Here is a 267,574-nt window from a genome sequence, read left to right on the forward strand (position 1 = left end):
TCTGTATGACCCTGGTTGCCTCTGCCCTATAAAGGCGCTTGTAGGCAATCCTCCTCTTAATGTAGCCACGCGCCAGAGATTGAAACTTGGCCATGATTTCGGTGATGATGGCATCGCGCTTCTCTTCCAATTCGGCAAGCACACCCGCGCGGAAGAAGACCTTGGTTAAGCCGACACGGTACAGTGACTTGTCGAGACCAAACCTGTCGAGCATAATCCTTGCCGCTGCCTGACCCTCGACATACCCCTTGGGCATGTTCGGGCAAAGAACTTCATAACGCTGTCTAAACTCGGCAAACGGTAACCTGTTGGGGAAACCAGTTCGAGCGATACGAATACCCTCCAACACACCATTGCAACGAAGCTGGTCCAAAACAAGAAGGCTCTGGAATTGCTTTGGCTTCTTTTTGTGGTTGGGAATGATGCAACGCACAAAGTGCGGGTGGGTAGAATACAGTTGTGTCATCAAACTGGACAACTGCTCTTTGTGTCTCTGCGCAACAGTTCGGAAAAGTCCCTTCTTCACGCGGCTACGCATAGCTCCAGCTTCATCATCTTGATCAGCACAATCGGAAAACAGGTTGGCCATGTACTTGTCGGTGGAAGCGGCCAGGAGACGTGTGATGTTGTCGTTGAGTGGATCTTTGTTCTTCTCCAGCCACCCTTCGGTCGAGTACTCGACCTCGGCAGCATAATGAGTCAAGATGAAGCCTTGGCCAAGCCTAGAAGGGCGGTACTTTGGCGACTTTTTATCCCACAAGGAGTTCAGCTTCTCAGTGAAAGTCTTGTCGGTGGCCTTGGGCATTACGCAGTCCTCGTCGAGGCAAGAGAAAATACCAATCGGATTTGGTAGCTCGATCAAGTCAATGGTGGGCTGCAAGTCTCTTCCGAAGTCGATGAACTTCCACTCGATTTGTTCCCGGGCATATTCTTCCTGTTCGAGGACGAACATGTGGTGGTTGAAGAATTGCTGAAGCTTTTCGTTGGTGTAGTTGATGCAGAGCTGTTCAAAGCTATTGGTCTCGAAAATCTCGAAGCCAGCAATATCAAGAACACCGATGAAGCGCGTGTCGTCAAGACCCATGCTGGTCCTATCGAGCTGGCGGTTGATTCTCGCTACAAGATCACCGAAACCTCGCTCGTAGATACCCTTGGCAAGAGCGTCTATGGCCAAACGAACTTGCTCTGGGGTTTGCACCTTTTCGACCCATTCCCGACCAGCCTTTACCCTGGGATGAAGCAAACCCTGGAGGAAGGGTTCCAAAGGTACGCCGAGAAGCTTGCAAGCCCTTCCGGCAATCGCCTTGGCATCAGGGTTAAGCCGCGCTTGATCGGCCGATCTGCTCTCCTTAACCACGGTGATATTGCCCAGGTGGAGGACGGCCGCAATCGTTCGGAGGATTGCGACCTGCTCTTCGTCAGAGAAACCCATCACCAAGAAGGCTTCAATAAGCGAATCCCATTCCTCCTTATCAGACACGCCTGTAATGGTGTCATGGCCATCCCGTGTATAAGTGAAATCCTTTACATCCATGCTATCAAGCAGAAGCTCTTGCTTAAGCTTCCGATCTGCGCCCTTGAGCAGCTGGTAGAAGATGTGGTAGTTGCGCTCATTGGCATTGACATGGACCACTCGAGATTTTTCAAGGAGGTACCAGTCTATGAAAGCACCCGCGATAGAGCCATTGCTTGAGAACTCGATTCTGATGAACTTGCCGAATCTCGAGGAGTTGTTATTCCGCACTGTCTGAGCGTTACCAAAGGCTTCTAGGATCGGGTTGGCCCTGAGGATTTGCGCCGACAGATTCGAATGCTGAGAACCTCTAGTCCTGCCCGAAGGGTCTGGATGCGCCACAGCGGCTAGGTATTGGATGACTTTCTTTGTATTTTCCGTCTTGCCAGCACCTGACTCGCCGGTGACCAAGATACTTTGGTTCTCGTGCTCATCAACAAGGTTGCGGAAAGCTTCGTCGGCCATGGCGAATATGTGGGGCTTGTTGTCCTCTCTGTTTCTCCCCTTGTACATGTTGATGTACTCGTTGGTATAGATGGGGAGAGGACAATATGGGTTGACAGCAACCAAGAAGAGCCCGGAGTATGTGTATATGAGGTCAGACTGGTATCTCGTATGCAGATTGTGGACGACTGAGGCCTCGTTCAGATGGGTCAGTTCGGCCATGTCATTAGCCTTGTCGAACTTGGCCGGGTTGACTTTGTCGACCGTCTCGGCATCCACCTCCCGTTGCTATCAGGCGAGTTAGTCAGTTGATTGAACATTGCGCCTTCAACACATATCATAGATAGGCTATGCTTACGCTTCCGTCATCGCACTGGACCAACAGCTTGTTCTCTGGGAGCTCTTCGACGACCCATCCCTTGACAAAGGCTGCCTGGGGATCCTTAAGCCAGACATACTTTTTGCCCGAGAAGTCCTCGCCTTCGATTCCCTTGACTATGTCGGCATGCTTCCTCATGTCGTCCGTCTTGATGAAGGACGGGGCAAACGTAGTCGAGCCGGGCAAGGAGCTCTTTTGCCCTGGGCGTATCGGTATCGGCTGAACGAGTGTGGGCGTGCTCGAGGCATGGGAAAGACTGCGAATGTGGGTTGGCGGTGTAGGCGGAGTAGCGCCAGCAGCTGGACCGGCGGAGGGCATCACGGGCGCCGCTGGGTTCGTGAAAATGGCGGATCTTGGCCTGCCCAAGCCAGGGGCATTCGGTCCCTGTTGCGGCGGGGCATTGTTCCTCGCGAAAGGATTATTGCGCACCGACATGGTGTAGAAGCTGCCCTGGGTACTAGGTGAGGATTAGATAGGGCTGAAGGGAACCATGGAAATGCTACGCATTAAGCGTGCTCGGGCTAGCGATTCTGGCAACGATGATGTTCTGCTCTGCTCCAAGTGGTGTCGGTGAACTGCGCGCAGACATGTAAACAACCGAAGGATGCGAGGGATACGATACTGAAAGGCTGAAAGGCTGCACGGCGCTGGCTAAGGTAAGACTGAAGCTGAAGGCGACGAAAAGGACGCAGCAAGTCGTGTTGGAAGTAGGATTAGGCAAGGCGATATAGCTGGAAGCAGTAAGACGCCCAGAAGAGACAAGATTCAATTACGAAGATGTGTTGAGTCCAGAAACCAATGTCCCAGACATCGGCTTCTCGGTGTTGAGAAGAGAGACAGAGAGAAAGAGTCGGAGAGAGAGAGTTTTGGAGAGAAGAGCACGAGAGGTAGGTGTGTACTGTAGCTTGATCTCCAACCAAAGTCAGGCCGAAGCAAACAAACAACTTCCGGGAAGGCGGTCGACGACGACGGGGACGATGGGGACGATGGGAGAGCTACCGCTGCAACAAGTGGGAAGAGAAGCAGGGGCACCGCTGAGGTGGCCGATGGCCGTCGTGGTTGGCGATTGGCGGCCATGCCCCTGGTTGGCGGTGGTTGCCCTGGCAGTGGAGGCCTGGGAGCTGGGACGGAGAGCGCACGGCGTGTCAAGTGGAAGTAAACAATGGGATTTGGCGCTAGGGCGGGCAGCGACTGCCGTGGGATTGGGTGGCTGTGGCATGGGCCATGCGACCGGCCCGGTAGCGCTGCTCAAGGAAATGCTCCCCACGGCAGTGCTCCTCCAGTGCTCCTCCCCGCTCCACGGACCCCTCAGCTCGTTCCACTAGAGCTAGAGGTACCTCTACCTCAATGGTCTAGTATGGTAGTAGGAACTGAACCGAAGCACAAGCCACTTACGGGCAGGCAGGGGCAGCTCGGGCATCGCTGACCGCCCTCAAGTGCAGTGTCCAGGGCAATGTCCATAGCCCAGGTCAAGAGTCGGCTCAGCTGTCGCAACCTCAACGGCCTGATGTCACTCCAAATCGAATGGCCCGTGCTCTCTTCTTATCGGCCATATCTGGTTAGCGGGCTTTTTGCAGTGAAAGCGGCGCCGCCAGTCGTCGTCGGCCACAAGCCTCCAAATTCTCGAATCCCCGACTGAACCAAAAGCGTGGCCATCGCACATGCACTTTGAACTCTTCAGTCTTTCTCGCTGCAACCCAAACTCTGGAACTTTTTTTGGGATCCACGTCCGACACGACTTTTCCAGACAAGGACACGACCTCCATCAATCCAAATAACTCGCGCGCCTTCATCCTCGTGAAGCTCGTGCCTGTTATCTGATTGATTGCATGTCTCCTTGGGACCCGACAGCAGAGACGGAGTAAACCAAAGCTGCAGTCGTACGGACAGGATTGTGGTCCGTCGTCGAACTAACATTGTAGGGTGTACGGTATTGAAATTCCATCTTCATTCAACCCCTTTCACGCGCCGCACGACGGGAATCCATACGCCCTCCTTCATCTGATCTTCCCAAGTCTCTGCTTGACCGATCATACAAAAGACCGTCGCGACCTGCCAATCGCCTCGTGCGACTATCGACCAAAAAGTGGAAGAAGGCGCCAGAGCCCTTTAATCTTCTCTTCCGCAAAAAAAGAGTTATCGTGAGTTGGGCAGTCGTAGTGGCCGACAACCACAAAGGAGGGAAAAGCCTTCCTTCCCCCGCGCCCCAACGACCATCTTGTGTCGACGTTGGGAAATGCGGCTCGATTGCTAGCGCAATCCCATACAAAGTCCACATAGCTGCCTCCAGACATCTCTCGTCGTCATGTCTCAATATCCTCCCTACCCAGGACCCTACAACGGCTACGGCCAGTATCACGGCCAACCGCCTCCCCAGCCGCCTCCCCAATCGCCGTACGGATATCAGCATCCTCCGAACTTCTCGGTCCCTCCTCCCGTTACAGCTCCTCCTCCATATAACGCCGCCCCATTGTTTCCGCCTCCGGGTCAGCCTGGATTCGGTATTGATACGAATCGCAACATTTCGCAGGGCGCATTTGACTATAACTCGATGCAAATCCCGGGCCTTGGAATTGGTGGCCCACCTGCTACGAGCACGCCTTTTGGCGTCCCACCTATTCCCAGTCCCTGGGGTCGACCGCCGCCGTCGTTCCAGAACTATCAGCCGCCGCCCATGATGCCTCAGCAGCCGACGCAGCCCTCTGCGCCTCGTGCCTTTGGCGGATACTCTGGTCCAAGCCAACCCGTTGCTGCTGGACCTTCTTCGAACGGCCCTGTAAACCGCCCCGCCAATCTCCCGCCGAAGCTTCCCCCCAAGCCGCCTGCTCGCGTCACGAGAGAGATCGAGATAGAAGAGGGGGAGTTGAGTGAGGGTCAGTTCGAGGACCTGTATGAGCCTGCCCCTCCCATCACTGTCAACACCAATATAAAGAAAGCTTCAAAGCCCGTCCCGGCTCCTGTCGAGAGTCAGCCCACGAGCGCAGTCGATACTCCGGATGCGAACTTCTATGGAAATGATGAGGACGAGGGAGAAATACCGGCGAAGGATGGCCGAGGTGGTGTACCTGGCTCAACACGTGAACGGTCCGGCTCCTACTCGCCTTTCCTCTCGCCAAGGGAGCTGCAATCTGGAAATCCGACTCCGCAAAATGGCGATAAGAATATGCCAGGTAGGGCCTCCTTTTGTCCGTCCTTTTTTTTCCTGTTTCTTTTTTTTTTATTTTCTGCCTTTCTGTCTTTGCCTCCTTTTCTTTGGTTCGAATGCAACAAGCTGATAAGTCTCAGCACCGCAATCTGTCCCCGACCGAACAAAAGCGATCGGTAATGCTGGTGGACGAGCGCCTCTTGTTCCTGGCCTTCAATTTGCCGCATCCTCCTTTAGCAACTCTGCGACACCCAAAATTACCGAACAGTCGGTGCCTGCACCCCAAACTGCTCCCGGTAACTCGTCTGCGCCGAAAACGTTACAAACGGTCCAAAAGGAAGCTCAGCTTGCCATATTGCGTCTGTTACCCCTAGGCGTCAAATATCAGAATTATATAGAAGAGGGTATCGATGAGAAGGTCGTCCAAAAGCTTTACAACAACCTTCATCTTGATATACCGAAGCCCGCCTCGGAGACTGCAACGACAACTGCGCCAAAGGCCGCCCAAGAACAGGTGTCCAGCCCCGTACCCACCTCGCCGCGGACCACAAAGATACAACAGCAACAACCGACACCTGTCGTTACTGATACCGTTTCCACAACTGAGCAACCAGGCAAAGAAGAAAGTCGCAAAGACCGTATCGCGCGGTTAATGGCCGCAAAGGCCGATAAGGCCGCAAAGCCTCCAGCTGCCCCTGCCTCGAAACCTCCTTCTGCGCCCGCCCCCAAAACGGCACCTGCTCCTGTCGCAATGGCGCAATCGAGCCCCGTATCTTCCGAACCAAAGGCAGCGCCAGCGGCAATGCAAGAAAAGCCGAGTGGCGATGCCGCCGCGCCCAAACCCAAACTGGGCCCTAAGGAGCTCTTGTTACAGCAAAAGATTGCAGCACTGCAAAAGTCTCGCGAAGCGCAGAAGCAGGGACAGGCAAACATCAAACCACAAATCGCGACCCCAGGTCTTGTTGACAAGGCTACAAGCACTCATATTTCTAATTATGCGGCCTCAACCGGTTTGAAAAATGGCGTACCCCAGCCTCAAGTCCAGGCCAATGTTTCCACGGCGGTGCCGTCTATTCCCGGCCTTCACTTTTCTGGAACCCCGAATGCTCAACCTGTGCTACCTGCGAACCCGCGGAAAAGACCAGTGGCTGCTGATTTTGTAGAGTACTCCTCAGCAGCAACCAGTCTGCCTAAACGACCTTTCGGTCAAATCCGGAAGGAAACCTCCCTGGTCATTGATGTGACTGATGGCTCAGACGACGACGAGGATATGGACATAGATATGGACATGGAGTCTCCTACTGATGTCCCACAGCCAACACAGACAGCTAATGGGAGCTTCCAGAGTGGCGGGCCCTTGCGTGATTTCCCACTTTTGACAGACAGCTTGCCGTCGCGTCAAGTTTCAAGCCCGGTCCCCGCTATGCAGGCATCGAATCCACCTGCAACAGCGCAGAATATTAGAAGGCGAGAAACAGAACTCGACGTCAAAGAAAGGATGATTCAGGAAATGCGCAGGAAGATTGCTGAGGCCGAGGCCAAGAGGAAGGCCAAGAAGTCTTCCGCGGGTTCGCAAACGCCTACGCAGCCTGAGCACACCCCGGAGCTGAAGGATGATGGAGGATCCAGGCTGCCTATCACTCGGCAGTCGGTTTCGACAAGTTGTACGGGCCTATCTTCTGTCACAACGCCCCTACGGCCCGCTTCAGCAGCACCTGTTCTTAGCTCACCAAGCACTGCAGAACCTGCAAAGCCGAGTCCAGCTGCAAAGGCGGCACTAGAAGTCAAGATGGACAGGTTGAGGCAGCTGCGAGAGGAACAAGCTCGCTTGGAAGCCGAGATCAATGGGTTGTCCGAAGAACCCGAGCAGCCTGACATCAACACTATGGAAGTTCCCACCCAGTCGAACAGTTCAGATAAGGACACCACTTCCGGTAAGTCATGTCCGCGATGATTGCATTTGGAGCATGATTCCCATGGAGATTGCCGTTTTACCTGGTACTGCTCGAAGTTATATCTAACAATCGGCGGGTGATTCTTCAGTATCTGCCCACCCTACCGTTGAATTACAAAATGATTCGGATTTCTGCAAGCCTGATATTTCATCAGGGCCTTCAGAATCCTTGAAAGCGGGCAGCACCGTTGTAGGTGCTGAAGATCAGTTTTCAGCGTCGTCCTCCATCCCGGTCCGGGCTACCGATGGCCAAGAGGAGACGGTTTCTGCAGAGACCGTTGAACAAGACGATCCAGCATCCACCATGTCACTTGATGAAGGCGAGGAGTTGGAGTTGGACCAAGCGGGACGGCCCACATATATGTCTCAGGGCATCCAGCCATCACAGCCGGTCGACGAAGCTGGCCGTGGTGACTCTGAAGCTCAACGCGAGAACACGCCTGCCAAGCTTGATGAAACGTTGCCCATGGACATCGACTCATCTCCGTCCAGTCCTATTTCCCTTGAGTCCTCTCCCGAGGACAGTTCGCACTTACCAGACCAAATCTCGGTTGCTGCTCAGCCTCGTGAAGCTGCTCAGGAGCTAGAGGAGGAACCTGCAAGAGATGTAAACGTCGTTTCTCCTGAGGTCCCTAACCCTGTTCAATTAACCAGATCACAGGAGACTCACGAGACGACGGCGGCCAAGACAGGCTCGTTCAGACCTTACGAAAGCCCGCTGCGCTACTTCCATGCGTATCGATTCCACCCGAGCTACCGGGATACTGTTTCCGGTGGCCTCAGATCTCTAACCTACAGTAACAGAATAAATCCATCCATACCTCTCTGCCCGTCAGAGATTGCTGGTGAACAATGCGACGAGACGTGCGACTTCCAGCACATTAAATCTATTGTTGCTCCTGGTAAGTCCCCTCAAAACTTGTGGTAGGCTGCTAACATCAGACCTCCTTCCTCCCCCCTCCCAGCGCGCTGACTCCTTCCCCTCTACCTACCAGACGATGCCATCCTCTTGGAGCTCGGCAAAGCCGACGAATTCGAAGGCGAGCAAAAGACCCGGTTCATCGATGGTCTTCGCAAGCTCCTTCACGAATTCCGTGCAAAGAAGGTCAGAGACTTCGACGCGATTGCTCGCGGCATCATCGAATACCGCGCTCGCTTCCTGGGGGATAGGTCAAAGGTGCTTCCGTTGGAAGGGGTAACCCTTTGATCGCCCCCTTGCCATTTCAAGGCATTCACCCTTCAGCTCTAATCCCATCATCACAAACATTGTGGCTTTAAACTACCCAACCATTCCGGCCGTAGATACTTCATTTTGACCCTGTCCTGCTTTGAAGAAGCATCCACGGTTCCATTCATTTTCTTCCAATGTGTTTTCCTTCGCAGCATTTTTGACACGGGTTTGGGTTCAGGGGCCCGTTCTTCTCTCACAATTGCTCTTTGCATGGCCTGCTTCCCAGGATAGGCTATAATGGGAGCCGACGCTGTGTTGGCACCGCCATGGTACAGTTGAGAGGTTCGAGCGGTATTTGAGCAGCATATTCAAGAGGAGGAAATTTTGCAATTATTATACCCCCTTCTTTCCTACTGGGATCTCACTTCCCTGTGGAAATCAGTCAGAATTTCAGGCCATTGACGTCCCTGTCATGGCTAAAAGAGTGTGTGGGGCAACAAAATAGGGGGGTAGAGAGAAAAAAATGGGATAGAGAGCATGAGGGTTGCGGCACTGAGAGAAAAGATTCGTTGTCAGAGTTATGTTGGGTCCGACTGCGTTTAGGCGTTTAAGCGACACCAGTCCGCTGAAGTTTAGATTTGCGGCAGTGATTGAAGATGCTGAGGCCTGCGAACGAGGCTTCGTCCCATGAAATATGATGAAATTTCCATCGATACTTGCTATGCACATTGGTAAAGTATGAGAATTGAGCCGCTCTTTTCACTCACTTCTCTGTCGCGTGAACATGTACTAAGTAGTAAGACTTGCAGATAGCTCTCGAGTTCAAACTGTTGTACTCAAGGTAAACCCCTCCCACTCCTCGTCGCCCTCCCCACTTCACTCTGTGTCGTATCCTCCGCATACCTCTTATACGCGCCCACATACTGTTCATCCTCGCTCCATGTCTTCTTAACACTCTCCCTCTCCGTCACAGCCTTGTACCACTCCTCCCACCTCTTCCAGATCTCCTCATCTACCTCACTGCCCCTTTGACCATTGGGAGGGAGCCCGACTCCGCCTGGTTTGTAATGATCAATCAGGAATAACCGCTTCGCCCAAGGCGCTAGCATTATGTCTACTAGACTAAACTTGTCGCCTAGGAAGAAGGGGCCTGGGGAGGAAGAAGGGGAAGAGGTATCAAGCATTTCTTTAGCGAACGCTTTCAGGTGTCCGTGGAACTCGGTTCGGATCTCGTCCATGGTGTAGGGTTTGTCGGGGGTGTGCTGAATAAAGCGGTAAAAAGCCGGTACCACCCTCGAAGAGATATGGTCGATCCACAGTCTGCACCTCGCCCTTTCGTAGGCGTCGTCTTGTGGGAGGAGTCGTTCCCCGTACATGTTTTCATCCGCGTACGCCTCATCCAAATACTCGCAAAGCACCAAGCTCTCATACAAGGGCTTGACCTCCTTCACCTTTCCGGTCTTGGGGTCGGTGGAGGTGGGGACTGCGAGGGTGGGCACAAGACCCCGTGGATTGAGAGCGAGGAACTCGGGCGCTTTGTGGTACGGGTTGATCTCGATGTATTGGTGCGGAATGTTCTTCTCCGCGAGGGTGATCCAAACTCGCTGGACGAAGGGACAGAACCACCCGCCGTAGAGCTTGAGGGGGTGTGGAGAAGAGTGCGAGGAAGCGAAGAGCGCGGCGGCGCCGGTGGGCGAGCCTTGGAGGGAGGTGTCGACCGAAGCCGGCTTTTGGGTGGAGGGGTTAGAGGAAGAGGAGGAGGACATGGTACAATGGTGGACTTGAGCGGGGACCGGGAGCGATCTTGTGTTGAGCTTCAGGACAAATGGGGTTCTGATGGAGAAGCTGAGAGTTCGCGGGAGCTTGGAAAGCGTTGGCACATGGAGGTAGGTCAATGCGGAGAGGAGGGTATCAAGCTTGGGGTTCCTGCCCGGTATTGACTTGTGGGATACTTATGGGCAGCATATGATATACACTACAATCAAGCAAACAGGATGGGGTAGGTATCTAATGACGTGATGGAGAATAGGGATTCGTGAGAAGAGAGGGGGAAATGGGGGTTTGAGGGGAAGGTGGGGGTTAACGTCTAACCCTAACCCCACACCTCCCAAATGATACAACATGTACATAAAGGGGACTTGTTTACAGTTTGGCTTACACCTTCATATTCACAACCAGCCATGATGTTCTGAGGCACAAGACCAGACTTCTTGATACCGCACAGTTGATATTGAATAAGCGGCCTGATCCTTCATAGCTTCATCTTCGTCTATTAGATAATACCAAGTCGAAACTTCTTGGGACCATACTTGGAACCGTGACCCTGTCCTGCTTCAGGACCCCTAGTGAGACCCTGGCACGAACCTCCACTGGCGGGCAGTCCCGGTATAGCAAGACCGTGCTCGGGCTCGGGCAGGGGGGCGGTCTTGTCGGCGCGTGGGACGCGGGTGGTCTGAGTTTGGTGTTGGTCTTTTATCTAGAGGCAGATAGCAGAAGCTTAAAAGCAACACTTACCGGCTCCCAGCCGGCGCCGTGGATGATGTCGTGACCAAGCAGCTCGAAGTAGCTGTCAACTTGGCGAGGCATGTTGATAAACGTGTAGCTGTGTGGTTGTCGTGTACGTGTTTAACTTTGATACAATGGCTTTGATTCAGCCTTTTGTGTGCTTTTTCAAATTGGGTTGACTGTGGTTGATGTCAGAGAGAGAAAGATGTGATTCAAAAGAGGAGATGAGAGCTCTATATTGAACACATCTCAAGTTGTTTCGACGTCATTTGTTTGAATCCTCATGTCCTGAGCGTTATTTTGTGGGGAAGTATGTATCTCAACCGCAAGACGCTTCATGTGACCAGGAAGCCGTAGAGTCGAGGTTTTAGAGACTGGCATCTCCAACTCGGACTGCGTGGCTTTCAGTCATGTTGTTTGTTTATCTTTCATTGTCGACTTGGTTCTTGAAGTATACTAGAATGCCCTGCATGCAAAAACACCTAACCCTGGGTGGGACGGCAGCCCGTAATGGTACGTACTGTGCAACGAAAGACACTGGACCCTGACCCACAGCTACCTAGCGAGGTGGATCAGGAACGCCCGGGCCCCGCAACCTAGGTGCCCTTCGCTAGGCTCCCGATTCCGGCCGTCTCCAGGGCTCCATCGGTTGACGTCAGCCTGGAGCTTCAGACCATTCGGTGGTGAAGCTGGAGCCAACGAAGGCCGGACACCCGACCCAACCCGCTTGCGCTGCCGAACTCCCGTCGAGGCGTCGACACTGAAAGTCCATTCGAGACGCGACACAGATCGGGCTGGCAACATCAACAACAACTTTGCAACCGCAATTACTAGTCGGGTCGTGGTTGGATCGCGCAACCGCCGTGCTTCTGCTTCGTTGTCCTTAACAACTCACAGGCTCACAGCAGTCTGGTCAAAGGGCGGCCTCGGCGTCCGCACCCCGCGTGCAGTTGGACCCCGCCCGGGGACCGGAGATCGCACAAAACATGCGAGGATGGACCGCCGTCTTGTTCATCATGCCAATCTTTCTTGCAGCGTTCTATCAAAGTAGAAACACCATCTCGCTTCTCCATCGCTGGCCACCATCGTCTCGAGCTGTACTGCTAAACTCCCTGATTTCTCCCTTCAACATCCGGATCTACCGTACCATGTCGACCTTCACCCACCCAAACTACGCGGTGCCCATAACCTTGCCCGAGGGTCTTTCCCAGGAGCAGCTTCTCGAATTTCATCCGTTTCGTGTAAGAGGAGCACTCTCCTGGCTATTCTCGTCCCATGTGAGACACTGACAGGACTGGTACCTACGCAGTCTTGGATATCCACGCTTGAGAACTCCCTTGGCCTGCAAGTCCAGAACCGTTCGCACCCCTTCCACCAGGATCCCTATGTGCTCCGCTCCGTGACGATTCAGTCATTTGACCTATTTGGCGGCAAGAGGCTTGGCTTCCTCAAGCTCATCGCCGAAGTGACCAACAGCGCCGGAGAGAAACTCCCTGGATCCGTCTTCCTGCGAGGGCAAAGCGTCGCCATGCTTGTGATCCTGATCCCCGAAGATGCACCCGTCGACACCGACGAGCGCTACGTTGTACTCACCGTGCAGCCACGGATACCAGCCGGTAGCCTCGAGTTTGTTGAATTGCCCGCTGGCATGGTAGATCAAGAGGGCCAGTTCGTTGGGACTGCCGCAAAGGAAATCGAGGAAGAACTCGGCTTGAAGATTCCCACTTCGGAGCTGAAGTGCCTGAGCGAGATGGCAGGCATGTCCCCAAAGAGCGACGACGGCAAGATCCAGGACGGTAATCTTCCACGAGCCATGTACCCTTCTGCCGGGGGCTGCGACGAATACATCCCCATTTACATGCACGAGAGACGCGTGCCGCGGGACACGCTTAGTGACTGGACGGGCCGACTTACGGGGCTCCGTGAGCATGGTGAGAAGATATCCCTGAAGCTGATCAAGATGCAGGATCTGTGGCGCGAGGGCGCAAGAGACGCCAAAAGCCTTGCGGCGGTGGCCTTATGGGAAAGCTTGCGAAGAGAGGGAAAGCTCTAATCTTAAAACACAAGTACGTGTGCCGGGTGTTCTTGAGAATAACGCTGGATGGAGATGTTCGCGACTCTCGTCATTATTGCTTCTACGGCCTACTCACAAGTCCGAATTTCTGCGCAATTTGAATACCCTTGGCGAAACTGGCCAGGCGCGCATCAAGCGCATATCCTTGAGCCTCCCATCTGACACATTCGTCCCACAAATCGTCGAGCTTAACGTGAAAGACCTCGATAAACTCGTTTTCCTCCAGCTCGGGTTTCAAGTTCTGGTTCTCCGGCAGGCTCATGTCCACGCTGACCTCGACTAGTTTAAAGTTGGTGTTACAGAACCCGGGGTCTGACAAACCTAGGTGATTAGCGTGCGAGAACTGACACCCAAGGTAACTAAGCAAATTACATACCGTTAAACATAATCGGCGACGTCGTCAAAGCTTGCGCAACATAGCCTGTCTCCTCCTTGAGCTCCCGGACAGCAGCCTGTTCGGCTGTTTCCCCTTTATCTACCAAGCCAGCAGGAAGCTCTATGCAAATCTTATCAAGAGGTGGACGATATTGCTTCTCGAGAAGAATCTCGCGGCCTATGAGGTCAATGATCAACCATGCCACTAGTGATAAGAGGAAGAAACTTACCAGTGTCCTTTTCCAAAATGGCAACAACGCTTACACCGTCAAAGGCACTGCCCTCGGGACGAGTGGTCCGCTCCGCGTGTTCCCATGTCCGGGTGACGCCGTCCTGGCCGATGTAGGTTGTCCTGAGCGGAAATGGTAAGTATCGTGACCGCATAGGCAGGCAAGATACCACAAGCAGCGTTTCGGTTACGCTTGTGCCAGCTGAATAAGGGCTTACTTGACTAGTCTCTTCCACTCGGCCTCACTGTTGGGCTATCCTTGATGGTCAGCATCGACCTGCATTGGTCAAGGGGGTCAATCAACTCACCAAAAGCTCGGTAGAGATCACTCTCGCCTTGCCTTGCGACATTTTTCGAGTAATTCTGCACTGGTCACTACCAGCTGTCTGACTGTTCGAGTTTGTCTGATAGAAGGTAGTAAGTAGCAGCTGAGCAAAGCGGATGAACCTTTGCGTTACCCCAGGGCCGCTTGGAAAGTGACCTACAGGTAAAGATCGTGCCGGCCCGTGGGACACCTCCAAGCGGATTGCGGTTGGTGCCGTGTCAATCAGTGGGGCTGCCGCCTGAAACATCCATCCATACACTAGCGATGCCTGGAGTGCCCTCAATACCTAGGTAGGTACACTACTTCCTTGACCAGGGCGCATGACCTACCTGACGGAAGTAACCAAGACTCTTAAGTATAGCACGCCATCAATCGCGGGGTCAGTAGAGCGGTTCTGGTAAGAATTTCCTCTGGGGGTATTAGGAGTTTACGCATCGACATCAATATGGGAAAATCCGGATTGAAGACCTCTACTTCCATGTACACCTACTGAGTAAGGTTTGTCCTTGTGCTGATTCATCTCATCTTATGTGATAAGATCTAATCCACGACCAGCCTTATTCCATCTTCCAATAACGCTTTGAACCACAAGACTAATCCCATCAAAGGATCGTGGTACACCTTATCCACCTATAAGGCGCCTTTCGGAACAAACACCCGATAGGCGGCGCCTCTTCCTTTTCTTATCGCGCCTATTTGCCGCACGTACCTGCACACCTGATGCCGTGGTTTGGAACCTGATGTTTGAAGGGACGAGGTGTGTGAGGAGAAGCCTGTCGAGTGCCTCTCATTCATATCCACGTGGTTGCTCACACCTTCCACTTTACGCCTTGAATTACCAGATTCGAACCGAGTGGCGGACTGTGGCTATGAGCTATGTACAACCGGAGAACTTGGAAGCTTTCACTCTCACTCTTCCTCCTTCGACAGCGACTGGCTCAAGAGGTGGGTGCCTGCCGGACTCAGTGCTGCCTTTTTAGTGTCTAATGAGTAACACCAGACCAGATGCATGTCCACAAACAAACGGCTGTGTAGCCATGGGTCAGACCGCGTTGGAATACACACCACGTGGACACCCACTGATCCAAAAGGATGGTGAGAATGGGTTTTATGCACGGAATAATTGCCAAGAGTTGTCTGCCCAGGCCACACTATCCACAGACCGCCCTCTTCGTTGTCAAGTACAATTTCTGCTCGTGTTGACTGATTACTTTGGCATGCGTAGACTTGATATAGCACAGGTTATGACAAACACATCCCGTCCTCCCAGTCGCTCATTCCAGAATCAATCTCGATAAGGGTCGGATGAGCTCGAGTCCAAGGCTGAAACAACATCCCCAGCAGTCACAGGAAGATGTCCAGTGTCTTAGATCCTGTCATTCACGTTCAAGTGCTGAGCCAGAGGCACAGGATCTTACCTCAAACAGACCGACCCAATTGTCACGAAGATTCCCGGGGCGAGTGAGGCGCAAAATAGGCGCAAGTCGTCCCAGTCCCATTATCCTTGCCACAAAACACTATTACCTCCTCACTCTCTTCTATTCTTTCAAGGTTTCCTTACTCTCATTTATAGCAAGGCTCATCACAAGCTTCAACACCTGCCAGACTCACAACCGATACACCGCTGAGTATCTCATCCATCTTTATCTACTGGTACCGCATATACATCCGTTTTGTTCATGCTGTGCCTCAAACTGTGGGTTCCTAAGACCACGCCCTTTTTGGGCGGCCATATCCGTTGTGGTATCCCGAATCTTGATTCGTTCACTCGTTATCTGTCACTTATTGCCCATACATGCCGGATCCGAGGTTAATTAGGGTGTAGTGTGGACATAGTATACCCTATCACGAGTACGACGCCTTGTTCTGGGCCGTTGCTCACGGTACCATACCACTCAACGTTCCGATCACCGTACCCAAAACTCAACCGCTTCAGTAGGTATGCATGCAGTCTGATGTTGTTCCCCCAGTGCTCTTAAAATGATGTTTTTGTCCCCCTTCCTGACCTATCCTTTGCCATATCCGAGTTCTTGGAGTGTCAACTAGAATCAAGGTTTACTGACTAACCTATGCCATCTCCTCCATATCTTGATCTCACTACTAGCTATCTTAAATGGCTTTTTACAGAGATTTTGAAGAGGAAGGAGTGGTACTAGGTCAGCAACGAGCTTCTTCTCCATCGTCTCTTTCCACAAATGATTCCACCCCTTTGTTGCAATCCCCAGTTCCAGAACTCAGCTACGCCGTCATCGATATCAATCCCCGGATAACTTACACCGCGCGTGGAAGAGCAGATACCATTGCCACCTCATCTACCGATACCGCCGTTGACTCCAATGCCAACAACGCCGACGATGCAGACCAAGAACAGTATAACTCCCTACTCGAGGCGCGAAGAAAACGTTTAAAGTCCAAAATCATTCCGCTTTGTCTCAGCGTCATGTTCCTCCTTGACCTCAGCGTTGCGCTCAGTGTGCCACCAACTAACGCTGTGGAGGAGAGCATCATTTGTCGCAACTTGCATCCGGATGTTGTCTCGCGATTCGGAACCAGCACGGCGAGCATACTTCTAAGCGATAATCCAGCGTGCAAAGAGGACGATGTTCAGAGCTACTTGGCCACGTTGCAGGGGTGGCAGGCCACTTTTGACTGCATCCCAAGCATCCTCATGACGATACCGTTTGGAATTTTGTCGGATAAATGGGGCCGAAGACCGGTGCTTGCGCTAGCGATGTTGGGGTCTATGTTGCAGATGTTTGCGTTGTCTACTATCCGTATGTCTGGCTCTTGGATCTGGTAGTTTGGTGGTGGTAGACTTGCAACTGAGCGCATCGCAGTATTCCTCCCGAACATTTTTCCGATATGGACGGTTTGGCTTACCTCTTCGTTTCTACTGTAAGTCCACTTCCCAGGTGTTGGCCCGAGTCAATGGAATATCCTCGTCTGACCGAAGCCAACACATCAGCATCGGCGGAGGTGGAGGTATCATCGCAGCCATGCTCTATACCTTCATATCCGACATCGTCCCCATCGCTGAGCGAGCCACCCTTTTTTTCCAGATGCACGCTACTTACCTCACAGCGCGCATGATTTCTGGGCCTATAGCTGGCTCACTCATGATCACAAGTCCCTGGATTCCACTCGTCCTCTCTCTGGGCCTCATGACTCTCGCGGCCGCCACTACCCTTGTCTTCCCCGAAACTCGACATCTGAAAGCCCAAGCTTCATCAACCAAACGGCTAGACAATGAAGATATTTCAACCTATCCCTCCACAGACGACGAAGACGTTGGTAAACCCATGTTATCCTCCTCCTTACCACCGCTCTCCCCCCTTACCCAACCTCAGGCTCAGCAATCCATCACCACCAGGATCAACGGCCTCGCCACCTCTCTCCGCTCTTCCACCCACTTCCTCACCACCAACAAAAGAATCTGTATCCTCACCCTTGCCCTCGGCCTTGTCGTCATCGGCAAATATGCTCAAGTCCTCCTACTCCAATACGCCACCAAGCGCTTCAACTACTCCTGGTCCGCAGCTTCGTATCTGCTCACTATCCCGAACTTTACTTCGCTGATAACCCTCCTCTTCATTCTGCCGTTCGTTTCCTCCTTGCTGCTTGGCACTTCTTCTCCCCTTCTTTTTACCTTTTCTTCCTCCCTCTCTTCTGATACCTCCCACGCCTCTTCTGGGACACACTTTTACCACCTAAACCTCACCCCCCTCACCCCGCTACAAAAAGACCTCCACTTAGCCCGCGCCTCTTCCCTCCTCCTAACCCTTGGCTGCCTCCTCATCGCCCTCGCCACGACCCGTTTGGGTTTTACATCCGGAATGATCCTCTTCGCTTTAGGTTCCGGGTTAGGCTCGACGTTAAGAAGCTTGTTGAACGCGTTAGTGGACGAGGAGCACATGGGCCTACTGAATAGCGTGGTGGGATGGTTGGAGATGGTGGGCATCATGGTTGCGGGACCGGTGTTAGCAGAGGGAATGAGTGAGGGGTTGAGGAAGGGCGGCGGTTGGGTGGGGTTGCCGTTTTGGATGGCCGGGGGGTTGCTGACGGGGGCAAGTGGCTTGGTTTGGGTTGTGCAGGCTGGTGGGGAGGATGAGAAGGGAAAGAGAGAGGCGAATGTGAATGGGAGGAGGGAGGGGGGAGGAGACGGGGAAGGAGAAGAGGTGTGAAGGAAAGGTGCGGGTGAGAGGAGAAGGGGAGGCGTGTGTTATACAAATTATGCGGAAGATACTCGCTGCAATTCACCATCTCTTTTTTTCGGTATCAAGAATGGAGTCGTGGCTAATCCTGTGGGAGATTAGTGTTTGGCACTTTTTATGAATATCACTAGGTATGTTGGGACTTTGGTTCCAGGGATTTGAATTCCGATCTGGGATCGCCTTCCTGACTATGTTTCACTATCAATAAATTTGTACGGGTCTCTGTTGATGTGTAAAAACTGTAGAGAGCCAGATGTTTTGAGTAAGGGAAGTTGGAATTAATTTGGACAAGAAAGGTCCAAGAGGAAAACAATAGAACATATAAAAAAAGAAAAAAAGAAACATACAACACTTGGGATTCGCTGGTCGTCACCGACCCAACTACTAGTCAAGCGATTGGTAGTTTATCTATGGGAGAGCGGACGGGATCCCGAGTTCTCTACCATCTATGGTCGTATGTGTTTTTTTTTTGTTTTCGAAATTAAACTTAAGTGGTGCGGTTTCTTCCTTTCCTTCTTTCTTTCTTTTTCTTTTTCTTTTTTTTTTCTTTTCAAAAAGGTGGAGTGAGGATTTTGTCGTTTTGTGTGAAGGAAGCGGCGACATAGCTTCCCTCTAACGGTGACATATTATGCTTTTGCCAAGACTAAGAGCGGCCAGTCGGATGCTCTCAATCGATCCATATCTACATTTAAGCCCTGCAGATACCTTGGAATTTGCAGCACTCTTGTCAATGCAGACGATGTCGAGAGCTGATTAGGAGAGGTCAGGGGTGTAATCGACTGATGGCGACGCCTGATGCATTGCCAAAGTCGTCAAGTATCGCAAGTTCCTCAAGGTCTGGGCAAAAATGGACCATTTTCACCGTTAAAGGGAAGAGAGGACCGATTATCCAGGCTTGGCACTTGGGGACCAGATGCGTCCATTCCAGCTACCTCTAGTATCAACAATTTTGTGAGATGGGGAAACATAGTGGGAATGGGAAAGAGCTTGGTGATGGCATGAAAGTCAGTCCTAACGACGGTCCAGCTAAATCAAAGTCACAATCGGGATAGACATCCGAGACTTGGTCGGCTTCCAACGGAGTTTCACACCCATGTTGAGATCAAGTCTTGGCAGAAATTTCCAGGTTGAAAATCTCGACCTCTTTGCTGGGGGCTCTGCTCTCTCTGCTCACTCGATGCGCCGCGTTCGTGAATTGAACCTCAAGGGAAGAAAAGTCCGAGACGCAAACTCCTTGCAAGGGAAGCTGAAAAGCAACGGCATTGTATTATGAGTAGGGACTATTGGTTACTCCCAAGTTGTCAACTGTCGTTTCCCCTCTCCCATGGCGATTGTTTGCTTGCGGACAGGGTGTGGGTAGTGGCACAAAAAACCACAAAAAAGAACTAATTTGTTTGGTTTCTGGCTCATGCTTTCCCCGCCAACCGAGCGCCGACCTACCTACCAAATCGGGCACTCACTCCCTGCAGTGCAAAGGGACTGGAGCGTCATGTGAAGCATTTTTCCACGTGCGCGGCAGGTCGCCGGCCAGTCAGTGCAAATGGCACGTACCGAAATCGTCGCATGTTGATCAGTGTACCGCGTACTTAGCCAACACTTGCACCACACTTTAAAACTGACATCACTGAAGTCCAAGGCCAATCAAATGAAATTGGGTTTGATATGTTGTGATGGAGACCAGTCCATGGTCATTACACGTGCGGCATTGGGATTCCAAGCTGGAGATCAACCCCATCCCAGGGATAGACATGATGAACAGACAATGGACACCGCGGCTGTCAGACGAACGGTCAACGGCCCGGTCCAATCGAATCAGGAGCGGACGTCATTTCCGGTGGCATACCCCTGACGATCAGGCACAACCCCTGGAAAATCTTGGCTCATTGGAGCGCAACTTGGACAAGTTCGTTCGAGATTCAAACACGAACCCCCCCGGACTTTGGTCAACTGTCAACATGGATACGTAGTACCAGATGCTGGCTATCTTTGTCGTATCGGCGCACAAAAACAATTTGCGACATGTTCGGCTGGTTGCGCGCAGGGTGCTAGCAGTCTGCGCGACATGTGTACAAACGTTATAACCTAAGCCTTGGAGGATGAAACGATGGACCGGGAGTCGGAGCTTCGGGAGAGCTTCACTCAGTCTGGACATGTGCCAACGGCCGGATTGCGACGGTAACCGGCGCTACGGACTATTTTCTGCCCGTCTTCAGACTGGTGCCGTTCCAGATATTTGATGACATTGCATCCGGTTCCATTTTGGCATCATGGTCATCTGCTAGGTATGGAAGCTCACCAAGATGCTTCTAGTGTACAGAATAAATAGGTACAGATTGACCCAACCCCTGGACACGACGCTACACTAGCGGAAAAAGCGAACAAGCACCCTGTCTGGTCGCTCCACCCACGCGACGTTCATTCGACGGCGCAATCCCAAATACCGCACGACGCCCTCGACAGCGGCCTTCTTTTCCTCCTTTTTCATCTCTTCTCCCGCTTCCCTTCCCATCCCTGTCGAGAAGCGCACGGTTGCTGGTGATAGCAGCAGCCTGCCAACCTTGTTTATCGTCCGTCTTTCTCTCCCGTCACTGCACTCTCCTTCACAACAGCAACAACAGTCATTCGACAACCTTCCCATTTGGGATCTGATCACTCGTTTTATCTTTTCTCTCTCAGTTAATTTTTTTTTCTTTAATTCTCCCAACTCTGTCGCCAATTGGCTGCTGCACCACGTCCCTGCGACCACACCAACACGTTCATTTTACACTCCCGCGCCCGGATCGCGCAACGACGCCGAGAAGCTTGAAGACACTCGCTCATAGTCATTTGGATATCCAGTCAAGAGACGACAGCTGGGACCGGCTTGCCAGACCTCAACTCTGTGAAAAGTATACCATACACGTTCTGTTTCCCCGTCGACATGGGCTGTTTATAGACAATCCTCTTTGATCAACAACAACGTTCTTTTCCGCCATTCGGTGCTTCACCTACCCGGGAACAGGTGGTCTTGCATTGTCATCACAGCAGCTGGGTTGGTGATAGTCTTTGCTCTTGCCACCTGATCGGCCGTTGGTTCTAATCTTTTTTCGCGCAGTAATGTGTTTTTTGTAAACCTTGAATCTTTCGTTGATCCAGTCATTCGTTTATCTTCAAAATGGTATCGCTATTCGGTATCAAGTTCGGCGACAAGAAAAAGGGGTACGCATCTTTCCCATGCCATCATGACCACACACCGATACTGATGGCGCAAACAGGAAGCCCGAAAGAGCAGCGGCGGGGGACAACAGCTGTGCGGACTCTGAGAAATCGGTATCCCTGCAACGAGCCATCACCAACGAAAGCAGCCGATCCGATGCAGCGGCATCCCCGATTCTTCCTCCGCCTGGCATCGCTCCCTATGCGCACGGCATCGGCGCCCAAAACCAGGCCACTTCGAGCATGTCCAACCTTGCCGACCTGCATAGCAACAACGCCTCCGGCGTCAAACACTATGCCTCGGATGCGAACCTGCGGGCCAAGTTTGGCGCTATGAACGGGTCTGCGGCAAGCTTGGCACACGGCCCGGGTCCGGTTCTGTCGCCGCGCCCCCAAACTGCGAACGCCAAGAGCAAACCGTGGGACAATTCTGACCTTCCCGATATTCCCACGATAAAGAAGGCCTCTACCGCACCTGTCGCGCCCAAGTCCCCTTTGAGTCAGGTTGCCACGGACTTTCCAGCTATTTCCATGGGCACCAACGTCGTTCACTCGCCAGTGGAGAGGAAGGTGGAGGCAGGTGTGAGACTGGTTCAGTCGGACGAAGATGCGGAGGACGTGCAAGGGCCGATTTCGAAAGACCAGCAAATCCTCGAGCGAAACGTTGGGGAGGACAAGATTTCGGACGAGATGTCGCCCACTGAGCCTTTGGCAAGACCTCACTATACGTCTCTGCTAGATCCCCTCAATGGGCCAGGCCCGGTTCTGAAGAATATCGACGAGAGACCTAGTAGCCGGGGCGGCATGCAGGATGGACCGGGCCCCGTGTTCAGAGGGAACATTGATGAAAGACCAGGTAGCCGGGGAGGAGTGCATGGCGGGCCTGGTGGCCCTGGACCGGTGTTTCGAGGCAATATCGACCAGAGACCGGGAAGTCGTGGTGGGATGCACGATGGACCAGGTGGTCCCGCCCCAATCTTTCGTGGTAACATTGATCAGAGACCCGGTAGCCGAGGTGGAATGCCTATGAGTGGCCCCAACGGACCGCCTCGCCCCTTTCCGGCCCCTGGCCATGGTCCTCCTCGCCATGGACCACCCACGCAAGGCCTTCCACACCCACCCGCACCTCGCACAGGAGCTCCAGGACCCCGCGGACCCGGTCCCCATCCGGGTCCTCACCCAGCACCTCCGCGCCAAGGCCCACCATACCGAGGACCGATGCCGCATCAGGGACCTCCTCACCCGGGTACACCCAACCGAGGACCACCACGCCAGGGACCGCCTCCCCATGGTATTTCACCTCAGGGCACTCCCCGCCAAGGGTCTCCTCACCAAGGACCTCCTCGGCACGGATCTCCCCATGGCGCTCCTTATCGTGGAACTCCCCCTCCTCATGGACCTCCACGCGGGCCCCTTCCCCATGGGCCTCACCAGTCTGGCCCTCACCCTAGTCCTCATGGTACTCCACATGGACCTCCCGGCCCTCTGCGTCCTGGTCTTCGTGGCCCCCTTATTCAAGGATCTCCCCGTCAAGGCCCTCCGCATGGTGGTCCCACACCGCTTTCTGCGCCCAACAAGCCGCTTCCTCAACAGCCAGGTGGGCCTACACCTCTTTCCGCGCCCAACAAGCCACTACCTCAACAACCAGGCGTAGATACTCGTGGTCCTCTGTCACACGGGCATGCCACTTTGGGGGACCTCCCACGCCTGCAGATTCCTGGTTTGCATAGCCGTCCTCAAAGCCCCGCTGTGAAGACTCTTGGCCCGGCCAAACCTAGCCAGGAGGATGAAACAAGTCCGAGATCTATTTCCAGACCGGGTGTAGTTCGGTCACCAAAGGGTATCTCCGCGGCCGAAACCGGGAGCAACTCGCCCTCGCCTCCGGAATCCATCGCAGAGCACCTGCTTGACGACGATGATTCGATTTTCTCCAGGCCGATAATCAAGACCCTCGGAGCGAGACGTGACACCTTGACCGTCATCTCCCCTCGAAGACAAAGTCTTTCGATGAGGATCGAAGAACTGGAGAGGAGCCTCATCGGTGCCCAGAAAGGCCGAAGCCTGGACGACCAGCAACGCAGCTTTGACGACAAGAGCCTCAACTCCGCTAGCAACATCTACAGCCAGTTACATTTGTCGGAGGACGAAGACGATGACGAGCCGATTCTATCATCGATCCAGCCTGCGCCGCTGCGTACTCCAACCAGAACCAGCGCAGCTAACCCGATGGTCGCCGACATGTTTTCCGAGTCACCGACAGCAGAAGACCCGCCAACTCCGATTGCCAAGGACGATCCTGAAACGCCCATCATCTCGAGCCATCCCGGATCATTCAGCAGTGCGGGCGGTAGCGGCTATGGAATACCAACCCCGAGGAGAGGAGGGCCACCGGCAGCAGCTTTCAGAACTCGTCGTCCTGCTCTCGAAGAGTACAGTCTGTACAGCGGTCGATCGACACCTGTTTCTCGCCCAGGAAGATCGGACACAGCATCCACAACCGGCGGCAACATGAGCTCTCCGTACCCGGGCACCGCCGACAGTAGCACATTCAACTCGCCCCAGCGATCCAACACTCCGCAGCTCTGCCATCCCCCTCCGCGACGTGACTTCAACCCGCCGACGCCGGCCCTGACTCCCGACCCGGAACCGCATCGACCAGCCGTCAGCCCGCTCGCCAACGCCGGCTTCAACTTCGATTTCGGCCCTACCGGCTCGAGCCAGAACATCAGCCCCAGCTCCACCTTTGGTGATCCGACCTCCGCCTCGTCCCTCACAACCACGGGCCCTCCAACGCCCGACTCCATGATCGGTCCCGGCCCCGCCATCATCTCGCCCTTGAAGCCCGCCCCGCCCGCCCCGCGCGCCTCAACCCTCAACAGGCCCCACATACCCGCGCCGCTCAACTTCAACTTCAGTCCCGATGCTGACTCGCGTAGCACCACCAGCCCGCCTTCGCAGCACGACCAAAGCCAACAGGCCCCTTACACCCCACCACTCCGCAGGGCCACCACGCCCGCAATCGATGGTACGTTTGATGGACTTTACGAAGACGGCACGGACACAGGCATAGGCACGAGACCGTCAACCGCATTGGGCGCGCATAGACCACCGCCCATGACGCCTATCTTTGGCCAACATCCGCCCCGGGCACCGAGTAGGGCACAGACGCCCATGCTTGGTGGTGCAGAAGATGCAGCGGACCCTGAAGAAGTTGCGAGGGTGTGGGGTATTGGGGTTGCGAGGGGTTTGAGCGTTAAGCAGCCGAAGCAGAGGGCGCCAGAACGGCCAACAGTACCGAACCCAAGGTTGGTGGATGGTTTTGGAACCGGCATGTTTTAGTTGGCGGAGCTGCTGCTGGTGCTGTCGAGATTGTGGGATAAATGAGTGCCTCGGTGCACCTGTTGGGGGAAGGGGGGGTTGCTTCTTGTACAAAGTCACACTTGTCATATTTGACTCGGAGGAGGATGTGGAAGATGAGGGAATCTTGGAGGGGTTTAAGTGGGATTGGAGGGGAAGAGAGACTTGAACGTCTCGTACATCTGCATATTTCTTCCCGCCATCGTTTCAATCAGCAACTGGATGTTTGTTAGAATGGCAGGGATAATGGGAAACTCTAGAAAGGAAGGTTTTGGTTTATTGGAACATCGGCACAACAAACAAGTAGCGATTAGTGTATACATAGTTCATCTTGGAATTTCTCATAATTGCATAGCACCCTAGGTTTTTTCTTTTTTTCTTTTTTTTTTGGAATATTTTTCTTCGGGTTTGGGCAAGTCTTTAATTTCAATCATTTCGTTGAGCACCGTCTAATCCATGCTTGTGATCAAGCTTAAATGTTGGCCACGTCGTTACCAACACAAGCTTGGAGGAAAGGAGGAGAGTCCTGCCCAGTGCTTCTCACAAGTCAACGTCGCATGCAATCAAAGCAAAATCTGGGTAAATTTAAGCAAAGCAAAGCTAGGTGCCTAGGATTCGGCCAAGTCGAAGCAAGCTCAAGGTCAGTCCTGACTTGTGTAATGACGAATTTGGGCGCGCGTTTAGTCAGAGGATCAAAATCTTTGGAGCTGATATACCTTTCCGGCGGTGCGTTTCTAGTCCACGTAGATACATGTGTATAGCCTGATGCACCCCAGCATTGAACGGAATTTCGTTTCCTCGGAAGTGGCAGTGAGGGAAGGATTTCTTAATGTGTGGTGTGATGGAGATTAACCCTGGTAGATAACCGGAAGAAAGACTCTTGGTCCCAACATGTCAATTGAGTAATTCAGTTCAATTATGTTTTCCACACAAATCAAGTCCAACTGGAATCCTCACAGTTCAACCAAGCATGACTCCAGCAAACTTGGCTTGCTTGACTTATGTGAAGCACTGGGACTCCTGCTGCAAGATGTAATGATACCCGGAACCACGGCCCTTCGTGATGACCGTCTCGTCTTCCGCTGCAGCGTCGGGCGTTGATAAGGTATGCAGTATACCTACGGGCCTCAGATTCAACGACATAAAACCGCCGCCTACAGCACATACCCGCAATGATTCTTGCTGACGGCTCCATTCTCCCTGTTGTCGTTTCGGTCAGTCAAGTTCATGTCCGTAGATCCAAGTTGATGCCCGTTATACCTGTACTGATAAACATCGGCAGATCCGGACCTCCGGGCCTCGTCCGCCACCTCCCGCATGGAATATGCAGCTTCAAGACTACTTGTCCTTTGAGCGAAGCATATTGGCCTTGTCCATCTCATAACGTCTTCCAAACATAAATTGCCCGGGCCTGCCCATTAGGCTCTTGACTTCTGTTTCCCCGTTCGAACCAGGCGTCCACACTATCTCGCTTTCGTCTACAGCCAATTCAACCCACTCTCATTCATTACTTCTATGTCATCCAGCGCCTTTGGCTTCCCGCCCAGCATGACAACCATGATCGGAAATACCGTCCTGAAGTGGTGGCCCATGGACATCCCAGTCTTGGCCATCGGTATCCCCCATGAGGAGTTCATAGCCAAATACTGCCCGCATGCACGATCACAGGGGATTGCCCGTCTCGATGGACATCGTTTGGTGATTAACCATCGTGGAGACTTGACCATCACCAAAGTCAAGAGACGCCCTGCCTCTTCCTCCATGACATCGACAATTACGGCACAGCCCACCGGGAATAGTACGAGCTCGTGGTCTGCAATGCTGGAATCTCCGTCTCTGCCCAAAAATCCGGCCACCAATGACACCAACGCCAAATCTTTCAGCATATCTCCTGCCATATCTACCATCAGTCCTTGCTCGAGGAGACAACCCATCTCTCGACGACGGTCTAGGTCCGCGCTCGCGCCCTTCCCCACTCAAGTACCTGGTGCCTGGCCCGAGCCTAATGGCACTCCAACTCCTGCTCCCATTCCCTCCACCGACCTGAACAACTCGGCCACATCCTTCGGATCCACCTCTACCGCCGTCTCCGACTCCCATCCTCAAGTTCACAACCATACCCAAACCCAACATGTCGAAAACGACCTCCACACGCAAGTCTGGGGCCAAGTCTACCTCCTCACCGAAACGCAATACGCTTGCTTCCAACGCCAACACCTATCCCACTCCCAAGCTTCTCAGCATGGTCGACCCCGTCAACATGGTCAACCACATCCCCTTCTACCTCGTCCGTTCGGTATACCCATGATCTTCACCCGCGGAAGCGAAGAAGCCCAAACATGCACAACCCGAAGAAGACGACGAAACCTGCCCGAGGTCCAGATACACTTTTTTCAACACGACCTCCTCCAGCATTCAGCTGCCAGACAAGCTGCTTTCCCCGAAACAGCGGGTGATGCTTTGCACAGGCATCTGAGCGAGGTGCGAGATTTGAGGCTGGTCCGGGTTTTGACTCGCGCTGGAGATGATCCTGATCATGTTTATGATGCCATTGCGGAGGCTGTGTCGGAAACTGTCACGGATTTCGGAGAAGGTACTTCAGAAGAAGCAAGGGAAGCGGCTATGGCCACCTGGAGGCAACAGAGGGAAAAGGAGAGGAAGGAGGAGATGGTCAGAGGGTTAACGCAGTGGTCAAAGGACTTGTTGACGCAACAGGTTCCACAACAATGGGTGAGGGAGGTGGTAGGGGGGTTAATTGAACGGGTTCAGGGACTTGAGAAGGGGGAGCTCGAGGGGGAGGTTGATGGGGAGGATGGGGAGGAGGAGGTGCTGGGAATTGAAAGTGGTAGCGACGAAGAGGAAGAGGAAGAGGAAGAGGAAGACAGGGAATGGGATGTAGAGGGTCAGATTAACGAAGCTATGGATAATATCACGAGGGTTGTTCGGGGCGCGTCGAGAGAGGTTATGGATCTGGCGAGACGGGGAGTTGAAGCGTTGGTAGCCCAATTCACGAGGGAGGAGGATGGGGAGGAGGAGGAATGGGAGCTGGTAGAATGGCCAGATCGGGGCGGGGGGTAAAGGTGACGGGAAATGGGATGGGTTATAGAATGTACTTAACCATCTTGGTTCTGCTGCTGTATATGGCGGGGATACGAACGACCATGATCGCACATCGATATCGCACGGTAATTGAAGCGAAGGCGGAGAGAAAGACGTCAGCATCGCCACTTGGTTCGCATACAGCTACAAAGTTTGTCGTGAAAGTGAGTAGGTAATCGAGGGAAGGTGGTCAAACCCGTCGGGTGCCGATCGGTAGACGTTGGTAACAGCGACGGGACGGGGCCGGTTGAGGTCGGCGGCCGTGCGCCTTCCACGCGGCAAACCCCCGTGGACCCCTCCCGCCGCGATAACCGGCAAACATTCCCCGCCTGCTCGTCCAGTCCCAAGAGCCAGGATCCCAGTCAGGGCCGAGAGCCTCCAGTGGGTCCGTTCCGGTGGTGGTGGGGCCAGAGCCCGGTCCAGAAAACTCTTTTCAGGAGCTTAATCCGTTGACCAGCTCCTCTTTCTACGGCTCCTCTTCCCCCAACTGGACCGTTCGTCCGCCTCAGAGGAGGAAAAAGGCGGAAAAAAGGCGAAAAAGGTCGCCGATCTGTTTGCTAACAAAAAACGTGTTTCTCACGCCTAGCCATCTGCAAATCGGGAGTGCCCGAATTTTTCAATATCTTGCCGCATATGTACTGGGCAGAGGTCTAGCACCTGATAGAGACCCATAGCGTAGCCCTATCGTGCAGGTCATTCATCTGCACACCAGAGTATATCAACCACACTCTTTCCCCGGCATGTTGTCTGCTGTTTTTTCTTCTTTTCTTTTTCACTCTTCCATCACAGACTTCCATCACCCACCTTTCCTCCCACCCTTTCTTCCTTATTGTAGCTATTACCATAGGAAAAGAAAGACTGTTTTCGCTCATCTTTATCATCTCTCTCTTCCCCTGTTTGACCTCCAGTGACAACAATCGCCCGCGACTCGTTCGTCACCTGGGTTGACCAATTTGGATCCGACTCTCTCAGTCACCCTTAAAGCTCCCACGACAACAACAACCACATGTACAACACGACATCGGCGTCTTCCGACTCCCTTAGCAACTCGGCACAAAACGAGGCCTACTTGTGCCGAGTCATACACGAGCACCAAATTTGAGAAGAGCAGGCGACTTCAAGTCTTTGCGCTTGCTCCAAAGACGTAGGAAAGACTTGAGCGGGTCATTGCCAATTGTCTTATCACAAGAAAAACAACGACTCGTCTTAACTACGAAACAGTTTGAACAGAAAACATCCTCACCACTCCTCTTGTTGGAGCTGAACTGGTACCTACGGTAGACGTTATACCTCTGAGACCCGAGATTGAGCTCTTGCTATACAAACGGTCAATAGAACTTCTCCATCAGCGTTTCACAAGTATTGTTACCACAAAGCAGCAATATCGTCACAAAAGTGACTTTTGGAACTTGGGATCCACCAGCTCACCACCCCACTCCGTTGCCCAAAATGGCCAACAACACCATCACCCCCTCCAGCTCCGAGCCGGAAATGACCCAAGTCAAAAGTTACGGCGCCACCACCCTCGTCACCGCCGAGCAGACCACCTCCAACACCAGCGGCGCCGCTCCCAACAACAATGCTGTCCTCACCGGCCTTGACGAACCTGACCTCGTCGCCCTCGGCATCCAAAAGCTCGAAGCGCAAAACGTGCACTGGTACTCGTACCTCCTGACCGTTGACTTCTGGCTGGTCATCCTCATCGGGCAAATTCTCTCTCTCTGCATCACGGCAACCAACACCTTCTCCTCTTTCCTCAGCGAACTGGGAACCTCGATCCCCGCCATCCAAACCATCTTTGTCTACGCCTTGATCTTTCTCGTCTACTTCCCGATTGCCCTTTACAAGACCGGCGGCCCTCGCAAGTTCTTTGAGCAAACCTGGCGCAACAGCTGGAAGTACATCATTCTCAGTTTTCTCGATGTCGAAGGCAACTATTTCACCGTCCTGGCCTACCGCTACACCAACCTCTTGTCAGCACAACTCCTCAACTTCTGGTCCATTGTCTGCGTCGTCATCATCTCCTTTGCCCTCCTCAAAGTGCGGTACAAATGGTTTCAGATCGGGGGCATCCTGATTTGCTGCGGCGGCATGGGCATCCTGCTGGCTTCGGACCACATCACCGGTTCCAACGGAGGTCCCGGAGTGAACATGCTGAAGGGCGACCTCTTTGGCCTCTTGGGCGCCACCTTGTACGGAATCTCCAATGTCTACGAAGAGTGGTTCGTTTCCAAACGGCCCGTTTACGAGGTTCTTTCCTTCCTGGGCTTTTTCGGCGTCATCATCAACGGCGTCCAGGCCGCCATTTTCGACCGACAGGCCGCCACGGACGCTACCTGGAACGGCCCTGTGGCCGGCTACCTAGTCGGTTACACCTTCGCCATGCTGATTTTCTACTCCCTCGCTCCCCTGATCTTGCGCATGGGCAGCGCCGCCTTTTTCGATATTTCCCTTTTAACGGCCAACTTCTGGGGCGTCATTGTGGGTGTCAAGGTGTTCAAGTATGTCATTCACTTTATGTATCCGATTGCGTTTGTGTGCATTATCTTGGGACTGGTGGTGTATTTCCTGGCTGGAAGCGTGCTGGGCGATTCCAAGAAGCCGTGGTTGGGCGCAGATCAGAGTGAGGGTGTGGCGGGCGTGGGAACCGCCAAGTTAAAGGCGTTGAATGCGGCGAGGCAGAAGGCCCTGGCTGATGGGGAGGCTGGGGCGAGGGTGTGATTGGACATTTGGGGCATGTGAGGGGGCGAGGGTGGGTGTGAGTGAATGATCCAAGCGGGACGAAGAGGGTGTGAACAATGGATGAAGAGTCTTTTCCGATAAGGAGTGGTTGTCTCGATAACTTCTTGTCAGAAGGAGTTGAGTTGATTGGAGGACAGTTGGGAGTCGGGTGGCCAAGAGTCGCTGACGGAACGGTGCTTAAAAACCGTTCATTTCATGTCAAGCAGAAGTGGAGGCACCCGTCCTCTGGGATATGATAATGATACAAAATGGGGGTTGGATATGAGACGAGGTAATACGTAGGTGGAGCATATCAGATTGGGATCAAATGACAAACCCGACTTGTTTGACTAGCGAGCTCCTATCCGACCTGTCTGTGACTGTGATCAGCCGTCGTAGTGTTACACAGCGCTGCCGTAAGGTCATGTTTCTTGCCGCATTTTGTTACCTTGGGATCTCGCATATTCACATAGGGGTCGTTCTTCGAGTGTCCTTTGGTGTCTACGACCGAGTCCTTTTAAGTCTGGGTGTATGGATGGTATAGGGGCGTTGATGTACCTAATTGAATCTTGTCATTCATCTTCATAAACTAACCTTCTTTATTAGTTTACCTCCCGATAGTCCTCAAAACGATTGCCTCCCGTAGCCCTCAAAACAAGAAAGAATAGATATCCCAAAACATCAATTCTACAATCGCCTATGGAAGAATGACATTACACCCATACCAAGGCCTCCATCCTCTACACATTGTTTATCGACGATCGGTCTTTCTTTTCTTTTTTCCTTTTTTTTTTTTTTTTTTTTTTTTTTTTTTTTTTTTTTTTTTTTTTTTTGCCCGCTCGTTCGGTGTTAAGTGTCTTGGTCGCCTGATCGATTCAAGCATCGTTCATTCGCTCATCCATCATCGATCGACGCCGTTATCAGATCTTCGTGATATCACAAGGGAACTGTCCTTGAACGCCAAATTCAAATAAATGCCAATGCAAGAGCCGCAAGATGTACTAGCTGTGAAATATAACACCATAGAATAAGACCAAAAACATAACATGAACAGCCCAACAAGCTTTCCGCCAAATCCTGTTTTATACGTTCGAACCACCTCTTTGCAAACCAACAAAACCATAGAAAAACCAGACGTCCCGTTTCGTTCGCAACGCACCGCCACCAATTCAATCCGCCAGTCTTCCGTAACAATTAAAAACCGCTTCCGTACCATCCAGCCACATCAACATTGTATAACCCTCCATTTCGTTTCCTATGCCATCCCATAAACCCCCTTGCACTTTGGCACTCGCTCAATTTTTGGTGAGGGTTATCCCAATTCAGACCAAACGCACGCACGCTCGCAGCAACAACCACACGCAACATTCAAGACACCAGCCAACCAACCAACCGACCAACCAACCAACCAACCAAACCGGCCAAAAGAAAAAATCATTTGCCCATTGCCATCCATATCCGACGCGCCCTGCCCCACCACATGAATGGATCCCATTTCCCAGACTCCAATTGTGCAAAAAGTCCTGAACAAGTCATTGCAGTCAGACGCTTGTGGATACCGGATTCCGGGAAGCTCCTATGCTTCTTCAAAGCGCTGTCATTCATCCTCTTCGTAGTCACCGTCCCCTTTGGGGGCGTCCTCCCCCTTAAACACGTCTACGACCTCTAGCCCCACACGCTGGCCTGGACATTGCCCACCTTGCCCCAGCCGTTGGAACGGGTACCCCAGCCAGAAAGACCAACATTGGGGCCCTCGGTAGTTGCAGAAGCAGGAGCGGCGGAACCGTTGTTGCCAGCCTCATTGTTAGCCGTACCGTTGTAGCTTTGGCTCAACGGGGACGCAAGAGAGGTCGTGGAGCCCTTGTTCAAAGCAGGGTTCGTGGCGGTATTGCTCGTCGATGGCCGGGTTCCAATAGGCGCAACAGTGTTTTGTCCAGGCTTGCTGCCGGGAGCGCTTTGACGCGGCGGCGAGCCTCCAGGAGACGAGGCACTAGTACGGTTCGCTTGGTGCCCGATAGGAGCGTCAAAGATACCCTTGCCGCCGGACGGGTTCGACTGAGGGCTCGTGTTGCTATTAGCACGCGATCGCTCGTGCGGGCCGGCAGACTGAGTTCCTTGGGCGCCTTCAATCTGGGACTGAGGTGGGAAGCCGGGAGGGACCTGGTTGTAATCAAAGGCCATTGGAGAAGCTCCGCGAAGGTTCTGGCCAGCTGTCAAGCCAAACCGAGGACCGGCATTCTCTTCACCATAAACGCCAGCATCAGGGAAGCCCTGTTCGCCGTACAAAGCACTGCGCTGCGAGGCGATCAGTTTGCGGCGCTCCTCTTCAGACAGGCCGCTGCCTGGGCTCAAGGTACGATCCGGTTTGGCAGCACCGAACTGCGAGGATGAGTCGGCAAGGACGCCTAGACATGTTAGTCAGACTTCGTAAACGGAGAGATGAGGGAAATGGTCTGAGGATGGATGTGAGTGAGCAGCCAGAGTCGACCAAGGGCGCCGATCTGTCGATCTCTACAGACGATATCAGGACACACAGGACAAGGGTTGCGTCGAACCGCACTTGTGGTGATGCAACAATAGGAGATCAGAATGTGTTTTTGTGACCCGCGAAGGCGCCGAATCTAATTTTTATGATTTTCTGTTTTTTTTTCGTCCTCCCTGTCGTTTGGCTGTGATAGGGAAACTGATTCATACAGAAGAGGGCGGCCTACTTCGGTTGTATTGTTGCTCTTGGTGGTAGTTCCTAAGCTCCCGCTCCCGCTGGGCAGCCAGTCTCCTCTTGGCCTGCATCATCTGCTCCGCCTCGTTGGAGCCGCGCGAGGGCTGGTGACGTTGGGCAGCATAGAAGGTTTGCAAGTTGGAGGGCTGGTGAGGGCCGCGCGCATCGTTGAAGTCGACCATGGAGTGGGGACGGGGACCAGGTCCAGCTCCCATGCGGCCGCCTGTTACGATTTCACGTTAGTGGGCTGAGGAACTTGGGGTGAGCCCGGCCAGTCCCAGGCAAACTTACCGAAGTCTGGGTAGAATCTGGCTGGGCCGGGAACAGGAAACGACTCACGGCGGCCACCAGGCATCCCAAACATCTTTCCGCTCTTGACGAGGTTGTCGATGGCGCGGTCGACCTCTGCAGATAGTCTATGTCAGTATGTGTCCTCCCTTCAACTACTGTCCCCATGCCGGCAAGTACCATCATCCCGCAGTGCATGTAAACGTAGAGGCATTTTGATGTTCGAAGCGGGCGGTTTTGAACAGGGCTCGGTTTGCAGCCAAGCGGGCCGGAGCTTGCCGGAGTATTTACGTACCCTCGAGCTGATAAGCAAAAGCGGCGGACTCCTCGCGGGGGACGGCAGAGCTAGCACCTGATGATGGAATGCAAGAGTTAGTCTTCTCTGTTGACTGTATGCAAGCAAGGCTGGAATATAAGGGACGACGCCATAGGGAGCAGAGCAGAGACTAACCGGACCGTGCGGGCGGAGGAGGAGGGGTCTGGTGTTCCCAGCCCGAGGCTTGGCCGCCGGCGGGAGGCCATTGGGGTTGAGGGGGCTCGTAGTATCCGGACATTATATCGATGGACTCGGTGTGGATCGAGGACGACGTCGGGCGTTTATATATCGGAAGGCCGCAGGAAGAGGATGGCAACCTGGATGGGAGAGACCAGGTTGGTGGGATCTCGGTCTGGAGTTGACTCTGCGGGATGTCAGTCGGCAATTCAGAAGATCTTTTTAGGCTGAGACCGTCAAGGTGTGGTGTGCTCTCCAGTAGCGGCTGGATAATAGGGACAAGGCGCCAAGCGTTAGGTTTGGACGACTAAGGTGAAGGACGGTGGCGGTTCCTCCTTGCTCAGCACGAGACAGGAAAGACCGAGGGGTGGTCAAGGTGAAGGGGCAGGCAAGGACAAGAAGGGGTCAAGGTGTGATAATGAATCGGGGCTGGTGTAAACGGGATGGTAATATGCAATGCGGTGCAGACTATGCTTCGAAAGGAGATGGAATTGTCTTTTTCCTTGGGCCCCCAAATCGATTCGGGCGTGGTGGCGCACAGGCAGGCAAGTTGGAGTGACTGGCATCTGGATCTTGGGAAAGGTAAAAAAATGTTTCCCCTGCAACCTGATGGAACATCTGCGCTCGTTTTCCTGTGGTGCCAGCCAGCGGTGGTGACCGCCCGGTGCCGGCAGAAGAAAGGGCTGATTGCGCCTCCCACGTCCCTCGATCGACTTGATTCCCAAGATTGAATCACGCTTCCATCTCGATTGTCGCTCGTGCGATTTGCGGGCTTGTTTGCAGTTGGTGCTTACCTGTCGTCGGCAACCTTGTTCCCTCTATGCTGAATCGACAGACGGGCCAAGGGGTCGGGAGCGGGATGGAAAAAGCAATTGGCAGTCGAGATCCAAACCAGAACAAAACAGGAGGAGAGGAAGGGAAAAGTCGCAGTCGCAGCTGGACGCGCAGCTGGCGTTTTTAGGAGAAGAGTGGGCAGCACTGGCAGTACACTACGACCGCTGATACGCGTAGGCTAGAAGTGGGAAAGTGGAGGGTTGCGACAGAGGAAAAGACCGGGGAGATGGAGGTTGCTAGTCCCGGCGAATGTGCGGAACGTGGGTCGATCTGCCTGACGTGGTGGTTCTTCGAGCCAGGAGAGGTCAGGTCTGTCAGGGTGTGCAGGTGTGATCCCCTTTTTTTTCGCACTCATCGTCGACTGGTGGGAGAAAGTCCTTTCGTTCCCTCCGTGCCTTCACAAGCGTCAGCAGTAAGTACAACAGACCGAAGCGCAAACCAAAATTCGAGATGATTGAGAGTGATGATATTGCAAAGAGGCCTTGGAGGCTCTTACAGCCGCCTGTGTCATCATTTGCTCTGGCACCTTGTTGTTCCGACCTTTGCGCTTCGAAGGCCACCTAGAGACGCGACGAAATGGCGGGCTCCCCTCGTAACGAGAAGTGGTATCGGAATTACGAAGCCATGCGCCGGCCTTATAATTTGGCTGGTGCAATGGTGCAGTGGTGCAGCGGTCTACCGTTGCCCAGGAATTTGATACTGTACCATGCTGTAAATACACATGCACACTACCGGTACCGCCAAGAGGTAGAACTCTGGAGACCCCAAGACATGGGAGGCTGGACCAATTCTTAGGTACTTTTCTTCAACAGGGGGGGACGGGGCCTTCTCTCGACCTTGCACTTTCATCAACAGCGGCCGGATGCAATGTACGCGGGGCCGTCCACAATGCCTAGGTACAGACCAGACCAGGCCAACCCGTTTATCCAAGACCACCGAGGCGGTGGAAGGTACACTATAGAATTTATCTTAGTTTTGACGGCCGATGTGTCAATGACACTGGATAGCGGTGCAACCCATTTTCAGAACTTAAATAGGTACCCGGTGCGGCGGCAGACAAGGGCCGAGTAAAAAAGCGAAGCTCCCAGCAAGCAGGTTGAGATGGGACACAGTTCTTTGACGTTGTGCATACCGCGCACCATAGTGCACCTGTCGGTCCATGTATAGGTATCTAGCCTCCGCAGGCTGCTAAACAGCCCAGCCGGGTTCCCAGGGCTAAACGCCAACATCAAAACCCGGGCATTCGGAAACTTCTTGTTGTGCAGAGCAACCTGAAGCTTTGGATAGACACTGTTAGTGATGGAGGTTGGTGATGGAATCAAGCCTTGGCGCGGAGGAGCAGGTGGAGTGTTGTTTGGTAATTGGCCTGGCTTGACGGTCCTTCTCGCTTCCCTTCCGAATTGCCATCACAATCGATGATCTTTGTTTGGGTCAGCGAAGACCTTGAGGTTGGAGAAGCCTGCCATAATCAGCGGATATACAGCCCGAGAAAATTCGGTTACGTCCCAAGGGTGGTGAGTCGGGTTGTAAGATAGTCGGTTGGTCGGTTGGGCAAAGTACCGGCTTAGCTTTGTCGCCGAATTGGCACCGCCTGATACCACGAACGTCGGATGCTCGGTGTGTGCTGCGAGTTAAGCATGACGTGAATGGTGGACTCTCAAGCAGGTGGAAGAGCAAGAAAAGCACTGGTGCAGTGATTCAAGGTCGGCGACAAATGGAAAAGGTCCAGGTCGCGGAGTTGAACCCAAGACGTGGGTCGCGGGCGGGCCCAAGACTGCATAGTGGGTACCGTGTACCTGCCGGTTACGGAGCCGTACATGATGCCCCATGTCGACCCAATTTTACCCCTGCCGTTCTCTGGCCGTTAGCGGGGTAGGTGCCGACGGGAAGCTTCAACTTCTGAACTTCGACTGTCACTGCACCAGGGGCAGTATGGACATCACTCAGTTGCCTTCTTAGTTGGGAATTCATCCAAGACCTCTTTAGCGTTTCTGGGTTGTTATTCAATGAACATGACTTAAGTATCTCTTTGAAACCGGCCTTGGAGGTCATGAAGCAAGCTCACGGCAATATTTCACACCTACCGGTTCATCGCCCCCCTGCCTGGGGACGCGATTGTACCTTCCAGAGCTTGCTGCTTACCTTACAAATGCACTCGGCCATAGGTTGAAGGCCTGTGGAGATTAGGCACAACTGTTTGTACCATGATGCCGCTGAAAGAGGAAGGCGGAATCGAGTGCATATGCTTGGTCCGAACCTCTAGATTTAGGAGTTCGAGGTCAGCGATCATCGAACTCTCCTTCACGCCACATACATACGATTCTCTAGCTGGAATCTTGGTGCTCCCATGGTTTGTTTACCAATCCTTGATCTACGGCATGCATCATGACATGAGTTTGCTCTCTCCGGGTATTCGGATTTTTGGCGGACTGGGCCGAGGGCGGTTTGACAGCTTCCATTTCCATAACCTTCCACCTGAAACATCCGGAAACATTTCTCGCATGTCTGGACTATCATGCCTAGATTCGGATCGAGGCAGAACAAGGGTCCAAGACACCAAGACGTCCAGACTCCGGAACTCGAAGACCGCAAGAAACTGCCATCAAGCTCCAATCAGGCCTTCGCGACTAAAATCACGGTGGCACAAATCGCGATTCCAATCATGTATAGCGGTGCAGACATGCCGTACTTGGTGGAATTGTCGTCATTCCGCATCTCCTACCGCAAATAATTGGACTATCCAGAGTCCGGTTTTTGCGGAAACTTCAGTTCCTCCTACAGCCACATACCGAAAAATGCTTCAAGTAGAGTGGACGCAACAGACTGTACGTTTTTCTGGGAAATCCACAGCTTCGAGACAGGCACGCTGTTTTGATTGCTTACCACGCAGTGAAATCGGTAGATCTGTAAGCGATAAAGGAACACATTTGGACTCTGACTAACTCGAACTTTTGCATGACCACGATTGCCTTTATCGGATTTCGACTGAATTCGGGCAGCCATTTTTCTTGCATTTGAAGAGGATCTTGTGCAAGAGGACGGACAGGTGAGTGCACAGACCCCTCTAGACGCTTCTGACCACTTTAAGGCACCCTTGTTCTTGCAAATCCGGCCTTGAGGTCTTGCGATTTGCAGTTTGCAGCTTCAGTACGGGAAAAAATTCAGGCACGAAATAATTTGTGATTGGGAAGCGTTCTTCATGCATAAAGGAAGGCTTCCATTTGTAGAAGCAGGGATTTCTACTGCATTATATCGTTACAGGTACTGGTGTCCTGGTAGTTTCGGGATATACCCAGGTACCTCTAGGACATGAGTCTTAAGAATCCGATATCACCCAGCATTCAGGGTGTTGGTGATAGGTAGCCATGGACCCGCCTGCACGGTGACTTCTTTCTGAAAACGACGCTGTTGAGTACCTTGATGGCCAGACGAAAATCCAAACAAGCAACTTTCCGAAACAAAGTTGCTCAAGCAGCCTGCTGAGCCGATAAACATGCCCATACGTCTTTTCAGGTGCGTGAGTCGTTTCATCATCAACAATGACATTCAGTCTTGACTAACTGGAGGATAAGCGGTCTCAGGCAATGGTGATCCAGTTTGAAGCAAGAACGACCCGCCGCGGCAGATGGGAGAACCTTGATGGCCTTTCGCCCCAATGGTCATGAAGGAGCCTCGCGCATATCATAGATTTTATCGCTGGTTACAAGTCTTTCTAGGTTTTTTTTTTTTTTTTTTTTTTTTTCAAGGGTAATCCACACCACCGTGAGGAAGTACCTCTACTATTTCACTGGATCCCTATCCAATCCCGCAGTCGGCCCAGAAGATTGACTACCCACGTCTGGGCAGCCACCAACAACCTGCCTACTCTCCAACCCCATATTCTAGAACACAGTTTTATATCACCCTATTCTGAGTGGCTCATCTTCAGACGATTTTCTGCATGTGAACGGCATATTCACATCACACCACATCTCCATCTCTGCGGCCCTCTCGGGAAGGAGGTGAGACTGACTGCTACTCCGAACTGCGCGGCTCACACGAAGCTCGGCATCGTTTCCATCCGTCAATTCGAATGCAGTATGAGCAATTGTCAGAGATATGTCTTATATGACTAAGTTGAGGACTCCCCGTAGATCAAAAATCGTTCGCGAAGACGTTGGTCAACAGAGGAGGGCTGGTTGCAGTTGAGACCAGACACTATCGTCGTGTGCGGTCTCACGTTTGGTAACTCACCTGAAACGTGCCCATTTCGAGGGAAGCGAAATATTCCGACCTGGTTCTCCCGACGCGTTCGTTTCATCTCGTTCTTTTTGACATTTACGTGCAGCTAGTTTCAATGTCTTACATGGGATATGGGGGTAAGGTCAGAACCCCTGTTTCACCTACAACTAGCTACTCTGAGCTAGGGCTACCGGTACTTTGACACAACCAATATTTCGGAATTTACTAGGACTTGAACATGGTGTTTAAGCAAGGGCTCATGGAATAAAAGAACTGTGTGATACAACTGTATCCAGAAAGCTCCACTGTTCCGTCAATAAGGGACTTGGATAAGACACTGTTGGCTCCCTATTTCACAGCCAAAGATTTCATCTATCATTTCATGAGTGAGAGAACCTGGCTATGCGTACCCTTTGGCTCTCATGGAGAAACAAAGCTACCTGAACATTGTGTCATTGTATTCAAAATTGACTATCAAAGACCCGTGTTGACAGCTTGGTTTCTCGTTCTTCAACATGGTCCGGGTATTGAAACCTAGTTGCTGGGCAATGGTCGAAATTATCCCCACATTGACGCACATCTCTAACTTCCCAGTTAATGGTAGTAAATGTATATCAGTTGGTGGAACATGATGAATACTTTCAAACAATCTGGTTCCTTTACATAATTGTTACACATGGAAGCCAACGGGTAACGTGGGCTGAAAGGAGTCTTACCCACCAGCACCAGTACCCCGTCGACGAGAATGTGAATACAAAAATAAAATCCCATGTTACGTTGAGCAATGCCCGCTTCAGTTGTTTATAGCCTGGTGTGCTCAATCTTGGAAAGAGCAACCATTGACCTAAAGTGCGTTGCTAACCTCGATCGTGCCTTCTTCTTGGTAAATGTCCTTTGGGCAGAAATCATGAGATCATTGAAATACCTGATAGCGAAGGAAGCGATCCGATATACATTTCAATCTTTGATCAGCCTGATGTCTTGTACTCTTTTCCTCAAACCTGCTAGGGTGCTGGACTAGTCAGGAAACTGACATTTTGAATGTACTCGGTTGGCTTAGTGATGGCATACCTCAAGGGACTATCTCCATCATTATCAAGTATTAGAAATACACCTGCAGCACTTCTCAGTTTAGCCTGAGACACTCTACCTACGGTATGTCGATCCCATCCTGTTGTTTCACTACTTTTCAGCATCTCTGTAAACTCTTCGAAGCACACGCTGACCCCCCCAAACTCACAAGCTACACTATGCTCACCAACGTCAGGGGTAACCACTACGCATTAATCTTGCCATTAAAACACCTTGATTATTCCAATCTGCCAGATACATCATCACGGTATCGAGCTTCCCATACCCCCCTTTGTCACACAGATGGAATTCACTCCGGAAGCAAAGAAACACCCGGCCCAGCTATATATTTGGGAACGGGAGGTGAATGTAGCATAAATGATGACAGTAGCAGACACTACTACTGCCGGAGTGTATGGACCTGTCCTTTTCCTGCTTCGTTTTGGATCATCGGTCCCATCTGATGTATATCGAGGCCGTTGATAAGCATGAAGTTACACATCAGGCAATTTCCGGACCTGGCGCCGAAGCTACGTCTCGAACATTGCTTGCTCGTGAGCCGTGAGTCCGTGTCGGAATTCCAATTGTCAGTGAAATAGAAGGATTGAATGTTAAGGATCATGACACCCACACACCTCGTTTGGGATATGGATGATAATTACGTCACCTATACTAGATGGCCACAAGCCGCCTGCAGTCGTACACTTAGACAATAACTGCGGGAAGTGGGAAGAAGGGCGTCGGAAGGCGTCGAGCAGCGTCGAGGGGATGTCCTGCATATCAGGGCTCCTGAATCTGGGGTGAATCAAAGCCAGCCAGCCAGCTTCGCAAGATATTCAAGGTAAATAATGCGTGCGCGTGGCCGCCTGGCTTTTCAAAAGGCATCGTATAAAGGAATACTTAGTGTGACGATGTTTCTTCGCTCACCGTACGTCCGAACCAGGGTATGAAAAATGGAGAATTGGGGAGAGAACTTCCGGTGAAACCTTTCCGTGTCCTCCTTCAGCTCAGAGAGCATTTTTTTCTCTTTTTTCTGAAAAGAGGCCAACGAAAGTCTTAGTCAAATCCCATGTTTATGTCTTATTAGTAACAGTTATTTAACGGGAAAAATGAACGAAGCAAATGAAGCAAGAAAAAGAAACGAAAACCACCTCTACAAGCCACCGCCAGGATAGAGACCAAGCAACAAGTGTACAAACTGAAGTCGTACAAATGACGAGAAAGGAAAGCACGAATATAAAAAGCCCTCATTACCTAACCACATCAACCTTGACACCGCCTGGCTCCTCCAGAGATGATGGTCGATGAAAATCATTATACATGCGAGAACTGAGTTCTCCCTACCTATCCATGTCAAGGGAACAGCCAAGAGATGAACGAAACATGGGACTGGAACTTCTGGGTTCTGGATCGAATAAGGTTTACTTCTTGGCAAGACCACCAAAGAAACAAAACCGAAACCAAGCCAACTCACGTGGCGAAACTGCTCGCTTCATATAGTACTTGAGCAAGCAGTAGACAGAATGACTGGCAGGTAGTCTCGAGATCTTCAAGAAAGTCCTGGTCTGGCCCTGGTCCTTGGCGCCTGGCGCTGCCGTAGTCTGGTTCTTCACAAGGTATAATGAATGACAGGCTTCAAACACAGTGGTATGCAAAACTAAGTCGGTAATCCTCGGGCAAATTTACCGTGTGTTGAGTGGTACCAGCTAGGGTTGCCATCGGTTCCAGGTCTCTTTTAAATTTGCTTCTTGTGTGTTATTAGAGTAATAATTTCCCGCAAAAGATGACAGTTACGGAAAGGAAGAGTCTTCCCTAAATCGATGCTTCTGTAGAAGCTAACCCTAACGAAATGAAAATGAACAACAAGGATCCAGCAAGATGATAGCTGAAGCTAGCCTAGCCATGCAACGTGCTTGAACACATGTACACTAGCATAGAGGTACCTACTTAGCAAGGTTTGAAGTTGTAGGTCTCAGTGATAATGCAGCTTTGGGAATCGTGATCTGTATAGTTCGTGAATTGCCCGATTGGACGGAGCGTTCCTTCAAGCATCGATTCTCTACTATAGTACCTAGCTTTCGCCTTGGACCTGTGAATCTCCAATTTTTCATGCAGCCACTCCTCCACCTGTTGTGTACCTTCGCTGACTGCTTCTCTTCTGAGCATATCTGTGTTGTGCTTTCTGAAAAGAGAAGTAAGCGTACCGATTGCACCGACGCAAACCTGAAACCCTGGTTAAGAAGCAAATGATAGGCAGAAAGTGATGAGCGATCTGGCATCTGCCACGAGATCTCGTGGGGGATTGACGTGTCTCCATGTGCTGTGCTGGGATCAACATGAGCGGGCGAACGATAGACATCGCAGTTAACCATGCAATCAGATAGTACGCAGTATGCTTTTTGATTTGACCTTCAGAGCGCTACTTTGCGCCTAAGTCAGAGAAAATTTATGAAGACTGCAGTTTGAATCAAGGCGAATCAGGTGAAGATGACGTGGTGGACTTCCCAAAGGAGATGTATAGATCCGAACATGCGTTGGTGGCTGTCTGACTGTCAAACCCCCATGCTTGATTCGAGAGCCAAACAGAAAGACAGAGCCAGTATACTCACCAGCCAGACGATGTATTGCAGAAACTCCGCCCTAGAAGGCGTTGACAACTAGCTGAGAAATGTCAGTTCCAAAGCTGTTGTCTAGTTAAGGTATTCAACCAACTGAGGACGTTCAAATTGTTAAAAGAAAGAAAGAAAAACCTCAAGAGGATGGGACTTTTCAAACTTTGGTTCAGCCAATCCCACGAGACGGTCGTAATTATTATGCATGTCGGTGAAGCACGAAGCGCCTTTGCCAGGCTCCTTAATGTTGATGGACGTACAAGATGCGGATATGCGTTGTATGACCAGATGCCATGGTGCGGCTACATAGAAAAGCACCCGTTACAGCTGCATCTCCGTCGATCGTCGAGGATACCTACGTGCGCTGTCAACAACACCGGTGAAATGAAAGATACTCCCGATCGACAGGAACAGTTGGTGAATATCGAGTGAGAAAGCAAAAACAGTGAAACATATCAGCTGCAGGGCTCTGCCAGAACCGACGACGAAGAGAAGCCAAGGGCGAAGAGGCACGTCGTCTTAGACATTTGGTGGATCACGGACGGGAGAAGGAACTCCCCGGGGTTTTTGTGGGTCCTTCTAGACCGAAGCCAAGGGGTGGGCCCGGGAGAACTTCCCGTCCACCAAGGTAGCGTGCCCCGGCTCGCTCCGAGCAGGCCGTCTGCATAATAATCTGTCCCTCAAAACTTGAGCGTCCTTGCTGTGGGTGGTTGTCAACGAAGATTACCTAGCTCTTAATTTTACATCTACCAAACAAGTAATCAGAACAGTGTGCTCAATGCACTTGCAATGATTTCAGTTATTGTTAGTTGAGGAAATGAAACCCTACGAGCCTGTCAAACTGTGAAAACTTGGGTTTTCATACCTGATCCCAAAGGCGTGGAATGCTGATGACGGCCTCGAGGGTGCTTTGGAACCGTGCCTATGGTTATGTGGATGGTCTGGGATGCATTCCTTCAGCTTCTTATCACCGGGGTTTTAGTGCCTTTAGCTTTGGCTGCGGTTGTACTTTTTCATTTTAGCATGCTCACTGGGACGCACATCGTGTTCCGATCAGCAGGTTATGAGTGAGCTAAGCTCATGTTGCGCCCGTTTGGCAGCTCCCAAGCTTTCTTAGGTGTACCGAAGAGCAGCTTGGCTTCGGTCTTTGGGAATATTGAGGCTATCATGACCAGATTTGGTCTCGTCGATTCCACCTGTTCTGGTGCCTTGCTGTATCAAGCTGACCGTGAATAAGTAGGCATTCAACGTTCCAAGTGCTGGCGCAGCGTCACCGCACACTTCCGGTGGTCTAGACATCTCTCAGCCTAGTCCCCAGTATTTTGTGCCGTAGTGTATACAGGAACAATGATTAAAACCAAACAATCGATGCCCTGTTAACGAACGGAGACTCTCCTGATTGCTGGAGTCGTCGAATATTCATGTGTAACCGGCGGGTGACTGGACTAGCCAACCTTGTATTTCTGACCCCTCCATCAGCCCAGTTGCTTCTCGAAATCGGGGCAAAGCACAACAAGGCCATGAGGCATGTTGTGCAACATATTGTGCAACCCTCGAGGCTGCAGCAGTCCTCGGATGTAATGATGGGTATTTTCCCATTTGACGGCTCCTCGACGTGGCTTTCGTTTCGGTCAAAGCACTGGAAATGCTCTCCAGGCAACCATGATGGGAAAAGCGTGGTATTCTCAGAACTCGCATCTCTGTCGGGCGGCAGCTGACGCACGATGACAATAATAACTGTGACCAAGGCGAGTCGAGGATGACGGGAGCAAGGCTAACTCGAACCCAATTCCAACTAGGACAATAGCTGCGCCGCACACAGTGTAGCGGCGGGTGAGGCGGGATCTTGAAGAGGCAGCCCTATGGGCGTATTACTGCATGCACCCTCAGCATCAGGCGATTAGTGTGCTGGGCACGATCCAGAAAATTGTAGAGAGGTCAAGGTGTCCATTCCCTCGCGGCGTTAGAAAAACAGCCCATCTTCTTTGTGAAGGATGCCATGAAAAGCCGCAGCTGCCGTTGACGACCATTTTGATGCGAGGATTCCATCCCGGGGATGCTGAAAAATGACAAAGAATCTGCAAGGACCGAGCCAGGGGGCGGCTGTTGAATATATTGAATCCGTGATATCAACCGAAAGGAGAAGGGCCCGGCTTAATAACAGCCTTGTGCAATGCCTGGTACGTACAGCAAAAGACGAGTCGAGGATCTGGGCGCTCGACGGAGTGTAGATGGCACGGGGAGACGGGGCTCGGGGCAGGGGAAGGTGGCCGAATGGTCGTAGAAATAAACCGAACATGTTACGGTCAGCACTTTACATCTTGGGTGTACTCTTATTACGCATTTCAGCGTCTTAATTCATACCTTTGAGCTTAAATTTCAAACAGTTCTCGGAAAGATTTCAAAGGGACTCTAGCTGATATATTTTGAACTTTCAATGATCCTTATCACTGTTTTGTGACGGCCTTTCCTAGCCAAAGCGCGCCGTGCTAGACTATCTTTGGCCACCACTGGTAGGTCGAGTCTCCGTAGTGACGTCCTCGTGGAAATAAAGAGATGCCCATCCAAGTTGAAGAGCGCGCGCCTCGTGCTTATCAAACACGGGTACCTGTCCCAATAATGAGGGGTCATCGAGGTGATCATCAAGAACCTGAATGGATGTGCAAGAGTTACGGGATGCATTCATTTTTGGATCGGCAATTCTTTCGTGCTACTGACAAGTATATAGATATACCTATATGCGCTCAGTCAGCGGTCCAGATGGTTGTTGGCTGGTTGGACAATCGTGCGTAGGTCGGTGCTGTCTTTATAGGCACTAGGCTTCTCTTTCCCAGGCAGCATTTGTATGAAAGTGGGTTCATGTTTGATGAGGAAGGGAGGGGCGGGGAAAACTGGGGGAAACCGGCAAAGTCTGGCAACATTGTACATAACTGGACACGGCAGGAGCCAAAAGAATGGTCGGGGGCCAGGCGGGGGGCTAAGTACCGCTTCGAACAGCAACCGTTGTACTCGACGGGCAGGAGCGAGAAGAAATCCCAAGAGCGAACAATGAATGTCCCAGACATCAATGGCGCAAAGAGCCATCACTTACCTCTACGGTAGCCACAATAATCAAGATCGTTCAACCCCACTGCATCTGGTCCCGTCTCTTGCCGTTCATCCAAAGACGAGCAGTGACCAGATTGTCCGATAAGGTGGAAAAAGATGTGCCTTGAACCACTGTCGTCGGTTCTGATCTTTCCCCGCGCTGAGGCAGAATGTTTGATTGATCAAGGGCCAAAATCCGATGGTGCCAGCCGAGACTCGAAATGCTGTACAGTCCGGGTGTAGCGTGCCAGAGACGAGCGAGGTGGGCTGGAAAGGGGCTCGGAGCATCGAGATGATGCAACAGGGACTGGCTGAATGGGGGCAGGTAGAGCCAAGGAGACTACACCTATGACGTGCATGGCACTGGACCACAAAGCCGCAGAAATACCTGCGTTCCTTGTACCTTCAGAACATTCCGGCCCCGAAACAAAGCTCGCGCTTCCGCTCATGTTTCTTCCGGCTCGGTACCTGGCAATTTCAAGCACAGAAGAGGGAAAAAATGCGGATACGTTTTCCTGGCTGGTGCGTCGTTTCTGTTTCGTGACTCAATCTCCATCAACGGTAAAAGGACGGGCCGGTCATTCAACAGAGAAATTCTGCAAAAAATGTCGCGTGGGTTTTTGTGTGAATTGGGTATTTTCTGCAAAGCCCTGTTGCCCACTGTAGCCCTGCACGCTTCTGCACTTTGTCTTTCTTCGCCGCAGTTCCAGTGTCACAGTGTGTATTTTGCGTGTTTCTTTGGCTTTCTGAGGTTCGATTTCTTTTCAGCGGGGGCACCTATGTGGTTGCGCTCTTGCAGTAAGTACCTCTTTTGTGCAGTCCAAGCCTGGTTTGTTCGAGTCGTTAGCGCGGGACTTCACTACACCTGACACTCTACGCAATTCAACCCTTATTCCACCTGACCTCATACAAGAGACTAGTATCAACTGGATGCGTTTCGTATACTTCAAGCCCCCTATCCAAGTCTCCGTTCTCAACCTGGTTGTCCCGTGCCCGATTTTACTTTGTAGTTCTGTAGACCCCTGTCGCAAGAAACGCCTAACAAATTAACCTGGGCTGAGCTGTACGGAACGCACTTTTCGTACCAAGACCGCTGATTGGCTCAGAAAGCAGCAAAGGGTCTCCAGAAATTACGGTAACTTACACATCGGAGAAGCTGAGCACTGTCGTCGAGGCTTAACCAATAATCCAATGGCGCTTGAAGTCCTCCCGTCCGGGGTACCGGAGAGGTAAGGATAGGCGGTCGGTAATCCGCTGTAACTGCGTAATGAACGGCACGCTCATTGTGGGCACAACCGGGGATCACCGCACGCTCAAATGGGGTCCAAGGATCGCTGGGACCGACCTACGAGACGGAAATCTTGACGGCGTGAACGGGTTGCCGTTGAAGGGAGACCAGTGAATGAGCGATTCCAAAGGTGGGAGCAGACCAATGTTGAATGCTCCTTTTTTGTAGGTACCTAGTGTACGAGTGGGAGTTGAGATGCCATCCAGTTTAGCCCCGGCGTCACTGGCTCCATCCAGGTAAAGGGACTGTGTACAGGCTGCAGTGCTGCTATCACTAGCGACCCAGGTGGCACTTGCACTGCGACTTGGAAAGTAGCGAGCGCCCAGTTCCAGTTTCCCACTTCCCGTCGAAACACAGCGACTGTGGAGGTACCGACTGCCGTCACCATCTCTTTCTCTCGACTCCTTCCGGTCTTGAACTCGTCTGGTATTCTCTTTCTGCACCTCTGACATCCAAGCAGAGCAGGGTCAGATCGCATTACTTTGACCTCCTTCCCGTCCTGTCGAGATTCAGTGACCAGGTTGACGCTTGACGGTCGACACCACCTAGCCGTCGCCTCTGTCGCTGTACCTACCTCACTTCACTCACCTCGCACTGCACCCACCACGGCATTGCACATTCGTCTGGATTGGAATTTCGTCCAAACCAAGGAGCGGCGCTTTCAACTGATCTTCCGCTTCCCGCCCACCACCACGCAACCACCCACTCAGGTTCAGCGAAGCGAACTGCGAAGCGGTAGAGGCACTTCAAGGCACCTCCTCCACCACTCACGCATTACATTTCCGCACCGCACCGCACCGAACACCGACATCACCCTTTATTCCACTTCGTCGCTCGTCGGTGTCGTCTCGTCGTCTTTGCTGCTCTGCCTCTCCCACTCATCCTCGACAACGTCGGCGACTGGCTTTCTTCGACTGCCTGCCTGCTTTCGAGATCGATCGCTCGCCCTACGCCAGCATCAATTCTTTCCCTATTTCCCCCTGTCGACACAAAGACCGCCCTTGGTTGGTTCTGCTCCTCAATCCCGGCCTCACCGGCATTTGTTCTTAGGGACCTCAACGCGTCGGCCTGGAATCGTTTCCTCTCGATTATTTCCACCACGCCTTTCTTCACCCTTATTTCTTTTACGCCATTCGAGAGATATTCCGTCCGAACGACGCCGAGCACCTCCCGGATGTTCTAGCTTTTATACCCTACTTGCGCATATTTGCCTTTACACGCCCACTCTACTCTGCGGTCGCTCCGAGTGTGCATTTTCGCAGATTTGCTCGAATATCACGGTCATCGGTCGTTCAGCCTGATTTCCCGGCTCGCAACAGTTTGCTGCGATCCACGACTTGTTTCTCGACCTGACGCGCTCGTCGACCGACCTACAATCGTCCCTCCGTTCGTCTCCGATCCTCTCTCGACCCTATCCTTCTCTTCTCGATAACCCGGTTCTCGAACCTGTCAGCAACGTGCGAACAGGGTGTTCCCGAGGCGATCGTGTTTAGACCAGGATAAGGGATTTGGTGTCTGGAACGGCTATCCTGGAGCTGAAAGGTTGTCTTCACGAGACGCGCCACAGTGGACGGTTAGTTGTCGTGGGACACTTCAACCTGCGGACAAGAACGTGTGCTTGCGAACTTGACACTCGTGCTCTGGAAGCGATTTTGAGGTCTGCGCCAAGCGCTGGCGGCAAACAATACCGTACCAGGTACCAGTTGGTCGTTGGAAAATAGACGAAGCGTCTCTTTCAAGCGTGCATACTGCGCTTAGCAAAGAGTACATAACCTTAACCGCGTTGCCTTAGTGAACGAGCAAAGCACATAACGTCTGTACATTTATCAGCGTGCCTTCTACGTATCAAGCATTGTGCCGCCCGCGTCCGTTCAACCCTCAGATCTGAACCGCAGGCCGGACTTGCACCGAGAGCAGATCCTGACCATAACCTTTGATGGACGCCCAGCCGGCCGCGGCTGAACTCAAGCATCATTATCAAACAAACCTGTGGACGCGTCTACCCGCCGAACCTGCGATATCGAAGACGACCTCGATTTACGCTCCAGAGTCTGTCATTGCATACTTGCCCTCTCATCTCGAGCTCTTGCCGATTCTGCTCCCGCAACACTTGAGCATCTCTCAGGATAAGCTGCAGTACTATAACAGGCTTGTTTCTTCCAGCCGAGGAGGCGGTAGTTGTCTGACTACCTTACAATCGCCGACTGCGATTTCGTTGACGCAATCTCAGCCTGTCGCGCGGTCGAAATCATCTTCCAAGGTGTCGACCAAGGACGGCTTGCACGGGAAGCTCAGCGTCCTGAGCTGTCATGGGAATAGGCCAGTCAAGCACACAGAAAACGCCGAACGCGTGCTTATAACGTCCGCAAAGGAAATGTCAGTCAAGATGTCGGGAAAGAAACAACCAGATCAGAATGGTCTGCACGGCCTACCCGCCCGACCGCCGCTCCCAACCGACCAGATGAATCATCTTCCAGCTACGGTAACCAGCTCAGTACCATCTACACCTCATCAACATGCTAGGAAATTCTCGTTCGAGTCCCGTGATCCATCCCCTGGCGCCACACAGAACCATTCGCCCCGTTCTGCATATTCGGAGACAAATGGTAACGTGCCATCACTTCGGCCACTGCCTCCCAGGTTAGGGGGCTGTCGCTTCGAGACCGCCATTCCATTCTCTAGACGACGAATGCCATACAGTATCGGAGCGGATAGACTGGATCCGGTTGATCCAGACAAGATTAAGAGCAGGCTATCAGAGGACCATGAGGCGAAACTCACAACAACCCTGCGCGAACTATATGACAGTCTAATACCAACCCCAGAGGTGGAGCGCAAGAGGAAAAAGCTGGTACAAAAGCTGGAGAAGATACTAAACGATGAGTGGCCTGGACACGATATTCAAGTACACCTTTTCGGGTCTTCAGGCAATCTGCTATGTTCTGACGACTCTGACGGTTAGTCCGAATTTCCCTTACTATGCGGTTAAGATTTAAGTGTTGACGTTTGGCAGTGGATATTTGCATCACAACTCCATGGAAAGAATTGGAGAGCGTCTGCATGATCGCTGAGTTACTCCATAAACGTAAGTTTTCTCTCTCTGAAACAGCATGTCTGTGGCTCAAGTACTAATTCCGTCCTTACAGATGGCATGGAGAAGGTCGTTTGTGTCTCGTCAGCAAAGGTACCAATTGTCAAGATATGGGATCCCGAGCTCCAACTAGCATGTGATATGAATGTCAACAATACACTGGCACTGGAGAATACCAGGATGGTGCGTACGTACGTCGAAATTGACGAACGCGTGCGGCCTTTGGCCATGATCATCAAGTATTGGACAAGGAGGAGGATAATTAATGATGCAGGTCAGTCGCCCTGTGGTTCGTTCCTCGACATGCACTTGCTTACTCTTTTGCAGCATTTGGTGGCACATTAAGTTCTTATACATGGATATGCTTGACTATTGCATTTCTACAATTACGGCACCCTCCAGTTCTCCCAGCACTTCACCAAGAAAACAGCCTCAAGCTTCTTAGGCCAGATGGGACAAAGAGCGATTTTGCTGATGACATCGACAAGTTGCGCGGATTTGGGGACAAGAACAAGGACAGCTTAGCGGCTCTTCTTTTCAACTTCTTCCGTTTCTACGCGCACGAGTTTGACTACGACAAGTATGCATTGTCAATACGCACCGGCAAGCTCCTGAGTAAAGTTGAGAAACGCTGGCATATTGGTGTTAACAATATGCTCTGCGTGGAGGAGCCATTCAACACCATGCGCAATCTTGGGAATACAGCCGACGACACGTCTTTCCGGGGTCTCCACATGGAGCTACGTCGGGCATTTGAACTGATTGCCAACGGCAAATTCGAGGAATGCTGTGAGCAATATGTATTCCCCAAGGAGGAGGAAAGGACTATCTTCCAGAAACCGGCCAGTACATCTAGGCCAATTTTGGTTAGAAGCTCTTCGCAGACGCACTCAAGTCGAAACCCACGGAATGGCGGCTTTCGAAACGCACGACAATACAATCGGAACGGAAACGCCGGTCGCCGGGGCTCATCGAGTGTGACACACGATCCCAATTCAACCTATGTGCCGGCCGGAATTCCAGGGCAGATGGCTGCACCTGAGTTCCTGCAGTGGTATCACCAGCACGGGATACCTCCCGAAGTTTACGCATCCCAGCTCAACGCACTGAGTCAACAGCAACAGCAGCACCAGCAGCAACAAGATAGTATCCGATATCAGCTGTTCGCGCACTCACAGCAAATAAACCAACAGCAGTTGCTCGCCCATGCTAATAGGACGAGGGCGGGCGGCTCACAGAACACCGATAGGTCTCGGACGAACTCTTTTGATAATCTCCCGACGAGTCCTCCAGTACGGCCTGAGCAACTACTCTACGGTTACGCATTTCCGTTGCAGAACCCCGCCTATTTCCATCCGGCACTACAGACATATCCGTCCTCCCCTGTGACGGCAGCTGCAACAGCTGGTGGAGGGCCCGAGTATAGGCGAAGCCTCCATCGAAATGCTGCGGCTAGTGAGTCCGGCGCTTCTACTGGTAGCGGTGCGCTCAGGTCTCAATCCCAACCAGCGTCGAGGACCCCTACGGCCTCTACTCAGAACATGACGGGCTATCTCGGGACAAGTCAGCCTTCAGTTGGAATTCCTATTCCATTCCCGCGGATGGCAATGCCACATTACGTGCCAGACGAAGCGATAGATTCGGATATTGATCTTGCATCAGCCAACAGTGTGACCGATTCCCCGCCCGAGGAAGACGGTTCGCGTTACAACCACTTTTTCATGCATGGAGGCTCCAGTCCTGTCGCGAATGGTACTCACGGCATCATACCCTCCCTTGGTGAACTGACGCTCGACAATGAGACTCGCCACCGACTGTCGAGTGACCAGCTGCCTCAGTCGGTCCTTGACAGAAGAATGAAGCGTACCTCACGGTCTCCCTCGCCTCTGGGCCACAGTAGGACCCCATCAGTTGGGAATAGTTCTGCGCCGTCGGCGCCCGTTTCGCAAACCAATGGCAAGCTCGCTCCCAGCCGTGGGCCTCTGGTTGTTAATGGCTCGATGGGCAAAACCAAACCTGCTTCAAGTGTCTCTCGTCAACCACTACCCGTTGCAGAGCCTCCGGTCCCGGAAGATGCGACTTATGAGAATCCTGTTTACATCCACCAAGGCTTCTACAATGGGGGTTGGACCGAGCCGACCAACTTCCATTTGCCCACTGTCACTGGTCACAACCCTGCTCAGTTCCCGGACCGGCCGGTAATTGTAAATAGTACTACAGCTACCCGGTCTCCAGCCTCGTCCAAGAATATGGGGGACGCATCATTCCAGCAGCGCATCGCAATGGCCAACAGTTTCCATCCTGGCATTCCATACGCGCCACTGACCAGCGATACCACTTCGTCGCCTGGATTATCTCCTCCCAATGGTGATCGTATGAGATCAATAGCTCGCCAACAGAACGGGATAGCGCCCCTTGATCTTGCTGCTGGCAGCTTTGGCGTCTCTCAAGATTTGCAACATCTTTCACCGGTTTATGAGGCGCGAACACCATCGCCCACCCTCATGCGAAAGTATGAATCCTCGCTAGCTGTTTCCACGCCAACTCTCGAGTCTACAAACGGGTCTCGTTCAGAACGTTCAGATACCTGGAGATCAGGACAGAAGACATCGCCGGTGAAATCCCCGCCAGCAGGCCCTGCAGCAAAACTCGACTCTGTAACCCGCTCGCCGGTTCTGGATCAGCGAAGTAATGGCACTTCCAGGGGCAATGGGCACTTGCGGAATGGGAACAAGGGTCAGAGTGAGGGGCTCAGTGACTGGCAAAAGTCTAAGCCTCGCAAGAAGGGCATGGCTGATTTGAAACATGCCGCGAGTACCTTTGCCCAGAGCGAGCAGGTGCCCAAGAATGACGGAGACCGAAGAGGTGGTTGATCATTCAACGTGCGCGGCATAGTGAACCGGGGATGATCCTCAGTTCCGTTTTGTCGGACGAAAAACTAATCGCGTGTTACATCCGAGCACTTGAAATCTGGGACGTTGGCTTTATTGGATACGTATCCTAGTCTGGCTTCGTCCATCGGAAGTTTAAGCCCATATTGGACACATAGTTCAGGATTATAGCATAAGCTCGGATGACACATGCTGCCTGACTGAAGATAGATCTGCTTGTCCATTCCATGTTGCTGCTGTTCAACGACGAACCTCAATTATGGAAGGTCTTATGGACGGTCACCGTTCTGATCACCCTTCGGGCTCTACAACAACTGGAGACTGGTCAAGCTTTCTTGACGGATAGTCGTATTCCATGAACGAGTTATCTATCTGCAGACTTCGAAATAGGCGGATTCAACAGCATAAAGCATCTTTATTTCATTATATCAAAGCGAAACGACTACGCTGCATCATTTGCGGATTTAGGATGGACCGATGAACTCGGTCCTGATGAAAATAGGGGAACTGGGAGGGTTCTGTTCGGTTTTGCTTGGCCCTTATTAATGTCATTCCTGTTATCGTCGGTGTCGGTTGGCTTAGGCCATATGCACTGCATTTCACACATTCGAACGCATTTACAGAGGAGCGTTTCTCTTAAACAAGGCAGGCTGGCGAAAAGCTTCAAGGATATAGCACAGGGGTCAGAACTTCATATGGGATCATGCTGTGGCTTCTTTGTTTGGTTGTTTAGGCATCATTGACCGGCCTGGATGGTATCGTTGCTTCATCTGGAGGTTTTTCTTCTCTCATTCCCTTGCTCTACCCCATCTCCCATCTTCTCTGTCTCCGAAATTTCCAATATTTTGCCGCAAACCCACCCCTCGGGTTGAGGGGCTTCCTGCCCGTTATTTTGAGGGACCTACTTCCAGTGGGAATGTTGACTGCATCCGCATAACGTCTTGTTTATCCGAGACCACGCCGATTTTGAAGCCCGGCCTCGCTATCACCACTTCAGACTTCATCTAGGATGCCGTCAGCAGTTCACCATTTGGAACATGGGAAACAGGAAAAGGGAGGGGAACGTTACTTGCAAACGGAAAAAAGCGAACACCAAAAAAAGCTGAGCACGCATGGGAAACAAGAGGGGGAGGATCAGAGAAAAATTTTCGGGTTATTTTCATTGTCCGTTTTTCCTTGCACACTTGTTTGGTTTCACATTTGATACCAGAGTATATTAGACCCGAACAACAAAGTTCAAAACACAAAGTTTGATTAGATCATGGAATGGCAGTGGACATGGGTGTGTACATTTTTTTTCTTTCTTTTACCTTCATGGAAAGGATGATCCGGGGAAGGGAATGGGATTAGGTTCATTGGGTTATACCGATCTGGTTTCTGGCTTCCGTTTCTGGGTCAACGCAATGCGAACATGTAAAGAGAATAAAGAAGACGACGACGACGAAGAAGCATAAGATAAAGTAGTCAAAAAGCAAATATAAAAAACGAAACAAAAAAAAAAGTGGTAAAAAGATTCAAAATTTTGCATATCTCTCACTGTTTCGTTCTCCGTGATTTGATGTTCATTGTCAAATGTGGACGAAAGGAAAATATCATCCAAGTCATAGTCAGGGCAAACAAACAACAAAACGGAACAGAAACCATATGCGGACCAGAGAGATAAGAAGCACAGCCACATTGGACTGTCCCAAGTCAAAGGAGATGACTTGACTTCCCTCTTGTCCAGCTATACAGCCTGCAAGCCTGACCTCATAGCCTTGCGGTCTTTACCCTTTAAAAAAAAAAAAAAAAAAAAAAAAAAAGGAAAAAGGAGCTCTCATCTCAAAGTGTATGCCATTCTATCCCGTCGGTATAATATCAGGCGAAATTTCTTACTTCATGTGTTAGATAGACATGATTCTGAAGCAAAGTTGTAATGAACGGGCGTTTGGGAGTGGCGAGACATAAGGGACGGAAATGAGCAAATATATCAAGAACATATGAGGGAAGACACTAGAGGCTATTCGAACTGTCATGGACTGTCATGAAGCCAAGATAGAGGAGCCAAGATAGAGGAATAGATAAGAGTTCATTCAATACGTTGAGGTACGCTTAGGGTCTGTTAGAAGCGAAGCGCCATCTAGGTAGGGCATTAGGCCAATGAAGTAATCCGCGCCTCTGAACCTATGGTAACCTGAATCCCTCACTGTAAAACGCACTTCAGCAAACCCTTTATGTTATTCCATTCCATGATGAACAGCCATCATGGCCTTGTTGTTCTGTGTTCCCCTTTGCTCCGTGATTTCTTTTTTTCTCTTCTTTTTTGGTGTACTTCATGCCCTTCGTTGTACCTTAGGATAGAAAAATGAACGGCGTGTGCGACAGAAAGCGCATGTTAGAGAAAGAAGAGGAGAGGACAACGCTCGCTCAGAAAACGCCTAACGCCACCCACACATACCTCAAAACTGAGGACCGAAAAACTTAAATGTGATAACTGCTCATCATCTCAAACGACCCAGTAAACATCCACCTGAATACGCTTGATGTAATTGGCCCAACCCGCGAACCTTGCCTTGGCCCAGACAGTGATCACATCACCGAGCTTCAAGTCCCTCACGAACTTTCCGTCGCCCGTCGCCTGGCCGCGACCCACCTTGGGTAAGGGGTTCTCTATCAAGCCCTCCTCACAACCATAGCCGCTGTCGAAAAGATCAGCGCTCGAGATGTTGTCGGTCCACTTCCACTCCACTTCATATTGATGGTATTGTCCATTAGCCACCTCGTTGCACTGGATCATAGTATCTTTCTGGGGGCATAGTGGAAAGTCAAAAGTGTGCGTTCCCTGCACATGGCGGTCTCCGTCATTGTTGGGATCAACCTCGCGCACTTTTGGCAGAATAGTTGAGAGGGTCTGAGGATCAAAGGTCGGCTTGTCAATGTCGTCGCTGGTTTGGAGGCACCGTTCGAGGCCAATATCGAACCAGGTATAAGAGTTCTTGTAAGTCCGGCGGGTACGCGGCTCGCCGCCCCAGCCTTGGTCGTGGGAAACGATGGTGAACTTGATCTTGCGGCATGGGTGACTGAGGGTGGGGGATATGCGGGACTGGTAGGTGTCGATGGGGAACTCTTTGGGCTCGCGAGGAATCGGCTCGAGTGGGACTTCGCGGTTGCTGTCATTTTCGAAGAAGGAAGAAGGCGGTTTGAGGAAACCGAGAGGAAGAGTGCGTAGCTGTTTGTCGAGAATTTAGTATAAGGGTGAGGCCCAACAGCACGAGACACCCAAACTCACCAAGAAGGCGTTCTCCGAGCTGCCGTCTCCTGCGTTGACAACCCTTTGTCCTTGGGGCCAATTACTATAGTCGATGACGGTCGATGTATGGGGCCAGTACTCAGCATGATCGATGATAGCGTTAATAATCTCGGGTGGCAGTTGAAGAGCCTTCTCCAGCATCGCCCTAACGAGGATTACCTCCATGGCGGTGGGCTGGTAAGGGTTCACAGAGCGGTCGATGTCATCTTGGTCTTGGTCTTGTGCGGAATCACCCGCACTCAGCGGGCTGACCATATTCAGAGAGAGTCTTTTGAATATGGAGGACAGAAAGGCCATTGGCACGAAGGGGGCCTCGATTCGATTCTCGATGAGTGTTCGGGGCTGCTGACTATTTAACCTTCCCTGAAACCTGGACTGGACTGCAAATTGTCGGGGCAAAATAAGAGTGAATAGGCAGCAAAGGGAAAACACTAAGAATAGACTACTAAGAGCGCGGTCGTGGATATCCAACCTGGAGACAGACAGTGAATTGGGAGCCTAGGCCAAGACTGTTTGGGTCGTCAAGGTTCTGGAACCTGACGAGAAAAGCGAAGGCGGAGTGGTGCCATTTGGAACATACGTGTAGTGGTGAGCAGCTGGAGGATGGTCAAGGTGGGGCAGCGTACTTGGGAGGTAAGGTGCGGTTACGCCAGTGACATCACCCGTCGTACCCCGCATTGTCCCGTCTACATAGAGGCACATTGGCGCACAGGCATGCGTGACGGGACAGGGGCTTTACGCCGGGCCTCTCCGGACGGCTGCAGTGTGCCTGGTGGACTCGTCCATTTCACAAGGGTCCGGCAACTACTTCGATACACCCCGGGGGTGCCAGCTCGGAACGTCCCGCGCAGCACGTGAAATGACGACTTATGTTAGCGCCGTCAAGATTTATCAGAACACTGCAAACAATGTCCCGAATCCCGATTGCAATGAAGACAGAATGGGGTTAGTGAGGGGCCTGTGGCAACCTCCTCATGATTCCCCGGATTTGACGGCATCCAATTCGGTTTCGTGTTGACCCCCCCCCCCCCCCCCCCCGAACTGGGCAACTGGGATTACCAATCTCCATTTTCTCTCCATCATGAGCTCCGGGTTCGCAGTAGCGTGCCGACTCAATCTTAGCCTTCTCCTCTAACAAGGTAAACTACGGACTACATTTACACCTCGCGCTATACCATCTGTTCCTGTTTGTGCTCGTGCCTGTCGACGGTTGCATCATCTTGAACACAAGATTGAGGACATATCAGCACCATGCGGTCACAGAAACATATTGCCGCGTCACTGCGGAGGGTTTCGGGAGCCCTGTCCCACGCATCCCACAGCCCCGCGACATCACAGTCATCTAGAACTGCTGCGGTAGCTGGACTGCGGTTATCTCGAGCTCAACCACAACAACAGCAGCAACGATGCCTACACGGACAAGCGCCCCGGCGCAGCGGCGCCTCCAATCCCGCAATGGCCTTTCCCTGCCTCGACGCCCTCGAAACCCGGTCCGAAACCCTCAAGAAGCGCTCCGACTCGAGCGGCCCCGAGCCATCCTACGTTGCCGGTGCCACCCAGACCTTCCATTGTGACGAACCCCTACTTCTCGACTGGGGTGGCATGCTCCCCGAGTTCGACATCGCCTACGAGTCGTGGGGCGAGATGAACGCCGACAAGTCCAACGTTATCCTGCTACACACGGGTCTTTCAGCGTCGTCCCATGCCCATTCTACGTCAGCCAACCCCCAGCCCGGATGGTGGGAGAGGTTCATTGGTCCCGGCCTCGCCCTCGACACCGACAAATATCATATCATTTGCACAAACGTTATTGGCGGCTGCTACGGTTCAACGGGACCCAGTAGTATTGACCCGGCCGATGGACAGCGCTATGCCACCAGGTTTCCCATACTTACGCTGGAGGATATGGTACGGGCGCAATTCCGTTTGTTGGACAATCTGGGGGTCAACAAGCTGTACGCCAGCGTGGGATCTAGTATGGGCGGCATGCAATCGTTGGCTGCCGGCGTGCTATTCCCCGAGCGTGTTGGCCGGATCATCTCGATCAGCGGCTGCGCCAGGAGCCACCCATACAGCATTGCGATGCGGCACACGCAGCGGCAAGTCCTCATGATGGACCCCAACTGGAACCGAGGTTTTTACTATGACAACGTCCCCCCACACGCTGGCATGAAGCTGGCGCGCGAAATTGCGACTGTGACGTATCGGTCAGGTCCCGAGTGGGAGCTGAGATTCGGCCGTAGAAGGGCGGATCCCAGCAAGCCGCCTGCTCTTTGCCCGGACTTCCTCATAGAGACCTATCTGGACCACGCGGGAGAGAAGTTTTGCCTGACGTACGACCCAAACAGTTTGTTGTACGTCAGCAAGGCTATGGATCTGTTTGACTTGGGTCATGCGTGCCAAAAGGCTGCGGCTACCAGACGAGCTGAGCGGTTGGAGTCGCTCCATAAGGGGGTCTACGCATCAAATGAAAACGTGTCCTGCAGCCTGACGCTGCCGGACAAGCCCTACGAGGAGCAGCCTGAGTCGGGGGGCTCCGCAGATATTGACACCAAGCTTGCCACACAGTCAGACTCCTCGAAACCACCCGAGGATTTGATCAAGGGCTTGTCTGCCCTGCGGGACCACCCAGCGTTGGTTATGGGTGTTGCCAGCGATATTCTGTTCCCAGCATGGCAACAGCGCGAAATTGCTGATGCGCTGAGGTTGGCTGGGAACCGGAACGTGGCGCATTATGAGTTGAGTGAGGAGCAAAGCATGTTTGGTCACGACACGTTCTTGTTGGATGTGAAGAATGTTGGAGGGGCTATCAAGAACTTTCTGCAATAAAAAGGGGAAGGAGAGAATGTTTCAATACTGCAGATTCAACACCAGGATGGAGGAAGTTACAGTAATAGAAGCAGAGCGAAACGGGAATCCAGACCCTGAGCCATACCACGCGCAAAGCACATCCCCCTTTGCTTCCCGGTCGACTAGCCGAGATTTCATGAAACCCAAAACGTGTAAATCAATGGTCTCATGATCAGTAATCACCCACAGACCAAGTGTTCAAGTAAGTTTCAATGCCATCACTGTAGTTGTACTCGTCGACAACAAAACTAGGTTTGATCCATCAAGTAGTACGACCCAAGGACCACCGATTGACACCACCGATGCTCGGGCGGAGGATGTGGTGGAGGGGATTTTTTTTGTGGTTGGTGAGGGATGGAATGCGACGGGGAGTGTGGCGGGGAGTGATGGGGGGTTGCTGCTGATTGTTTAGTATTGGTTGGGATGTTGGCTGAGTGGGAAGGGCGGGAATAGGGTGGTGGTGACGGTATGTTGAGTCGAAGACTAGAGTCGGGAGGCTGGAAACTGATAGAGCTGGGTGCGGAGACTGGGGGGATGTCTATCACCTGCGGGGTAGACGTCAATGTGAATGGAGTAGTATAATGTTGGGTAGCTTTTAAATTGGAGAAGAAAGTTTGCCTTGCTCCCTTTCCTTCTCCCTGCTTGGCGTACGGATTGTGCAATACAGTCGAACCCCCTGAAACTGCATCCACCAGATACTGCATATATGCCAGTTAGAGCATAAGAATCAGCGGTCTGAATTAATTCTCAGCTACAACTGTATAACTGCATACTGCATATGAATCTCGGACAATTTTTGGTGCGTATGCACTTACAGACTTGGTCTTGAGCGGGAAAATCTATAGTATAGGGTCGGATTTTAGTGTCTCGGCCACTAGTTGACTGCCTATTTGGGCCTAGCTTCAATCTAGAAACTGCATAGATGCTACTTAGTGCATAGAAATCCCAGGTCTGAATTACATGCAGTTTCAGGGGGTTCGACTGTATTCCCGTTAGGAATGTTTTGAAGCCGTCGTGATCTCCGTGGAGCCATCCGTAGCCAGGGCAACGAGCGGCCGCCTGTGGAGAAAATGCTCGGGTTTAATGTTGTCTTCCAAAGGGCGTTGTAACGCTGTACCAGTGAAGTTTGCCCCTCCGTTGGTTTCTCGGCACCCTGTATTTAGCAGTATCTACACTAGTAGGATTCAAAGGCATCATACAGAAATTGTCGAAAGTGTCAGTGCAAAAGGCAGTCAAATCCAAGTCTCAATAATAAGCCCTGGTGTCTGACTGATACACAGAAAAATCCAAAAGCAATCCGAAAGTCAACATGGTCAGTGTTGCCCCTGATATGCCCTCAAGAGGTAGTGCGGGCTGAGCACTAACACACGCACAGGGAAGCACCGCCGCGCGAACATACCTGGCTTTTCACCACAATGCCAAGCTCTACAAGCTGTCAGCTGTGGTCTCGGCGATAACGCCCTTTCCCGCCCTGGAAGAAGCCAACAAGCTTCTCTTCAAAAAAGGCACAGACAATGACTTCGCCATCGTGACCAACCAGACCATCTTTCACCCTCAGGGAGGCGGCCAACCCTCGGATGAAGGCGTCATGACCATGGGCGATGTTAGTGTCTTCCGTGTGAGCATGGTCCGCATGGACGCCGTGAAGGACGGGCAAGTCCTCCACTTTGGCCGCTTCGACTCTTCCTCTTCCAGCATATTCCAATTGGGCGACACAGTCGAACAATCCATTGACGTGGAAAAGCGCCTCTTGTACTCACGCCTGCACACCGCGGGCCACGTCCTCGGCGCGGCGGTTCGGCACTTGCTCGAAAAGGAAATCCCCGGATTCGACGAGCTGAAGGCGTCGCACTTCCCCGACTCGGCGGCGTGCGAGTTCCAGGGCTCCATCGAGGGAACGTGGAAGGAGCCGATCCAGCAGAAGGTGGATGAGTACATTGACAGGGCGATGCCGGTCGAGGTGGATTTCTGGGACGAGGAGGATTTCAGGAAGAACGGGCTGGAAAGGCTGATTCCCGATCAGAGCTTGGCGCCGCCGGGGGAGAAGTTTAGAGTGGTCAAGATTGTAGGCGCCGAGGTGTATCCGTGCGGTGGGACGCATGTTGATACCACGGATTTGTGTGGTAAGACGGCGGTGAAGAAGATTTCGAGGACTAAGGGGACTTCGAGGGTGTCTTATGCTGTGAATTGAGGGGGTCTTGTGTACACTTAGGTCGTCATCTTGAGGAGTTGGACCAAGTCCACCAACAAACACATTCTTTTGCCAGTGATTTCAAGTGCAGCATCCTTTCACGATAACAGTCTTGTTTCAATCTCGCAGATGTTAAATACCCCATAGGCAAGGGCTAATTGACTACAGTTGTATCCATGGAGTGCAAAGGGTCAAGGTGAAGGGTTTCTTTGGTTGAATCTACATCCCAAGAGGTGATGAAATGGTTTCAACTTGCATTGGGCCGGCAGTGCAGACTTCTCAAAGCCAACAACAGCAGCGGGCGCCCTGCCGACCAGGGAAGCTGCAGTTAGTGGAATGTGGGTCGTGCTGTACAACTAATGGACATCTCACGCCCACGATACTAGGGAAAATAATGTAGAAATGTCGCGACATCGATCAACAACTCGGTAATGGGAAAGAACCACCAAAAGCGTGATTTCCCAACTTCAATCGTTTCCTATGAACATGACGAGAAAATTCTCCCGCTGTCAAGATAGCTCTCTGTCTCTTCCTTTTTTTTTTCTTTTTTTTTTTTTCGATGTAATGGAATATGCTCGCATTCCATCTTCAAGCTACCTTCATCCTTTGATCTGCAATTGATCTATCTACCCTATGACATGCCACGTTATGGTCCAGACGCCCATCACAATGTTCTCCCGACGCTTGAACTACGAGCCTATCTCTGCTTGTAGACACCAACACAAAAGTGATCAGGTGGCCAGACTCAAAACGACGTAGGCATCAATTCGGTCAGACCAATCGAAACACCACCCACCCCAAGCTTATACGATGCAACGTGAAGACTACTCAGAAAAGCCAGCGGTCGGCTAAGCTCCTTCGCATATTCTGCCGTACAACGAAGGCTGGCTCAAAAGGAACTTTGAGCTACAATGACCTCTCTCCCGTAACGGCCACTTCCTGTCTCCTATAGATGGTCTTCTACTGATTTCTGACGCTCATCAGGTGCGCATGGATTGACCATCGACCCTTTCGCCATGTCGCTCAATCCCTAGGCCACCCAGAAAGCTCTCCGCCAGTCTGTACGCCGCACTCCTGCCCAGAAAGATCGGGCTGTCCCCGCTAGGAAGGCAAAGAGATACGGCAATGTCTTGCAGAGCATCTAGCAGCTCTACCACCCCGAAGCAACAATACCCCTGACCATTTCGTTATTGATTTCGTCCTAGTCCTCGGTCTCGGCGCCCACCCCGGAAAAGCTGGGAGTCTGGAAATGAAAAGTCCGAGTTCAACGGGGCCACCAACAAAGATGACGGCATCGTCAAGGATTTCTCCTAGGCTAGAATCCTGCTCTACATGCACAAATCGGTCTGGTTTGGTGACTGCAAGGTCAAGCAGTCCATGACTAACGTCACCCACATCATTTTGACAATCCCCCTCACAGACCTGCAGAGACCGGCCTATTGTGCTTACTGCACACAGCTTTGGAGGTCTGGTCATCGCGAAGGCAGTAGCTTATGCTGATACGGGTCGCGAGCTGTACTCCGTCATGTTTGAAGCCATTTTCGCCGTCATCTTCTTCGAAACTCCTCTCAAGGATGCTACCATTGCTTCTATCGCCGTCGTGTTCTCTCCCCTCGCCGAGAAATGTCAGACCTTTGGTGCAGTAGCCTTCAAGCTGTTGGAAGACATAACTCTGAGAAACAGTTATCTCAAGGCTGCCCGGAAAGAGTTTTGCCACCTTGGTTACCAAGCTTTCTCCCAAGATCCACGTCTTCTGCTTGTACAAAGAGCAGCCGATCAACCTCGCCGAAATGGTACACCCGCTCAAATTTGCCAATTTCGTTTTCCCTCAAGGATCAAAGATTTTGTCACCGAAGAGTCAGCAACGGTTGATAGCTACGATAGACTAGGCCTAACACGCAACCATCGCAACCTGGTCAAGTTCAATGGGCCAAAGGACGAAATATGGTCCCAGGCCGGTTGTGAAAAAAAATCAAGCTTGCCATTAACAGTGCATACCTCACGGCTAAGAATCGCGTGTCGCGGCTTGGACTTTACAGCACTTGAAGGCATTCTCAACGCTCTGTCTGTCCGTCACTGAGCAGTAGAATAGCAGGAAGGGAGGGGTCAGCAAGAGTGTGGGGGGTGCAGCTCAACCCTTTGGGAACCGCCGATATCACGGTCAAACAACCACTGAGAAACCCATACAAGTTTGCAAAAGAAACAGAAAAGTCCAAAATGCACGTCCGAAACATTTCTAGTCGGCGTTGAGTGCGACAAATACGGCAAAAAGCGCAGAAGCCCTGTTAAGCTTGTGGAACGAACCACAATCCTCCAGTCAGCGACCTACAAAAACTGTACCACGGTTACCACGCACACCGGCAATGTTTTCACGAACGGAACCACTCGGCCATACAACCACTGGGCCCCGTTCTGGTATTGGGGTCTGGTGTCGGACCTTATATGGTGCCCTACAGATGTAGGTCCCTGCCTGGAGCCTAGTGCATGGGGCTGGGACCTTAGGGATGGGACGGGATGAAATGCAGAGGGTCGCGGACTCTGAGGGCTTGTATCGATAGACGCAGTGTCTGAAAGGCAAGAAAAACATTACGGATTATGCTGCCTTGCTGCCAGCTGGCGGTCTTGATGGTGTGCTGGATGATTCTTGGACTTGGAAAGCACTTTGCCAGTCAACTCCTGGGCTAGAAATGCCCTCTTCCCAGAAATGTTTGTCAATCTGGAGACCCAATAAATCGCCACATCAGAAATAGACGATATAAGCACAGTTGCGCCCTCAACCAAATCTCCGCGTTGGTGTCAAGGTCATTGGCAGTGACAGAATAACGTATCTTGGTCTTGAAAGATATAGTTATCAACTACCGAGGGCTTGCTCCTTCATTACGTAAGGCATGCCATTCTCTTTTACAGCGACACTCATCGATTTCATAGTCCTACATGCTTCTGGGAGAGAAGATTCTGGTCCCCGATCACAGCTTTGACACGTCTTTGACTCCGCCAAGCAGACTTGTTGGATAAAGTTTAAGATACGAATGTCATTTTTGGGATCGGGATTCGAACGGTCATACGCAAATTGTTGCTTCAGGCTTCGTCAAATGGGAGTGAGACAGTCACTGGCAAACACGCATGAACAAGCGAAAACCTTTGTCTTTTTTCCAGACTGAGTCACTGATGACTCGTCTCTTGCTCACCAGGTGACGATACACACATGAGAAGATGAGTACCTAGGCTCTGGTAAATTCTCCTTTTTATTTAAATCCCCCTCCCTTGTCTTGTGATTGCTTACTTTTGACTTCCCGCTCACTCCGTGAACTTGTTGATATTGGAAGAGATCAAGAGATGGCAGGCAACCCCAATTCTCCAATTCTTAGTCGCCCGTAAATATGGAAATATCTTGCTACGGTTCAGACACTTTGATTTGATCATATGCTAACTCGCCTTCAGTTACACCAGCTTGCGGTGAGTTTCTTTTCAAGTCCCCGAGACTGTGCAAGAGAGGAAACCCTTTGTACACTAACGCCACCTCCATTGACCTGATTCAAGACGCGCAACATCCTCTGACACAGGTTGAAACTGCTTTCTCTAGATTGGGACGCAAATACTTGTCCCTGCGTGCAAGCCACGTTTCTTATCAGGGCTTGGAGCGGGGTAGGAATCAGCACAACGGCGTTACGAGGGAGTAGCGTGAATACAGAGACGCGGGCCCGGTGGAAACACTAACGTCCCTCTGCCACAACGCCATCGCCTTCGAATGGGGATATTGGAACCGCATCCGCTGCCATGAAGACCAGGTGGGGGTTCTGACGGGGAGTAGGGTTCTGGCGAGACACGTGAAATCGATATTCGGCCGATCGAACTCCACGACGACGTATTTACCTCTAGGTATGCGGCTTAAGATACGGAGTCCGATAACCACAACAGTTTTGGATCTTCGGATGCATGCGGGCTTCGGACGCATTTGAACTTGCAATGCACGACACCAGATTTCCGGCCACCTTCGTCTGTTTCCGCTTCCCCTGTGGTTTGTGGCCCTTTTCCCGTTCCTTCCTCGCCTAGAAGCTCATTATCATCCCCGTTGAGTATTTCATACTGCATGGCTTTGGGCTCTCTCGTGCATTTGGACAATGGCAAGCTACGGCAGCAACGTTCCAAGTTGCCTTTTATCTTCTTTTCGACCAGACATATTTTCGATGAAATTCGCAACAGAAACAGTAATTCGGTCTTATTAGCTACTTGAAGTGCCTCACACAGCGTGCAGCAATTACTCTGCATGATGCCCTGCAGCAAAAAAAGGCAAAATATTTTTCTGATATCCAGATACATGCACGATCTGTCCTTCCCTTAGCCTTTTTTCTTTTTTTTTTACCTGCATTGAATGGAATTCCGACCTCCGGCACAGCAGAGGATATGCAGCGGGCACTGATTTTGCACCAATATTAAATCCGGGCAGTATTCAAATGTTCTTCCTTCAGAGCCCTTCATGTCTTCTTCTCTTCCCTCTATCCACCACCGCTCAGCCACTTACTTCTTTCTCTTCGCTTTCAACAATCCATAAACCCGCAGTTATTTATCTTTGCTACTTTCCATCCAACGATCATGTTCGGAACCACTCCACCATCACTTTACCACCATATGCCGTCCAAAAGCGGAAACTCATCATTCGCCATGACTGAGTATGACCACCCTACTCCGCGTGGATCTGAACAGAGTCCTCCTACTCCAGCTACAACTCCCGAGGCTGAACAGACTCTTTCCACCACGCCCACTGTCGTGGCTGAATTGACTCCCTCCACAACGCCTACTTTCGTGTCGGAAGAGATTCTCCCGTCTACACTTGAGACTCCCATAGATGAGACACCCAAGGAACCGTAAGTGCTTTTCTCTTCCCTAGTATCTATCCTGCTTCATGGGACCACCAACGCTGACATTCGATATTGCCAGGTGCATCTCTTTCGAACAGGGTAGGCATATGTTTTGTTTATTCTTTCTTTTGTTCAGATGTCTGCCTATCGGTCGTGGTAATCTGTAACCCGAACTGACTGGTTTTTTGTTCTCTACACAGACTTCGACCCCACTGCCAACATGCATGACCAAGCTCGCCGCTTGGTGCAAGACCGTCTCGCCCAAGGATTCGATCGGTCAGAACTCTTGATCGAGCAACTAATCCTTAGAGAGAAGGCAAAGGTTCGACAGATTCCAGGGCACGACGATCGTGACGGACCGTTGAGTGACATCTGGAGACATGCACCCGATGTGCAGTCGCCGGAGTTTCACTTTTACACAGCCATCATTTTCAGGCTTGAACAGAATCCGGTCCTCTCCACCACCCGCAAGGGAACACCATCACAGCTCCCAACGTCGACCGGCCGCACTAACAATAATCAAAGAGCGCGCTGCGTTATGTTTTAGATGTAGGATGCAAGGAACTTGGTGGTTTTGCCCTTGTGTTGGCAAACGAAAATCAGAGGAACAGCTTCTTCACCTACACATACACACATACACACTTGCCTCACGGCCACATAGATACCTTGGGCATGGCATAGCGAGATTCAATTATTTTCGGCATCTTCCATTCTCGTTTCCTCAATGTTCTCTTCCCAATTGCGTTCGCTTGTGAATACTCCACCGGATATGTGTATGTAGTAATAGGTCAAATAATGGACGCGCCTTTCTACCGTCACACCATCCACAGCGAGAATTAGAAGTTGGTTGAGATGAAAGGACACAAATCCTTTTGCGCGCGACATTAGTGTTTATCGAATTCGGTAAAAATCCTCACCTGGATTTTTCAATTGCCTTCACTCCTCAGGTGTGAGATTATGCTTCACACAAATATGTACATCAGTCGTTTGAAGCGAACAAAAGGTCCCTCGTCACTGCCATCCGAATTTTGGTTCTTTCACGCTTTTAAGGTCCAGGTTGTGTTGTTTACTTGGTGTGTGCCCCTTCTTTCACTCTTTCCCCCTTAAAAATTCGACATTGGCTTGGCGCTCCCTGGGCCGATCATTTCACATGACAATGGTTAAGTGTCAACAAAAATACGGTTTCGCCTGGTGCAAAATCATAAAAAAAAAAAAAAAAAAAAAAAAAAAAAAAAAAAAAAAAAAGTGTCAATACGCTTGCTAGAATAAGCTCATTCCTATTGTGTCATCGTTTCGCCAGTAGTTGGCAAAAGAGTGCTTCAAAACTTTGAGTGTCCGAAGTCGGATCGTTTCCAGAACCCCGACCTGAGCGCCCGAGTTTCGGATGGAAACAAACAACACGACAGCCATTTTTGGGCCCTCAGACACAAAATTTGAATACCCTGTATCTGGCATAGACGCGTTCATTCTCCTTCCTCTGTCACCCTTCCCCTTTCTATTAATATGACTGTTCGTTGCCTTTGATCATCGAGGAAAGGACTTCACAATTTCGACTCCGGAAAATTTCTTCCTTTTGATTTTCTGCTTTCGAGTCCACAAACAAAATAGCCACGAACAATCTACCAGAAGTCTTTTCACCCTTTAGTACAATGGCGTAAGTAACTGAACCTGCCCTTTCCAAACCTCCAACCCATTCCCAAACTGCAAGAACAAACCTAACTCTGCCTCCAGGTGGATCGACTTCAAGAGGGGTAAGCAACAGACCTGGAAATGCTCGACTCGCTCCAACACCACGTCTTCCCAGTTCTATGACCCACGACTAATCAAGTATCTCCTCTTCTGCTAGACTGGTCCTACCAATGGCCTTTGGTCTGGCAGGCCAAAAGTCTCGTGGACCACCGTCTGGCGATCGGCGCCGACACCCATGCGCTGCTCGTAGAGCAGCGGTGTTTGAGGGAGGCTCAAACCAACCTCAACATCCCTTGGATGTTTTACAATGCTGTTGTGGTGGAACTGGAGGGCCGGCTGTAGACGAGTTGCGCGTATTGATGTGGTAAGAATCCGGTTCTAGCGATCGAGATATCTTCAGCGACTGAGACTGACGTGATAGTCGCTGAAAAGATCCAAGCCCACGCGGAGTTTCTTCCCTGGTTGTATTGCTTGATGCCGATTTCCCAGGTCTCCCACAGATGAGTCGAGGGAGTGAAGGGAACGTATATCGATACGTTGCTTGCTACATTTCAACAGGACGGCCGGAATAGAGCGAGGCTTCTCTCTCTCGTTTTTCCATCGTTTGTGTTCGCATCAAAAAAAAGACATAAGCTCTCCTTTACCTTCTTAATGTCAATTCCCCCTTGTTTCCTGGATTTGTTCCTTTGCCATGCTTTTTCTTGTCGTATCTCTGTCTGTTAAGATTTGCTTCTTTAAATCGCCTTTTCTTTTCCTTGGCCCATACATAATGGGGTGGAAAGTGCAAGTGAAGAGAATCGAATCTTCAATAAGGAAGGAATCATGCTCATGGAAGTAGATGAGAAGTGGAAAGTAATCAAGGGTCTGCCCCTTACCTCTGGCTGGCTGTGTTGTGGTACCTATTTTCGTTGTTTCTTGCATTCGTGTCTATTTTGAATCAATTTTATACAATCACTTAGCGCCGCATTTCCTCAGTATCACCGCGACTTCTCCTCGTCGACCGTTGACTGTCACCCATCCCGAATTTCCCGCGTTCTCTTTTTTCTTACAAGCATACCAGTGTTCAACATGGCGTACGTATTACGATTCCTCTCCTCTTATGGGTCTTGCGAGATTCTTCGAATATCATACTGATCCGATATCCTCAGCTTGATCGAGTTTACCCGCGGTTAGTACGCCATAAGCCTTCTGCTTTGCTGAGAGTTTCCCCAATGTGCACGATCTAAGTCTGCTCTATGGTTGTCAGCAAGCAAACACCTCGATGTTTTTAATTCTTCTCCCCTTTATTTTCAATATGGCAACCCATTTACTGACCCTCGAGTGTCTCGTAGATCGGGACTCTGAAATATCTCTTGCCTTTCAAGCAGTTGAGCTGATCCAAAAGGCTCTAGACGCCGGCGCCACTCGCGCTGCTCTTCTCGAGGAACAAAAAGACCTGCGTGACAGAAGCCCGCAGCACACTTCACTTTGGCTGTTCCACAGCGTTATTGTAACGGAGCTTGAGATTCCTGGTTACTTAACATCGGTCGGTCAGCTCCTGCAGTACTTGTAAGAACCTTGTGACAATAGGGATCACTTCCTCCGCATGGCCTCTGGCCTAGGTACTCGAAAGAGAATATAGGTTAAGGAGTAAACTCAATCCATGCATTATGGGGGCTCCTGGTTAGCCACAGTATCTCTTCTGGCAGATCATGAGCTAGACTTTCTGTTCTTCATGGTTGATCATTCGTATCTCGCTGCATTGTCTGCCTCGTGCACTCTCCTTAAATCTTGCTCGGGCCTCTCTCTCCTGTAACTGACATTTATATCTGCTTCATCTGCCTGTTTTGACTTTCCCTCAAGGACCACCGCAAACCTGGACCGCATTGTGTTTCGATACCAAGAGAACTGCATTACTGGATAATGATACCAAGGTTTTCTGCCAGGAAACCAAACCTTGATGCCCTAAATACCTACAATTTCTGCAAGGGCTTCCCGCTTTCTTGGTCTTCCAGTGCCCTCCGCATTATTCTATAATTCGCTCCACAAGTCTCCGACCTTGCCCTCTAACAGGTACCTATATACCACATTCAAGACCATTCGCACACACGACCACAGACAAAAAAATCCCAGTCACTTCATAAGAGGACAGATTTCGAAACAGTAAACATGCCGTAAGTGTTCCATCCATTTCAGTCGATAATCAGCCACTTTATGGTCTCAAGCTAACATGCCGTCAGACACATCTCCTTTGACTCCGGTAAGGTGATATCCGCGCTTCCATTTATGTGCCACAAGGCCAAATGCGCTTGAGCCATATCTATGCGGTTAATATTGACGTCTTTCTTTCTCCATAGATTATAATCCGAATATCAGTCTCTTGGAACAAGCCAGACAGCTTGTTAGGGACCGCCAGAATGGGGGCGTAAGCCTATGGGATCTGCTGTACGAGCAGGGTGCACACGTACGTGGCAGTACGCCTGGAACGATGGCCTACTTATTCCATTGCATGGTTCTCGTCCAAGTCTTGAGATGCTTGGGCGAAACTGGCGGCGAAACTCAACGGAGTGACAACAAATAGGCAGAACGCAAAATGTTTAAGTTGACGAGCAAAGTTGCATGAGCATCCGAATAGTGCTTGGATGTTAGGAGAGAATGGCCTAGCAATATCTTTTCTTGCATTTATCCCACCAACATGCCAGTCTCCTCGAACAAATCAGGAAGCTGATTACCGACGACAGAGCAGAGGCGTAAGCCTATGGGATTTACTCTGCGAACAGGGTGCTTGCTTTCAGGGCTGTACGCCTGGAACGATGAGACATTTATTCCACAGCATGGTTCTCGTGCAAGTTCTCAAATGCTTGGGCGGACATGAAAATGGCGATGGAGCTGGACAGGGCGAAGACGAATAGGCGTAAAAGCCGAGTTTTTCTACTAATGATCAAATCTGTATGATCAGGCATCAAACTAGCCTTGAGACGCTGGGAGCGAATTCCAGCGATATTTTTTTTTTTTTACTTACCTTACCATTCTCCTCGAACGAATCCCGAAGCTGCTTACCGACCGACAGAGCAGAGGCGTACGCCTCTGACATTTACGGTGCAAACAGAATGCCTATATCCGGGTCAGTCCGCCTGTAATCATGAGATATTTGTTCTATAGCATGATTCTAATCCAGCTTCTAGACGCTCAGGCAAAACTGGAAACGATGACAAACGTGGGGACCATGAGTAGCTATCAACGTCAAGTTCTTCACTTCTTCCGCAAATTTGTATGAGCATCCCAAAGGCCCCGCAATATCCAGGGGGGGGGGGGGGGGGGGGGGAAGACCTGACGTTTCCTGTTGTACTTATCTAAGAAAGATTTGGTTGGTGTTGTAGTGTTTTCTTCTTGATTGCTTCATTGTTCCAACCCTGTCCAATTTCGGGACGTCAACATGGTTCTCTCCCATGCTCCTTGCTTCATCTCTCCCCTTCTTACTCTTCCAAATCTACTACCACACTATCTTGAGCTGGCTTTGTTCACCTAGCTGGCGTAGTAATGAATGGCATACTGCGCTGGTCGTCAAGTTTGTGAAATTAGAGGTACCATTGCTCACGTAAAACTACGTGTGTCAGCGGGAAGTTCGAAAAGGCTAGAAAGAAGCTGGGCACCAAGGCAATGACTAGAAAACAGATTACTCGGGAATTTGCAACTAATATAGACTTATTTCCGTATGTGAGTATCCGCATTCGAGTTCTTAGGATACCATAAGTAATTTTCGCGTCTAGGGAACGTAGACTTCCCCATAGGGACCTCCCTCAACCTGGGCCACGTGATGGTCCGATAATAAGAACTGTCCAGTGAAGCACCACGCTTTCCCGCCAGGCAGCCAAACCTTACCCGTCCCGACCGCTTCAATGGCACCGACGGTCCTGCGTTATTCTTCACTTTCTGCTTCCTCATCTCCCACCATCATTCTACAAGGACATCCAACCCTCCCTCTGCTATATATACTTCACTCGACAACCTCTTACTCCACATCCATGAACGACCAAGTAAGCCACTTCTAAAGAAACCGGCTCAGAGAATCATGCCGTAAGTGACACAATTAATTCTACTTGTTCAATATGTATCGTTGATCTCAAGCTGACTGTCCACTCAGATACATCAATTTCGACGGCGGTAAGGAAACTCCCATATGCCCAGTCTGTCTCGCGAGGATGACGTAGTCATCACCCATGTTACCCTAACCGTTGTTGCGAGCTCCAGAATCACACTTTTGTTCTTTGTCCCCAACCTCTACGCGATTGATGCTGACGATCTTTCTTCGCAGACTGGGATCCCACCGCCAGTCTAGCCGAGCAGGCTAAGAGGCTGGTAACAGACCGCCTGTGTCGGGGAATCACCCTTGGACAGCTGCTGGACGACCAGCGTGAATGCCTGCGAGGAAGCCCAACAAAAACAATGCTGTGGTTGTTCCACATGTTCATGATCAGAGAGATCAAGAACCGATTCGACATGGCCAGGCCCGAATAAGGTGTAGGCGACGGGCAGGAGACCTGAACATACATACCTAGTGGTTTACATACCTCTACTTCCCGAATTATCAATTTTTTTTTTTTCAAATCTTTTTTCCAATGCGAGCCCCCACAACTGTTTTTGAGCACATGCGAGATTGCCCGCGTACTACGATCTTCGAAAAAAAAAAAAAAGAAAATAATGACGTGATACGGCTCTTGGATGCGTCGCACGTCTATCATGGATACATGGCCGAGAATGACTCGAGGAGCTCGAAAAGTTTCGGCAAGAAGGTAGGGGATGGTTAAAACGATTTGGGTAGTGCACTGTGCTAGCTCTACCGTTGCGAGACCGGGAGTATGGTTTTGGTGGGGGATGTAATGTAAATACGGTATGTTACGTGATGCTGCAACGTAGGCTGGGAGGGAAATGGTATCTGGGGACACTCAAATGTAAAAACTTCGGTATGTGTCTACAGAGACATGAAGCCAGACACGATCTAAAAAGAGAGGGATATAGATGAAAAGAAAAATGATTGAAGATTGGTAAACCCCACGGCTAATACTAATTGCGCGAGTGTCTGCTATAAGTTTTTGTTAGAACAGGCATGGTAAATTTCACACGTAAAGAATGTATGGCTAAATGAACAAACTGCGTTAACCCACCTCTCGTGACATAGAATTACTGGAAGCCCCAACGTCATTTGTGTGCCCATCACCATATTGCCGTGACAAACATGTAAAGCTGGACCAAGGTGCATACCCGTTTGATCAGAGTCATCGACTGTGTTCCTGCTTCCCTTCCCGCGTGATGATTCTCATAAACGCAGTGGTGTGTAGACTGTCGGTGGTCACCACCCCCATCTGATCAGGTGGGTTGGTCAATGCTCCCTTTGATGTTGGTCAATGCTCAGACCACAGCGCTCGTTATCTTATCAATTGGGTTCAATCACCCACTCTGCAAGTGTTTATGGAAGCAATCATCTTCATATAAATGATGTGCGAAAAGCCATCTTCGGCGCTTGATTTATTCCTTTTCCCGACCGGATGTACCTCCTTTCCCCCGCGTCTACTAAGAAATTCGGCTGTGTTGTGATACATACATACAAGTCCCTCTCTCTCCCAAGCCGTGATCGCATTGCTGCTTTACCACTGCAACTATAGCTGTAAAACTTGCTGAAAAGAAGTTCGCGCTTCAATACTCGCAAACTGACCGCAAACTAACAGAATAAGCATCTCCGAAGTATCCGCAACAGTTCCCAGCCCGTTGTGCCAATTTGAATAATTACTTGACCGAAAAAGAAGGGCAATGGAAAGGAAAAGAAAGCTGACTCGAAAAAGGTGAGAGTCAGTGCCGCGGTTGAGCAACGCCAGAGAGCAAAATTGGGGGTAAAAAAAAAAAGCAAAATGCTGTCAAAGGCATTTCCTATGTTTTGAACCACGCTAGACCCGCCACCATTTCACATCAAAACTCCAGACTTTTTTGTTGTCAAAAGTCCCTACCGTCTGGGTTCGGTAAGCCGCGTTTTGTGCATAATACATATGTTTTGAGAAAAGACCAAGACGACGGAAGCGCATGTGCATAATAATGTGATGAGAAGTAGGTAGTCTTCAGGTATAAAAAGTTCCTATAAAACTGTACAAAGGAGATTGAAGATACGGTGTGCGTAGGTGTGTGTGTGTGTGTGTGTGGGTTGTGGTGTCATGATACCGGCCTGCCCTAGTTCTTCGCCTGCGGCTGCCACCCGTTGAGGTAAGCCATCAGACCCATTCCAATGAAGACGACTCCAAGGACGGAAACGTAGGGCATGGCTTGTATCAACGCACGATCCTGGTGCGGATATACTAGCGCGGGCGAAGATGACGGTTTCAAGGTGTCCGTCAGCGCCAGACTGGGCACCTCCTCAGCATGATCCTCGGAGGAGCCATCGGACTGGGTTGGTCCAGTCACTGCGGCGCCATTAGCCTTGGGCAATGTCTGGTCAATCTCCTTGTCCTTCCCTCCTTGTTGCGATCTACCGCGAGAGGACGAACGCGACTTGCGCGCCGCGCCTTGCTGTTCTTCCTCGTCTCGCTGACGTATTTGTAAGATCAACTGACTCAACGTCTTACGGTCAGCATCCCGCTCTGCCTCTGCCTGCTCAGCCCTGTTTCTGAAAGCTTCCAGCTGTTCCCTAAGCCCCTTCATCTCCGTCGTCATCGACTCTATCCGAGCCTGGAAAGCCGCCGCCATAGCCTCGATGTTGCTGGTTTCCGGTTTCGGGCTCTTTTCGGATTCGAGGCCGCCGGGCGCGCTCGCGTCGTTTGGCTCAGTTTGCTCCGTCGGTGGCTCAAATACTCTGTCCATTGCCGAGTGGCCGTTCGTCAAAGCTGCCACGCTCGTGCCATTTGTCACTGCTTGTTGGCTTACTGCCATCTTTTGCATCAAAACCTCCGCCTGTAACCGGGCTTCACGTTCTTCGTTTAGCATCCTTTCCAGATCTCGCACCCGAGCACTGTTGCTGTCCAGTTCCTTCTTTGCTAGGTTCAAGGCCTCCGTAAGTTGTACAACCTGATTAACATTCGCGTCCTTGGGGGAAGGGTGTGATTTCGGTCGCTCGGTAATTCCCCGTTTTAGCGAAGGCGCATCCGAAGCGCGGGCAACATCTGGCTTTTCTGGAAGAGGCTGTGAGGGCGGAGGAGCAGGGGGCTCCGAAAACCGGGTCTTGCTAATTTCCGACTTGAAAGGGACGTTCCCGTTCACATGCAACTTAGGGGGCTCAATATCTTCGGGCTTGTCTTGATTCTTGATGTCGTCTTTCGTGACCAAGGCGGTGATGAACTGACCCGTTCGGATAAGATCGTGGTGCTGCAGCTTGGCATTCCGCATTTCCGTCTTTTGTAGTGTGAGCAAATGAATCGGGAACCGTGGCACAGGCATGTACTTACTTGAAGCTTTTTGACAATATGTTCAGTCGTGACAGGGTTCAACCAAAATTGCCTCTGTTGCGCCATACCAGGTATCGGACCACCCATGTTGCCAGGCATCATACGTCCGTTGCTTGCCAGAGATGCTTGGCTGCCAGCCCGACCGCGGAAGGGTGGCATGCCGCCCATGGGCATCATCATGCCGCCATTTGAAGGATCGAGATCGCCAAAGTTCATATCCAGGAGGTTGTTCGTTTGGGTAACGAACCCAGCATGCTCGACTTTGGCGGCAACCTTGTGGTGAACTACCGTCTTTTGGTCCTCACTAACAATGTCGATACCGAGTTCGAGATGGTCTTGAGACTGGAGCTCATGGGGTTCCGACTCGCGATTTTCGGGCGACAGACGGTTGCCATTGACAAAGGTGCCGTTTGAGGACTTGACATCCTTGATAAATATCTTGCCGTCTTGGTTGGCCCAGATCTCGGCGTGCTGACGCGACAACACCTTACTGTCGAAGAAGCCGTTGGTGGGGAGAGGGACGGTTTTCGCATTTGTCTGCCGACCGATTTTCATTATGTCGGGGTAAAAGGGGACGGAGATGGTCTTGCGTTCGAAGGTGCCATTGAGCGACAGCAGCGACAGCACGGGCAGGCGTTGGGGGGCCATTTGGTCGGCGCCGGGCCTCGCGAGATTGCTTTGTGACATCATCTGGTTCGGCGCCGACATGGCGGACTGCGGTTGTTGCTGCGGCTGAGGCTGCGATGATGGCTGCTGTTGCTGATGGTGCATAGTTGGAGGCGCGCCGTTGACGCCATTCGCCATGGGCGGGCGGCCTGTTGCTGAGCGTGAAAGGTCGGACGCTCCTTCTGGCCTGGCATTAGTCCATGAGTTGGTGTTGGTGTTGTTTTTTGGTTGCGGTTTCTTGCGCAGAGCTTGTGAGTTCGACCAAGGCGCGGTGTCTCCACCGACCGACATGGGGTTGCCGTTTCCGTTGCCGCCGCTGCTGCTGCTGGTGCTGTTGGGGCTGCCGTTGGTCGGCGCAGTCGAGACGGAGCCGGTCGAGGTCGCGGTGGAGGTGGACGAGGAGGACGCCGTCGACGCAACCGACGACGAGGAGTTAGATCGTTGAAGAGATTTTCGCGACATGAACATGTTCATTCTATTGTCGTCGGGGTTCATCGAGTTTAGCGATTGGTCGCCATTAATCCATCCCGGCCGATTGAGATTTGCGAAGCTAGGGGGATTCGCGACAGCCGTCATTGAGACCTGGCGTGGACGGGGCTCTGGGGGAATGGAGCGAAGTGGATACGGGCGGTGGTGTTGCTGGTCGCTAGTGTAGTCGCTTGCCGTCTATGCTAGGAACTTGAGATTGTTCCTTTTTGCAAGTTGCAACAACAAACTGTCCTTTTTTTTTTTTTTTTTTTTTTTTTTTTTTTTGCTGGAAGCTGGAAACGGGGAGCGGGAGCGGGAGCAGGCGCGCGGGCTCCAACTGGCTGTCACTCGAGGTCTCCGTGCGGCCTCTAGCCCATGCGACTACTTGTTCTTCTCTTCCTGACCTTATTATGTACCTGCGCCACTATTGATGGAGTTTGGACGGGTTGTTGGTAACTATAGGGGTTGAGAGCAAAAGGGTCAGTTAGAGGCGAGTAATGTCACCTAGCACGCGGCGGTAATCTGGCCGTGACGTCGAGCACTTGGCGCAGGGATTCCGGGGTTCCAAGGTGGATTGGACAAGTGGACAATGGCCGCCGACGACTGTCGAGTTAGGAGTGCGCACTTGCTCTTTGGTAGCTTCGCGCCCTTGCTGGCGGAGGGGCAGGCACCGAGTCGAGAGGCGATGCCGTCGTGATGTTGGTGCTTAAGTAGTAAGGAAGGACCAAGCGAGAAGCAAGCATACCTAGGTAGTAAAGTAATAGCAAGTTGTGACGGCGATTTCGAGGGCAGATATGGAAAATGGCAAATGGCAAAGCACGCTTTCGAGACGCGACGGCAACAGTATGGCACTCGACGATGGTTGAACGAGGCGACTCACGTTTCCAGAGTCCTGACGTTGCCTTGGAGAGGAACCAACCGTACCTGAAGCGCTTAGTGAGCAGGGGGACTGAAGGGCAACTGGCCGGTCGGAGCCACGGAGTGGTCCATGCGTGCAGCTGGCTCAACCAAACCTTCCCACCAAATCCCAAACAGGACTCGCCCGTTCCTCGCGATTGGGCCTTTGACTACTAGGTAGCACTGCCGCTGCCCGGCCAGTGGTCGCTGGCTTCTGCAGTGGTCCCCTGTTTCTACAAGGAAGCACCTCTTGGTAGGTAGCCCAGGTCTGCTTCGACTTGCTTGACCCCTTGGCTCTTTTGGATTCCGACCACTTGTTGAAGATGCAGCGGTAAACACGATCACGGTATCTTGCGTATATGATATAGTGTTTGTATCGGAATGGAATTGGTGTGCGATATGTGCAGGTCAACCACCAGGGGCAAGATGATGGTATGTACGTGGGTGCAGGCGCAATCTTCAGGAGCTTTAATCCCATCTTTCACGGAGATGACAAAGAACCAACGGAACAAGGGAGAGACATGATTTCAACTTGCGCTGGCTGTCAGTCTGTCACGAACTCCAGCAGGAACTCCCTATCACGTGAGCAATGCCTGTAAATGGGAATTGGAACGGACATGAATGGGGTCGACGATGGCACGTCGCCGACAGTTCTATGTAGGTGGTCTGACGGGCAACGCCGAGGTTGGTGGCCCAAGCTCTGGGCCTTCCAAAGGCATGAAAGAGGTTCCATAGGTGATCCCCGCCTATCCCGGTTCTGTTAGAGCTTCATCTGCCAAGTCGTGAAGCTTGCAAGTACAGTACAACAGCAAGGACGCACGAAGGTGGACCAAAGAAATCACATTATTGCATTCCTGTAGTTGGAATAGACCGTCTATAGTTGTTGATCTCTTCTCTATGTGTTGAGAAGACTCACGCTTCGTGAAACAGAGATAAGCTTTCACATGGCCTAATCACGATGGAATGTTCCCTGTAGCACTTAATCCCGGCGGGCAAGGCTGATGGGGTGGAGTTGTCGTTCACACGCCGAAATCGTCCGTGCGTCACTTTTTGCAATTGCCCGCGGCAACCACTTTATCACGGAATTCACTCCCACTTCTTTGAGATCGCAAGCGCAGCAGCATCAGCTGGCAGTTCCTCTGGCCGCAATTAGCTTTGCAGTGTCGTCAATTCCATACCGCCAAACACCAAGATGCCTCCTCCTCCCCAGCACGGTGGTGCCGTTGGGCCCTCCAACTTTGACAAGTGTATGGGCTGACTCCACGGCAACAACTCGAGAGGGGTTTGCGATGACCAAAAACAACATGGAGCGTGCTAACATGATGCCATCCTCGCAGTCAAGATGGGTGCCATGATGGGCGGCAGTCTGTTTTCCCTGCCCTTGATATGATAGACTCCGGTCGCTAACCTCTTGCGATTACAGCTGTCGGGTGCATCATTGGCTTCATCTTCGGTAGGCCCATCGCCCAAAGACTCGATTGACCTACAGGCATGTCCTGACGTGCGCCACTCTCCAGGAACCGTCAACATCTTCAGATATGGTGCCGGCCCTAACGGTATCATGAGGACATTGGGCCAGTACATGCTCGGTTCGGGCGCGACCTTTGGGTAGGAAAACCCTTCGACACAGAATTTTGTACTGGACTCTACCGCTGACACAACCGTCCTTCCAGCTTCTTCATGTCCATCGGCAGCGTCATTCGTTCCGACTCCTCGCCCATCGTCGCCGAGGCCTATTACCGTGCCCAGAGGAGGCCCATGATTATGGCCGCCCAGGCCTTCCGCCCCGCCTACTACCCGACTCGTCGCTCCGACTAAGCGTCCACGCAGGAGGCACGATTTGCTGTACTTTATGTGTAAATAATAGGGCCGCACTCGGGAGCGACTATGGATACGGCGTCTTGGGCGTTTGTTCAGAATTCACAGAAATTCGAATCATTTCGTGGATTAGTTTGGGCCCCTTTTGTCCGATATGACTTTTGACGAGCTACAACCCAGGAAGGGTGCTTTCGGGCTTCTGCGCTCGTATTCAACAAATGTTTGCTAACTTCTATGACAACAGGCCAGCCTTACGGATGGCATGCTGTGCAAGCCGACCGGCATGATGAGGCTCTTCGGCTGTGCTACAACATTGAGCCTGAATTAGCAAGTCAATTTGGGCGAAATGGGAATTCAGCAACACGCATAATATGCAAAACGAGATCAGCGCTAAAAGTTTCACACCCTGGCTAAAGGCGGCCAAGTAATCGATACGTACAAGCACCCTAATACCGTCTGAGACAATTTCATGCGGCTCAAAAAATTCATCGTACTTGCAATCTTAAGCAATAGCCACTCACTCCCTTGAGAATACCTCGTCCAGCGAACTAACAAATACTCAACCGTCGTCGCTTCCGTTGTGGGGAGACAAACTGGGCGAAAATTTTGGAGGGAAATCGTCTTTACCACTGTACGGAATTGGGACAGCAGCAGTAGCTCGAAACTTGCAATAAGTGCCAGTCAAAGGAGGCTGAGATCCGTGGCAAGAGGAATACATCCGCTTCTAGACATGCCACAGTCTCATATAAGGGGATCGGTTCTGGGTGTTGTTGCATCTGCATACATCCCGCTGCGGTCCGGACTCGTTGACCTAGTAACATTGCGACCCTCTCTTCGAATACAGCGCAACGTCAAGATCAATTGACTAAAGCTAGTTACATTTCATTGCTTCATTCTTTTTAGCTGACGGATTTGACCGAACAGTTTAGTTCCCATTGTTCCGGCAGCATTCGTAGCCATGCTCTGGGCTTTTCCAAGGTCGTCAGCAGCCTTCCCATTTTCTGGCGCTGTATTCTGTTTCACCAGTTCCTTGCTTCCTGCACCGGCGATCATAATTGTGATTGAGCCTCCGACATTTCCCTTGCATCGAAGAGTGCGGCAACGCCGGGTTATAGCTTTACCATTGCTCGTACAGCCACATACACACAGCCAAACGCAACTGGTAGACCTTTGACCCTACAGGGTCCGCACGATTATGCCTGTCCTGGAATACGAGTTGCGCGAGACCATACGGTACACATATATGTATGCACTTTCGACTCACAGATTAACATCAAGTCCGTGCGAGCCTGTGCGGTACGCTGCTTGGGCGTCAGTACCTAGTATTCTCTCCTTACTTTCAAGAAGGCTGACTGCCTGATCGACTACCAGAGACTTTACGAGATGATAGCTCAGTGCAATGGCCAGCAGTGGCTTTACCCCTCTCGCTATTCCTAGCGTTCTTCCAGTGATAACGGAGTGCTCGTCATCTCGCGGTCCAGGAAAATGGGAGCCGTGGAGCTGTACCCATCATATCGTCGACAATTCAACACCTGGAGATCGTTACATTGAGATCCCCTTGCTGTCCACCTCGCACTTCAACGGTGAACCTCCATCTGGTGTTTTCGGTTTATCCAAGTGTCTCTCTATGGCTACTCCTAGCGGTGGGCAGGCCGGATATATTGTGAGTTTTGTCCGACATATCCGATGCCACAATCGACTTGGTCTTTGTGCGCCCTAATATCAAAAATATATATGCTGGTCCAGCTGAGCTGAACAACTCCTTAACACTAGGTGACATGGCTCAAGGACAGTGCTGATCCTTATTACTCCGAAGTTGTGGACATTAAGTTTGTTTCTACGCCGGATCTCGGATGGTACCTTATGACTCCGTTGACAGACCGTCAACATCATTCTCAGGGATAATGTGTACTTTGCTGCATCGACCAGGTGCAACAGACACGGAGGATGTCGATCGGGGTAGAGGGTCGATCCCAAACAGCATCTGTGACCTATCCATCCTGCCGTTCCTTTTTTTCTCTCCCGGTGTGCTGGTCACATCACGGGGCGTTTCTCGGGGATAGCTATGGACTGGGTAGGCCTGTGTTGATTATTGTGTCATGGATGGCGCCAAAGCGGTAGGCCCTTGCGGTCGTAGTCTCCCAAGGGGATTTGTATAAGTAGTAACGATGTAGTTCTTCGTAGCTGAGGATATTCGGCCGTTCTTGGACACTCATACCCATAGTCTTCCTTTCGACAACTCGGTTGCACTTATAAGGGTGGACAAGATATATCTTCTGTTTCTTCCCTTTACTCTTCATCATGGGTGTAGTAGGACGCGCAATAGTAGAGGTCAGCTCTAAACTTACAGGTGTTGTTGCGAACTTGGTTCAAGAGGAAACAAATGGGTATGTTTCCATTTCTTTCTTCCAGAGGAGGAAGAAGACCACTAACGTCATCTCGTTCAAGTTCATCCCGACTGGGAACGTTTCTCTTTCCATTTCTAGCATTCTTCTTGGGGAATTTAACACCGGATGGACAATATCCATGGGGAAACCTGACCGACTTGGGCAACAACCAATACACCGAGAGTCCTGCAACAGGAGCAGTGAGAACATACGACTTTGTCATCAGCCGAGGACTCATTGCACCGGATGGATACCAACGGGACGTCTTACTAGTGAACGGCGCGTTTCCAGGCCCCCTGATTGAGGCGAACTGGGGTGACATGATTGTCGTCAACGTCTTCAACAACATTTCTTTTCCGGAGGAGGGTACGGCGATGCACTGGCACGGTTTCCTCCAGGAAGATACCCCATGGGATGACGGCGCACCCGGTGTCTCCCAATGTCCCATTGCTCCTGGCAAAAGCTACACGTACGAGTTCAAAGCAAGTCTCTACGGCACATCCTGGTACCACGCCCACTACTCAGCGCAATACGCCGGTGGCATCGTCGGTCCCATCGTCGTCCACGGTCCCACACAGGCCAAGTACGACATCGACCTCGGCCCCGTCATGCTCAGCGACTGGTACCACCGCCCCTATTTCGACCTGATCAAGGACATGCTCGCGCCGGGCGGTAGTCCCAGTGTGCCCTCGGACAATAATCTCATCAACGGCAAGATGAACTTTGATTGTGATACCGCGGGCGCAGCAGGCGACAAAACCCCGTGCACTCCCAACGCGGGTATCTCCAAGTTCAAGTTCCAAACTGGCAAGACCCATCGCCTAAGGCTCGTCAACTCGGGCGCCGACGGCGTCCAACGCTTCTCCATTGACGGACATACCATGACCGTCATCGCCAACGACTTTGTCCCCGTGAAACCCTACAATGTCACGGCCATCTCCCTTGCCGTTGGTCAGCGCGCTGACGTCCTCGTTACTGCCAACGCCGCTGGCAGTGACCCCAAGTCTGCCTTTTGGATGCGCTCTGACCTGGCCAAGTGCTCTGCAGCCAAGCAGCCGTTTGCGTTAGCGGCCGTTTACTACGACCAAGCAGACCCCGAAACAGCGCCGTCGAGTCAGCCGTGGGCAGACGCGGGCGACCCGGACAGTACTTGTGGAGCGAGCGACGATTTGGACAAGAGGGAGCCGCTTTATCCGATTCCCGTGAGAGGAGAGCCGGCGGTGACCAGGGAGATGAAGATTGAGGCGTACAGGAACGCGTCAGATGTGTTTCTGTTCTTGTTTGATGGCGTGAGTGCGAGGGTGGATTACAATCACCCGGCGTTGGATATGGTGATGAAGGGAAACATGAGTTTCCCAGAGGTGTCGAACGTGAAGGATTTTGGGTCGGCGAAGACAGTGAGGGTAGTTGTCATTAACAAGGGGCCTGGACCGTGAGTCTTTTTTTTTTTTTTTTTTTTCTTTTTCTTTTTCTTTTTTTTCGCCCCTCTTCCCTTCTTGAGATCTCGAGAAAGAGGAAAAGCCAAAACTAACTTGATGCCGTTGTGAAAACAGACACCCAATGCACCTCCACGGGTATAACTTCTACGTTCTCTCCTCCGGCCCCGGTGACTGGGACGGTAAGACAATTGTCCGCCCTTCCAACCCCGTGCGAAGAGACTCCGAGATTGTCAGGCCCCACGGGCACCTGGTGCTGCAGTTTGATGCAAACAATCCGGGCATATGGGCGTTTCATTGCCATATCGGGTGGCATGCGTCGGGAGGGTTCGTTGCCAGCTTTTTGACACAGCCGGACGAGGTGAGGAGGCGATGGGGAGGAGATAGGATGCCAGGTAAGATGGAGCAGGTGTGTAGGGAGTGGGATGCGTGGAGTCAGAACACGGTTGTTGATCAGATTGACAGTGGGACATGAAGACCCAGGCTGTCGTGCAGGGAGCATTAGGCGTAGTAGGGCTTGGGAGTTAGGTGTGATTTGGTTGGGCTTGTTTTGGTACATAAATACCCTTTTGTTTGGATCTTGATTCTTCTGGTCTGTTGGATTGCATATGGCCTGATGATCTGGTTGTTCTTATTGTTTGTAAACGCCGATGGTTTACTGCTCCATTCTGCAGTCTTCAAACATGTTTGAAGTACCTACTTATGGGCTGAAGCAGGAGATTTCGGAAGAGCTTGTTGCCGAGTTGGACACGCAGGCTTATTTTTGGTGCTGCAGTCATGCAACATCCGGATGCGCATGACTGCATGTCGCGATGCCTTCAAAACGCTGCAGTACAATTTTTACACGCCGAAGTTGCATATGGTGATAAGGTGGAAGTTATGGGAAATACCTACCAGTTTCAATACTTGTCATGATAACATCATGAGTATGCGGGTGTATGCAAGTACTATCTTGCCTTGTCATGTCCGTTACCTCGACTTATCTTCACGCAGAGTCATGTGGGAGTGTCCCGCATCGCTCTTTCCTCCTTCCTCTGCAATCGACAATTTGTAATACATCGTAATTACGGCGACTGCCAGCGGGCATATCCTAAGGTCCGTCACCTGGTCCCTCTAGTAAAATGGTTCATGTGGTCTTACTTCCCTTGCATGGCGCAGCAATTCTCGTTGATTTTCCTAGGTCTGCAGCTAGAGCATTGAGTGTCGTTCGTTTTACAAGCCTACGTGGTAAGTAAAATTTTCAATTTTTTTTTTTTTTTTCATTCTCATTTTTTTTGTAAAAACTGGGTTGTTTGTTCGGCGTGTTTGCGCGACGTCAAAGGGGAGAGGTGGCAGATGGGAAATAGGAGATGGAAGGAGTGGTGCGTTGTCATGTGATGTTTACGGTATCGAAATCGTGATCTGTCGAAGGCCCTCTGAGACTTCCAAACCTGCTTGCTTGCTTCAGTTGCTTACTTGCCTGCTTTATCAGAAACCTGTAATCTTGAACATCACGGAGACTCAAGTTGATGTTGTTTGTGATTTGAGCTTCAATTTGCTTCATCGTTTGATCTGGAGACTCGTATCTCGATCTTCCCAAATTCTCTGTTGTTCAGATTCAACCTCATTTACACCTAACCTTTTCCTCATCCAAACCCCTCCCAGATACTGCATTGGTGACCAACTGTTCTGATCCCAAACCAGTTTTTGCTCTCCCTATGGCTGCAGGGAATTGAGTTTCATTATGAGCCATTGCTGTGAGCAAAATACAAAAATCGCCCGAAATTAAACCGTCCTATCAATCGCTGGAGCCCATTTGGAAATCCGAGAACCAACTTAAAAGTTCCCAAATACCCGCCAGCCCGATGTCGACAAATGCAGAAAATCGATGCTTTCCCTGCCAAACGCCTTTTCTTGAAATCCAATTGCCTCAAAGCTGACCAAGATTCCAAGACTGCGGATATAAACGCTGATGTTGATATAAATGACCATGAAATTACCCAAAGCTCAAACGCCCTCTTTCCTGTTTTCCATGCCCTGGTTCCTTCCCGGATCGTAGTGTTGTGCCTGTGTAGGTATACAGCAGCTGCTTTGTTACAATTGTGGAAAAGCGTCTGCTCCTTTCCTTCCTTCTCTTTTTGTTACTGTAGGGCTACCAAATCAATAAATAAACTAGAAAGTTGCGCATTCCGATTGTAACCTCCAGTCAGCGAGTAGACGGAGGTGGGAGAAGACGAGAGTGATGTCGTAAGGTGCGGATCCCGAGACTGCGGTGTTTCCTTCGAGTCTCCATAGTGATGTTTTCCTAGAGTCCGTCGCAGCGCAGCCAAGGTGTGTGATGGGAGTTCTCAGCCTTCTTTTTTGTGCTAGGTACGCTCATGCGTTTGTTGTTGGCCTCCTCTTGCCACATGCGTGTTGCTGCCTGCCACTGTTTCTCCTTGAGGGAAGTGTAGAAGGGCAGGTGGTCGACGGTGTTGGCGAGAAATACGGTGGTGTTCCTCCAGATCTGACCGGGAATTTTGAGCCACTTGTTGCGGGGTTTGTCTTCTGGGTCTTCCGGGTCCATCGTGGAAATGAGTTTGGTATCTTCCTCCTCGTGCTCTGTTGAAGCCGAAGACGAGCCCTGTTCACTCGTCTGCTGATTTTCTTGCATGTCTCGCATAGATGTTGCCGCGTCCACCACTGCTTGCTGCTCAGGGGGGGCCACTGCCAATGTCCCGATCTGTTCCGAGTTCTTCGACCATTCTTGCTGTCCAGGGTCCTGATCAAGTCGGACAGCATGCGATTTCGTGAATCTGAAGGTTCGTTCATACTAACCTCACTGAGCAACATGGGCTTCCTAGGGCCGGTTTTGGTGATGCAGCTTACGGCAGAGACTGGACCGACGGCAGTGAATGGGTTCAGTCCCGGTCGCTTTTGGGGTTCCGCCTCGGCGAGCTTGTCAATTGTAGACATCGTGTGGAGGTGATCTTGGTCGATTTTGGCCGGAATTGGTGCCGGCACAGCAAAGGTGACTCGCTTTCGCTTCCTTATCTCGCCATTTGGAAGGGTAGGTCCAAGCTTAGTAGTGGTGGGCTGCTCCTTTTCCTTCCGTAGCCCCTTGGTCAGAAGCGATCGGGAGCTGCTGTCATGCATGTCCTCATTTTCCTCTTCCCACACAGGGGCGTGCTCGCCGGTGTTAAGACGCCTTATGGTGTAAATGATTTCAGGAAGCGGCATCTTCTCTGAAAGCTTCTTTTTCTGTATCCGTGTTCTTGTGCTCGGAATAGCTTAGCGGTGCTGTGGTCTTGGGTGGATTTGTGTTGACCCGCGGTAACTCCCTGCAGTAACTCGGTCAAAATGTTGAACATAATAAGGCAAGGGGTCTTTGAACTAACATACCTCGAAATATTGGATTTGTTGACTGGGCACGATCTTGGCCACGTAGCATGAATGAGGAAGAGGAGTGTCAACTTCGCAGAAGACGATATGAGAACCGGGATGGAACGGCGAGATTTTGGGAGATGAATACTGGGAAGCACAAACACAGTCAGAGGGAGGGGAAAGGGGGGTTTTATATTGCTTCTCGGAGAATATGTGGCAGCATCTTCGTGTCCTTGGTCAGTTACGAAAGTCCGGCAAAACCGGTTGTGTGAGCTACTGATTGAGCTGCGATGCGTCTATACGCATTCTCAACTCCAGAGCATACTTGTCCTAACATCCAACCAGCTGCGCGTCACGGACCCGTCCCAGGTCAAGAGAAAACCAGCAATATCCTATCCACGCATACTGTCATCAGAGATACTTGCCTAATATGACGGACGGTGCAGGTAACAATCCTATAAAGGTGTCTTTCTGTCCTCCTAGCTGCCACTTATATGCATTGTCCACCACGCTGGTGTATATGAGGTAGAACTTCACAAGCCACTCGGACCAAGCCATAAACGAGGAACAAGACAGATAGGATGCACGTACACTAGGAAAGGCTCAGTATGAAGCTTGAGTCATTTAGCTGCACAAGTAGGGATATGCAGGTATAAATATATTGCAACTACTCTTGCGTTCCACCCCTTTCCATGTCCAGACTTATCATCCTGATGGTATCACCACCCCGAAAAGGGAGAAAAGAAAAGAAAAATGCTGGCAATGCCTCGAGATTTTCCAGCCTGCATATTTGCGAATTCCTACACTGGTGAAAGTGGTGACCATTTTTGGATCCCCAAATTCCGGCCCACACAGTCCGGTGGTGAACTGCCACCACGCCCCTTCCCCGTTCACTCTCCTCACCTCAAGCACACCTTCCTCCGCCCTTTCAAGACCGAAGCGCCCACAAACATTCCCTTTCCACCATCACATGCTTTCTGCTACCTCTTTCCTGCAAGTAGCTCGTGTCCGCTGGAACCGACACGGGCCTCGGCTCTTCTCAGCCCTCATAGAGGTGCTACGCGTCAGGTCTACGCCGTGCCTCCGCTGTCGCCGCCAATGACCGACGACCGCCGACAGCCACTATCGTCGACGACCTCCGCACTTGTACTTGCACCCGTCGGCATACGCAACGAAGTGGCCGTTCTACAGACGTTGCACTTCATATGAACTTGCAGTACTAGCACAAGCCCTCCTAGGACGTCCTGTTGGTCTTGGGTTGCAGCATTTCCAAGCCATTTTGGACTGGAGCTTTTTTCTCGTCATGTCTGGTTACCAATGATCTGGATGCCTGGCTTTGTTTGGGGAAATGTCGTGCTGAGAGAATCTGGTGGCGTAGACGCGAGAAGTTGTATCACGGCTGGCAAGTGATGGACGATGCGAATGGGGAGTGATGAACCCCTAGAAAGAGGGGGCTCCGTGGTTGATATACATGATCATCGGCGCCAAAGCAGAGACTGGTATATTTGGGCACCATATTACTGTGGTTAACGGTTGGAGTCAGTGTGTCAACCACTGCTCGCGGTCTCCAACCGTATCTGGAAGCGTTCACAACTCAGCATCAGGCCGAACAGCCTCCTATGTAGTTTACGATATTAAGACTTGATAGCCGATGAACGGCCGCTATCATATGACAAAGGCTTGATGAAGAAAAATATTTATTTTTTTTTTTCTCGGGAAGGAACTTTTATCCCAGAACACTGACATAGGGTAGAGGTAGGAAATAATCTGACCATTCAGATTTTCAGAAGTCCCTTCGCACGCAAAACCCATCATCGTCGCAAAGACTACTTGCTTTGGCTAGGCTTATGCTCTCCCAATTTTAACGCTACGGTACCGTGTAGGATGCCTTTCATCACTTCAGGCTCCAAAATCCCCGTTTTGCACGCAGCCAATACAAAGGTTGCCACCCACAATCGGCCTTGATTGACTTAGTTCCAGCTACCAGCATACCCTCTTCGAGCCACTATCAGATCGCTCCCTAGCGAGCGCCCTGAAAATCAACCCTTGATCTCCCGTATGCTGCTGCACTCCGCCGAACGTATATCCGCTACTCCGAGTTTTAGCAATCTACCCCTGCGGACGGCCCCAAGCTTGGTGCGATCACGGATGACGCGGTCCCCTATGTGTCCTTGCCACAATCGCTGCATTTGGAATGAATCTTGCAGAATCAGCACAAGTGCTCCTAGTACGAGTTGCTGGTTCGGCAGTTGCAGCATCTCCAGCCGGTTTCCGACATCTTGCCTCTTCTTCTTCTTTTGACTTCTTGGGGGGTCAACTGGGCTGGCTGGTTACTACTTTGACAGCAGTGAGATTGTGCCAATCTTGAGGTCCTGGCGCGAAATATTATTCGAGTGGATGTGGAAAGAAAAGAGGCAATTGGTAGGTTGTACCAAAGAGCGAATTTCGAGGATGATATACAAGCTATTCACATCCGGTCAAGACACCTCATGGGAACTATCATAGCACGCTGGCCAACGGCCGGAAGGGGTACATTGGCCACTGCTCAAAGGCCGTTGGCCATCTTGCACGGTGTTTTCCCTCATAATCACAGCCTGGATAGGACCTCTACACTGTGTTGAACCTACATCAGTGCCCGATGAAATGACCTTGTGAATCACAGGTACGTTGCCAAAGGAACCAGTTCAGTGCTTCAAACGAATGATAAGTCATAGATGAGCAGTATCGTCAATTTGAATCATTTTTCGGGCGAATACGAGTTCGTAAGGCCCGAGTGATCATGTAGGCCACCTGTTAGGTTTCTCATAGAGACCCAATTCAAACCACCTTCCGGCACCCTGATTACTCGAAAGTTCGCAAACCAGAATGGCTTTTCATTGTTCTCCGTCCTTTTCATCCACAATCAGTCTCGACACAGAAATACTTCTTGGCCACTACCGATCCCCCAACACCTCCAGTTCCATGACCGGCAATGTCTCAAACGTTCCGATCCAACATCCTCAAAACCAGTACACCCCCTCCATGCCCCCTTTTCCTTTCCCATATACCCTCTCCTGATCTCCACCCAAACAAGCCACTCAGTCAAAATCGACTTCCTCTCCAGCATCACGCTCAAGTTGTCATCCTGCTCTTCCACTTATCCAGATCTTGTTCGCATCCTCGTCCTCACACACACACGCACACACACACACTCAACGCCCTTGACATTTCCCATGCCTCCTACACCTAGCACAATGAAATTCCCAACTTTTTATTGTTGGAAGCGCAGCTACAGCATTCCCAACTCTCGTCCTGGTCGAGATAAGAGATGTCAAAGATGAGGGGTACGACGCAGCGGGTGCAGTAAGAGGGGGAGGAGGCGGGGTCTGCTGCAGCTTTCGATGTGGTTGATGCACGGGATGAGGGGCCGCGGTAGGCGTCGGCTTCGACGTCGGCGGCGGCGGTCCATGAATCAATGAGTGAAGTCGGTGCAGTCGGTGAGCGGAGGAGAGGCGAGGGAGAGCGGGTCTGTCTTGGAGCCGGCTATGGTCATGGCTTTAATTACAGCGCGGGTGCTGGCTTCGGTTTCAGAGCCGCCGCTAGCTCCAAGAGAAATTCCAGCGACAGCGCTGTCATTGCGGGTGGGGGAACAATCTCTTTGTGGTGATGATGACGAATTGGACAAAGAGGATGCCAGGGAAGGGAATGCCTGGAACTGCTTCCGTGGGCAGTAGGCGGGGAAAGCGGAGTATGCCGGTTGAGATTCGCGGATAGGGTGCGACAGATGTTGTTGATCAGGGATGCTCGGGCGGTGCCTTTTGTCGTATTGGTAGTCTTGAGGGTCAAAAGGTTCTGCGATGAGTGACGCTGGAGGAGATAGGGGTGAGTGGTCATGTTCCTCGTATGAGTCTGGCCATGCGGCCGGGGGAGGATCAAGGATTTGGCTTTCAGCAGAGACAGGCGCGTTGGAGGCAGCTGATATTCCGAAATCATGGAAATTTCGAAGAGACTCGAGGCCCCGATTTGTTCTTGTTGCTCCGGGTCTATTAGTCTCAAAGATGATAGGATTCTCTGTGATAGTGGGTGAGACTAGTGGTTCAACGATCGGAGATGGCTTGAGCAGTGCTGTCATGAGAGAAGGTTTCAAATATTGGTTGAACTGTTTCCTCTCTGCTGCAACAAGTCTGGCGATATCAGATATGCCTCCTTTGGGACAGCTGAATTGCGCCATTGGCCGCCGAGAGAAGCTTATCACACGAGGCAAGGGGCTGCCACACGATTCCGTCTCAGTGTCCTCCCAGACGTTTGCGTAGCTTGGTTCTGCCCCGTTCTGGGGGTTGGATGATGAAAAAGTCATGGTCTTTGACGTGGCGTTGTTCTGGATCGGCAAATCCTGCTGTGCTTGGTCGGTGTTGATTTGGAGGTAAGCCTCAACTCAAACATGATGACTGATGAAGCTAGAGGAGGGGAGGCAATTCCTTATACATGGCGCGATGCATACTACGCGTTCTTCGCCTGTTGCATATTGCAAGGCGAGTGCTCGTGCAGTACGCGATTCCCTAAACACACCATCTGCGAGCGAAAAACGATGCAAAGTGGTCCTAGTGGATTGATCGTACAGCTGTAGTTGGGGCGAAGTGCCGGCGTTATGCATGTGGTAGCTGCTGAGTGGGGGAAATGTTCATTGAACAATGGATTAATGTCGAAAACATGGCCTTCGAGGCAGGAAGCTGCCGTTATATCAGGTGAAGAATGACTCCTGTAATGCTGGGTAGAGTAGAACTTACTCTGATCAAGTTCGTGGCCGATCAGTTACCAGAGCACGCGGTCTTTTGGCATGTTCGCTTTAGATGCCTGTGGTGTTGATAGGGTTGGGACATCAGTGACTGCGCCTCAGACATCAATAATCAAGACAACAAAAAGACGATGCCCCAAAGTTTAGAGACGTGGAGATCCCAAAAGCATTTACAGTGGTGAGAACACCCTGAAACCATGACCCGTCCGATAGGGTTGACCATAATCGCGATCGCCGATCAAGTCTATTATGCTCAGCCATGACATGTCGCGTTTAATGGCTTCGTTCGGTTCGCCGTCAGGGTCTCGACTACTTACAAATGGGAAGGTAAAGGGACGAATGGGACTGGATAAAGGTGCTGGAGTGATAACAGCCACCGACATCGTCTGAGTACATGGAAGAAGGCCTCATTTCTCCCAGAAGATGATGTTGCACCATGCCGACAGATTGCAGGAACGATTATCGAATGCAAACACCAGGAACAGGTATCTTGACTGACAATGCCAGGAAAAAAAAATAACAACTAAAAGAAGAAAAAAAGCAAAGAAAAATTCGTGATACAGACGAGCCAACTCGCCAGCCCAAACCTGTCTCAAACCCAATTCCTATACCCTACCAACGCCATCAATCACTGATACTTTCCTGCAGTATGATATCGTACGGCCGGTGTTAAGTCCTTCGATGACACATCCCTTTATTGAATACCCGGCTCCAACCTGATCCAAGCCATGTCTTCTACGTGACGCCTGCGCCACTCCGTTCCTCAAGCGCCGGAAACCTTGACCTCCTCTGTCAACGTTGTTGTTGTTGTTTCGACACTCTCCTTAACCGAGGCAGATTCGTTCTGCTGCACTTCCTGCTGGGTGGCCGCAATTGGTTCTTTCTCTGCAACAGCCTCAGGACTAGGCGAACTACTGCCGCTGCTGCTCACGTCATGCACATGCAGTACCTTATCGACATCATGAACCAGCTGCGAGACCTCATCATGGAGCTCGACCTGGCGTTTTGACGAACCCTCCAACTGCCTGTCCGCCTCCTCGTCGCCTACCAGCTTCCTCCACTCGGCCTCCAGCTCCTCGCGCCACCCGAGCGCGCTAGCCAGCTGCCGCACACCAGTGTCGCAGTCTCCGAGGACAAGGACGTCATCGGGTTGAGAGCCCAGAGACCCTACGCGTTCCATGTTGAACAAGACGCGAGGAACTTCGAAGGGGGCAAGATCGGGAAGACCGGCGAAGGGATGGACGGTTAAGCTGGTGCCGAGAACGAGGATCAGATCAGCTTCCTCGGCCATGTGCCTCCTGTCGAAGAATAGGGAGGGGAGGTTCTCGTGGAAGAAGACGATGTCGGGCTTGACCAGACCGTTGCACTTTTCGCAGTGTGGGACCTCGGCACGGCTGACATGTTCGCGCATCTTATCGTCCGGGTAGGGCGTCTTGCAATCGATGCAGCGTTGGGAAGCGAAGCTGCCGTGGGCCTCGACGATCAGGTCAGCGGGGACGCCGGCGGCGCGCTCCAAGCAATCAATGTTTTGCGTGAAGAGCTGGTACAGGAGGCCCTTGGTGGCGAGGAGGCTGATGAAGACATGCGAGATGGTAGGGTGGAATTTGCCTGGATAAAGGTCCTTTGCGAGCACGTAGAATGGCTTGGGGTTTTCCTTGAAAAAAGGCAAACTGAAGACATCTTCGGGCTCCTCAAGTTCCAAGGCGGCCAAGTTGGCGTAGAGGCCAGTCTCGGGAGAGCGGAAGTCAGGAACTGCAAACGACGGGTGAGCAAAAAGGAACGGGAAAATTGGCATCAATGGGAACCCAACTTACTGCCAGCAGCAGTCGAAATACCAGCGCCCGTCAAGACAACAACCTTGCGAGCTTTGCCGGACTTGATGTAGTCGGCGACCGCGGGCAGGCTGCGCTCTGAGAGGTTCTCAGGCTTGGTCGTTTCAGGAACGGCAGAGACTTCTTGACCCATTTTCCTTCGTGGCTTCTTTGGCTTCTTGGGTTTTTTGGGTTTCTTTTGGGTTTTCCCACCGACGGCAAAATCGTCAAAGCCGACAAAGTCGTCGTCGTTTTGGTAGTCCGCGAGTGTTCCTTTGGCGCTGAGGCCGTGATTCCCGTGTCGGCCTATTTTGACGAATTTTCGGCGATAAAAGTGTGAGATACGAACAAACGGTCGATCCTTTTCTTCCAAGAATGGATGTGTAACTTGAATGAGAATAAGCGTGAGATTTCGCCTTGTTGAATGAATGTGAGTAAAAACACAGACAAATGATGGAATGAGATCCGAGTGTGATGTTCAAGTTGATGGAAAAGGCGACGACGAGGCTCCAGCTGAGGTTACAGTGAACGTCGGGCCTGGGCTTGGTTTACATCATCCACTGGCGGGTTTGTCAGGTCCCCGAAACAAACGAGACACATCGACTGACTAGTCCGGCACGGGGCGGGGACGGGACCTCCCTCCTCTTGTCGCCCGCCGTAGACCGGTCGGCTTGCAAATTTCTGACAGCGGGGAATTGTGGAGACACGGCGCCTCTAGCCAGGGGCACAGAAGGCACAGGGCAGGCAACTACAGCCCTACCGATTGGTGAAGACCCCTGGGCGATCGTTCTGGCGCAGAGCGAGATTTGTCACCTACCCTGCACTTTTACGGTACAGCTCAATAGCACGTACCAGAACAACAATATCATATTGGAGCAGAGTTGCCGTCGAGCATAGTAACGCACCAGCAGCTAGACGTGCTTTGAACCGCCATTTGATTATATTAATGATCAATATCTAGTGGAAGGTCCATGTAAGCAAGGGACGCCGGAAAGTCTAAGTCTAGCATCTATCACGTCAACGTTAAAAAAAGAAAGAAAAAACACATTACACACGCGAACCGAAGCCAGTCTAAGGGAAAACAAAAAGGCGAGAAAAAAAACAGAGATATTATCATATAACTCAATCCATGACACTCACTCATCCCCCATCACAACCCCCGTCTCCAAGTACAGCACCACCTCCGCATGCCTTTCCACCCTCCTCATCGCCTCCGTCATCGGCATATATCCCTTTACACTCATCCTCTGAATTGCCAAATCCAACGGCGTCTGTCCCGTACGATTCATTGTCCTCTGCAAGTCCCGATCATGAGTGCACAGCACCACCACGGCACTCAGCAATCCCAGTTCGGCCGCGTGGTGCAAAGCGTTGTTGCCGTCGATGTCGACTAGCTCCGGCCGCGCGCCGTGCGCGAGCAGGAGGTGGAGGCATTCCCTTAGCATGTCGGGTGGTTGTGACGGATAGTGGGGGTGGTAATGGTTGCCCCAGGCGAAACCGCGGAGGAGGGTCATGAGGGGAGTGCGGAAGTGTGGGAGGTCGCGGTTGTTGGGGTCTTCGGGGACGTCGCCCGCGAGGGCGAGGGCGAGGACTTGGGGGAAGGAGAGGCTGGTGGTGATAGCTGTGGTGGTGAGTGTAGGGCATCTTTGGTGCTGGTTGGCTGCCATGGTGGCGCTGGGTTCGATGACGTCGACGTCAAGGTCGAGGAAGCTGGTGTCGCCGAAGGACGGGGGTGGGGGAGTGGCGGAGGGAGGGGTGTAATAGCAGAGGTTTTCGGTGGTGGGCGGACACAGGTTGCGCCCGACGTTGAGGGAGGCGACGATTTGGTGGAGGTTGTTGCGGCCCTGAGGGTTGACGGGGACGTGGGCGAAGAGGGAAGGGGGTCTGATCCAGACGGTACGGTAGGCTGTGCCGTAGCGGGTGAGGAAGTAGTCACAGTAGGCTGAGGCGGCTTCGAGTTGGGAGGGGTCGGGGATGAGGCTGTTGCCTTCGATAACGTTTAGACGAGCTCGGATAGCTTGGATTAGAGGCGGTTGAGGGGTATGATGAGGGTTGAGGCTGTGGCTGGAGGGGTGCCTGAGGAGAACGAGGCGAGTGGCTTCGGGGAGGTAGGAGAAGATGGTTTCGAGGGCCTCAATAGTGAAGTCGAGACGAGCCATAAGGCGCTCGATGAATGTCATGCCGGAAGAGTCCAGTTGACAGAAATTGAACTCGCGGCCAACGAGATATCTCGTGAAGTGAGCGAGTTCGTTGATGTCAAGTGATCGAGGGTTGAGCACGTGTAGGAAGAGTTCATCAAGGTGGTTCGGCGTATTGAGGGTTACGGTTGTCGACATCGCCAAGATCCGGAAGAGGACAGGCCCAGGAGCTATCCATCGGGCGGCAACATGAAGTGCGGTGTTTCCCAACCCGTCCTGGTCGTTCACTTCCTCGGCGGCGCAGACAAAGGTATCGGCCGATCGGTTGCCAAAACACACCGCACTGATGCGCTTGTGGATGCACCATGCCTTTTTGCTGCAACAGTGTTTGAGAAGCTCTTGGTTTGCCCGGCTGTCGGCGTTTTGCGCATACTTGTCGCTATAGTCTATCGGGTCTTCAGGAGACAAGGCCTTGCCCTCTGGAAGCGTAGACTTCTTCTTCCCTCGTCCTTCATATAGCGTGGCGGATGAGTTCGACCTAGATAAGAACGAACGCTGGTTCCAATGGGGAGAGGCACAAGAAGAGGCGTTACTACTCGAGCATATGGAAAGTCCGCTCAAGAGACTAACGACGTCGGCCAAGAACGACGAAGTGCGTCCCGGAAGCTTCACCCTCAAACTTTCCACCCGACTGCATCGCCTCTCCTTGATGGTCTTGGAGTTGTGCTTGAAAATCCTTCCTGTCGATGCTGGTACCTCAAGGGCAGACATGTCGGCTTCTGGCGAGTCGAAGCTTGTTGCTGTGAAGAAACCTGGTGGTATTGAGCTTAGGTCGCTTGCACTCGCCTTCTCCAACCCCAAATGGTGCGATATGCTGAGCTGGGTCATCTCTCGCCCCAAACGCTTCGTCGGACAGCGGGTTCCAGGGGACTGCTGCCGCCATCTAGACGGGTTCTTGGCCAGAAGAATGGTACAGTCAGTCTCGTCTCCCTTTGGTGGATTCGAAACCGGACGACCATCCCTCATGGACCTCAGATAGGCCAGTCGCCTTTCCATCGACGTTCGGCTTTTGGGCCTCCTCTGACGGTAGGACTTTGATAGAAGCTCGTTAAGCAGACATTGTGTATGTCGAGGTCTGTAAGTTGCAGTCAGTACTGGTGGTCATGGGCAGGATAAGGGTGGATATGTCCTACTTTGGTTGGAATGGCCCTTCGGCAAGAAGGTCAAGGATCTCCTTCAACGACAGGCCCGACTCGGGAGTACAGAGATACAGCCGGAGAAGTTTCCTCTTTCGTGATGGCGTCCAGTCGATCGCCGGCCGTCCCCTTCTCCGGACTTGAGACTCGCCCGTTGGTTTTGTGATCTTTCCATCTTTCGTTCTGGGCATGGTGGCTGTTTCTGTTTAACTTTCCTTACGGACGTAAGATCAGCAAACAACTTGAGGAGTAGAGGCCTCGAAGGGAGGGCCAGAGGAGAACATGATATACACATGCGCAACCATCCGAGAGACTATTCAGCTCGGGATCGACTAAGCCTTCTCCGGAGGCTCATATCAAGCCATCGTTTAAACCAAACCGTTATTTCGTGGGGTGAGAGGGTGGTCCAATGTCTCCGGTCGCCGATCTTTGATAACGAGTCCAGAAGGACGTCATGCTGCCGGTATTGAAGGGAGACGAGCCTCGACGTTCGATGATCTCCCCACAAACTGTCCGAACATATTAGGGCCCCGGCTCATGACAAGCAGTGCAAATGGGTGTTGGGTACCCTGGGATACGATCAGATGGGAGTGACTGGTGCCATTTTCGGACCGTTGCGGTGTCAAACACAGTCTGCTTGCCTTGAGGGGCCAATCCCCCAATGAAGCCAAGCTGCAGCCAGTCGTCTCAACCGGGAAGAGATGTCTGGGGTGTCTCTCCATAATGGTGTAGATTGCACGCTTGCACGCACTTCTCTTGGTCTTCCTCACGGTATGTGGGGTGGTGTTTGCTTGTTCATCTGCGACAGACGGAGCCCCTGATGACTGCCGCCAATTCCGCCATTCGACGTCAAAGGGGGCGCCACATTGTAGCCCATGGAAGCAATGGAATCGTCTTTTTTCCCGCCGGGAGATCAATCTGTTCCTTTCCTGAAATATGGGGATGGCGCGATGCATGGAAGCTCGGCTTACCCGTCCCTTGGATACCGTTATGTTTCGGATGAGACGTTTCAAGGCTCCTTTGACAATCACGTTCCTGAAGGGGGCGACGCTTGGAACTTTGAACACGAAAGCGAGATGTCGACGTCCGTAAGGAAGAATTCAACGGCCGCCGGAGCCTCTTGGAGTCTCGCCGTCGCCAACATCTTAGGCACCCAGTCACACCCGCCGCCAATGACAGACACTTTGGACTTCTAATGAATAATGAGTGATCGAATGAGTGATTGTTTCAAGTGGAGAAGAAGACTTCTATAAGGGCTTTGTTTTCTTTCATCGGAATTCTTCCCGTAGCGTCGGGACGATAGCTGGACGGGGTCTGTGCAACGCTTTAGAGGGTTGTTCTTCTGAAAGCGAAAGCGACCATGAAATGGATGCCCCTTTTCGTGCATATGGCTCCACAGGAAACGGAGTAACTCTTGAAGCCCACCCTGAAAGAACCAGTCAAAGAACTTCCAATCTCGGACAATCGCCAACACATGCCCATGTTCTGGACGCCAGATAGAAGCTGCGCCGTTCTGACATTGATCTTTTGGTTTGATGCACTGGACAGGGACTGGCACGGCTGACCAAATGGCTTGGTGACGGATTCGATCTTTCTTGCGATATCTGAACGGCATCACAGTGCCTGAGTGCAGTACGCATTTTCTTGTACTACTCGCCCAATGGTCAAAGCTTTCGTTAACATGCCGAACGAGCCCCCAAATTCAGCTAGTAGGAAGTTGCTAACCCCATCCGACGCGCATCCGACGGGTCCCATCCCGCCCTTGCGATGACAAACTGAGGAGACCTGTGTCAACAATGGAGTCACCCCGCGCCAATATCTAACGGGCATTCGACCACGGCGAGAAGAGTGGATTTGTCCAAGGGCGCATTAGGCGAGTAAGGCTACTAGTTCAGACCCGGGAGTCTCCATGCTTCCTTATGGCGACATGATTCCACTTTCTTCATCGGGTCGACTTGGCGATAACACCATCTCCGCTGTGTAGGTTCATATAAATAGGTTGATAGAACAGAGTTTCAGAACTCCTGTCAAGGTCCTGACTTTCACCAAGCTGTGCATTTCAGTTCAACAAGTAGCCAACACCATCAAGATGTCTTCCCCAACCGGAAACCCCGTCCTTGACGGCCCCAAAAAGCTCGCCGCGGCCTTCCCTAACAAGGAGCTGTCGATGGCTTCTCTTTCGGTTCACGCCGACGACTACATCAACAACCACCAGGCCGTTGCGCCTCCCATGCACGTGTCCACCACCTTTCGCTATGCCGAGAACCCAGACGACTTGAAACCATGGGAAAACCTCAACGTATGCCTCTTTCTTTCTCTCCTCACCTTCTCGTCAAACATTGAAAAAGATCATCAATCTCATAATCTCACTAACACACAATAAAAACACAGCCCAATGCCCCCTATGACTCCCACATCTACTCCCGCGACTCGGCCCCCAACTCCACGCGTCTCGAGGCCATCCTAACCTCCCTCCTGGGTGCCCCCGCCCTCACCTACGCCTCTGGCCTCTCTGCCTTCCACGCCATGATCGTTTTCCTGAACCCCAAGCGCGTCGCCATCGGCGGCGGCTACCACGGCTGCCACGGCATTCTCAAACTCATGAAGAAGCTGAACGGACTGGAAAAGCTCGAACTCGAGTCCGACGCCGACCTCGCCAAGCTGCAACCGGGCGACGTTATCCACGTCGAGACGCCCCTCAATCCCACCGGCGAAGCCCGTGACCTAGCTTATTACCGGCGCAAAGCCGACGAGCTGGGTTGCTACTTGACCGTGGACGCCACCTTCGCTCCCCCGCCCCTGCAGGACCCGTTCCAGTTGGGCGTGGACATTGTCATGCACAGTGGCACCAAGTACTTTGGCGGACACAGCGACCTGTTGTGCGGCGTGCTGGCGTTCCGGCCAGACAAGGCTCAGGAATGGCTACCGGCGCTGTTGGAGGAGAGACTGTACTTGGGCGCAGTACTGGGGAGCTTGGAGGGCTGGCTGGGGGTGCGCAGCCTACGGACGTTTGAACTGCGGATCAAGAGGCAGGCGGAGAGCGCGCAGAAGCTGGTGGATTGGTTGGTGGAGGAGAAGGCGAAGGAGGGCAGCCTGGTGAGCGAGTTCGTGACGAGGATCCAGCATGCTTCACAGCAGCCCGAGGCTAAGGAGGAGGGCAGCTGGCTGCGGAAGCAGATGCCTGGTGGCTTCGGACCGGTGTTTTCCATATATCTCAAGTCGGAGCAGCAGGCTAAGAGGTTGCCCAGCAAGTTGCACTTGTTCCACCATGCTACTAGCTTGGGTGGCGTCGAGAGCTTGATCGAGTGGCGTGCCATGAGCGACTTGGATATTGACAAGAGGCTGTTGCGTGTAAGCGTTGGCGTCGAGAGCTGGGATGACCTTAGAGACGATCTTATTCAGGGCCTTGAGGCGTTGAAGAAGGATCCAAAGGCGCAGTAAATACCAAGAGACCACGAGTGACGATCTTGAATATATCTGGGAGAAAGTGCAAGATGTAATAATTACTCGATTCATTAAGTTGTAGTCTTGTCCATCATGTCTGTATATACTGTGTCATAAGAGCAATATCCTCATTACCCAAAAACGCCCAAAAGCCAGAATCCCATATCCTGCGTCATCCTCCATGAGGGAGTGACGTCCGTCTAGTTGTGCGGTCTAACATTGTGCGTGACTTCATTACGTAGTCCTCCAGCCGAGAGCCCACAGGTTAACATGTAGGTAAAGCCTGACCATGGCCAACCCCGGCATTATCCGCATCCCAATTTGTTAAGCCAAAAAGAAGAGAAGGAGAATTTTACTTGACATAAATCATGACTGCACCTCCTGTTCTTGCAAGGCGGTGGCAGTGGATGGTCGGTCAGCGACAGGCATAAGCTCTGCCCCCTGTCCGCTCTGTCCCCGCTTCCGGCCGGGGAGGAATCGCGACATGGCTTGCCCGTTCTCCTTCTCTTTCAGCGGGGTGGCGTTTTCGGGGGCATCGGAACCAAACTTGGAGAAGAAGCCGCGCTTTTTGGCCGGCTGGGCCTGTTGCTTGTCGTCGTTGAGGCCGACTTCTTCGAAGCTCTCTTCCGGAGTAGAGAAGTCCCGCCTGAAACGGTGCTCACTAAAAACCGACTGTCGCGGCGTGCGTGGGAACCTAGCAGAATCGAGACTCTGGCGCGGTGCGAAAGTGAATTCGCCGGCGGTTGGAGATACGGGGCTCTTCGCAGATATGTCCTAAAAGTAGGAAAGTGTATCAAGGTCAGCCATCATTTGTGTACGGCGATCATGGGCCTGAAAGCAGGATGGATGCGTCGAAAACATACAAAAGACCTCCTATAGGAGTCAAAGGACTCTCTCGAGATGGAAAAGTGTTCAATCTCAGGAACAGCAGTCTTTGTTTCCGTAGAGTTGCGCGACAGGTATTTCCTGGGCCAAATCGCTTCTTTCTCGACGGGGGAGGGCTGTGATTATCCCTGTCAGATGCCTGTGCTTGAATTGTTTCTCTAAGCCATGCCACATGGGAATTTCATTTCATACCGGCAAGTATACACCACTGTCATTGACCACTGAGACCAACAAGACGAGTTAGCATGATGGTGCTTTCTACTGGCATTGACGATGGTCCAGAGGGGTTGAGGCGGTGTTGGGGTTGGTTGATAGGGCCTGGTTTGTCATACCACTCATCTTGTAATCGCCAGTATCTTGACCCTTCTTGTTGCTGCGGATGTTGAAGGCCGATGAGGCTCTAAAACCGACCGTGTTTACCCTCTCGAAGCCAGCATGGGCAAGGTCGGTATTACCAGCGTTGGAACCGGGGCGGACGTTCTCGTCCTGGGTCACGGCAACGCCAAGTCGGCGCGCAAAGGGATTCCGAATTGGCATGGTGGAAGAGATTGTTTATTCGCCGTTGGAAGAGTCAAGTCGGACCGGTATACAACGTTAAGGCGTGAGGGGGTCCTGAAATAATCGTAGTAAAGACAAGTATGGGGCTATATGAAACTCGAATGATGCCGCTTTGTATTGTGACACTGGGCGGTCCAGTAGCTGGTTTGCGACTAAGAGTCCAGGTGTGGGAAGATAGATAGGAAATGGGCGGTGGATTCGTCCGAGTTTTTGTGCCGACTTTCCTCTTCAGAGCTAAAGATGCGACGGAAGGTGCAATGGATGGGAATTCTAGATGTATAAATGGAAGGATAAATCAGATGAAATCGGACAAAAGCAAATCAAGGGCAGCGAACATCCCTATTCACTCGAGTCCCTTTCCCTTGGACTGGTTCCCACTCCCAAGCCACTCTCTCCACGTTCTCAATGGTCCGCAATTGTCCTCAAAGACGGTCTGGCCGAAAGGGACCTTCGCGGCCGTTACATACCTAGTGACATTTCCATTGGACGACGGCGCCAAGAGTGGCACTGCGGGGCACTCTTACGCCGTTCTAGTTTGCCAGCTGCACAGACTGCAGTAGCTGACCTGCAGCTTTCAGGGACACTCTAGCGACACTGTGCCTGTGCCATGGCAGCCATACAGCTTGTCGTCCACATGCGGATACTGCTGAAGAGCCAAAAAGGGGAATTGCATTGACCCGTTGGTCCCCCCGCCCCGCTTTTAACTTGTGCTCCGGGGTGGCGCACGAAAGTGCCCGCTTGTGTATCGTTGATTGGTTGGTGCCGATTGGGTATGTATGTACAAGTACTTTGTTTAGTAGTTGTATGTATACACTAAAAGTGGTGATGCATCAATCTGTGGAAGCGTTCTAACCTTGAGTGTTGTTATAACATACGACATACGGCATTCGACAAGATGGTCTTTTTGAATGCTCATCTATCATCCTAGTGCGATCGCATTGTGCGGGGCTCCCAGTGTCATGGAAGGTCATTGATGTGGAGATATGGTGATGACGTTATCCTTTCTCCCAACTTGCGAACTTTCACCTCGGCATAATACGCAGTGTAGTAACTAGTGTACTGTGTAAGATTTGATTGCACAAGTTAAAGAAGTCGCCATGTTGCAAAACTGCCTTTTGACGATTCGGAATCCTCATCTTGATCGTGTACATCAGGACAACTTGCCGGTTAAGCGGTTAAATTCTCAAAGTTTAGATCAGCGACCTCCTCGCAAATCCGGCGCGACTCGAGAAGGCTGAGCTGACGTAGTTGAACCATCCCGCATACGGATTGTCGTAGTGAAGCCACAATTATCTTATGTCACCTTTTATTGCCGGGTATCTTTCATATCTTACATCTACTTTTAGGTGCTCACATCTAATCGGAACCGGTGCCATCCGGACCATCCGAGAAGCCGTTGAACTCATCGTCTTCCGAGCCTGCCTCGTCGTCCTCAGCTCCTGCAGCCAACTCCTCCGCATCGGGGTCCTCATCCTGTTCCTCAATCTCGTAACTGCCGCTAACGTCCCATCGGTCACCCTTAGCAGCGCGGCTAACATACTTGACGAAGCGCAGTGTCCCGCTATCACGGAGCACCAGTGTCATCTTGTTCCAAGCAGCCGCCTGGAAGAAGAGAATGTTGTCGTCGTCCTCGCTGCTCTTGTAGATGGCCGCATCCTCGTCCTCGTCATCGTCACCAGCCATATACACTTCGTGGCCGCCGACTTCCACTGTCTCCTCCTCAGCCTTTTCATTCTTTTCAACAGCCTTGCCCTTGCCCTTATCCTTAGAGCTACCGTTAGAGGTGGCCTTACCCTTGCCCTTGCCCTTGCCCTTAGCCTCCTCCTCATCCGACTCTTCCTCCTCCTCTTCGTCCTCATCCTCCTCCTCGACATCACCCCATCCATCCGTAGGTGTTAGGCCGATGTTGAGCTCCAGACGAGCTTTGCCATCATGCCCGGTAGCAAGAGTATAATCCTTGCCATGACGGAACCGCCTAGCAAGGAGATCATGGCCTTCAATAGTGGACCTTGTTGCCATTTGCAACCACAGACGGAACTGTCTGGATGGCAGCAGAACATCCAGCAACTCCTTGATGGGCGAGTCGGGGGCATTTTCCTCGCCTGGCTGCAGATACAAGAAGCGGTGCTTGTGGGGCGGGCGAGCCACCTTCCAAGCACCAGACTTCTCGATCTCCTCGCTGCCCTCAGGAAGTTTCTTGGCCTCCTGAGCCTCGACGTATTCCTTGATCTTGGCAGCAAACTTAGGATGCAAAATGTCGGATAAGGTGATGCTGAACTGCTCCTCGAAATGATCGGCAATGTTTTCGATCGTGTCGGGGGTCAAGTAGGTAGGGGCGAGGTACTTTAAGAGGAACTCCAAGTCGGCTTCGTCGAACGTGTTTTCTTCATCCTCGTTGCTCGACTCCTTCTCCACCTGCACGGGCTTCGCTATTGGGCGGTCGTACTGATCTGGGTTGCCCTGCAGTTGCATCAAACCACTCTTGTGGGCAGCCTTTTCCTCTGCGCCCTCGACATAGCCATCCTCGCCGATTTGAGGGATATGAAACCATCCGCTGATAGCCATACGGATGCGGCCACCCTGCTTTTCCAGCTCCTCCTTGGAAGCATGGTATACCTCCTCGACGTCGTGGAAAGATTCTCCGGGTTGGACAGCAAAGAAGGACAGCTGATTCCATGCCGGTGGGATAACCTTGACCGGGTCTGGGAGCGGTGTCTTGGCAATCTCGCCGTCCTTGCCCTCACGGTCCTCGACGGGAAAGAGACGCAAGGCACCACCCCACTCGGGTTTCCAAGGGGTATCGGGATCCGTCAAGTAGAGGATGTAGCTGACCTTACGAGAACCAATGACGTCGTCGTGGCACAACAGGTAGCAGCCCGGGGTATAGACATTGATGGCCATATCCGTCTTACGTCCACTCAAAGGACCGCAGTCGGTGATGTGGGAAACATAGTTGCGGAAGGTCTCCGAGTAGAGAGCGTCGCGAAGGGCGAGAAGAGAGGGCAGCTTGGACAGGGCATCGTCGTCGAGACCGTCGAGGTTTGCGAGGTCACCGCTTTGGTGGATCTTGTAGATGTCGGTCTCCTTGGGAGTGAAAGAGACATTGTCCTTGATTTCGTCGCGCACCTTGCGGAGGAGGGAGTCGTCGACTAGCTCGTTGATAACGGCGTGCTTGTAAGGGGTCGAGGAAGCATACTCCTGCGTGTACTCGTTAAGGACGGACTTGTCGAAGAGCCCCTTGCGGAAACGGGCCTTGGTGTCTTCCGGGGAGAGAGCTGTGTGCGGTGATGCAGGTCAGCCACAACTGGAACCCGGGCGAGCATGGGGGCCAATGGACGCATTACTGTTCTTCGATTTCTTCAGGTTCTTGGCCGACTTCTTGCTGTCAGACCGTGCCTGATTCTCTGCCTTTCTCTTCACCATCTTGAGTAGGTCGATTGGCTGGTCTGCACAAATTTCGAGGTGTAATTGAGGAGACAAAAAATGTGCAAGTGCAAATGCAGCAGGAGAAAAACGCTGGCCAGGAAGGTGCCGTGGGCTGATACATAAGTTATCGCAGCTCTTATCGAACCACTAGAGTGGAGCAGGCTTGCCAAAAATTTTGTCTCCGCCGCTGCATGTCGGATCCTCTTTCCCCACGAAAAAGTGGTCAGAAAGGCAGGGATCGTTCGCCAAGTATCGCATGATTTGGCTGGCTAATCGATAACGACGCGGTGCGTACCTAGGTACCTACCTTGGCTACAGCACCGAAAGTGGCCCAGGACAACTCCTCACTAGAAATGCTCTTTATATCCCGCTTCTAAAGAGCAATTCACATTGGAAACTTGGTTTTTTTTCTTTCTTCTCCTAAACAAACAGGAGCTTTGATAAACTCTGGGACAGTTCGTCTTGACCTGAGCACCAGATGGTCTCACACGTCTCTGAATAGTGCAAAATGCTACTAAAGGTGTAGGTGTCATCTACGGAACCGACCTTTAGACTGGCAAGAAGGGAGTAGCTGTTCTCATCTCTCGGGTCTGATTGCGTCTGTTGTATTCCAGGTTGTTGTGCATCGTTGGAATGGGTGACATCGTATAAGGCTTGAGAGACAGGCTTCTCTCATTCTCAGTACATGAAATTCTTCGAATTGGCCAAATAGGTATTCCGATGATGAGCATACACAACCTAATCTACAGTCCTTAGTATCCACAGTCGAGCCACATGAGGTAGAGAAGATCGCGGATTGTGGGGGAAGGGCCAGTGACATTAACACACTGAACTGCAAGGTGGAGGAGCAGCGTCTACTCATCAGATGCAAGCCATGGTGAAGGCGCTTTTAGACCTGGCGAGTACGTTCCCCCACTCGCGCCCCTTCCATATTTCCTCAGGTTACTACTATCTCTCTTATAGCTTGCCGTTCCTCTTCTCGACTGCCTCACGAAGTAGCGCAATGACCTCAGAAGGATCCTGGGCACCGAAGACGGCGCTTCCGGCTACAATGACGTTCGCACCTGCGTCCGCCGCCTGGTCGATGGTGCTGGGTCCAAGGCCGCCGTCGACCTCGATGTTCAGCTCGGGATACCGCTTCCTGAGCTCTTGAACCTTGGGCAGTTCGGAAGCCATGAACTTCTGTCCACCGAAGCCAGGCTCCACTGTCATGATGAGGACCATCTGCCAAACAGGGGTGTTTAGTATGTGCCTTTCTCCTTCTCCTTTGACTCTGCAAGGTCTTCACTCTTCACACCAAGCCAGTCCAACATTGGAAGATAGACCAATATTAGATAAGGGGTAAGGGCATGAGTAAACTTACATCCGGTCTCTCCTTAGGGTCCTCGGACTCCAAGATCTCCCAGAGAACATCAACAGAAGTCGCGGGCTTAAGGGCAATACCCGCAAGCATGCCCTGGTCGTGGATGTACTTGATCAGCTCTTTGGGGCTGGTCTTCTTGTCCGACTTGGCCTCGGGCGACTCGGCGGCCGTCGAGAAGGCGGCCTCATAGTGGAAGCAGTACAGATCGCAACCGGCCTTCTTGAACTCCTTGACCCATTTCTTGGGCTCGGCAATCATCATGTGGCAGTCGAAGGTGCCCTTGCCGTAGGCCTCGGTTGGCTTCTCAACGTGGCCGCGAATTTTGGCGACGATGGGAGGGCCCCACGTTAGGTTGGGGACGAAGTGGCCATCCCTTGTGTTTGGTGTTAGTTGAGGTTCTTTTCTCATGATGAGGGGGCAATGAAATACGATCAGCTTTCTTACATGATATCGACATGGAGCCAGTCGGCGCCCTGGCTGATTGTCTTGGAACAGTCATGGCCGAGGTTGGCAAAGTCGGCCGACAGAATGGAGGGTGCAATGATTGCTTTGGGCGCCATTGTGAATGTGTAAATTTCGTGTTGAGAAGTGCGATGTTGATCAAATGATACGATATCGCGGTTTGAGCTGGATGACTCTGCCAATTCGGCCTATTCCTACCTTGACCTAGCGGGACGGGACGGGATATGTGTGTAGATGATGGATCTGAGGGTCCCGATGACGGATGGGTCCCCCTTTCCACATCCACATGGCGGAAGAGGGGCATGGTGGTTCGCCGACCCGGCCGGTTCTGTCCCGACAACGGTGGAGCTTGAACGGAGCGAAAGTGGGGATTGAAGAGCCTGGCAATGACGACAGCGGGGAAGCCAGCGAGGTGACTGGCAGCTGGCTGTCGAATGGGGTTGACCGACAGGCCCAGCTGCCGTTGACATCAGTGGAATCCCAACTGAAAGGCTCCCAACAAAAATTGCTATGTATCCAGCGCCGGGGTGTCTCATATCGCCTGAGAGCTTCCGGTCATGATTGACGGGAGTTCCAGTCTCCATGTGATTGCAGTGGCGTTTTTTTGTTCATCCACACCAACCTAACATTCCGTTTCGCAATCAATCTCCCATCGAAATAGTAGACAGAGAACAACAGGCACACCACATGGCGGGTTTTCTTTCATACGTTCCCCTGGTCAACAGGCTGGTTGGTGGTGAGGCGCCCAGAGCCATCGACGTTCCTCCCATCAAAGTCCAAAACATCGAGACCGACGCAGACAAGCGGCCGCGGACACTCAAGCACCTCTTACGGGCTAACCACGTGAACCATTCCATCTTGTACCATGACCTGCAATATGACAACCATATGGCACATATCCTCTGCTCATCATATGAACTGGGCGCCCAGGCACCGCAGCTGTATGACATCTATGAGGAAGAGTCCAAGACGTTGGAACCATGGAAGGACTCGCCTTCTGAGGTCTCTGAGGCAGACTGGAGGGATAACCTAGGTGACAGACGGTATCAGAGAGCCTATGTTGACTTCTTTGAGGACATGATGGTTATGAAGTACAAGTATGACTGGAAGCAGGTTATTGAGGAGTTCATGTTTGGGGGCAAGCAGCCATTGATCAATGGTCTTATTTCCAGTCGTAAGTACTTGATTACGAGCTGCAAGATTATGATTCATGCTGCTGACCAAGTGATGTAGTTGGCCATCCTCTCATCCACTTGGGCTATGCCTATGAGTTCGATAACAGAGAACTTGCCATCGAAGCTCTAAGCTTGGCATCATCCACACACAATTACTTGCACAAGTACATCGACGACTCATCGTACACCACCAAGTCGACCATCTCCTCCACATCGCCCTCTGAGCTCCTGACCAAGCTAGCGAACGACAGCCGTTTTGACGGCCTATTTGACGAGGCCAAATTCGAGAACGTCGACGCACTCTTTGAGAAGGCCGAGTCACTGGTGTTGGAATACTGGAACGCTTGGGAACTGGCCAACCCCATCGAGCAATTCCGCGAGTCCCAGGAAGCGGCCATTGAGCTCCTGGTTGCATCTGTTCCACCCGGGACGCATTCTTACAACTTCTTCCTCGTCCACGTATTGACAACGAGCCATGCCGTTCGAGTGTTGCTGCCATTCGTACCAGTCAAGTTTCACATCAACCTTGTGAGGCAATGGTGGCTTCTTACGCTGGCGGCGTACATTGCTGTGCTCCGCCCCAAGGTTGACCCGGATTACATCCCTCAGGACCTGAAGGGTAAGAGCTGGAATTATGTTGAGGACAAGGCGCTGAACGGTCGGTTTGCGAAGGATGCTCATTACGTGAAAGGTTAGTTACCTTCTTGACTCTTCCTGGTTCTGATCGCTTTACTAAAAAAGAACGCAACAGCCATCCGGTCAATCAGAGAGGCGGCAAAGACTTGGGGTGATGTCCATGACCGGTTCCTCGCAGCTGCGGTTCGGTTTGCAGATGATTTCGAGGGATGGTGGTAGTTTGGAGGTCTCTGGGTGTGGGGTTCAGCGATGGTTAACTCCAATGCTGCATTCTCTGTATATTAGCAATGCTCTTAAAACCACGGCCAGACTGTTGATGATGAAATCCTAATAAATGAGTCAGTGGTTGAGAAGGCATCCTGTTTTCATACAAGTCTCAAGGTTCGAGAGAGCGCTGGGTGGCTCACATGATAAAGGGTTAGGGTTATCCCTGTCGTAGCTGTACATTATCCCTGTAAAATGTACTGTACGTTTGCGCTGGAAATCCGGGCCTGGGCCGTGCCATGAAGGTCGCGGGAGCAAAGTGCCGCCTATCGCCATTGCCTCTATGATTATTTTTCTTGTTTAATTTGGGACTTCGTCACTTCAACAACCGCCGTTCTCATACAGCGCTCTTCGTTACACCCCACCGTGCAATGTGACCAATGCTGTGTCGCACGCACCTGCGAAACTTGCAATGGCGCCGGCTGCAAAGCGACGCAAACGGACCATTGTCGACGACTCTGACGCCGAAGAAGACGAGAAGAAGCAGACGAGTCAAAACAATCAAAACACCCTGAATCGCTTCCTCATCGCGTCCCCCGTCGCGAGCAAGCCCGCCAAGCCAGACGATAACGACCTCCTAGAAGTAATACCGGAGTCTTCAAGTCCTGTGAGAGCCACTACGAGAACTACACGCGCTTCGACAAGATCTCAACCTCCAGCTGCATCGTCTGCCACCCTCCGGAACCGATTGCCAAAAGCTGCGTCCGGAAGCCCAAGCGCAAGCCCGATCAAGTCACGGACGAGGGCACAGAAGAAACTCAAAACTGAGGAAAATGGGAGGAATGGGGACCTCAAGGTTCTCTTCTCGAAGCAAACGGAAAGGAGTCAAGCATCTGCGGCATCGGGCGTGAGCAGCAAGGATATTAGCGATTTCCTTGAGGATATCATTAGCGAGTCCGATGACGACATCGCTCTGTCCAAGACGGCAGCATCCAGCTTGGTTGGACTGCAAGCTCACAGGCGCTTCAAAGACAACTCCCAGGGCACCTCCCAAGGGAGCTCGTTGTTCAGTACCCAGACTAGTACGCCAAGTTCAACCACGGGTCAGCGCTTCTTGAAGCCGTCAAGACCAGCTAGGCCAGTGGCTGCCCCACCTCCGCCGACCGATGACGATTCCCGACCGTGGTCCGAACGATTCGCCCCAACAAACCTGGAGGAGCTGGCTGTACACAAAAGGAAAGTGGGAGATGTGCGGAAATGGCTGGAGGACGTTATTGCTGGCCGGGTGAGGCAGCGCCTCCTGGTGTTGAAGGGCGCTGCTGGCACGGGCAAAACGACCACTCTGAAACTGCTAGCCGAGGATATGCGATGCGAAGTTCTTGAATGGAGAAATCCAGCAAGTTCATACGGTGTTCCTCAGGGATACCAGTCTGCGTCTTCGCAGTTCGAAGAGTTCTTGGGAAGAGGCCGGAAGTTTGGACAGCTGGACCTGGAAGGCGACTCACCTCTGCCGGCACTGGCGCCCACGATCAACACATCAAATCAGGGCCGAAGGGTAATCCTAATTGAAGAGTTTCCGAATACCTTCATGCGATCATCTACCGCCTTGACCAACTTCAGGAACACAATCTATGAGTTCTTGGCAGCTAACACCCCAGCACTTACACCCTTTGGGCAGACACCACCCGCGGACTCGATTGTTCCAATAGTAATGGTAATATCTGAGACCTTACTTACTACAACGTCTGCTTCCGCCGACAGCTTTACTGCACATCGATTACTAGGTCCCGAGATTTTGCGACACCCTGGGACAGGTGTCATCGAATTCAACCCCATTGCGCCATCTCTCCTCGCTAAAGCTTTAGAGCTGGTAGTCAAGAAGGAAGCCCGAAGGTCGGGCCGCCGAATGACCCCTGGACCACTGGTACTCAAACGTCTTGGAGAGATTGGGGACATCCGAAATGCAATTGCATCGCTAGAGTTCCTTTGTGTTAAGGGCGACGATGACGCCGACTGGGGATCCAAGGTTGCTTTCACGAAGACGAAAAAAGGATCAAAGGATGCAGCGCTGACCAAGGGTGAGCAAGAAAGCCTTGAGCTAATATCTCAGCGAGAGGCAACGCTGGGTATCTTCCACGCGGTTGGAAAAGTCGTATACAACAAAAGGGCTGAAAAGCCGTTCCCCTTGGGGTCTGAAGAAGCAAAAGCGGAGACATTACCAGGCTACCTGTCACACACGTCCAGGCCGAAGAAATCCGAAGTTGCTGTTGACACGCTAATCGATGAACTGGGTACTGACACCCAAACCTTCATTGCGGCCTTACACGAAAATTACGCCCTGTCGTGCGAAAGTAGTCCTCTCGATCCTAATTCTTCCTTAGATTACATGAATGGATGTCTCGACTACCTGTCCGAAGCCGACCTTCTCTGTCCCTCCTGGGACATCTTTTTTGGCGGAAAGGGAGCATTCGCCGGCGGAAATTACGGCGGTAAGGACTCGGGTAGCCATATACTCCGGCAGGATGAAATGGCATTCCAGGTCGCCGTTCGCGGCCTATTGTTCTCCTTGCCGTCGCCTGTTAAACGGCAGACGCACCCAACGTCAGGTCGTGGGGGAGGAGACGCATTCAAAATGTTCTACCCGGCTTATCTCAAGCTGTGGAGGGCCAAGGAGGAATTGGAAGGTTCTGTGGACATGTGGGCTACCAAGATGCTGAAGGGCGAGGACGGCATGACATTATCGCATAGCGGCGGCACAACTACGAATTTGACCAGCGGTGCATCGGCGTTCCAAAGGCCATCCTCGACGGCAAACCCGAACGTCAACAGCGTAAGAGATTGGGCTAGCACACAAAGACCCCAGCCAGTCAGACAAGAGCCGACCACCCCGTCAAGTAGTTCCGCGCTCCCTCTCCTCTCGCTCGGCTCCGCCGCTCGACAAGAAATGGTCCTCGAGCGTCTCCCTTACATGGCACACATTGCCCGCGGTCGACGCTGCTCGTTCGGTTCCATGCGTATCCGGGACCTAGACAAGATCGTGTCCTTCCATGGCATTGGACCTCCCGCACCAGAGGAGTTGGACGAAGATGAAGCTGTAGGAGCGGAGGAGGCAGGGGTGACTGAGAGTTGGACTACGGATAAACCTGTGGAGGAAGCGACGAGCCCTGGGCGGGACAAGAGAGGGCTAGGTGCGATCCTCAGCCGGGCTACTGCCAGTAGGGTGCATGGTAGTGGACAGGGGCAGGAGGCGGCGGAGCTGGGTGGGATTCAGAGCTTGGTGCTGAGTGATGATGATATCGAGGATTGATTGATGGGCGGGCAGGGCCGTTACTCGCGATCAAGAGTTCAAGGGTACATCAGGCTTTGATGGACTTAAGGCATTATACGTGACAAAAAAAGATCTAGAAACATGAAATTTGGCAGAGATGGTACTACACGGGAATAGATGACAATGAGAAGACCAAGTTCAGCAAACCATATTCAGGATACAGTGAAATTGTGTCCGTTTCGATTCGATGAATCTTGCTAAACAGCAAAAAAACAGTTCACCATGCTGAAGTACGAGAACAGTACGATAATAAAGGAGAGCCTAGAGAATCAGACAATAAACAAGTATCTTTCCAAAGATCCGTAAACTGTATGTTCAGGTCAGTTATCCCAGTACCACATTTCTTTGACCACTCCAACAATACTAGATCTTAAAACTTCAGCACCAATTGTCATATTTTGGACCCTCACTGCGATTGGAACTCCAAGCGGTGCACGAGCCATACAAGGTGAACAAGGAACCTCGTGGTTGTGGTGGTTGTGGTGGATAACATTGGGCTGCTGAAATCTTCTGGCTACGAGGTACATAGGTCAGTCGTCAGACGCTGCACTATTGGAGTGGGCCTGCTCATACGAACTCATCTCCTGCCTTTTACCGGATGTGACCGTGAGTTGGCCCAAAATACTCCAATACCCTAATCTTTGGAACCCATCTGGACATCCAGAATTCGAATCATATTTTTGTCAACTTTGTGCTCTTTTTTTGCCCTTGTTTCCCGACTGGGAACATGCTGCTACGACTTGGAAGATATTCATACCTTTTTTTGGCATCTGTTTTATTTTTCAATATGATTGTTGAGGACGTTGCGACAGTTTGTTTTTCTTTTATCACAAAGTTGGTAAGCGGTGCAGGGTAGTAGTTTTTTTTTTTTGCTGCGTCCAGCGTCGCTATCGCGCGATATCGCTGCCGCGGCGCACCGACTGCCCTCACTGTGTTGTTGTTGTTGCTACCCGCCCGCAGTTCCGATGTCCACCAAACATCTCATTCTCGCTTTTGCTCAAACTGCAATTTTCCATCGGGCGCGCAATTGAGTACGAACCACGGCGCCAAGTTCCAAGCAGATGCGCGGCAGCCAGACACACTGCAAATCACCTGTCTGACTGAAGCAGACAACACAATTTTTTTTTTTTAACTTCCTTGTGAATCTTCTTTGATGAAGCTTTCCCCGACGGCCTGGGAGGAGATTACCAAGGGATGCTAGCGGCAACAGCGGACAAACATTGAGACGGGCTGCCCGGACGGGTCGGTCGGAATCGGGAGGAGTTGGGACTTGGTCGAAGGGTGAAGAAGCCAACAACAGCATTTGTCGCGGTCGGCCAACACCAACAAACGAAACACAGCATCCCGCCTAGAGATGCTGTTTGCAATCCATGTTACTATTTGTAGTTCTTAGCGTCTTCAACCCTCTGAGCGTCTCGCTGTCTCGATGGTGGCATTCAGCCAGAATTATTACAGGTTTCCGCGAATAGCTCTGGCACAGCAACGATATCGATGCATGGGATCGATAGCTACCGTGCGCCGGTGAGAGTCAGTTCTGCAACGCATATATCACATTTTCCGTCTGTTGTCAGTTTCCAGGTTAGGCAGTTGTGATTGCACTTCTGCTTGTGATGGAAGGGATGGATGGATGGATGCCTGATCACAACGCCAACTGGATCCGCTCCGATGGTGCCGGTGCCCGCACCCGACATGCGGAAAATGGGGACCCACTTTTTGCCCGTTGTAAGTCGGCCGGCTGGGTCGGATCGGGCGGGCAAGGTTAAAGCAGTCGGGCACCTATGTCTAGTATGATGCAGGTGAACACTGAATACTCTGTGGGCATTGCTATGTACAACACAGGAGACAGGTTGAATACGTCTTGGTAGGATTTGGACTGGTATCAGAGATGTAGAGCTTGGCCACGGACGATGATAAGTCCTCTTGATCTGGAAACTGACAGCTCACGTAGGAGAGAGATATCTTGTTTCCAAATTAAACCCTTCCCTTGTGAGCCAAAACTGGATTTGCATTCTTTTTCCCTTAGCTCGACACTTCTTGCCTGACCAAGGAAGAAAAAAATTGAATGTTTGCATTGTTGCTTAATCATTAAAGCGTCATCCTCTCGCTTTACCTTGTTTCACTTGTGAACATCGATTTCGCTCTGCGCTTATCACTACAAGGGTGAGGTGCGGTTAAGAGTGTTTAAGTACATACCTAGAAATGGGGGCAAAGCATGGTGTCCTTTTCATGTGCTGACCACCTGGCACGAGCAATGTTGGAAACATGGCAACCTGACAGTTGCCTAGATGGAGAAGCATTGGGTCACGGAGGGGCTGGAATAATGCTTTTCCATATCATGCCAGATACAGAAATAACAAGAGTGTCCCAAGAAATCTCATGCGATTAGCTAAGCGAGAGAATTAGCAAGGGGAAACTGAAAAAAAAAATAAAAAATTCGAGAAGCCCAGATGCAAAGAGGCCATGTTGGGACAAGGGAGAGAGAGGTGGTCAGTTAGCCTTGTCTTACATCTGATTGGTTATAACTCGTAGGGCCTCCCCAATCTGGGTTTCCTGATGGCCTGAATTCGCTTCTCATTGCAAAACTTCAGGTCCCAGCCAGTTTTTCTTCAATATCGTATAAGCCCTGGAATACATATACCGCTAACTCTATTTCAATAAGGAACAACAATCGTAGAAGGGTCGTCGGATTATCCCAAGTTAGTCACTCCTCTTGGTGTAATGAGAAGGCGGAAAATCTAGACTCTTCTTGATCGTAATGTGTTAAGCGCAAATATCGTTATCTGCTGACCAAGCTCACAATGTCCGAGATATACAGACATCTTCTCTTGGTATTGCTAACAGTAACGATAGTTATCTCATTATCATCGCTGGTGATCCGGCAAGCTAGTGAAGACGATCAGCCCCAGGATTGCGGTGCTGTTGGACAAATCAATCAGCTTTCGGGGACTCGCGAAGTTGTTCACGCTGAGCCAATGGATAGATAAGTGCTTAAGCGACAGGGTAGGTAAGTATGGATAACGCGGCGGGGCTGTGCGGCCTAAAGGTCTGCTGCCAGGACTTGCGTGGACTTGTTTCCGGGATCAACGATCTATCTGTCTCTGGTCAGCTAGCCCATGAGGTGGTGAACTCTAGGGGGTCTGACGATGAGTAACGGGCACTTTTTCCGAAGGTCGCATGGCTTTAACGATCAGTCACTGCTTCGCGATTGAACGACGCAGCGTGTTCTCGGAGCTGAGATCGTTATTGCATTGCGAGAATTTCTGGTAGTGTACAGGAAGCTCCCAGGCCACGATCTTCATCCCACACACCAACCAACCTTTGACGAACTTTACGAGTCGAGTTGGCGCCCCACCGCAGATTTTCCCGTGAAACTGCTCGCAACGCAGGTATTGTTATCATGGTGCTGCCCGAATTTACGCCACATGGTGTTATGACATGACACAGTTGCTCGCTTCCTCCCTCGCTACAAGTTCCAAGACTTGGTTTGCCTCTGAGTGTATGCTGTTCTTTGCTGCTGTGAGACGGATCATAAGCTCCAGATCCAGAGTTAGTGGATGTGTGAGACTGCGAGCGAGCAGCAACAGACTGGGCAGGCTGGGCGCTTTGAATTGCGTTTCCTGATGTGCATCTCGCTTGTTCGTTACGGCACACATTTTCATAACCATATACAAGTGGTGCCACCACAAACAAGTAACGCTGGGGGCCCAAGCTAAGCAATTGCAGGCTCGTGTGCTTTTCAGGTATGGTGATGGTTGAGCAGAGGCGTTGACGGTCCAGAGTGCTGCTTTGCAAAAAATACCGACACGTAGCAGGGTCACCGGGTAATCGAGGTGGGTCAGCGCCGAAATAAAGAGTTGGAAAAGCTGCAAAGGTACCTCTAGGTACGGTACTTAGTCAGTGATCAGAACTTGCCCCATAATATGAAGTAGTTCAGGGACTCAAACGTAAAGACACGAGGCGAAGCTGCCGAACTTACTTGCAGTCGGAAAAGAGGAGGACAACGAGAGGCGGGGAGTATTTATATCGGGGAGCGGTTTGGTCGGGTCCGAAAGCGCTACCTGGCGGGGGGTTGCTGCGATGCGCTGCCTCCCGTCGCTGCTGAGGGCCACTCAACACCGTTGAACACCCGGACCACTGCGTGCCCTGTTTGCCGTATGGTACTGTAGTGTCTCGTTGAGCCAGACGGGAGCTGCCTGCCTTCTTCCACCACATGTTACAGAATGGCAGAAATAGCTCATAAGGTATTCACCTTTACACCTGCTGGTGCGCGCGCAGTGCGTTCCGTTGGTGGTGCTACAACTTGTGCTCACTCATCGTGGTAAATTACAACGAAAGGACAAAGAAAGATGTGGGCGATGGCTTGCGCTCGGTCGCCGGAAACACAGTCATTCATGTCGCATCCCCACTCTCAGTCAGCAGCTCAGTGAGACGAGCTTCCAGCGCGGTGGCTTGAACTTGCGCCGTCAATTAGGTGGTACCACGACATGCAGTGAAGTGAACGGCAAGTGATCCTCATCCGAAAGCAAGTTAGTAGCAAACTGAGAACACGGAATACCTAGGTACTAATCTGCAAGAATCTCTAGACACGGCAAGGCAACGGTGGAATGATTGAAATGTCGAAAATGAGAAGAAGCGCAAGTGACCTTGGTTGGGCATTGATCATTGATACGCTTGACGTTCCCTGACTCCCAAGACGTGTACTCGTCACAGACCGATGCACTGCCCTGTCCGGTCCACTGTTTGAGCCGACCCCGCCGCCAAGTTCCAACAGCACATCCCCGTTCACAAAGAAGTCAGGCATGTACGCCGAGGTCGAAATGGTGGTTGGAAGTCAGTAACAAAGACAACAAAACTCTGGGAGAACAAACGGCTCGGGGGATCTCTTGCCAGAACAACTGCAGTTATATTCTGCCTTTGGATACGTCCCTCTCATCACGACCTCCCATTTCGCAAGAGCTACATGACTCTACGTGGGCGTTGCAAGGCTCAAGTTGAATGGTGGAGTAAGTGGTGGTTGGGTTTGCATGGTTAACAACTGTTTGGACTGTATCACCAACCCTGGCATCAACCCACCGTCCCCAGCTATCAAGGCTCGGAACGAAAAAGGTCGCTTCCAGAGTTCCAGCTGCCTCTATGCTCAATGAGTGGACGCGGATTCGTGGAGGCAGTTGGAGATAGGTAGCCAGTAGCCTACCTACATCCATGTAACTGCTGCCACTCCTGTCCGCTTCCGCTTCATGCTGCCAATGTTCCAAAAACGAATTGATGACATGATTTTACGGGATTTTTGGTGCTCTTGTGACGCTGGGACAAGACGTCCCATTGCTCTGCCCACCTCCGCCCCGGTCCCGCCGCTCCCTGGCTTTTTCCATGGCTGATACAAAACCAACAGCATTCCCACATCACTCAACGGCCTGGTGCTTGTTTTCTTTCGATCTCTCTTTGCTTCCCTTTCCTATCGATCCGCGGCTTGATGCCCGCCGCCCTACCCCTACTACTGCTCGTCTGCTCCGGCCTACTCGAACCCGACAACAATCAAACAGCCTCAGCTTCAAGGGCACCCAAGTCTACCTCTACCCGCCGAATCCGCCTTCCCCTCAAACGCACGGCGTTATCCTTGTTTGGTCCGGCCGCCTACCTTGGATGAAAAGGGCTCATCACAACGGCGGTAAAGAACAACCCTTTCATCGGAGGGCCTAGGACAACTGGTAGTGATAAGAGACGGGTTTAGAAGGCGCCATCTTAGTCGAGCCGGCAAAGCAATCGTGGAAAGTCAAGAAGGCTGGCCTGCAATTTCGCGTATTTTCGGACTTTGCAGAAGCCTCTCTTCATCTCGGTGAACCGCGACATCTGTGAGCTTTTTCCAACCACGTCGAGAACTCAAGTGTCCGCCACTCACTCGTAACGTACCTGGCTGCGGTGGGCAAAGTTGAGCTTATACTGCAGGCCCGATCAATAAATCTCCCGTGGATACCCATGCTTCCGAACCAACATTTAGTCCTGGGCGAACACCTGCTGATTGTTGCAAGACTTGCTACCCCGTTGCGATACGACGTTTTCACCCTCACATGGGATTTGGGCAAATACACTTTGGCTCCAATTCTATCTAGATGTGCCTTGTTTTCACTCCACTAGTCAACAGTCTTTCTACTTTCTGCCTGTGCCACTTGGGACTGTGAAGGACAAACAACAAACGAAACAAAGACCTCGATCTCTTTATCTGATACTTAATCCCGCCCAACACATCTGGCCGTTTCGAAGCAGATACCGGGAGACCCTTAAAGGGGCCTTTTTGAGAAGAGCAAGGTCTATGGTTGACGCCGTCTGCAACAGTCCGTTGAGAATCCGTCGGGCTCGATCTAGCCTTTCCAAGTCTCATTTGCTGTGATCGATCTCTCCGAGCTGCTCTTTGAGTCAGCGTGCGACTATGGACGAAATGGATTACACGATGCAGGCTTCTGTTCATCCTGTCCCGCTTCCCGGCTGGTGGGTAAATGGTCCGCAAATCCGTGGGCAAGGTCGTTGCCCATACAGAAGTGGACTGATGGAAGGCGCAGCAAGTGGAACGCAAACGGGAGATTCTGAAGGTGGAAGTCTTGTTGGGACAACAGAAGGAGCTGGAGGATCTGGAGGATCACAACCAAACCACGGGCAGTCATCAACAACAACATCCAACCGCCATCAACAGTCGACCCTGCCTCACCCGCCGCCACACCTACCGCCCGCGTCAACATTACACCACTCATTCTTCCTTCACGCGGGTTATTCTGACAACTCTCTCCCGCTTCCACAACAGCAAAACTACTATTTTCTCCCTCCCATTCAGATACAGCAGATTCCTGGATCCCATGGGCCCACGCCGCCATCATTTCCCAGACATCCCTCAGACCCTTCTCCGCCTACGTCCCACTCGGCGAATCGAGGGTACGATCCTGTTCACGCTGCCAGCAATAGCAACCACGCCATGAACAACCAAAACAGAACTAGTCAAGAGTCTGGCCATGGTAATAGTGGAAACGCCGGCAACAACATGAACAATCCGGGTGGCAATCGGCAAGACGGCCATCCATCTACTGGCCATGCGCATCACTACGGAGGCAACGGCACCAACAGTAACAACAACAGTAATGCCAATAATGGTAACGTCACGGCCCCGACCACAGGCGTCAGTACCTCGAGTGTTAGTGTCGGAAACACGGTTACGTCCGGTACCGGTACTAACACGTGGTTCCCAGCACAGTCCACGACGGCATCTTGGCCTCTCCCTTCCCTAGCTTTCCAAGCACAGCCTTCGGTTCCCTACTTTCCTCCGCCGGGCTCTATGGCAGAGCTGTACGGCATGAATGGTGGTTCCTCAGGAAATTCGGGTAGAGGGCCGGGGGCGCAATCAACTGCGAACCCCGTCTCCAGTGCACATGCAGACACACTTATGGGCAACACAGAAACTCAAGGTGGCTCATCTGCTGCAACTGCTGCAACCGCCACCCCGCGGGTTGGTGGCTTAGACTCGGGACCGATACAGGCTGGCTGGACGCCTCAACAAGGACCGAGCCGTTCTGCATTCCCACCAGGGCCACCACCACCACCACCACCACCACCGCCGCCCGGTCTCTCGTCCATAGAGGCAGGCTACCTCGACAGGTTTACAAGCTCGCATAATCACCCCACCTTCAGCAACATCAATCCTCTCAGCCAGATACTGCCAGACCCAGGCCATTGGGGTTCTCGTCACACAAGCCACGCAACTAGTGTCAACAACTCCAATCAGCATCACACAAATGGGCCCCCGCCTGGTCATCGTCGCCAACCTTCGCATCAATCTAGTCAACCTGTACTCCCAGCTACTACGACCTCGACGACAACAGGGAGTCACATCAGGCTTCCCGCCCCCGATCCTCGCTCAAGGCTCGCTCCATATCGTCCGTCGAGCATGTCGATTCCAACCGAAGGCGATAACGACTTGTTCCATGTCCTTCAGCTTCCCCAGGGCCCCCCAAACCCCCCGGGCCCCCAGGCTTCGGCATCGAGCGCTCACCGACCGTCTCGCCAACGATCAGGCTCCGGGTTGACGAATACAGCTGCACCACTTCCCGATAATCAGTCCCGCACTGGCTCCGCAACCACCTCTGCATCTGCTCCCACTTCGGTGTCCGTGTCCAATACGGGACCCCCATTTGTTGGACACTCGACCTCGTTCTCCCGTGGGCCTGCCTATCCCGAAACGCGAACAGAGATGCGAGATTTCCTGGTGCGAGCTCTTCATCGCTCAGAGAGCCTCAGTGACGATGATATGGATTTTCCAGACGAGATACCGACGCGCCGACTAGTCGATGAGGAAAGAGCAGCCCAGTTACTCAGGGCACGGCAGGTGGCTCGCGGACAAAGCACAAAGAAGGTGGCGTCTCGAAAAGCGATAGAAAGTCTTGAACCTGTTAATGTTGCGGACTTGCCTGAAACCGATCGGAGTAAGTTGCCATCTTATCTTTGTGTCGCAGAGATCATCGAGTCTAACTTGGCAGTCTGCGATATTTGCTACAACGATTACGGTACTGAGAGCCCGGAGGGCATTTCAGAGCAACCGTTACGACTTCCCATATGCAAACATATATTCGGCGAACATTGCATCAAAAAGTGGTTTCAGGATTCCAATAGCTGTCCATACTGTCGATCTGAGCTTCCTACACAGCAAGTATACACTCAGGCTAATGCCCAGTCCATCAGAGAGTTTCTAGATAGTGGGCACTTCAGGCGTCATGGGAGTAGAACGTAAGCTTTGCCCTCCAGTCTTTCAACCTTTTGCTCTGACACGTTTACAGGCAGCACGAGTTACTTCGTCAAATGGCCCAATTCAATGAGAGATATAGTGGCCCCAGGGCATGGCAAGCAGCGGATCGACGATCGCCTCCTTCGGAAAATACAGGCAACACGAGACGAGGGCCCAGACACGGCACCTTGCACCAGCGACAGTCATCGTCGGGAACGTCTGCACAAAGCAGCCAACGCTCACCGCGTGAAAGAGTCAGTCTCATTCCCCCCCTCCTCGCTGGTAGATTCTGTATCTGCTCTCCTGTGAAAAGCTGGAAGTCGGACTACTGACAACCTTCTTCGCGATCCAGCCTGCCTCTGATGGTGACAATGCCTACAGAAGTGCCGACACGAGCCAGATGTCTTCCACTCCCCAACAGCCACCGGCGCCATCATACACATCCGAACCAGCACCTCCATGGATGCAGCATGGTGAAGCATCTTTTGCCTTTGAGCCCTCAAATCGCGACCCTGCTTTCCCTAATCAGATCCCCGGCACGAGGGGCCCCGCACAAGGGCAGCCGCCCGTTCTTGCACAGCGTGATCAGCCTCTTGCGTCCACGTATCCCGGTGAAACCCCTTTCCCTGGTTCTTCTACTTTTCCCCTTCCTGGTGCTGGTAGACAGTGGCCTGAATAGGGGCACGGGTGTCATGCTTCCTTGAACCAGTTGGCCAACACTGGAGCAAGACATACTGCTCAACCTTCCCCACAAGAGCAGCCCTCTGCTGCCAGACAAGTTACCAAGACTTCACAAGAGGGGGACGATATGCGTCTTGCTCGCTCAATAAATGAGGTTCTCGCTGCTGCACATCTTGCTGGAATTTGGCCACAAGGGCAGCGCACCGTCTCTGGTCATGATGTTTTGGCTTGGAGAATAGAGGCTATCAACTCTGGACGTCTAAGGCACTCGTTTTCTGGAGGTGGTAGGCATCCTTTCGCACACGAGCAACCCTCCGAAGCTCATGATCATCAGGCCACATGGAAATTTAAGGGCAACAACACCCTTCCTGACAGCAGTGATGCCCGCTTCATTGACTTCAATCCTTCTTTTCAACTGCCTTCCTCTTCTCAACAACCGCTTCCGCTTGATAGCCCTGGTTCTCTAGGCACATTGCTTGAAAGAAAGCGCAAGCGTCGCGATTCATAGCCGTAGGAGTAGGTTACCTTTCAACGGATGGGGGCTACTTTTCTAACTCCAGGCTTACCCACTTTCATTTTAACGTCACGTCTGTTTGGACTTCTTTTTATCTTTGTTGCATTGCGCATTGATCAGTTTCTTTCCTTTTATGGTCATCAAAAAGCGTTTGGAGTTCAGGTCACGGGAGCAAGCGCGGTTGGATTTCAATCTTCACCATATGCATTAGGCGTTCTGGTATGCGGTTCTCTTTTGTTTATTTGCCTCGTTCGAAGGAAGTATGCCAATAGAGCGGAATGGTACGTAGCTGATAGTCCTTGATCGAGTGGGAACGCACATAACTCGATTCAGAGCCCAAGAAGCGGACAGATTCTACCTATCTTTGTGAAGAGAAGCGGCGATGCGGACTCAGAAATCATTGAAATGGTAGACAACGTGACGTAGCGTAGGTGGCAGGAGGGCCGGTTCATTTAGCCTTCTCAGTGCAAAGAATGAGCACGATGAACATCAGAGCGGAAAGAGGCGAAGAAGGTACATGGAATGAGAGGATGCGATCGGGGGCTCGGAGACAACTTGTTCGAGGGAGAGAGAGATCCATGCTAGCATGAAAAAGGCACAGGGGATAGATAGGTGATTTGGGAGGAAGCAAAACACAGCGCAGTGAACTTAGGAATAGACCAGACATACATTGACGGCTATCCTTGACAGTATGTATTCCTTCTTGACTGTTCGGAACAATCAAGCTGTCAAAAAAAAAAAAAAAAAAAAAAAAAAAAAAAAAAAAAAAACACAGAAAGGTCCAATGTGGCCACAAAGGGGATCGAACCCGAGTCTGCTTCCCCGGCAGAGGGAGTATGCCTTCGAGGTATATAATCGCAATAGACAGTTACGGGGCTCCACTCCCTTAACCGCTACGCCACGCAACCCACAGACTCGAGCTGTCTCCGAGAAGCGAGGTGAAAGGTTGGGCTTATGTACTACGTACGTACTGCTGGGATTGGGTGCTTGATGCCTCTGGTCCCGTGTTTGTGTTCGCTTTGGGACGCGGCTTGACTTGGGATGAAAGCTATGGGGTCATGTTTGAGTCCCCTAAGAGGCTGGCCGTTTGTGAGTAAGTGTGTGACCTGGAAAGGAAGGTACGGAAGTTAGAGCTGCTGTGTCTTTGGGAGAGTGGTGGTGTTGGATACGGTCAAGTAGGAAGTTGTTCCCATACGTGATCACGTTTGTCTGTAAGTGCAGACACGCATCTTGTAGAGCGACGGGGCTTGATCTTATTCTGGCACTCACTGACGGTAAAACTCCAAGCAGAGATTTGCATAAATGATGGAATCCCATGTAGGCTCGTCAATGCCATAAAGAAACGGAGACGTCACCGGTTGTTGTTCCGTCATTGAAGCCAGACCGCTGGTGCTTGAGACCATCCTATTCCAGACTTGTTGGAGGACCCAAACGCAATGAAATCAAAACAACTGAAATGATAAATCGAAACAACTTCCCACTTACCCTCGGTTCCAAAGTTGCTTATGCGTATTGTGAGGGTGGAGCAGGTCTGATTCGGTATACTTAGTATCACTATCCTATTCTTGACTTGGTCAGTGGGACGACCAAAGTCTTCGGACGTAGTCTGTTTCCGTTAGTCCCAAACACGGTGGTGGGTTATGTAGTTCCACTTGGCATCAATATTGTCAGTCCAATACTGATTTGTTTGTTGGCTCGAGACCTCCTGTTAGCTTCTCTAGGCGTTTCAACGTGTCATTGACTCGTTTCGTTCCGTGACCAAGGCGTGATCTTACCTTGAATATGCTATTTCCGAGTTTGATGTTATATTGAATATTGTTGATTGCTTTCTGAACCGTACCTAGCCGTTTGATCTTTCCTTATAAGGTTTGTGACAAACCGGCATAGGTCTTGTCCAGTATACTAGAATGAAGTTGTACTGAACAACTCTGCGGTGGACACACTCCTGGCCGTTTGGCTGGACGGTGTAAGTGTCGAAGAAAGTCTGGAATTCAACATACGTTCCTTGTGTTGACTCCTCCTTGAGAAGACCTGATCGTGGACTGTAGTCGTGAAGACGATTCGACCGACGACATAGAGTGTCCCGGCTGGGTCAGATGACGGGGGGTTTTGTCTGAGTCGATCGCGGTGGAAGAACTAAAGCCAGGCCAGGTAAGTAGTGGACTATACTAGGCTCTGGTGGATCGTCATCAAGCCTTGTGGTAGAGACGGGTTGAGAGAGCCTTTGCGGCTGTCTGGTAACTGCATCATCGATCACGGATGGTGTGAATATTCCCACGACTGGAAAAGCAGATATAGATACGGGCTTGTGGGAGTGAATGATAACTTCCACTGTTTGGAAAGAAGATGGTGGGCTCCTGTGTCCAAGATTGTAGTCAAAACCCCCCAGAGACCTGAGCAAGTAAACTGCGGGGAAAACACGATTTTGTTGCCCTTCCCCTACAGTAGCCACGCCCCGTAATCCCATACCATCGATCGCAGTTGCCCGTTCAATATACTAGGTAGTTAAGTGGTGATGAGAAGGAACGATCTCCGAGCTGTGTGAACTTTTGATGGGGTCGGGCCGGAGGCAAGTGCCACGTTCGTAGTGGATAACTTGAGCCGCGCCGACCGGACTTGTAGCGGACTTGGGACGAGGGGCGGGCCCTGACCATGCCGCCAATCCCGCCGCCCATAGCTTTCGGCATTTCCCGCTATAAGGGGCCGGCAGAGAGAGAGCTGAAAAGAGGAACCTCGGCTCTGTGTCCACCCAGCGCCAGCCTTTTACATCCTTCCCCGGAATTCGGACCCGCCCACACTATCCAACCTCCATCGTTGTATCGCGCCTGTTCTAGCGTCGATGATTTCTCATCCAAGACTTCGCGTCGGTACGCTTTATGAGGGCTTGTTTTGAATGTCAATTTTTGGAAACTTCTGGCTTCAACTCGGTGGTGGGAGTATGATTGACGTTATTTCTCATTGGCACATCATCATCGAATAGGCGGTCTTGATTTGTGCGTCTATCGCATCGGGGCGAGCATCATTCGGCAGCCGCCCAGCAACCAGGCGAAAGTCAACTTCCCCAGAGTCCCCGCTCCTATTCCCAGTCACGGTGCCCTGCCGAGACTTTAGCGCCACTGTTACAGCCGCGGTCGCTATCAACAACAACAACAAGTGGAATCTGTTCCAGTACTTATACACCGTGAACCCGCCTGCGCAACACCACCCGAACGAATCCCGGCTTACAGCAGAGATCCATGATTGTTAGCACTTTATGTTACTCTTGGCTACCTAGCTCACATTAACTCCATTTTTGAGAACCCCTTACGATAACCACGTCAACATTGAGCCATCATGGCGGGGCGGGTTCGTCATCCCGTCGACATCAGGGCCCTCGAGTCATGGCTGGCCCAGAAGGTGCCTGATATCGAGGCGCCGCTGGATATCAAGCAGGTGGGTGTCCGTCCCATATCGACTGCGCCGCTGGCCACCATTCTAATACATCTTCCCCCTCTCGTCACTACAGTTCGGCTTTGGTCAATCCAACCCGACGTACCAATTGACTGCCGCCGACGGCAGGAAATATGTCCTCCGCAAGAAGCCCCCAGGAAAGCTGGTGTCCAAGACCGCCCACAAGGTCGAGCGCGAATACCGTATCCTGACTGCCCTCTCCGACACCGACGTGCCCGTACCCAGGACCTACTGCCTGTGCGAGGATGAGTCCGTCATCGGTACCCCCTTTTACATCATGTCCTTCCTCGATGGCCGTATTTTCGAGGATCCGATAATACCCAACGTGCTTCCCGACCAGCGCCGCGCCATTTGGAGCGATGCTGTCCGCGTCCTAGCCAAGTTGCACCGCATCGATCCCAGGAGCGTCGGTCTGGAAGAGTTCGGCAAGCCTTATGGCTTCTACAGCCGTCAGGTGGACACCTGGAAGACTATCTGCACCGCGCAGGCCAAGGTCGAGGATGTCGATACGGGCGAACCCGTCGGCCAGTTACCCTTCTTTGAGGAAATGATGCAGTACTTTTCCGACGTGAGGCAGCAGCCGGCCGATAGGGCCACCTTGATTCATGGCGACTTCAAAATTGACAACCTCGTCTTTCACAAGACGGAGCCGAGGGTGATTGGTATTCTAGAGTGAGCCGCCCTCCCAATTTCATCACGACCCATTATCTTTACCCATATCCAAACTAACACTCTACCAAATCAGCTGGGAAATGTCCACCATCGGCCACCCCCTCTCCGACCTCTCTAATCTTCTCACACCCTTTTATACCGCCCGCCTCGACCCTCGGCAATCCATCAACGTGCACCCTGGATTCCTCCCGCGCGCCACGCGCGGCCTCCCGCCCGTCGACGAGATCACCGAGCTCTACTTCAACGTGACCAGCCCAGTGGGGCGGTCAACCTTCGAAATTTCGCTGCACCGACAGGCGTCACCTGCTGAGGAGCTCGAGCGCCGGCGCGAGCTCGCGTGGGCCCAGGCCTTCAACATCTTCCGGCTGTCTGCCATCTGCCAGGGCATTGCGGCGCGCGTGGCGAGCAGGCAGGCGAGCAGTGCGCAGGCGAAGAGGTATGCTGATGCGCGAGATCCGATGGCGAGATTTGCGTGGAAGTTGTGTCAGGATGTGGAAGAGAAGAGTCCTAGGCCGAGGATATAGTCAGTAATCTATTTTAGTAGTCCTGGTGGCTTTGGATTATTGTAGTTTTGGGCCTCATCGAGTCATATTTTTGGATCACTTCAGGGGTTTGGAGTCCATTAGCCAGTCAGTCAGCAAGCTAGCCCGAGTATATCGTCTACTTTTGTCTAGCAAAGTCAAACAACTAATTGTTCATCTACTTAAGCAACTGCAGACTTTGAAGTGAACCAGAAGCACAGAAACGCGGTCTCCCGGAAAGATTCATATGAATACTTTGTCATCCTTTAACCAGTTTTGCCTGTGGGTTATTAACATCATTGTATGACCCTACTAACATGGTACTTCAAGGCACACTTGGTTTAAGTAAAAGCACTTACACTCTTCACCATAAAACCATTTACCATAAAAATCATTTATGTCAGCCACCTTCTTCAATCAAGCATTTCTATCTGGTTTTCCTTCAACCTATCATACCTGTTCCTCACCCTCACCTTTAACTCATTCACTTCTTAACGAGCCGATACTTCCCCCCACTAACAAGCTCCATCTCCCCCTCCGCAATCTTCTCCGCCAAAAACTCCCCCAGCTCCTCGTTCGTCCACGGGAACCCATCCGCGATCAGCATCTTCATCATCATGGCCATCTGCGCCAGCGGCATCGACGCGCTCGCGTTCGTCAGCATCCCCTTGATGTACTGCCAGTATATGGTGCGGCGCTCTTGTTCCTTGGGGTCTATGGCTGGCTTGTTACTTTCGTCTTTGGGATCCTCTGCCGGTTGCATTCCTTCTTGGGCAGTTACAGAAGTGGTTGGATTGCCGAAGATGTCGTCATCCTTGAAGAATTGGTCGTCGTTGTCGTCGACGATGGGGTCGCTCAGGCTTTCGATTACCACGTACGTGTGTGAACCTTGAGTGTTTGCTGGGGAACGAAGGCGTCGGAGAACGTTTTTAGAGACCCAGTATTCGAGACAAGAGGTGATCAGGTCTTCGTCCATTTGGAGCGTGGTGTAGAGTTCGTCGACGGTGCGGCGAGCGGGGGGTTTGTTGTCGATTTCGATTCCTTGGCCGTTATCGGAGTCGGAGTCGTTAAATGCGTAGATGACGGTTGCTTGCGGGGTAGTGCAATCGACAGTGACCGTGCGGTCGCGCAGCTCCAACTCGACGCGGACGGTACCGAGTTGGTTGAGCCACGTGAGCTTGCGGTTGGACTTGAGGTGCTCGTAGCCCTGTTCGTAGCGCTTCTGCTCTTCGATGATGGGGTCGGGGAGGAGGAAGTGTTCGCGGTCGAGGGCGGGCCAGAAGAGGCGGGAAAGGATACGAGCGTGGTATTGCGTCGGCTCCTGTTGTTGCTGTCGCTGGAGCGCGGCCTTCTTCCGCTTGTCTGCTGACCGCAGGAAGTGGCCTGACATCATCATCGGCGTCGCTGCCGTCAGTGTCCGCTGCTCGTCCCAGGCTCGACGGATGTCAACGTCTAGGCGTCGCGAGTCTTCAATGTCCTTGATCATGACATCGCAATTCTGGAGGGCCGCCTCCCCGAATCGCCGCTTCAGGAGGTCGAGGACCCTTAGCTCTTGGTCGAAGCGAGCTGGATCGCTGAGGCTTAGCAAGCGCTCGGCGACGATGGAGGCAAACTCCTTGATAAAGACATCTTCGCTGCCTAGCGCCGAAATGAGCGTGCCGATAACATCTTCACTCTTGGGCCGCTTGTAATTGGCACCAGCATCGACCGGGTCTGGAACCCAATTCATATCGTTCCAGTCGAGCTCTTCATCTTCGACGAGGGTATGGCGGGTTTTGGTCGGATCATTCAGGAGGAGAGCAAGTTCTACGAGCTTGCCAGTACCGGTAGACTTTCTCTTAATCGGGGCTGCGCCGGGAGTTCTCATGCTGGATTCGTGTAGGTCATATCTTTGCCTTGTTGTAGTCGGGGTTGTTCTGCTCGATCTTCCTGTCGTGGTAGGTGTCACGACTGGCCCTTTACCGGCACCGCGTCGTGCACTGGCTTCTGACCTCTTCCCAGCTTTCTTCTGCTCCGCCTGTTGCTTGCTAATTTCCTTGACCTTTCTTTCGGCACGGACTTCCTCCGGGCTGGCCAGCAGACCTGTCACCACGATGCGTACTGCATCTTCACGCTGCCACAGATAAAGTTTCAGGGACGGTTCGACGTGTCCTAGAAGAACCTTGCTGTGATCGAGAGCGTGAAAGGTGTGAATAATGTCGATGTAAGTCTGAAGGATCTCGAGTGTACTGCACCCAGGGTGCAACAAACGTGTTTTTAGAGCCTGGGTAAAGTGTGATGTCAGTTGAAGCCTCCTGGCGGAGGTAGTGATAGTTGCGCGCAAGTCATCAAGCGCTCCTCGTGAATCCGGCCACGCCAGAACAATATCAAAGAGCTCAGCAATGCGAAGCGTGGACAAACGACCAAGAGCAAGCGACTGGTATGTCTTGAGATCAGAGAGCGTGACCGGCGACACAGAGCCGTGAGAGATCCGGGACAGGACCTCGAAGCTCAACCGGGCAAAGTGGTTTTCAACCCAGTCCATGAGGGAGATAATACAAGGCGAAGTGACAGATGAACCGGTACCCTTAGACACTGTATTCAAAACGCTTGACAAGCTGCGTCTGTCTGTCGCCGACCATACCCCAGCATATGCTCCGCACACAAAAGCCGACATCATCCAGTTCATTACTTCGGCGAACAAGACCTGGAAGCGCTCACCGGCAAGACCGACGTTATGTAGCTGTTCAACAAGCTCGTGGAGGCGTTGTCTCGCTGCTAATGCTTCGAAGTCATCATCGGTAGGGGGAGCTGGCCGCCGAGACTTGAAGTTACGCGCATCATCATCATCGCCGTCCTCGGATGGAATGCCAAGGATGTTGCCTACGAGGCGGACGAGGACAGCTCGTAAAGATTTCGTTAACTGCTGAGAGGCCGAGTTTCCTACGAGGGCATGTATGTCTCTCCGGAAACGATTTGCCAGAATCTCAACATTTACAGCTGGCGTTCCGAAGGCAGCAGCACTCTCAGCTTGAGTAATGCCCTTTACAAGGAGGTCAAATCCGTGAGAGTAGAGTCTTAGGGCAGCCTCAAGTGTGCGGATGCTGCTCATGACAATAACCATATGGCGCTCATATTGGCTGCTCTTGTACCGCTCTTGATCACTCACTTTCCTTGGGTCGCCATCTCCAGTTCCTCCCGTATCCAAGCAGCCCGATAATAGGGGTATCACGTGCTGCGAAAAGTGAGCTCGTACCTGGTGGGTGTGCCAGGAGAAAATGTCGTCTGTCCGTAGGGCCCCGGGCAGTAGCGTCGAGGCGTGAACGATGTGGGCCAAAGCGTCACAGAACTCGGCATCAGAGGGCAAAGCTGCATCCGGTGATGACAAATTACCTGACGATGTTGGCGATGTGACGGATGACGGGAGAGTAATTCGAGCGGTTACAAGACGCCAGGCACTGTCATATGCGACCTGATCACCACTCCCTGTGTCTGGAGCACCGAGAAGAACTTGTGAAGGCTGTGAGACGGCGGTAACGGTGCTGTGAAATGAGTTGGAGGGGGTGTGTGAAACCAAGAGACCTTGGTCGGGTTGGTTGTAGAAAGCGGGCTGTGTGGCTTCCTGTGTATCCTCGTCATAGAATGAGCCGGAAGTCACTGTTGGTCCTGTGCCAGAGAGATATTGGAGTCCTTGGCTGAAGCTGAGATTTGCTGACGGAAGCGGTACTGCTTGTGGTGGGGGTGGTGATAGATCTGTTTGGTAGACAGACTGAAAAACACGTCGGCGGCGGTCCTGCCAGCGTGAGCCGACTGCGGCTGGCATCGTTGGACGGAGTGTCTGTCTGTATCCTGAAGCCTATATGGCGGAGGAGAGGCGATGCGGCTTTGCGCGGGATGACTGGTGACTCGTCCAGTCTAGAATGTCCTAGCTGTTGGTTTGCGGTGCATATGCACGCCCTGTCTGGCGCTTGCTTCCAAGACCGTCTGCAGGGCCCAAATCGGAGTTGACCAAGGTGCTCAAAAGTTGAAGTGAAGTTATCGTGCTGATGGTCGTCACATTTGGGTCAGCCCACCCCCAAGCCACGAAGCAAGTATCCACTGGCAGTTAGTATTGACGTCCGGGATGTTGACGGCTGGTGCCTGATGCGGGAGATTGAAAGCCTGAAGCCAGAAGATTCTCGTCGTCGCAGTTGTTGTGTTGTAGTTGATAGGTGACTTGTCGAAGGAATGGATGGAGCTGCCCGCCCTGCGTCTCTCCACAGTAACAGACGCGCCTGTGGCTTGCCTTACAGGGCCCGGGCGCGGCAGCGGCGGCACAGCCCTTGGCAACCGGACAGTACCTACCTACCTCTAGTGTAGTGCCCGGGTGGCTCACTGGGCCACCATTACTCTGCCGCTACGCGCTAATTTGGTGCCTAAGCGCTTGCCGCCCAGTTGGTAGCTCCTCACAGAAGGGAAGGGGAACACCGACCAATCGATAAATCAATCATCACTCCTTTCTCCCAATACAAATCTTTCATGATGCTTTCCAGAACCTCATTGGAAGCTGCGCATGCGGCCGCCGCTCCCACACGTTTCTGCCACCCAGTCGCTTGTCCAAGTAACAAACTGTTGACCTCAAACAATCGTCAGATTATTGTTCACGATACAACTGTCAACGTCGAGCTTCATCTCCAGTTGGGCATCGGTAAAAGGCATGGCTACCCGACCAAGCTAGCCCTTCGGGGAGCTGTGCCCTCATCGCAATCCTATATGCCAGTATCGGAATGTTCTCAAGTGTACCATTTGTGTGTTTCCTTTATCGGGGCATTCACTGTTGATTCGCCGTCAGGTCTATCTCTGGCTGAGAAAGACACCAGTTTCCACATTCCTTAGTCCCTATTCCCGTCTGTCTTTCTCTTCACTCTGCTGTCGACTGAACAATCTTTCTAACATGGCTTCCCAGTATCTCAATCTGCCGAGAATATAAGAAACCTAGCATGAGGCACGATTGTTTCGTGCTGTAAATTCGACACCCGGAAGAGCCGCAGGGAACCCCAGAACAGCACCACTCCCTAGGGATAGCTCCAACTCTGTCCAGGATGTAGGCAACAATCTTCAAACCCCCACCCTTCATTCGGACCTTTAGCAGTATAACCTGAGATTGGCTCGTAAGGCCTCGTTTCTTCAAGTGCGAGGTAACCGACTCCCTTGAATACTTTGTCGTTACCATTTTTGCCCTGCCAATCCGATAGGTATCCAATGGGTAGGTAATCTCGTCCAGGACAAGAAAACGTGGACATCAGAGCACGATGTCAATGGCAATTTGGCAAGTCACCTACAAGTTTGTAAAGCTGCAAACACCTGCTGGGGGCTATGAATGAGTATAAAGACGAATGAAACCCGTCTTGGCGTTTACGGGATGTCATGGTCTTGGTGGTCTGGACCGACTGCAGTCTCCTTTACTTTATCCTGGACGTGGTGTTGTACCTACCTGCATTGTTGGAGTTGGCAGAGACACTCACAATTCCTTTGATCACAGCACACCAGAGCGCAAAGCCATTATATCCTAGTACATTGTAGGTCTGGTCATCTCACTCCTCCCTTACCGCCATCGTCCCGTGGTAGTCCCTGTCGAGCCTGTCCCATGAGGGCTACACTCAGGCTGCCCTTTCTTCTCTTGGAAGAACAAACCAAAGGCAGCCTGTAATACAAGTGTACAACGCTACATCTTTTCACAAGCCATCACAATATCTAGGTCCCCGTCACCCTACCCTTACTCGATCATTAATCACTCAGAAAAGCCACCGGAACGCCACCCAACACCCTGTTTACTCACCCACCCATCCATCCACCCATCTTGCCTAGGTATATCTTACCCCATACAAGGTACCTGGGCAGTTGCCAACAGAATGCAAGGGCGGTGATGGCGCCCAACACTCGCGGTACCGGTCCCCTCCTCCTCCTCCTCCTCCTCCAATATGACATGAAAGTAACCTCATACCACACTGTAACACAATACTACACCATACCACACTTGCAGAACTGCGAGATGTTCATTCACGTAAGAACAAGGTAGCAAATTCACTAGCCCTACCTTCGGTGCCATGTCCGTCTCCGGATAGGTAGGCATGTGTGCGGCGAGGTAGTGGGTTTCCCACCAGCCAATAGTTGACATTTCGGGTAAGGTCAAGATCGTCGGGTGGCACGGACGAGGGAGGATACCTTTAGAGGGAGATAGGTGGAGTAGTAGATAGATAGGGGTATAGAGATGTCTACGGTATATCGTACCTGTAGAGGTACAGGTATATATGTATGTAAAGGTGGTATGTTTGTATTGTATGTACCTGGTGAAAAGGGGTAACCACTATTACGTGTTCTGTTCATCCTCTCGGCTCTATCCACCTCCTCAAGGTGAGCTACGGCGTGGGAGGCGGAGTGGGGGTTGGGCTAGTCAAAAGGTCAGCACGGAAACCCCGACGGAAGCTGATGGGTAACGTCCTCCAGATGATCTGTTGTGGATATAGGTGCCGTGGCTGGTTCGGTTTCCCTATAGGTACCTGACGGTTGCGACGAGACACTAAAAGCCCTGTCTTTGAAGTTATCGTGAAGACAACGTTCATACTTCTGGCTTTTCTGGTACCTGAGAATCGGCCGGAATATTTCTCGCAAGTTGAGGTAGCGTAGACACCTAAGCTAGGGGGTAGTGATGATCCCCCCCCCCCCCCCCCCCCCCCCCCCTCTCCCGGGCGCGAAGGATAGGACCGAGTGGCATACACTAGTACTTGCTGTGCCCTCTCCATGCTGAAGAGCGGACTTGTGTCTCTAATCACAGCAGGTTCTGCGGCAAGAAAGGACCTGGGATCTGCATGGCGAAGCATCGTGTAGGTAAGGGAAATGGTGGTGGTCAATCATTTTTGCGTTGGTTGAAAAACCCTTCTGTGCTGCTATACCGTGATTAGCTGCCCCCATTATTGGTATACGTTGGTTGCAGAATTAGAGCCTCCAGTCCTTTTCTCATCAATGTGTAAATGTCTGGCATCAAACGAATTCTTCGGTTGTGAGGGACCAGGCCTGAAACAGTTTACTTCTAGGTGTTTATTCTACCAGTCCATCAAGCTACCAGTGGCGCCCTTTAATATGAAACCTCTGTCACTACGGCCTCGGTGTCTCCTGAAACCTCAAACTGTTAACAGAAAACCGCGTTCCCACCTACGGGCCGCCAACACTTTATCCTCGGTATGCTTGCGTGCCTCTCGGCATGTTGATCTCGGCATTGTGGGTTTTCTTTTTGGTCGTGAGCACAAGCCAACTCAACCCAGAGCTCACAGAGTCCATGAGAGACCGACTGTGACTCCAATATTAGAATGTAAATGCCAGCTTGACTGTTTGGTTTGCGAGTGTCAATCCACCAAACAAGCGTCGCTTCCACCGCTCTCCGCTTTTCGTAATTGGAAGTGCAGTATGTTCCTGCCACAAAAGAAAGCGCCCCGCTGTTTTTTTCTTCCTCGCAAAAAAAAACAAAAAAAAAAAAAAAAAGGGCAAAACTCGACTTCATCACTCGAGGATGTGAACCACTACAAGGTATTAGAACAAAACCCTACTTCTAAATCTCATATGAACAAGGTAGTGAGACATATATACGTAGGTTTCGTTTAGTATCAACAGTGTATAGTTGTGAAACAGAGATGCAAACTTGGCGTCGCATTGATAAGAAAAAAGAGAACTCGCTTATTGCGAGCTAACAAGACATGGACACTGTAGTAGAATGTAAATTGAGTTTGGATTGTGGTTGGAGTTTGCGATTGAATTCATATTGCACTTATACTTGGAGTAAAAAAAAAAAACAATTCCTTTATAACTTTTTCGTATCAAAAAGCATCCAATCTTTTCACACCTGTTTAGATCTTCTCCGCCGGTTGAAATATCTGCGGATTGAAGTAGGGTGGTTTGGTGGTTTGGTGGTTTCAGGTGTGAAATGAAGAACGGCTGAACGGGTCATTGTTTTTGGTGACAGACACTGTACGAATCCAGCTTGTCCGTTCAGATATAAGCATGCAACGATGAAGAAATCGCATGACTTGACCTGCCATTGTTCTCCGGAACCTTGCAGGCAGGAGGTTACCTCTACTGTAGTACAGCACTTGAAAAGCTTACGTTTGGTGGGGAGCGAGTTGATGGGGTTCTCGACAAACCTAGGTAGTCTACGAACACGCATTGTGCACTGTGAAAGCTTCAATCTGCAAGGTTCTTCACATTTCACACCTATCCCAGTACATGGTGGACACTGAACCGTCGGGTTGCGACCCGTCGAAGACATCAGTGAAGCACGTTCTATCTAGGGGGGTGTCGGCTCTAGAGTTCCCGCGGTGATGTTTCTCGGAAGAGTATCTCCAACGCCTTTGAACCTGGCTTTTCGTCAACGACTGACTGGTTTCTCAGTCCAGGACAAGCAAGGTATATCTCCATGGAATGAATTCCCATAATGACAGAGCTGCAATAGATGTGCTTTCCTCAACACGACGAGTCTCTTCTGTACTGCTCTTCAAAGACATGCGTTCGTTCGTGTTGGGACGGTTTTCGCAAACATCATTTTGTCGAAAAGCTCTGTGAGGTGATGGACATACCCGAATGAACTCCGCCAGACTCCAGTTGATTTCCGCATTCACTCTTCGTGGTCTGATGATGATTTTCATTATGCAGTAGTGTCTGAATAGTCCATATACCTGGTCACCACAATGCAACGTCGGTTTAGCAGGGCTCAAGTCGCACTCCACTCTCGCTTTGAGGGACCCCCGGGCTCGCAACCCATCGCTTAAGTAAAAGAGGCACGGAGGTTAGTGAGTGGAAGAAAGAGGCCGGAAATCTGGCTGCCTTGGGAAAACACATGCTACTGTGGCACGAGGTTCTCGTTTCTTTTTTTCTTCTCCTTTTTTGGGGGGGATTTATGGTCGTGGTCGATGAAGAAAAGCAGGTCAAGGTCACTTCAACATCGACAGCGTAGTATTTTGCTCTTTTATCTGGCCGGCTCCTATAGGCCCGGATACCATGCCGGGGGAGAACCCTTGGCTTTCAGTCTCCAGTCATCGAGTGTTTGGAGTTATTTGGTAATAGTGTATTTCATGGAATGGTTAGCGTTCCGTGGTTTCTTTCCTGGTTTTTTTTTTATTTTTTTTAATTTATTTTTTTTTATTCAAGGTGCTCTCATTTTTGAACCTGAGATTGGTAGTCGACCTCTAGTGCCGGAAAATACTCGATAACACGCTTAGCTCCATGGCACTCGGGAGATGATCAACTCGGTCCCGGCTGTCATGAAAATCTGTAAGAAGATCCCAGAAAACTGAACAATGTTTGTATTAAAACGAATGTATCTGGAAGGGGTGGAGGGTTCCCATGTGGCGTTCTTTTTTATTTTCAACTTGTTGCCCATTTGAGACATGTCCTAATGGAGGAGAATATCTCAATGGGAAGAGAACACTGAATTGAGCGCAGCCAGGGTTTTCCATTGCGCTGGTTGTACCTGCCTACCCAGCACGGAGCTGTCGGGAAGAGAACCTTGACGGCCACGGGCTAGCGGTTCATCGGCGAACGTACCTCCTTTTTATGAGTGTCATAAAGTGAACTGCATGCAATGCAGACTGGAGGCGATGTATGGTACCCGTCATGCGGCCAGCATGATGTAGCACAACGATAACCGGAATTTGTCAACTTCAAGGCAAAACTGAAGTTTGAGGCTATTCTTGCCCATTTTCAACGAGTATCTCTATCTGGATAAACAGGCGAGGCAAGGTGACCATACGCTGGGGTAGCTATGACAAACGTCAGATGAAGGGGCCCTGAATTACAATTCTGTCCTGGTTTCCTGTGAACAAGAAATCTAAAGCTTTACCGGTTATAGAATATATCTTGGCTTTCTTTCTGGTGATTTATAGTCTCAAAGGCCTATCTTCCAGTCTTGAGGGCCTTGAAAGCGACAGAGAAATATCAGAGGACACCCATCAGAGGCTTATGCAGCGTTACAAACCCTTGCCATTATCTCATATCGCCTTAAAAGGAGGACAGTTTCTCTCTTGAAGGGCCAACAAGGGCTCCGAAATTTCCCTGTTCACCCATGATCGAGATACCAAACTAACAAACATATCAGCCTTGTATTGTGCCTGGCGCACATTTGTTGCTGAAGCATGTGTCCATCCAGCTTCGGGGTTGCTTGCCCTACAAGGCTACAGGGGCTGGGTTTTGTACACAGTACAGGCCTGGGAGATGACCGTGTGGTGTACCTGCTGCATCTCTGCTGAAGGGACTGTGATGTAACGGAGGCAGTGCTCTGTGTGTCGCTGCGTAACTCGATGATACACTGGAGTGAGGGCAGGTTTCAATGTGGGATTTGGAGAAAATTAACAGCAATGTCTCAAATGCCTTACTTTTTGCCATGTGAAGATTTGAAAAGAGGAAGGACGGAATATGCCACTCAGTTGCATAAGGGCACCGTCTCGGAGCTAAACCGCCCAGGCCCTTCCGATAAGGGTGTTTGAATCCAATGTTACGGGGTTGTGAACTCAAAAGGAGACAGTATGACTGCGCTGCGCCGCCACCGACCGACTTCCGAGGTGGTTGATATGCACAACGTTGAGCATACTCGGCATTCCGCGCAAGTATGTACCTCGTACATCCAATAAACTAGGTAAACTTTAACGGACACTGATGGGGGGCCTGCTGAACTGTACATCTAAATGAATGTACCTTATGCTTTTGACGAAGAAGGAATCCCGTGATCCCGGTTCTTGATCGTGGGGATGCTGCCCAACCGGGTCCGTACCTGGTGTACAGTACGTAGCAGGCCATCGAGGTCAGTGAAGCTGAATTAGAGCTGAGAGTGAGTGCGGCATGGACTCCCCGGAAGCTGGAATCCAGGCGGGGGTGACGGCGTTGTGGAACCAGGATTGTGATACCAATGCACAATTCTGCAAGCCAGAAATGGTGAAGTCGGTGACCTTAACAATTATTGCTGAGAACCAATGAGAGATAGTGAATCGTGGGCCAACATGAGTCCTTGGTCGCTCAGAGCTCGATTACGGGTGACCATCGGCATCGTGTCCCCGCAGGAAAGCGGTCCCCGATCTGCTGTCCGGGAATCAGCCAGTCAGGTCAGCAAACGTTTGGACATGTATTCGGGGGGAAGGGGCAGAGGAGCGATCTGATGACGCGTTATGCTTTCAGTCGAGAAACCTCAAGAACAAAACCACCAAATTGGAGATAGCCGTTGAACGTATCATCATACATACTCAGTAACATGCATAAAGGAGAAGTTAGGTACCTTGAGGGAAATTGAAGTCAGCGACTTTCCATGATAATTGGATGGTTTTGGGAAATAGGTAGGTACACCAAGTGGTGTAATGAATAAAATCCGGCACATCGCAAGTCCCAACTGCATGGCCGGTTGAGCCGGCGTCCCCTGCCCGAATTTGCTGTCCTGCCACTCTGATCGCCGGACCCACTTCGGCCTTGATGGCGTTTTGTGGATGGTCTGCCCGCCGAGCCGTGAACGTCGGGAAGAGTGGAGACAGCCGTCGTTGATTGAACAATTAGCCGCCCACAGTCTAGTGCGCCTACGCTTTGTACTGTGAATTATAGAAACACTCTCCTTGTCCATTCTCACATCTGTGACCTAGAGGTAGGTTCAGTTACTTTTCTCTCCAAACGTAGTGATAACGAAAGCTTAGTTGTGTTTGGTTGTGAGCACTCATGGATTTGCGTTGCAAGCAAGGAGTATCTGCCCAAGTGATGACTAAGTGGCTGCCTGCTCAGAATTGAAGCTGTGCCCTGGTTACTTCATCAAGAACAGTAAGTCTATGTGGTTGGACCTTGATCGTAGCCGTGCGCAAACATCCATGTACGCTGAGAGGGCCCCTTCTGGATCACAAATGTGAACGAGTACTAGCCTAGCCTCATGTCCTTATCAGTTGTTGGTTGCCATTTGGTATATTGTACCGACGTTTAGTTCAATGACTACAGAGGCAGGTCAATCTCCGTGGTCAAGCGTCTAGCCTTTGTGCTTGTAGGCTGTTGGTCGATCTATGTTTTCAATACACCGGGATCCGTGTTAATATCTGGGGTTGAGCGTCACCAGCTGGACGAGACTTTCGTGAAGCTGTTTATTTAAGACTTCTGACGACGCCCGGCATCCGTACTGTGAACAGCAGCTCGCGGAGGCGGTTGAACGAATTCCTGGTTGTGTTTGTATTTCGCATCGATGCAGTGGAAGGTTTGGAAGAGGAAGAAGGTAGAGGTATGTAGCGCGATTGTACTGATCCATGTACCTTGAGCTCTCCCCGCATCCCATCCAATGTGCCCCACTGCGCTGGGCAAAACAGTGCAGATGCTCCCGGATACTGTATTCCAGGTCGCCAGCACCCAACACGCGCACTGCAGTCGAACCAACAGAACAGAACTGAACGTTTAGTAGTGAGCCCTGCGGAAAGTGGCGGCCTGGCCTGCGCCTACACTACACCTTTACTGTACCATGTACACTTCCCTTTGCCGACGACGAAACAGGCGCGCGGAGCATCGTCTGCCCGGTCGTCTAATGACCAGTCACAATAAAGACCCAGCCTTCTCCCGTCATCTCGTCTGTCATCAAAGATTTGCTGCTGCCTCGCTCTATGGAATCAACCTTGTCCCCGTCCAGTCACGGTGTTTTCCCAAAGTCGACTACTGTGGACGAGGCAAGGATCCTTTTCGAAGTATATCCGTCTTTCTCAATTCAAGTGAAGCTTTCTCCATGTCTTTTAGCCCACACTTCGTGCAGGCCGTTTCAGGTGACATGGACACCAACCGATAGCTTCCTTCTTTCCACTGGAGAGTTGGCCTTGTCGCGCCGCGAAGCTGCCGTATGAACAAGGCTCATCGAGGCCATCTTCAAGACTTCCATGATCTGCTCAACCCTGCCCATAATACGCAGACGGAAAGCCCCGCCAAACAGGACGGCGGCCAAAGTGGGAATGCGCGAAAGAGGCAAGAACAGCCAAGATGATGAAGGTGCTGTGTCGTTAAGTTGTCCACATGGCACCGTTGATTCGCTTTGACCTAGTCAGTTAGTAGCGTCCATATCTGCCCCCCCCCTGTCAGCGTTGCTGCAATCCTGCCCCGTTAGTTGACTAAACCTCAAATCACCAGCACCGATGCTTTCTCTTCCCCCGATTAATCCATACCTTTTCCAAGCTAACCTGTGGGCAAACGCAGATTTCAGGTCAGTGACCGCTGCTTTTGTTGACCTGGCCATCTTTCATTCAACCACAACTTTTGCATGGCATCACCAAAGTCCGGCAACCAGACAAAATCTGCGCGCCCTGGCCAGGATACACGCGCCCACCTCATACCACATAGCCGGGGAGTTACTCGCTCGAGTTAAGACCATTTAGACACGCCTCTAGATTCCAGCCTCTACCACCGCCGCCGCGGGTACCTATTGTCTTGTTGTACGACACAAAGTGGGTGCCAGCGGATGGGTTTGCACTCTCCAGGCCAGACTTCAGGCTCGGTCTACGTATCTTGCCTCGGAAATGTCCGCTGTCCAGAGCGTCTCGACGCCACCGCTGTGATATCCGACTCTAGATTGCGGTACATGAAAATCATGGCGACATGGCACAGTCGAACGGCTAGTACACGGCGAGTTTTCACTCATTGTTCAAGGCCTATGGGACAGAAAATGAATCAGCCTAGTATGGGCACCATAGTCGTCTTCCGTCGCCCACGCCACGCCTATCTACCCTTAATCCAGCTGAGCTCTCCTCCCCTTGAAAGCATCCATGTTCTTTTTTACAACCTCCCTGCCTCCTGCAACTCCTTGGTGAAAGTTTATGATAATGGACAGTGGAAGCGAAAAGTTGGCTGGATCCAGCAACTAACCTCCGTACGTTTCCTTAATGTCCATTTACAGCTTCCTCATTAGTCCCTCAAATTCAGCAAGCATTTCCGTGTACCGTGTACACCATGTCATACAAAGTTGACCTACATGCCCCATCTTGAGATGTTGGTGTGGTACGTTCCCATGTGAAGTATCTAGCATTGAGCTCGCCAGTACCAGTGAACATCGACTCTCTAGCCCCAGTAGGGCGTTGACATCCTCTACTTGACAAGGTACTGGCTGTCTCACTGACTACGTATTCATTGGTTCGCGGCCAAAGGGTATCTGTTGCTGCGTATACACCCATTTGTCCTCACACTATGTATACTTTGTTCCCTTGACCAACCTACCCCTGTACCTACATATGCTCCTTGGCCTCTAGCCTCTAGACGTAGCCTCTATCCCCCCTGTTGTGGTGCCCCCCCCCCCCCCCCCCCCCTTGCCCCTGTCTTTCTTTTCTGCCCTGTCTCCGACCCCGACCTAGGCCCTCCTGAACAGGTCCAAGCCATGCCGGCTACCCACGCATGCATGTTCCCTTGGCTTTGATACTCTAATTCCTTCTGTTGTGCGCTAAGCTACACTGGTGTGGGTGTTCAGGAGCTTCACCCTTCGCCTTACATGGATGAACCTCGAGTACCCACATGGAATACTGTGGGGATGTACTGCCTCCCGAATGTTATAAGCCATCCTCGGCCCATGCCCTATACCGGGTTGAGGCTGAGGGACTTCTTTGGATTCCCAAACTTAGAACGCAAACCAACTGGCAACCTAGACTTCGATTAAGCAAAAGTCAAGCCCATCAAAAGACACCAGTCGGTCAATCATCTCACATAAATCGAAGACTTGACTCCGGATCCTGTCGTGACATCTTGGCCACCATCGTCAACGCCTTCACTTTAACAGTACAAGAAAGATCGGATCACCAACAACGTATGTGGTGCTTACAACCTTCTTAACTTTTTTTATGTTTCTGTCTTAGAAAACCCCAAATGAGCTCTCAATATTCACCTTCGAGTTTCGACGAAGCTTACTCAGACAAAAGCAGTTCGAATAAAAACAACAACCCATCTTCCACCGATACGCTGATCCAAACTTTGCAATCTGTCGAGTCTTTGGAAAGTCAACAGCTGTTTGAAACAGCTCCGTATAGCAACTCTCAAAATCAGCTACTCTTTCCGGCCCGATCACAAAACCTACTTTACGCAGACTGCCTCGACTTCGATCTCTCGCGGACCCACGTTGAAGAGTTACCTCGATCCAGTCTCGCATCTAAATTCTATCTGGTCTCCGCTCCTCCATTGACGGAAACTGACAAGTCAAGAATGATGAGGTATAGCTCAGACAACTCAAATTATCAGCGGTCATATCCAACACTAACTTGAAGCCCACCTAGTGCACTCGCCTTACAGTACGACAACAATTTCTCTATGGGTTCGCGATCATCCTTTACATGGCCAGGTCAGTAGCCATAAGCGATCTTGATCGGACAGATCAGCTCACAATTAAACAGTCTTGGACTCCGGGTCCGGTCTCATAAGCCCCGAATTCGGCTCATACGGGTCAGATAGTAGCTTCGCAGGATCAAGATCCGGAACGGCGAGCCCACCCAGGACATCACTAAGTGCGGAGCAGCGCGAACTCAAGAGGCAACGAGACCAAGCCCGGCGTGATTCGAAAATGCACATCAGGGGTCGCAGGGCGGGAAGCAGCTCCTCATCTGGCGTCTATTCACCACCTCCTTCGTTGGCAGTCATGTCGTCGGGCGCTCCTGGCATGCCTATCTACACAAGCGCTGGCCCTGTCTCGCTACTGGCTGAAACTCACACCACCCGTTACCATGCGCAATTCTCGCCACCTCTTTCAGACCATCACAACACTCAGTCCAACATGTACCATAACTCATATCCCACACCCACATACATCAACGATTATGGCTATCCTGCATCGGCCACTCCAGGCTTGCCTTCTTACTACGGGTAAATTCTTCTCCCTAGCGTTCTGGTGTTAAAGAAATATCGTGCTAACAAAACTACATACAGTCGCCAAATGTCTGACCCAAATCTCATGTACCCTGTTTCACCTCCAGCAATGGGAGATAGCCCTCAGGATACCGCCGGGCAGGTTAGAGTCGTGCAGCCCAGGCCGAAGCCGCAATGCTGGGACCACGGATGCAATGGCCGTCAATTCTCAACCTTTAGCAACCTCCTACGTCATCAAAGGGAGAAGTCTGGACAGGCGACAAAGGCAACATGTCCGAACTGCCACGCCGAGTTCACAAGGACTACTGCAAGAAACGGGCATTTATTGCACGACAAATGCAAACAGAAGCGGATCGGAAGCTAGATTTCTAAGAAAAGAAGGGGAAAGGGGGGAAAAAGGGGAGAGAAAAAACAAAACAAGATCCAGGAGACAGAGACGTGGGACTGCCCAAGGCGGGTGTTCGTTTCATATACAAAATTTGCATACATATACATTTTGGGGTTTGAACGGGAATCTGTACAGCGAACATAACGAAACGGGCTGGGAAGAATACTGGTAGCTATTTTGAGACCTCTGCTGGGTGGGACATGTCGAACTAGAAACAGCCACTTGACGACAAGATCTACGGGTCGTACAAATGAAAAAGCACAAACAGCTGTTGATTCAAAGCATTCCCAATTTGATTCAAACCTGGATCTGATGGCTTCTCTCATACTTAGGAATGGAGCCCATACAGATGTTCCCCCACACTGGTTTTCTTCATCCGTCTTATCACAGACGTCCGTCTTCCCGCATCGGGGAATTTAATCATGCTTAAGCAATCACTCCCTTCTCCGTGTGCTTATTGAAAGCTTGGCCCTGCAGCAACCTACTGTGGCGTCCCCTTTTTACAGTGATTGGGTTCGAGCAGCATGCCCACTACCCTGGCGGGTGGATATACTTGGCGTTCTATCCTTTTGCTATCCAGATTGACCAGGGACAGCTCCCTGAAACGGACAACACTAGCGAGCCGAGTGCTGATGAGCAAGATGAGGGCAGAGGAGAGACGAGGGAGTATGTCCCATGGTATGGTATGGAGGTACATACATAGAGGTACGACTAACCTTGGACGTATGTAAGTACACAGGTATTCTAAATCAATTGCATACCAGCGGGCCTTTTCCCATCTTCAGTACTCTACACATGGAGTCTGTAAAAGTATCACATGTAGCTACCCGACCTCGCCGACCTGAACCCTCGGATTATCTTCCAAGGCCAGGCCAGGCTCGCCGAAATAGGCTGGCAAGAACGCCGACGGGCACCTCATCTATGTATCTACTATGCAGTAATATGAGGCTTGGGTATGGCGGAAACTGTACGACAACAAAAATGAGTAAAGTAGAATGGAAGTCAGAGAAACAGCAGCAGTTGACGGCAACACATGTCCTAAGCCGCAAAGCCAAAACAAAACCAGAAAGCCGCACCTTCCGAGTTCGGAACGGCCATTTCTATAGGCTATAGAGGTGAGTTCAGATCCCTGTCTCAACTCTTTGGGTTGTACCTACACTCACACATCCATATACACACACACATACACACCAGCCAGACAGGCACCACACACCACACACTCAGCATACGTAGACACCTCGGGGCTTCAGCACGCGTCATCAGCCGCTAGAGCTAGTACGCAGGCTAAATAGACTACTACTGTAAGATACTAGTGGAAAGCAAGCCACCCCACCAAGGGAAGCATCAAGGCAAGACCTTCGGCCCGCTTATGTACATAGCGGCTCACATAGCGGCCGGCGGCAGCAAGTGCACACGCACATCACAGGCAGCGGGACACGGCAGGCGGGCGGGAGACCAGCATAAGTCTTTTTTTTTTTTTTTTTGTTCTTGGTTTGTGATTAGCGCAGGTCTGGCCCATCGTCTGGCTGGGGGTCTTGGTCCAAGTGGTCAGCATCGCCTTTGCCTTGCCCGGTCCGGTCTGGTTGGGCTTGGGTTCTAGGCTTGGGCTGGGAGGTTGAAGTGAGCACTATGTATTTGACGTTGCGTGCTGTGTGGTAAATGACGGACGATGTACTTCAAGGGATGACCTATGTAACTTTGGTTGCTGAAGTTGAAGGGAATCTCAAAAAAAAAAAAAAAAAAGAGATGGTGCGGCACAGCAGTGTGTTGTCCCCGGGATCCCGACGGAGGCTAGGATTATGGGTTCCAAGATGCTGTTTATCAGGAATTGTCATTGCGATGCTGAAAGTAGGAATACTGCTTGGTATTATTGACTGCTGAGAGAAAAAGCAAGGTGAAGGCTGTTTCAGATTTCAGGCACTATGCGGGATGATTGCTTTGAGGTTCGTCCGGTCCGCCTTGGCCGAAGGGTTTTGAGTCCGAGCAGTTCGCGGTCGCGAATGAGCCATGGAGAGATCTCTGTTGACTGGAAAGTGGAAGGTACTGTGTAAATGAAGAGAAAACCCAGTGCTCAGCCTCAAGACCTGAAGTCTAGGGCCGTTAGCTGATGGTTCGTTCGTTGATGATGTTTGTTTAGTGTGGAGTGATGAAGTTGTCAAAAGAAGTGGAGAGACAGAGACGGAGACACAGCCGCACTGGGAATAGAACTCCCCAGGCCCCAACATTTCAGGGCTTAGGGGGCAGGCCTAGAGACGCATGACCCCTAACCCTGGTGACTGTTCCTGGAACCGCTAAAAATGCCAGTCGATCTTCCCTCTCCCGCTGCAACGGTGCGCAGGATGAAGATCCGACGGCAGCGCAACCCTTCCATTCTGAGTGTTGGACAGTTTACTACCCGATCATAACAGGCCCTGTAAGTGACACCTCAATCTTTTGCATATTGTCAGTCAAATGCAGAAAACAATGACGGAAGGAATTTCGCACCGAGAGATACGTAGAGGATGTTCGAAGGGAGGCCAGTGCCACCTCGCTCGGGCAGTCCCCCCGATGGAAGCGGGCGGATTCCGTAGGGTCCACCATGGCCTACTCCACACAGTAAATAGGTTCAAGCCCGCTGACGGGAATCGCACTGGAGCATGGATAAGTAGAACCCCGCATTCCAGTTGACTGCCCCACAGTGACAGCCCGAGAGGAAGTTCCTACCAACATGTACCGTAGAATTTTAGAGGTTTTTCATCCGTCAACTTCAATATGGATATGTCGTTGTTGTCGATGCTCCCTTCAAACGCCTCATTGATACCGCCATTTACGACGGGGGAAAGAGAATTGGTTCAAAAAAGAAAAAAAAGAAACACAGACCGATGGCGACCCGGTGACGCCAACTCCCTAACTAACGGCGGCTGCAGTGCCCTGTCTTCTTCGCCATAACCCCCCACGCTTGCCATTGAGACTGGCCAGGCTCTCCGATAGCTAGCAGAGGTTGGACTTTTCACGTAGAGGTACCCAAGGCTACGGTAGGTGAGTGCGCGAGCAGGTATGGTAGCCCAATCTGACACGCCAAAGGAGTTCCATGCAGCAGAAGGCTGATCCTTGAGAGAGGAAAGATCAGAGTACAGAGAAAGGATCAGAGTACCGCAGTATGATGACCCTCCATGGGATCTATGTACAGATGTCGCAATGGCGGCTGCCGTCATGCCCCGATACATTGTACGTTGGCCGTCCTGCCGCTCGTCAGCCAACGACAACGGCACATGCCTTGTCTCTGGTCAAACTCCAAAGGGTAACGGTTGTTTCCGCGTGTGCAGACATTTGAGGATGGTCCTTTCGTCTGACTGGATCACGAAACGATATCTCCGATAACCGACATAAAGGGCGCCGAATCACGTTTTGTGAGCTCGGTATGACTAAGCCCTCACTGTTTGGCTGTCTTGAAGAACAGTTCGTCTCCGGTTCGACCTGATTTCCAATTAATTGTCTGGACGGGAGTGGGTTGACGGCACACATACAGAAGAAGACGTGTTCCGTTACAATGTTGCAGCAGTTAGTCCGGAGCGATAGAGGATATGACAGCATCCGAAAACGTGCTCCCTTCATCCCGCGCCGCCGACCCACGTCGTCCCCTCCCGATACGGACTCGGAAAGCCGACCGCGAATGCCGTCATCCCCTAGACAGCAAGAGGAAGCGGGGAAGCGGTAGACTCCAGGGTCATATCAGTTATTCGCTTACGGAAGATCACAACTCGTCCGGTGGTTTATTCGGGGTCTCCTCGGATACTGTTGTTGTTGCCCGAGCCTCGGGACTTGCCCTCTGCTCAGATCAACGTGTGAGCATTCGGTCAGAGGAATCAAAGAACGGTGTGTGTCGTGATAACTTGACGAAACTGTCCGAACGTGAAAACCTACAATCGAAGTACAACTGGAGAAATGGGAGGTCTGACTGGCAAACAGATATTCGGGATATGGCGAAATGGGGAGAGTCGCGCATGGAGAACATGAAGCCTCAGCATCTCCATACTAGGGTCTTTTCAGGGTCCTCAACCACGTCACAACATCCCCTCAGTAGCAGCCACGGTCGACGGGTCGTCGGTCGTTGAACAGCGGAAGATGTTAAGCATAAATGATCCATTGCCGCTCGCCGCTAACGAATGAGCTTTGCACTAGTCTACTTCTGGTTAGTATTGCCTTTCTGGCGTTTTTATTTGTACACCCTTCCCCACGCTTCACTTTTACTCTTCCACCCCCTTCCTTTTTCCACCATCTGATAGCCAGATTGAACATGGAATGGGAACGGTGCCGCAGGAATCTGACATACATCCTGCCGGTCTACAGATGTGCGATCAAATCCATCTGAGCAGGTACAGCTGCGACAACCATTGCTTGTGGAAAAATAAGATGTTGCAACGGCGGATTGCATTATCTGGTCGAACGCCTGCATCGATACTGGAGACCTACGCTACTATGCGTGAAAAATCATGGTGTTGCAAGCGCTCCCTGACACGACAGCCTTATCGAGAGGCTGCGGAATTCCGTTCTTGATAACTACTTCTCTCTCGAACCGCGGGTAGAACATATCGGGCGTCCGCTGCCCGCTTTTAGTGGCTAGGTGATGTCCGTGAGCTGAGTATTGAGACATAGGTTTTTCGGTGGCCAAGCATCACCCACGCTTATACAGCGGGAGGACGGTTCCTACGGGACAAAAGGCTCGCACATACCGATATCGACCCTACACTCCCATAGCAAGGCCGCATTGTATTTCAGGACCCTTATTGACAAAAAGACCGCGAGTCAGAGGATCGGATCTGACCTGAGTCGGGACACAAGATCATCACTGTACGGTTCCAAGACACTGGTCCCTGATGGGCCAGGACTTCAAGATTCCTGTGGCAGTGGGTGACACAATTTGCGATCCATGCCTGCATAACTGTCCAGCGATTTCTCCCGAACCATCTCACCGAGGTCAGTGTCCTCACTGGGGGGGTCGGATTCCATTGCATTGCAACGTCGGACTATGCAGAATCCAACATCACCATCCATTGCCTAAATCACAGAAACTAGTATTTTAGCCAATCACCAACAGCTACGCTGCTGACATTCTTTCCCTGCAGTTTGTAATCACGGAGTAATCGTTCTAAGATCCGGCGCCTGCTTACTACCTGCGCTGCTTCGACATCCTTGTCCGTTCCGAAACAACACTTTCGCGGGGACTTTCACCAGGGCACTTCCAGTTGAGCTATCTTACTACAAACTCTCGGGTATATCGACCAAGACAAGTAGTTGCACCGAAAAGCATAGGTATGAAATACTACAGTATCACGGGCGCATGGCAGTTGAACTATTGGGCGCCTCAAGTGAACCAGGTCTCATGGAGATAGAGGTAAGCTTACATTGACTCGGATCCGAGCCCTAGATATTTCAGTCTGGGACATCTCTCAACCTCAGGACACTACTAACCTTTTGACTGTCAGTCGACGTCGCTCTTGCAAGTATTCTTCCAGAGTCCAGACAACTGTAGTCAAAACTGGAAGGACTCAAAGGGGTGAAGCGTAGTGGACTTGAAGCTTGAGTGGAACCTAGCTGAAAGCAAACTAGCCATCGATCGATGCTCAACCTACACGGTTTGAGATATCCGTGAATAGCTTCCTCACCGTCTCTACCAGGCGACATGTGGACAATGAACCCCATCAAGCTACCGGATAGACCCTTATCGTGTCAAATCCTAGCACAGGCTGCCGTACGCCCTGAAGCTATCCTGCGGCTAAAAAGAATCAAGGAAATATAGATCCTCTGTAGCACAAAAGGCATCCATCGACTCAACTACCGCACGACACCCATATCGCCTACATACTACTCATCACAAACACGAAGACCGATATGAACCCCATCCATTTGCCATGAAGGATCTCCCCGGGCCCTCTCTCCCATCTCTCCTTCCTTGCTTCTTTTGTTCCCCCAAGCTCTCGTCGCTATGACACTTGTCTTCCGCATGTGTCGAACTACAGTCCCTCCCGATGAGATCCCGTCGCAAACACTTGCAGCAATCAAAGAAGCCGGTAAGCTGGCGGGGCAACTGAACCAGAGAGACACCAAGCCCATGATTTGCGTGCATACGATGAGCACACGATGCATGGGACTATCGATCAAAACTAAGAAGCGCATCGTGTTGCGCTAGGATTCAACAACGGGATGAACGGAGGTACTAAGCGAGTAGGGAGGCTTCCCGTCCCGTTCTTCCTGGTGAAGCTTATGGTATGGATGCTCTTGACCTGTTTTCTCGAAGGTCAAAGGACAGAGGTACTCCCGATGAGGCACGCTGCCACACGCAAGGAACCAAGGTTCAAGGATTCGAGGGATGGCTGCCGTAAGTATACACCCCGCCAGCCAACAAAGATTTGCAGCCCCCTTTATTGCGTATCTCGGTCTTCTGGCAGCAACGGGATGGTACAAACGAAGTGATTTAATCTAACTGCCTCGCATTCAAGCCCAAGTATGCTGAGGCATGCTGATGGGCTTGTCTTTCCACACGGAATTGCGTGCTGCCCAAGAAGGCCCGTTCTTGCACTTACTAAGAGATCAGTCAGTCAAATCAGTGAGGGTTCCTTTACCTCCCTATCTGTCAGTCAAGTTTGGAAAGCGGAGGTGCAGGCCCAAAACTTCTTATCCTTCTCCCCCTTCCCTTACTCTTTATCAAAGGCCTAGAAAAATGATGAAGGGAGGAGCATCCCACAAGAGGGTTGCCTAGTATGCCTAAATACCTCTACCTACCCAAGTTCTTTCCGGTACGTCATGAAAACTCAAGATGGAATGGGACTTCAACTTCCTTCCCTCTTCAAACAAAAAAAAAAAAAAAAAGGTAGAGAAAACTATTCCTCTGGAATTTTTCACTGAACATCTACCAAGATACTACTATCTACTAGATAATATCACTTCGTCTCTTCCTGAAATGAACACTGCAATAGTAGATAGGTAGATAGTAGTCGAGTCATCTCTCTCTCACATTCTTGACTATCCCTGCCTACGTCATCCACATCGAACAAGATTACCCACAAAAGAAAAAAAAAGAAAAAAGGAGATGCCCAATAACAGGATTGAACTGTTGACCTTCGCATGAACTTGATATCTCGAAAGACAAGATATTAGTACGACGCTCTAACCAGCTGAGCTAATCGGGCGGTTGTTGATAGTCGAGCTTTCACATTATCTCTATATAATGCCCACGACTTCAAACGGTTTCTATTCGTACAGGATTGAGCGTTTTGAATCACATGCAATGAGGAGACAAGGAACTTCAAAGGGACGATGGAGGCGTGGATACTTTATTTTTCTCAATTGGATTAAATTCTAGAGTTGTCGCATTTACAAACTACGGTACTTTTGTACGGTCCGATTATGGCGTTGTGACTGGTTGGAGGTTGAGGTAGTAGGTAGAAAGAAGGAAAGGAAGAAAGGAAAGCTGAGGCAAGTAGTGATGAATAGGTAACTATATACAGTACGAGAATAAGAGTAGCCTACAGGCGATATAATCTATCATAGTGAGAAGATCGACCCGTAACTTAGTAACGAGGGATAAAGTAGTGTCGTACTCATTTGTTTCGTGAATCTAGTGGTCTAGGACTGATGAAGCAAGGTACTTCCATGTTACAGAATTAATGCTAGTTCTCTTCTTCCTATTCCTCTTTTGCTACTATTTAGGAATCACGAAAGCTTGGCCACTAGGTTGTTGTTGTTGATGATGGGCCGTAAGATTCTCTGGTCTTATGTTCTCAGATGCTGATGGCAATGCCAATGTAGAAGACTGACGGGTGGAAGACTGGGCGACATATGTTCGTTCAGCACAAGAATTTGTCGCGGAGCTCGAAATTTGGGTCCCTGATACAGACATGCCAACAGTGTCATGCTTGTTCATCTGGGATGATCGCCTCCGTATATCGTCTCTTGCCGACCAAGACGCCCAGCACATCTCCCAAACGTCTCTCTACCATTGGTACGTTACCTCTACACTCACCTGGCCATCTCGAATTATGATCTACCTGCTCGAGAGTCGATCAATCCCACGCCATGAAGAGTTCCTTATGTACCTCTGTGTGCCTGATGAAATTTCTATTCTGAGCTCCTCCAAACCATCTCTAGACCGTTCGATCAAGATCGCCATCTCATCCAAGTCAGCGTGCTCATCGATATCTAACACCGTAAGGCTTTTGAGGGGCGGTAGAATACTGAACGTTGAATTCTCATAGCTGAATTACGCGTATCTTCTCGGAGATTCTGATCAATTTCTAGGTAGCATGATCGTAGGTGGCCTACATCCGATAGGTGTCTTTTACTCTACACTTTCCGCCTGAACTGTAAAGAGCGGAAATAGAGTACATGGTTCGCAGTCGATGGGTGGCCGGCTAATCCCGAGATTTCACCCCACCTAATTCAAAATTGTGGACGGGCGGAAAACGAAGGGGCGCCGGGCCCGTGTGACTGAGGCTCTTGCAGATGCATCTTGAGCCAAGTGTAGGTGCTGTCTTTTGAGTTCGAATGTTGTGTTGACACATGGTCAGTACTTGCATGAGAAGAAATAAGGTATGAGGAAATGTCTTTGGCGTGTTGTGTGATGGAATTTCAGTCTTAAATGACTGTATCGAGTTTACTCGCGCTCACCTATCGAACACAATTGATTGAATTCGTGTGATAAAGAGGCGTGGACCGTGTTTGAGAACCGACACCTTTTGCTTCTGATGGACGTGGGAGCGCAAACAGCCTTCCAAACCAGTCTTGTTGGTAGCTAGGTTCGTAGGTTAGCAGGGACGTAATTTGGTAAGATGGTGTTTTGTAGACTGTTGTAATTTCGTGAAGTGATACCGTAAATATCAGGGCCACCTGTAGCTGATCTTGGAGCCAAGAACAAACTGTGAATCAAGCCCTTGTGCATAAGACGCACTTGTGCAGGACCGATCAGGTTTAAGCAGGCGTCGAGGCTACTTCAGTCGCAAGAAATCTAGGTATGTGGGTGGCAGCTTTCCTATAGAGGTGCAGTCATTCATTACCAGTGGATGCGTGTCGTAAATACTCGCAACTGTCTAACTTATAACCCTGTGTCGTCTCTGTCTTTCCGAATCTCAAAGTTGCGAGTCTTATTGTAAAGGGGCTTTTTGTTTCTTCTTTCTTCTTTTTCTTTTTCTCGGTCGAGGTTCTGGGATGGACATGAAATTCTACGCTGACTCGCAGTTACAGTAAGAATAAACCAAGTATCATGATGTGGCAGGAGATATCCATCGATAATGGCCACATGCTACTCCCATCAACCTTATTTGACAAGCGAGTGCAACCAAACACCTCACAGTCAGATACATCACACCTTCGGATTACTCTTGCACGCATCTGCACATCTTATACAATGAGATCGAAGTTCCATTCAGTTCCTGGATCAGAGCATCCCGAGGAAGTGACGCATCGCTAATGTAATCGTGCAGCCTATCTGCGCAATTCCAGAGCGGTGATGGTGTGTCAGAGCAAGTTAGCCGAACAACTGGGGTTCATGCTGTTCCAACGCCGTGCTTGTCTAGTCCATGGATGCCCAGATGGCACAAGATAGGATGCCTGATAGGAGGCCTGATTGAGATGCGGATGAAGATGGTATTGCTTGTAAGTGCTAGTGGTATGGAGTGGGCCCTAACGATTTTCTCGCCGATAGCCAGCCGAATGCTGTTAGTGACTTCTACGCCTCCTTATCGCAGCGCATCTCCGACATAAGCGCCCTCGTCACCGTCTAGGACGGGACATTGTGATAGGATGAAAATATATTGTGCCAGTCGGATCACGGGGACGCACCCCCCCTCATTCCATCTTTAAGAGTACAACACTGCATTCAGATGTTGGTTGCTTAGGACCTTTGACCAATTCGGTATTCTTTGCTGCAACCTCATAAGCTTCGTAGCCAGGAGATCTAGTCTCGGAAACTTGTGGCAACCAAGGTCATATTAAGGTATACAAGACGTTGTTTGTACAGCTGGCGTGTCCTGTTGCCAGCTATTGAATGCTTGGAACGATTGGAGTCCGCGATGGCTTCGCGGGTTACGTACAGCTAGACAGCTTTTTCTGTAACTAAGTGGAGCTGAAAGCTGAACTCAATTCCCGGTCTAGACCCACTCCTTCAGCCTGAAAAGGCGGTTACATCCCATATATACCTAGATTACCCCACCATATCCATCGATCTTCCCCGCCGTCCAGTCATCACGTCACGAACCTCTGCCATAGACTGGAATTCAAGAATTACCGGGCAGACTCACGACATTGCCAAACTGATTTTCAACATCCACCACAAGACCTTTGCTTTCCCAGCCGTATTCTTTTGTCCAAAGCAGAGTTTTACTTAACTGTCATTTACTCGAGTGCTGCACACCCAGCTGTCTATCTTACTTTACGCGCGCCGTTTACGCACGCCCAATCCTGTGGCATCGATAGACCGTATCGCACATACTTTCATCTGATCTAGAAAAGATCACCCTCTGCGACGGTTTCTTGCTTCGTTCCACCGGTGGCAGCCTGCAACGAACGACACGCATTGGAGCATCAAAGGCCAAATTTTACAACTAGAATAGGTCAGTAGTTGAAGAGCAACCGTGTCTTGTGATCTGGCAACCATGGCCCTGTCCTCTCGGCGGGTGACCAGCTCTTCGGCCCTACGGGCTTTGCCTGGTTGGGCTGCACATCCTCATCCGTCCCCCACCTTCTGTCCCTCGTCATTATAAAAGGTTGTGATGCCGTGACTAACCCTCTCTTCGATTGTAGTCATCTACCACGAATCGTTGACTATACTGCGAGCTTGTCTCTTCGTTTGTCCGCATCGCTTCCACGGCGCACCGTCCTGAACACGCATCGACAGCAAGAATTTCCCTTCTACACGATATACCCTCCCGGTCAAACTTTTCATCGCCAACATAGCGCCAGCCTAATCTTCTCAATGACATCCTTCGTTACAAATCTCTGGGAGTCGATCTTCACTCCGGGGCCGACTCCCACCCTCCTTATTGCGACAAACGTTACATTTGCCGCTCTGCAACTTGTCCTGGCGTGCCTCCTCTTTGCGACATGGAGTATCCACTTTGTAATTCTCTCGGCTCTCTGCGGTGGACTTTGGGGATCCATCAATTGGTTCGCGGCGGAATTGAAGGTGCACCAAATCCAAGAAGAGGAAAAGGCGAGAAGAGCCAAAGAAGCGGCGCCAACTCCAGTCACATCGGAAGACAGCGAAACGGAAGTGGAGGCAGCTACATCGACAGCTAGCCTCACGAGGCAGGAGTCAATTGCAGAGGCGGTCAGCCATGAGGTTGAGCCTATCCAGCAGATTGGAGAGCTGAAGCACAGAGTGGTTGAGGAGACACCGAGTCTGGGCACTAGGAGCGGCGTCAGCACGGAAGATGAGTGGGAGAAGATTTCGGAGAACGAGAACGAGAAGGACAAGTGAATATCCCGGCGATTGAGCGGGGAATGACCACACGCAGAACGTACAAGCGAATGTCTTTTCAGCGAAGTTGCCATGGCATCCTTTCAATAGTGTTATGGTTTGCTTTCGTGTTGGAGTTGAGCGATGATGGCATTTACATATCCACCCTGTGTCGTTCCGAATTATATGACAGGATAGGCAGTTGAAGGCGGTAAGCCCGATGTCCGTTTCATGGTCCTTAGCCTGCCATGAGGCATCATGACCTGTGCAATCACAGCTATAGCTCCTGAGACAAAGTCATAGCAAACAACACCCTGTCGTTCGGCGTGACAGTTAGCCAGCCCATCTTCGTGTACCCAATTATTTGGTTGCTTCAACTCAGCACATGAACAGATCATGCGCAGGGCAGGCAAATCATGGAGAGCTCGAGTCGCAATGACTTCCAGGGTTAGGAGTTACGAAACCGCCATTATGCATATTCAGCTTAACTCACGTGATTGAGCACGGGCTCTGGTCTTGGCGCGTAGCGACGGCAGGCTATTTGCTCCACCCTGACGCTTGGATGGTTGTGCAAGCGTTCAAGGAAGCTCGACAAGCCTTCTCCCGTCGCGACTGTTGATTGATAAAGTAACAAGCTGGTAATCGAGACCTTGTCACCACCAATTCCAAACAACACATATCCAGTTACGCGTTGTCCAAATAAGTCAAGATGAAGCTGGTCAGGTAAGATTTCTCCTTGCTTCCCGCTACTTTCGCTACATGTACCCGATACCCGATCCCACCCGACTTCAATCCTATTCTCTTGCACGACGCATGCTGAGCTTTGAATCCTCGCCTTCAAGGCTGCCAGCCCGTGTTCGCGCGCGTCCATGCTGCTCTACTAGAAAGAGAACACCAAGGGCATTAGGCTGACGAAGTGGAATTCATTACTTCAACACTGCAGATTTCTGATGAAATGCGCCAACGAGACGGTGACGATTGAGTTGAAGAACGGCACAATTGTACACGGCACTATCGCCTCGGTCACACCCCGCATGGACACTGCGCTTCGCAACGTCAAGATGACCCCCAAGGGCCAGGACGCTGTGGCTCTGGATGCCATGAACATTAGGTAAGTCAGCCCTTTCAACTAAGGGGGAGTGGCACTTTTCAGTTTTCGAGGGCATCACTAAATATTGAAACCCTACAGGGGCTCTACAATCCGTTACTTCATACTCCCCGATTCTTTGCCGCTCGATACATTGCTAGTCGACGATTCCGTGAAGCCCAAGAACAAGGCGAGAAAGGAAGCGGACCGCAGCGCCGGCGGCAGAGGTGGCCGTGGTGGCCGTGGCAGAGGAAGGGGAATGGGTCGCGGCCGCGGTCGTGGCCGTGGCTAAGCGGATCTCGTTTCTTTGGGATCCGCCACGGCGTACGTCTCCCTGGACGACAGAAACGTGCGAATTAGATTCTTTTTTTTTTCAAAGACGATACGATGCTATACTACGGTTAATGGTGGAATTTTTTCGGTCCTTTATGCGTCCTTTGGTCGACCGGCTTGACCGTCTTGGTTGGGAAGATCAAGGCCAGCCCGAAATAACGTCCGGTGGCGACGACACGACAAAATCGACGATGAGTGCGCTTCGCAAAATCGAGGCGCATCTCCCAGATCTTTACTTGAGCGACACTCGAGATTCACCTCATTCGCATCGAGTGTTACACACATAAACACCACTCCCCCCCATCGAATCGGAGCAGAGGGCAAGCATTGGGATTTCGTTGCGGCGTTCTGGACAGGATAAAATCACTTTGCTAGCGGGAAGGGAGAGAGAGAAAGGCGCGCCCAACCGCCACCGGAATGAACTATTTTATGTATCACAAAACAGATAGACGGCGATATATGCACACTGGAGAAGGCGGCACAATCAGCAACTCTCTATACCAAATCTCCCCCAGAATTTTCGAGCCTTGTACGTGACTGGCCATCGTCCCTCCCCCTCTTCCACCCTCTTCAACAGCTTCTCTCCCCATCCTCAACCCATCATCAGCATCCCATCCCTCCATTTACCTCCAAACCCTCACAATCTGCAACTTCTCCCAACCCGCCTGCTTCCCACTAGTCCCCACCGTCTCCGCCTTCCACTTCCCTTCACCACCCATCACCCTGATCCTCCCTTTGACCTCCTCCGGCTTATTCTGCGCACAAAGCAAAATATACGCCACCCCCCTCTCGCTCAACACCCCCGGCAAGGCCTCAATCAGTCTATCCGTCGTCTCCATTCCATCCCTCCCTCCAGCATACGTCAACTCCAAGAGATGCGAGTCTTCCTCAAACGTCGTTTTCTCCTTCAGTGCCTGCAACCCTGTCGGTGGCGGCGCAGGCAAGTCAGGCGTGGGGACGTAGGGCGGGTTGAAGACTAGGACATCTACCGACCCGGGACGAAAGGGGGAGACGAGGTCACCTTGGGTTGCTGATGTCCAAAACCCGGAGGTGGAAGTATTTTCGGACACGGCCTTGGAGACGGTAAGGTTGGTGGCAGCACAGGCGAAAGGGGACACGTCGATGGCGGTTGTTAGGACATGCGGGCTGCCAAAGATGGTGGAGGCGTGCGCGGTTAGAAAGGCGATCACTACGCCGGAGCCGGGGCCGACTTCTAGAACCAAAGGCGCTGGGGAAGGGGAGGAGGGACTGGGGGAGGCAAAGCGGGATGAGAGAAAGGCGGTTTCGGAGGGGGACGAGAGCGTGTCGAGCAGGAGGAAGGAGTCCTCGGCTGGTTCGTAGACGCGCTGGTAAGGCACATGGGAGGTGTCGGGGGTTGGGAGCATGATGGCGGTTGGGTGATGGGTTTTTGGGTGGTTGTTGCCGTTGCACTATCTGTGTTATGTCGGTATAAGAGGTGGGTGGTACTCGTTCAAGGCCGACGAACTAAATTTGAAGGGACAAGAGTTGAACCAATGAGATGTGAGTATTTGGCGACAGCGACGTTGAGGATCGCTTCAAGTTTTGTCCGATTTGGGTTGTTTGAACAAAAAACAAACAAGGCTCGAAATTTTAAGTTCATTTTCGTTTCGGATAAACACTCAGCCTTGGCACGTGATAAGGGTTGTATGCGTGAGAGCAAAAGACAGAAGGATGACCGAGTTAGTCACTCTCTCTCTCTTCACAAAAGCACTATCTAGGCGAGCAGCATCGTCACTTCAGACGTGGACGTGATGGAAGGGGAAAAAACGATTGCGTCTACAGGTAGGTAAAACCCGCTACTTAGCATCGACTCATGAAAACAACGCCATTCAAAGTAGCTACCTTTTTACTATCAACCCAGATGCCCGACAAACAACACATCCCAGGCCCAGCTACCTCCGCTACCTCTCAAGCTCCTCAAGTTTCCCGTTCTCACTTACAACATTATCCTTCTTCATCCAAACCCTCCTCCTCCAATCATACTCCCACAACTTATTTTCTCTGCACAACTTACACGGAACGGGCGCATTATTACTCCGCCAAGGTGGTACCGCACCCGATAGGGAGCTGGGGACGCTCGGAACCTGCATAGTAGGACCATGGTATGTTCTGCGTTTGTGGAAAATATGTCCGCAGAGGAAGGTAATGGGGGCTTCGCGAGGGGGGGTAGCGTATGTCGACATCTTGCTGCTGGCAATTGGAAATGGGGTGTCAACGCTGAAGTCGGGCTCTATGTGGCATTTATATGGGAACTAAAGCTATGAACATGTTTCCGTGGAATCGATGGAAATGAAGGAGCAGACTCCTAGTGATGCAATACTATCTATGGAAGCGAAGAGTGATCAACAGCATATCTACCAGGCAGCCCCCCAATATCGATGAAATTTGTAAGTTGAGATGACGTTAAAACTCCCAAAACAGTAAACCTTGTGTTTGGACAATGGCCACAGGACTGTACCTCAAGATATTTCTACAGACCAAACTGAGCCATTGGACTCCTTTTTCAAGCGGCCTTGGTCCCTTTAACGCTGTTTGCCTGTCCAGGCCTTGGTCATGGAAGTCGTAGATTTTATCATTTGACAATGCATCATCATGAGTGTCAATGTGCTTTAGCCAGCTCATTGCAACACCGCAGCCCTCTCTTCTTGTTAAGCATGTGACCGTTGACACCCAGGTTCACAGTAAACAAAGTCACATATGGACCAGCAAGGAACACCTCAGTCTGCACACCAAACGCTATTCATTCGCAGGTATACAATCCCAGTCTCATTCTCATTCCCATTTCCTTACGGCTCCTCACGCTTTTGTAGCTTGCGACACCGCCCCCTCCTCTCCTTCCTCGTCAGAATCAAACGGACTTTCCGTATCATTGATAGCCGTATCATCCTTGTCATCTTCCAACCCGCCCGTAAGCTTCGCCAACATGAACTCTATCCTCCTTGTGCTCTTCTCCAAAGCCTCCAGTCTCGCCGTGATAGCGCTCATCTCATCACTCTCGCTCAAAACGCCCTGCAACTCCGTCCTCAGGCCCGGGAACGGCGCGATGCTGTCACGACGACCAGGTGGCTGTTTCTTGTTCGTGTTTGTGTCCTTGTTCGTGTTCGTGTCCTTGGCCGTGTTTGTGTCCTTGGCCGGTGTCTTTGTGGCTGCTTCCACGGTATTTCCCCGAACGAACTGCCGCCGGATCAAATGTTTCGTGAGATCATCGTCTTCAGCGATCTGCTCGAGTACCGAATCTGGCGGCGGGACTTCGAAGACGGTCTCGATGTCACTATGGACGGTAATGCGCCACCTGTTCCAGAAGCGCATACCTTTGCATATGCTGCGTCGAGGGTGCGAGGAGGGGGAGTTGACTGATGGCCCTTCCGCTGGTCGTTCTCCTCCTGCTGTTGATGTGATTGGGGGAAGGATTCGGCGTTCTACCAGGGCGATGACGAGCAGGAGGGGGAGGTTGAGCAGACGCACGCTGGCGACGTGGATTTTGTGGAACCAGCGCGGGGTGACGAACCATTTAAGGGGGATGAGAATGAAGACAGCGAGGATGTTGAAGGGGGGTTGGTAGGCGAAGATGGCGTCGCCCTTGACGCCCTCGAGAGTCAGGACGGCATGTCGGAACTGGATTTCTGCGGTTGCGTTGCTGACAATCGTGCTGAAGGTATTTGAGAGCATAGAAACCAGAACGGTGAGGAATAATGTGTTGCCGAGGAAGGCAAACATGACCATCAGGGCGGGTCCCAGGTATCTGTGGAAGTCGGTCTAGAGTATGTGTTAGTATACGCCCAGGCCATGGAGGTATCGAAATCGAGACATACCGAATGATGGATGCCAGATCCATCCAGACCGAACCAAATGTAAATCATCCATTCACTGATGGTTCTACGAGAAGCTTAGTACATGTCAAGAACGGTGGCGGGAAGTGGGACTCACACCCAGGAGTACTGGTGGTTTCCTAGCCAGACAAGGGACAACAGGAAGCCAAAGAAGCACCTATGGAAGATGTCAGTGACAAAGGACCAGACCAAGACAACCAGAAGAGCTTACCAGCCACCAAGTACGGTCAGTAAAGAAAAATCGGCCATCATGGACCGAAGCGACAAGAAGAGGATGTTGTCGGACAGTAAATTAAACGCTAAGCGAGGAACAAGCACTGGTGCGCCCATGGCCAGCACGTCAAGTGCTTGTTGTCCTAGTTCCTCGTTATGAGATCGCAACCCGTATACGCGCAGAACAAGATAAATCCAATAGATGCAAACAAATGTAACATCAAGGAACGACCACAAATTTTGAGTGTACACGTGCCTGTGGACGAGTTAATGAGACGTCTCGGAGGATTGGTGAAGTTTGAACATACCAGCCATGCTCGAGAATAGTTGCAAATTGATCGAGCACCCAACCGAAGGCGTAGACGGTGAAGCATGTTTCCAGTATCGTTACACGGCCTGCGTATCTCTCGGACATGAATACAAGATAGAGCGCCAGGAGGATGACGAACTGGATGATTTCCAAGATATTTCGCGTCCGCGGTACAACCAGACGGTACTGGTTCAGTAGAGGCGCCTTTCTGGGGTCATACAGGGATATTGGCTTCTGCTTGTAACGGTCGGGGATAAGGTCCAGAAAGCTGGAAGGGCTGTAGATAACCCGTCCCTCGTAGATGGCGTCCACACTGTTCTTGTGTCAGCCCCCATGCCCACTGAGTTCAAAGCTTCGTCTGACGACTCACATCTTCTGGCATGATGTCGAGCTCAAAAAGATCTTGGCCTCACTCAGGATGGCTACCTCCAAGGCTGGTAGCGTCTTATGCCATGCTGTCTGCGCATGGACCTCCCGTCGAATCTCTGGCGGAGCATTTTGGAACGGCTCAAAGCCAGCAATAAGGATATGGGCCAGCACCAAAAGACCCTCTGGACCCTCGTTGTCCTCGCTGCATCGCCTGAGAATGCGTGTGGCTATTAACTCACACAGCATGGCGCGTGTGTAGTTGACATTTTGCCTGTTGTTGAGATGCGACTGCTCGTTCAGGAACTGCGCGCGGTTGACCAGCAAGCAGTAGACTATTGAAATATCGTCCTGCGCATAGAACTTGTCCACCAGCGGGCGAACAACGGATATGTTGATGCGGATATCGCGGAGTTGATCCAGGCTCAGATAGTCCTCCACCACCGATATGATATCCCGACGGATCCGATGGATGTTGGTGTAAACTGGTAGTTGTGAGTGGTCGTCCCCACACGCGTATACTTGACCGTCGAGCGAGTGATGCTGGTTGCCATTTTGTGTACCGGTTGTTGTTGTTGTTATCCGTCGGGGTAGAAGGGGTCTTCTTTCTGCCAGATTGGGTTCTTGAATACGAAGCGCGCTCTGGTGTCGACGGCCTGACTGATCCCCCATCACCATGCCCTTGCTGACCAACACTAAATACGGACCGATGACCGAAACTAGTATCTCAGATGAATGTTGATTTTGCCCTTCTTCTCTTCCTCTCAAAATGAAGTTTGGCAGAGTTGGCCGAGTCAGGTGATGCTTGATCAGACGAACCTCTCATCCGAGGGCAAGTCGTCTTAGTAATGTGCACCGGGTGAGATCAGTGATGACTTGTTTGCGACGATGAAGTAAATAAAGCTGGTTGCGCCAAGGCAAAGTGGGTGTTTATAATACGTGGCCTGCATAAACCGACGCCCAAGGAGCGTCTAGCACGATGTGTGAGACACGGGGCGACGGGGTCTACGATGACTTGAAGAAATGATTAAAATAAGTCTTGAAAGAAAAATAAACTTGAAGTACCCCCTTCGCCCTTATCGTGGGGTCCTGGGACATCCATGAAAAGAGAGCGGCTCCATCAAATGACGATGAAACAAGCCTGGTTGGTTCCACCCATTCACAAGCGACGGCGGTAGGGCGGGAGTCGCCCCCCGGGGTCCAGACATGGAACCTAAGCTAGTTGCCGAGCTTGGGACATGCACCCCACACCCACACCTTAGGAGCTTGGAAGCTTGAACGTTCCGTTAGAGCCTCAAGGTGTCAATTTGGGGGTGTCGAGATATCTTTATCTGTTAGGCACTGGTACTTCCCCTTTACTGTACTCGTCAATCATAATGCTAAGCTGCCATTTGCCTAACAGATCTTTGCCAGGTGAACCTTCCAAAACACAGTCAGCTGCTACAATCCAAGCTCACCAATTGCTTTCGTCATACCACCACCAGATAGCTTCGAACCCCTCATCCTCGGGAGATACATGGCTTTTGTCGATCTAACAAGGTAATTTTCATCCCAACAACCCAGTACGTAGTGCCTCCGGCTCCAACTTAGCCATGGTAAATATATATAAGAACTCAATAATTAGAGGATGTCCCGCGTTCTTGTGTGAGCTGATCTGCGGAAGCTTACAACGCTTCTCTCCAGCGCGAAGAAAGATAAAGACAAGCGACGCGCCGTTATAATTGCGATACTCCAACCAGCCGATATATACCAGAGTTTTATCGCGTCGAACTGTTCACCTATCACTTGTACCTCAAGATATGTCTAGGGTAACGGAGGTACAAACTTGTACGAAATGACTTACACAACCCACCTCATTTTCAACTGTTACCCCTTCCACATAAGTTGACAGCAAGACCGGGTCATTCCTCAAGGGCGACTGGTTTAGAAATCCGAGCTGGAACCGCCTGTGACACACTTTGGACAGAACCTGGATTGAGCAGAAGCATTGATGGTGGATCCGGCATTTTTACATATCCGAGACTCGGGCAATATACCACCATTCCTTCAAGTCCCGGCTTGCTCGGTTTAATGACCGCCATAACTCCCAGCTTCCAGAGCCAAAACTTCACGCAACATGAGGCCCCACGGCCCGGAAACAGGAAGTCTGTAAGAATATCTGAAGGCCGCTCGGGAGGCCATCGAAAATAGCATAAAGGCGTTAAGGTCGAATAAGGCCGATAGAGACGAAAAAGTTGAATTGCCTATTTCACACGGTCTTGACGGACACTGATACAAAGGGGGCCTCGCTTGCAAGTCGGACGAAAATAGTTTATTTAAGCCTTGGAGACGATCTCTGTATAGTCATGTCAGCATGTATTCAACCAATTTCACATGTTCGGAGATGGCAAGAAAACATACTCTCAACGTCAGCAACGGACTGCTCGAGGATCTGCTTGAGGACCTTGGGGTTCTCGAGCTCCTTCTGAACCTTGGCGATAACGGTTTGGGCGAGCTCCTTCTGCTGGCGCTGCTTGACCTGCGACTCGTAGCGGACCCAGGAGTCGAGGACAGTCTTGGCCTCAGCGGCGAGAGCGGTGCGCTGCTCGAGCTCATAGGCCTCAGCCTCAAGCTTGGCGGTTTCCTAGAAGCCATGTCAGCCTCTGTCTTTCCCCTTGTTTCCTCAACATCATTCTTCCCAATCGTGTCATCCTTCCACCTGCTGCACCATCTGCATCCCATGTATCCCAATCCCCATCCTGGTAGCGCCTACCTTGGAAACGGCGAAGAGGGTCTTGGTAATGTCGATAACACCAGACATCTGCTTAACGTCGCCGATGCGGGTCTTGACGGCCTGAGTGTGGTCGGCGCGGGCAGAGTTCAAGATGTTCTTGATCTTGTCGCTCTGCTCATCAGCCCACTTCTTGTAGAGGGGACCACCGAACTTGATGAGACCACCCCAGACGGAGAGCAAACAGAAGGCGACGACGGTCTCCTCGTTCACGACATAGTACTCGTTGGAGAGGGCGTAGATGGAAAGACCGGCGGCGGAGGAGAGGATGGCGGTCTTGGACATGAGGTTGCTGCCGGGAAGGGAGTCGATGATGGACTGGGCCTTGGTCTTGGGGTCCTCGGAGGGGACACCGGACGAGTAGCGGGGGCTGGCAACGGTGCTCAGCGCGGGAAGGACGCGGGGGACGACGCTGGGCCGGAGGCGGGCAGCCCCTAAGGATGCGCCCGGGTCAGCGACGGTCTCTGTGTTGTCTTTGCGCCCGACGTGCCCGTCCGAGAGCTCAATCTACTCACCGACAGCAGTTCTGGCCAGACGCGACGCCATTGTGAATGAGGGGATGGGCGTGGGGTGGCTGTTAGTGACGTTGCTGAGCTTTCAAGGTCGAATTGAGGTTTTAACGGAACGGGTTGACCCGGCACTTTACCGGAGGTACCTGGATGTCACGTGGATCTTGGGCCTGAGAGCTTCAGCAAAGGCGCTGGAAAAGTTTCATGCCAGTCCAAGAGCAAAAAAAGAGGCCCCACTTTGGCGCCAAGAAAGTCTCCAATGTCACCTCCAGTTCGCGACGCCAAAGAAGGACTTTGACTTGGAGACGCCCCACTTAAATTTTGCTGAGATACGACGACCATTCCGTTCTTCGAATCGTCCACTCCCTCGTTTCCTTGTCCAAACACCCACACACTGTCGCCACAATGCCTTCAAAAGTAAAAGACCAAGCCGCGAAGCCGGTTGTCAAGCGGAAACGCTCCGAGAACGGCGAACCCATCAAGAAGCGCAGAAAGTCCGAGGCCGGCGAGGAAAAGGAAGACCTCGCATCGCAAATCCAGAATCTCGAATCCCAGGTCAACGAGTCCAGGAAGCACTACAACAACATCGCTACCCTTATAGAGTACGCCGAAAAGCAGAACGAAGACCCCAAGACCGCCATCGCCGCCGCCGAAGCTCTGTGCCGTGTGTTCGTTCGCCTACTCGCCTCGGGCAGTTTGGTCAAGAAGAAGGATGCTTCGGAGAAAGATGCGACCGTCGCAAAGTGGCTCCGGGATCGCCTGACCGACTACCATAAGGCTCTTGTCGCCATGTTCAAGAGCACCAAGCTTGCCACCCAGGCTCTCGTTCTGGCTATGGCTTTGCTGAAGGCGGAAGCCCAGTACCTGGAGGGCAAGGACGAGGCCGTCTTTCCTTGGCCTCTCTTCAATGCCATCATCAGTGCGCTTCTAACGTCGCCAGTCGAGGAGGTGCGTGTTGAATTTTGTGACAAGTTCATCGACGAGTATGACGACATTAGATTTTACACGTTTGAGGGAATCAAGTACGTGAACCCAACAGGACCCGAGTTGCCCAGTGTAGCAAGTTGCTAACATGCTTGTGTAGGGACTTCCTTACAGAACGCGAGTCGGTCGATGAAGAGCTACAAAGCACAGTGTTTAACTTCCTTCTCAAGATGGAGGATATCCCAGAGTCATCCGAAGACCTTGAGGACTTCTATATCGAGCAACCCGTCAAGAAGAAGCACCCACTGCGGTCCTTGTCGCAGCATAAGAAGAGGGCACAGGAAGCTTGGCTGGCTTTGATGCACCTGGGTCTGAGTAAGGAGCAGAGAAAGAAGGTGTTGGACGTCATGGCATCCTCAATTGCGCCATGGTTCATCAAGCCCGAGCTCCTCATGGACTTCCTTACCGACTGCTACAACACTGGCGGCTCTATCTCGCTCCTGGCCCTTTCCGGTGTGTTCTACCTGATCCAGGAACGCAACCTGGACTACCCATCTTTCTATCAGAAACTCTACTCCTTGCTGGATACCGACATCCTCCATTCCAAGTACCGCTCACGCTTTTTCCGCCTCCTCGATACGTTCCTGGGCTCGTCCCATTTGCCCGCCGTCCTGGTGGCAAGCTTCATCAAGCGTCTGGCCCGTCTCGCCCTCAACGCACCACCAAGCGCCATTGTTGTCATCGTTCCGTGGTTCTACAACCTGTTCAAGAAGCATCCTCTCACTACATTCATGATGCATCGTGTGCCGCGGACCAAGGAGGAGAAGGAGCTGATCGAGAAGGAGGGAGTCATTGACCCTTTCCTTCCTGACGAAGAGGACCCTATGGAGACCCACGCCATTGACAGTTCTCTGTGGGAGATTGTGCAGTTGCAGTCTCATTACCACCCCAACGTTGCGACCATCGCCAAGATCATCTCTGAGCAGTTTACAAAACAGTCTTACAACCTGGAGGATTTTCTGGACCACTCCTATGGCAGTGTAAGTCAACTACAATCAAATGCATATAGAAGCATATGGCTAACATACACCCACAGCTTATCGACGCAGAGATGTCTAAGGAAGTGAAGAAGGCTCCGGTCATCGAGTTCATGATCCCGAAACACATTTTCACCAAGGCCGATCCTGGCACAGAGCAGACTGATAGCCCGTTGGTCAGTCTATGGGATTTTGGTTCATCGTAAACCATCATTCAGATGCCGTACTCATAGTGTACGACTCCCATACCCAGTCGCAGCCCGGACCGTCCGCTCGGTTGAGCATTCCACATGTTTAGCGACAACCTCTACCTCCCACCGTCATACTCAACACGTGGTAGATACATTGTTTCGGAAGCCAGTGGCCCTCTGCCAGGACGCGAACAAGGTTCAATTGTTCTCATCCGAGACATGCCAGGGTCTGCCCCAGACCTGTTGACCAGAGCCACGAGACCGCGATCGAGCTGGTTACGGAGAAAAGAGGGCCGAATAAAAAAAAGAAAAACAAGTCGCGGTGATCGTCGAGAAATGCTTGTTGGTTACGTTGATTGCCTGCTATCCATAACCGTGAACCCCGGGGACTTTCTCTCCTCCAGCCCCCAAACCGCACTTTCAACCATTCAAATTCTTCTCTCTCTCCACATTCCTTCCCCCTTTCGTGGTACCGGCGGCCGGTTGCTCGGCGGGAACTCTCTGTTCTGTGGTGTTTCTGTGGGACGTCATACATGGTCACCGTCATACTCGACCACAACACCAGGCCAGGCAGGGCGCAGATGAGGACAGAATAGTAGAGGGTAGCATGGTCTGTCTCGTTTGTGTGCTCACGGGGGTGAACCACCCCATACTTTCCAAAATACGGAGGGGGTCAGGGGCTGCTGACTAGTTTACTTTATTATTGTTGGGGGGGGGGAAGCAACCTCCGGGGATTCCTCTCCCGCTTCGGGTCGTGCTTATACCCATATCGGATAATGGTTTTGGATCACAAGGGACTAGTAGAGGTTAGAGTCTAGAATCAGATGAAATGAAGAAGTAGTACCCTCCAATAGCGACTGACCAAAGGGCCGACCGGCTGGTTTGGTGGTGACTTGTGAGGTGCAAGTCTAAGAGTGAAGCGAACTCTGGAAGACCGTCCACCCATTCGCTTCTCTGTGTGAACCTTCTTTTGTGTCTGTGTCTCTGTGTTTATCTGTGTATCAGTCAGAGGCAGTGGCAGGGTCACAGAATAGAATGTGTAGATATGTTCAACCTAATTCCAGACCCCCGTCCAAATCCCCACGCCCCCTTTCCCTACTTTATATTGAGATCCGAAAGACTACCAGTGTATGCAACGCTGATCAAGGAAGTGTCTGGTGGCAAATCTTCTGAAAGTAGTCTATAAATGCGAGAGTGAGAGGGACTGGCTTGACTGGCTCACAAGTGATCCCATTCAGGGTCGCTTGGCTAAGATATAAGTACCTCTACAGTAGCAAACATCGCGACCATCTAAAACTACCAGATGCCCGAGTCAGTAGGTCACTAAGATCTATATCTTCGCCCTAAAAAGGTTCCGGCGCTTACTCTGGTGAAGCTGGCGAAGCTTGTTCGTGTCCGAACCTTATGTCCGCCGATCAGCTTTTCCTAGGTTGGTCGCTTGGGTGAGGACATCGGCAGTAGACCTAAATATGAGACTGTACTATACTATACTGTTTGACTACCTATTCATGCCCCGTATATATGTACTGCCGCACGCCTCCCCGCACTCCTTAGTTCTTTGTGCGTTCTTGGCTTCGGTGGCTCCATGTTTACCTGGGCAGACTGATACACGAGGCACACGAGATACAAGACATGAGGCAGTCCTAGAGGCCCTAGACGCCTGAGATAACGGCTAAAAGGATAGGTAGGTTATCTGACTCCGGACTTCAACATCGTTCCTTCCGGTTTCGGCAAGCAGTCACCAGAGCACTTATCCTGTCTCTTCTGACTCTTGTTGAAGACCCTTAGCGCATTGATGACCACCTCGTGCACATTGAGTTCGGCATTCTTCCAAGGAAAGGAAAGAGAAACTTGTCTAACACGTCAAGACGAGCATCTTCAAACAAAGAAATTCAAAATTTTTTAATCTATCTTTTTGTGTTCATTCTTTTGGTACATACAGACCTCAGACCCTACCCCACGGTTTCCCTTCTTCCCGTCTCCTCATGTGGCTACTTTCTTGAAAACCCGACTTAGCTCGCCTCATCATTACATCCGTTCATCGATATTCAGTATCCCTAGTTCAATTCCACCTTAGCTCGTCAGACTTTCGGTCAGGGTTCTGATCTACAGAAGAAGAGGTTATGACGCTGACCGATCTGCTAGTGTAAGTTAGAGTCTTTGATCTTCAATTCGCAACATCATAGTCCCTGGAAAGAAGATTGAGCATGGTGTACAAGAGCGGCAAGTTACTACGAATATTACGTATATATCTCTGTCTTTTTGCTTGGTACGCTAAATACCGAACAAACTAGTCTACCTCGATGTCCCCAGTCGGTCCGGCAATGTTGCAGGGTTATAGCTCTGCCATATACTGTATTAGACATGTACATACACCCAAACGGAACTAGCAAACCTTGAAACCTGCCTTGCCGGACCGACCTGAAACTGAATCAAACGAGTTTACCGACATACCAAGTATTTGTTGCTGACCGACGTCGGTGTTCTTGCTGATCTATCTTGGCCCTGTTTGACCTTTTAGCTAATACAGAGGGTTAAACTCGCTCCTACAGCTTGTTGATTTATTCGCGGCATTGGTACACTAGCAGTAGGCCCGAAAGCTTTTCAGGCCTACAAGGTCCCTATAAGCAAAAATTTCCAAAGTCTTGTCGCTCACTCTAGTGCAGAATTAAAGATATTCTGTTGTAGATGCCGATCTGTTCTAATACGAAGGAAACTTCAGAGAGTGCATTAGTTCTTGTTCCATATTCTGTTTCATCGGCATCAAAGACTTGCTTGATTCCATCCTCTTTACACATATACTTGCTTCGCTCACCTTACCCAGCCTAGGTAGGGAGGGTGAGGATAATGTTTCTGTGAATCAGTCCGGCAGGGTTATCAGTTGAGTAGGTAATCTTACAACTACTTCAGATCATCAAAACATGAAAGTCAATCAAGAAGAATGACATGTGACTGGTATTGCCCCATGGCAAGCTCTACCGCGCATTGCTTTTCCTTTTCTTTTTCTTTCTTTATTGTTTGAAGGAGCTGTTGGAAATAGCAACCTTAACCGACCTGTTCGAACCTGTCGGCGACTTCAACAAGCCCATCAACGAGCGAGACAGAAACATGAGAGACAAAATAACAGTCCTAAAGGATAGCTAATGCATACCACCCACCATAAAAAGAAACACAGCTCTCACCACTTGACAGTAGTAACAAATCAGATCACCAGACCTGTCCCAAGTGAGTGGTTCCCAGACTCTCAGGACTTCCCAGATCCAGAGGGTGCAGAGACAGAAGCCAGCTAAAACACACCGCCTTTCAAGAGAGATCATCTGCCGTTATCTTTTGAGGCCTATTTGAGCTTCACATAAGACTCTTGACTCTTGGTCATCGAATAGTTTGGTGGTGAATGGGATGCTGGGATGTGGGATATGGACGTGTGTAAGCACGGAAACTATTACAATGATGGTAACCCTGACATGGACATAAATTGCTTTGTCGTCACCATTGATAATCTTTCTCTGGTTTATGCCCATGTCATCCCGCCGCCCGCTGGTGAGTGGTGACTGGCCGCCGTTGCCGCCGCCGCCGCCGCCGGGCACCGGTTGGGGCCCGTTTCGTTTCACCTCGTTGTTTTATCGCTTCCGTAGATCGTGCGACCGAAGCGGTGCACCCTGGCCAGTGCCCCGGAAATCCCAACTCGGCAGAGCCCACCAAGCCCACCTTAGCTTCACTTTGCTTAAACGGCTTCCGGTTGCAGACTTCCAGACAAGCTGACCTGGGTGACTGACCTTGTCACATTGTAAGATCGTCAACCAGGTCTAGGGAGCCCAGTAGGGCCCCGGTTCACCTGAACGGACGACGCAACGAGAACCGATGACCAGGCAAGAAGTCGACCGTTCGTTTGCTCGACGTCCGTTACCAGCCCCTCTTCGAAAAGGGGCGGGGCAAAAAAGCAAGGGAAAAAGAAAAAGCTACATATACAAGAGGAGAAAAGAAGCAGGACAAGGATTCGGATCCTCGTCACTTCATTCGGTACCATTCTTTCCTGTCCCTATCTCTTCGTAGGCGCGCACTTGCGTGGGAGATAGACGCCGCACACGACCAGGGAGCTAGGCTCACCAGGCAGGACAGGCAGGTAGGGATCTTGGAGTCGGCTTGTTCTCTTTTGAGTCTAGAGTCGAGAACAAGCTAAAAAGCTTCATGGTTCATGGGTATGCAACGCGGGGTCGTTCAAGTGATGTTTGTTTGTTCATGTTGACTTGACTTCTAATACAAGGGAGCCATCCAAGCGAGGCTCACGTGCTTGCAGGATAATCGTCAGAACTCCGCGGGCTTAACTTACCAACCTGGCGACGTTCGAGTTCGCGGTCTCCTTCAGTCACGATACACAGCAGTGATAGCCTCGTGAATGGAGCCATGAGTAGGAGGGTCATCTCGTATGCAGGTCCCGAAATCATCGAAGCAAGGTAATGCTTGAAAAGTATCGGAGTTTTTCCTTGGTTTCGCGGAAACTTGATCTTTACTTATTCTCCAAAATGCTGGGTTACTGTTATGAGAACGACGGCACAGCGAACCATGATTTTGTTGTATACCGGAGTACGATGGGAGCCGGTACAAGAATCGGAGAATGACGCTCGGTACATGTCTCCCCCACCCCCGGTTCTTCCGTCCCGTACGAAGAGAGGGGGTCTCCGGAAATCTGCGAATTCGTCCAAGGGAAGAGCAGCAGATCGACGGTGTCCGAGAAGACAACCCCACGTACCCCATCTGGAGCCGCAAAATAAAAGTCGATACGGAGATGGCACTGGCTTTCTGATATCTCCACATCTCCAGAATATCCTCCTTTTTGTGCTCAGCCTCTTTCCGGAATTTTTGCTCAACAAATGCAAAGCAGATGCGAGATTTTGGGAGATTTTCCCATCTCACATGCTGCGTAGCAGTACATGATACAGCCAGGACAAGCAGATGAAGGTTTGCCTATCTGGTATATGTCTCCGGGAGTGGGTGTGTCTCCCGCAGTAGTCACCGTCCGGATTCCGTTTTGATCCCAGACCGTCTCCGCTCACCGCTTGAATCCATAAGCCGATCCGGACCGACCCACCCATCAAAACAAACCTCCCGTCCCCCTCATGACCCCAAGGTTTGCGCGACAGATGTCGGGACTGACAATGAAAGTACGATCGTACGAATAGTAGAGCCTTGGAAATGCGCCATGAAACAGTTCCACATACCTTCCAAGCGCCTCGACAGAGGATCGTTAACGTAAACCGGACCCGAGCCGCGCCGGGGAGGAACCAATTCCGTACTGTTGACGGCTCGTCAAAATCTTATCGCGGCATGACATCTTATTCCGTTTCTCTTCCTCTTCTCCTCCTCAACCCCGAACAGGCTCCGAAAATGGCTCTTCCATGTCGTCTCACCACTCACCTGACAATGAGCCCACCGAGAGCTCGAAGATGCCCCACATCTGCAACGGTCCCGGCAACACAGCAGTTTTTACACCACTTTTTAGTTGCAGTAGTGGTCCTACGCCCATGCTCTGCTCGCTGCATCCTCTTGCCTGCTTGTTGCACACAGTTGGTCTTGGACGCTGCCGCTAGCCGATAGCTCAAACGCGAGCACCAACAGCAAAAATAATAAGAAAAAAAAAAGACCACCCCTCTTTTGCTCCGCTGATGAGAATTTTATGACCGAGCGGGTTCGAGAAATCCTGGCTCTGCGTAGAAATTCCGTACCTAGGGCTTGCCGTCACTGGCCGTTCACGCAAGCGCAACGCACCAGATGCCAGACTAGATCAGACGAGATGCAGCTCTGGCTAGCGGGCCAGTATCAAAATAGATTGATCCAGAGTTCCGGGATTCGATCAAGGTGAAGGTGCTGCACGCCTGAACCACACACAATCACGAACATCGCGTCCTTTATCCCAGAGCCTAGCAGCTCGGCGGTAAAGATACTCGTAACTGACTGTTCAGAGTGCCTGTTCAGAACCATCTCGAGGATTTCCTGGGATGAGCCAGTGATTGTATCCTTGGGTTTGACTGCAGAAGGCTTGCGCAAGCATTGGCGGCGGATATCCATCAGTGAGACTCGGTAAGCATGTGGGGTTTCGTTAAAACAACTCCTATGAACCGAGATCAAACGGTTCCCGCAAACCGTTTGGGGAAACATCTCGCCGAAAGAATTATAATATTCTCGGTCCCCAGCTGAACCCTGTTGTTTGACGGGATCGCTGACTGAGCGTGGAGCTGGGGGGGAAAGATATGTTTCAGATTCATAAGATGCAGGAAAAATAGGGCCTGTAAGTCATCGTGTGCGTGATTGCTACAGAAACACAACGACGCAACCCCAAGGAGTAAAAAGAGAGCGGGGTGGTGAAGTGATGGCACCCTGCACATCGTCGAGATGGCTGCCACTTGATCGCAAACAATAGGATCCCGAAGCCCTTGGAGGCCGACCTCGGTAGGTGGCCTGGACGTTTAGAGGAATAGGCGAGACAGCCGCCCGAGAAGCTGAGAGACTGATGCACATTAACAACAAGCATCCAGCAGTCGAAACGTCACTAGGGTCGTCAAGAGCGTGCGGATATACTGGATAATGACGGACATAAACTCGCAAGAGGAGGTCTGTGCCGTTGGGTGGGATATTTGCCGTTCTGGGTCTGATACGGCCGCCACCATCCAGATCGATATCCAGGTCGAAATAAACTGAAAAAGGTCGCATGTAGGACCCTAGTGTTGCGCGATGTTGAGCCTCTAGCCACTGACCAGGAGACTGCACGGCGGGGCTCTCTCGATAGCTAAAAAGAAAGAAATAAAGCGTCTTTCTCATAGCTTGAAAACTAGATGGTGTTCTTTTAGGGTTTCTCGCGGCGAATTCCGAATGGTAGAGGCTGATAGTAGCGGGACCACTGATCTTCCACATTCACCAATACTAACAGCTCCAGAACGAACTTTCACCACCAGGCGCAGCCGGAGACGCTTCTAGGTAGCGCTACTCGGGAAGGACGAAGCGTAATCCAGAACTTCGGAACAAAGGCGGACAGAGATGGCTGACAAAGACGCGTAGCCCAATCGTGAGAGGGCCGGTACCACCGCCTTACAATATCGATTGGCTTGTGTTGATCCTCCCATGATTCTTCAGTCCTCGCTTGCTGAGAGGCGGAGGACCTGAACGTCCACCATCCGGAAACCTTGCCGTCCGTAGTCGAAATACGGCTTGTGCTGAAACTCAACCCTTTGTGGCAAGACCAGCAAACGGCCGTATCAAGACGGTTGATCAAGTCAGTGTTGATGGGACTTTGGAAAGCGCCCGATGCCCATCATGTGGACAGGTAACAGCGGGGTAACCGATAATAGGCAACCCAAGCGATGATAGTTGCAACCGGGCATGAATTTGCGCTGGTAAAAAGTGTGAAAAAGAGGGGCTTCTCTCTGTCTTTTGAAAACGGGCGGGGAAAGAAAGGTCATTGCAACATGACTGATCATAGTAGCTAGAGTATCTGGCAGCTTGTTAGTCCTCGAATATTTGACAGACATTTCAAAGGTTATGTAAAGGTGAGGTGAATTGTCGCCGGCTCGATTGGATGCCATTCTGAAAACTGGAGCAAAGTCGCACGCTTTCGATTCTGTCGCTATCTGCAAGCACTCAGGCTGCATAACAGACGGCAGGATTTGGTGGGGCTCACCTTTGCTGTCTATGTACTACTGTCGTACGTCTGTAGGGTTCAGACAGTGACAGCACCGGCACCAGTCACGGACGCCAGTGACCCCAGAGTTGTTGCCCAGACACAGCAATGCGCAGAAAAGCCATCCAAAAGGTCGCCTCCCTCGGACGGTGATCGTTCGCGGCGCGGCATGCGGAGAGCTAGCAGATGCGAGCCGAGAGGGACGCGTTTCAATGGATCCTAATGGTTCCTGTGGTCTACATACATATCTCGCGTGTCGGGACAGCAACAAAGGTGCCAATTCGGTGCCAGTTCCCAGCAATCGCGTCGCCGGTTGGTCGGGTTGGGTACAGATACCAGCACGGCCAGGCTTTGATGCGGGCCTCTTTGTATGCGGCCAGAGGCACAATCCATCTGGGCAAGTCGGCAGGCAGTCGAGCGGCGCCGATGAGTGGTCGACAGAAGCGGCGCTGATGCGGGAGCTCCGTTGGAGTTTTGCAGATGGTCCGGCTAGTGGGTCACGGTGCTGTAGCATGCTGTAGGTCCCAGCCACCGCATTTTCTGATTTCTCGATGCTCAATCACTCGCTGCTGGGAATTGCTCGCGGGCAAACTGATCCCCGAAAGGAACCGCAGATGGGACCGCACGTCTCCACGGATTGGGGTTGGACGAAGTCGGCATTCTGGGCCCCTGAGACGATCTAGGAACAAATCGGCAGGAAAACAGGGTGGAAGTGTGGAATATTGGACGAATGGAAAATCACCATCATGTCGAATGTTTTGATGCAATAGCGGGGTGATGTTGACATGTGTAAGTGGCCATTGTCGCGGTCGTATTTTTGTTGTTGTTGTTGTTGTTGTTGTCGCCGTTTGTTCATGTTGCTGTTGTTGTGATAGGGAAATTGCAGCGGACGAGGAGGAAACGTGAAAGGAGTTTCGCTGCCTGCCGCGCCCAGCAGTGGAAATGAAAGGGAAGCAGGAGTACGTATTGAGTCATGTGACTTATATAACGAAAAACTGCTCTTGGTCCGGCATTTCGACTGACACCCGACTGGCGCGGGACAAATGCGGAGCTTGGGGATATTTCAACGTACCGCCAACTGTACGTAGAGGCATCAACGACGACCCTTGCAAGCGCACTTGGTCAGTTCAACCGAGGAATGACAATCGTCTCAAGAATGGTGATGGAAACTCAACACCATCCGAGTCTCTTGATATGTCCGAAAGCCAGCAGTCGACAAACCGACATCGTCCAGTCCCGATCAATCCACTCCGTGAATCGAATAAGTCTCTCGACGCCGGATGCTGCTGCACTGTGGGCACTGATGATTGTCGCGGTGTTGTTGCTGCTCGCACTACGGCTTTGCGTCCTCCGATAGACCACCAAGCCCAACAAGCACGCAAACAGTATGATCTCTTTTCATCCGAATATAAGGCGATATTCCTTGCCAGGACACATTGACAACTTCACGGCATTCGAAAAAGTTTACTTCCCAGCCTGGACGATACCTATGCGGCCTTGAGCAATATCCTTCTGATACCATCTCCCAACCTAAAACCAGCCTTCTCATTCCCCATGTTTCAGCAAAATCATACCACTGGTCCGAATGGGCAAGTGAGGTGATCATGACCCTCCCGCAGGACCTCGTGCATCTGTCTCCGTTCTGAAGGTCTCAGTACCCGGATTCGCTGGCCTATCAGTGTCGTCCCCCTGGGCTCTGTTGATGGGGATTCGCAGACTCGACCGACGAACGCAACAAACACTGCCGTGATACTGCGACAGTAGCGGATGCCATGCCCACCACCGTTGCTGCTGCCGGTCCTGGTGCTGCCGGGCATGACAGCGATAACTTTGGATGACGAGAACCCGTTCGCATCAAAACGGACCCGGGCCTTTTCGCACCAGGTGGATGGCCGGGCTGCCAAGTTGGTTGCTACGCCGTATTTCTTGCATATATGCCAGGGGCAGAACTTGGAATCGTCTTGAAGCAAGGAGCATCATGGCACATGTTCGTACAGACGACTGGTCGAATGCCCACATGCGTTTGTTTATACAGAGGCGTTTTGCCGGGTTTACCACAGAGTCTGGACATGTTGATATAACACCGCGATTGCGGCTCCTTCTCAACAGCTAGTCTCGGGGTTCAAGACCTTGTCATGACCAACCCAAGGAGGGAGTCGAAGAAACAAACATCTTCCTTTCTGCCGGGCCCGGTCTGGATAGGCGTTCGGCCTTGGACAGCTCGGTTTCGATGAGCAAAAGGAAAAGCGACTTTCTCAGCTCCGCTAGGTATCATACCTTGTACCAAGCTGGGCACTTCCCTTGCAGTCTCCAGACTCCCTCGGTTCCCATGCTCGCCACCCCACACGCTTACCTTGAGTTGGAGAAGACATCACAAAGAGGCTTGGAGGCTGAGATGCACAACTGAGAAGTGGCTGCTTTGGGCGGTGCGGTCATTCGAGTGACGATGAGGACTTCAGCTGAAAAGCACTCTTGACAGCCTTCTGACAGGTCTCTGCCGGCCGGCACTTGGGCCCTTTCGAATATTCCCAGCCCTAGAATTTGGTGCTGTTGTTGATGGTGTACGGCAAAAGTTGGGGGTGGCATGGGGACTGGCAGGTCACTGGTCTTTGAGCCGCGTTTTGGGTATCGATGCCCACCCGGCCATTTCTGCCCAACCCACTCTCGAGGGAGCCTTCTCATCCACTTGTGTTCCCTGTTTTGATGGGGCCGTTCTCCGTCCGGGAAGCACCCGTATCACTCGTTTTTGCAGTGGCTGACGTCCTCACAAACGAGCCATCTCGGTTTCTTGCCGATTCTACACCCCCTGACCGTCTCCCGATCCTTCTCGTTCCAGCCGTTGGGCTAGTTGAGCGGCTCAGAGTCGTCCCAAGACCTTTCGATGACGAGCCTGATTCGATTTGCTGAGTGATGGGTGATACAGTTACCCTTCTGCCCTCACGCTCCCAAGCCCTGTACGCTATGCCCAAATCCGACCCCCCTAGCGAGGCAGGCTTTACGGTTCGGGGGATGGACTGTCCCGATTGGGAATAGCTTTCAGCGAGGAGCTCCATATCCGCCTCTTAATCCAGATCGCGCAAAAGTTCCTAGCTCCCGTATCAGAATCTCTCCACCACATCCGCACAGCATCCGCACAGCATCCGTTCAGTTCTTTGCTCAAGAGGGCTTGGCGAAACGGAGGGTAACGGAAAGACACAGGCACCCGACTCGATCCTGCTGCTGGCTTTGGGTGGAGGTGCGGCCAAGTCCCTTGCTGCTTGAGCGTGAGTGTTCTGGATGTCTTGCTCGTCCAACGTCTCCAGGCTACGTCGTGTTCTACAAAGTACTTTCAAAGACCCCGGTCCCGTCAACCGGCCCCTCTTCCCTGTTGTCGCACCCCCTCATCGCTGCTCGGCGAAGATGTCCTCTTTTTAGTTTACCCCCATGGAGCAACAGAGAAGCAAACCAGCGCCATCCTCCGCAGTCCGAAGATCCATCCACAATTCCACCACACATCCACCCTGATGTACCACGAGACTTTTGCGATCCAAGACCCTGCCATGTTCATTCAATTGGGCAGATCCGTCACGTCGCAGCGGCCAGCCTGACCATGGCCGACCACACTGACCACAGTCTTAACATCAAACATAGAATAAGTAAAGGGCACCACCCCCTCTGCCCACCGTCTCAATCCCAAAGTCATTGATTGACTCTGTAAAGATCGTTATTTGCCCAAAGCAGCATTGCGCCTGCCTTGACCCTGACTTTTTGTCTATTTACTTTCACTTCTTTCGTTTTTGTTTTATCGCTTCTCGTGGTGGTCTGTGACTCCCGAAGAACGCGCCACTCTCGTCTTTACCCTAACGACAACAACCACATCCCGTCAACAACAAACAATCAACCTCAACAACAACAACCGACCAGCCTGATAACCCCTCTTTCCACGGACGGCAGCGCAGTGCAACTTACACAGGGAACAAAAAGTGTGAGTGAAGTGCCATTCCAATTCCTCACGTTCCTTTTTGCACCCCCCCCCCCCCCCCCCTCATTTTCTTCATTTGCAAATTTGCGACGGTCCCCCTCGCCCTTTCCTCCCGTGTGTCTTTTTGGCTCTTCACACTTTCCCTCTTTCGCTACTCCCTGGCTGTGCTACCCTGAGGCCTGGATACTGTAGTGGTGTATCCCGACTCCGGCTTCCACTTTGCCTTCCCACCCCGGCTTTCTCTTCCCCACTACCAAGCCTACCTACCTAAAGGTAGACTTCCTATCGACTACCTACCTTGCGCATCTCACCTTCCATCTTATCCTTCAACATCATATCATCCCCTCGTCTGCTCCCCTCCCTTCGTTCTTCATTGCTCTTTATCTTTTCATCTTGCCCAAGGCAATATACCAACTGCCTCTGAACCCAACCACAACCCACCCCCCCGCACAGACAGCCCTTCAGGTGTTTGACAGAGACGGATCCGAACCTGGGTCTTCCCGTACACCTTGCCCTGCTTCCCGGCTTCCCACTGCAGACCTTGGCCACCCAGACACACAAAGCGGGCGCTTTCCATGCTTCTGCCCTCACCGCTTCGCCGTCCCAGCCACAGACACTGACTCGGCCATATATCAGAAAGTTCGCACATAAAACAATAGCGTAGGAGGAGTAAAGATTCGCTGCGTGTTAAGAACCACCTCGTTCATCCCTACCACGAGCACATTCAAATAGCCCACCATGGGCTCAGCAACCTTCCAGCAGCCCTCCTACTACAGGACACCGCCGTTGAACGTCGATACTTCCTGCCATGGTCAAAAATTCTTCGACGATGATGAGATCCTAGACGATGACATCCTCAACCAGAGCACCCTCAACTCGGCTTTGGAGATGTCGCCGCCCTTGACTGACAGCAGGAGGGATTCGTTTGCTGTCTCGGCAACTGCCTTGTTCTCGCCCAAGTCGGATGATTCCTGGCCTCCTGTCGAGATGCAGAGCGTCCCGTCCAACAACCCCTTCTTCGGTCAGCACAACAACAACCCCTTCATGCAGATGGACCAGAACCAGCAATCAACGTACCAGAACCACTGGGGCATGATGAGCTCGGGCGCCGCTACCCCTCTTCAGAGCTTCGATGGACTGCCGCAGGCCGAGTACGAGTCATCGACTGTTCCTCTGTTCAGACCCGCTACCGTCCAGGCTCAGACGCCGTTCAGCAATCCCAACAACCAAGCCGTCATGTTCCAGCAGCTTGGCCACCATGGCATCCCGGCCGTTCCCGCGTCGCCTCCCAAAGAGCATTGGATTAACCAAGAGCTCAAGAACCAGGCGATGGCCAAGCGCAACAGGCCGACTACCCCGCTGATCCGCTCTCACAACGAGCTGCGCCGGGGTGATGGCATCCGCAAGAAGAATGCGCGCTTCGACATCCCTGCTGAACGCAACCTCAGCAACATCGATCAGCTGATTGCCCAGTCCACCGACGAGCAAGAGATCAAGGAGCTCAAGCAGCAAAAGCGTCTGTTGCGCAACAGGCAGGCCGCGTATGTTTCCTCTTTTCACCAAGTACTTGCGGATTGGACCATCCCATACTGACCCACCGAACAGTCTTGACTCGAGGCAACGCAAGAAGCAGCACACGGAGCGTCTCGAGGATGAGAAGAAGCACTTCACTGAGGTCATTACCAACATGGAGGAGCAGATGAATGCCCTGCAAAGAGACATGGACCAGCTTCTCCGCGAGAAGCAGAGCTACGAGGCGTACATCAGCGAGCTCAAGAACGAGAAAGAGGAGATCATCCGCGAGCACACCATCGAGACGGGCGAGTTGCGCAAGAAGGTCAACGTTCTGACCAACCACGTGCAAGCCCTCGAAAGCGCCGCAATGTCGACACCGCCGGCCGGCCCGAACGTGTCCGGCTTCCCCGGTTCCTATAGTGAGATGGAAGGCATGGCCATGGATGGCTCTTGGGATAACATGCCCATGTTTGGCGAGTTCACCATGGAGCAGCAGCCATCCGAGGTCAAGCAAGAAATGCAGATCGCTCCCACCAAGAAGTCCGAGATTTCCCTTTCTGCCGAGAGCGAAAAGTCTCCTTCGCAGGGCGGACTCCTTTTCATGCTGTTCCTTGTCGGCGCTTTCGTTCTTTCCAACCGATCGCCGCCTAGCATTCCGCGGGTGTCTGAGGACATCCGTGTGGCATCCGCTACACTCCTCGACAATGTTCTTAAGGATGCTGGCTTGCCTCAGGCCGCTTCCGGTCTCGAGGCCATGGCTCCTCAGCCATCAGGTTCCAGCTGGGCCCAAAGCACCGGGTCATCGTTGCCAGTCGCCGCCTCTGGCATGAATGGTGTGGCACCTTCGATGCTCGGTGAGATGGCTGACGCCTTGACCCAGCCGACGGAGCAACAGACCAACGAGCAGCTTTTCGGGTTGACGGCTGCGCAATACAACGGCATCAGCTCGCAAGATTTCCTGCAAAATGCTCCCGCCGAAAGGTCCACGAGCAAGGGCAGACGCAATCTTGCCGAAGCGCTTGCCAGCATGCGTGCTGCCGCCAACAAGGACTCTGCCGCCGAGGTCTACACTCGGTCACTCCTATGGGACAAGATCCCCCGTGACGTTGTGCGTGACTTTGCGAAGATGGTTGCTGAAAGCCAACAAGTTGCTGCGACCAATGATGCAGATGCATAAAGTGGTGCGGTTTTATGATGATGAGATATAAAATGAGACGAGACGAGACGAAAAAAAGAAAAAAACTTTGACGACACTTTGACGAGTACCAATTACACGGCATTCGGAACGACAGCACGACAGTCATGACGCACCCGATTAAAATTGCGTTCCTTGGGTTTTCCTATCTTCACCGGTCTATATGGGTTTTTCCGGCTTCCCATCCTTTCGGCTTTTCACTTTTGATACACTTTCTCCGCTCTCGCGACACACTCAGACCTTTGCTGCTCACGCACCCAAAGCTGTTTTGACTTCTCGCGATCCCGCACTGGTCCCGGGACGCTCAAACTCTTTTCTTATTTTGTGTTCATCATTCCTATTCTACTTTACTCTTTGGATTTTTGTCGATTTTAGCAGGCGAGCATTGCTTTTTTCTTGCTTTTTTTGGCTTCTGGCTTTGATGTTTTGGCGATTTTTCACCCTTTTCTCACGATTAATGTGTTGTTTTGGATATTGGCGCAAGCGATCTTCTGGTGTCTACTGCGTAACCCTTGCCGAAAGGCTGGCTTGGCGGGACATGGCGGGACATGGCGAAAAAGGGGCGATCCCCGGGCTTGATTTCTTTTGGACACACTTGAATTGGAGGGGGGCGATGGAATACTCGCTTTCTAATGTTCTTACACTTGTACAAAGAGCTTTATTACGTGGGGCGAGACTTTTGGCGGATTTGGGCCCGGTCTCTCGGACATACATCTCTTTTCTTCTCACGAAAAATTTCAGGGGGTTCTCATGGCGGTTTTGGGATATCACAGCAACACATATACGGGTCATCGACTTGTCGGGAAACCAGACGAGGATGGTTTACCGGTTGCGAATTGCATGTCTAACGACACAATCTCTTTTCCTTTGTATCATTCTACGATCTACGACACTCTTTATGAACGAAACTTTGGTCTTCTGTCCATCATGAACTCTGGCAGAGCCTTGGATGAATGAAGAGGGATGAAGGGACATGAAGAAGATTCTCGGATTGAATGCGGATTGCTCATGAAACTGCGACCGTCATGTCGACGAGGGCCACTTACGGCGGCGGCACAAAAACCGCTTCACGGGTTACAACATGCAAACTTGAAGACACAACATACATTGACGCGGAGGCTCACTAGCTGTGGGTTTTCAAAGAGGCCTTTCGGCCACTGCCAGAGGGAGGAAGAAAAGCAACAAAAGATCCATACCCGACATTCATTGGAACGAACAAACACCTGTTTCCTACACTCAAGCCTGTAGCTAGTTAGCGAAGTTCACATAGCGAAACAATCAATGCGTCTGAAGCCCAAATCCTTTGCTCTCAATGAATCTCAAGTGCCTTTCGCTATACGAACAGATCCAATCCGCCGATTGTATCCCCCCCCCCTTACGCAACTTTTTCTTTTTGCGGCACAAGGTGCTACGTCAGTCGTCATGGGTTGATAGAAAAACTGGTGCAGGAGACACGAGACAGGCCAGGCGTTCTGAAGCGTCGGTCGGTCGGCTATCTCTTTGACATCCGTGACTGTTGTATTAGAAGGAACAAAAAAAGGCACCAAACACCAGAACAGGCTTTCATCACTGTCCGAACCTCCAAAACATAACAGATGCCTACTCGGTATCTACTTTACCCCAAGTCGAAATCTCCTAGCCGAAAGAATGAGAGGTTTGACCCGGCTCCGTGTTCATGTCTAGTTAGTTGATCGGCTGCTCGGTTAGTTGTTGAGAGGGTGTGTGAATGGTGTCACGCCATGCCATTACAATACCCCCATTCAAATGTACCAGTGGTTATAGTCCTCGATATTATACACAGTACTACACATTCTTTGATCACACATCACATGTTGACTCTTAAAACCTAAAACTTGTTTATTCACAGGCTCTATTCTTCCGCTCTATCATCTCTTTTACTCCCTTACCTAGAGATCAAGACAACACAGCCAAGACGGCAGGCATTGGTTCGTTGGTAGTCTCGATGTTCTTATTGTGAGTAAAGTACCTTCTTCTCTCCCAAACCTAACCAATAATGTCTGACGCCATCCCACCATCTCATCCCATCTCACCCATTCACGATCCTCTTTGCCAGCAACAACCGACTCCAATTCATCCATTCAGATGTCAACCCCACGCTCCCATGCCATGCAATTAATTAATTCGCACTCCCTAGTGCCGTCATTCTTAAGGAAGGAGAAGTGTTCCCACGCATTTGCGCAGGTTCGACACTCACACTTGCACCCACGACTCACACGATGCAGGCAAATGCGGAGCGGATGCCAGAAAGCAGCATGCAACGCCAATGCAAGGATCCATACTTCAACGTTTGGTTCGACAACCAGTTAAATTCGATGATGGAAGAAAAGAAGGAAACAAAACCACTGTTGCACCAAAACCTGCCAGCCGAGCGAGCTGCCGCCGTTGTTGTATACTGGACTTCTTTCTTCCGTAATTTTTCACCGGGCTCACTACCTAACTACTTACAAATCATCAACTTCTTTGCAAAAGCTACTGCAATGTGAGCGGAAAATCCGGGGTTGATCCGTTGGGTTGTTGAAACGGAGTGGAAGTTTCTCAACGGCGATTCGATAGGGTGATTCAAATGGCCTTGACTAGGTCGTGTGCAGCCTTGTGTTCCTCGTGCCTTTTTGTGCCATCATGCTCTAAAGTAGTGCACGCAAGGAACGCAAGGAACGCGCAAGGGGCAATGCATCACTCATTGGTAATTGTAAGTGTACGGTACATTTTCTTGGGTATCGAAGAGGGGTTTGGATAGGTCGGTGGTCTGCCATTTCGCATCGACCCAAAGATAAGGTGGAAGAGATCGCGATCGCGAGTTGTAACTGCCCGAATTACAATGGTTCTGTGTCTGCCTTGGGTTCTGACAATAAGCCAGGAATTCATGGGCCTGTGCGGGTTCCTCTACAAGAGGGCCGAGGACTGCGTGAGGAGGGGTGGCGTGACCATCCCGTCTTTGGGAGACTGGAGTCATTTGTCGGAGGTGCCTCAGTCTTGTGGGTTGATTCGTTCCTTCCTCCCGGTTCCTTTTGTAAGACTGGGCCACAAACTGAAGGGACGGAACAGACGAAGGAACTGCCACTCGCACACACAGACGCAAACAGCTAGTATCCATGATTGAGGCAGGAAGAAAGGAAGGAAGAAAGGAAGGAAGGAAGGAAGGAAGGGGGTAGAAAGTACCTCTACTCATCGAAACCACCAGGCGAGTGAGGCGATTAGGCAGCAATGGGACTTGATTGGTTGGGAATGTTTCCCGTTCTTCCCAACCTCATTAAGTTGTTATTATAGACATTGTCCCATTGTCCCGTTGTCACGGCGCGGGCCTCAGTTTTCGGTCGTCAACACGGTCGGGCTAGGTCAGGTCAGGTCAGGTATATCCAACTCCCCCTTTGACCTTGCCGTTTGTCTCGTTAGATGAGGTCGGCGACACAGTCGTCCCCATGTTCCATTCATCAGCAACTAAATTCCCGGACGTCTTCCACCTTCTTGGAAAGCGAATTGCAGTGATCATCCCAGCCCGAGGAACCAACAAGGGACTTCCGAACCGACATCATCTCGCGCTGAAGCCCAAAGCTGGAGGAGTGATGATCAACTCAACCGAGGCAAGGAAGCAAGGAAGATTCATGGAAGGAATGGGGGAACAAGGGAACAAGTTGTCTGAGACAATGCTACAAGCGCTGCATGTCTAATGACTACGATGATCTACCAAAGATTGTAGACGTTGTGTTCCCTCAATCTGAAACATACGTGCTGTCGTGTTACAGTGTGCCAGGTCTGCGGGTTTCCGTCACGGTATACCTATCTACCTGGCCTAACTTTGGAGAAGGCAAAAAAGGCCCGGAAAAATAAAGGAATATCGGACACAGGGGAGCTCCGGTGTCAGTATTCGACCATCGGTTGAGCACACAGACACACGCGCGGGAGAGCTTGAAGGAAAAGCATTGTCTCTCAATATTTGCCCATTTAATATCGAGCTTCTTTCGAACCACATGGAGTGACAACTGACCAAAAAGTATCACTCGGTGTCGTCGAACCGTTTCTTCAGCCTCAGAAGCCCGTATTCCTTTGCAAGCAATGCCCTCTCGCTAAAGGCACGCAAGGAACAATTCAAGCCATCCATCATCACAGGTTCTACATCATTCCGGTTTCCAGTGCCTTATTGTTATGACGGCACGCACGCCTTGTGTCCGAAGCATTGTCTAACGTCATGTCATACGGGACCGTCCAGTCTTGTGGCCCTTGGTCCATGGGGACGTTGTTGTTGTCGTACATCTATTTGCCTCGTATCCGGCTGAGTATGCCTGCTCAATAGGGGCCTGAGGGTAGGTATCCATATCACACCCGCCATTGTGCCTTTACCCATTACATCGTTCATCCACACGTACAAATATTGACGAAGTGCTAGAAATTCGCTCTCACCTCGAGTAAGGGGAGTTGCAAAACTACGGCTACACCCAACTGGCTGAAGGCAGTCAGTGATTTGCATACCACTAGCTATAGTGATGGATATAGACTGCCGCCTTTGCCGCCGTACTGCCTCTCGCAGCGGCAAGATTAGCTCAGGCTCTACTTGCTGTGACCGTGAGCCCTAAGATGCCATCGTTTACATCTTTAAGTGTTGGGGTACTACGCCTGTCAGAACAAAGGAGAACAGAATACCTTCCCTTGTTCCTCCAGGACGACCAAGCCTAGCGCTTTACTATTCACTGCAAGGGCACGGCAGTGATCGTACGGTGTGTTTCGGTGTCACCGAAGCACGGAGACATACGACTACGAGCCGGCGTACTGCATACCGCAGAACCTGGCGGAGCCGCTGAGGCTTTACTCCCGTTATCTATCAAGGTAGATCCTTTTTTGAGTTTGAGAAGCTTGGCTGACAAGAATAGCAGGTGGTGCCGAGTAGGAAATGGATTTTTGCATGAACGCAAACGCCATCGAAGGAAGGAATTGAAGGAAGTGGGACATTCCATCGGATGTTCTCCAATATTGCTCTCGCAGGGTGTTGCCCTGAGGTAGTGCATGCTGAGAGGCGCCACTGGCGCCCGATGAGCGAGTGAAACCTAAAGGTATGGTGGTAAATGATGATGGTTAGACGATTCTTTCACGGAAGACCGGGCTCTTTGCACCGCACGCTCGGTCTAAGACCATTACCCAGATCGTATTACCGACGCCTCAAGCACAACAATGGGCCATTTCAAGCGACCGCAGCTGAGTGAATGCGTGATCATAACATCGATGAGTGTGTCAAACAAAGTGAGCGAGATGACCGCATTTACTACTTGAACGGGAGCGCATTTAAGAGTGTCCGGTCATAAGATGCCGATGTGTAAACTAAAGAGTATGTCGTCGTCTCTGAGATTGCGTACTCTAGCGCCCAGGGACCATGGACGCTGATAGACAAAAGGATCAGAAAAAGGGGCAAGTAAACAACATGGGGGGAGGACTGGGGTGCACACAACGAAAGCTCGGTTGGTCAAAGCTTTTGCTGATCAAGTGACCAACTCGAGTGAAGGCATGCCGACCCAGAGCCCTCTTTCACTCACTCACACGCAAACGCTCCGTTACTTTTCGCCCACTGCACACTGCAATCAATCCCCACGCAATGACAGAATCGATGCTTCTGCAGACAACATTGTGGATTTATTTGCGGAAATAATCAACCACATATGCTAGCGTAAGAATCCTGCAACGGCCCCTCAGCCCCACCTGCACGTAGTTTACGTCTTACGGGGGGGGAAAAATAGACCCCTCCTCCGTTTTCTTGTCTACATCTCCGTCGTCTCCACTACACCTTTCCGTCCGCGTTCTCCGTTCACATTACCTAGTACCCCCCGACTCCAGCGGAACCCGAACATCCACCTTTATTTGCATCACGGGTCGGGTCCGCCGTATGTACCTACCGCACCGGAATCGTGTGTGGATATCGATGGATATGTGCGGTGCGGGCGCAGTGACCTCGACCGGCCATGCCCCTACAGAGTCAGCAATAACAGACAAACAAGTAATCATCCACGACCCAGCCGTTTTATCGTCCGATCGAAGCCGATCATATGTGTAGGTAGGTGTCGACACTAACCGGAACCGATTCGATCACTGACCGAACCATATCACCAGTCATCACTGCAAGTACCAAACATGAAACGTCGGGCCGGCACCGGGCATCGCACCGGGCACCTCGGACCACACCACCGCTCTCACCATATGGCGGGGGGGAATCGGGAGACCGACCGACGCGACCCAGAATGACGGGTAAGGCAGTCGCATATCGCATCGGAAGTGATCGACCACCGAGCTCTCACAGCGAACCTCCTCTTCAGCCTCTGTACCCTGGGGAGAAAAAAAAAGAAAAAAAAAAGCAAACCAGAATCTTACATATGCAAAGCAACATCAAGTCTTGGACGTTCTCTGAATCTTCACTGGCTCTTACCGGTTCAATCAGGACAGCAAAGCACGGAACCAAAGACAGAAAGAGATTTCCTTGCAGTCGTTAGCGGACCTTGAAAAGTTCACAAGTTCTTGCAACTTGCATATCGCTGCCCGTTGGGTGGTGGGTAATTGGGTGGGTGAGTAGAGTGGGCTGAAAGGTTGAGTCGGAATGTGGGATGTTTTAGCGTACACTAATATGTAGCCGGCTGCGTCGTACACAGTATGAAGCGTAGCCGATCTAAGGGGCTGGCATATGCATGCACTTATGCAAATGCAGCTGCAAAAAAGAAAGAGAGAAAAGAAAAACCCCTAATCTGAAACGACGTTTCAGATTTTGTCGCGGCCTGAGTGGTTGTTGGGCGAGGAATGGAGCGCAGTCCAGTGGCAGTGTGGAAATGGGTGATGTTTCAGAGTTTCAAGATGCAGCAGAGATGCAACGTGATGTACAAAATCGCTTTCGAGAAAAAAAAAAAAATGAGGAGGCTGGGGATGGATCATCATCATGGATCATATGGACCATGATGAATGGGGAATCAGATGTCCGAGAGAAAACCAGAAAAGAAAAGAAAAGAAAAGAAAAGAAATGAGAAGTGATAGAATCATTGATATGGTTATGGTTCCAACGGTGGTATCCGGAGATAAACAACGACGACGACTGACGGCGGCTCGGGCGGGCAATGGCAATGACAACGGTGAAATGGCAACGACAAGGCTATCACAAGCCGACCGTACCAAAAACAGCAATGACACCAACAAAATGATCATCAACGATGACACCACGATATCAAATCAGGAGTATCAATCAAAATCGCCTGCGATATGGACAATGCGCAAAGCCACCTCATCTTGAACTCTGTGCATGCCGACCTCCAGGTTATCGCATAATCCTCGCTATCTTACTACTACCTCTATCTGCGACCATTATCCGGCGTCCCGTCTACATCACTCGGTGTCATCACGAATAGGCTTAATGTGGTTGTGTTGACAATAATTGTTTATAGTTGATTACATGGACATATGCAATTTCATCTTCTCTCATCGTCGTTGATCTACCGTTCACTGCCGTCTCATCAGTCCAGTCGATAACGATACGACTTCACTTCTCCGAATGCTTGACACGGACTAGACCTGGACCGGGAGTGAGGGAAATCCAACGTCAGACGTGTGGTAAATGAGCCTCCTGCGTTGAGTGGCGGGAATGATAGTAGTAGGTACCTAGATTATTGATATTGATCTTTGTTAGGCCCCACGACCCAGCATGGCATATCATGGCATCGCCATCCGCCAAACGTCCCAAAGGATGGCAGGCCGGACTAAGCAATGTATTTTCTTTTCTTCTGAAAAGGAGAAGGCTGGAGGCTGGGAAAAAGTGAAAACTATCCAAGTGTCGTTCGTTATTAGAGAAGCCAGTAAAAACTTTATCTTACACGCGCAGAAAGATATACTTGGATACATCGCTGTTTTTCCAACCATACGTGAATATGAAACACAACCTTGACTGCCTTTCACGTACCGATTATACCTTACCCAGTATCCCATACTCCAGCACGTATACTACGACGCAAGCATGGGCTCCTGGCTGGTAGGTATTCGGGGACTAGACCGAAGTGAAGGAAATAGCCGGCACGACGACCGACGGCATGTCTGCGAAAGCAGAACGAGCACGAGCTCAGGGTTCCAGGCGATCCTGCTGCTCCTGCTCTGATCCTTCCCGATCCTGCACCCTTTTGCAGTATCTGACACCGCAAACCATGCGAGACCATGTGGTTGAACTGCGGTTGCTGTTGCCAAGTTGCTGGTTGGCTTTGACATAGAATCCATGCAAATGTTCTAGACCTTCGGGTACGGCCGTGAACGCGTTGTCATTAATGTTCCTTGTATCTGATATATGTTATGGAATGTCATTTCTCCTGCGGTAAATGCAAAAAAAAAAAAAAAAAAAAAAAAAAAAAAAAAAAAAAAAAAAAAAAAAGAAAGAAAGAAAAAAAAAAAACCCTACCCTGCCAGCCTACCGCTCTTTGACTAACTGACTAACTGGCTGGCTGGCTGTTTCAGATCCGGCCGCTGAGACCATAGATTTCACAGAGAGCAAGTGTCTAGAACAGGTTTTTGGGCTCTTCGCGCTCGGTAACCCTGTTCTTGATTCCGCTTTTCGCTACTTTTTGGAATATAAGAAAACCAGAAAAAAAACCCCCAATAAATAATTGGACCCCCCTCCTTTTACTTCTTTTTTCCCGGGTCATACTTTTCCTTCCAGATCCTAGTGTACGACGACATATTAGTCACTTTGGACGCGGTATGAAACGGAAGAGGGTGGATATCCAGTATTAGAGTCTAGGAAAGGGTGAATCTGCGTGAACGGAAAAGAAAAACGGAGTGATGTGCTCGGCGGCTGATCAACGTTGAAGGTCCAATTTTAGACTTAACGTAACCGTCCCGGCATCAGACCCCCTTTCTCAACCTGATACTTCCTCGGGAAGTGGCTGAGAGAAGAATATCCAAGGCCATGCACAGCACCATAACACGTGAGAGGCAGGGCGAGCAAGGATGCTTGGTCGTTGATGTACCAATGGACGACTGGCACTCTGTCACAATGCATCCGCAAGCCATTTCTGAGAAACCCAATTTACGGTTTCGGAATGTCCCGATACTCGGCAACCGTTGTCAATGGGTTGCGTCGGTGTGTTGTGAGTGTGGGTGGTTGATGCTGGGCAAGGAAAATGAAAGCGCTTACCAGGTATTGCCCATGATCTTGTTTCCGTTCTTCTCCGCCAGGCGGTAATATTTTGCGGCGGTGTACTAATGGTGAGTGTTTTTGGTCAGCCTTATGTATGTATATCTCTTTGAAACGTGTCAACTGAGGTGAATTTCCCCTCCGATTTGCGCTGCTGACCAAGCCTCATTGATGCGCAAGAGTTGCGCAAGAAAGCAAGAGCCCACGAGGCTGCTCGACGTAAAGATAAAAAAAACCGCGTCATTGGTAGATGGTAGTGTGTTGGTGGATGTGATACTGACTTTGTCCTTTTTTGTGCCGAAACCTTCAAGGTAGCACCATGCTACCTCGTTCATGGCGTCTTTTCGACATAACTGTTAGCCCACACATAGAAACTTGGTACTCGGGGACATACCAGAATCTCCCAAATTTGCCGCTGTCTCGTAGTATTGTTTCGCGGCTATCGGGTCTTTAGGAATACCCCAGCCATGACGGAAACAATTTGCCAGTTCGAATATGGCCAGGACGAGCTCGCCTTTGGCAGCGCCGCCCTTCTTAAGCCCAGCCTGGAGGGCGAGTTGTTCGATTTCGGCGGCGTTCGAGGCTGCTGCTGAGAGATATGTCACGGCTTTGGCTGCGTCAGGGGTGCATCCCCATCCGTGCCTGCACCCTCGCGTTAGCAACGGATAGATACACTCGTATGGAGTTATCAAGTATCACGGAACCAAGACCGCAACAGACGCAACAGAACATCCCGGTGAATACACCCGAATCACTGCCCTACGAACGAGCACAAGAGACCAACGGAATACCGGAGCGAAAAAGGTGAAGAGGCACGTACCGCAAAGCAAGGCCGTACAGAACTTGGCTTAGAGGATTATTTGGCCCTTCTGGGTCCGCCAGTTTTCCAAATAGAGCAGTGGACTCCTCCAAGTTTCCTTCTTCATGCCACTTGATGGCCTGCTGGATATCTTCATCAATAGCCTTGGACGAAACAGCTTTGGTTGCAGACGGAGCAGGCGCAGCAGCCCCAGGTTCGCTTTTCAAAGGCCATTCTTCCGCTTCGGTCGGGCCACTTCCAAGGCGCATACGGGCAAAGTCGTTACTAACGCTGCGGGTAGGGCTGGCCGGGCGGGTTCCTGGACGACTGCGAACCTCGGAGTTCTTGCGTGCCAACATGGTTGCGCGCTTCTCCCATTGGGCTTCTTTGCCCTCCTTATCTTCATCGCCCTCGGGAACCACGATAGCAGGCACGTCCGGCAGGTTCTGAGGCACATTTTCGGAGCTCACTGGGCTACGATGTAAATGGAACCGCGAGGCGCGCTTGGCTCCGGGGCTCTTGGGATTGCTGCTCATAGATTGGCTACGACTGCGATTGCTGCGGAAGACGTCCAGACTAAGGCGACCCCTTGCTGGCGTTCCTGACGCCGTCTCGGCGGACAGGTATGAATCGTGGTCGGCATCATTCTCGGTTACAGGGCTCGCAGGAGGAAAGATTATCTCCTCGGTAAACGTATCGGTACGGACGAACGTGATTTCGGGGGCACCGAGCTGCGTATTGGGAGATGGCGAATGCGCCTCGGAGTCGCCCTTTTCGTGGTCATGCTTCTTTTTTGCGAAAAGGCCCATGATTTGAAGTGTAGATACAGTAGCGATTACGATTGCAGAATATGGTGTCGGGTATAGATGTGTAGTCGGTCGAAAGATGGGATATAAGTTACAAAGCGTAGTTGTAGCTAGAATTGTTGTCAGAACTTTTGATATACGCGCCGCGCGGCGTTCAAGTTGGCCAGAGGCGAAGACGACGAAGAAAGCGAGTGTTGTTGTATCCAAAAAGGCAACGGTCGACAAAGGCGCCGTCGGTCGGGATGGCGGAGGTGTGGTTGACTATAGATTTACGGATTGGGAACTTGGAGGGGAAGATGCGTGTGTAAATCTGGGTTCTTCGCCCGGCGCCATCGGAAAGGACGTAATCTTTCAGCTTGTCGGCGAGTTGGAGGCATCGTTCTTGGACGGGGAGGGATCTGGGTTCGGTTCGCGACACACGGAGATTGGACGAGGTCCCCAATGTCCAAATTGTTCTAGGCTGGCGCAGACAGCAGCAAGGCATACGCTAGGGCAGGCATCCAGGTCTCCAGCTTCTTTGGTACCCTCAATCCCCACCCCAGCCAGGCACCGCTCGAAGGAAGGGGGTAAGGGTCTTCCATGAGTGGGACAGATAGCGGGGCTTAGCCGCTATATTTGGGGTTAGTTGGAGGCTTTAGGGAACCTTTGGGGGCAGGTCTTCCGAGGGACCGAGACAGGTGCCTTCCCGCGACTTCAGCTGCGTTTCATAAAAGAGGTACCTCTACCTGTACTTACCTCTAGTGGCGGGCGCGATGCAGCTTTTTCGAGGTTTGCCGAATGTCGATGAGTTGATGAGTCGGTTGCAATGGCAGTGTTCCATGCAAGTGGCTGCTCAGCCAGGGTAGTCACGACTTGCACAATGTAGCTGTCTGCACACGCGTTTCCCCATGGACACATCGATTTATCCTCAGTACCTCGAGCAGAGCTAGTACGTGCAAGCCTCGAGCTGCTTGCTAGGTGACCTAGGTACCTTCAACGTACAATTTGATGCTGGCCTAAACCATTGAATGAATGGCTAGGTACGGGTCCGAAAGGCATCAATAAGATCCAACACGGTGGTTTTGAATTTGGAAAGACAATATTCACATTATGAAAACGCCTTGGACCCAAAGTCTCGACCTAACTGGAATTCTCACTGTCCTCACCCATATCTTCCCCAATCCGTCAACTCTGAATTGAAAGAATCTGAGGTATACGTACCCACCTGCAAAACAAGCCAGAATTCGTAGTTGGTGTCCACTTAGCTCAGCCGTCTATTGGATACAGCTTTTTCCGTCTAGCTCTTTTTGGAGTAAACTGCGCGCCACCAGTATCCGAACACCGGATACTTGAGCAAGCAACGCAGCCAAACCACCACCGGACCACCGACGATATTGCAGCAGACGTGATCGGGCCACCATGTGCCAACACGTTGGTGTACTGCACCAGGTCTGCTCTCTCCACACTCTATGACCGGTCTCGTCACCTTCAAGACTGCGTCAATCTCGAGCTGTGCTCATATAAGCATTGGTCATGGCACCCAGGAAACCTCCGCCGCCCCCAGTAGTGCGCTTGACCGCCAAAGGAATCCCAGCTAAGAAGCGTGGCCCAGCTCCAAAACCAATATCAGAACGTCCTTGGACGGCCCCAAAGCCTGTGAGAAGGGTCGAACGCTCTTATTCCCGGGAACGCAAAATCGAGGTTCTACAATTCCTGCTGAACCATCGGATTGCCGATTATCGTCCACGCAAGGCTCCTCGTCGTCGAATCGGCCAGCCGCCACACGAACAGGAACCCGTCCCCCAAACTGCAACCCGCGACGCCAACGGACAGCTAGTCTGGTATCGTGCTCCTACCTACGTTGAGGCCTCCGAGTGGTGGAAGATTCCCATCCCAACCATCCAAGGCTGGTGGGATTCCCGCGAGAAAATCCTAGAGGGCACAGGCATTGAGCTGCCCAAATCGAAGCCGGGTGATTACCCGGGTTCCGATCAGCCAAGGCCGGGAACCCGTGTTGAGTTCATAGTTAATCCGCAAGCACCTCAACCGGCATCTCGAGAAGGATCTGAACAGCCACAACTTCAACAGCAACCACAACAGCAGCCAACTGCGCCTTTGAGTGACGGAAGTGCGAGAGGATCTCAGCAACGCGCTACCATGGCTGGAGAAGGGAACCGTGGCGCAGTCGCCAGGAACACTCCTGCTCGTGCCATCTCGATTTCGTCCGCTTCTTCCACGCACACTGCAGCTCTAGGAACGAATGTGAACTCGCAGGCTGCTTCAAGACCGCCCGTTGCCCAGGCGCCGCCGGCTGGGCCACACACACAAAATACCAACGGTCCTGTCGTTGTGCAACCTGGTCAGCAACTCGAGAGACCGCCCGCCCAGTGGACGGTGAATCATCATCCCTATGTTCCTCGTCCTCCCGGGGAGCCGTCATACTCTCAACCGCCTCAGCCGTCACAGCCTCAGCCTCCATTTTTCAACCCCTATCAGCCCAAACCTGACCAAATCCCGCCGCAGTATCATCAGTTACAGCACACGTACCCTCCGCAAGTGGCTCATCATCAACCACCGCCAGGATACCCTTATCAGCCGGGACCGCCCGCTTTCAATCCTCAGCATGGCTATGGTCAGCCTCCTCCTCCTCCTCCTCCTCCTCCTCCTCACTATGGTCCTCCGCACCAAGCGCCCCATACGCCAGGTCCTCTTCAGGGCCACCCCGGCTACCCGCCATATCCCCAACCTAGCCCAGGAGGCCCAGTATACCCACCTCATCAAGGTGCACCGTATCAAGGAGGACCTCCGCCACAGCCATACCCCGGATCCTACCCGGCACCATACACATATGGTCCGCAGTTCCAGATGCCAATGATAGTTCAATTTCCTCAATTCACGCCCTATTATGCAACCCCCCAGGCGCCTCCGTACGCTCAGCCTGCTGCGCTTCCTCCCAACCTTCCACCTCAACCTTCCCCGTTTGCACCGGGCGGACCGGGGCAAGTTCCTGGTCCAGCCCCGGGGATGGTGCCAGTGCCACCATTTCCAGGGTCGAGAGAGTTCAGGCCGCCCGGACCAGCTCCCCCTCAGCCTGGCCCCGGTCCTGTAAGCGTCAGTGGCAGCACCCAATCACCTCAGGCGGCGGCTTCCGGTGTAGCCCCGAATCCCCCGGTCACTCCTCCGAGACAACAGCCTGCAGAACAGCCATCGGATGCACAAGGACCGCAATCCGAACCAGATGAAGCGTCACCAGCCGGTCAGCTATTGGCCGAGCAAGAGGCCAGAAATACGGTGCAGGACAGCCAGAGCCAGGAACAGTCGGTTGACAAGCGGCCTGCCGTGTTAGTATCATTCCCGGAGGCTGGAGCAGCATTGGAAGAGCCGGATCATGAGATGGGCCAAGTTCAGGATCAGGACCAGGAACAAGACCAGGAGATGGACCAGGACCAGGAGGAGCAGGAAAAGGAGCAGGATCAGGAGCTGGATTTGGATCAAGAGATGGCTCGGGAGATGGAGGAGCACGAGGAGGAGCAGGAACACCATTCATCTGCAGACATCTCCGCCAGCGAGGAAAGTGACAAGGAGGACGGTAACAACGTCTCAGGTGAAACTCATGGGAAGCTACGGCAGGACAAAAGTTCAGATGTGGAATCTACAAAAAGAGGTCGGTCCCAGAGCACATCCCCTGTGCCGACACATACCTCATCTGCTTCAGAAGAGTCATGATGGGTAGAGTTGCTTGGGCCAAGACGGAACGACAGCATGGTATTCATCCGTTGGATAAAGGTCACAAAATAGGTGAAGAAAGTCGGAAAAAGAAGCATATATTTCAAGGCATGACGGAGCTATTGGTGTGTTGAATTAACCTTGTAGAGGTTCAGGAAAGGAATCAAAGAGGATTTTATTTGGGGATTGTCAAGATTATGAGGTAGTTAACATCCACCAAAACAAGAATACATAAATCTGGTCATTTCCATCGACTCCTCCCTTCGTCGTCTCGAACCTTGATAGGGATACTAACAAGACTAGGTGCAGAACTGGTAGACACATAACCCCACACTCAGCGGAGGGTCTGCAAGCGTCTGATTATCCAAGATCTCAACATGGATCAAGTTGGGTTGTTTGGGGTTCGATTCCAACCCTCGGTCCCAGACACTAGCTGTTGCGTTTGTATCCTGTGACATTGGACGGCATGATTCAACTCATCGCTATCCTCGCGATACCTATGATCCACGAGTCGAGGCCTTAGAAAACTTGTGAGTGACTGCCCCTTTCATCTGATCATCGGCATAGGTAGTTCACCCACACAAACCACAGTCACTCGCGCTCGCTCCTCCTTGACAAGAAAATGATTTCCCATTTGATGCTCAGATAAACTACAAGAAGCCATCCCCAGCGCTTTCTCGCTACCCCTAATATCTCCCGGTGTCTATTATAGTCAAGCCCTCAACCTCGGGCCGCCGGAGCCAGCGCCCATCGCGCCTTCCTCAAGAAGCAAAGCAGGAAAAAGAAATCGCTAGCAAGCCGTCACGACCACCTCCCAGACAGTCAGCCATCTCTCACCTTCATATCTTAATACCAAGGCGCCGTGTCGTACCCTTTGAGGAGGCGTAAGAGAAGTAGGAACTGAACATAACAACCTTGACACCACCAGTACCCCACCGACGGGAAACAACCACAATGTGCCAAACAACCCTTTACAAAGACACGCATTGCAAACACCGCTGGATGCGCATCACCACTCCTTGTCTCCCAGGCGCGGGCTTCAACACCTGTCCCTCTTTTTCCTACAACAACACACGCAACTACCACTACAACCACCATTCTCCCGACGGCCTCTGCCACCAACCCCTTTGCCCCTACCAGCAACATTCCCATCCAAATCACACCCCCAGCCACACCGCTACCTTTACCACTCCCATTCAAGGCCAACTCCAAATCCAAGGCCACAACGCCTGTCAAGTCCATCTTCCCGGCCCTCCCTACCACCAAATCCAACATAACTGCCCCCACCACCAACACCTAGTAGCCAAGCCTGCTCCGCCCGCTTACATCGCCCGCGGCGAACCGTGTCCGGAGTGTGACTTGAGGGGGGTTTACGATCGGAATCAGGTCAGGATGGTTACCAAGATTAAGAAGGGGATTAAGCTTGGTGCAGGACCGAGTGGAGGGGACCCGGGGGTTGAGGTTCGGTGTTGTGTTATGTGAGAGGCAACTCGACAAGTGTGATTAGGGGGAAGGAAGGGAGGGGACTTGAGGCCGAGAGAGCGAGAGGCGGCTGAACGAGGGTAAGGTAGAACATATTTGGGGATCGGAATGGGAAGATGAGAGGGAGTGAAGGTAAGACAGGTGTGAGGGGAAATCTGAGAAAAGGGGGGACACGAGGGAAAAGGGGGAATACGAGACAACGAAGGATAGAAAAAGAGAATGATAGTGGACGGTGAACGATAGGTTGCGGCACCACGAAGACGAACTGATCACGACATCACGCGTTTCCCTTCCGGAAGTTGAGATGGAGAATTTGATGGGGGAGAATCAAGACAGAGCAGTTTGGAGATAAGGGTAACAAATACTATGCAATGCCGTTTTAACTAGACCCCAACTCCAGAATAAGAAACGTTGCCCTATTTTGTCATATGAGAGAGAACCGGTATCAACACCGTTTACCCCTTTCTCCCCTACGCAGACACCCTATGTATGTTGTGTTATGTGCTGAACAGATTTGTTCTCTTCCAGATCCCTTCTACTCGTTCCACCTACACTACCCTTCCTCCACCTGTCGGTCATTCCCATGTATCATGCTGGCTTTTGTTTCCTTCGCCAACCCTAACCATCCGACGCTCAAGAAACCTGCACGAAAGCACGCTTTTTGACCGCCTTGTTCTCCTCGTTCTCCTCTTCCCACTTCTCATCAACATAATCCTTCACGCTCTTATGCTGCAACTGCATGCCCACGACCTTGAGCGCCGCAACATTGTATCCCATCTCATCCTTCTGGCGCTTGAGTGCACCACGCAAGTTGGTGCGAATGCCATCCAACATGGCGCGCATCGTCTTGCTCGCCACGATCTGCTTGTGGTGGGTCTTGAGCATGAAGAACAGAATCCTACAAGTAAGCGGGATGTTCATGGAGCGCATGGCAAAGATGTTGAGGAAGGTGAAGAGCATGGGGACGGTGGCGAATGGCAAAACGAGCAGAGCATCGTGCAGCGCCGACGCCTTGATCTTCTGCAGCACGTTCATGACATGCTGCTCGGCGCTGATGTTGCCGAGCGCCATGAAAAGCACGTTGCGCTGCGGCGGCGCCACGTTGGGATTCTGCTGCTTGGCCTCCTCCCACTCCTTGATAGCGTTGAGGTCGGCCATGCCGAGTTCGAGCGCCTCGGCGATGCGCTCACCCGCCATGAGCGTCTCAACCGTTTGCTTGGACGCAGCGCCGACTTCGCGGTTCTCGTCCTCGGCGTCGGGGTCTTGCTCGAGCGAGGTGGTGAGCGTACTCTCGTACAGCTCCTCAATCTCCTTCTCGCGCTCTTCTTCGAGGAAAATCTGCTCGTCCGTCTCCTCCCATACGCGGATACTCTTGTCATGACTGGCGCTGATGAGGAACTGGCCGCTGTGAGCAACGGCAATGGCCCAGATCTCGCCGTGGTGGCCGTCGATCCTCTGGATCTGCTCGAACTTGTCGGCATCCCAGTACTTGATGGTGCGGTCCTTGCTGGCACTGAAGAAATGGTGGCCGTTGCCGTCCGAGTTGTGAGGAACAAAAGCAACTTGGAGGATGGAGTCCTGGTGACCGAAGAGAGCCTTGTGGCAGTCACCGAAATCGAGACCCCATATTCTGATGTTCTTGTCGGCGGAACTTGTGACGATAAGCTTGTTGTCGTAGGAGATGTCCATGCTGAGAACGGGCAGCTTGTGACCGTAGAGGTTGAGGTAGAGCTTTAGAGAGTCGACGAAGAAGACCTTGACAGTGCTGTCGAGAAGAGCAACAGCAAGCAGCTTCGCGTCAGGGGAGAACCTGAGACTCAAGATATCGTCTGATACTTTGAGAATCTTGGACTGGACAAGCTTAAGCTTGGGGGTTGTCCTTGACGTGCCAAGAACCTGTTCCTGAACGATCTTGAAGTCCCAGAACTTGGCTGTCTTGTCAGCACCGCCAGAAACAACGGACTTGCCGTCTGGGTGAACCTGTAGTGACCAGATGGCATGGCCCTCGTGGGCGTTAACGCTCTCTAACAGAGATGCCGAAGCAACATCGTAAAGCTGAAGCTCGCCCTCCTTGGTTCCGACCACGACCACCTTGTCGCCAGGCAAAAAGGAACAGCAGAGAGCGTAGCCACACTCGAATGTCCGGATGCATGTGTTGGTCTTGATGTTCCAGATCTTGAGGGAGCCGTTTGCTGCCGAAGCCAACATCTTGTCGTCTGAGCTGATGGAGAGGGCACGAATGTCTGTTCGGTGTCCGGGAAGCTCCACCGCAAGCGCCTTGTTGTAGTCTGGCGCATCACCCTTGGACTTGAGCTTATCCTTTCCAACAATGGTATATGTCTCGAGCAGGTTGTTTGTGCCTCCAACAAGCAGCTGGAGATCCTTGGTTCCTTGACTGAGGGCCCAGGCGACCGACCGAACCTTGCCTGTTGTCCGCACGATAACATGCTGCACAAAGACGTCGGAGATGTCTGCTTTTGAAATATCATCGCTCTTGTCATCTTCCTCTTCCGCCTCTGCTTCCTTCTTGCCCTTCTTCGCAGCCAGCTCTCTTCTTCTTCTCCGCTTCCTTGCCAAGCTCTTCTTGATTTCGGCTTCGTTTCGTATCCTCCAAATCTCGACAGACTTCTCGACGCCATGTACTGCAAAATAGTCGCGACGGGGGTGGAAGATGACCTCGACGGCCCTTTCTTTGCTCGAACGGTGTAGTGTGCCGCGATCATGGAGGAAGTTGATTGCTTGCGAGAGATCGACCTTGCGTGCTGACGAAGCGAGTCCTGCTACATCCAAAGCCCATACTCTCATCTCGCCGTCGTTGCCAGCTGTGACGCATCCACTAAGGTCGGGAGAAACACCGAGCGCCCAGCACTCGCCGCTGTTCTGTGCCACATGGGTCTCGATACAATGCCGTGATGAAAGATCCCAGAGCTTGATGAGCGCATCCTTGCCGGTCGTCAAGAGGAAACCTTCTGTCGCTTCGTTGTCCAGCACCATAGCCTGCTCTTCGTCGTCGCCGCCCTCGGGTATTTGCGGCTCGGGCTCGATGAATCGCAGTCCTGTAATCTGATCCTTGTGTCCTCGTAGCTTGTACTGGCCGACTTCGGCGACCAAATCCCAGACGATTACATCGGTATCCTTTGCGCCACTGGCCAGGCGCACTCCCGACTTGTCGAAGGCCAGTATCGTGATTGCCGACTTGTGTCCATTGAAGCTGACAATGGTGGTGGAGATCTTGCTATCCCACAGCCTGATGCTGCCGTCTTCGTAGCCGACAGCGAATACGTCGGGATCGGTCTTGCTCTGGGCGATGGCGGTGACCTGGGCTTTGCAGTTCTCGTCCTTCCAGCGGTTGAGGAGCTCGCCCTTCTTGATATCCCAAGTTAGAACCTCATTGTTGGCGGCGACGATGGCCTGGCCCGCACCGGTGCCAGACTTGTCTTTGGAGGAGGTCCAGACGAGATTCGAGGAGCTGGTTGCGACGACACCGAAGGACTTGGAGGGCTCGAACTTGCTGTTGTTCCCAGGTGTATTAGAGATGCCATCAGGCGAGAGGAAAGTAGGACAGAATCGCAAGGCTTACAGGTATGATTTGACCATATTTGCGATAATTGGACAGCCACTAGTACAAGATGCCAATCCAAAATAACATGCGCAAGGTCTCTCGGGATTCAATGTCCACTAGCACGATCGTGTCGCCGCTGCGCAGTGGGTTGCCGTCCCTGAACTTTTTTTTGGCGTTGCCAGTCCGGCAAGTGATAAGATAAGAACTTTTGCCGTCCGTTTCCACCAGCCACTGCCTGCCCAGTCGGCCACTGTCCGCTGTGGCTGGCCCGGCCCCTGTCTGAAAGTGGCCCGGTCCCGCCGCCGCATCGTGTCACGGCCTGGGCGGGTTCTGCGGGGCAGTTTCCAGGCTTGGCGGCGTGTCTTCCGGTGCCAGAGTGGAGCCAAAGTGCTGAAGCCTGGAGCCAGCAACGTCAGCCAGCCTGAAGCGAGGACCTGACCTTGTTGGCCCATTCCACCTGCAGCTGCTGAGGTGCCGCTGAGGTGCTGCTTGCTCTGTAACACTGCCCGCCCATGCTGAGGTAGGTGACCGCTCTACCTCTAATAGCTACCTACCTATCACGGCCCCACCCCCGACATTTGAACCTACACACTACCTACGCAACTGACCCGACCCGGCTTCAACAACTCGACGGCGCCGGATATATACGAGGAATCACAGTCAACATGCTGCTGCTCGACTACCAGAACGTCCTGATCCAGGCGGTGCTCACCGAGCGTTTCGCTCCTGGGTATGTTTACCACGTCTCCAGCCCGAACGCGCAGTGCGCCTGTCCGCCCCTGAACTTGCACTGACGCTGCCGCCGCCGTCACCGCGCATTCCAGAGCTTCCCCCGTCAACATCGACCAGACTGTCTCCGACTTTGACGGCGTCGTCTTCCACATCTCCACCCCCGAATCCAAGACCAAGATCCTCGTCTCTCTCCAAATTCGATGCTTCCAGGATCTCGTTCGCTACGGCGCTGAGCAGGTCCTCAACCGCGAATATGGCGATCTCGTTGTCCCTCCCGAGGCCGGCTATGACTTTTCCATCCAGGTCGACCTCGAGAACCTCCCCGCCGAACAGGAGGCCCGCGATGCCCTTGTCATGAAGATTGCCTTGTTAAAGCGCAATGCCATGGCCGCGCCCTTCGAGCAGGCCTACCAGGAACACTACGCCCTAAAGGAGGAAGCGTCCAAGTTTACATCCGAGGAGGCGCCACAGGGTGTCCGTGAGGGTGGAGAGGTCAAGGCTATTCACTACCGAGAAGAGGAGGCTATCTACGTCAAGGCCAGCCACGACCGTGTGACCGTCATATTCAGTACCATTTTTAGGGAAGAAACGGACAGAGTATTCGGCAAGGTCTTCATCCAGGAATTCGTCGATGCCCGGCGCAGAGCCATCCAGAACGCCCCCCAGGTCCTGTTCCGCAACGATCCTCCTCTCGAGCTTCAGAATGTTCCGGGGGTGAAGAATACTGGTACAGGCGAGATTGGTTATGTCACTTTTGGTATGCCACATCGTGAAACAAGCTGTATCTGGGCTTAACTAACAGTAGCAGTCCTGTTCCCTCGCCATCTCACTCCTCAGCGGATGCCCGATGTTATCTCCCATATCCAGACCTTCCGCGACTACTTCCACTATCACATCAAGGCCTCCAAGGTAGGTACATTGGGAAACATGCTACGCAGAGATCTCCATCTGACATTCCATCCCAGGCGTATATCCACTCGCGTATGCGCAAACGCACCGCCGATTTCCTCCAGGTTCTCCGGAGAGCCAGGCCCGATACGGAAGAAAAGGAGAAGAAGACAGCAAGCGGAAGGACATTCAAGGCTGGCGCTTAAGGAATTCGTGCAGCGGTTTGTGTATCACGTTACTATGCCTTTACTTGAAACCCGTCATGTTAGTCTATCGGCAAAGGCGGCCGAAGATGACCACTTACAGTTACAAAAGACAGACAATATTAATCACTACCCTAATCATTCCACTCGATTTACATAGTGAACGTTGATCTTGCGGCTTTGCGATATACCCGGCTCACCAGAGTTCATTCCAGTCCAAGGTACGTGAAGATTGCTTTTGGCTAACTAGTTTCAGCTAAAAATTTCCTCTAACCGCCACCGCCCTCAATGCGACCATGGCTTCGACTTATACTTCGGGTTCTCCTCCGGCTTGTCGTCCCACGGAAACTCGATTTCCTCCGGATTCAAATACCAACTCGGATCGCCCTCCGTCTGCGTCAAACTCCATCCATTCCCCAACCACCTCAGCCCATTCCCACTTTTGTCAGCACCCTCATACATCCAGTCCTCCCACCTCGGGCTCCTCAGCGTCTCAACAGCATGCTGCGTCGACCCGGGCCACAGCGCCACGATCCTGTTTCCCGTCCCGCCCTCCGACCGATACCAACTCTTGCACTTATCCAGGTACACCGTATCCTTAAAGTAGGCATCCACAAAGGCCACAAAGTCCCGCACTCGTTCCGGCTTGGGCTCCATGGACGCGTAATCCTCCTTTTGTAATTTGCGGATTACCGAGACGACGTAGTCTACCTGCGCCTCCAGGATCCGGTTCAGGCTGCCGAACCCGATGGTCGTATTTGGGCCGAACAGCATCAGATAGTTGGGGAACCCGTCGACGGCTAGACCGAGGTAGCTATCGGGGTGTTGGGACCAGCGGGAGGCGAGGGTAAGTCCGCGCCGGCCGATGATGGGGAAGGGTGGGGAGGTGCAGGCTTGGAACCCGGTGGCGAAGACGATCACGTCGGCGTCGATTATGTGTTGCTTTTCTTCCGCAGTGGCAAGCGCGATGCCGGAGGAGGTAATGTGTGAGATGGGGTCGTGAATTGTTGTCACGTTGGGTTGTTGGAGGGCTTCAAGGTAGCCCCTTCCTGGAGTGAGGCGCCGGCAGCCAGGGGCGAAGGCTGGGATGATCTTGGCTAGCAGGTCGGGACGAGCCGACAGCTTGGATTCCATGTCCGCTTTGAAGAAAGCTTGTCCCTCGATGGTCATCGGGTGGCCTGCCATGGTGGAGTTGTGGAGGGAGGTGCCAAAGTCTTCAAAAGCTTTGCGGAATTTGAGGAGGGCGCGAGGGTCGGAGCGGAAGAGGGCTTTTTGTTCTTCGGTGACTGAGTATAGGTTGTTAGGCTCTTTTGTTCACTGAGAGGTCCGTGATCGGAACAAGATGAAGACTTACACTCTGTTACTTTGGGATCCATTCCTAGGTCTTTCATGGTGTTATCGCCAAAAGCTGACGATATCCAGGTCGGTGATCGTATGAAACACGAGAGCGTCGTTCCTTCGAGTTTCTGGAGCTTGGGAACGATCTGGATGGCACTGGAACCGTTACCCACAACAGCGATCTTCTTGTTGCGGAGGTCATAACTGTAGGTCAGTTAGCACGGCACCCTTTCAGGACTGCCTCCGAAAGACCGATCAGACAACCACTTACCTCTTATCCCACGCCCCCGAATGCATCTTCTTCCCCTTAAACTGGTCAATTCCCAGAATATCCGGCCATCGCGGCTCGCTAAGCTGACCTCGGGCCGTAATCAGCACATTTGCCGAATCGGAAAACACCTCTCCGGTAACCAGATTCATGACTTTGAGTTGCCTTTCCGTTCACGTTCTGTTAGCCTGTCTGTTTTGTTTGGCGTGTGTGAGACTGATCTGAACTTGTAACGAACCATTTCTTCTGCCCATCGTCCCAGACACATTCCTCCACTTTATGTGATAACTTGATGAACCTCGTCGCTCCGAATTTCTCGGCCACGTCCTGCAGATATTTCTGGATCTCGTGGCCTGGCGCATAGAGGTTGGACCAGTTCGGGTTGGGCGCATAGGAGAATTGGTATGAATGAGAGGGGATGTCGCAGGCGACGCCTTTTGTTCATTTTGGCTGTCGGTTAGTTGATCATTCATTTTGTTTCCTACTGCTGTTTGGGGACCACGACCAGGTCGTACATACCTGGATATGTGTTCACCCACCTTTTTGTTTCTTGCAGTGTCAGTGTCTTTGCTTGGTAATTGACTAGCGGTCCAGATGAGTTCATGAGGAAAAGCGTGGACTTACCATGTCCCTCCGACGCCTTCGTATTTCTCATAGACCACTAGCTCGACATTTCGTAGCTTCTCTGGTATTCTTCACAGCACATCCATGTTTGTCAGTATCGATCCGGTGGTACGACTACTTCATCAGCCTAAAGCGGGAGGTAGGGAAGCAACTCACCTAATCGCTGCCCCGATACCACTATACCCAGCGCCAATGACAACTACCCTCAACGGTCTAAGATTTTCCACTACCGCATCTTTAAGTGTAAACTTTGTCTTGAGGTCACCTCCGTCCATGTGCCCGTTCGTAGTTGTAGTCATCTCTACTGATATCTCTGGTGTATACTTGTTGCGACGTATTTGTTTTGTCAAAGGGTGTAGGTGTTAGATCGTCGACCTCATAGTCGAAGACAGACCAGCAGCCAAGATATTTGCCTCCATCCCTCTCTCTTTCTCTGTATATATACATTTCATCAAACAAAACATGAGCCGAAACTTACCACTTCCTACCCCTCACAATCAAATACCCCTTGTCGGATTCAGGACGGTTCGGTACCGGCTTTGCTCAACCGAACCGCACGGCGGCCGCAGGCCTTCAATCTGCGTACTGGACTAGTGCTTTATGCAAGGGTCTGAGTCTGGGTTTCATTACATCCGCGCCACCTGAGTGGTTGTGGTTGTAAATCCGAGAACGTGGTATATATGAAACTGTTTTAGTCGCCTAGACCCCAGTGCTCCTTAGTCCTTTACTAAACAATGACTGATGTAGTTTCTGACTATCCACAAAAGTGCGGGAGAGGAGGTGGGAGTTAGGTATAGAAAGATCATGAGACTAGTAGTATTGTGGAATGTGGGATATCTGCAGGTGCTGATCTATATACGTGTACAGCATTAAGGGGTCGTAAGAGGAGTAGCTGTATGGATTTTGGAAAGCGTAAGCGGCGAGGTTACTTCTGGACAGAAATTTGTATGCCCAAGAAGAAGGGAATCCCATCGCTACACTCTCGTTAGGCAGCAGCGAATTCATACGAATATTTAGCGGAGAGCATAGGGGGTTAAGGTTGCGAATGCGGGGTGGTCTATGATACTCCGGGCCCGGGTGAAGAAGGAATGGCAGTGATGGTGTGGCTATTAAGCTCTCGGCAGACTAACTCTCAGCAGCCATTGGATGATCAGGATAACATTTCGCGGTACCTGCTTGGAGCTTGCCGCAGCACATCGGGGTCGACATTCACCACAGGCCAATCATTGTTATCATGTACCAAGTGCGGTCATGCTCTCCTATTATCTATAATAATATTGCCTAGTCTGGGCTGTTTCTCAAAGTGACATCTTCTTTTCTCTCTTTTCTTTCCGTTTGCTTTTCTCTTCCCTCCTTTTTTTACTTTTATTATCCTCCTTTACCCACTGCCAACCCGGAAAGTGTAACGGGTTGCGCTACAGAAAACAGAAACATCAAAGGGTATCAATAAGCCAGCAAGGCTTAGGAAAAACCAAGGACCAAAACAAACGAGCCAGGACTGCACCAATCAAAACTTGATGAAGTCCTTTTGCTCGGCGAAATCCAAGTCAGGATCGTCGTCCTGGCCAACAAACTCGTCAACGTCGTCCGAGTCGATATCGTCGCTATCGACTGATTCGTCGTCGCTGGATAGATCTTCCATCTCCGCGTCGTCGCGGGCATTGACCCTGCGCAAGACGCTTGCCCTCTCCCGGTGCGGCAGTTTACAGCCCTTGGTATTACACACGCCAGTGTTGCTGAAGTCGGGACATTCGAAAACATGGCGGTTGGTGCAGCTTGCACCCTTCTCGCAGTAGCCGTAGAGGCCAAATTCTCGGCAGACCGGGGCAGCTGGAGACACCTTTGCGTGAGTGAATTTGCAGTCAGGTTTGGTGCAACTGTCCTTAATGAAGTGCAAGCACGTGGGGGTGCGTTCCGCGGAGAGATCGTGCGAAAGATCGCAAGAGTCACCGTTGATGCATTCTTCTTGTTGGAGAAAGTCCTTGCAAATGGCAACCTTGGCTGGGTCGTGGATATATCGGCACCGAGGGCCTTTGGTGCATGAACCTGCGGGGGATGTCAGTATAAACATCGTTTAGACTTACCAGACCCAGTCATTTCGACGTGGTGTCGGTTAAGGTTCCGAAATCTGAAAAGTTGGAGTTACCGGTCATGGAGAAATTGCGACAAGGCACGTTGACCTTCTTGACAGCGCCGGATTGCCTACCACAAACTAGAATTAGCGGATGATTCAAAGGGGACCGGGCCACATACCGCTGCGCTTTAACAATACCATGGCGGTACAAATTCCCGTTCTTGCTGCGGTAGAACTTGACACCGCCTACGATAGCCATTTTCGGGGTCGGCCCTGAGTTGAGATCGCCTGTGACAGGGTGAGTATTCGGCACATCCAGCACTTGTGGCCGCGGTTTCGACGCACCGGGAATCTTGACAAGTTTGCTTCCGTTCTTCGTAACGGCAAAACGTATACCCTGCACGGTTAGTTCATATTGGTTTGGTACCGCTGCCGACCGATCGCCAGCACGGTGTAGATGGTTGATCAACTTGGTTCGTTCCAGATCATCTCTCTGTTGTTGCTTCTGGCGCAGAGTTTGCTCGATGGCCCGAGTGCGAGCCTGCGCTTCCTTGTGATAGATGGACGAATTGATGATTTGAAGGTGACGGTCGTTCTTTGCTACCCAGGACGACGGGGACGAGTCGAGCGCGGCGCCTGAAGTGGGCTGACCTGCTTTACCTTGTTGAGACGCGCCGTTCAGCACCAAGGTCCTGTGACGGTGGACAGGCTTGGTGTAATGGGCGCGGGTTGGGTATGGGTAGCCTCCTCTTTGATGACGCCAGCTTCCAGAATAACCTGAGTCTTCAAGACCGTCAATACCAGCACGGTTGCTGTTATGATACTCCACGGACGTACGGTGATGCGGTGGTGCGTGGCTGCTCTGCGGCGGAACAAGGCCTGCTTGTTGATTTTTGTGCTGGTTGATCTGACCGGCCACACGGGCAATCCTCTCCATCAGCTCGTGTTCCTCGGCAGACATTGTCATCTTGTTCGAATCCAAGACCTAGTACAAGTAGCTGTTGCTGCAATTTCAATATTAAAAGCGTATCGGTATATTGCGGTCACGTTCCACGATCAAGCAGTACCGGTCTTTGTCGGTTATTTAGATTGAAGAAAATACGATGAAGGGTCGCGATGTTGCTGGTGCCGTTCGTTCGATGCGATAAGGTAACGTTGTTGTTGAGATGATTGTGGCGGCGCGCAAAACAGAGGATGATGGGTGCAAGAAGGATTTTGGTTCGGATGTTCAAGGACGGCGGCGAACTGCCAGTGATCTTTTGAGGGGGGTTGCGCCAGAGGTCAGCCAATCAGGAACGGCCAAGGTCGCTATCAGAGAAAGAAGGCCATGGAGTAATGCGTCAACCAGTCACGACCAACCAGGACCTGACTAACAGGGCATTGGGAAGATGTGCTGTGCACATATGATAGTATGGACACTACGTCGAGGAAAGCAGTTTATGCAAGATACCTAACCTCAATGCCCCGTGGTGAGCTCACTTTTCCTCCTAATCAGCCAACATCGGCTTGTTTTCAAAAAGACCCAAGGCACTCTTCGTACCGTACTTCCACTTCTGTTCCTTTCTTTGAGCCCAAAGAAAATATCGCCGGATACAAACAAGAACGCTCACGTGGACAGCCGTACTGCAACCTATGCCGAGACTCCAAGTTTGAGACTCCCCTCAGAAAAATCCAAAACCACAGGCGCCTTCACCAGACTGAAGTCAACCTTTAACTGAAAGATGTATGCATAATCCTAGGTTCAGGTAAGTACTTGCCACCAGGGACCCCACTAGCCGCTCCGTTTGCGGGAGAGCGGGTCGCGCTAGGATCAGGTAGCGGCTTACATAATAGTATACAGGTACGTATCCAAGGTACAACGGTCTTTGTCCTGACGTTGACGCTCGCGGCTGCTTTCTCCCAGGCAACCTCTCTACAACAACAACCACGACAATCACGCCCCAACTTTCCGTCCACGCTACCACAAGACGCCGACAACCAGCGAACGAAAAGGCCATTTTACGCACATATTAATATTTGCTAGTTTCGTCACACAGCGACCAACTCCAATCATGGCCGATCCAATGAGAATCAAGCCTGACCCGGACGCAGCCTTCGCCGAAGACGAGCTTGACGAATCAGCCGACTTGGGGTTCTACGATCCCAATGATTATCCCTTGAAAAACGCTTATCTGGCTCGCCTTCCGGGGTATGTCTGGAAAGCATGGGCTTCGCTTCCCGATGATGCGGAGATTCAGATTGGCAAAGTTCGTCGAATTGTACAAGATGGTCAACCGGAGGTCAGTAGCAGCACTCCGTGACAAGCACTACGTTTTAATAGGTTACTGAGACTGTTTGGGCTTTCAGAAGCTACAAATTCTCCTCGACGATCTTCCACAACACTACGATATTCCTAAGGAATACAACCTCGACATGGTGGATGCTAACGTCAACAACACCTTCATCTTTGGTGAACATGATCACCCAAGTTATGCCGCCAAGAACAAGGAGCGGGCTGAGGCTTTAGCGCAGGGAATACCTGCACACCTTGTGCGCCAGCAGATGAAGCAGTCGGAGCCACCTCAGGAGCGCGGAAAGAAGGGACAGCAGTACACCAAGAAGGCCATCCCGAGTTCGTTACACTCAATCTCAGCTGGCCTGCCTTGATAGGTGCTAACTTTGGAGTTCAGAACAAACGGCGATTGCAGCAACAATCAAGCGTGAGGTTGTCGCTACTCCTTTGGAAAATCCCGAAACAGACTATGCGCTTGCTGCTCGAGGCCAGAAGCAGACGGCTCCCAAACATACAGTACAGGTCCTGGATCGTCTGCCACCCAATGGCATCACGGATCCCAAGGGCTGGGAAACATTTTTGGTGCGTGTATTTGAAGACATATCACCACTAGAGCTTTCACTAATAGCAAACAATAGCGCACGACCGAGGCTCCGAGCAAGGCCAAGAAGATGGACAACAAGACAGCTCGCTGGCCAGAGAACCAGCTGCTCGACGAGCTCGCCAAATGCTTCTCCGTCTACATGTACTGGTCCATCAAGGCGCTGCGCTCTCGGATTCCTCAGCCCGAGGCGTTCATTCGAGAGTGCTTGGACAAGATTGCCGTTATTCACCGAACTGGTACTTTTGCAAACCACTGGTCTCTGAAACCGGAATACCAGAGTATGATTTCTGATAAGGACCTGCCGGCACCAACCAACGAAGCGGCACCCAAACCCGAAATCGCATCCGAGGATGAGGACGATGACGATATCAAGATGGAGGACGTCCTGTTTTGAGAAGACAGGACTGAGTGGGGTCTTGATGGATGCGATTTTCCTTCTGGCCCATTTACTTGCTTTACGTTAGGCGTTTAGAGTAGACTGGGTTTGCTGCGTTTTTTCCTCGCTCGCAAGACGAGCGGTCTTTTAAGACCATGCTCACACAATGATACCCGTTGCATCACTTAACAAAGTCGATTTTCAAGTTTGGGTTATTCGTTCCTTCAATTGCGTCAAAGCGTTGCAGTCGTTGGTTATGCAAAGGCTCTTACATTCCAAGCGTTAGTCACAATGCGTGACGTTGGTACAACACTTTGGGCGATCCTTTGGTCAACAACATTGTCCATAAATGAAGTGGGGCCTTATGTTAATCATTCCCGATTCTTACTGGCCAAGAAGTGCTACTAGTTACTGGTGCTTTCCTTCTTGTCCTGGCTACAGTTCCTCTGGAGTTTCCACTACCTACTTACCTCCACCCACCTTCGGGATATCACAACCCTAAATAAAGCCACATTCATTCTGATCCGAGCCAACCTCCTTTCGGGTTCAATGCCTTTCTGGAAACCCGCTCATCAAAACATAACTCGCAACCTTGCCAAAAGAATGGCTCGCTTTATAGTCTTTGACTTCGACGGTACCGTTACCCAGCAAGACACTATCAGCGTTCTCGCTCAATTTGCCATCTCCTCTCGCGGTTCCGCCTACTCTCAACAAGAGGCCTCCGAAAACTGGAAACGGGTAGTCGACCTATACCTCGCCGACTACGCAAAACACAAAGAGTTATACGTCCCCAAAGCCGAGGATAGAAAACGATTAGCGCAGGAGCTGGCGTACCTAGAGAGCTTGAAAACCGTTGAACTCTCTAGTGCGGAGAGAGTAGTTAATACAGGGTTCTTTGCCAGGTTGACAAGTGAGCAGTGGGAACAATTCGGGAGAGAGGCTCGACGGATTGGCGAGGGGTGGAATCCCGACAGGGACGGGGATGAAGGGAAGGCAGTGAGGGTGAGAAAGGGATTTTCGGAGTTTGTGCAACAAGCTAAGGCGAGGGGAGACAAATTGGGGCTAGTGAGCGTGAACTGGTCCAGGGCGTTCGTTGAAGGAGTGATAGAACCTGAAGATCCGGACCGGAGTGTGTTCGTCAAGAGGGTTAACGAGATCAAGTGGCCTGGCGGACAGCTAGAAGGACCGGAGGAGATGGGCGGGAAAGTGATGATGACTGCTAAGGATAAGCTTGAGGGGTTTGAGACGATGCTGCTGAAAGAGGCAGCCGGGGAGAGCAAAAAGCGCGGAAGCGTGTACTTTGGCGATTCGGTGACGGATCTGGAGTGTTTGTTGAGAGCGGATACAGGGATCGTTGTGGTGAATGAGGGTGAGGAGGAGCAGAGCACGTTATTGGGAACCCTAAAGAAGTTGGGCTTTGAGGTGCCGCATGTGTCGGAGGGTCGGGAAGGCATAAAGTTGGCATGGGCAAGAGATTTCAAGGAGGTTTTAGGAACCAGTATTTTGGACTGACTTCAAGCTTGATAGTTGGTGGTATATCTGTCGAATGCGATGAAAGCCACAGGTATCCATGCCCTCCCTTAGTCCGTGGTTGTTAGACTACGGTACCAATGACAAGTCGGAACTGCTTGCATTTCTATTATCCAATGTATTTTGACCACAAAGCCAAGGAAAGTCAATGATAAAATTTGCCCATAGGATCTTGAGGTTTGATCAAAAACAGACCCTGTAACTTATTACATGTGTGTTTGTCTCTAATTTTCGTTGTCCTCATTTCTCTGACCAATCAATGGCACCACTAGTGTTGACAATACAAAGTCTTTGTCCACAAACATGTCGCAACTGATTTTCTGCTATGTTGAGAACATGATCTCAGATAACAGCACCGTTGGTTTGCTTTTGTCTTGTGCTGAAACATTGTACCAAACTCTCATTCCATCAGCACGAAATAACATAATAAGCAGCAACGTCCGCCGCCAATACCATGTGTGCCAAACATCATCATGCTTTAGATACCCATCCTTATCCTTCACTACGTGCCATCCCTTTGTACAAACTAGTATCAAACGACAACACAACACCCACTAAATATGTGTATCCATCATCGTCTCATCTATCGCAAATGCGGCCACTTCACCTGGCTAGGCATAACCAAGAAGTGCCAGTCAGAACGCAACTTCGACCAAGGCAAGATCGACGAAGGCTGCAATATCATGTGGACGCATCCGCTTTCAACATACCGAGTCGACAGGTGTTGCGAGAGTTGCGCCCTCGAAAGAGCAACAACGGATAGAGCTATTGATGAAATCAGAGGGAGGATCCAGTTGACTAGAGGGTTGTTGGCCAAGATCCAGGACCTACGGGAGGCTTCTTCTGGGGTTCTGGAGCGTGGCTGGAGTGATGGAGGGGTTGAGTCTGCTGCCTCAATGAACAGGGGAAGTATCGTGAAGGTGGGAGTTGTCCACGACTGTGGGGGTGACGGTGATGTCGAGGAGGCAGAAACCATGGATCTTATCGATCCTAATGAAGTGATCAAGGTGAGTCAAGCTGATTTCCGAGATATGATGGTGTTTGTGAGGGAGCATGCCTCTAGTTCGGAGTGAAGTCCTAAATGATATTGGATGAGGTTCCCTTTACCATGGTTATTCCTGGTCCTCTTAACGAGAGTGAGCCTGTAACAGACTGGTAGTAACAATTCGCGTAGAAAAACGAACAGTTTGTTGGCGGCATTAGCATCGGCCTTCAACCTCTCAAATCTCCGAATCCATCGAAAAAGCGATCGGAAAGGAAACTAAAAGCCAAGATTCCGATTCGCAGCTCCTTACAAACTCAACATGTCATCGTCAAAGATCACGGTCCCTTACATGCTAGGTAAGCTTGAGATTACCCAACCCAGCCTCTGAGTCTTGTCAAGGGCTGCCACTAATAGCAGCCGTTAAGTAGTGATCAAGAGGCACCACGGCCACTCAGCCATGAAGACGGGCTCAGCCAATGTAGCGAATCGCTCTTTTCGAATGAGACAAATCACGAACTGACCATGAGCGACGTGACCTCCTGAATTGAGTGGTCACCTGGCTTCGACAAAAGTGCCGTGGTTGGTTGGGTTGGGGAACAGAACGACGGATCACGGAAGGGGGTCCAAGTCAGCTGGAGGACCGGCCACTCTTGGCGCTGCTGTCAAAAGGGCACTTGGACCTACTGCGTACACGTGTAGAGCCAATCCACGCCAAGCAATATGGGGATCGGGGAATGAGGACCGTGCACTGAGTCCCTTAAATCCTGCCTGCCCCAACCCGTTCGTCGTATCGCATAACGCAGGAACGCGCATCGCAACCGACATCACCGCTACGATTCCCCATTTTCCTCATTTTCCCCATTCCCCCAGCTCTTGACGATGCCATGGGGTCTGTGGGCATCGCCTACCGGGAAGGATGAGGGAACTCCATCACCCTCTTCTTCAATCAAGTATTCATCAACAACATCAACAACAAACGTCAACCACAGCAATCATGGCATTCACAGCATGCCTTCGAATCTCCATTCCAACTCGCCTCGTCCAACGGAGCGTGCGCCGCCGCCTGCCGCAGATTTGGCAGGCATACCGCCCATTCCGCCCGAACTAAAAAAGACAGCCATTTCCTGGAACGATTCGCTTTGGACGCTTATCGACTGGCAGCACTACCAAGAACCGCGATCGATCGTGCTCTACACCCTTCCGACCATCGGAGCTTTCGCGCTCTTCGGCATCTGGCGTTCGTTTCTCCGCCGCTTTCGCGGCACCGCATATATCTCGCCCGGCTTCTTTCGGCGGCGCACGCTGCTGGGCAAGGTGACGAGTGTAGGCGACGGCGATAACTTCCATTTCTTTCACACGCCCGGCGGGCGGTTGGCGGGGTGGGGTTGGTTGCGTAGGGTGCCAATGGTTAGGAAGGAATTGAAGGATCGAACGGTTAGTTTGCCTTTGCGCAGTCTCCAACACTACGAAATGTAACATGTGAATGAAAGAATGAGCGGCGATAAAGTGTTGACTCGAGTGCCGCTTTTGCCAGATCCCAATCCGCATCGCAGGCATCGACGCCCCAGAAGGCGCCCACTTCGGCCGGCCCGCACAACCCTACTCGAGCGAAGCCCTCCAGTGGCTCCGAAACTACATCCTCGGCAAGCGCGTCCGGGCACGCATATACCGCAAGGATCAGTACGACCGGGTCGTTGCGACCGTCTTCGTTCGGAAACCGCCCTTCTTCCTGCGCAAGGACGTTGGGCTGGAAATGCTTAAACTTGGGCTGGCGACCACGTACGAAGCCAAGACGGGCGCGGAGTTTGGCGGGCCTAGGATGGAGCAGGTGTATAAGAATGCTGAGGCGGCGGCGAGGAGGAAGGGGAAGGGGATGTGGGCGAATACCCTGACGGGATTCTTCGGCCTAGGAAGGAGAAGGGAAATCGAGAGTCCGAGACAGTATAAGGACCGGATGAGAGCGGCGGGAAACACTATACTGGGGAAGAAGAGTGCGGCGCCCAAAGCAACGACGGCTGCCAAGAAGGCGCCGGCAGTGAAGAGGGAGACGGCGGCGGCTGCGAAGAAGGAGAAGACAAAAGCGACGGCTGCAGATAGTGCCGTGGCAAAGAGGGCATGATGGTTGCAGGAAATGGACGACGACTGATGATACCCATGAAATGATATATCCAAGGAAGAGGTCAGTTGGCACAGAAACACAGTCATTACTCGGAAGTGCTGTCTTGATTCGCTGAGTCTCCAATCGTTTGGACTTGCCGTACACAATCGCATTGGTTTTGATTAGAGTCTATACTGAGCAGGCCTTGTACATTCGGCTTTGTGACATATGGAAAGCCTTTCCAAGAAGGTATGAAGGACAGAACTGTGGCCGCGCCGATACAAGCTCGTTGCGTTCCCCAAGTCTATTCTAGAAACGCACAGTTACGTACTTCGTAGGTTCATGCGCCAATAAGGCGGTACAAAAGCCAGATGAACCCCAAATGTTTCGCATAAGTCATATGCAACGCACGTCTGTCGATCCCGTCCGCTTTGTCAGGAACGCAAAGCCTTCTACCATAACGGTTCCTTTTACGCATGATCGACGCTGGGAACGACCGTTGTTCGCTGTTTGGGTGCCGTGTCCATTGACACCTTTACCTCATACAACTACGGAGGTGATTTTCACTTGATATTGGTTCGAAAGCCGAAACAAAGCAATGGCGGGTAGGGTGAAAGCCAACGGTACCATTTCTCACAACCTCTAAGCATGTCAGTACCTGGGCAAGTTGGTGAGTTAGCTGCCATGACAGACCAACATTTATCCCCAACGATGAAAGCGTCCACTCGAAGGTCACAGGACCGATGCATAACGGCTCGCGAGGGGAACACCGAGCTGGGAGCTTGGAACGTCTAGTCCAGGTCTTTTGAGCGCCGTGGTGAGAAGGGAGGATGGGATCCAACGCTGATGTCGGCCGGTTCGTGCGGCGGGCGCCTCGTGGCTTCGGCTGCGCACAGAGGCACGCGAGGGACTCGGAACTGAATTCTCGCTTTCTTCCACAAGATTTGTTTAGCTTCCTAACAAATGGTGGCTTTTTCCGAGTTTGATTGACTAGACAATATTCGTGTGAAGCGCTGTCCCCTTCACATCGAGACTCATAGAGCACTCAAGCACCTGCTCAGGACAGTCACTGCAGTGAATCGTGAGGTGATCGCCGTTCCTGAAAGCGATCGCTGCGATGGCTGCGGAATCTGGGACGACCCCTGTCGCTATTCACCCAGCTAACCCAATCGCACGATAGTCCCGACGCAGAACACCGGGTGCCCCTGAATGTCCGCTGTGGACTGCTTGGGCTTGGCTGATGGGGTGGGTAGCCACGCCAGCATGAATAGCTGTTTGAGATTTTCGGAGGCTTTGAGGGTCTTTCGGCCTGCGTTTTTCGTGAGGTTGAAGGATACGAAGACAAAACGAACAGCGCCACGACAATCATTTCAGCAATCATCACCTTCACGATACTCGCCATTCTTTTTGCCCTTCAATCGCACCATTCCTTTTTTCTTTCTCTTATTTTTGTTGGCTTGTCCAAGTCTTTGAACATTTTGAAGCAATACGGGTAGCCGTCCTGTCACTCTTCTTCGTATTGCGGTTGTGCAGTCGCCCAGCGGTCACCAATCGCTCGCCTCTGAAGAAGGCGCGGCCGCCGGCCCCTGATCGTCGGACTAAGGTTGTTCTCTGAGACATCAATTGAGACCCCGGCTTTGTGAAAAAGGAGAGCTCGTTGCGAATGTAATGCACGTCACTGCACAGCGTTCTTGGTCGGTACTCGAGACTCGAGAAAACCAGCGTAATCAGACAACAAACAGGAGCTTCGAAACACACTCATCTTTTCTTCGTTGTGTTGCGGGTTGAGAGAGACATTTTGTGCGACGAAAGAGCGACCTGGGGTTGCACGACGAGCCGCCTGCGAAGCGGAGTAACACTCATTTAAGTTGTGGAGCACTCTTTAATAAACGACATTGAACGTTCAAGGGAGAACGGAACCTGAGTGGAAGATCAAGGAAATCGCCTCCTGGCCAATCCTCCCCCATCACTCCATCGATCAAAGGCTCAAAGCTATCAATATCGAAAACATCGAGAACACTCGAGGAAGCACGGCACACAATCATAAACGTGCGCCCAGCGATCCGCCACCTCGCACGCCGTCGTCCGAAGCTGTCTGAGCGCGCGGGCCATCTCTCACGCGCATCTTCGAAACGCAGGCAAGCCAACCTTGAGCTCCAAGGTGCAGCAACTGGCACAGAAAATCTGATCACGAGCGACACGAGCAATATCAGATCAAGATATCGGCACCTACAGCTTTTCGTCCTTGATTCTTGTTGAAAGGTGCCCTGTGGGCGCATCATGTTTGTGCCGCCCTTTGGACATTTGAACATCAACAGGCCGAGAACAAGAACAAGCACCAGCAGCTTGTCGCCCGGTCAGGACTAACCGCTTTCAAGGCTGCTTCAGGTGACGACGGTCCATTTGTCGACGCAGCTACGGTTGTGTTTCCCGTTGTAGACAAGCGGACATTGCACCGACCCCGGTTGCCCAGTCATTTGCTGGAGGGAAGGTACACAGAGACAGGAACAGGAACAGCTGCCGTGGTTGTGCTCGTGGCTGCCCGTACCAGTACGTGGGAGGAATTTGCGGTCCGTGCAACGTGCAACTACCTTACATAGAGGCAACGAGCGAAGCTTTGAGTGTCACACCAACAGGACCCCCAATCCAAACACATTCATTCATTTCAGTTGTACCACAACTTCCACTCATTTTCTTCGACACCCAGACGGGAGTTCGGGTCACCCTCCATCTCAGCATTCTTGAGCGTCATCACACATTTCAGGCGGTACCCGCCCGGCCGGTCAAGGCGAAACCCACAACAAACCTAACCAGGTCGCAAGGTCGCGAAGCCCAACTCTTCGTCGACACACCAGACCTCGTCGCCGTCCCCATCCTCAATCTCTCGTCCTAGCAAACCCGTTCGGTATCGACGACTAGGATACTCCTCCCTAATTCCACTTCACTCTAATCAACATCACTCTCGTTTGAGCCCGTCCAACAACGGCGCCTCGCTCTTTTTTTTTTTTAAAAAAAAAAAAAAAAATAAATTTCTTTTAAAGATCGTCTTCCGGACCTGGATATCTCACCTAATTGACGTCGGCGGCAACTTCCACTGCTCGAACCACTACGCGCTCGGTCCCTACCTTATCGCGAACTGTTCAACTGTTTAGGTACTCACCATTCGTGGTTATGGCCTTCCGACCATAGCAACTTTGACCCCGACTACCACGACCCAGAGCAGTATATGTGCTCCCTCCGGTTGGCAACATCTCTCTCCACCACATAAACTTACCCGGAATCGCGATGCGATTACCTTTCCGCCGGCGCAATGATGCGCGTGGCCAGTCCCTCTCCCCGATATCCGTTCTTCTCACCTTATCTTCAGTAGCGCTATCACCCGTCACCGCGATATCGTTTACCCCCGCGCCCGCGACAAATCTTGACCTCAAGGACCTTGGTCGGGTAGCCCTTGCTGGCGACTTTTCAGGAATATCTCTCTTCCAGTTCGAGGAACAAAATGAACAACCTTTCACAACAAATGGCAGCCAGTCGCTTATGGCACGCATGCCCAACGGCATCTTCAGCCCCGTTGTCACCGCAGATGCGACCATCTTGGCCATGTGCACGTTTGTGGAGGGCAACGGGAAGGAGGATGGAGTGATTATCGGCGGAAATTTCACGAGTTTGCAGCTGCGGACGAACGGAAGTGGAAGTCCCGATATTAGAGAGTCCAAAGCGATAGCGCTGTTCAACCCAAACACGTCCAGCATTGAGACACTGTCAGGTCTAGAAGGTCAGGTCTATGCTGTGCTGTGTGACCGTGACACCAACTCGGTATACGTGGGTGGAAATTTCGTCGGCAAAGACTCTAGGAATGCGATCGCATGGGTTGGAGGACAGGGATGGACGGATTTACCATTTAGGGGGTTTAACGGACCTGTGAACTCCATTACGAAGGCATCCAATGGTCATATCATTTACGGAGGAAGCTTCACAGGTCTGGGAAACGCGACTGCGCCGACTGAGCGCGATGGCCAAGTTATCAACCTCTCCTCCGCCACCATCTCAGCCAGCCCTTCGACAACCAGGGATGGGTTCAGTGATCCCAAGAACATTGTGTGCAGTACTAGCGGAACCGACGGGGCAGGCAAGACATGGTTGCTGCAGGACAACTCACCGGGATTTTGGCAGGCAAAGTTTAGACACGGTTTCCGGCCGACAAAGCTTCGCCTATACAACACGCACCTGGACGGCGCTGGGACAAAGACATGGCGATTCACTGCGCTACCCATCAACGGCATCATGAACATGACCTATGTCGACCCAGTCACGAACAAGAACGCTACGTGTACGAGCGAGTGCCCACTAAGCAACAATCAGACTATCAAATTCCAGGATTTCCACTTCATCAACGTCATCGGTATGAACGAGTTTCGTATCGATATTTCGGACTATTACGGAAACGGTGGAGGTTTGAACGGGATCGAGCTATTTGGAGACGATATTTTTTCGTACGCGATCAATGACTTCAACGAGCCTACTTGTGCAAATCTTAAGTTCAAGTCGTCGTCTACTGCCACAGGCCCTTGGCAGGTCACCCCTTCTCATCAGAGCACCGCCGAATACCTGACTGCTCAAATCTCCGCACCCATTACCGACACCTCGGCCAAGATTGTTTTCTCGCCGGACATCAGGGAATCGGGCTTCTACTCCGTCAACTTGTACACACCCGGGTGTCTCCAGGATGACACATGCTCGAGCAGAGGACAGGTTCATCTGTCAGGTCAAATGACTGCCGACCCTACCAAGAGTGGACCGGTCGACCAAACACTGTACCAGACAAATAACTTCGACAAGTACGATCAGATTTATAATGGCATGGTTGATGCGAGCTCGTCAAGCTTTCGGCCCCAAATCACCTTGACGCCAGTTGCTGGCCAGGACTTGGCCAGTCTTACTCTCGTCGCCCAAAGCATCGCCTTCACCTTGATTAACAGTACGGGTGGCCTGAATGGGTTGTTTGAATACACGCCTGGCCAACATGTGAATGTTAGCGACTTCACGGCCTCGGCTGTCAACCGCCTTGGATCGAGCTTCTCTGGTAAATCCGCTGTCAACACTCTCGCCACCTCTGGCGATACCGTTTTCGTTGGAGGCAATTTCACCTCGCCATCTGCTGAGCACGTTGTTGCCCTAAACACCAAGGACTCGACCAACAAGACATTGGATGGCGGACTCAACGGCGAAGTTCAATCGATGATATTGGACGGCAACACATTGTACGTTGGGGGAAGTTTTAACAGCACTTCCGAGAAGCCGGTAGACGGTCTCAACAATGTTGCCGCCTACGACACCGAGAAGAACACGTGGAGCCCTCTCGGTGCTGGTGTCAATGGCAAGGTCATGCGCGTTGTTGGCTTGACGATGAACATTACCGGGTCAACTCCAGAGTTTGTCGTAAGCGTTAACGGCGACTTTGACGAGCTAAATGCCTTTGACAAAAACCCTGCTGTTTCCGTAACTGGTTTCGGCATTTGGGTGCCTTCACAAAAGAACTGGCTACAAAACATAGATCTCCAGTTGGAGTCGGTTGATGGTGTCCTATCAACGTCCATCCTTGATCGCTCTGGCAGCGGTTCCCTCTACGCTGGCTCGTTGGTATCGTCCACGCTCGGTATGAGGGACATTGCGGGTTTGGGAGAAACGCTCAGTCGTCTGCCAGTGAAAATACAAGCTCCCTCTAAGCCGTCCAGCTCCAATTCATTGGCCAAGCGCGATAGTTCGATAAGCGCTGGTAGCGCTGACAGCCTACAAGGAGTCGTCACAGGCATCTTCGACCAGGAAAACAAGAGGAATCTTACTATTCTCGGTGGTCACTTCACTGCAAACGGTAGCGAATCTGCGATCAACAACCTCCTTATTATGGACGGCAAAAAGAACAACGAAATCTCTGGTCTTGGTGATGGTATCTCACAGGATTCAACTGTCATGGCCCTGGTTGTGCATAATGACATCCTGTTTGCCGGTGGCAACATCACTGGCACAGTCAATGGCAACGAAGTGAAGGCATTGGTCACTTACAACCTTGCCAGCATGTCCTTCAGCTCGCAACCACCCTCTTTGAACGGCGGTGACGGTACTGTCTCTTCCATTGCTGTTCGTGACGGCACAGACGACGTCTATGTCGGAGGATCCTTCACTCAGGCGGGCTCTCTCGATTGTCCAGGCGTCTGCTTCTTCAGCACATCTTCGTCGCAATGGCAACAAGCAGGCCAAAACCTTGGAGGAACCGTCAACACGCTCTTGTGGGTCGATGAGAACCTGCTCCTTGCTGGCGGCAACCTTACCATCAACAACACCGCCTCAGCCTACCTGGCCACTTACGACCCCAAGACCCTGGTATGGGACGCTTACCCTGATGCCGGCCAGCTCCCCGGACCGGTCGAGGTTCTTACTGCCGGCACAAGCGACAACAAGCAAATCTGGGTATCAGGAACCTCCTCCAACGGCTCGGTTTACCTCATGAAGTCCGAGAAGGATGATGGATCATCCTGGCATTCCGTTGGCCAGACTCTGCAGCCCGGCACCAAGATCCGTGGTCTCCAGATCTTCCAGCTCAGCCAGTCGCATGACAAACACTCCCTGATCGACGACAAGGAGGTCCTTATGGTCACCGGCCACATTGTTTTACCCGACTTCGGCTCAGCCTCTGGCGTCCTCTTTGACGGCGCAAACTTTAGGCCCTATATTCTGACCACCAACTCCGGTAACACCCCTGGGTCGCTTGCTGTTGTCTTCTCGGAAAAGCAAAACTTCTTCGGTAAGGATGGCAAACACCTGCCACTAGTGTTTGTTGTTCTCATCGGCCTCGGTATTTCGCTCGCCCTCATGCTCCTCATCGTCGTGGCCGGTTTGATCCTCGACAGAATCCGCAAGAAGCGCGAGGGTTACGTGCCCGCCCCGACGTCCATGTATGACCGCGGCAGTGGCATCCAGAGGATACCACCACATGAGCTGCTGGAGGGGCTAAGTAAAAGTCGATCTGGTGCGCCTCAGATGTAAAGGGACATTGGGGTGATGCGATTAGATGGGTTCTCAATGGGATTAGATGGTTTTGTTGGTCAGTCAGTCAGACAGGAGGAGATACCACAACTTTTTCATGGGGTTCCACTAGCATTCTTGTTCATTCTTTGTCATTATCAATCATTCAAGCGTTAATATCACCTCGGGTTTATGACAAGATCCTCAGCAGCAGGCGGCAACTGGTAACGGCAGCGGCATGGCGTCCTTTTTATGTGCCTTTTTCCCTCTCTCTCACTTTCGCTCCTTCTTCTTTATCCTTTATGTTTACAAATTTGGAGTGCTTTCTCAGCAAGCACACCCACAGCATGGATTGGTTGACAGACCAAAATGATACCCATTTACTCAACCAGACCTGGTTGGTGGCAAGGGCTGCTGTTGAAAGAACTCTAAATACCACGACTTGGCTTCGTTCGTCTTGTGTTTGTTCGGGAGTTTGGAGATATCTCCTTATGTGGTGTGCTATCATGGTGTGGCTGGGTGGCGGTGTATCAACGGCGCTGGTGAGATGACCTGATGGTAATGGAGACGATAATTCAAGGTACCTTGTAACGCAACTTGACGAGGGTTTCCTTCTTACGGGGCATATCTCAACGACCTCTTTCTTCAACCTTTTTTTTTTTTTTTTTTTGGTTTTCTTTTCTTTTGTTTTTCTCGTCTATAAGGCTGCATCTACAGCAAGCCACTTCTCGCTTACTAAGTGTAATGTGGTAATCTTGTTCTCAAGTACATAATGTTTAGCATCACATCAAGGGTGGCATCTACCTTTCCATATCTTTTCCTTTGCTTAAAGCGAGCTTAGTCGAAAATATTCACGGTTGAAAATCAGAAAGGCTGGTGAAGGAGAGAACGATTGAACGGTAGTGATAGTATAGGGACTGAAAATTTAGCAAATAACTCATGTTTCATTCGCATGTACGCAACTTCAATCTTGATTCTCCAACAGAATCTGAAGCCAACGACGTGAGGGGATGATCGCACAATGGCAGCTTTCGTGGACTTTTAGGAATCCGTCTAATTGAGATATTGGATATATAGGCTCTTGATCTAAACCTCATTCTCAACCAATCACGGCAGCTCAACAAGCTGCCCGGCTAGCTCAATCGGTAGAGCGTGAGACTCTTAATCTCAAGGTTGTGGGTTCGACCCCCACGTCGGGCTCAATTCCCGTCGCAAGACTTTCCTTTTTTCAACTTTTTTTTTCATGTAGTTCAATTTGACAAACTAGTTGTCAGAGCTTCTTGCTCTCCTCATCTTCTTGTTGTGATTGTCTTTTTCATCCACTGTTGCTTGCGGTACTTTTACGACCGGTAAAAGGTAGGTAGTTTGTTTCTACGAGGATTCCGTCGAAGCGGTGCAAAAGAATCTCGCTTGCCTGTTGGCGTTGCACATTGCCTAGAGGTAGCCACATCATTGCGGACTGACAAGACACTCCGTAATTTGAAAGCAGAAACTGTCCTTCATTGTCCCATAATCTGTTGCTGTGGCCCACTAGCTTTGGTTTGAATTTGGGCCGACGGTTTTGGCAGCGAGGTGCAGTGAATGCATTCGACTCACTGCTCTTTTGGCGACGGAGGAAACACTCGTGGTCGACCTGTTCTGACCCTCTCGAAGCAGTGAGCACTACAGTGGCATCAGTTGTTTTTTGCTCTTGCCAACCATGCAGGCCGCTCCCCTGTCTTCCTCAGGTTCTTGAGCCAGGCTCTTGCTTTTGAAGTTCATGGTCCTGGGCAGCCCGCCAGTCAATGATCCTTTGGTTGTGTTCGCAGTCCATCACGGGGACTGTTCATTTAGATAAGTAGGTGGTAGGTACTCTCCCCTTATACAATCGCGTCAGGTCTTCCGTCTCCTCCTTAACTTCTGTCTCTCAGGTTCAGTTCTGAATATCAGGTCAGCTCTTGCCCCCTTGGCCGGGAATTTGACCGACCGCCAAGCTCCCGCTCAGCTCCTGTCGTGAGAGCATCGCGACTTCCTCCAACCACCACTGCACCAGATTACTGTACTACACACGAATTACACTAGTATCCCAGGACCGCCGTGAGCTTCAAACCTTCGAGCAACCGTTCTTGCCCTGCAACGCTTGTGCCTTCCCACCCGCCCGGCAACTGCCCAGAAACTGGGAGTACCCAGCCTCATCATCTGTTAGTACTTATCGGGAAACTTTTCCATACATAATTTGATCCCTCTACTACCCTCTCTAACAGTTTTTGATCCAAGGTACTTCCTTTCCATTCCGATCCCTGGCAGTGGGCTACTTACTCTGGCCCCTTCTATTCAGTCTTCAGGTTCAAGTTGCCTGAGTGAGTGCAGTGGTAGAGGTACCTTGCTGCCATACCGTGGCTTCTCAGTCCTCCTTCGTCTCACTCAGGCAGCTCGGGAGTGGGGGCGCAAAAGGCGTCCACTGCAGTCGGGCACGAAACGCCGTGGTCGAACAACTGACACTTAATACCTGAGCTAGAGGTGCTTGGAGGTAGGTGTATGCTTCGGTCCTAATTTTGGACGCTATTTGTTTACTTCCCGCCGTTGATGATCAAACGAAGCCATTTAGATGACATCAGACCTCATTACTGGCTTTCATGTGCCATTGTGTCCCGGGAATGGCGGAGTGATCAGAATGTTCTCTTCATGGCCACGCGGCGTCATTCACTGAGGTTGTTCTATTTACCCAGCCAGTACTGTACATAGGTAGGTAGAGGTACCTTAAGGTCAGTATGTGCGTAGTACATGCCCTCAGGCGGGGTTCGATCTGGATACTTACCACTGATACTTGCAACACTCAGTGCAGTGTCATAGAAAAGCTGGGAGTTTCAAGCTTTATGAAGGTGCCACGCAGGTAATAGGTATTTCTGTACCTAGAGGTACTCTCATCGCAAATCATGTGGTCTGTGGAAATGCCTAGACGAGCACGCTTTCAGAAATAGCCCCCTTTTCCTAATAACAACGAGGTCTCCTTGGAGTTCAAGTTCCGCGATGAACTGTGGTGTACCTATCTTTTCTTTCCTCAACACAGGAGTCTGGTCCAGTCGCTCTTCAGTCCTCACTGTTCACTCGGTATCGTCGCTGCATGTAAATGGCCTTTTTTTTTTATCACCATTCCCGAGCTCGAGCTTATGTAGACGACGGCTGCCATATTCTGATGGATACTTATGCCTCAGTATCAAACGGATAACGACGTACCATCTACCCACAATACCGTCCAAGTTCATCCGATCCGGCCAAAGATCAACACAGCTCTAGTTTTGTTTTCTTTGCTCTCTGTGTCTTTCATCTACAGTGTAGTACATGTAAGCAGTGGCGACGGCCCCTTCCAGCCTCCCGAGCCTTCTATCAGCCGTCCCTCGCTTTCCTCCTTCCTCTTTTGACACATAACTTTCTTGACGGGGAAACTTACCTCCATCTGAAGAGGTGGTAGATATCTAGTAGATAGGCGGCGGCCATATGGAGATGTGCGGATGTGTGATCAAGCACAAGCTGACAGCCTGTGGCCATGTAACCAACTGCAGTACCGACAAGTCGCATAGGTTGACATCTACATCCATCGATAGGGCAGGTATCATGTATGTAAGTATGTAGAATGAATCATTACTTAACAGACGCATATTCAACTGCATTGTAGTTTCCTAGTCAAGTTCCCCAAGGGGTGATCGAGTAGAGGTAAGTAACAAAAGGCACCTACGCAGCAGGATGGGAAAATTGTAGCAAGTTTGAGGGATAGTTGGTTAAACAGATACGCAGACTTCAATGATACGAAACTCTATGCGCACACTCACGCCCGATGATATCGACCGCCTGTCGCCGTACAGCCTCGAGGCCTTGTGAAGTGACTGGACTCGCTGCCTTCCCTCTTGTACATGGAAGATACCTCCCCAGCTGTGTTGCTGACCACATTGGTATACACGGGATATGTACCTCTATCTTGCTTCTTGGTAGTGCCCCCCCGGTTCATGTTGCTGGCCAACTCACTCAAGGCTTGTTCTATTTTGCGTTGAAAGGTTAAAGATATGTATCCAGATTTGCATCATTCGGCCCGCAGTAAACATGCTTAAAGGTAGATACGGCCGTACTGCGCTCGTCGAGCGTTCGACTTTTTTTTTCTCTCTTTCTTTTTTTTTTTTAACCCCCAATGATCAAGGCTATTGCCAATTGATGGTACCTACCCTCTGAGCTCCACAGTATTGCACAGTGCATATGCCGTGATGGAAAACAAGATACTAGGTACAGGGAGGAAAACGAGTACGAGGGCACTATGTAGGTTTGGCTCTATATAAGTAGGTACCGATTACAACGCAGTAAGACAGCCGTTATGAAAGTCTTGGTATGCTTCAATGCTGCCTTAATGCTGCAGAGTGCAGCTGCAGACCCTGCACGTTAAGAGAGTGGTTGAAAGAAAAGAAAAAAAAAAAAAAAAAACAAAAAAAAACAAAAAAAAAAAAACCTCCAATACGAACTTGAAATGGCCGCTTTACTTGACTTTACACTCACATTTCCTTGACCTTTGCGCCGGCTACTGAGGGGCAAAAATGGTAATAGATGACGCTGACGACGGTAGGTAGATTACAACATTCACCTGATGATAAAGCCTACTTTAGCCAACAACTCAGTTGGATGGTTACCTGGGAGTGGCATTGTAGTAGTAGCTCATGGTGATAGAGCCAAGTAAAGAAACATGGAATGGCCAAGTTAGTTGCTAGTTCCTACGTACGCTGCTATTCTCTACCATACTCGCCAGCTTCATGCGACTGAGCCGCACAGATCATCAGGTAGTGTACACACCTCAGCGTAGGTATGTACTCAACTCCGGAGGTTGACTCCCGTTATAACATTTCCACTAGTGTCACGGTACCGAGCAAACTCCGATTTTGGTTGTGAGTGGTGGATGTAAGATCGAGACATGTTGATCCTGCAGCAAGTCACACAGCAGCAAGCCCAACTAAGCTACTTAACAGACTGAGCTAACCCACTCCCAAGAGGACGCTAACCAAGGGGAACTAAACCTTATACAGCCTAGACGTAATGCAGGAAGGGAGCCCGGCTTGCGGGCGCGCAGCGATGCGCAGAGCGGGAGGCGGTTGGGGGTGGACAATTATCGTATGATATCGACGTAAGGTTGACGGGTCCCCTTGAATCCCCTTGGTCGCCCCGGGTCCCTCAAGTACCGGTAGGGTGGGTGGATGCCCAAAAGGAGCGAAAAGGAGTGGTCGGTTGTGAGTTTGGCGGGTTGCAATTCGATTGCATGTGCGCCTGATGAGGACTGGGGGTCTCTGTACCGATAGGATCTTTGTCATTTTGTGGTTTTATAGTGTAGTTTCCCGCAGTTCCTACCGAGCCTACTTCACCTACCAATGGAAATTGGAAGTTAGTACACACGTACGCGATGTACATGCACCTCTCTCGGACTCTCCCAGCCGACATTTCTTTCACCTTCTCAGGCGGTATGCTTGGTGCAGAGAGAAGATGCAGACCTACCATATGCGAGCAGTAGTGTACACTTAGACATCCTCATGGCAGTTTCTTATTTTTTTTTATCTTTTTTTTTTTTTTATCTTGACAAGCAGCTTGTGAATTGTCTCCAGCGGAGACCCTATTGTCCAGCAGATTTCGAAACAGGGCTCCATGCCCTGGACAGACTGGAACAAAAAACAAAAGAAAAAACAGACGAAGAAAAAAAAATCAAAACATCGAGGGCCTGGATACCTGATACCATCACATGACTCTTACCAGGCTGAGCCTAGTGAACCGCTACATAGATTGGTAAAAGTTCACTGCCGATAAAAGCCGTAGTGGATACCTACAGACAGGTCCGCTTCCAAGGTGGAAATACCTGCAACTGCAATATCGACTTTTGGCCCTGGGCCCTGAACGATCTGGATGATAGCAGATAGCCTCCCAAAACCTCGACTCACTCACTTTCATCTTACAGAAGCTTCATCTTTGAAAGGCCACCAACGAGGCACGGCATTTGCTAGGGGAAAAAAAAAAGAGGGGAGCAGGTCTCACTGGCGAGACGCTGAAAGCACTCTAGACTCTAGTGTACCTAGTGTGTATTGTCCACTCACACCGCTCTTTATTACCGCCTTATACTACATGTCTGCCGCCTCTATGCTATGTACCCGATGATGGGGGTGTGTCGATCGGGGGAGAATGGGAAGCACGAGGGTTTCCGGCGCCCTGGAGCAGCTAGGATGTAGTCTAGTGTACTGCGTGGACTATGGAGTTGCGTGCGGTGACTGATCGTGGACCGGCACTACTGGATCTCTGTTTATGGACCTTCCTTTCTTGTCGTGCCGAGAAGCTTGGTGACAGCCTTGCGGAGTTTTGTGAAGCGCCTCTGGACTTGTGTGTTGTGTGATGGGGAACATTGGGCGCTGGCTGGCCTCGTCTTTGACCATTTCTCGAGCGTTAAAGGACTACCCCTGCCCAGTGCATGGGGCCGCGAATGCCGAACCGTGATATGTTTGAGAATTAGCGGGACGATATGTCTTGGAGGACATTCCAAGGAGGGCTGTCCTCCATTTTACTTCTCTTTCGTCGCTGGGCTTTTGGCTGTGGGAGTGTAGTGTACTAGCTTTTGCTTCAATACCTTACGATGTGAAGCCTGTGGTTAGGGGTTTGTCCCATTGCAACCGGCCATTCGGCGGGGTTGTCGATCACGACCAGACTGCCACGAGGTATAAAGGGGCAAGAAAAAGAGACAATGTCCCATTGTTTGCGAGCAAGGTGGTACGGTACGTACCATTCCCCAGGAAATGCAAAAGTGGAGTGTAAAGAAGCTTCGCATGATAAAGGGAATACGGGGAGGGAGGGCCAGGGGCGGGAAAATATGGCGACAACGAAATGCAAGCCACAACGCCCAACATTTGTTCTTTCGTCCACAACAGCAGTGGCTCGGTAATTTGCAGACTTGCCAAGCGGCCGGCCGATATCAACTCGATGCAGCGACAAGCATAAAGAAAATAAAAAGCATTGAACACAATTGAGGTGATTCCCTGGTGCTAGGTATTAGGGAACCCAGGGATGATCTATCATGTCCCAAGGGGCGTGCTGAGGTTATGTCGATCACTGACCAGGGGTAAGGGACGCCTTGTCGACGCCCCTGGATCAGGTGAATTTGAATTTGTTGACCAGCAGAAAAAAGATCCCTGACAACGTCAAGTAGAAGGAAGGGTTGGCCTGGGGTGGCGCATCACAACAGAGTAAATGAACATGTGCAGCAGCCGTCGGTCAATATCACGACATGCCTGTAGTTAGAACCGGACCCGCCTCCCACCGCGCTTTCGCAAAATCGAGACTGAAGGGAACGTTACGGACAGCAGCTCAGGCATGTCTTGTTGTGATCCCTTTCATGAAGAAGGACGTTGTGCTGGGGCTCCTAGTTCGCTCGCCAGGGATGCAACGCTGACTGCGATTATCCCAAATGGAAACAGTTTGCACCATTGAAGGTTCGTCCGATGCATGAATGCATGAACTCGGAACTGTGTCAAACTTTCGACGACAGTGTTTCTCTTAGTGTTCATGTTGACTTAGTCAGCCGGTAGTAAGCCCACAGTCGTACTCATGAATGAGATTTTTTGTTTTTTTTGAATGCTCCATGCTCTGCATAGATCTTGCTTTGGTACTTTTGGTCTTGACTGTTTCTTATGCCTTCCTCTTGCCGGCGTCTTTCATATCTATCCCTCTCTTTCGGATTGGTTGCATCTTCGAACGGCGGGCGGACGGATTTAGACATGTATCAATAATGACGAGTCAAGATGGCGGCATTGGCTGGATAGGGGACTCCTCTAAGCTATATTGAAGCCACCCCCTTCCCACAGAAGATCGAGGCCCTACAGGGCGCTTTGCTTTTGGCGGGGCAATACATACCTACCATTGGAAAAATTGAAACTTCTCAAAAAAGAATAGCTCTATGGGCAGGAAAGAGCAGAGGAAGCAAGCAAATTGGGCAAGCCAAAGTTAGCAACTGAAACTTGGACAAACTGGCAAACCCATCGATTTCACTTTGTGCCATGACGAGGGAAAGGGTCAAAGACTATTTTGAACTTGGCGCAGAGCGATCTCCAACCGTAAGGATGAATCTACTTTCAAGTGATGCACGACAGACAGATCTGACAGATGCGCTAGGCATTGTCGATCACGATGCGGCAAACATCACTACCCGTTTAGACACCATCTCTCGTTCCTCGTTTCCTGGGGTTTCTTCCTTGGTAGTTGCGCGGCAAACGGCTACCAAGCATATCCAAGGCAGTGTTGGGGCCTTGTCAAGTTGGGGAACGGCAGATCACTTTCGTGTTGCTGCAGTGAGCTGCCGCAGTCTTGTCGTATGGACTAACCTAGACCAATGCAGGACTTGTTGTTGACCTGATCTGATGATGCATTGCATATCGCGATACAGAAGAGGGCAGAACGTGCCTGGATGCGACAGCCAACAAGCCAAGGTCATTCATTGTTCCTTGAACAGCGGCGTCATTGGGCTTGCAGTGTTCATCTTGTTGAATAGGAAGGGCCGAATCTGAGCCGTCTTCTTTAGCCGTGGCGCTTCATGGCGTCCTATGGTGGTGCCTCGAAGGGGTTTGACAAAGGCTGAGTGAAGACGGTGAAGACAGGCTTCCTGGCGCCGCAAACCGCGCCGTTGCACTGTACCGATTATCAGTGTTTGGCGGATGTACCCCGTAAATCGTCTGCACGTCGTCGGCTGTGGGACTCTAGACTAGTCAGCAGGCATTTGGCATTCTTGTCGAAGGCTCAACAGGAAAGCGGCTGTGATTCTGCCGTCGCATCAACAGCCGGTGATGGCACCCTCCGTTTCGAATGAGGCTTCAATTTGTGTGACGATACCTTTGACCGTCAAGTTGGATTGACCGCCAAACTGCATCAAGAAGCCGTCAACTGCTACTGTAGTCAATGATAATGGTGTCGCCGCAAAAGCTCTTTTCTTCTCTGCAGCGATCCTAGCACTAGTGGCTGCCAAGATGGACGCGAGGGAGATTTGGTGGATACTGGGCCCAACTACCGCAACCGTTACTCCAGATTCCGATTTTTGGGGTACTGTACAAGATGATTTGGGAAACAGTCCGCTGCTTGTTATCTATTTCAAAGGTAACTTGTTGGCGTTGCAGCCGTTCTGCTGTCCGCTGAAACCTGTATGGGGCTTTTCAATTTATTCGCACGTTTCCATTCAACGCGGCGAAAGCGAGCGGGTAGCGCACAACAGAGAGATGTCTGCCGCCGGCAGTTGTTGCCCTCCTGCGTTACGTACCGTATGCAATCGGGATTCAGGGGAGCTCGAAACACACACTTGACAGCTTGGCCGATCTCGGGGCTTAGGCGGCTGTGTGGACGTCGGTGTTGTAATTTTGACAGATGTCAACGTCAGCGAGCAGTGCTGATCTCCCACTGAAACCTGAAGTCTGGAGAAATTACCAAGATATCACGAGGGTCCCAGGCCAGATTAAGGATGTGAAGGATGCGTCAACAACGGGGTCTGTGAGATAAAAGCAGCACATTCGAGAGGTAGGTAGGTATCCTCACACATCGAACATCATCTTCCAACTCCACACGACAAGCACAAGCACTATGGGGTAGATGATCCTCCGAGTATAGCTTGGATGGTGGGTGGGTGAGCTTGTACTGTAGTGATGGTTCGCTTGGGTCGCAATTCGCTTCCTAGAAAACGGTGGTATTCTGGAGTTCTAGGATCTCTTGGGTCCTTGGGGATTGCCCAGATTGGGTATTCCGTAGCGCTGACGGGGGTATGGAGCCGTTGTGAATTCGCCGATGGACGCTGCCCCACGGCGCCGTTCCTCTCCATTTTATCCATCTAATTAAACGAGAGTGATCATTTGCTCTGTCCAGGGAGCGCCGGGGTCTTTTGGGGACGCCAGATGCCAAATCCCGACATGTACATAGTGTACTGCGGTTGCTGGTACGGGAGGTTCGGAAGGACAAAGTCATCATGGCTGGCGACGAGATTTGGGTCATTGTTAGATAGCTATGCATTGCATACGCGTCCAGATGCCGGCAGCGGAGTTGCTGCTTGTGCTGCTGTTTGGAGCATGACATCAACGGTCTGGCATCCATACGATGTTAAGATAAGCTGCTAACAGAGGCAACTTTTGATGTCGTTGAGAAGGAGGGATGTCGCCTGTCGCGAACACGGGCAGTCTGTCGTCTTTGACCCTTTGGCGCAAGGGTTTCCATCGAGCCTGCCCTCTTCGGGAACCCTTGTCTGATCTGTAACACACCCTTGTCGATCCTGGCTGTGCCTCTGCCAAAATTTGGTTTTGTCCAGTGTCCGTCCTCGGCAGAACCCATGACCGAATCCTTCGCTGGTATTTGGACCGAATCTCGTTATGGATCAAGGCAACTTCACCATCCTCGCGTTCCAAGGAGTAATTTCTCGCGAGTGTGTATTCCCAGCTGGCAACACCGTGTCGAGGGTCTTAGAGAGTTGGGTTCTTTGTCTTTGGCACCCATTCTTTTCGCAGTCCATCGTGTGCCCGCCATCCCTCTTCTTAAAATGGTTGGATGTGCTTTTGTCCCGCGGGGAGAGTTTCCCCAGTTAATCTTGTTCAATCAATTTCCCATCCTCACTCACTTGGTCAATGTAACATCGCCGAATGTCACTCTATCGTCCCCGATGCCATCCACTACTGATATGCGGGCGGTAAGTAATAGGTAGAGGTACCTGAGCTGAGGAATTTACTTACCCACTTCGTATAGTTCAGGCACCTACCATAGATCGTTGGTCCTTCGTCCAGGCCGTTCTCGCTATTTTTTTTTTTTTTTTTTTTTTGGCAAATTGGGGGCACACTAGCCGACGCTCTTGTGTCCTGCTGCCAGTCATCTTTTCTCAGGGGCGATCGTCGCTGTATCTTGTCCTCGGGAATCTTAAAAAACAACCTCCATGTGCGTAAATAGTGTGGTGTAGTTCCCAGGGAGTTGGATAGACCCTCTCCTAGTACAAATGTTCGCCATGAGCGTGTCGAATGGCTTCGTGCGATCAGCGTCGTTGCCACGTTTAAGAGATCCGTAGGAACGACGATCAAACGCGAGCCGTTGATAGTTCCATCCGCAAAGAGGGCTATTTACACCAATATCTGGGTTACCATGTGAAGCCGAGAAAAAGGGCTGCATCATTGCGAAAATAGACATTCAGGGTTTTCTCGATATGGTTCTGTACCTCGTGCGGATGTGGCTGCAGCTCCTTACTCAGCCTCGCTCTTGACATCGATGACCAGGAAGATGGGTTCCAACACTCTATTGTCTCCTGTTCTGGTTCCCCCCCTGGTTAGCAAAATACCCACCATGGACGTCTTCCCGGCTCCCCTATTTGCACGCACCAGCGGAACGCCATCAAACATCGGCGACCTGCCCAGCTGCCACTGACGAGCCCCCCTAGTAAACCATACTCGGTTGTCCTAATAGGGAAGGGCGAGCCCCCCGAGACGGTGTCTATACATACAGATCCTAACCTCTACAGACAAGGACAACCGTAGTCGCGCCCTTGCCTTTACTGAAGGGTAGTGTAATAGCTGCGAGAATTTTTTTTTTATTTTTTATTTTTTTTTTTTTGGGGGGGAGGGGGGGGGGATTGACTTCCCTTGATTAATGGACCGTAGTGAGCTTTAGGGTCCCAAAACGGGCTACACCAGCTTTCGAGAGGAGCATGGGGCATAACTGCCAGACATTCAACCCTCCCAGCATCATCTCGGTCTTCTCCGTGCCGTTTTGGAATTCTTCTTGCAGCCTTCGAGGCATACCTTTCGTCTTTTGGACTGGGACATAGGATAGCGGTAACGGAACGTTGAGGTCACTGACTCCTGGCCGCATCTCGTAGCAAGGAGACACCCGTTCGCCTTTACGACTTCCTCCGATCCTCTCCGCTTTTTTCCTCCAGCGCCCCAGGAGAAAACATCTCAAGATTGCGCCTGAACATGCACAATCAATGTTTTTGAACCAGTGAGCGCTGTCGTCCTGGTCAGCGAGCGATTTCCTTGACGCGAGGTGACCATCAAGGTGTACAAGATGTTATTTGGCTCATCTCGAAGGACCGAGTGGACGAATAGGAGAGCTGAATCTCTTTCTGCCCAAAGAGGCAATGAGCGACGATGATCCAGTTCTGCATGCGTCATGGTGGACGCGAACACTCAGCACACAGAGTTACAGTGAACATTGAACGCGGAATAGCGAGTTGCGGAGGTGGCTCCAATGTTACCAAGCAGAATGCTGCACACCAGTCAGTCAGCCATTTATGCCTCGAATCATTTGCATGAAAATAAGATGTCGTCGAAAGGGAAAAAAGAAAGGAGGGAAATATCAAGAGTGGCGCATCCGATATCCATCCGAGTCACACGTTGTATCAAACTTTTCCTGCCAAACTGCCAGTCATCAGAGAAGGCATCATCATCGTATTGCGCGGTGAGCTGGTTCAATAAGTTGATGGGTCTTGCCTGTCACATCGAGGCGACAACGACGACGATGACGACGATAAGGAGCTCGCGCCCGACAAAGAGACATAGCGTGCCAAGTTGCCAACAGTGAGATCTGATAAAATCTCACGTTCGAACCACACCACACCCGTTGTCCGTCAAGTGCGGTGTTGATGGCTGGGCGATGGAGGCCGATGGAGATGATAGGGTGATGTGCTCACCTGCGAAGTTGCCAACCTGGCGGGGGATCATGGGGACGTCGATGGAGGCGTCAGGGGTAGCCACCCCACCTAATGTGCCGCTATTGGCCCGCTTGCCGTGGGCAACGGCAGAGTGGACCAGGCTGCAGTACCCTTGCTTTGTCGACGCTTGAGGTACTAGATTTTGCTTCTTTTATTCCCGGTCCTCTGGCCGACCGCTTCGTGTTCGACGGTTTCCGCGGTGAGGTCGCGAGCCCACACACCTTGGGGAGTTTGGCCACGCCAGGATGTCGACAGAGTAGCGCCATTTGCCCTAGGTGGGCAGCGTCCAACTGCCGAAACCACCGCGAGCATGGAAGTGTTGCAGCTTTGCACTTTGTCTGTGGTCTTTGTCGTTCACAAGAACGGATGAACACGTTTAGCATCGTTTGATGAAGCGATGCAGGAACTCGCAAGCTCTCTAAGTGTGGACAGATTTTGCGGTGTAAAGTGCAACATCCCTGTCCTTGTTTCGCAAAGTTACCAGATCTCATGTATGAAATTCCGAACCAGGAGGCTCCCGTTCCGCAGTTGGGGGTCCCGCCGACCCACGGCCGACGACGACTGGACTCCGCTGATTCGGACGCGGCTTCGCAATCGTGGAGTATTTGAGGGTTCCCTGAAATGTTGGGCTTCCACTTGACGGGGTTGAGTCCGGTTATGACAAGTTCATATTATACTATCATACCGCCGGTATCGATGCGTTTCAGGACCGTTTCTTTCTGGCCGCCGCGGTAAGAATGCCGAATGTGGTGTACGACATCTCTGTAGGGCATTCGGCTGATATCAGTGGCATACCTCACAGAACGGAAAGAGCCATGACGCCAGCTTGGAATTCCGACCTGGTTATTGTCAAATTTCGTCACGACGAAGGACTGAAAGGCTGCGAAACAAACAAAGGGGACCGCCCTCAACATTAACAAAGCGAGGCTCGCCCGATTATTTCTCGGCTGATATCATGGCCTACCCTTCGCCTGCACTTGGCCCAGCCATTTTGCTAAGTTTGATTTCGGGAGAGCTGGCGCTGCAATCCTCCTCAGTGAAGAAACTGGCTGCTGTACGAGGGACCGCCCAAAAACCGTCTTCGTCTCGGGCCGTTTTGATTTGCGCCTCGCGCGTACTGCGAGGTCGAACGACAGACGTCACAGAGCGTCGAGTAATTACGAGCACCCCCACTCACGCCTTCCAATAGACGTCCGTTTCATTCTGTCGACAGCGACCTTGGATATTTACTAGCACCCTGTGTGGTAAAACACAACTGAACTCCGCTTCGTCCCCGCACGCCAATTGGAATGATCTCACACGGCGGAAAAGGTTTTCATTCAAGCATGCGATGGGGACTGTCAAGTTGCAGCTGGCATCGCTGTCCTACACGTCCCGTGACGTGACTGAGTGTTTGGAGATGAGCGCATCTAGCTACTTTCCCATCCCAAGCAGAACAGCCTTTGAGGTAAACTTGAGAAGCACTGCTCGTTAGCAAGTCTACTAACGTAACAATCCTGCTGGGCTGGTGTAGTGTTCATGTACCGACACTGCTCACTTTTTATTTTATTTTGTCGACTGACAAGAAACTAGTCAGTCTCGACGTTAGAGTACCCTCACTGTGCCGCCGCGACAAATGAGAACAAGCGGCAGAAGGGGAGGGGGGCTAGCGCCATTTTTCTCTGCAGTATCGCGAATGGGGTTAGTCCATACGTTGGTGGTGGGCTGCAGTGGCCCCTGCCGAATCCGCTTTTCTTGTCGATGAGGCGGGTGTCCTTGCTAATGGCATTCAGATAGAATTGCCTTCCCACCTGCCAGCCGACACATTGGCGGTACGTACCTGCCTCTGAGGGACAGGGGCAATGCCCCCCCAACTCCTGTGCCCTGCACCCTGTTCCACAACTGCCACCAATGACGCATGCACAAAGAACATGGCGTTCATGACAACTCCGCTGGAAGGTGACACCCTCCGGAATTGCCCCCGGCGTTCAGAATCACACACAGCATCTTGATTACTGCAGGGCAAAAAAAAACCATCACAAATTCACAGGGAGACATGTTGGCATTCGAAAGGTGCGGGTAGAAGAGACAGTCCCGGCAAGCAACTGTCAAAGCCCCGAAGGATTGGAAAGCTATGATGGGATGCTGAAACCACAGACATGGGATTGGGTGTTGGAGTCGTGCAGCTGGGACGAATCTTGCGTCAAATGCAATCCCGTCCGTCATCCGGTCGTCGAGCTTGTCAAGCTGCGAGTGGAAATGGCTGCTCCCGCCTCGTACATCCCGGCTTCGTTCCAGCGTCGAGCGTCCATTGTCTATCGTCCAGCCTGCTTCCAAATTTCACAGTCGTCACAGCGCTGAGAGCTGATAGCCGGGGCATGCGTGTCCCCATTCCGACTCCCAATCAACACGCCCATCTTACCACAGCATAACAACGCAAGACAGTTCCTGGGAATCCTAACCATTATCGATTGTGGAGGGTAACGAGGAGCCCCCGTCCGGAGGGCCAGCGACAACCCCCATTCACACTGCGACAGTGTGTCCATGTCGAGTCAGCCACACAGTGTCAGATGAGGGCTGTCGTCCCAGACCCTGCAGAAAAGGAAAACAACGAACCTCCACATGCTCATACATAGTGTAGCAGCACACACACATGCCTTAGCACCGACCCAACCTTGAGTTGGAGGCCGTTGTGCTGCTACCGAGTTGCATACTGTACTCTCCAACTTGACCAAGTCCCAATTCGTCTCCAAAACAACAGAAGCAATGAATCAATTGATGCAAGCACACAACTCCCCCGACCACATCCGGCAATGACATTGACAGCAAGTGCGGGGGCTGCCAGAAGCAGCACACCACCCGGCCTTCAGCCTTTTGCTCCCGTCACTTGGCATCCTGATCATCAACCATTGACCGACCCTGAAGAGCCTTCAGAAGAGAGTTGAAACGGCTCCTTGTGTGAATCAATTCGGAAAAGGTAGAACGCAATTTTGCGACTGCTATTTGCATCTCTTGAATATTTCGCATCCCTGCCCTGTCGGTGGGAGCAAGCCTGCCCCCATTCACCTAAAGCCACCCCCCCGGGCTGTCCTCCCCACTCCCATCTTGCCCCCGGACCCCTGCCGCTGTGTAGTGCACAAGGACAATGTACTCAGGTACCAGCCATACCGAGCCATCCTTCCTTCCAACCCATCCAAGCCATCCCCCAACCTTGAACTGGAGCAGGCGTGTGGGCAGGGGGAGTGGGCTTGCGCTTGTCATGTCTGCTGGCTAGGTGGTTTGGGCTTTCCCATTCAACCATTGACTTCATAACGGCATCCCTTTGGACGGGCGGACGAAGCTCGCTTCTGTTAAAGCTTGGCCAACCCTCCGCATTGTCCAGCAGACTGGCCTCCTCCGTTTTCCACAGTATAGAGACATCTCATCAAACCAACTAAATCAAAGCCTGACGGAGCAAGAGCTTAGCGCAAGTACACGCAGTCAACCTACAACACTCGAAACACTTGGACCACTCACACCCGACACCACTGCAACTAGTATCGCGCAATCATCTGTCCTGAAAAAAAAAAAAAGGTTGACCGTCGATTTCCCGGACACATCAGGACACAAAGCCAGCACCGTAAACACCGGTTCCTGTCGAGCAGCAACAGATCTCTCCCCCCTTCAGCATTCATACAAGAAAGACCCTTACAACATCCATACAAGCATTCACAAGGAGCCGATCTTCTCCTCTTCCTCTCTTCCTCTCTTCGGCCCTCCCGCCTGTCCCAACTGAGCTGAGAGTAGCCTGCTCCTCTGGCCAAACAAGCAGACCAACGTCAGCCCTGAACCCCCCCTGTCTTCTGTCTTTTCTCTTCTACACAGTAGCGAGTAGAAAAGCACAGCGGACGACAAGACCGCCCTGGCTCGCCTGCATCATTGGGTGAACCCTGTCTCCTCAACGTCCCTGCTAGGGCCCCTTGGACCGGGAGATTCCACCGTCGATCAATCTCGCCCCGAGGTCGTCACAGAATATACCTAGCTCGAAGCCGACTCCACTTGTCCCGCTGACCAAGGAGACAATACCGTTCAGTCGATTTTGGGTTCGCTGCTCTGAAGTGGACGCATACCCGATTGGCCCTAGCCTGCAGTTTGGTACTCCCCATTGTTCCCAGGGCTGCTCGCATGCCATCTGAGCTTCTCAGACCCCCAAGAACACTTAAGGTCGCTGATCCCTCCTTGTCAACTCGTGGTTTGATCTTCTCTTGACATTCGACCCGACTAAAAGGATCCCGCGTTTGATCAGCAACTACTACATACATACATACATACTTACATACTTACTTACATACCTACCTACCACTGTCGACAAACATCTTCAACTCCTCTCTTCCCCAAGTTCACCAGTTCACCTCACAAACAAAACTGGGAAGGACACCGCACTCGTTGCACACACAAAACCCCAATGATGATGACCATAGACGCCAACCAGCACCGTTTTGCACCGCTAAACTACGACCACATGTCTTATCAATCGAGCCAGCCACACTTCACCAACCCTTGGGGTTCGTCCTCGGGTCCTGGAGGGCCGCCTCCTCCTCCTCCTCAGCAGCCCGCTCCTCAGAACATGTACATCAACAACCGTGACAGCGCCGGCCTGCCGCATCTTAACCTCGCTGCACTCCCCAAGCGTCAGCACGACGTCAGGAACGGAAGTGTATGGCCTCATCAACCTGCTGCTCCCGGCCCCGTCACAACTGCGCCAGCAGGTAGCGCTCCCATGGCGGATGTCTATAGGCAGCAGGACTTACTCTCTATGCCACAAGATCATCTCCTAGGTCTCAACCGCATGCCTCACCCAACCACCTCGACAGCATATGATACCTCCGCCTACACCACCTCTGCTTCCCCTGTTAGCACCAACTATCCTCCTTCGACATCACAGTATGAGCTCGGTTACCCACCCGCCACCATGAGGGGGGCCTTTGGCATGGCTCCTGATGACACTGCGAGGAGGTATTCACAGCAGTAAGTATTCTCCGGGTTTGTCCTTTACATCTTACCAATACTAACCCACCTGCCCAGGGGAATTCAACCTGATGACCGGAGAAGCTTTCAAGATGCGCTTGAAGCTAGCCAAGGCATGCTTACCATGAGCCAAGAGACACCAAGGAATATCTACGATGTGCGAAACCGTGCTAGGGGTTCTACAGACTCGTACGGCTTCCCTCAGACGCACTCCACGGGCTCTAGCGTTTCTTCTGCGAGCTTTGGCGGGTACTATGGCGGTTCAGTCGATGGGTCGATCAGCGATTATTCGACCGCAGGCTCTGACATTGAGTCGCTCTCTGGCCGGTCACTTCCTCGCCCTCAAGGCTTGATGTCGAGCCAGCCCCCGGCACCACAGTCTATGATGGGCTCCTTCAGCTCCAAGGTCTCAACAAGTACCTCGAAGAAGCACAAGTGCAAGGTTTGCGACAAGCGCTTCACACGGCCTAGCTCACTCCAGACCCACATGTATAGCCATACTGGTGAAAAGCGTAAGGACTCCCTCGTAACGTAATTTGAGATTTTGCGCCTGCTAACAATTTTCATAGCCTTCCACTGCGAAGTTGAGGGATGCGGTCGCCAATTCTCAGTTGTGTCTAACCTCAGGAGACACAAGAAGGTCCACAAGCCCCAGAGCGAGACGCCATCTGAGACTGGTTCCGAAGCGGGCCAACAGTCGGAATAAACTAACCAGTGCATCTTGCGGAAGTCTTCTTTTTTAACATTATGCCCCTCGATAGACTACACACTTTAATTGTCAACATTCACTACATGTAACACTATCGGCACTGGAACCCCCCAGCATATCACACCACGGTCTATATCGATCCCGGAAAAAAATGGATTCGAAATCGACATAAACAAATGCGACTCGCTACCGCCTACCAAGTACACGAATGGGGTCGGCGGTACCCGCTCTGCATCTCATAGACTTACGTTTTGGCAAGGAGGGACAGCAGGCGATCCCTCCATCATTCCCTGCTGTCGGTCATTGGCAGCAGAAGCGCTCGGCGTTGGAGTTCAGGTAGACGAGACTTGTCGATCACAACGAGCAAGCTGTCCCGCATGGGTCGCCAACCGCGGGGAGCTGGCCAACATCTTTTAATCTTTCATTTTCCTTTTGGGTTCATTGATTGATTACGTGGGGAAGGAACGGGGAAGATACCAAGGGAGTCATCATCCAAGGGAGATTGCGAAAGGAAGGGCGCCTTTGCACAGGGACCACAAATCTCATGAACCGGCGTCTCGGTGGGCTTGCTTTTCAGATCATTGTTTTGTTGCATCCGGGAATGTTTTTTCTCTACTGTCGTTTAAGAGATACACTCACACAGGTTTGGTTGGAATTGGTTATAGGTTTCGGTTGGTCAATCAGGGGTTTTTCCATTATCATCATACTATCATCATTTGATCAGGGCAAGGAGAAGAATACCTAGCTTTTGACATATTTGATGGGCCCATCGGAAAGAGGGAAGGAAGGGGGAAACAGGCTCGGCAGATACCACTATATGGCGACGACTCCAAAAGGATGTTACAAAGAGCGGAGGAACATCTATGTATCATCTGAGCTTAAGCACATTGCGAAACCTAATTATGTACTACTATAACTATCAAACTTGTCACTATCAAGCACTGCAATGTTCCAGAAATTTACTCAATTGCGAAACTGAATGCGAGCAGAGTTCATCACGAGTTATCCGCGTCTGTCTTTTCGTCCAAGATCTCTACCTCCAGTGATGACACACACAAAACTCATCGTCCAATCAACAACATACCTCCACCTAATTCGAATTTCTTTTAGCAGCTAACCAGCATAGCCGTCCGTTTCAGATATCGAATTGTCCATTTGCCTTTGCTTCTCCCCATACTTTTTCTTCAACCATGCTGTAACCCGTCAGTCCTACCCTGACTTGACTAACTCGCTTGAGTCGCCTGACTAAACCGAGCAAGGTATAGGAAAGAAATTCGGACGTCACATCGCAGTGGTTGCGCAAGTTAAGCTGGTCCTTAGACTAGCCCAGGTTTTGTTTTTCTTGCTACGGTTCCTTATCCCTACTTTCTTCCCACGAACATCTCAATTACAGTTCTACCATTTCCTTCATAAAGTATACAAAGTTATGAAGGTTGAACAAGGTTCGGGAAGGCCGTGAAAATCTTTTCCTTGATAAAGCCTAGCGTGGCATTCACATCAAGGCTTGTACTAACTACATTGACCGGCATAGGGGTCCACAACAATTTCAGGAGAAGGGCATCGGGATACCTAGACAGGGAGGAGGAAGAGTGAAGAGGATGAAGAAGGAGAAGGAGGCTGAGTCGGGCACGTCTGCTTGATCTGGTACCAAAGCCAGGGAGCCAACGAGGCCGATGTGTGAAGAGCTCCGCGTATACAGGCATCCCTAGATGCGAGACAGGGGACGCAAGGGAAGAGGGGAGGAGGGAGAGGCAGACGCGGAAGATCCGGGCACTGAGAGGGCGGGTTGCATTGCGTGCTTTCCTCCCATTCCCCGTCCTCGGTGGAGGACGAGTGTCAAGCCCCCCATGGCGACAGACGGCAGGAAGTAGGGCGCACTCTAGAAGAGATCACGGTGCGAGAGGAAATCGGACTTGACGCCGAATCGACGCATGTCCCAAGTGCTGACAGGCCCGAATAGGAACCGCGATCACGTTTCACACACAAGCAGCAACTCAATCAACCCATATCCCGCCCATAACTGGGATAAGAGAGGGCGTCTATGTATATGCTGTGCTCAAAAGGGAAAGCGGAGGGAACGAAGGAGGTGTGAGAGAAGGTGTATGATCGTCGCCACATGTCTCTCATTGCCTGATTGTCCACGAAGCAGCACGCTTCCAATTGTCTGGCCTCTATGCCCATCGATCTCCGGGGTTTGTGCTTGAGTATGAGATGGACCCCTTTCCAACGAGACAATCATCTGGTATCAGCTAAAAATGCCCAAGGAGCGGGAGAGGCGAAAAAGGGGGGCGTCCCATGGTAATGGTGGATACAGGTGAAAGTGTATTGTGCACCAAGGCATATTACAAATGAAAGACGGACGTGGATGGGTGGGTGCGTTGATGGATGGTGCACGACCAAAACTTGCTTCTATTGTGATGAGATATGCATATCCATCTCTCAACAGCACGGACGAACCCCGTCAGTGCTTCGTATAGACACCTGTTCAAGGCAATACCTTACTGAACAACGAGCCGGAAAGAAAGCAACGACCGACCAGGACTTGCGGGATGGCATGACAGAGGAATGAGATTGAACCCGGAGATGTAGATAAGATGAGATGAGATGAGATGAAATGAGATGGGTGATGGGTGGAGGGTCCCTGGCGGACTGTCTCAAAGCACGGCTGGCACCACCGACACCGCCGTCCCATGGCCGTGACCGCTTGGTCCGCGGCGTACCGCACCGCTCCGTGGGAGCACCGCACAGGACACATCCAAGGACAACAACAACACCCGACGCTCTTGCATGACTTTTTGCTGGCGCGTCCTTACTCGTGCAGGCGAGGAGAGAAGCTCTGATGATGGACCAGGGTGGAGGTTTATGGGCAAGCCCCAGTCCTAAGGACCTCGACGGCCTCGTTTCAGATTACGCAAATCAGTCCCTTTAATGGAGAAAAGATAGATGTGACGGACCATGTAGGGCGGGGATTCCTTGTCGATGGACGGCGGTGGATGGAGAAGAAAAGCTTGACTGGACGGGGTGTATGGGGAGACGTCTGATCATTGCCCAGACAGGCAAGTGCTTATAAGAAGAGCCGTACCGAGGCGGTGCGTTGACGGCCGGCGGAAAGCTCGACTGGACGGTCGAGTGTGGAAGCGGTGGTGATCGGCGGGCATCAGATTCGTGAGTGGGGATAGACTGAGCCAAACTGGGGAAATGGAACTGAGGTCCAAGGAACGGGCGAGGTTCGGTAATGGGTTCATCTGGCTTCTTTCTTTCGAATTAGCACGTGCCGTGTAACGTAAGGGGAAGGGAATGGATGGGGTTCAAGGGATGATCGTCTCTTTGGTTTATGGACCCTCTCAACCTCTCTTGTCAGCAGCCGTGATGCCTTCACCAAGGCACCAGACAAATGTCTTGTCACCTGGTGGAGAGGCATTACGTCGTCAAGGTCACGGCGTAAAGTGTAGTGACGGCATGCGGGGCGTCTCCAAGTTGGCATAGCACAGACTGGTACATAGCTGGCAGGCTGATGGAGAAAACTGAGTGAGCTGGTTTTCGGTCCCTGATTCCTAGCATCCGGACAGGGCCTGGGTTGTTGGTAAGCAAGGTAAGTTGGGTGCAGGACGAAATCCTATTCGACATTGGAGGCCTGGGTTGCATGTCTTCCGTCCGCTCTCCTTGCTTTCCTTGGTTTAGGCGAGGCTGGGATGCGAGGGGAGGGGCCAGGAGAGGGGCGAAGGGCCAAGAAGGGCCGGGAAGCTGTAACCACGCACGCTTTCCACGTTTGACGGCTTTGAGGTCCGGCTCACTGCCGCCCGCTGGACAAGGCGGGTCAAGACGGGGGAAGGAGCACGCATTGCCGTGGTTTTGGGAAGGAACCCGCTACCTATGTCGTCAACATCATGTATTAGCTGGGACAGGAGACGGACGGAACCAAGCATGGTGAGCTTCTTGAGGAAGTTGTGGCTCGTGAAACAATGGCCCGCAACTCGTATAGGAGACGGTATTAGCAGGCAAGTCGCAACCACAAACCCGCAAACTGGAGATAGTACTGTAACAATACGTAATTGGGTAACTGACAACCGACGCTGGTTGGCCGGGATGGCGCCACATGGCTGGCTACTTACTCGTACCGTAACAGTTGAACTGGTTGACACTAAAATCATTGATATTATCAGCACCCATCCCCGTGGTCAACAATACCGACGGCGAATCTTCTCATGGGGTCGTTAGACCCGCTTATGACGTCGGTTGTCAGCAACCGAGTCTGGCTGCCGCGGCAGTTGCGGCGGCGGCGGCGGCGGCACAGAATGCTTAACGTGGCCAGTAAAGTACCCAAGGCACGATATTAACCGGCCGAAGGGTTCCTTTGATTCCTTTCAAAAAAGGGTGTGGTGTTAAGGGTGTGGTGTTTTGGATGCCTTGCCCAGTGCGCATGGCAAAAACGAGGCTAGCCAATCATGGCACCGGCGCATGCTCACGGATCTTCAGGGTCCTTTCTGAGGCTTGTGCTGCTGCCAGACAATCGCGCGGGGAAGCAGCACTCTCCTACTGACACCAATACACTCAGGGCCAGGATGACCAAAGGCAGCTTTGGCTTTGACACTGTATCAATCGCGATTCGTGAAACCGACAGTGTCCCAGAGACCGCCCTGTTGAGGTTTGATATGGGGTCCAAGTTTGATCAAGGCCAAATGTGAAGTTGTGAGAGGTCAAGGTGCGCTCAGCAGGGTACGGCGCAAATGCATTGTCGCGCTGCAGAGGACCGATGACGGCGGCCAATCGAGTACAAGCGTGTCCCGCACGCATCCAAGATTTCATCACAGTCGAAGGGTGGTTGAGGTTGCCGTGGTGGCAGTGTTCGCCGACCTCCACCATATCCCACCGGCCGGATCTGGTTCCTGACCAGCCAATGTCAGCCAAAACGGACCAAAGGGAACTTGAAGATGAGAGCCGTTGGGAGGAGACATGTACCAGGGCCCCTGTCTGTGACCTGTCAGGATGCCCAGGGGCGGAATCAGAACCGCGCTTCACAGCGTGGTTGAAAAAGGGCGGGCCAGGATGAGAGTGGCAGAGGTGGGTTGAGGTGACTAAGGTGTGGGCAATAACTACTGTGTACTGCGTAGTATTATTTCGTGATGTAATGTTGTTAGGTTCGGTTTAGCCCCCAGTATCTCTCGGATGGTACCCATGCTGGCTAGATTGGTGTCGTTACAGTGACTGCTTGGAAAGGCTACAGTGAGGTTGACGACGATTACAAAATGGAACGGATGTGGTTTTTTTCTTCGAGGGCACGTCTTCCCAGCCGAATCCCATGCCTCATGACGTCATGTGGCTTTTTGGTGGTTACTCCGCAACCCCTGTGCTGCACCGTGACCGGACAAGCACAGTCCAAACTATTGTTCTTGCCGCACCGTCTTGACCCCACTGCAAACCTCACAGTACAGTACTACTGCCCGAGTACTAGTCGAATCTGAACTGAATGAGGCCCGGCCGCTGCGAAATTAATAGGTTGTCAGATAATGGAAAACTACGAGCCCAAGTAACGGAAGTTTTGTAGGGTAGTCCCGATGTTGTTGTAACAATGGTTCAGCGGATGATTTCAATGACACACCCAAGCTACATCTATTTACTATCGCAAAGTGGAAGGGTGCCAAGGAATAGTGAAGAAAAACATAGTCGTACAGTATATGTTTTTGCTACTTGCATGCTTGTTGCTGCATGCGTAATGAAGAAAGGGAATGCAATGAAAACGGTACAGTCTTTACCCCTGCAGTTGCAACTCCCCCCTTCCCCCCTTTTTCGTTTTTTTGTGCTCTCAAGTCTCTACACTTGACGCCAAGTCCCTTTTTTGACAAACACTCTACTTATTGCAAGAAAAGTCGCTTCTGAAATGAAGTTGCATCAAGAGAGGTCAAGATTGTACATAGTGTACACCGTGGTTAGCAGCACCCCGTGTGCATTAGCTCGTCCGACACAACGCACACAGTCGCTGAAAGATCTCACTTTACAGACTGTTCTTAATCTTTCACTTTTGGCTTTTGACACGTCTCCAACCTCTGCTTTGCCCAGTACGCGCCCAAGTGGATGAGTTGAGAGTCAATCAAACAACGACGTCCCTTTACTTGGCAAATTAAACGTCGACAGCTTCAAGATCGATCCAGATAAGGTTGCCTCTCACCGTTACTTTGCACTGCCGAGAGCAAGCAAACATGAAACACCAGATGATCTCATCTGGCGGGGGATTTTCGACTGAGATTGCGACTGCAACGGCGCGATCCTGGGCTTCCATTAATATCGCTGGGCGTTGGGGTTGAGGTGAACAGATACAGCCATTACACGTGTACAGCTGCCATACCAACTCCATCCGCACGCACCACTGCACCCTCAAAAAGAAGAGAAAAAAAAAAACAAAGAAAAAAACACCAGTACACCCTCAATTCTACGACACACACGACCAATTGCAGAGGTACAATCAATCTGATATGTCTAAATTAAATTGACGCGGTCAATTCCAATCAATAACAGTGCGTCAATCCCACCTAATCCTGCCGTCTGACCAACCCGTCAGCTGGACGAGTATTTGGACCGCATTTCCAAAATGCCATGTTGCGTCAGGCCAAATTGCCATCACTTTTAGTGTTACTTTCACCAACTGTTTATTCCCCACCGCAAGCCTGCAACTACAACTATCATTCACTGAATGAGAGGGAAAGCGCGGCGCCAGAACTTGACCAGCACCACGACAGCAACGAGCCCACACCCTCTGTCTCTGCACACGTCCACCTTATCAACACGAAACACTCGTTTCTTGATGCATTGATTGCATCACATCTATCTCCGTATCATGCTCCGCTTCACTCCGTAACATGTTACGGATCTCACAAGTTTTGGGTCGTCTCGGCCTCTCTCCTGTTTTCGGTTTCCCTTTCTAGGTGTCCTTTCTTTGGACCAGGGGATGTCAGATGGTAAAGTCACAAGTATGATGATGGGAAAACCAGGGGTCTACGAGCGGTCAGCCAGTAGCAATCCTCCTTTTTCAAGCGACACCTTAATTGACTTGACGGGCTCACTTGGGCGACTGTGAGTAGACTGGACGAACCGCATACTTGATGCTCGGCATCAAGGCCGCGAAGCTAAGGTCACGATAATCATCCTCAAAGAGTTACCACTTTGAGCTTCGATAACGAGAGCTCCAAGAATTCTGATGCGCTGACTCTATACTTATATGCGGGGGCCTCTCACTGGCACCCCCCTCCCTACGGAACTAACTCTGATAAGTAACCCTCACCGCTTGCCCCAAATACCGACCTTGGGGATCTGGGAGCGACCTGGACCTCGCTTCAACACAGTCGCCGCGGGTGATTACACGGTCGCCCTGGTCGGCTAATTAACATGAAGACAAGTCGGTGTCACCTGATTTGTCATTACTGCGGTATGGTTCAGGCTTCGAGCGCTTCCCTGGTGACACTGTGATTTCTTCTCCTCCTTCCTACATCCCAGTCCATTGATGTCGGGCAGCTGGAGGAATTATTGCCCCTGGAGACAGATCCTGGCAGGTTCGATCTGGAGAGCGAGATGTCGCTTGGTGACGACCTGAGCGTCAGGTCCATCTGATCTAGTTGAAAATGAGTAACAAGCCGTGGCTTCTGCTTCTGAACAGTTAGAAACATTTCTTGGACCCCTATTCCCGGGCCACGGGTACTATTTATTGTTACTCTGTAGTGTACGCCCCCAATTTTGAATACTGTACCTGAATTCTGAACATTGACTGTAGCTCAAGGAGCACATTGTGTCGTAGAACCAACTACATGTGTAGAGGTAAGTACTAGGAGAACAACTACGTACCTACTAGGTATGTAGAGTAGGCACACTATAGAATGACTACACAGTTAGCATAGGCATAATCTGTCTAGATACTGGACTTGACGACTAACTAGGTACTTCTAACTCTGTGTATCCTCTCAAACAGCTTACTAAATGCAACACGTTGATCTGAAAATAACGCAATGTAATTTGCTTCGTAATTGGTTCCCATAGCCAAGTACCTAGATCTAGAATCCGTCAAATCTCTGGACCTTTTACACCAGACTTGCGCCCTATAGTCTCACGGAAACCGCATCTTGTAATATCAGCCCCAAGCAGTGGCTTGTCGGGTTGGAAAAGACATGAATGAAATTACTATTACCATACACAAGTAACAGTTCGGCTCACACCCACGGCCTTCGATGTGGCAAGGAGAGACATCGCATGTCTATAGATTACAAGCTCATGAAACTGTATGATTACCACCCGGCTATGTAGTGCTCACCTCCTATTTAAATGAAGTATCCATAATCGAAGCAGTCGTAGTCATGACTAACATCGGTTACTTTACTCAAAAATGTAAAAACAACGATCAAATGGTCGGTGTCAATTACTAAATGCCACTTATATCCGGGACATAAGGCAGAAGAAACACGACCAAACTCATACAGCTGGGTGCTCCACTACAGCTCATTAGAAATATAACTTCTATAATAGAAGTGAAGACTATCCCGGGGTTTCATCGGCAACTATGTATGATATATTGGCTACCTCTATAAATTGCAAATTCGAGGAAAAAATATAACTCAAAAACCAGCTGGATCATGACAGTGTGAGTACCTCTATGTAGGCGTTTTATAAGAGATCTATATTTCCTTTAAGAAACAACCGGTATACACTACAACCGAGCCCGTCAAACCTTTAAAAGATCGTAGGACGCTATTCGCTTGTCAACGTATACCGGAAGTGCACAGTACATATACCTCTAGGCAATATCATCCTGTGGCGTCCCTCGACCAAGATAACAGATCAGTACAGGAAATAGGTACTCAAATAAAGAAGACACGGATTACACCTTTTATAGAGTAGAGGTCGGAAGCTACCTCATACGAGAAGGAGCCGGAGGATAGATACCTCTAGGTATACTAACAGGAAGGATAAAGACCAAGCGGGAAAGAGTAAGCAGCAGAAGCCTCGGTCGTCCCTACCTCCCGGTCCCTAGACAAGTACAGGCAGGATGTAAACGAATTCTCAGAGTGATCTGGAACGGAAGAAAGTGTCAACAATGAAAAATAGAAGATTCGTATGGATTAGCAAACTGAATCTATATCAGTTGTCTATCGCCTACTCAAGTTGACGAACACTAAATATAAGAGGTTTACCAAATGAACTTGAAGGAGAGTGAACTGACATAATACAGGACTAGTATAAGTAATGGAGGTTAGTAAAAGAGTGGTGCATTTGTCAAAATGACAAGAGAGGTGAAGCAGAGGTGAAGCAGAGATGAGACGAGAAGGAAAAAAATTGTCACTGTGTCAACGATCTGTTACAATCTCTAGCCAAATAGTTTCATGAGGGAATTGAAAATTGTTACCGTTGGAGTCCAAGTAAAACATCGATGAACTCCGTTATTATGTATTCATCCATATTTGCACTCATCTGCTCGTCTGACCTAGCTTTACAGATGCATATGTAACAACCTAGTTACTTTCTGACCTAAGAGCAACCATCCACCATTCTCTTACAACATGGAATGCCATCATCTTGGACGTCCTAACCAATATGACAAACGATGACATTGGCACAGACCGCATTTTACAGTGTATATCGCACATAAAACCATTGTGACATCACTTGATCCTTCTTTTGTTGTGCGCGTGTGTTTATGTGTGTAAAGCCTTCAATGGCGGATAACGCGCCCAAACCCCAAGACGCTTCGATAAAAAGTTGCGTTGTTCCCCATCGTCGTCAAAACGAAGCTGAACCATATAAACAAGAAACCTGTTTGCTCCTGCTAGACTAACCTGCTTCCAATCGCCTAAAGCACAATCGCCAACTCCGTCCTGTCGATGCCCTCCTCGATGAGGTTGGGATAATACGGCACCATAGCGTCCGCGCACTGGACATATGCATCGTTGTACAGACGCCAATATGGTGTCCGTACCTTTCTCGCCGGGTGGAAAAGACCGGCCCAGACGTAGTTGAGGACCAGTCCCGGACCAACGGCCATCCTGATGGCCTCGATAGCCTCGACGATACGGTCGATAACGTGGGGGCTGGTCTCGAAAAGGTTGGGATACAGCAAGTTGAGCAAGTGAACCATGGCATCCTCGCAACCGAGACCAACAACGCCAAGGGCAATGTGCTTGACAACACTAGCGGCTGTTTGTCTATGCACCTGGTCACGGTCAATGAGGGCGTCCTCCAGGAGTGGCGTGACGGCGTAGACATAGTCCTTGGCCATCTCGCCGATGTACTCGAAAAGGAAGGAGAGCGACTTGAGCACGCCGTTCTGAACGTTGAGCTCGGGGACGCGATACTCGTTCATGAGCGCAGGCAACACGGTGAAGGGCGCGCATGTCTCGGCAACGATACCGATGGCGACGGCCGTGTTGACACGGGACTGACGCTCCTGAACGCGGAGGTTATTCAGAAGGGTTGCAAGGACATCCTGAGGACCAATGGCCTTGGCAATGAAACCGAAAGTGTTGTTGGCCGCACGTCTGATGCCCTTCTTGTGAGCCTTGAGCATGTCGAGAAGCTCGAAGCAGATTCGCATCCATTCGCGGGCGTTGACACTCTCTGGACCGCGATCGGCAATACGACCTACGAGATCAATCGTGTTCTCTTGTACCTTCTCGTGTCGGTTACGAAGAATAGGGGTCAGGCGAGGCAGAAGATCCTTGATAGGGGGCTGCATCTGGCTGATACCCACGACAGTGACAATGGAGCGGAGAGCACCAAGAATAGAGCCAAGGACCTCGGGATACTCCTCGCCAAGATACTCGTAAAGAACAATACCAAGCTTACCCATGAGGGCATCCTCACCGCATTGCTTCATGACCATGGCAATGCGGGAGATCAAATCGGCTGCTTGCTGTCGTACAGTAGCTGACTTGTTGTTCAGACGCCAAAGAATGGTGCTGACAATCTGAGGAAGGTAAGGCTTGCATCGGGTGCCTAATGCGTTAACCACCGAACCGAAGCCGTTGAGCATAACGATATCCTCCACGCTCTGTTCCTGGAATGCATGAAGAATGCCATCGATGAGGCGTTCTTCCAGACGCTCGCCAATATCGGCAGCACCGAGAGAGGCCACAATCTTTTCGACCGTCTCCACCGTCATCTTGCGGTAGGCTTCGCTCTCGTCCTTCAGATTGGCTACGATCCTTTCCAGAATCTCGCTGACACCAACCTTTTGGCCAATGTCGACAGTGGTCTCAACGACCTGTCGGTAGTTGCGCTTATCCAGAGCCATACGCCGTACCCAGAAGCTCTTGAAGAACTCGTCCAGCACATGCTCCTTTAGGTACCCAGCCGTTACTCCATCGGTGGCGGCGCACTGTGAAATCACCTTTAGCACAACCTTCTTCATCTCTTCATCGGGAGAGGCAAATTCTCGTAGCAGAATCTCCATAATCTGACTGGTGTAATAGTTGGCATAGTCTTCATCCATAAGCGGGATAATATAACCGACAGCCTTGAGGAAACCCGCCAGACCCTTGCCTCGCTGCTTTCGGGCACCGGTCCAAAGGGGGTTGAGAATATCATCGAAGCTCTCGATGCCGTAGGGGTTAGATGCCTCGGCGAGAGCTGCGATGGCCAAACTGGTCACTGTGCGGACTTTGGTCTGTTCATCGTTCAGGTTGGGTCCGATACAGTCAACCAGCTGCTTGAGATGGGGCAAGACTGCGCAGCCCATCAAGATGGGAATCTGCTGGACGATCTTGACACCCGTGTGACGAGCCTGCCACGACTTTTTGCTTCGGCACACAGCTCGCAAGAAGGGGAGCAGAGCTGGGATACCCAGAGCCGAGGCAACCACGGCAAAGGCTCTGGCAGTAGTGTTTCTGACATATTCATCGACGTGATCAATATCTGGACGCATGACACTGATCATTGTGGCAAGACCAGCAGCCTTGCTGAGGTTCGAAATGATTTCCCGACCCTCAACACGGGCATAGTAGTCCTGATCGATAAGAAGGGGTTCGATAACGACGAGAATCTTGTGAACGTATGGTCGAACCATGTCATCGAGCTTGTACAAGATACGATCAATAACCTTGACGAGAAGATGGCGTTCCTGGTCCTCCAATGTTTTCTCCATGAGCAGAGGAAGAATTTGATTGAAGAGGGGGCCGGCACCAAAGTTGCGAGCATTATCTGTCAATTGTCTGAGCGCAGTCTTTCTCATAGGAGGAGTACCGTTCTTGACCTTCAGCAAGAGCCTCATAATCTTTCTCTCCTTGAGCTCTTCGACACTCAAACTTTCCTCATCTGCTCCGTCGGTGAGCTTGCCGAAGTATGCCATATCTTCGGGCTTGAAGAATTGCAGGTCTCCCACACCGGGAATCTCCTTTGGCACCTGCTGGCCTGTCATCCGTCCGCTGTCGGGGTCCTGCATCATGAAACCCGTTGTTGGGGCCGGAGCCTGCATCAGCTTGTGTGCCGGTGCTCGCACGGGGGCATACCCTGGTGGCGGCTCAAGAATCTTGTAACCTTGTTCGGGGCCTGGAAGCATGGCGTCCAGCTCTTCGTCGCTGAGCGGTGCGTAGCGACCGGCCGCATCAGCGCCGAAAGCTGGGGGCACGACGGCGGTCTGGGTAGGGTGCATCGGGGTAGCTAGGCCGACATTACCAACAGGAGTGGCAGAAGGCGCCTGATCCCAGCGGGATCGCTTCTTGGGTTCCGCCCCTGGCGCCCCTGGAGCGGGAACAGATGGTGCTTGATCCCACCTAGACCTCTTCTTGGGCTCTGGTGCCGGGGTGGCATCATCTGTAGAGGCGACATCCCATCTCTTCTTGCGCTTCCGACCAGCCGCAGCTTCAGTAGAGCCAGACTCCTCGTTCTCCTTGTTACCGGAATCCTGAAGGGTAGGCTGGTGCTCCTCGACCGGACCGCCCTCCTTCATCTTCTGTTCAATGGCGCGCCGTACGCGCTCTTCCTCGCGCTCAAGCTCGCGGCGTTCCATGATTTCCCGGTAACTTTCGCCTTCCTCAGTGGCACCTGCTTGGCGGTTGGCAGCAAATGGGTCGGCTCGTGTAGGGGTCAGAACGCGGTCAAATCGGCGCTTCTGGTAGTCGGTCTCCCTGTCGGTGATGCGGTTGCTCTTTTCGCCCCGGCCAGCCAGGGGATCATCCTCCTCGACGCCATCGCCGCGTGCAAACTCATCGATCTGAGCTCGGGTGGCGGTGTACTGTCCTACTAGGCGGCGGCCGGAGTCGGCATCTTCCATCTCTTCGTCGTCGCCATCGGCAGCAGGCAGGGTGGTGTGGTAGCCCGCAAACTTGTCGCCGGTGTTGCGTTCATACAGATCGGTGTCCCATATTTCTCCCAGCTTGGCTTTGGTGCTGTTGTCGGATCGTTGGTTGGCAGGATCAAAGCTGCGCGAACCGCTCTTGGCGGCAGCAGCAGCATTGCGCTCCTGCTGGAGCTTCTTGATCTGCTCAAAATCCGAGTCCGACATGGTGCTGGCCGTATCCTCCTCGTGTCATGTCAGGTCGGGGTCGTCGCAAGAATGTCCAGCGCGCCGCGAGGGTGAAAGATAGTACGTGGTCGGGAGGAAACGGGACGTGATGATGTGGCGCTGCCCGTGGGTGGTTGGGTGGAATTGGGTATGGTAACTGACGGGGCAGCTAAATTGACGGTGACAGTTTGACACTTTGTCGTGGTATAACTGAAGCTACAATCAGCAAAGGAATAGACGGTGGAGGCAGAAGGATGCAGGTCACGGCTGAAGATGGGCGCAGTGGATGCGGTACGGTGCACACGCCTTCCCTGAAATTTTGGCCAGCGACTGGTGACGGGACGTGACCGTGAGAGCTGACACGGGCTTGGCAAGGCTGCACCTGAAGTTTCCACTCCAAGTGGCGCCCCAGGTGCATTAGGTAAGCAGTCCAGACCTCGACGCTTCCACTCTCGATCGCTGTGGGGAGCAGGGGAGCTTCCATCCAATTCCACTTAGCTCATGTGGGGAGGCAGCACTTCCAATTCACTTTCCACAACCTCAACTTCCATCCAATCCACATCTCGCAACCTCGCTTGATCTTCGTTGCGACCAGCATGGCATCCCAACCTGCAACGCCGCTGCTGTATGCAGAGTTGCTCTCAAATATCCGCCAGATATCGCTGGCCATTTCACTGGGCTCTGCAAGCGACGCGTCAACACGAGTAGTGGTGGCAGCGGATGGGGAGAACGTCGAGCTCACACACCATGGACAGTCACATACACTACATCTACCCGCAAAGGTAGCCCTTGGCGGCGCCATTCTGCCAATACAAAGGCCTGGAGCCTCTGCGCTCTCCTGGAGGTTACCGTTGGGTCAAGCAACATACACGGATGCATCATCAGCCGAGTCGTCCACTTGGACAGCCACCGATTTGAAGGCCGGGTCCGAAGTTGTTTGTAGACAATGCCAGGCCGTTGTTGTCAAGCGAGATGTTGTCAAGGTGTGGAAAGACCTCCCGAGTGAGAACTGGGCTGAGATGATGGAGTTTTGGCACTGTCACAAACCTGGTGACCACAATCATGAGCATCACCACCACGACAAGTCAAACGGCGTTGATGCCAACGGGCAAAGCGCTAGAGCAGATGACATGAGTCTTGCAGCTCGAGGATATGGCGCGAGCTCGGCCATTTCGGCGCAACAAGGTGTTGGGTTTGTGGATTTGACAACGCTGTTATTCGTCGAGCAGGACTGTTCCAACATCACGGTAAGTCCATATGTAGCATGCTCATGACTTGGTCAATTCACCGTCTCGAATGCTTCCTTTCGAATCCTAGCAGTCGGGGCATCAAGAAGGTAGCCAAGTCGGCTTCGGCCCCTCAATGGCATGGATACCGATACAAATGCCCAAAATTAAGCAGACTCTGTCCCCTGCTTATGCGGGGCACTGAGTGGTTGACGAACTTGACATCTGTGATGGGGCGCTTCCAGTCGGTGTATGACAGGCTGAACCCTCCGCATTTCGCCAGATCATTGCCAAGTCCTAAATGCTCTGGGATTAACTGGAGGAACATCCTTTCTCAACTCTTCACACCAGTAAACCTCTCCCCTCGTCAGTTAGTGCTGACCATCTTTCCGCTCTCTAGTATTCACTCTCTACCCCTGAGCATGGATCACCAGAGAGGCAAGTTGTTGCTTCAGACGAAAGCAGTAACCAGATTCGGAGCCTCAACGTGTTTTGCTCTTCCTGTCATTCCCAGCTCGGCTTTTACAATTTCCGGACAGCCGCAGTCACGCTCCTCAAATGGCAGATCTCCTGCGATTCTGTGTCCAACCTCAGCCCAGGACTTGAAGAGTGTCTTGCCGCAACCCTGATTTCCACCATAGCACGATCAGGATCCTCCAAGTCGCTGTTGCTTCCCATCACAGAGACTATGGCAACCACAGAGGAAGAAGGGGTAGGGAAGGACCAAGTTGTCCACGTATGGGTGCTTAACAGTGGTATTGTGTATACATCATCTGCCACGGAGGCCACGGTGTCGAGGCCAGGAGCTGAAAGTGGTATCCCGGCTATCAAACTGCTTTATCGGTTGGTTCCCCGAGAGGAGGCTGACCGCATGCTGGATTCACTTACTGGCGATGCCCAGGAGGTGAACCTTCCGACAGAGGCCATCAGGGAGGTTATGGAACGTCTAGACAGGAGTAACTGTCTGCTGCCTACCACTGAACGGGTATTCAAGGAGTGGAAAGTGGGTTTATTGAGGCGGTGAATCAGATGGGAATATGTGCTCAAGTTGGTATATATTGGTAACAAAGCAGCCCCATCGGCGATATTCTCGACCTCAAACTTGACTCTTTATCCTTTTACTGGATCGTAACGTCCGGGCTGTTGTCGTCTGGACGCTGGCGTCCGGTTCAGCTTTTGGTATCACTTCCGCAGTAACCGTTTTCCGTTTCCTGGACATGGCCACTGACGTTGTGGCGGCCATCTCTTCGCTTTCTTCGATTTTGACCACCACTCCTTTATTTTTCCCGGGTTTGGGCACAACCCCAGCAGTCGTAACCATCTCTTCTTGGCTTTCCTCTTCGACTTTCACCACCCCCTTCTTCTCTACTCCTGCTGCTTGTTCGGAAAACGACTTGAGATTCGCAGTAAAGAGGACACTCTGTGCCCAACCAGCCTGAGGACCCCAGATCTTCCTGAAATGGTCGCCTACGGCCTCATACATGGCCTTGTTGAGCGTCTTGGTCTTGGCAGACCCTTTCCCACCAAGATTATAGTCTCTTTGCGCGATCTGCCAAACGTGCGTGTCGATGGGAACAGACTCGCCCCACCCGAGACCCATTAGGCACACACAATCCGACACCTTGGGGCCAACGCCCGGCAGAGTCAACAGAGCTTCATGAGCCTTCTGGTAGGTCGGTTGGTTGTCCAGGTCAGCCTTGGATTCAACAGACTCCTTCTCTTCTGCCCCTTCTTCCTTCTTCACTGAAATATCCTCCTCAGCCGCTCCCAACGCAGGAACACCCGGATTCCTCAACCTCGGCAACCACCTCTCCCCATAAACCTGCGCCACACACCCCGCCGTCTCAGCAATGTACTTGGCCCTATACCCAAAGCCCAGCTCCCTCAGATGGGCCTCGACCCCTTTCCCCGCCAACGCCTCCGGCCCGGGGAAATCATGAAACGCTTCTCCCTCCACGGTGGCCACATAGGGACCGTAGTGCGTACACAGCTTCAGTACCATCTGGCTGATGCGCGAAATGTTGTTGTTGCTGCTGCAGATGAAGGAGATCAGCGTCTCCCATGCGTCCTGGTTAAGGATGCGGATCCCCGTGAAGGCGGGCGCACGCCGGGCAAAGTTGGCATCTGAAAGAGACCATTGGGCGTAAAGGGTAGTGAGGGAGTGTGAGAGGGCAAAGTAGTTGTGGAGGAGGACGGACGTGTCGTCTTCGAAGTCTTGGGGGTGTTCATTTTTGGGAGTTGCTGTACTGGTAGGCCATGTCACTTTGTAGTGAAGATGGGTGGGATCTTGTTTTAGGGAGATGAGACGGCCTTTAAGAACGCAGTGCCTGGAAAACTGTTAGGACTTGATACTTTGAACAGAGAAAGAAAAAAAGGTAAGATAATGGTGTGTATTCGGACCATTGTTCATTTATTTTGCGCCATCTAAAGGACTGGCCGCATCGGAGTGTGGTTTCGATGCAGAGCTCTGTGAGACTGACAGGCAGTTTGCGCCATTCTGTCACTTTCTGAGCTGCCATGTCGTATTAAACACTCTTGGACTTTGCAGATAAGACAAAATTGATTTAAGGGTCTTCTATAGAGGTTTGATGTGAAATTCTGTCACCATCGATCCCTTATTATGCAGGTGGATTGGTTACTTTTGTTTCTCATGGACCCAAAATCCCAACCCGGATTTGATAGGGGACAGGCAATGTACTATAAGGGCGTATTCGATTCGCCCGGAAATGGGCTCAGAAATGGGCTTTCGGAAGTGCTTCTTACGTGGAACAGCACAGACCATTCTAAACCGGATTTTGGCGGTAAATTCCGATATTCTATGGATCCTAAGTTTATTGCTAAGACCATTTCCGAAAGCCTATTTCTAGAACTTAATCGAATCGCTAGAATACTAGAAATATCGGATTTTATAGATCTTAGCAGATATTGTAGTGTTGTTAAATATTTGTATTGCTATACGACTTTATTATCCCTCTCTTACTCTCTTTGAATAACTGGGTCCTTCTTATTGTCTTTACAAACTGAAACCCCTTATTTCCCTATATAAATAGCCGTTGATGAGTTTTTTCAAATAATTGATAGTTAATTAGGTTCCTAATTGTCCTAGTCCCAACTACCGTCTTCTTATTAAGTTCCCTCCCTCTCCTAACTACTAAATTCCTAATTTTAATCCTAATCTTAGTCTTAATTTTAGAAGGGTAAAGGGAGGGGTAAGAGGAAGGGGAAGGCTACTATTAGTAGAGAGTTTAATTAGTAATAGACTAAATTTTAGGAGATTGCTTTATTAATTCTATTTAAGAGTATTGTTAATTAGGGATTGACTAGTTAGAACGGGTATAAGGAGTAAGTATATAATAATATTATTAATGAATTGGTTAAATAATTTAATAATAGTCCTAATGTAAGCTAAGTACGTAATAAGGTTGATTACTTTCAATATAAGTAGCGTATTTAGTATATCCTTAAGAATATTTTCTAATCGGGCTTCGGATTTAATTTTAATACTAGAGCGGCGACTGTTAGTAATAAAGTATAGGAAATTCTAATTAAAGTTAGTATATTTAATTGAGTATAGTAAAAGTATATAATATAAAGTAACTAACCCTTAGTAGGTATATAAAGATGTAGTTCAATTTCAAAACCGCCCCTTTAAATACTAATAGTTAATAGAAAACGCTTTTATTAAAGATTAGGGAACTATAGGTAAATATATTAAAATATTAGGTGTATTACTTTTTTAAAAGGAGATACCCTTTGTAGCTACTCTATTTATTAATCCTTCTAGTAATGATAATAATAATAATAATAATAAGGATAAGGATTTTATTTCTATTTATATCCGTAATAGTAAAAGGAAGGCGGCTGCTGATATTAATCTTAAGAAAAAGAAGAAGAAGATTACTAGCGAAATTATTGTTAAAGGGATTCGTTTTTTTACCGAAGTTATTAAAGATCCTACCCTACTGTAAGGAGAGTAGTTTAATAAGGCGCTTTGTATTTTTAATTTATATTAGGAGTATTGTATTAATAATAAGGTTATTAAATTTGTAATACGTAAGTAGGAAGAATTTAATATAAAAGTGTGCCGCTTCCTTAGTATATTTAATGAGAAAAAGAAGGTATATTTTTATAAAATTAGAAAGTAATTGAATATAGAAGAATTAAAATTAGGGATAGAGGAGAGAAGGTTAGGGTTATAAAATAGAAGTTCGAGTATAGAAGGTAATAATTTTTTTATTAATTTTGTCTTTTATTCTAATCTTCTTTTATATTTTGATCTTTGAATTTGAAATTAGGAGTGTAATTTAATAGGGTATATATGGGAAGTGGGTCTTCCCCGGATTTTTATATTTTATTACTCTAATGTACTTTTTTAATATTTGAATAAAACTATAAAAAAAAGTCGTATATAAATAAGAATTATATTGTTTTAATTATTAGAATAAATAGAATTAATATATTTACTTTATATTATTTTTAAGGTATATTTGTAGGAGATGTAAATATTATAAATAATATTGTAATTTTAGTTAATGGGGAAAGCGGAATGCTAAGCCGATGTTAGTAATGTTTAATATATTAAATATATTGTAATTTGAAATTTGAAATATTTTAATAATTTTTATATTTGTATTCGATTTAAAAAAGCTATATTCTAGTATTCTAGGGAGTAATTTATATTTTTAAATTTATAATTTAATTAATACGATTCTATTAGATTTTAGTTATTTAGTAGGTAATTTAGACGGTTAGTATTAGATTACTGTATTTATTTTTAAACTTTAATATTATAAATTAATTCTCCTTTTCTTTTAATTATTAAATTTAATATACTTTTTCTTGTATATTTTCTATTTTAAACTTTTATATTTCCCCTTTTCTAAAGAGTTTAATATAGTAATTTTGTTATATCCTCCTTATAATACGGTTATAATATTAGAATATATACTTATTAGTATTACTAGTAAATTTGAATTATATGAATTAATTATTATTGTTATTACTTTGCTTTAATACGCCCGCGATCCCTCCTCCTATTTCGGTTACTAACTATTTGAATTAAATAATATTTTTAAATTCGAATTTTTTATTAGTAAGTAAATTATTATATTCTAAAATCCAGTTTATTAATGTTGTAGTCGTATAAATTACTTTTATTATAATTGATACGCTTAAGTTAGGAGTAATTCAGTAGATATAAAATATTCTTTTCAATTTATTAATATACTTTTTAATAACGATATACGCTTAACTATAGTGGAGGTTATATAGTTCTTCTTTATTTATAGGTTTCAACTCCGCTTTAATAGATTTTTGAAGATAGTAATATATATTATAATATAGTACAAATAATTTCGAATTATAATTATACTTAGTGTTGGCTAGGTAATACTATCCTTAAAGTATATGAAACCCTTAGTTAAACGTACTATTTAATACCTTTATATTATTTATTAACTCTTCCTAATTTGGAAGTAGGTATATAATTTTACTATTAAAATTATAAATTACTATAATATTAGTAGAGATACTACCCTTCCGATTCCGCTATAGTTTTTAAATAGAGTTTTCTATTTATATAGTAAAGTGAGAGCCGTTAATTATTTTTAATACCTTTTGAAAGTATAGGAATAATTTAGTATTAAATTCAATTTTATATTAAATATATTATTTTAGTAATTGTATCTTTCTATTAGTAAGGATAATATAAATATTTAAGACTTTATAAAATGCCCTATTTAGTATAGTAAGTAAAGGCCTATTAAATTTTTCAACCCTTAAATTGATTAATTTCGAAATAGTATTAATATTGTAACCTAATTAGAAGGTAATAAATTAAAAAGTAACCCCTTAATTAATAATAAAGAGGAAGATTATAACCTTTTCGTAAATTAAAATAAAGTGCTATAAAATTAGATTAATATAGTATTGATACAGTCCATTTTTATGTATGTAGAATAATGCATTAAAGACAGCAATTGAACGTGGTTGCGGATCGCCGGAATCACTCTGCCGGCCGGCAAAGTAGGTCCTAGCAATAAGATAAGAAAAGTAGGTCGCCCAGATAGATTACACCAATCCATCTACGCGCGGCTTCCTCTCTTCTAACTCTTTCCTTCTATATTACACTTTATACAGGAATACTATTACTTTTGTATATTAATTGCAAGGTTATTTTTTAAGGCAGAAGTAGTCTATATTATATAGTAATTGCAACGACTTTAATCCAGTCACCTTTTTCAACCTTTCTCTATTAATTGAATTTGTCACAGGCATTACTACCATGTTCCTATATATAGATAGGTACTACACTGCAGTAGTGCAGCCAGCTTGCAGCTGTCTGAGTATAGTACAGCAGTCACGTACACACGTGCTGTGGTCCGTATACTAGACCCACGCGTACCCTACATAATTCTCGTACGCGCACAGGATTCTCTTCCTATTCCTCGTATAACAATTAAAGTCTTAGCTTAGTGCTTGCTCGCGCCCCGTAATATTTTGTTATACCTAACTATTGTATTAATACGTAATAAGTAATTTCGGATAGATTAAGAGTAATATAAAATTACCGCGGTAATTTGGTCCTTGCGAAATTATATTTAGCCGACTAGTATAATCGCTAATAATTAATTAAAACGTATTCGATATTAATCGATACGAAGCGAGAATTTTATTTAAATACTACAATAATTTTAAAATTACAAACGCAATTAACCGGTATTTTTTTATTTATTATTACTTAAAGTTATAATAAAATATCTAGTCCCGGTAATTAACCGCAATCCTAGTAGGGTTAAGTTGATTTGCGTAAAGTATTCCTAATATTATTAAAAGGCTTCGATTAGCTCTAATATATTTGTAAAGAGGAAGTAATTGGCCTCTTAGTCCTTAAAGATTTCGTTGAGAAGGTTAGGGATTCTAAGGAGGTTATAAAATTGCTCTATTACTTCGATACTAAATTTAAAAATCTTAATAATAAGATTAATACTATTATAGAAGCGAAAGATAAGCTGGCCGCCGTATTTAAGAAGGAGGCGGAGGGATTTAAAATCTATATTATTATATTCGAGAGCCTTAAAGTCCAATAGGCTATTTAAGTTAATTAGTAGTAATAAAAATATAATAGTATTATTAAGGAGAATATAGTCCTATAGAAGAATATTACTTCCTTATAATCGGATAATAATTCTCTATATACTATTATTACTTAAAAGGAATACAACGTTATAGCGGCGGAGTAATAATATATTAATTTATTAATTACGTCCTAATTCTAAAATAATATATTCAAAGAGATAAATATTAATTATAAGAAAGCCCTCGCCAAGGCTAACCGGGCTAAGATCCTTCGCGAAGAGCTCGATTATACTAAATAAAGGCTCAAAGACGCCTAAATCGAAGCCTAATTCGGTATAACTAAAATAGTAGAGGTAACTATTAAGAGTTTTAAGTTCCTCGTACGCATAGACGATAATAATAAGTTAGATATATATAATATTGAAGAGGAGGTTCCTAGAGGAGGAGGTTCTAGTTGTATTGATAATAGTAGTAAGGATAGAATTATTATTAGCGGTATTAGTATTAGTAGGTTCGGCGTTAGCAGTATAGGAGGAGCTAGCGAATTTGCCGGTTAGAAGCCTAGAATGGGCGGAGGTATTAATAGATTTAAAGGGTTCAATCCCGGTAGTCCTAGCGGTTTAGGCGGAGGTAATAGCCCTATTAATTACTTTATAAACTTAAGAGGATATTATTTTATTTCCGTCCTAATAATAAATATTTATATCCAACGTCGTAATTTAACTAAAGACCCGGAATAGTTTATAAGCGAGGAGAAGAATACGTTTAAACATTATAATTAATTTATTATTTAGTCTACGGCTATTCGTACCCGTTAGAAGGTTAATAATTATAATTTTATAGATAAAAAGACTAAATTCTTATATACTATAGGCTATTTAGGTGGCGAAGCTAGAGTTACTATTGCTATAAATATAAAGAAGATCCTAAATAACCTTTATTATTCAGTTACCTAGGATTGGCCTATAGGATAGGAATTCTTAGATTATTTAGCCTTTCGTTTTTAATAAAGCAATATTATTACTATTTCCGAAAAGGCTATAGCCTAATTAAAGCAGGGTACGGGCTCTAATAGTAAATTCGCCAACTTTGCCGATTTCGAAATATAGTTTACTATATTAGCGGATAAATATAGTTACAATACAGTTATAAAGGTCTATATATTTAAAGATAAAGTTAATAAAGATTTCTATACGGCGATATTTTACTAGTACAATACTTCTAATCGTAATAATTGGGAAGGATGGGTAAAGTTGTACCGCAATTTATTTAAGTCCTTTAATAACGCTACTTTCCGTAATAACGGCGGTTAGATTAGTAATAGTAGTAATAATAGTAGTAATAATAGTAATAATAATAGTAATAAATAAAGGGACCCTAAAGTTATAGAGATCGATCGCCTTAAGATAAACGAAATTAATCTGGAAATTGTTTAAGCCTGCTTTATAGCTAGATAATATATTAAATATAGCAAACCTAACTATTAAATTTATAAATATTATAATTAAATTAATTACGGCAGTAGGCCTAAAGTTACTAATAATAATAATTCTAATACTAATAAAGGTAATAGAACCTAAAGTAACGGAACTAATAGGTAGAACGTTAGAACTATAGCGGATATTACGCTTCCTTCGAGGGAGATAGCCGATATAGCACCCCCTAAAGCTAATACTACTACCTAATAATAGGGAAATAGCGAGCCTTCGGATTAAAATATATTTAAGGGCCTAGCAGGGATTAGAGAAGTAGGAAAGAAGGAAGAACGAATAATATTATTAAGAATATAAGTATTTAATAGGCTCTTATTTATTAGAAAGGCGAACCTTTATTTATAGAAAATTTAAATATCTATAAATAGAATACTACCCTTTTATCCATTTATCTTTAATACCCCTAATATAATAATAAAATTAATTATATATCGCTAATCGACTCTAGTTATATAAGAAAGGCTTTTATTAATAGGACTTTCACTAAGAAGGCGTGCTTTGAGATATACAAATTTAATAAAATAAGACCCCTTTATTTAATAAATAGTGGTTTTAAGGAATAGATTATATATTACGTAGAAATAATTATACGGATTGGTTATTATAAAGAAACGGTTAGACTTTTTATTGCTAATTTAATATACGAATATTCTATTATCCTAAGCTGGCTATAATTGTAATTATATAACCCGGATATTAATTAGGTAACTAATAAGGTTATATAGAATAAGGAATGTATTAAGAGTTGTATTAATACGTTTAATGTAATTAGAACATTAATAACGTTAGTATTTCTAACTTTAGAATTAATAGTAGACTTATTATTAAAAGAAGAACCGATAACGGATTTATCCTTAAATAAAGAAAAAAGAGTAATTAAAATATTAAAGCACTAAGTAGCCGCTAACTCTAAGAAACCCTAGGTAGCGGAGTGGACATTAATTAATTGGGCGTTAGTATATCCTACGAAAGCGCTAAAGGGGAGGTAAGCGTTAATAATAGAACTACTAATATAGCTAGTAGCGGCTAGAGAATTCGAAGAACCTTTTGGGCCTAAAAGGAAATTTAGTAAAATTAGAACGATAATAGAAATTAAAGGAAGCTATAGAATTTGGAGTATAGTAAGACCGGAACGGATTTATTATACTTATTTCTATTAATTTAAACCTGCGAATATAGAAATAAACCCCTTTAATTCCGAAGACTTTAGATTAATTAATACCGAGGCCTTTACAATAATTATTAGAATAAAAGGAGTATGTATTAATTTAACAATATAGGTAGAATTTAATAAATTCTAGAAAGAGAGGCTACGTATCTCTATACCGGCCCTGTTAGAGGAAGTATAGAAAGATATTATAATAGGTAAAAGCGAGCCTTATAAGAAGTATTTTAACGATTTTAAAATTTATAAGATAATTGATATTTATAAAATAGAAGTAGTAGGGGAATAGACTTTTAAAGCGTCCCTCCAACTAAGAGAAATTACCTAAGTATTTATAAATTACATTTATAATTTGGGGAAGGAAGTAGAACTAATACTATTAATAAAAGTTAATTATATTTATAATATTATAAAGAAAGATATATAAAAATTTATAGAGAAGTTTACTAGGCCAAAATATACCCCCAAGGAAGTTAGGGAACGGTTCTTAAATAAATATAAGGATTTATCTAAGGTAGTAAACCCTATAAACGTTAAAGTATTACTAGAATACTGTTCCTACAATTATAAAATCGAATTAATATTAGGTAATAAGCTACTTTATTTTAGAGCAAGGCCTATATTACTTTAAGAATTTAAAATTATTAAGTAATAATTCGACAACAACCTTATAAAAGGATTTATCCGACCCTCTACCTCCAACGTAGCGTTACCCGTATTATTCGTATATAAATTAGGCAGAGGTATAAAAATTTACGTCGATTATAGGGGGATTAATAATATTTTATTAAAGAACCGATACCTTCTATTATTAATTAGAGAAATTCTAGACGCTATTTATAAAGTAAAGTGGTTTACGAAAGTAGATGTTATTACAGTATTTAATAGACTACGTATAATAGAAGGCTATAAATAATTAATAATTTTTATTATATAATTTAGATTGTACAAGTTATTAGTATATCCCTTTAGGTTATTAAGAGCGTTGGTATCTTTCCAAAACTTTATTAATAATATACTATATAATATCTTAAATATTTATACTACAGTTTATTTTAATAATATTTTAATTTTCTCCAAAATATATGAAGAATACGTAAAATACATTCGGGAAGTATTCTAACGCCTAATTAACGCCGGACTATAAATCGATATCAATAAGTACGAATTCTATATTTAGCAAATGAAATATTTAAGCCTGATTATTACCCTAGGGGGCATTAAAATAGATTTAAATAAGGTAGAAACTATTACCCGCTAGGAAGCGCTAATATTTAAACAGTAATTATAGTAGTTTTTAAACTTTATAAATTTCTACCGCTAATTTATAATTTAATTCTCCTTAATAGTTAAACTATTCTACGAACTAATAAAGAAGGGCGTAAATTGGCAATAGGAAGTTAGGTATAAAGTAGTATTTATATTATTAAAAGAAGCGTTTATAATAGCCCTAGTATTAAAAATTTACAATTAGAAAAAATTAATAGTAGTAGAAGTTAATATTTCTAATTAGTCATTGGGCGGAACCTTATTATAAATATACAACAATAGTTAATTTTATTTAATTACTTATTTTTCAGCCAAGTACCTAGCCGTTGAATATAATTACAATATCTATAATAAGGAGTTATTTATAGTCGTAAAGGTATTAGAAGAATAGAGGCCAGAATTAAAGGAAGCCGTATAGCCGTTTGAAATTATTACAGATTATAAAAATTTAAAGACCTTCAATACTACAAAGAAGTTTACGCTTAAATATATACATTAATCGGAATTTCTATTACAATTTAATTTCTCAATTAGATATAGATTAGGTTCGGTTAATATACACTTAAACACCCTAAACAGGAAGCTTAAATACATCCCTAAGGATATTTTTAATAATAAATTATAAATAAGGGAGAAACCGCTAATCGACCTAAACCGTTTCGACGAATCTTTTAATTCTAAGGAGGATAGCATTTATATTAATATTATATTAGATATTGGGGAGCCGTTAGTAATTTATATATTTAAAGGCGAAGGCGAAGGAAATAAAGTAATTTATATTAATAATTTAATATTAAAATTTTATAGTAACTCTATAATAATAGTTAAAATTATAATAATAATTAAGGAAGGTAAATATTAGCTTAAATATTTTAAGAAGGTTTTGTGTATTCCCTTCGCGGAATGCTACTTTATTAATAGTAGAATAATATTTAGGGATTGGGTAATAATACTATTTAATAACGATAAAGTTTAGTTGGATTTAATCTATAGGACTTATACTTTGGTACTAGGCGGTTACTTAGGAAGGGATAAGATATTTAATTTAATGAACCGTACGTATTAGTAGCTAAGTTTAATTATAATAATTAATACTTATTATAGAGGCTACTTTTCTTACTCTAAAACTAAACTATCCCGAATAGTACTTGCAGGCTTCTTAAAACCATTACTATTATTTTATGTACTATAGTAGGATATTTCCGTAGATTACGTAATACTACTGCCTAGATTAAAGAGGAATAGGAAGGGAGTAGCCTATTAGTATATAGTTATAGTAGTTAATAGATTAATAAAGATAAGGTACTTTATCCCTTGCAAAGGATTGACGATTGAAAAATTAATAGAAAAATTCATCGACTATATTTATACGTTATATAGTTTACTAGATACTATTATATTAAATAGAGGAATATAATTTATATTTACCTTCTAGTAGTAATTTTCGGGAAGGCTGGGTATTAAGCTAAAACTATCTACATTATACTATAAGGAAACGAACGGTTAAATAGAGAGGATTAATGCAGAAATAGAATAATACCTTCAAACCTTTATTAATTAGGTTTAAAACAATTGGGTAAATTAATTAATATTAGCCGAATTCTAAGGAAATAACCTTTAATTAGTAATTATAGGAGTATTATTATTCTTTACTAATTATAGATTTTATCCTCGGATAGGCACTAAACCTTCGAAGCTACTATTACTAGACGCGTTACTAGAATAACGGTAATAAATATTTAAAATTAATAAGATTGTAGAACATTTCAAAACAGTCTAGAATAAATTAATCGCATTATTAAAATAAATTCAAGATTAATACAAGGTAGCGGCCAATATAAAAAGGATAAACGTCCCTAAATATAAATTAAACAATATAATTATATTCAATATAAAAAACTATACAATTAGCCGGCTAGTGGCAAAGTTGTTACCAAGATTCGAGGGCCCCTTTTATGTTATAAAGGTAAATTCCTATTCGTTAGAACTATTACTACTAACGAATATAAAAGTTACTTATATAATTAATATCTCGAGGGTTAAACCTTACATAGAAGATTTACTAGGATAGTCAAACCTAATTATAAATATTAAGGCTAATAAGGGGATAATTATTACTAGAACCGATAATTTCGTTGAGGAGAGACGTTAGGAATTCGAAGAATTATTAGACTACTAGAAGGTAGGAAGCAACTAGTATTATTAGGTAAAATAGACTTATTACCCCCCTAATTAGTAATTAGCAACCAATTTAGAAGGTTACTACGAGTTAGTTTGGGAATTTTACAACGTTCGCCTAAAGCTAGGCCCTCCTTACCCAATTTTTAAAAAGGGATTTAAAGTATAATAAAAAGTAAAAAGTACCCAAATACCCCCGATAATATACTATTATAATTAGAATGACTATTACTAGAATTAACCTTAAATTAACCGGTAAGACGAAGTACGAAGTTGAATAATAAATAAAGAAGGTAAATTAGAGTAAAGGCGAAAAAACTAGTAAAAATTTAATAAAAAAGGAGTTTAGTTCGATTTATTCCGCATACCCTAATTAAATACCTTATAGTACACCCTTTTATAAAGCAACCATTAATAGCACCGAGAGATAGTACGTCTTACGGCGGTCTTACATCTCCTATACCCTAGAATAGCCCTACGTAATTAATATTAGAAGATTAGAAGATAAGAAGGATTTAAAAACGTTAATAGTACGATAATTGAGCATTTAAAGAGAAAAACGAATTATAGTAGG

At 50.5% G+C, this 267,574-nt stretch overlaps 71 protein-coding genes and 2 non-coding genes across 73 annotated transcripts; 42 read left to right on the plus strand and 31 right to left on the minus strand.

Annotated features, from left to right (window-relative positions):
- Positions 1–3,975: 3,975 nt before the first annotated feature.
- Positions 3,976–4,447, minus strand: B0T23DRAFT_90039 (uncharacterized protein). Its single transcript, XM_062841969.1, has one exon. The coding sequence runs from the start codon at positions 4,251–4,253 to the stop codon at positions 4,014–4,016; it is 240 nt and encodes a 79-aa protein (XP_062695933.1). The 5' UTR covers positions 4,254–4,447; the 3' UTR covers positions 3,976–4,013.
- A 194-nt stretch (positions 4,448–4,641) lies between these two features.
- B0T23DRAFT_309539 (uncharacterized protein) lies at positions 4,642–8,642 on the plus strand (the record flags this gene model as incomplete). The annotated part of the gene is made up of 4 exons (XM_062834525.1): positions 4,642–5,506; positions 5,622–7,415; positions 7,525–8,337; positions 8,431–8,642. 4 exons carry the CDS (start codon positions 4,642–4,644, stop codon positions 8,640–8,642), a joined length of 3,684 nt encoding a protein of 1,227 aa, XP_062695934.1.
- Positions 8,643–9,442: 800 nt separating this feature from the next.
- B0T23DRAFT_353902 (glutathione S-transferase) lies at positions 9,443–11,583 on the minus strand (the record flags this gene model as incomplete). The annotated part of the gene is made up of 3 exons (XM_062836116.1): positions 11,121–11,583; positions 10,916–11,058; positions 9,443–10,532 (listed from the first exon to the last, which is right to left on the minus strand). Exons 1-3 carry the CDS (start codon positions 11,190–11,192, stop codon positions 9,443–9,445), a joined length of 1,305 nt encoding a protein of 434 aa, XP_062695935.1. The 5' UTR covers positions 11,193–11,583.
- B0T23DRAFT_393898 (uncharacterized protein) lies at positions 11,573–13,164 on the plus strand (the record flags this gene model as incomplete). Its single annotated transcript, XM_062838101.1, has 3 exons — positions 11,573–11,624; positions 12,009–12,352; positions 12,421–13,164. 3 exons carry the CDS (start codon positions 11,573–11,575, stop codon positions 13,162–13,164), a joined length of 1,140 nt encoding a protein of 379 aa, XP_062695936.1.
- An 82-nt stretch (positions 13,165–13,246) lies between these two features.
- Positions 13,247–14,139, minus strand: B0T23DRAFT_426760 (NUDIX hydrolase domain-like protein; the record flags this gene model as incomplete). Its single annotated transcript, XM_062840011.1, has 5 exons — positions 13,247–13,497; positions 13,562–13,738; positions 13,791–13,912; positions 14,008–14,042; positions 14,098–14,139. 5 exons carry the CDS (start codon positions 14,137–14,139, stop codon positions 13,247–13,249), a joined length of 627 nt encoding a protein of 208 aa, XP_062695937.1.
- Positions 14,140–15,122: 983 nt separating this feature from the next.
- Positions 15,123–16,010, plus strand: B0T23DRAFT_90144 (uncharacterized protein). The gene is made up of 2 exons (XM_062841970.1): positions 15,123–15,810; positions 15,940–16,010. Exons 1-2 carry the CDS (start codon positions 15,420–15,422, stop codon positions 15,948–15,950), a joined length of 402 nt encoding a protein of 133 aa, XP_062695938.1. The 5' UTR covers positions 15,123–15,419; the 3' UTR covers positions 15,951–16,010.
- Positions 16,011–16,227: 217 nt separating this feature from the next.
- On the plus strand, positions 16,228–18,295 carry B0T23DRAFT_426761 (major facilitator superfamily domain-containing protein; the record flags this gene model as incomplete). The annotated part of the gene is made up of 3 exons (XM_062840012.1): positions 16,228–16,888; positions 16,952–17,009; positions 17,080–18,295. The coding sequence occupies 3 exons, from the start codon at positions 16,228–16,230 to the stop codon at positions 18,293–18,295; spliced, it is 1,935 nt and encodes a 644-aa protein (XP_062695939.1).
- Positions 18,296–21,190: 2,895 nt separating this feature from the next.
- On the plus strand, positions 21,191–25,106 carry B0T23DRAFT_90321 (uncharacterized protein). Its single transcript, XM_062841971.1, has 3 exons — positions 21,191–21,356; positions 21,420–21,523; positions 21,580–25,106. Exons 2-3 carry the CDS (start codon positions 21,480–21,482, stop codon positions 24,857–24,859), a joined length of 3,324 nt encoding a protein of 1,107 aa, XP_062695940.1. The 5' UTR covers positions 21,191–21,356; positions 21,420–21,479; the 3' UTR covers positions 24,860–25,106.
- Positions 25,107–27,008: 1,902 nt separating this feature from the next.
- B0T23DRAFT_402775 (uncharacterized protein) lies at positions 27,009–27,955 on the plus strand (the record flags this gene model as incomplete). The annotated part of the gene is made up of 2 exons (XM_062838706.1): positions 27,009–27,164; positions 27,290–27,955. The coding sequence occupies 2 exons, from the start codon at positions 27,009–27,011 to the stop codon at positions 27,953–27,955; spliced, it is 822 nt and encodes a 273-aa protein (XP_062695941.1).
- A 1,186-nt stretch (positions 27,956–29,141) lies between these two features.
- Positions 29,142–30,861, plus strand: B0T23DRAFT_90348 (uncharacterized protein). Its single transcript, XM_062841972.1, has one exon. It carries the CDS (start codon positions 29,426–29,428, stop codon positions 30,695–30,697), a length of 1,272 nt encoding a protein of 423 aa, XP_062695942.1. The 5' UTR covers positions 29,142–29,425; the 3' UTR covers positions 30,698–30,861.
- A 1,501-nt stretch (positions 30,862–32,362) lies between these two features.
- On the minus strand, positions 32,363–34,258 carry B0T23DRAFT_402777 (uncharacterized protein; the record flags this gene model as incomplete). Its single annotated transcript, XM_062838707.1, has 5 exons — positions 32,363–33,102; positions 33,409–33,639; positions 33,708–33,821; positions 34,000–34,056; positions 34,156–34,258. 5 exons carry the CDS (start codon positions 34,256–34,258, stop codon positions 32,363–32,365), a joined length of 1,245 nt encoding a protein of 414 aa, XP_062695943.1.
- Positions 34,259–37,038: 2,780 nt separating this feature from the next.
- B0T23DRAFT_374860 (uncharacterized protein) lies at positions 37,039–38,389 on the plus strand. Its single transcript, XM_062836872.1, has one exon. The coding sequence runs from the start codon at positions 37,236–37,238 to the stop codon at positions 37,971–37,973; it is 738 nt and encodes a 245-aa protein (XP_062695944.1). The 5' UTR covers positions 37,039–37,235; the 3' UTR covers positions 37,974–38,389.
- A 5,815-nt stretch (positions 38,390–44,204) lies between these two features.
- Positions 44,205–44,775, plus strand: B0T23DRAFT_90520 (uncharacterized protein). Its single transcript, XM_062841973.1, has one exon. It carries the CDS (start codon positions 44,357–44,359, stop codon positions 44,651–44,653), a length of 297 nt encoding a protein of 98 aa, XP_062695945.1. The 5' UTR covers positions 44,205–44,356; the 3' UTR covers positions 44,654–44,775.
- A 1,849-nt stretch (positions 44,776–46,624) lies between these two features.
- On the plus strand, positions 46,625–47,030 carry B0T23DRAFT_374871 (uncharacterized protein; the record flags this gene model as incomplete). The annotated part of the gene is made up of 1 exon (XM_062836873.1): positions 46,625–47,030. The coding sequence occupies one exon, from the start codon at positions 46,628–46,630 to the stop codon at positions 46,889–46,891; it is 264 nt and encodes an 87-aa protein (XP_062695946.1). The 3' UTR covers positions 46,892–47,030.
- Positions 47,031–49,246: 2,216 nt separating this feature from the next.
- B0T23DRAFT_402778 (uncharacterized protein) lies at positions 49,247–53,274 on the plus strand (the record flags this gene model as incomplete). Its single annotated transcript, XM_062838708.1, has 4 exons — positions 49,247–50,267; positions 50,324–50,395; positions 50,457–50,675; positions 50,729–53,274. 4 exons carry the CDS (start codon positions 49,247–49,249, stop codon positions 53,272–53,274), a joined length of 3,858 nt encoding a protein of 1,285 aa, XP_062695947.1.
- Positions 53,275–55,327: 2,053 nt separating this feature from the next.
- B0T23DRAFT_353924 (uncharacterized protein) lies at positions 55,328–57,204 on the minus strand. Its single transcript, XM_062836117.1, has 2 exons — positions 56,561–57,204; positions 55,328–56,500 (listed from the first exon to the last, which is right to left on the minus strand). Exons 1-2 carry the CDS (start codon positions 56,876–56,878, stop codon positions 55,778–55,780), a joined length of 1,041 nt encoding a protein of 346 aa, XP_062695948.1. The 5' UTR covers positions 56,879–57,204; the 3' UTR covers positions 55,328–55,777.
- A 512-nt stretch (positions 57,205–57,716) lies between these two features.
- Positions 57,717–59,545, plus strand: B0T23DRAFT_90586 (homoserine acetyltransferase). The gene has a single exon (XM_062841974.1). It carries the CDS (start codon positions 57,833–57,835, stop codon positions 59,408–59,410), a length of 1,578 nt encoding a protein of 525 aa, XP_062695949.1. The 5' UTR covers positions 57,717–57,832; the 3' UTR covers positions 59,411–59,545.
- Positions 59,546–60,393: 848 nt separating this feature from the next.
- Positions 60,394–61,786, plus strand: B0T23DRAFT_374875 (ThrRS/AlaRS common domain-containing protein). Its single transcript, XM_062836874.1, has 2 exons — positions 60,394–60,743; positions 60,807–61,786. Exons 1-2 carry the CDS (start codon positions 60,741–60,743, stop codon positions 61,620–61,622), a joined length of 819 nt encoding a protein of 272 aa, XP_062695950.1. The 5' UTR covers positions 60,394–60,740; the 3' UTR covers positions 61,623–61,786.
- A 1,168-nt stretch (positions 61,787–62,954) lies between these two features.
- On the plus strand, positions 62,955–63,511 carry B0T23DRAFT_402782 (uncharacterized protein; the record flags this gene model as incomplete). The annotated part of the gene is made up of 3 exons (XM_062838709.1): positions 62,955–63,008; positions 63,043–63,343; positions 63,390–63,511. 3 exons carry the CDS (start codon positions 62,955–62,957, stop codon positions 63,509–63,511), a joined length of 477 nt encoding a protein of 158 aa, XP_062695951.1.
- A 2,568-nt stretch (positions 63,512–66,079) lies between these two features.
- B0T23DRAFT_90616 (uncharacterized protein) lies at positions 66,080–67,201 on the plus strand. Its single transcript, XM_062841975.1, has 3 exons — positions 66,080–66,487; positions 66,561–66,580; positions 66,682–67,201. The coding sequence occupies exons 1-3, from the start codon at positions 66,216–66,218 to the stop codon at positions 67,026–67,028; spliced, it is 639 nt and encodes a 212-aa protein (XP_062695952.1). The 5' UTR covers positions 66,080–66,215; the 3' UTR covers positions 67,029–67,201.
- A 4,824-nt stretch (positions 67,202–72,025) lies between these two features.
- Positions 72,026–72,685, plus strand: B0T23DRAFT_374881 (uncharacterized protein). Its single transcript, XM_062836875.1, has 3 exons — positions 72,026–72,226; positions 72,294–72,313; positions 72,465–72,685. Exons 1-3 carry the CDS (start codon positions 72,222–72,224, stop codon positions 72,665–72,667), a joined length of 228 nt encoding a protein of 75 aa, XP_062695953.1. The 5' UTR covers positions 72,026–72,221; the 3' UTR covers positions 72,668–72,685.
- A 1,683-nt stretch (positions 72,686–74,368) lies between these two features.
- B0T23DRAFT_312438 (uncharacterized protein) lies at positions 74,369–76,710 on the minus strand (the record flags this gene model as incomplete). The annotated part of the gene is made up of 2 exons (XM_062834689.1): positions 74,369–75,523; positions 75,577–76,710. The coding sequence occupies 2 exons, from the start codon at positions 76,708–76,710 to the stop codon at positions 74,369–74,371; spliced, it is 2,289 nt and encodes a 762-aa protein (XP_062695954.1).
- A 2,089-nt stretch (positions 76,711–78,799) lies between these two features.
- On the plus strand, positions 78,800–79,425 carry B0T23DRAFT_426773 (reactive mitochondrial oxygen species modulator 1-domain-containing protein; the record flags this gene model as incomplete). Its single annotated transcript, XM_062840013.1, has 5 exons — positions 78,800–78,854; positions 78,945–78,971; positions 79,031–79,060; positions 79,125–79,215; positions 79,281–79,425. 5 exons carry the CDS (start codon positions 78,800–78,802, stop codon positions 79,423–79,425), a joined length of 348 nt encoding a protein of 115 aa, XP_062695955.1.
- Positions 79,426–81,630: 2,205 nt separating this feature from the next.
- B0T23DRAFT_333826 (multicopper oxidase-domain-containing protein) lies at positions 81,631–84,145 on the plus strand. Its single transcript, XM_062835771.1, has 3 exons — positions 81,631–81,812; positions 81,874–83,244; positions 83,366–84,145. Exons 1-3 carry the CDS (start codon positions 81,727–81,729, stop codon positions 83,721–83,723), a joined length of 1,815 nt encoding a protein of 604 aa, XP_062695956.1. The 5' UTR covers positions 81,631–81,726; the 3' UTR covers positions 83,724–84,145.
- Positions 84,146–85,532: 1,387 nt separating this feature from the next.
- B0T23DRAFT_402786 (uncharacterized protein) lies at positions 85,533–86,657 on the minus strand (the record flags this gene model as incomplete). Its single annotated transcript, XM_062838710.1, has 3 exons — positions 85,533–85,933; positions 85,969–86,414; positions 86,605–86,657. The coding sequence occupies 3 exons, from the start codon at positions 86,655–86,657 to the stop codon at positions 85,533–85,535; spliced, it is 900 nt and encodes a 299-aa protein (XP_062695957.1).
- A 3,158-nt stretch (positions 86,658–89,815) lies between these two features.
- On the minus strand, positions 89,816–91,587 carry B0T23DRAFT_402787 (uncharacterized protein; the record flags this gene model as incomplete). The annotated part of the gene is made up of 3 exons (XM_062838711.1): positions 89,816–90,097; positions 90,135–90,658; positions 91,539–91,587. 3 exons carry the CDS (start codon positions 91,585–91,587, stop codon positions 89,816–89,818), a joined length of 855 nt encoding a protein of 284 aa, XP_062695958.1.
- Positions 91,588–91,937: 350 nt separating this feature from the next.
- On the minus strand, positions 91,938–93,511 carry B0T23DRAFT_90790 (DHS-like NAD/FAD-binding domain-containing protein). The gene is made up of 2 exons (XM_062841976.1): positions 93,179–93,511; positions 91,938–93,116 (listed from the first exon to the last, which is right to left on the minus strand). The coding sequence occupies exons 1-2, from the start codon at positions 93,327–93,329 to the stop codon at positions 92,128–92,130; spliced, it is 1,140 nt and encodes a 379-aa protein (XP_062695959.1). The 5' UTR covers positions 93,330–93,511; the 3' UTR covers positions 91,938–92,127.
- Positions 93,512–94,191: 680 nt separating this feature from the next.
- Positions 94,192–96,830, minus strand: B0T23DRAFT_90810 (uncharacterized protein). The gene is made up of 2 exons (XM_062841977.1): positions 96,507–96,830; positions 94,192–96,448 (listed from the first exon to the last, which is right to left on the minus strand). Exons 1-2 carry the CDS (start codon positions 96,698–96,700, stop codon positions 94,312–94,314), a joined length of 2,331 nt encoding a protein of 776 aa, XP_062695960.1. The 5' UTR covers positions 96,701–96,830; the 3' UTR covers positions 94,192–94,311.
- A 1,768-nt stretch (positions 96,831–98,598) lies between these two features.
- Positions 98,599–99,950, plus strand: B0T23DRAFT_426778 (PLP-dependent transferase; the record flags this gene model as incomplete). Its single annotated transcript, XM_062840014.1, has 2 exons — positions 98,599–98,808; positions 98,901–99,950. The coding sequence occupies 2 exons, from the start codon at positions 98,599–98,601 to the stop codon at positions 99,948–99,950; spliced, it is 1,260 nt and encodes a 419-aa protein (XP_062695961.1).
- A 63-nt stretch (positions 99,951–100,013) lies between these two features.
- B0T23DRAFT_374911 (uncharacterized protein) lies at positions 100,014–101,802 on the minus strand. The gene is made up of 4 exons (XM_062836876.1): positions 101,171–101,802; positions 101,031–101,059; positions 100,817–100,954; positions 100,014–100,727 (listed from the first exon to the last, which is right to left on the minus strand). The coding sequence occupies exons 1-4, from the start codon at positions 101,373–101,375 to the stop codon at positions 100,320–100,322; spliced, it is 780 nt and encodes a 259-aa protein (XP_062695962.1). The 5' UTR covers positions 101,376–101,802; the 3' UTR covers positions 100,014–100,319.
- A 517-nt stretch (positions 101,803–102,319) lies between these two features.
- On the minus strand, positions 102,320–104,971 carry B0T23DRAFT_374912 (Oxoglutarate and iron-dependent oxygenase degradation C-term-domain-containing protein). The gene is made up of 2 exons (XM_062836877.1): positions 104,741–104,971; positions 102,320–104,671 (listed from the first exon to the last, which is right to left on the minus strand). Exons 1-2 carry the CDS (start codon positions 104,817–104,819, stop codon positions 102,753–102,755), a joined length of 1,998 nt encoding a protein of 665 aa, XP_062695963.1. The 5' UTR covers positions 104,820–104,971; the 3' UTR covers positions 102,320–102,752.
- A 695-nt stretch (positions 104,972–105,666) lies between these two features.
- On the minus strand, positions 105,667–107,109 carry B0T23DRAFT_90882 (ribulose-phosphate 3-epimerase). The gene is made up of 3 exons (XM_062841978.1): positions 106,630–107,109; positions 106,186–106,558; positions 105,667–106,046 (listed from the first exon to the last, which is right to left on the minus strand). Exons 1-3 carry the CDS (start codon positions 106,743–106,745, stop codon positions 105,780–105,782), a joined length of 756 nt encoding a protein of 251 aa, XP_062695964.1. The 5' UTR covers positions 106,746–107,109; the 3' UTR covers positions 105,667–105,779.
- Positions 107,110–107,139: 30 nt separating this feature from the next.
- Positions 107,140–108,947, plus strand: B0T23DRAFT_374918 (uncharacterized protein). Its single transcript, XM_062836878.1, has 3 exons — positions 107,140–107,821; positions 107,881–108,513; positions 108,574–108,947. Exons 1-3 carry the CDS (start codon positions 107,335–107,337, stop codon positions 108,675–108,677), a joined length of 1,224 nt encoding a protein of 407 aa, XP_062695965.1. The 5' UTR covers positions 107,140–107,334; the 3' UTR covers positions 108,678–108,947.
- Positions 108,948–108,987: 40 nt separating this feature from the next.
- On the plus strand, positions 108,988–112,191 carry B0T23DRAFT_91011 (Rad17 cell cycle checkpoint protein-domain-containing protein). The gene has a single exon (XM_062841980.1). The coding sequence runs from the start codon at positions 109,135–109,137 to the stop codon at positions 111,967–111,969; it is 2,835 nt and encodes a 944-aa protein (XP_062695966.1). The 5' UTR covers positions 108,988–109,134; the 3' UTR covers positions 111,970–112,191.
- Positions 112,192–115,038: 2,847 nt separating this feature from the next.
- Positions 115,039–116,385, minus strand: B0T23DRAFT_91006 (uncharacterized protein). Its single transcript, XM_062841979.1, has 2 exons — positions 115,967–116,385; positions 115,039–115,867 (listed from the first exon to the last, which is right to left on the minus strand). The coding sequence occupies exons 1-2, from the start codon at positions 116,200–116,202 to the stop codon at positions 115,231–115,233; spliced, it is 873 nt and encodes a 290-aa protein (XP_062695967.1). The 5' UTR covers positions 116,203–116,385; the 3' UTR covers positions 115,039–115,230.
- A 2,032-nt stretch (positions 116,386–118,417) lies between these two features.
- On the plus strand, positions 118,418–121,433 carry B0T23DRAFT_402795 (uncharacterized protein; the record flags this gene model as incomplete). Its single annotated transcript, XM_062838712.1, has 3 exons — positions 118,418–120,455; positions 120,807–121,036; positions 121,107–121,433. The coding sequence occupies 3 exons, from the start codon at positions 118,418–118,420 to the stop codon at positions 121,431–121,433; spliced, it is 2,595 nt and encodes an 864-aa protein (XP_062695968.1).
- A 1,781-nt stretch (positions 121,434–123,214) lies between these two features.
- On the minus strand, positions 123,215–125,187 carry B0T23DRAFT_402796 (uncharacterized protein; the record flags this gene model as incomplete). The annotated part of the gene is made up of 7 exons (XM_062838713.1): positions 123,215–123,363; positions 123,435–123,542; positions 123,579–123,627; positions 123,725–123,789; positions 123,825–123,980; positions 124,497–124,746; positions 125,128–125,187. The coding sequence occupies 7 exons, from the start codon at positions 125,185–125,187 to the stop codon at positions 123,215–123,217; spliced, it is 837 nt and encodes a 278-aa protein (XP_062695969.1).
- Positions 125,188–125,282: 95 nt separating this feature from the next.
- On the plus strand, positions 125,283–126,595 carry B0T23DRAFT_310906 (kinase-like domain-containing protein; the record flags this gene model as incomplete). The annotated part of the gene is made up of 3 exons (XM_062834616.1): positions 125,283–125,381; positions 125,455–126,071; positions 126,145–126,595. 3 exons carry the CDS (start codon positions 125,283–125,285, stop codon positions 126,593–126,595), a joined length of 1,167 nt encoding a protein of 388 aa, XP_062695970.1.
- A 198-nt stretch (positions 126,596–126,793) lies between these two features.
- B0T23DRAFT_91444 (Cullin family-domain-containing protein) lies at positions 126,794–130,509 on the minus strand. Its single transcript, XM_062841981.1, has one exon. It carries the CDS (start codon positions 130,392–130,394, stop codon positions 127,077–127,079), a length of 3,318 nt encoding a protein of 1,105 aa, XP_062695971.1. The 5' UTR covers positions 130,395–130,509; the 3' UTR covers positions 126,794–127,076.
- A 562-nt stretch (positions 130,510–131,071) lies between these two features.
- B0T23DRAFT_411026 (uncharacterized protein) lies at positions 131,072–134,089 on the minus strand. Its single transcript, XM_062839423.1, has 11 exons — positions 133,767–134,089; positions 133,409–133,512; positions 133,340–133,375; positions 133,242–133,246; positions 132,639–132,775; positions 132,390–132,558; positions 132,160–132,254; positions 132,045–132,119; positions 131,893–131,924; positions 131,694–131,790; positions 131,072–131,643 (listed from the first exon to the last, which is right to left on the minus strand). Exons 1-11 carry the CDS (start codon positions 133,825–133,827, stop codon positions 131,546–131,548), a joined length of 909 nt encoding a protein of 302 aa, XP_062695972.1. The 5' UTR covers positions 133,828–134,089; the 3' UTR covers positions 131,072–131,545.
- Positions 134,090–141,442: 7,353 nt separating this feature from the next.
- On the plus strand, positions 141,443–144,284 carry B0T23DRAFT_402800 (uncharacterized protein; the record flags this gene model as incomplete). Its single annotated transcript, XM_062838714.1, has 6 exons — positions 141,443–141,783; positions 141,847–141,911; positions 141,964–142,429; positions 142,493–142,574; positions 143,401–143,511; positions 144,141–144,284. The coding sequence occupies 6 exons, from the start codon at positions 141,443–141,445 to the stop codon at positions 144,282–144,284; spliced, it is 1,209 nt and encodes a 402-aa protein (XP_062695973.1).
- A 5,606-nt stretch (positions 144,285–149,890) lies between these two features.
- Positions 149,891–149,989, minus strand: B0T23DRAFT_t104. Its single transcript has one exon. It is a non-coding gene; the product is annotated as a tRNA-Ile (tRNA).
- A 3,779-nt stretch (positions 149,990–153,768) lies between these two features.
- B0T23DRAFT_310267 (Pkr1-domain-containing protein) lies at positions 153,769–154,272 on the plus strand (the record flags this gene model as incomplete). Its single annotated transcript, XM_062834576.1, has 1 exon — positions 153,769–154,272. The coding sequence occupies one exon, from the start codon at positions 153,769–153,771 to the stop codon at positions 154,270–154,272; it is 504 nt and encodes a 167-aa protein (XP_062695974.1).
- Positions 154,273–154,653: 381 nt separating this feature from the next.
- On the plus strand, positions 154,654–155,962 carry B0T23DRAFT_91681 (small nuclear ribonucleoprotein Sm D1). Its single transcript, XM_062841982.1, has 3 exons — positions 154,654–154,974; positions 155,195–155,362; positions 155,441–155,962. The coding sequence occupies exons 1-3, from the start codon at positions 154,961–154,963 to the stop codon at positions 155,628–155,630; spliced, it is 372 nt and encodes a 123-aa protein (XP_062695975.1). The 5' UTR covers positions 154,654–154,960; the 3' UTR covers positions 155,631–155,962.
- A 229-nt stretch (positions 155,963–156,191) lies between these two features.
- Positions 156,192–157,269, minus strand: B0T23DRAFT_374975 (methyltransferase domain-containing protein). Its single transcript, XM_062836879.1, has one exon. The coding sequence runs from the start codon at positions 157,054–157,056 to the stop codon at positions 156,295–156,297; it is 762 nt and encodes a 253-aa protein (XP_062695976.1). The 5' UTR covers positions 157,057–157,269; the 3' UTR covers positions 156,192–156,294.
- Positions 157,270–157,404: 135 nt separating this feature from the next.
- Positions 157,405–158,036, minus strand: B0T23DRAFT_374976 (uncharacterized protein). Its single transcript, XM_062836880.1, has one exon. It carries the CDS (start codon positions 157,873–157,875, stop codon positions 157,594–157,596), a length of 282 nt encoding a protein of 93 aa, XP_062695977.1. The 5' UTR covers positions 157,876–158,036; the 3' UTR covers positions 157,405–157,593.
- Positions 158,037–158,401: 365 nt separating this feature from the next.
- On the minus strand, positions 158,402–161,288 carry B0T23DRAFT_91703 (uncharacterized protein). Its single transcript, XM_062841983.1, has 6 exons — positions 160,416–161,288; positions 160,044–160,358; positions 159,734–159,991; positions 159,620–159,679; positions 159,505–159,568; positions 158,402–159,448 (listed from the first exon to the last, which is right to left on the minus strand). Exons 1-6 carry the CDS (start codon positions 161,087–161,089, stop codon positions 158,489–158,491), a joined length of 2,331 nt encoding a protein of 776 aa, XP_062695978.1. The 5' UTR covers positions 161,090–161,288; the 3' UTR covers positions 158,402–158,488.
- Positions 161,289–162,609: 1,321 nt separating this feature from the next.
- On the minus strand, positions 162,610–163,727 carry B0T23DRAFT_438662 (ATP synthase subunit 4 mitochondrial precursor; the record flags this gene model as incomplete). Its single annotated transcript, XM_062840666.1, has 4 exons — positions 162,610–162,746; positions 162,812–163,034; positions 163,164–163,645; positions 163,697–163,727. The coding sequence occupies 4 exons, from the start codon at positions 163,725–163,727 to the stop codon at positions 162,727–162,729; spliced, it is 756 nt and encodes a 251-aa protein (XP_062695979.1). The 3' UTR covers positions 162,610–162,726.
- A 202-nt stretch (positions 163,728–163,929) lies between these two features.
- On the plus strand, positions 163,930–165,954 carry B0T23DRAFT_91752 (CBF/Mak21 family-domain-containing protein). The gene is made up of 3 exons (XM_062841984.1): positions 163,930–164,712; positions 164,775–165,654; positions 165,711–165,954. Exons 1-3 carry the CDS (start codon positions 164,096–164,098, stop codon positions 165,855–165,857), a joined length of 1,644 nt encoding a protein of 547 aa, XP_062695980.1. The 5' UTR covers positions 163,930–164,095; the 3' UTR covers positions 165,858–165,954.
- Positions 165,711–166,516, plus strand: B0T23DRAFT_91757 (uncharacterized protein). Its single transcript, XM_062841985.1, has one exon. The coding sequence runs from the start codon at positions 165,942–165,944 to the stop codon at positions 166,425–166,427; it is 486 nt and encodes a 161-aa protein (XP_062695981.1). The 5' UTR covers positions 165,711–165,941; the 3' UTR covers positions 166,428–166,516.
- Positions 166,517–174,073: 7,557 nt separating this feature from the next.
- B0T23DRAFT_426794 (uncharacterized protein) lies at positions 174,074–174,370 on the minus strand (the record flags this gene model as incomplete). Its single annotated transcript, XM_062840015.1, has 2 exons — positions 174,074–174,193; positions 174,257–174,370. 2 exons carry the CDS (start codon positions 174,368–174,370, stop codon positions 174,074–174,076), a joined length of 234 nt encoding a protein of 77 aa, XP_062695982.1.
- A 3,610-nt stretch (positions 174,371–177,980) lies between these two features.
- B0T23DRAFT_91872 (uncharacterized protein) lies at positions 177,981–180,258 on the plus strand. Its single transcript, XM_062841986.1, has 2 exons — positions 177,981–179,016; positions 179,081–180,258. Exons 1-2 carry the CDS (start codon positions 178,214–178,216, stop codon positions 180,165–180,167), a joined length of 1,890 nt encoding a protein of 629 aa, XP_062695983.1. The 5' UTR covers positions 177,981–178,213; the 3' UTR covers positions 180,168–180,258.
- A 90-nt stretch (positions 180,259–180,348) lies between these two features.
- Positions 180,349–181,142, plus strand: B0T23DRAFT_310826 (uncharacterized protein; the record flags this gene model as incomplete). The annotated part of the gene is made up of 2 exons (XM_062834611.1): positions 180,349–180,509; positions 180,842–181,142. The coding sequence occupies 2 exons, from the start codon at positions 180,349–180,351 to the stop codon at positions 181,140–181,142; spliced, it is 462 nt and encodes a 153-aa protein (XP_062695984.1).
- A 7,565-nt stretch (positions 181,143–188,707) lies between these two features.
- On the minus strand, positions 188,708–190,953 carry B0T23DRAFT_310671 (uncharacterized protein; the record flags this gene model as incomplete). The annotated part of the gene is made up of 6 exons (XM_062834598.1): positions 188,708–188,759; positions 188,836–188,871; positions 189,346–189,410; positions 189,627–189,685; positions 189,740–189,987; positions 190,166–190,953. The coding sequence occupies 6 exons, from the start codon at positions 190,951–190,953 to the stop codon at positions 188,708–188,710; spliced, it is 1,248 nt and encodes a 415-aa protein (XP_062695985.1).
- Positions 190,954–192,204: 1,251 nt separating this feature from the next.
- B0T23DRAFT_375015 (uncharacterized protein) lies at positions 192,205–194,909 on the plus strand. Its single transcript, XM_062836881.1, has one exon. The coding sequence runs from the start codon at positions 192,463–192,465 to the stop codon at positions 194,653–194,655; it is 2,193 nt and encodes a 730-aa protein (XP_062695986.1). The 5' UTR covers positions 192,205–192,462; the 3' UTR covers positions 194,656–194,909.
- A 544-nt stretch (positions 194,910–195,453) lies between these two features.
- On the plus strand, positions 195,454–196,137 carry B0T23DRAFT_411040 (uncharacterized protein; the record flags this gene model as incomplete). The annotated part of the gene is made up of 1 exon (XM_062839424.1): positions 195,454–196,137. The coding sequence occupies exon 1, from the start codon at positions 195,610–195,612 to the stop codon at positions 196,135–196,137; it is 528 nt and encodes a 175-aa protein (XP_062695987.1). The 5' UTR covers positions 195,454–195,609.
- Positions 196,138–196,455: 318 nt separating this feature from the next.
- B0T23DRAFT_353999 (uncharacterized protein) lies at positions 196,456–199,851 on the minus strand. The gene is made up of 2 exons (XM_062836118.1): positions 199,718–199,851; positions 196,456–199,648 (listed from the first exon to the last, which is right to left on the minus strand). The coding sequence occupies exons 1-2, from the start codon at positions 199,732–199,734 to the stop codon at positions 196,771–196,773; spliced, it is 2,895 nt and encodes a 964-aa protein (XP_062695988.1). The 5' UTR covers positions 199,735–199,851; the 3' UTR covers positions 196,456–196,770.
- Positions 199,852–200,258: 407 nt separating this feature from the next.
- Positions 200,259–201,682, plus strand: B0T23DRAFT_92116 (ARP2/3 complex 34 kDa subunit). Its single transcript, XM_062841987.1, has 4 exons — positions 200,259–200,429; positions 200,524–201,188; positions 201,240–201,340; positions 201,397–201,682. Exons 1-4 carry the CDS (start codon positions 200,365–200,367, stop codon positions 201,523–201,525), a joined length of 960 nt encoding a protein of 319 aa, XP_062695989.1. The 5' UTR covers positions 200,259–200,364; the 3' UTR covers positions 201,526–201,682.
- B0T23DRAFT_438672 (uncharacterized protein) lies at positions 201,517–204,051 on the minus strand (the record flags this gene model as incomplete). The annotated part of the gene is made up of 7 exons (XM_062840667.1): positions 201,517–202,808; positions 202,877–203,064; positions 203,132–203,293; positions 203,367–203,562; positions 203,648–203,667; positions 203,753–203,821; positions 203,909–204,051. The coding sequence occupies 7 exons, from the start codon at positions 204,049–204,051 to the stop codon at positions 201,808–201,810; spliced, it is 1,779 nt and encodes a 592-aa protein (XP_062695990.1). The 3' UTR covers positions 201,517–201,807.
- A 1,208-nt stretch (positions 204,052–205,259) lies between these two features.
- On the minus strand, positions 205,260–206,793 carry B0T23DRAFT_312598 (uncharacterized protein; the record flags this gene model as incomplete). Its single annotated transcript, XM_062834697.1, has 4 exons — positions 205,260–205,783; positions 205,837–205,880; positions 206,006–206,114; positions 206,172–206,793. The coding sequence occupies 4 exons, from the start codon at positions 206,791–206,793 to the stop codon at positions 205,260–205,262; spliced, it is 1,299 nt and encodes a 432-aa protein (XP_062695991.1).
- Positions 206,794–207,740: 947 nt separating this feature from the next.
- Positions 207,741–209,362, plus strand: B0T23DRAFT_92219 (transcription initiation factor IIF, beta subunit-domain-containing protein). Its single transcript, XM_062841988.1, has 4 exons — positions 207,741–208,105; positions 208,173–208,437; positions 208,496–208,680; positions 208,737–209,362. The coding sequence occupies exons 1-4, from the start codon at positions 207,878–207,880 to the stop codon at positions 209,094–209,096; spliced, it is 1,038 nt and encodes a 345-aa protein (XP_062695992.1). The 5' UTR covers positions 207,741–207,877; the 3' UTR covers positions 209,097–209,362.
- A 7-nt stretch (positions 209,363–209,369) lies between these two features.
- B0T23DRAFT_402819 (HAD-like domain-containing protein) lies at positions 209,370–210,590 on the plus strand (the record flags this gene model as incomplete). Its single annotated transcript, XM_062838715.1, has 2 exons — positions 209,370–209,382; positions 209,698–210,590. The coding sequence occupies 2 exons, from the start codon at positions 209,370–209,372 to the stop codon at positions 210,588–210,590; spliced, it is 906 nt and encodes a 301-aa protein (XP_062695993.1).
- A 578-nt stretch (positions 210,591–211,168) lies between these two features.
- On the plus strand, positions 211,169–213,712 carry B0T23DRAFT_310807 (SNase-domain-containing protein; the record flags this gene model as incomplete). The annotated part of the gene is made up of 3 exons (XM_062834609.1): positions 211,169–211,534; positions 212,464–213,027; positions 213,128–213,712. The coding sequence occupies 3 exons, from the start codon at positions 211,169–211,171 to the stop codon at positions 213,710–213,712; spliced, it is 1,515 nt and encodes a 504-aa protein (XP_062695994.1).
- A 3,264-nt stretch (positions 213,713–216,976) lies between these two features.
- B0T23DRAFT_393948 (cortical protein marker for cell polarity-domain-containing protein) lies at positions 216,977–220,735 on the plus strand (the record flags this gene model as incomplete). Its single annotated transcript, XM_062838102.1, has 1 exon — positions 216,977–220,735. One exon carries the CDS (start codon positions 216,977–216,979, stop codon positions 220,733–220,735), a length of 3,759 nt encoding a protein of 1,252 aa, XP_062695995.1.
- A 1,106-nt stretch (positions 220,736–221,841) lies between these two features.
- Positions 221,842–221,914, plus strand: B0T23DRAFT_t88. Its single transcript has one exon. It is a non-coding gene; the product is annotated as a tRNA-Lys (tRNA).
- A 9,628-nt stretch (positions 221,915–231,542) lies between these two features.
- Positions 231,543–232,881, minus strand: B0T23DRAFT_411048 (uncharacterized protein; the record flags this gene model as incomplete). The annotated part of the gene is made up of 4 exons (XM_062839425.1): positions 231,543–231,636; positions 231,699–231,877; positions 232,436–232,715; positions 232,772–232,881. The coding sequence occupies 4 exons, from the start codon at positions 232,879–232,881 to the stop codon at positions 231,600–231,602; spliced, it is 606 nt and encodes a 201-aa protein (XP_062695996.1). The 3' UTR covers positions 231,543–231,599.
- A 4,826-nt stretch (positions 232,882–237,707) lies between these two features.
- Positions 237,708–239,386, plus strand: B0T23DRAFT_92386 (uncharacterized protein). The gene is made up of 3 exons (XM_062841989.1): positions 237,708–238,406; positions 238,464–238,918; positions 238,976–239,386. Exons 1-3 carry the CDS (start codon positions 237,844–237,846, stop codon positions 239,110–239,112), a joined length of 1,155 nt encoding a protein of 384 aa, XP_062695997.1. The 5' UTR covers positions 237,708–237,843; the 3' UTR covers positions 239,113–239,386.
- Positions 239,387–242,695: 3,309 nt separating this feature from the next.
- On the minus strand, positions 242,696–243,466 carry B0T23DRAFT_92442 (uncharacterized protein). Its single transcript, XM_062841990.1, has one exon. It carries the CDS (start codon positions 243,264–243,266, stop codon positions 242,793–242,795), a length of 474 nt encoding a protein of 157 aa, XP_062695998.1. The 5' UTR covers positions 243,267–243,466; the 3' UTR covers positions 242,696–242,792.
- Positions 243,467–248,944: 5,478 nt separating this feature from the next.
- Positions 248,945–252,592, minus strand: B0T23DRAFT_312081 (U2 snRNP component prp10; the record flags this gene model as incomplete). Its single annotated transcript, XM_062834672.1, has 1 exon — positions 248,945–252,592. The coding sequence occupies one exon, from the start codon at positions 252,590–252,592 to the stop codon at positions 248,945–248,947; it is 3,648 nt and encodes a 1,215-aa protein (XP_062695999.1).
- A 596-nt stretch (positions 252,593–253,188) lies between these two features.
- Positions 253,189–254,842, plus strand: B0T23DRAFT_402826 (ubiquitin-conjugating enzyme E2-binding protein; the record flags this gene model as incomplete). The annotated part of the gene is made up of 2 exons (XM_062838716.1): positions 253,189–253,839; positions 254,219–254,842. The coding sequence occupies 2 exons, from the start codon at positions 253,189–253,191 to the stop codon at positions 254,840–254,842; spliced, it is 1,275 nt and encodes a 424-aa protein (XP_062696000.1).
- Positions 254,681–256,468, minus strand: B0T23DRAFT_92522 (DNA glycosylase). The gene is made up of 2 exons (XM_062841991.1): positions 256,219–256,468; positions 254,681–256,145 (listed from the first exon to the last, which is right to left on the minus strand). The coding sequence occupies exons 1-2, from the start codon at positions 256,335–256,337 to the stop codon at positions 254,915–254,917; spliced, it is 1,350 nt and encodes a 449-aa protein (XP_062696001.1). The 5' UTR covers positions 256,338–256,468; the 3' UTR covers positions 254,681–254,914.
- An 88-nt stretch (positions 256,469–256,556) lies between these two features.
- Positions 256,557–259,625, plus strand: B0T23DRAFT_393954 (uncharacterized protein; the record flags this gene model as incomplete). Its single annotated transcript, XM_062838103.1, has 13 exons — positions 256,557–256,619; positions 257,012–257,027; positions 257,143–257,160; positions 257,212–257,218; positions 257,506–257,520; positions 257,666–257,782; positions 258,300–258,307; positions 258,348–258,377; positions 258,536–258,549; positions 259,194–259,203; positions 259,495–259,513; positions 259,561–259,564; positions 259,620–259,625. The coding sequence occupies 13 exons, from the start codon at positions 256,557–256,559 to the stop codon at positions 259,623–259,625; spliced, it is 327 nt and encodes a 108-aa protein (XP_062696002.1).
- Positions 259,626–266,641: 7,016 nt separating this feature from the next.
- On the plus strand, positions 266,642–266,893 carry B0T23DRAFT_311540 (uncharacterized protein; the record flags this gene model as incomplete). The annotated part of the gene is made up of 1 exon (XM_062834642.1): positions 266,642–266,893. A coding segment is annotated over one exon (252 nt), but the record flags the coding sequence as incomplete, so codon positions are not given.
- Between the last annotated feature and the right edge of the window lie 681 nt (positions 266,894–267,574).

Source organism: Neurospora hispaniola, assembly GCF_033458365.1.
Source record: "Neurospora hispaniola strain FGSC 10403 chromosome Unknown B0T23scaffold_2, whole genome shotgun sequence".
In the NCBI taxonomy this organism is placed as follows: domain Eukaryota; kingdom Fungi; phylum Ascomycota; class Sordariomycetes; order Sordariales; family Sordariaceae; genus Neurospora; species Neurospora hispaniola.

Coding starts and splice junctions, on each gene's coding strand:
- B0T23DRAFT_90039 (XM_062841969.1), bottom strand. CDS start 4,253: ATGTTAGTTCGACGACGGACCACAATCCTGTCCGTACGACTGCAGCTT.
- B0T23DRAFT_90144 (XM_062841970.1), top strand. CDS start 15,420: ATGAGCTCGAGTCCAAGGCTGAAACAACATCCCCAGCAGTCACAGGAA.
- B0T23DRAFT_90321 (XM_062841971.1), top strand. CDS start 21,480: ATGGTATCGCTATTCGGTATCAAGTTCGGCGACAAGAAAAAGGG. Junction 21,524..21,579: donor TTCGGCGACAAGAAAAAGGG/GTACGCATCTTT, acceptor TGGCGCAAACAG/GAAGCCCGAAAGAGCAGCGG.
- B0T23DRAFT_90348 (XM_062841972.1), top strand. CDS start 29,426: ATGGCCAACAACACCATCACCCCCTCCAGCTCCGAGCCGGAAATGACC.
- B0T23DRAFT_374860 (XM_062836872.1), top strand. CDS start 37,236: ATGATGCCGCTGAAAGAGGAAGGCGGAATCGAGTGCATATGCTTGGTC.
- B0T23DRAFT_90520 (XM_062841973.1), top strand. CDS start 44,357: ATGTGTAACCGGCGGGTGACTGGACTAGCCAACCTTGTATTTCTGACC.
- B0T23DRAFT_353924 (XM_062836117.1), bottom strand. CDS start 56,878: ATGGCCTTTCTGTCCTCCATATTCAAAAGACTCTCTCTGAATATGGTC. Junction 56,501..56,560: donor GCTCGGAGAACGCCTTCTTG/GTGAGTTTGGGT, acceptor CTCGACAAACAG/CTACGCACTCTTCCTCTCGG.
- B0T23DRAFT_90586 (XM_062841974.1), top strand. CDS start 57,833: ATGCGGTCACAGAAACATATTGCCGCGTCACTGCGGAGGGTTTCGGGA.
- B0T23DRAFT_90616 (XM_062841975.1), top strand. CDS start 66,216: ATGTTCGGAACCACTCCACCATCACTTTACCACCATATGCCGTCCAAA. Junction 66,488..66,560: donor GATGAGACACCCAAGGAACC/GTAAGTGCTTTT, acceptor CGATATTGCCAG/GTGCATCTCTTTCGAACAGG. Junction 66,581..66,681: donor GTGCATCTCTTTCGAACAGG/GTAGGCATATGT, acceptor TTCTCTACACAG/ACTTCGACCCCACTGCCAAC.
- B0T23DRAFT_374881 (XM_062836875.1), top strand. Junction 72,314..72,464: donor ATACATCAATTTCGACGGCG/GTAAGGAAACTC, acceptor CTTTCTTCGCAG/ACTGGGATCCCACCGCCAGT.
- B0T23DRAFT_333826 (XM_062835771.1), top strand. CDS start 81,727: ATGGGTGTAGTAGGACGCGCAATAGTAGAGGTCAGCTCTAAACTTACA. Junction 81,813..81,873: donor GTTCAAGAGGAAACAAATGG/GTATGTTTCCAT, acceptor ATCTCGTTCAAG/TTCATCCCGACTGGGAACGT. Junction 83,245..83,365: donor ATTAACAAGGGGCCTGGACC/GTGAGTCTTTTT, acceptor TTGTGAAAACAG/ACACCCAATGCACCTCCACG.
- B0T23DRAFT_90790 (XM_062841976.1), bottom strand. CDS start 93,329: ATGGGTCAAGAAGTCTCTGCCGTTCCTGAAACGACCAAGCCTGAGAAC. Junction 93,117..93,178: donor TATTTCGACTGCTGCTGGCA/GTAAGTTGGGTT, acceptor CGTCGTTTGCAG/TTCCTGACTTCCGCTCTCCC.
- B0T23DRAFT_90810 (XM_062841977.1), bottom strand. CDS start 96,700: ATGCCCAGAACGAAAGATGGAAAGATCACAAAACCAACGGGCGAGTCT. Junction 96,449..96,506: donor GAAGGGCCATTCCAACCAAA/GTAGGACATATC, acceptor TGCAACTTACAG/ACCTCGACATACACAATGTC.
- B0T23DRAFT_374911 (XM_062836876.1), bottom strand. CDS start 101,375: ATGCCAATTCGGAATCCCTTTGCGCGCCGACTTGGCGTTGCCGTGACC. Junction 101,060..101,170: donor TGGCGATTACAAGATGAGTG/GTATGACAAACC, acceptor TGTTGGTCTCAG/TGGTCAATGACAGTGGTGTA. Junction 100,728..100,816: donor ACTCCTATAGGAGGTCTTTT/GTATGTTTTCGA, acceptor TCCTACTTTTAG/GACATATCTGCGAAGAGCCC.
- B0T23DRAFT_374912 (XM_062836877.1), bottom strand. CDS start 104,819: ATGGTGAAGAGAAAGGCAGAGAATCAGGCACGGTCTGACAGCAAGAAG. Junction 104,672..104,740: donor CCTGAAGAAATCGAAGAACA/GTAATGCGTCCA, acceptor CACCGCACACAG/CTCTCTCCCCGGAAGACACC.
- B0T23DRAFT_90882 (XM_062841978.1), bottom strand. CDS start 106,745: ATGGCGCCCAAAGCAATCATTGCACCCTCCATTCTGTCGGCCGACTTT. Junction 106,559..106,629: donor TGGCTCCATGTCGATATCAT/GTAAGAAAGCTG, acceptor ACCAAACACAAG/GGATGGCCACTTCGTCCCCA. Junction 106,047..106,185: donor ACCCTAAGGAGAGACCGGAT/GTAAGTTTACTC, acceptor CCTGTTTGGCAG/ATGGTCCTCATCATGACAGT.
- B0T23DRAFT_374918 (XM_062836878.1), top strand. CDS start 107,335: ATGGCGGGTTTTCTTTCATACGTTCCCCTGGTCAACAGGCTGGTTGGT. Junction 107,822..107,880: donor CAATGGTCTTATTTCCAGTC/GTAAGTACTTGA, acceptor CAAGTGATGTAG/TTGGCCATCCTCTCATCCAC. Junction 108,514..108,573: donor GGATGCTCATTACGTGAAAG/GTTAGTTACCTT, acceptor AGAACGCAACAG/CCATCCGGTCAATCAGAGAG.
- B0T23DRAFT_91011 (XM_062841980.1), top strand. CDS start 109,135: ATGGCGCCGGCTGCAAAGCGACGCAAACGGACCATTGTCGACGACTCT.
- B0T23DRAFT_91006 (XM_062841979.1), bottom strand. CDS start 116,202: ATGTGGTGGAAGAAGGCAGGCAGCTCCCGTCTGGCTCAACGAGACACT. Junction 115,868..115,966: donor CTCCTCTTTTCCGACTGCAA/GTAAGTTCGGCA, acceptor TACCGTACCTAG/AGGTACCTTTGCAGCTTTTC.
- B0T23DRAFT_91444 (XM_062841981.1), bottom strand. CDS start 130,394: ATGCCAGCCGCAGTCGGCTCACGCTGGCAGGACCGCCGCCGACGTGTT.
- B0T23DRAFT_411026 (XM_062839423.1), bottom strand. CDS start 133,827: ATGCCGAGATCAACATGCCGAGAGGCACGCAAGCATACCGAGGATAAA. Junction 133,513..133,766: donor GGATAAAGTGTTGGCGGCCC/GTAGGTGGGAAC, acceptor TAATGGGGGCAG/CTAATCACGGTATAGCAGCA. Junction 131,644..131,693: donor CTCAGGTTATACTGCTAAAG/GTCCGAATGAAG, acceptor CATCCTGGACAG/AGTTGGAGCTATCCCTAGGG.
- B0T23DRAFT_91681 (XM_062841982.1), top strand. Junction 155,363..155,440: donor CTGGATGCCATGAACATTAG/GTAAGTCAGCCC, acceptor GAAACCCTACAG/GGGCTCTACAATCCGTTACT.
- B0T23DRAFT_374975 (XM_062836879.1), bottom strand. CDS start 157,056: ATGCTCCCAACCCCCGACACCTCCCATGTGCCTTACCAGCGCGTCTAC.
- B0T23DRAFT_374976 (XM_062836880.1), bottom strand. CDS start 157,875: ATGTCGACATACGCTACCCCCCCTCGCGAAGCCCCCATTACCTTCCTC.
- B0T23DRAFT_91703 (XM_062841983.1), bottom strand. CDS start 161,089: ATGGTGATGGGGGATCAGTCAGGCCGTCGACACCAGAGCGCGCTTCGT. Junction 159,680..159,733: donor CTGACCGTACTTGGTGGCTG/GTAAGCTCTTCT, acceptor CATCTTCCATAG/GTGCTTCTTTGGCTTCCTGT. Junction 159,569..159,619: donor AACCACCAGTACTCCTGGGT/GTGAGTCCCACT, acceptor AGCTTCTCGTAG/AACCATCAGTGAATGGATGA.
- B0T23DRAFT_91752 (XM_062841984.1), top strand. CDS start 164,096: ATGCCTTCAAAAGTAAAAGACCAAGCCGCGAAGCCGGTTGTCAAGCGG. Junction 164,713..164,774: donor TACACGTTTGAGGGAATCAA/GTACGTGAACCC, acceptor ATGCTTGTGTAG/GGACTTCCTTACAGAACGCG. Junction 165,655..165,710: donor TGGACCACTCCTATGGCAGT/GTAAGTCAACTA, acceptor ATACACCCACAG/CTTATCGACGCAGAGATGTC.
- B0T23DRAFT_91757 (XM_062841985.1), top strand. CDS start 165,942: ATGTTTAGCGACAACCTCTACCTCCCACCGTCATACTCAACACGTGGT.
- B0T23DRAFT_91872 (XM_062841986.1), top strand. CDS start 178,214: ATGGGCTCAGCAACCTTCCAGCAGCCCTCCTACTACAGGACACCGCCG. Junction 179,017..179,080: donor TTGCGCAACAGGCAGGCCGC/GTATGTTTCCTC, acceptor CCCACCGAACAG/TCTTGACTCGAGGCAACGCA.
- B0T23DRAFT_375015 (XM_062836881.1), top strand. CDS start 192,463: ATGGCACCCAGGAAACCTCCGCCGCCCCCAGTAGTGCGCTTGACCGCC.
- B0T23DRAFT_92116 (XM_062841987.1), top strand. CDS start 200,365: ATGCTGCTGCTCGACTACCAGAACGTCCTGATCCAGGCGGTGCTCACC. Junction 200,430..200,523: donor ACCGAGCGTTTCGCTCCTGG/GTATGTTTACCA, acceptor CGCGCATTCCAG/AGCTTCCCCCGTCAACATCG. Junction 201,341..201,396: donor ATCACATCAAGGCCTCCAAG/GTAGGTACATTG, acceptor ATTCCATCCCAG/GCGTATATCCACTCGCGTAT.
- B0T23DRAFT_92219 (XM_062841988.1), top strand. CDS start 207,878: ATGGCCGATCCAATGAGAATCAAGCCTGACCCGGACGCAGCCTTCGCC. Junction 208,106..208,172: donor TACAAGATGGTCAACCGGAG/GTCAGTAGCAGC, acceptor TTGGGCTTTCAG/AAGCTACAAATTCTCCTCGA. Junction 208,681..208,736: donor AGGGCTGGGAAACATTTTTG/GTGCGTGTATTT, acceptor AGCAAACAATAG/CGCACGACCGAGGCTCCGAG.
- B0T23DRAFT_92386 (XM_062841989.1), top strand. CDS start 237,844: ATGATGATGACCATAGACGCCAACCAGCACCGTTTTGCACCGCTAAAC. Junction 238,407..238,463: donor GCGAGGAGGTATTCACAGCA/GTAAGTATTCTC, acceptor CCACCTGCCCAG/GGGAATTCAACCTGATGACC. Junction 238,919..238,975: donor TAGCCATACTGGTGAAAAGC/GTAAGGACTCCC, acceptor CAATTTTCATAG/CCTTCCACTGCGAAGTTGAG.
- B0T23DRAFT_92442 (XM_062841990.1), bottom strand. CDS start 243,266: ATGATTTTAGTGTCAACCAGTTCAACTGTTACGGTACGAGTAAGTAGC.
- B0T23DRAFT_92522 (XM_062841991.1), bottom strand. CDS start 256,337: ATGGCAGCTCAGAAAGTGACAGAATGGCGCAAACTGCCTGTCAGTCTC. Junction 256,146..256,218: donor CGCAAAATAAATGAACAATG/GTCCGAATACAC, acceptor ACAGTTTTCCAG/GCACTGCGTTCTTAAAGGCC.